The sequence below is a fragment of the Rhinoderma darwinii genome, chromosome 1 (assembly GCF_050947455.1).
Source record: "Rhinoderma darwinii isolate aRhiDar2 chromosome 1, aRhiDar2.hap1, whole genome shotgun sequence".
NCBI classification, from domain to species: Eukaryota; Metazoa; Chordata; class Amphibia; order Anura; family Rhinodermatidae; genus Rhinoderma; species Rhinoderma darwinii.
Window position 1 is genome coordinate 46,185,037 of NC_134687.1, and position 256,499 is coordinate 46,441,535.

General features: G+C 44.2%; 3 protein-coding genes and 1 long non-coding RNA gene across 4 annotated transcripts; 2 read left to right on the forward strand and 2 right to left on the reverse strand.

The window, feature by feature from the left end:
• Nucleotides 1-8,756: 8,756 nt before the first annotated feature.
• Nucleotides 8,757-48,951, reverse strand: FBXL5 (F-box and leucine rich repeat protein 5). The gene is made up of 11 exons (XM_075858272.1): nt 48,687-48,951; nt 28,478-28,693; nt 25,762-25,857; nt 24,985-25,171; nt 24,062-24,244; nt 22,890-23,015; nt 20,358-20,512; nt 20,189-20,271; nt 18,522-19,232; nt 10,145-10,293; nt 8,757-9,031 (listed from the first exon to the last, which is right to left on the reverse strand). The coding sequence occupies exons 1-11, from the start codon at nt 48,768-48,770 to the stop codon at nt 8,955-8,957; spliced, it is 2,067 nt and encodes a 688-aa protein (XP_075714387.1). The 5' UTR covers nt 48,771-48,951; the 3' UTR covers nt 8,757-8,954.
• A 2,868-nt stretch (nt 48,952-51,819) lies between these two features.
• Nucleotides 51,820-158,320, forward strand: LOC142755208 (ADP-ribosyl cyclase/cyclic ADP-ribose hydrolase 2-like). Its single transcript, XM_075860479.1, has 10 exons — nt 51,820-52,019; nt 55,839-55,993; nt 75,664-75,855; nt 77,574-77,703; nt 123,911-124,046; nt 128,350-128,432; nt 130,526-130,602; nt 133,857-133,949; nt 150,208-150,294; nt 158,176-158,320. Exons 3-10 carry the CDS (start codon nt 75,689-75,691, stop codon nt 158,318-158,320), a joined length of 918 nt encoding a protein of 305 aa, XP_075716594.1. The 5' UTR covers nt 51,820-52,019; nt 55,839-55,993; nt 75,664-75,688.
• A 28,030-nt stretch (nt 158,321-186,350) lies between these two features.
• LOC142729951 (ADP-ribosyl cyclase/cyclic ADP-ribose hydrolase 1-like) lies at nt 186,351-211,789 on the forward strand. The gene is made up of 8 exons (XM_075849335.1): nt 186,351-186,676; nt 190,986-191,115; nt 192,421-192,556; nt 193,672-193,754; nt 198,744-198,820; nt 204,355-204,447; nt 205,910-205,996; nt 211,596-211,789. The coding sequence occupies exons 1-8, from the start codon at nt 186,462-186,464 to the stop codon at nt 211,663-211,665; spliced, it is 891 nt and encodes a 296-aa protein (XP_075705450.1). The 5' UTR covers nt 186,351-186,461; the 3' UTR covers nt 211,666-211,789.
• Nucleotides 211,790-216,852: 5,063 nt separating this feature from the next.
• On the reverse strand, nt 216,853-248,148 carry LOC142730329 (uncharacterized). Its single transcript, XR_012878920.1, has 3 exons — nt 248,107-248,148; nt 223,044-223,142; nt 216,853-216,996 (listed from the first exon to the last, which is right to left on the reverse strand). It is a non-coding gene; the product is annotated as an uncharacterized LOC142730329 (long non-coding RNA).
• Between the last annotated feature and the right edge of the window lie 8,351 nt (nt 248,149-256,499).

Sequence of the window (256,499 nt, forward strand, 5' to 3'; positions counted from 1 at the left end):
CTGCCAAAATTGCTGTAGTTTATTTTTACCGCACGGCGAAAGCTGTAAAAACGAAAACCCCAAAAAATGGAATCAGATTTTTTTACTACACTTTCCCAGTACTTTTTATTTAACTTTAAATGGTATCAATAGAAACTACAATTCCTCCCGCAAGAAATAAGCCCTCACATCACTCTACTGACGGAAAAAGAAAAAAGTTATGGCTCTTGGAAGGCGGGTAGTGAAAAACGAAAATAAGAAAGCAAAAAATGGATTAGTCCTGAAAGGGTTAATTCATTTCTAATGAAAAAAAATGTATGACCCCATGTTGGGTATTTCTGTACTCGGGAGAAATTGCTTTACAAAAATTGGTTGTTTATTTCTCCTTTATCCCTTGTGAAAATGAGAAAATTCAACATTTTAGTGGAAAAAAATTGTGATATTAATTTTCTCCGCCTAATTCTAATAAATTCTGCAAAAGACCCGTGAAGTCTATATTCTCACTATACCCCTAAAAAATTCCTTGAGGGGTGTTTCCAAAATGGGGTAACTTGGGGGGCTTCCACTGGTTTGGTCTCTGCAGGGCGTTGCAAAGGCGGCATGGCACCGAAAAACAATCCATCAAAATCCGTGCTCCAAAATCCAAATGACGCTACTTCCCTTCTGAGCGCTGCCATGGGTCCAATCAGCAGTTTAGTACCTCATATGGGGTATTGCCGTAATCAGGAGAAAATGCTTTACAAATGTTGTGGTTCTTTTTTGTCCTTTATTCCTTGTAAAAATTTACAATTTCTAAAAATTAGAAAAAAAAAGTTGATTTTCATTTTCACTGCCTAATTCCACTAAATTCTGCAAAAAACCTGTGTTGTCATAATGCTAACTATACCCCTAGATAAATTCCTTGAGAGGTGTCGTTTCCAAAATGGGGTCACTTTTGGGGGGGTTTCCCCTGTTTTGGTCTCTCCAGGGCGTTGCAAACACGACATGGCACCGAAAACCAATCCAGCAAAATCCGTGCTCCAAAATCCAAATGGCGCTCCTTCCCTTCTGAGCCCTGCTGTGGGTCCAATCAGCAGTTTATTACCACATATGGGATATTGCTGTAATCAGGAGACATTGCTTTACAAATGTTGGGGTGATTTTCTTCATTATTCCAAGTAAATATTAAAAATTTCTATGTTTTTTTCAGAAAAAAGTAGATTTTCATTTTTACAGACTAATTCTAATAAATTTAGCGAAAAACCTGTGCGGTCAAAATGCTAACTATAAACCTAGATAAATTCCTTGAGGGGTGTAGTTTCCAAAATGGGGTAACTTTTGGGGTGTTTCCACTGTTTTGGCACCACAAGACCTCTTCAAACCTGGCGCCTAAAATATATTCTAAAAAAAAGGAGGCCCAAAATCCACTAGGTGCTCCTTTGCTTCGGAGGCCGGTGCTTCAGTCCATTATCACACTAGGGCCACATGTGGGATATTTCTAAAAACTGCAGAATCTGGGCAATAAATATTGAGTTGCATTTCTTTGGTAAAACCTTCTGTGTTACAAAAAAAAAAATGTATTAGAAATTAATATCTGCAAAAAAAATAAAATTTGTAAATTTCACCTCTACTTTGCTTTAATTCCTGTGAAACGCCTAAAGGGTTAAAACACTTTGTGAATGCTGATTCGAATACCTTGAGGGGTGCAGTTTTTAAAATGGGGTGACTTCTGGGGATTTTCTAATATATAAGGCCCTCAAAGCCACCTCAGACTGAACTGGTCCCTGAAAAAATCGCCTTTTGAAATTTTCTTTAAAATATGAGCAATTGCTGCTAAAGTTCTAAGCCTTGTAACGTCCTAGAAAAATAAAAGGACGTTCAAAAAACGATGCAAACATAAAGTAGACATATGGGAAATGTCAACTAGTAACTATTTTGTGTGGTATTACTATCGGTTTTAAAAGCGGATACGTTTAAATTTAGAAAAATGCTATTTTTTGCTAATTTTTTCTAAATTGTGTTTTTCAGAAATAAATACCAAAATTATCGACAAAATTTTTTCACTAACATAAAGTACAACATGTCACGAGAAAACAATCTCAGAATCGCTTGGATAGGTAAAAGCATTTCAACGTTATTACCACATAAAGTAACATGCCAGATTTGAAAAAAATCGGCTGGGTCCTGAAGGCGAAAACATGCTGGGTCCTGAAGGGGTTAAGGTAGGGTTCCCACAGGGCGGATAAGCTGCATAAAAATCAACACATTCCGGTGCGGTTTTTCGAACGGAATATCTGCTGCACATGAAACTCGTTCATACTTACCCCATCGGTCTTCTTAGCGCGTAGCCCGGCCTCCTACGATGACGTTGCAGGCCATGTGAAGATGCAGCTTGTGATTGACTGCAGTGGTCACATGGGATGAAACATTATTCCAGGAGGCTGGACTGGGTTTTTTTTTCCGTAGTTGCGACTTTTGTGGCGAAATCGAAACACTTGGCTTTCTGTTGCAGGTTTTGCATCCCCATTGAATTCAGCAGGGGAAACCCACAATGGAAAAATCAACAAAGACACGTCATAAATTGACACGCTGTGGATTAAAAATGCGGCACTGCTGGTCAATTTATTAACGTTTACACTGCGGTTTTTTTCTGCAGATTTTCTAAATCTCATCCACTTTGCTGCTACTGTAAATGCTTCGGGATTTCAGCACACAATTCCGTTGCGGAAATGCAGCAGCGTTTACGTTACGTGGCAACCTGGCCTAAAGGATACCCGTCATGCGGACCCGCACGCTTTTTGGTTAAACGTCTTGATTTCTAATACTTCAAATTAAGGCCTCATGCACACAGCTGTGATTTTCGGGTCGGGTGGCAGCGGAGTGTCACCCGCAAGCTGAACGCAAATCGAGGGCTGTGCACATGGCCGAGGCCATTATTTGCTATGAGCCTGGACCGCAGAACACTGCCGTAATAAGACTTGCCCGTTCTTTCTGCGGTCTGGGCTCCTGCGCCATGCACGGACCATGGAAACCACGGTCGTGTGCATGGCCCCATAGGAATGAATGGGGCTGCAGTTCTCCTGTGGATTTTCGGGGGAATTGCGGCCGCAAAAGCACGTTCGTGTGCATGGGGCCTAAGGCCTGTTCAAGTCTTCCGTCAGTGTTTCCGAAGATACACTCTGTCAAGGAAGACGAACAATGAAGATATCTGTAGCGCCAGTTCTATTGCATGACTGACACCATCGGTGCTGAGGGGACCTATTGAATTTAATGGGTTCCATTGGGTTTCCATCCTGGTGTCCGTAGTTTTACCAGAAATCGCACGGTATGCTGTACTATGGTTTCCGGTATTTTGGGCTAGATCATTGATGGAGGCCCCTAACAAAGCTCCAACTAATGCGGGTATGAACAGGCCCTTAGTAAATATGGGCCAATGTATTTTTGAATACTTATACACTAAGGCCTTATTCACACTGAGCGTATTTCACATCAGTGTTATGCGCATTAAAACAGACGTCACACGGACCTATGCGATTCAATGGGGCCATTCAGACATTGTGTTTCACGCAGTGTATCCGCTGTGTGAAACTCACCGCATGTCCTATACTTGTACGTTTTTTTTGCGCATCACGCACCCATTGAAGTCAATGGGTGCGTGAATATCACGGATGGTACATGGATGCACATCCGTGTGCCATGCGTTTTTCACGCAACAGTTGCTAAAGTAATGAGGGGGGGAAAAACACCTTCAGTTTATTTTGCATATTATAAAAAACACGTGACATACGGATGGCAGACCCGCGCTGTACAGATACCACACGGAACTGCAACACAGGAAAAACGCTGCATTTTTTACGCACGCAGAATGGACATGTTCGTGTGAATAAGGCCTAAGATTAGTGTTTCATCTAAGCCAGTCTTAAAGTGGATTTACACAAGCGTGTGCGTTTTGCGCACGCAAAAAACGGCATTTTGCGTGCGCAAAAGGCACTTAACAGCTCTGTGAGTCATCACATAGGATGTGCGGCTGCGTGATTTTCGCGCAGCCGCCATCATTATGACACGATGTTTGGATGTTTGTAAACAGAAAAGCACGTGGTGCTTTTCTGTTTCCAAACATACTTTTGACTGCTGTTGCGCGAATCACGCGCGTCCCACGGAAGTGCTTCTGTGTGGTGTGCGTGATGCGCGAAAAACGCAGAAATATAGACATGTCGTGAGTTTTACGCAACGGACTCACGCTGCGCAAAAATCACTGACAGTCTGCACGGCCCCATAGACTAGCATAGGTCCGTGCGACGCGCGTGAAAAACACGCGCGTTGCACGGACGTATTACACGTTCGTGTAAATCCGCCCTTAGGATGTAGGCTGCTGGAGTAAGATATGACAAATTTATTAAGCGGCATACAGCTCTTAAGTTTGTCGCATCTTGGGCCACAAACTGAAATCACTCCAGCTGCAAGTTTCCGTAGATTTCCGTTATAATCGACGCCACTTTCGGTCTTAATTCGTAGGGTTGCAGGTGAACCATCCCTTTTGCTAAGCAGAATGCACCATAGAAGTGAAAAAAGTGTTTGCCAAAATTTGTGACTTTTTAAAGCTGAAATTATAATGCAGTCTTTAGACAGGACAGGTGGGGGGGAATTTATTAGAGTATTATATAGGCCTTAACATGTTTTTATTTAATGACACTACTATCATACCTAACCGTCCCAGATTCAGCGGGACAGTCTCAAATTCTTGGCTGTCTCCTGCTGTCCCAGGCAGCCAGTGGTATGTCTCGGTGAGACCTGTATCTGCATCCTCAGGGCGCAGATACTGTTGAATTCAATGCTGAAACAGGAAACCGTTAACTCCCTGCTTCAGCATTCACTGTGTGAAGTGGCTGTGACCCACTCAGCCCAGAGAGGCGAGATGCAGTGATGTCATCAAGCCTGTCTGCGCCAAGCCACTCATAATACAGGGCGGAGGAGCAGAGTGATCTCCACTCGTCATAGGAACGGGGCTAGGTAAGCATTTTATTTATTAGCCACTATTGGGAATTATACTGTATGGTGGCAGCTAAGAAGGCATTATACTGTGTGGGGGGCACTATGGGAGAATGATACAGTGTGGGCTGAACCAGGTGTGTATGGGCAGGGTTAGAGGCGTGGCTTAACAGGGAATAAATTGTCCCTCTTTGCAATACTTGAAGGTTGGGAGGTATGCACCTAGCTCTGCTAAATCTGTACCAATACAACATGAGTATCATCCTATGGCACAAATCATCAGATCATAATAGGTCACATTCATAATAGTGATCGTGTTGTCTATAGCAAACAATGGTAAAATCGGTGAAGAGGAGTCGGATGGATAGCACTCGGCTTCATCTGTCAAAACAGGAAGCAAAAATAAATAAGTATTTCCTTGTTACCCCTTAGCATCCGATCAGTAACAAGGCCAGTTTTAATAAATAAAACCAGTTTATCTGTGGCGTTACATAGGACTGCAGGTGAACCTACTGCTTTATGTGAATGAAGAATTATTATGGACAAGAAATATAACTCTGCTACGTCTGAGCACTGTATTTTTCAGTGAATCAAAAACAACAACAATACTAGTTACATCTCTCTACAGGTCACGATGTTCTTTAGAACAAAAAAAAATATCACTGCCTCTTGTGAATACCACCATTTATTAGAATACTATCATTTATTATTCTTTATATTACACCCAAGCATCCTGTCTAGTAATCCTAAGGGTAGATTATTTGTCCTAAAATATCTTTATAACATGGAAAAAAAAAAAAAAGCTTTTTTTTTTTCCACCCTACGTTAAGGGCCTGTTCACATGGGTGCTGGGGGCCTCCATCACAGATTCGGCCCAATATACCGGAAACAATATATATATTGTTCTTGGTACAACGACGGACACCGTCATGGAAACCTGATGGAGCCGGTTAAAGTCAATATTTTACATTGTGCTCTGATGGTGCCCGCTGTGCAACGGAATCAGCAATGCCAGTAGTTTTGTTGCTCTCTGACCCAGGTGTGTTGCACCACAGAACCCCCGAATATACGGACTTGGCCAGCTTTCTACACAAATTACATCATACACTTTTATAGGGGGTGGTTTCGGGGTTAGTGATAGTATTCCTGATATATACCTAGCGGTCTAGAGGGGTTTAGCGGTTAATACCCATAGCTCTGATGGTCTATCAATATTAACCCCTTCTTAAACATTATACATGGTGGTTATAGATTAATATCGAATATCCCTGGAGTTCTTCAATGCTTTATTGGTCAACACTTAAACATTTATTGTATTTATATGGTTTAAGATGGTGACTGGGTTAGTGGTGGTTTTTGGCAGGAATAATTTACGGTAATTATATTGAATAAATTAGTTCCAATTTTTTTTGAAGTACAAGGCTGTTTTTTCTTTCTTGTCTTTTAATAGAGCTCCAACTCCCCCGGTTTCCATTACACATCCATAGTGTAACATGATAAAATTCTGCCTTCCCGCATGCTGTCACTAGGGGGAGCTCAATGCAGGGAGATTGTTACAGCTCCCTTTGAATGCAGTGAGCTCCTCCTAGGGGTGGTAAAAAGAATTTCAGCCTTTAAGTGGATTTGATCTTTCCTGAACAGCACAAAGGGGGGGGGGGGGGTCTCTAGGAACTTAGGTTTTTAACGTGCACCCCTGAAATTATGGTTTATGGGGAGCATGTGGGGTTGGAGGTTGTTTCCCAATTACACCTCAGAACATGAATATTGTTTAGTTCTGATGTTCTAAACACCTCAGTAACCAAAGTTTTAATAAGTATTTGATACGGTTGTATTCTATAGGATGATTTTAAATTGCTAGAAACCCAAATGTTTTCCTGTCTGGGTGACCACCATCTGAGTGCATATACCTACATGGACTAAAGTAGTCACAAAATCCTACCTGCTAAACAATTGTGACAAACCGTTTGTTTTGTGAGCCTCTTAAGTACATGAGGCCAATTGCGTAGCACACAAGGCTTTACCGTTAAATGATTCACCTAATACATGACACGGTTCATGTTGGTACTATTCACATGACTCTAAACCGATAACCTATTATGTAGTCACTTCCCGGCCGGATAAGCTCCAGTATCGGGCACATTGCAGAATAAACGCCAGGTCGGCTTTACGTTTACAGTCCATGATTCAGAGCAGATGGACCGGTAATTACTGAACGAGAGGTTGGGTGTGTAAATTGATCTCCTTTATCTAAATACCGGCGACCTGAATATAGGTCATGGCTCAAACACTAACAAAATCATAACACTCAAGGGGAAGTGGACAAGAACTATGTCAGATAGGATCACCATGCAATCATTTTGCAGCTGTCTTGATCAGCAGATGTGATATTAGGACCAAACTATATCAGGGATGGGCAAATGATTCTGGTACACAAGCCACTTGGTGCCAACTAACCGCTGCACAGGGCAATATATTGGAGTATTCCACGAGTCAGTGTGCCAGCCACAGATGCCCCATTTAACTCTCCCAACGACCTACTAGTCCTCTGGTGCTGCCGCCCTATTGGTTACTCCCCAGTACCTCTGCCACATCTCTTCCAAGTCCCCCTTTAGCAGCCGCATACCGCCCTACAAAGAGCATCACTTATAGAATCACTGTAGGCTCGGCGTGGGGCTGCTGAATGCTATTATAGGGATATTTTAAGGAGGAATCACCACCCCATCCAGGAAAAAGTATTTTGGAGACCGATACTCTATAAATTCAGAGGATAAAAACCTCTGTTTTTGCCCTATGTTTGGCTCTACTCTGGAATATGCCAGGTGAGTAGAGGTCTATAGATAAGTTGGGCATATATGGTAGAAGCGTTACCGGTGCATGCGCCGAACATAGGGCCAAAAGGTGAAATTAACAGGCTCGAAGGCTCAATTCACTGCATTTGGGGCATCCGTTTGACGTACACGTCAGGAAATACTCCTGATATAACTCCCAAGAGCGTCTTTCCGGGGGTATACGTGAAATGTACAATACAAACAGTGTAAATAGAGACTTAAGGCGCTTCTACATTGCCAATTATGGGGAGAATGAGAATTCACAGCACACTCATCAGCTGATCGTATCGTTTCTGTAGCAGAAAATATGATCGTTGTCGGCAGCACATTTTCCTGTGTAAACACGGAGACGCGCTGCCGACATGATGAAAAGGTGCTGCCGACATGATGAAAATGTGTGGGGACAAGTGACCGGAGTAATAATCGCTCATACATTACGGATATCTCCTTGTGAACGGCAGCGACTCTCAGCGTCATGAATGATTATGATAGGAGTACGGCTCCCTAAACGGTGTTCGGTTCGAGAAGTGCGGCATACATACAGTCCGTATCTCACGGCCGTGTGAGTTAGGCCTCAGGGTGGCTGCACAAGCAGATTCAGTGAAGGCCAGACGTTCGCTTTAAGTCAACGAGGAAATATAAAATGCACTACAAACATGTTTTTTTTTTTTAGGTGGCATTTTTATTTTATTTTGTCTTGTGTTCTTTTAAATCACAGCACAGCCGGCCTTGGCATTCTTTTTTAGCATTTAGTGGCATTTTTCTCCCATAGACCTCCACAGGTTATTTTTTTCTTTTCCAAAAATAACCCAAGTATCAACGTGTGTTAATGACATTTCTTTATAGTGTTTTTTTTCAGGATAAATCATATGTTGCAAAGAAGAATCTCCAAGATGGGAAAACCCCCAGAGTTGAATGTGGCACAAAATTGTGGATAATCGGTTGTACGGTAAATAAGAAAAGAAGCAGGCAAAACAAATAAAGGATTCCAGACAATGAAGTTTAATAAAGCGAAAACGGTTACTACACTGGACAGCTTGCTCAAGAACTACAATGTATGCTGCTCATTTTCTCAAGGAAAAACTCCAAAACAGGTTTTACACACAGCGTGTGGTAAAAAGGTAAAGTGCATGAAAGAATGGCTGCTCAGATGAGTGGGGGAGGTCGGGTAAGAACTGATCATTCACCAGATCGACAGCAGGCCCGAAAACCACACTGCAGATTCTGGCATCCGCTGGCCGTGTCTGCATGAGGACCTGCGTGGAAACACAATCCGTGAGATTACACGTCTTATGTCACATCACAAGGTGACAATCAGCAAAATACCACACACAACACACAGGGAGAGGAAAGTCATGATGATCAAGGCTTCAGTCAACCTTCAGGTAACACTTTATGTATATTATGTTTGATGAACTTTAGGGAAGGAGAATTCTTGGACACCATTACGTCTGCCCGCACAGTCTTAAGTAAATAGTAGCGTGACGTGTTATCCACGGCGAGGTCACCTGACCACATTGTCCAGTGGTTGCAGCGCTGTACGCTGGGAGCTGCACTTCACTTCATCATGAACAACACTTTAATGTTGGAGTCATTTGATAAGGAACCTGCACCAGAACCATAATCGAATGTATGAAGGACGAGAGATGTAATGCACTAGCTGTCCGCACTCTTTGGGGATGGTCACACGGCTTATTTTCGGGCCGTAAACGGCCGAAAATTGGAAGCAGAACGCCTCCAAACACCTGCCCATTGATTTCAATGGGAAAAACTGTGTTCTGTTCCGACGGGCCGTTTTGAAAAACGGCAGTGAAAAAGAACTGCATGTCACTTCTTGAGATATTTTTGGAGCAGTTTTTCATTGACTCTATAGAAAAACAGCTCCAAAAACAGCTGAAAATCAAGAGCTGTTTTCCCTTGAAACCAGCTGAGTATATTCAGACGTTTTTGATTTTGCGTGTGCACATACCCGTAGCGGATTCTTCACTTTGAGGAACTAGAAGGCCATTACAGGCAAAATGCAAGCCGTGGGGAATCCCTATAAACCCTGTATGCATTACTTACCTGCAGCAGAGACTCAGATGACAGCCCAGACTTGTCCATACATTGGCAAAATACTTATGTGGCCAGGTTTAGAGAGACAGCACCACGTGCAGCTTCTGTGTTATCATGGGTCTATAATGCACATGGTGCTGTATAAACCATGTTCAGAGAATTAACAGAATTTCCCTTCAGCCCGGTCAGGGAAGACATAGCCAGTAGAGCAGAAGCTCCTGACAGTGCAAACCCCCCAGACGTGCATTAATAGACTAAATCTTTAAAGAGCAAGCCCAGTCCCTCCAGTCTCCTGCTCACACAATCCACGTTACCATTAATGTTGTCGCAGTAGTAGAAGTGTTCATCATTAAGAGAGGGACACGCCGACACCAGATCTTGTAAGCCAGATCCCGTCACATTGAGACATCCGGAGAGGTTTAGGTGTTCCAGGTAAGGTAATCCTCCGCCTAAGGTCAACGCCCTGTAATTAAACCAAACAAATCATCATCAGGAGTTCCGAATGAGAAATGTTGTACATTTTGCCGTCTGCTTATTTTCTCCTCCTTCCCTCAAGACAAGGCTGAGCTGCACAATCATGTCATTTCTCTACTGCTATGAGAGACAAGCAGCCACCAGATACCTCTGGCAACGCTTCTCTCGGGGCAAACAATAAAACTGGAGGGGAGTAAATCTATTTATTCAACTCTCACCCCCCCCCCCCACCCCCAAGATAGAAGTCACAGCATGATCTGTCAGTCACCATAGACAGGAGTCACTGAGCAAATCTACCCACATAAATCCCATGTCCATGGTCAGCTCTAGCCTTGAGTTATATTTGTCCTGGTTTGCTTTATACGCTGGGGTGGGTATACAGCTCTGCTGCTGGCGTCCCCTTTATACGATATGGATGAGCATATGGCTCTCGCACAGTCTGCAGCTGTTTTACAATAAGGCGTAGTCAGGTCTGGTCACCATAATCTAAAATGTCAGCTTTTCTCAGTAAATGAAAGCTTCTTTAGAACTGCACTATGGGAAGGCAAGTACACTTACTTTAACCCCTGCCCGTCCAATCACGTAACTACGTCGGAATCGGCGGTGCTTTGCCGCCTTCTCACGTACAGTTACGTGACGACAATAAACCGTCACCATGTCAAATGGCATGGTGACAAGGGGAAGATTGCGGCAGCGAGTGACAGATACTCACCGCTCGCTGGCACAGGACCAATGAGAGCGGTCCTGTGAAGTCTATCGCTGTGATTGGTCATTCAAAACTGCATGACCAGTCACAGCCTAAACAAAAGAGGCAGAATTCTTCTCATCACCGGCTCGGACTAGCTAGTTTCTGCCAGAGAGCTTGTGAGAGTCGGTGTGAGAAGTCCTGTACAGTTCCAAGTGACGTGTAAAAAAAGCGAATCAAGATCTCCCCAGATCTCTCCTGCCCCAGTAATTATAAAATAATCCCCAATTCGCCAACCCACTACCCCGGTGAAATTATTGCGTCATACACACACCTCCTGTGTATCATGCCACACAGCCCCTCCTGTGTATAATGCCACACAGCCCCTCCTGTGTATCATGCCACACAGCCCCCCCTGTGTATCATGCCACACAGGACCCCCTGTGTATCATGCCACACAGGACCCCCTGTGTATCATGCCACACAGGACCCCCTGTATAGGATGCCACACAGGACCCCCTGTATAGGATGCCACACAGACCCCCTGTATAGGATGCCACACAGACCCCCTGTATAGGATGCCACACAGACCCCATGTCGCTGTCTTCAGGTAAGATCCCTCGTCTTCAAGGGATCTGCGGCGACACGATGACACACACTCAAAATGCAGCACTGTCTCCGGTGGTCTGGTCGCTAGTCTCACGGGATCTGCGAAGGCGGCGCGATGACGTCATCGTGTCGCCTTCGCAGAACTCGTGAGACTAGCGACCAGACCAGGAGAAGTCGGTGCTGCATCTGTGATTATGTGCCATCGTGCCACCGATAGCCTGCAAATCCCCATGTCACAGATCCGTTTTTAACGATTGTTACATGTATCGACAGCCGTTAAAAACGGATCCATCGACTTCTATGGGGGCCGTCAGGCCGTTAAAACGGCCAAAAATAGGACATGTCCTATTTTTTGACGGCCATTATTCATGGGCCGTTAAAAAACCGGCCGTGTGAATACACCCATAGAATATCATTGTTCTGAAACTGAGCGTCACACGGCCGTTTTTCACTGTCATGTGAATAAGGCCTTAGTCACACCGAAGTAAAAGATTTTTGAAAAACCCCTAACAAAATTCTCACTATACCCCTAGATGAATACCTTGAAGGGTACAGTTTGTAAAAGAAGGTCAGTTGGAATCACTGAAATAGCATACGAGATAAAAATAGAATTTATTTGAGGGCATCATTTCATTTAAATGTAATATTCCTTCAATAAATTATTATTTTTTTATATCATTTTACGGAGTTTGCCTATTATTATAACTATGCCCGGCCATATAAAGTGTTCTATTAATTCTTATAAAGTGTTTGGTGATGTGGGTATAGTTCTTTATATTTGGAGGTTACTCAATTTACGAGCTGTTCCTGTTCAATACGTTATCGGCTTTTTTGTAGTTCAGGCTTTTGCACAACCTGTTAAACCCGAAAATACTTCCAGGAAAGCTGACAATACCTTAGGGGATTAGCGATCCTTTACTGTCCATAAAGATGGTGCTGGACACTGCCCTTTTATATATTCTGTAGGTGATTGGTTGTTTTGCGCACATTACGGTTCCTACTTTTCCGGGCAGGTACCTGTAATGGTGTGCCAACGTCCCTTGGCACGTTCGTCTCTGATATAGAGATTGATGGGGCTGAAGAGACGTTGTATGACCAGTCCCATTGAAAAAAAGTAGTGACATTATAAAGCCCTGTTCTTTCATCCTGTGAACACGCTCAAGTTCTAAACATTTTCCTCCAGTTCTCAAATATATTGCCCTTCAGTCCAATACAGTTCTAATTTAAATTCTCCCTGCTTTAACTATTGTTTACAGCTGTGGACTGACACATTTGTTGGCCATCTGCTTTGTTGGCACGACAGTTACATACACTGGCAAATGCACTTCTACGGGTTAATATGCGGTGGAAAGCAACCATGCCCCAAAAATAATAGATTTGGTAAAAAAAATTACCACCTAAATACCACGATTCCGGCTATGAAAACCTAGCGGTACAAACCCTCATTAACCCCCTTAATGACCGGGCCTGTTTGTACCTTAATGACCAAGCCAGATTTGTCAAATCTGGTATGTCTGACTTTAGTGGTAAAAGTAGACGGATACAATTTGCGGAAATTAATAAAAAAATAGAAAAATGGAAGAAATTTTGTAAAAATAGCCATTTTCCCTTATTTTTAACTGCAATATGTCACATATGTACACACATACTGTACAATTTTTTTAATTAAATATATATTTCTATCTCTTTACTCTATTTTGGCAGCACTTTTGAAAAAATAAAATACATTTTCAGCAATTTAGAGGACTTCAAAATTTATAAAATTATTATTCAATTTGTAAGTACATTTTGTTTTCCTGCACCAAGCCAGGTTTTCAGAGGCTCATAGGTGTCAGAATGGTGGAAACCCCCACAAGTGACCCCATTTAGAAAACTAGACCCCTTAAGGTATTTATCTAGGGGTATAGTAAGTATTTTGACCACGCAGTTTTTTGCTAAATTGAATACATAGCAGGTGAAAAAAAAAAAAAAAAAAAATTGCACTTTTTTTAATAAAAGTATCAGTTTGAAGACCGATTTCTTTGTAAAGCGACCATGAGAATTAAGAAACACACCACAAAATCTATCACCCTGTTTCTCCTGTTTTCAAAAATACCCACATTGTGGCCCTAATGCGTTGCCTGGACACACGGCAGGACCCAAAAGGAAGGGAGCACCCGGAGGATGTGGCTCATCTAATTCTACCTATTGAAATAAAATGTACGCTTAGCCGATCCATAGCTGGGAAACAGGAACGTGTATGGCTTTAGTTTATGTCTGTATAAAACTTAAGACGTTTTCCAGAATATAACAATGAAGGCCTATACTTAGGACAGGCCATCAATGGGTTATCTGTTGGGGTGCCACCCAAACAAAGTGAGTGAGCATCATGGACTCTTCAATGTTTACCTGGGCACAGCAGCTCACTTGTACACATGGCAGTGCCATTCAGGTGAATGAGGCTAATCCGCAATGCCAGACACCGCAGCAGGTACAGAAGAGGCGCTGTGACTGAGCTCACTCACTGTAATCTGGTTTGGACCCTAAGGATCACTTATTGGTGCCCTATCCTAAGGAAAGGCCTTCAATGTTCTAATCCGGAAGACCCCTTTAGGCGAATCGCATGTTTAAGTCCTGCATACAATCAACCTTTCCCTATCTGAATGGATCTGACATATTTGCGAAGGCCACTATGTACATAAGCGCCTCTGCTATAATAATGCTCTTCATTAGGCCAGTACATCACATTCTCCAGAGATGGTACCAGTGTCAATATATTAGCCCCAGCCATGGCCTAAACCATAAGGGTATGTGAACACGATGAGAGGCTTTTACGTCTGAAAAGACCGACTGTTTTCAGGAGAAAACAGCTGCCTCGTTTCAGACGTAAATGCTCCTCCTCGTATTATGCGAGGCGTCTTTGACGCCCGTAATCTTGAGCTGCTCTTCATTCACTTCAATGAAGAACGGCTCCAATTACGTCTGAAAGAAGTGTCCTGCATATAATGTATATAAGTGTCCTGCATATAATGTATAGAAGTGTCCTGCACATAATGTATATAAGTGTCCTGCACATAATGTATATAAGTGTCCTGCATATAATGTATATAAGTGTCCTGCATATAATGTATATAAGTGTCCTGCATATAATGTATATAAGTGTCCTGCATATAATGTATATAAGTGTCCTGCATATAATGTATATAAGTGTCCTGCATATAATGTATATAAGTGTCCTGCATATAATGTATATAAGTGTCCTGCATATAATGTATATAAGTGTCCTGCATATAATGTATATAAGTGTCCTGCATATAATGTATATAAGTGTCCTGCATATAATGTATATAAGTGTCCTGCATATAATGTATATAAGTGTCCTGCATATAATGTATATAAGTGTCCTGCATATAATGTATATAAGTGTCCTGCATATAATGTATATAAGTGTCCTGCATATAATGTATATAAGTGTCCTGCATATAATGTATAGAAGTGTCCTGCACATAATGTATATAAGTGTCCTGCACATAATGTATATAAGTGTCCTGCATATAATGTATAGAAGTGTCCTGCATATAATGTATAGAAGTGTCCTGCACATAATGTATAGAAGTGTCCTGCACATAATGTATAGAAGTGTCCTGCACATAATGTATATAAGTGTCCTGCATATAATGTATATAAGTGTCCTGCATATAATGTATATAAGTGTCCTGCATATAATGTATATAAGTGTCCTGCATATAATGTATATAAGTGTCCTGCATATAATGTATATAAGTGTCCTGCATATAATGTATATAAGTGTCCTGCATATAATGTATATAAGTGTCCTGCATATAATGTATATAAGTGTCCTGCATATAATGTATATAAGTGTCCTGCATATAATGTATATAAGTGTCCTGCATATAATGTATATAAGTGTCCTGCACATAATGTATATAAGTGTCCTGCACTTCTTTTGACGAGGCTGTATTTTTACGCGTCGTCGTTTGACAGCTGTCAAACGACGACGCGTAAATGACAGGTTGTCTGCACAGTACATCGGCAAACCCAAATGAATGGGCAGATGTTTGCCGACGTATTGTAGCCATATTTTCACGCGTAAAACGAGGCATAATACGCCTTGTTTACGTCTGAAAATAGGTTGTGTGAACCCAGCCTGAAGGAAAATACTGGTTTATTTATAAAATGACTAGCCTTATTGCAAATGTTTGGTGAGGATTCCTCTCCCATTATTCTATAGCGGATTGGTCAGCATATTAGAGCTACAGGTCCGTACTCCTATTAGCCAAAAAAGCACAAAAAAAACAAAAACAGAATGTTGTGCCATCTGGCTAATAAAAGTGCTGAAAAAATACACCAGACTTAATAGTTAGGAGTTCACTGTATTCATGGGGAGAGAACTCCCCGCTGCCCCCCAATCTTCAGGCCGGTGATTGACAGGCTGTTTGTGTGCGCACGCACGCACACACACGGAAGAGCTTCAATCATGAATACAGTGAACTCATAACTACGGCCACTGTATTCTTTCATCGCTCCTACAAAATGTTTTTGTGCCACTTTGGCCAATAGGTGTACGGACCTGTAGCTGTGATATGTTGTTCAGAAAAAGGATCTTTGCTTGAAAAATTCACAGAAAAACTGCTGTTCAAGATACTTACTATCAATCATTACTTGATGTGATTTCCGAGAGAACTCAAAAAGCAGCAGCTATATTTATTTTTTCCTCCAAAAGAGTAAGGGCTCATTCAGACGAGCGTAAAACTCGTCCGTGTAAATCATACACAGCACACGGACCCACTGATTTCAACGGGGCTGTTCACACATGCAGGAGTTTTCACGCAGCACGTCCGTTGCATAAAACTCACTGCATGTCCTGTATTGGTGCGTTTTTTCATGCACCTATGTGCCCATTGAAGTCAATGGGTGCGTGAAAACCACGCACAACACACGGATGCACATCCGTGTGCTGTGCGTGATTTGTGCATCAATTCCATTGAAAAATAAGAAAGACGTGCTTTGCGAGTGCGTGAAAGACACATGCCACTGGCAAAGTACAGATGCAATAACGCAACGCAGACGGACCAGATTTACACACGTATTTCACGTGCGTGAATCGGATACACTCGGGTGAAACTAGCCTTAGACGAAAATTACTTACACGTAACTTTTAAAGATGTTACGATTACTCTATGGGGGAAAAAACAAACTACAAAAAGTCTCCCTGGCCTTGAAGAGGTTTTTCCACAATTGACACTTAACACCTGTCCACAGAATGGATGATAATTGTCGGTTTGCTGCGGGCCCCACCACTAGGATCCCCCAGGGCTCACAGAAACTGGGGTCCCGAGTCCCCGTTCCTTCTCGCAGCATGCGCCCTGCTGCTCCATTCATAGTTTTTGGAGCGGACGGAGACAGCGGAGTACATCGTTTGGTTGTTTCTGTCAGCCCCATAGACATTGAGTGGAGCGTCAGCATGCTTGACCTCCGCTCCATTCACACTCCTCCTCACTGCGGTCGTGCAGTGAGGAACAACGGTGGGTTTGGGACTCTCGTTCTTGTGATCAGTGGGGGTCCCAGAAAACAGACATTTATATCCTAATATGTGAATAGCCAATAACCGTAAAACCCCATTTACATGACCACACCATGTGTATTATGCAAGGCTGAACAGGAGACACATATGCAACCTGCTATTGTATTGACATGTAGTGGAAGTTTTTATTGCCGGGCCACTGGAGTGATCTAACTGGCCCAAGTAGATTACATAAGGTTTTGCTAAGGTGTTATCCTAGAGAGTTACATAGTTAGTAAGGTTGAAAAAAGACACATGTGCATCAAGTTCAACCAAGGGACGGGAAAAGGGAAGGGAAAAATTTCCACACATAGGAGCTTAGATCTTTTTGTTCTAGGAAATTATCTAAGCCTTTTTTGCAGCATCTACATTCCCTGCTGTGACGGCTCCTGCGGTGACTATTCCATAGATTCACAGTTCTCACAGTAAAGAAGGCTTGTCCCTCTGCAGATTGAACCTTTTTTTCTACAGACGGAGGGAGTGCCCCCTTGTGTTTTGAGGGGGTTTTACATGGAACAGGATTTCACCATATTTTTTGTATGTGCCATTAATATATTTATATAAGTTAATCATGTCCCCCCTTAGTCGTCTCTCTTCAAGGCTAAATAGATTTAATTCTTTTAATCTTTCCCCATAACTTAGATTCTCCATGCCCCTTATTAGCCCCTGTAAGCAAGCCAGTCAAGCAGTCAAACAAAAGTTTGCCCTTGATGAACGAACACCTGCATATTTCGGAATTGAATATAAAGCAACGTCAGAATATACCTTTATTATTTGAACTGTTCTCTTTATGATCAGAATTCACCATATATTTAAGTAGGAAGCATCCGGTTTGCTGCTTCATACACAAAATATAGGCAGTTGTTAAAAGTGATCTGTATTTTGCTGCTGGTCTTGTAGGGAATAGTTCCCCCCTTAAAGGGGTTGTCCCAAGATTAAATGTTAGCCCCTAACCACAGGATAGGTGATTACAAGCTGATTAGCGGGGGTCCGATTGCTGGGAAGCCCGCTGATCACTAGAACGGGGGTCTCGATCCGCTGAATAAATGGAGTGGCAGGTTGCGCATTTGCTCTGCTGCTCCATTCATTCTATATGGCACTGCCGGAGATATCCGAGCGCTGTACTCCGCTATCTCTGGCAGTCCTATAGCCTCCCACGGTCGTACCCCCTCTGATCAGCATGTTATTCACTAGAATATTGTTAGGGGCTAACATTTAATCTTGGGACAACCCCTTTAAGTACACTTCAAATGACGTGTTAAGTGATCACTTCCAACCAGCCAGCAATGTTAGTCGTGGGAACAAAGTTCAAGCAATCAGATTCTACTGGAGGACTAAGGAAAAGTAATAACCCACTAACCTGAGACCACTATCGGTGACCTGATGACAACCGGAGAGGCTGAGTAACTGTAACACACGTGCAGCACGAGGCTCAGACTTTGCACTCCCAGAGAAAGAGTCTGTAACCTCTGACTGGGGAGTCCTTTTGCCGCCTTTGCACAGTGCAGAGGGCTCTGGGAGTGCTTGTATAGTCCTTAGTTTTGCTCCAGCCAAACAGAATGAATGACCACAATAGGTATAATCATTTGACGGATATCGATACTGCCAGCTACCATTAGTCCTTATTCCAGGCATTGGCTTCCAATTGCAACATCCATTAGCAAAACAATTCATATTGGAGGACATCTCCAATACACTAAGTCCATCAGTATTTCTAGATTTCCAGTCGCCAGCATCTTCAATGTCAGCCAGCCTCTCAGAATCTAGAATCCAGTAAGGTGGAGATGGATAACCGTCACAATGGCTAGATCGCATCCATAATTCTTCAGAAAATAATCCGCACTGGCCACCTATGCACTGCATGGCGTTAGTCCTTATTCTGTTGTGCATTCCTTTTCTCCCCCAGGTTGATTTAGCATTTTTGTTGTTTCCAGAACATTTAAATAATCCTTTCCTATAACACGGTAGAACGCCAAGCGCAACGCTCAGCCTTTCCAGGGTTAGGTCACTGATCTGATCACATCCAGACAAGTCAATGCGACGAAGGTTTTGACAACTGCCAAAATACCACCTGAGAGGCAAATAATAGAATTATTAAAATGTGAAAATGTTTCAGAATATATAGAACAATATTTGATACTTTAGCAATTTTTTAACATTTGTATCCACATATATAACACATCTGTTCTAGCTGTAAACCAAGGCCTGTGAGGTTAAGGGGGCAGGGAGTTAGTAGTACTTTAATGTTAGGCCGCTTTCAGACAAGCGTAATACGGAGGATTTTTGGTTACGGACGCAAGACCGATAACTCCCATATTTCACAAGAACCGGAGTTAAAAGCACTCAAATGGTCGCAAATTCGGGTGTCGAGTCCGTAATATGGGAGCAAAAAAGCATCCATATTACACTCGTCTGAAAGAGGCTTTAAAGAGCTTTCCCCCAATATAAATATCTATTAAAAATATAACATTGCCATCAACGTCTAATCCGGTGTCTCACCTGTGGGGCCACCGATATCTAGAATTGAAGAGACCTTTTTTATTTTTTATATGAAACATCAGTATTTCCAACCTACTGTTGAGCTAGGAAATGCAACATGACCCCATTCACAAAGCTAGGTTAGGAGGGGCGCTGACCTGGAAAAAGCTGCACAGCCCAAGGTATTAGTGTTGGTTTCCGCATTCAAACTCTAAACCGCTAAAACCTCTGAAAGCGGCCTTTAAGTGTAGAAACCATCCAGACGTGTCAAAACAATTCTTAACTTGGATGTCTAATTTTATAGCGGATACATAAAACATGTAGTATACGTCTCATCCTATCCTGAGGCCTGCTGGTGGCGTACAAAAAACAGATGAGATCTAAATAGGTGCCTGAGGAGAGCCAACACCTGAGTCCTGTACCAAGATCCCTTCTGGAGTAGGACTTACAGGGCCGCCACGTGAATTCCATTTTGAACAATTTTCCTCATTTTGGAAGTGACGTTTTTGCATCAGTTTTTATATTCAGGACCACATTATATAAACTTACCCATCAAATGCGGAGTCTGAAATATCTGTCTGTGTAAGATCCAGAAATTCCAAATTGGGGCAAAGCTCAAGCATTTGACGAATCTATAGAGCAAAACAACAACAGTTATAGAAAATGCCTAAGCTGTTGATCAAAGTTAAATCTCTCTACGCTTGTGGGATGTGAATACCATTTTGCTGCTGGCTGCTGAACTGTACGCAAGTACAAGGGTTTTCACTGAACGACCAACATGGGGAAGAACGTTTTGAATTAGACCATGCAGTAACTCTTTTTCTTGCTGTGCCACACTTATAGAGGAAGAATAACCATCATCTTCAGGCTCCTCTGTAAGAAAAGGAAACACATGACTAAGAGAATGAATATCTATCCATCATACATATATACCAATCTATCTATAGATCTTCCTATACATACATTACTATAGGGGGTGCAGACCTTGCAGGCGTAGAAGGGCCCTGGAGCCATAGGGGGCCCAAAAGATCCCTCTGTCCCATATGAGGGACCAATAATACAAATGCCACTTGATAGTTGGGTGGTCTTGTTACAGAGTTTGCATTGGGTGTCAGGAGCTTCAGGTAAGGGCCTGTTCACATCAGCGTTGGCTTCCCATTCCGGGGTTCCGTCGGAGGTTTCCGTCGGGTGAACCCCGCAACGGAAAGTGAAAATGAAACCACAGATTCCGTCACCATTGATATCAATGGTGACCAAAACATTGCTAATGGCTTCCGTTTGTCACTATTCCGGCAGGTTTCCGTTTTAACGACGGAATCAATAGCGGAGTCGACTGCGCTATTGATTCCGTCGGAAAACCGGAAACCTGCCGAAATGGTGACGAACGACGGAAACCATTAGCAATGTTTCCGTCACCATTGATATCAATGTCAAAATATAAATTTTTTTCTCATTTCCACAAGGACTAAAGGGGAAAAAGCACCACAAAATTTGTAAAGCAATTTCTCCCGAGTAAAACAATACCCCACATGTGGTCATAACGGGAAAGAGCACCATTTGTACTCAAATTTAGCAGGAATGGTTTGCGGAGGCCATATCACATTTACAAAGCCCCTGAGGGGACAAAACAGTGAAAACGCCCATAAAGTGACTATTTAGGTAACTAAACCACTTGAGGAATTCATCTAGGGGTGTAGTGAGCATTTTGACCCCACAGGTGTTTCATATATTTTATTTGAATTGGGCAGTGAAAAGAAAAATTTAATTTTCTTCCAAAATTTTCATTTTCTCAAAAAATAAAAGGTGAAAAAGCACCCCAACATTTGTAAAGCAATTTCTCCCGAGTACGGCAATACCCCATATGTGGTCATAAACTGCTGTTTGGGCACACGGTTGGGCTCAGAAGAGAACGAGCGCCATTTGGCTTTTTGAGTGCAGATTTTGCTGGATTGGTTTCTGGTCGCTAGGTCGCATTTGCAAAGCCCCTGTGGGACCAAAACAGTGGAAACCCCTCAGAAGTGACCCCATTTTGGAAACTATACCCCTCAATGTATTCACCTAGGAGTGTAGCGAGCATGTTAACCCCGCAGGTGATTTGCAGAAATGAGTGCGCACTCGATGTTGATGAGTGAAAATTTGATTTTTTCCATAGATATGCCAATATGTGGTGCCCAGCTTGTGCCACCATAACAAGACCGATCTCTAATTATTATGCTGTGTTTAATGGTTTTAGAAACCCCCTACATGTACCAAATATGTATGGCTTTTTTTCAATAATAAAGGACTTAATAATGGAAAAAAGGCGATTGAGCTTTATTTTATTACTTGAAGCGGATTATATTTTTTACAACTTTTTTTTTAGTCCCACTAGGGAGCTTGAAGGTCTGTCAGATTTTTTCTCCAATACATTGCACTACCTATGTAGTGCAATGTATTAGATATCTCAGTGATTCACTGGCAGCAAGCCGATTACGCTTCGCCTCCGGTCGGGGCCTAATCTGCTTCCGTAATGGCAGAGCTGGAGGCCATTGTTAGGCTTCCTGTTAGGGCTGCCGATCTGCTACCAACCTCTAAGATGCAGCGATCGCTGCATCTAAGGGGTTAATGGCAGGAATCCGTAACATACAGCCGACATCCACCGTTGATGACGCTGGTTCAACTCCTTAGCTGGCGCCATTTTGCCAGCGGCTACGGAAGCCTTTCATGCCCCACCTCCGGGTGTGGCCTGAAATGCTTCCGTACTAGGCATACCGGGAGGCTAGTGTTAGGCCTCGGGTTGCCTTTGCAGCCACCGGCAAATTTCATTGCTGGGGTGCCGATGAGCTGCAAACCCCTTAAATGCAGCGATCGCTTTTGACCGCTGTATTTAAGGGGTTAATGGCGGGGATCGGAGAAAACTTCGGTCCACGCCATTACCCCAGGGATTTAACTAAGATACAGCTGACACCCGGGGATGGTGGCATGACTCCGCTTCTGAGCCGGTGTCCACCGTTTGTCGTATGGATACGGCAAAATGCGGGAAGCACTTGCTTTCCATGACGTATCCATACAAATCTTGGGAAGGGGTTAAGACAACCCTCATCGTTAGGGCAAATGTGCATCACCCCCATCCACCCAGGAAACCCCTCTATTACCCAGAACAGAGTGCTACTAAAAAAGCTTCGCTCCCGCTCTGGCAGCTCCGCCCCAGCCATCTATTACATGGTTGTCCATACATTTCAATGAAGCACACCCAGGCAATATTCCGTACCAGACTCATCAATGTCAGCATCCTCATCCCAATCCTGGTATGCACGGCTCTCATCCTTCCTACTGGACACCCACTCCTCATTTGGCTCAGTGTCAAGGTGAGTAGCTGCCCCGTTGTACCAGTTTCCTATAAGAAGACACTTATCACAATGCAAAAAGGAAATAAGCAGGCAAGGTAAACATGACAAGGCATGACTAGGCAATATACTGTCCTAACCATGTCACACTCAACAAAACTGGGAAAAACAAAGCAAGCGTTGAGATGAAACAACACTGATCTCTGTTACAGAGGGACAGAACACATCCTATGTAACGATGCAATCTGCTCAGTCCTTAAACAACAGAAACTAAACCTAGCCAGATAGAGCAAACGCCGTGTGTTACAGAGAAGTGAAGAAGTTGAAATTAATCGACTACATAAATATTACAACATATGTGCAATTATCAGGTCTTAAGCTGGGCATTCAGATGAGATAACCGTGCCATGTTTACTGTCAGGGAGAGGACAATAAGCGCAGTCATGCTGCCCCCATACAAATTAGGTTGTCTGGCGATGTCACTGAAGTCGGCAGGCTCAGCTGACATTTATCTGATGTGCATGGCCAGCTTTAGTCTTTGGCTATGATGATGATGAAAAGATACAGTGAAAAGGAAAGAAAAGGAGGGCTGAAAGGACTGCCGGTTTTGCCCAAGTTTCTACGTACCTGTAAAACAGCAGAGATGAAATAATCTCACTTCAATATTGCAACAAAGAAATTACACAATAGTTATCTTCAAAACCAAAGTATTAATGCAATGAAACGCTAAACCAGAGGATATGAATAAGAGGTCATGTCCGCAATTGCGGTGTTCTCTGTAGTATTGATTTCAGCTACGACCTAAAAAACGATTCTCACGTGTACACACTAATATGTAATGCAGCGGGCACCACCATCACCAGGAGCTATAGACCCCAGAACATTGGCCTCAGTTTTTAGTGATAAATATTGCAGAATGTACCCATGTGACAGATTCTCTTTAGCTCTACAATTATCTGACACTATATTAAGTCACACCTCGTTGGCCAAATTTGTCAAGTCTCTAAACAGGGAAAAGATAGAGTTTTAAAATAGGTGTTTTTCCTTTAGATAGCACAGACCTGGAGTCCACATGCGGAAAGTTGGTGTGACTCACCTCTAGCCCACAGCACAGGATACAGATGTTTCCAGAGACTTCCAGCCTTTGCCAGCTGTGCCCATTTACTGTTTACTTGACAACAACGACACAGCTCCTGCGGATTAAGGTAACTAAAAATTTTCAGCATTACCTCCGGAGGAAGATGACAAATAGATGTCGCGCTGGGCTGAGCAGCTGGCTCTGTAACAACAAGAAATCATCATACATAACGGAGAACATACAACAGCACTGAAATGATACAGCAATAACAATTTCCATGGAGCTGTATGAAGTCACATTTTTACAGGAATATATTGAGATGAAATGTCCCAACACAATGCAAGCTGCCACTACAGGTGTGTTCAGGCAACTAAAATATAAAACGAATACATGGAGTGTGTCTGCGCCTGCCAATCAGGAGAGGGTAGGACACATTACTTTACTTGTACTGATTTTGAGTAATAAAGTTTTTCATTTACTTCTATTGCGAATTTTAGTATTTTGCTAATCTGTGAGGTCAAATGTGTGACACCCGAGTGGAGATAATACATGGCTTGTTTGAGGGCAAACAGATGTTTAAGAGATGCTGATGACAAAATAGAGAAAGAATGAGGAAGAGAATTCCAGAGAAAAGAAAGAGAGAAGTTCTGTATATAAGAGTGGAAGGAGACGAGTGTTAGAGAAGAAACAGTTATGGGCACAGAGTGGTGGTTGTCATGGGTCCATATTATCCTGTTCCTAAATCCCGAAAGCGTATCGCACAATTTAAGTGAACTCAGCGCCGAGCCAAAATTATTCATAAACCCGAGTCATTAATATTCCCCAAACAAAGGTTGTTACAAGGAAATGATCCTGCACAAGGGACTTGCATGGATTCTTGATGTACCCCTCTGGTTATGCACAGCATTACATGTGGTAAGCACGCTGGCAATAGGCCTTACCCTCCTCTGACTTTTCATCCACCGAATATTTGAACACCTTTTGAAGCTCTTCTGCCTCATTCCAGAGACTCAGCCCTCTGAGAAGTTCTGCGGGGTCTTTCTGGGAGCTGTGCTGGGCGATCACCATCTTTTTAATGTCCTTGAGCTCATCATAAGTAAAGTATTCCATCAACATGGGCTGAAAAACCTAAGAGAATGCTCATTTAGTCTATATGTATACACCTCATGAAGCTACTATTCTGATAGAGAGCCGGTCAGTAGGCTTGGAGCCACTAAATCCCTGCATGCCATTACGCAGCTGAGGGTTAATGTTCCAAACCGGCCGAGGTCAAAAACGGATGTTTTAGGAATAGTTAGTAAAGTAAATGACAACGTACCGAGAGTAGTCGGGGTAAGGAGTCCAACGGCGTAAGGCACATTGCGCACATGAAGTAGAGGACAGTACCCCTTGCTTCACTGTGCATGAGCACTGTCCTCCACTTCACGTGCACTATGCGCCTTTTATCTGCTCCCGGCTCATCTTGCCAAGTTAGTTACTATACCCCGAGGAATTTTTTGGGATTATTTTTTTTTTTTTTACGCGGACAGGTTTGAAACACTATACACCAGCTGTATAACGACATGCCGGTGGTATAGTGGCTCCAAACTTACTGACAGTTTCCCTTTAAAACACACATTTTAAATGGAGGCCCTGCAGCTAACAGGTGGCCATTATTAAGACAAAGTAAAATGAATGCAACTAGAGAACAATTAGAAATGATAGACCACGGCACTTACCTCCTCCTCTTCCTTCATATGAGGAATGAAGTCGCTGGTGAAAGCCTCCAACCTCTCCTTCAGCTGTTGGGCATAGTTCAGCTGCTCATATTCATCCTGAGAGCACAGAATAATGAATGAGTGACAACATTTTGTGTGGCATATAAACAGTTAAACCAGACCTTTAAAACACTAGGTTACAAATCTTGTCAACGTAGTTAACATTTTTACGAGGGACAGAAACGAATACTTATCATGAGGAAGTTTCTTCTAGGACGGTGGTGTCCCAATCTCGTACAATCTCAGAGTTCCTCAAAATGACATTAACCCCTCAATGCATCAGCTGAAAAATCACATGACCCCAGCACTGGAAACGTTCCATGGTTGGCCATCTTTCATTATTTTTCAAAGTAAACCCAAATATTTAAAATAGGTTTCCCGGAGAGAGAAAACTGAAAGCCCATTCTGAGGATAGGCCATCCATATCTGATTAATGGAGGTCCGACTCGGCACTTCCATTGATCAGCAGTTTTGAAGGGGCCGAGGTACTCGTGTCAGCGCTGCTTCACCTTCATTGCTCACGCTGCTCAATACAGTCAAACAGTGACACGTTTGTTCAGTTTTACAGCCTTCTCCCACTCCTGTCAGCATTTGATAGTATTGAGCAGTAAAGGGAACAAAGGGGAAGCAGCGCTCCGAGTGCTGCAGATCCATCAAAGCAGCGGATCTGCAGGGGTGGCAAAAGTCGGACCCCCACTCTTCTCTTTCCAGAAATCCCCCTTAAAGAGGCTCTGTCACCAGATTTTGCAGCCCCTATCTGCTATTGCAGCAGATAGGCGCTGCAATGTAGATTACAGTAACGTTTTTATTTTTTAAAAACGAGCATTTTTGGCCAAGTTATGACCATTTTCGTATTTATGCAAATGAGGCTTGCAAAAGTACAACTGGGCGTGTTGAAAAGTAAAAGTACAACTGGGCGTGTATTATGTGCGTACATCGGGGTGTGTTTACTACTTTTACTAGCTGGGCGTTGTGTATAGAAGTGTCATCCACTTCTCTTCACAACGCCCAGCTTCTGGCAGTGCAGCACTGTGACGTCACTCACAGGTCCTGCATCGTGTCGGCACCAGAGGCTACAGATGATTCTGCAGCAGCATCGGCGTTTGCAGGTAAGTCGATGTAGCTACTTACCTGCAAATGCTGATGCTGCTGCAGAATCAAGTGTAGCCTCTGGTGCCGACACGATGCAGGACCTGTGAGTGACGTCACAGATCTGCACTGCCAGAAGCTGGGCGTTGTGAAGAGAAGTGGATGACACTTCTATACACAACGCCCAGCTAGTAAAAGTAGTAAACACGCCCCGATGTACGCACATAATACACGCCCAGTTGTACTTTTACTTTTCAACACGCCCAGTTGTACTTTTGCAAGCCTCATTTGCATAAATACGAAAATGGTCATAACTTGGCCAAAAATGCTCGTTTTTTAAAAATAAAAACGTTACTGTAATCTACATTGCAGCGCCGATCTGCTGCAATAGCAGATAGGGGCTGCAAAATCTGGTGACAGAGCCTCTTTAATGAAAGCTGGAATTGGGGAATATATGAAACAAACCGGTTGGATCTTCCCTGTTTGATTCTATTCTTTCCCAAGAGAGATCCACAATTTTCTCCCCCCTCCACTTCCATATTTGTCTGAGCTAAATGTACTTTTAAATGGAAGACATAAAATCTTATTCGCTGGCTAAACGCTGTACTGATCGACAATGTAAAAACCTTGTACTGCCTATAGTGTAATAAAGCGGACCCATCCAGATCACATACATAGGACAGACATGTAATAGGTATAAACACATTACAATAAAGGGGTTATGTGTGGACCAAAAAGTATTAGCAGTATATTCACTGCAGTATGCGAGTACACTCGCTTATATACATCCTGGACCCGTCGCGCTGATTCTGAGATTTTAATAGCGCTACCAGGGGGACCAGAAACCTAATTGCACAGCCTTCTTTGACGACGATACAACTCTACATCACGTGTCCGACCCCGCTGTACTCCATGTACTCGCAGTACTACTGCTCCTGCTTGTACATAGACTACAGCGGAGCCGGACACATGATGAAGAGTCGTGTCGTAATGAAGGAAGACTGCAACTAGACCTCCGGTCCCCCGGCAGCGCTATAAAAATCTATGACTGTCTCAGAATCAGCGCAACGGGGGACCGGAATGTATATTAGCAAATGTATTCACGTACTGCAGTGAATTTTTTCTTAAAAGGAGACGCGGGTATTAAGGCCATAATGCAGACTTTAAAAAGTGTCCGATATTACAGCCACCTAAAGCCGGCATGAGGCCTCATGCACATGTGTATTTAATTCGTTCTCCCTCGGTAATACATAGGCAATGTTAGTCAGAAGAACTATGTATGTTCCTATGTTTGCATTCCCGTATGGATTCAGCATAACTCAAACCGCTGCGTGTTATCAAAACTAGTTCAAGAAAAAAATTGAGCAATTTCCATTGACAACCAATCAGGTTTCTGCCTATGAAAAATGAATCGCTCTGGCGTACTCGAGCCACCCACGTATGACATGGTTGGATGTACAGTAAAGGGCCACACGTGGCCAGACCTGCAGTGGACAGCAGGCTTCTATATAAACGAGTTGCCTTCATGAGACATCCCCCTTTAATTATGAAACGAGCATTGCTGTGCTAAACACAGATGGACGTTTACCTTCACATTTTTCAGCCCTTTTTCGAAGAGGACGAGCATCTCAGAGAGCTTGTTGTCGGAGTGGACATTGTACACGGTCTGGCTGCGTTGCTGTAGCAGGCCGATGATGCACTCATTCTCAATCTGCTCATGCATTTTGAACTCCTTGAAGGTCTCATATAGAGACTGCAGCAGAGCTCGGAAGTCATTATTGTTGGAAAAATTGGTCTTGGAAAGCTGTGAAAAGCAAATACAATACATTAAAGATCAACTTAGAAGTTTAGATCATCTTCGACTCCGTAACATAAAGGAATTGTCCTGGGTGGGGGCTGCTTTTTATACTGATGACCTATACACAGGATAGGTCATCAGTATATGATCGGTGTTGGTCCGACACATGGACCCTGCACTAATCAGCTACCCTGGCTCCCTCCGGGCACCCGAAGCTATGCAGGTGTAGGAAGCAGAAGGCTCCGACCACTGTATAGCAGCCGTGCTGGATTACTGCAGCTCTGCTTCTATTCACTTGAATAGGAGCAGACCTGCAGTACAGCCGCTATACAGTGGTCGGAGCCTTCTGCTCCTGGGACTGACACCTGCATAGCTTCTGGTGATTGGATCTATATCAGGTGTCGGAACTCCATCGATCCTATATTGATGACCTATCCTGTGGTTAGGTCATCAATAAAAAAATGCAGCCCCTAAATTGTACAAGCCCTTTAAGCATGCAGACAAAAAGAAAGAAACACAATGACAATAAATGTATATGAAAATAAAGAAAACCACAAAATAAGAATAATTCCGAAATAACATAACTGTCACAGATCAAGGAACTCCAATCTTTCTAAGAAAGTATCACAATATCCTGTCATAAATGAAAGTCCTCACATACTCGATTATAAAAGCCATGCCAACCTGAAGTGTGATAAAAGTCCCTTAGGTGATTGCGTCAGCTTCACCAACATCATAAACTAAAGCAGAACAAATCATTGACCTTAAAATTACATTTACGATATTCAGTCAAAGCAAAGAATTTTTTTTTTGGTTAAAGAAGCACTCCGGCAAAATCCCCCGGATTTAAAATGTGAACAAGTGAGAGGTAGAGAGGGATATTGGCTGGCCGGGCACTTTATTTTATCGTTAGCTTAGTTTAGGTAGTTTGCTCAATGAATCATTTTTACCCCAAAAATAAATTTTCCTGTGAATAGCGGGGGCCAAACATGTCTACATTGTGTAACGTATGACTTTGTAAGGGCCGGTTGACATCAGCGTTGGCTTTCCGTTGAGGGGTTCCGTCAAAGGTTTCCGTTGTGGAACCCCGCAACGGAAAGTCAAATGGAAACCACAGCTTCCGTTTACATAACCATTGATATCAATGGTGACGGAAACATTGCTAATGGTTTCCGTTTGTCACCGTTGCGGCAGGTTTCTGTTTTTTCGACGGAATCAATAGCGCAGTCGACTGCAGAAAATGCACAGAGGTGGCTGCGCAGCTCGCTCCATTGTTTCCTGTGGGAGTTACGGAAATAGCTGAGCAAACTAGTGGGGGGTACAGGTGTGGGGACCTGCATTTATCAGACATTCATTTGGGAATAACGAACTACAGACACATCCGCTATACATGGGTGATGAGCATCCAAGTACATTCTGCGTGAACAAAACTTGATGTCAGAGCACAATGCAGGAACTTCCAATATTGGTGTGTGGGGGAGGGTTTCCTCTTTTTATTTCAATTGCTTTATTATATTCTTTCTATACAGAGACGCTGATCACGCCTTCTTGCATGCCTCTTAGCCCCCTTTAAAGTAAAAAAAATAAATCAGGCGTACACAGCGCCCTCAAAGGCAGCACATACATTAATGGGGTTCGGATATCAGGACAGTGGTTTACGTGAAAAGTTGTTAAGGTCATTTGTAGTTTAGGATATAGTCTAGGATTTAATGGAGGCAAACATTGTGTCTCCATCTTATTAACACCTTTACTGAACGTGAACAAGAAGTGTGGCTAAAGGGATAGAGATGAGGTTGCCTTGCCTCCGGCTGGGGGGTAGCTTGCAGCAGCAGCAACTTTCCCCACTGCTCCCTCCATAGGTTTTGCCGCATAAAACAGAGCACAGGAGGATACGAATCTACACAACTGGCTGTTTTAGGTGCTTGCCGAAAGTCTGACAAAGTCTTTGTTATCTTATCTTTGTTTTCTTTCAGGTTCCATGCCCCTTCCCGCTCCAGGACCTACTATTAGGTCACGCTAAGTAGAACGTCCGCGCACCGTGGCCTAATAGTAGGTCATGGGAATAACCAGCAATTCCGCGCCCCCCCCCCCCCCTCCGGCACTTTCATGAACTGTGACAACTGCTGACCCGCACGGCAGTTGCCGCAGCTCCATCCCCAGGGACCGATCACGTTGTCCCTGTCGATTAACCCCTTAGAAGCCGCGTTCAATAGCGATCGCGGCTTCTTAGGGGTTAAAGCACCATTGACATCCCGCAACATGATCGCAAGCGCCAATGGCTGCTATGGCAACCGGAGGCCCAATGCCCTCGGCAATGCCATCTACGGAAGCCTAGTAGGTTATGACAAAGTCAGGATCCACTATGCTTGCTGTCAGTGAGTAGCTGACAGCTCTAATACAGTGTATTAGAATTGCGATCAGGGCCTCCTGCCTTCAAGTCCCCTAGTGGGACCAAAGAAAGTTGTATAAAAATTAAACGTTTTAAAGTAATAAAAGTAAAAGCTGTACAGTCCTTTATTATAAATAAACTATATATAATGGATACCGGCGTGTCCGTAACGGCCTGAACTACAAAAGTATTGTAGTAGTGAACACCATAAAAGAAAATAATAAACCATACTAGAATCACAATTTTTTGGTCACTTCACCTACCAAAAAAATGTAATAAAAAAAAGAGCTCAAAAAGTCAAATGTACGTAAAAATGGTACTGGTGGAAACTGCAGTTCGTTACGCAAAAAACAAGCCCTTTCTTGATGGAAAGATAAAAAAGTTATGGCTCTTAGAATATGGCAACACGAAAAGTAAATGATTAAAAAAAAATAATAATTATCTGGAAAAAGTCTATTTCCTGGTTGTATTTTTTTCATTCACTTTCCTTACATGATTATGGGGCAGCCGTCCCGCTTGAGATGCTGCAACAAAAGTTACGAGAGATCTGCTTTACATTAGGCACCTGTAATAAGGAAACAAAAGGGGTCCCAACACCAGGGCTCAGCAGCCTTCGGCACTCCAGCTGCTGTGAAACTACAACTCCAACCATGCCCTGACAGGCATAGGCTGTAAATGCATGCTTGACGTTGTAGCCTCATAACAGCTGCCATACACATTGGATGAAAGTCAGCCGGGTCTCGCTGACCAACGTGCATGTAGGTGTCCCGACTCTCCCCCAACGACAGATTTCAGGGGACACAACGATCAGGCATGTTGGGGTAACATGTCTGATCCTTTGTTCCCAAGAGAGAGAAGCTGCTGTCAGAAGAGTTTGGCAGCAGTTTATTCCCCTCTTAAATCGAAACCACATGTACGCTCGGACGAGTATGCATGTTTAATGGAGGATTGGGAAGGGGTGTTCGAGCCAAAGTTTATAGCAATAGCAGTGTGCGAGTAGTTAAGAATACATTAAATATAGTGCCATATAATAAAAAGTCTAGTAAACCTAAACAACTTAAAAAGTTAGGGGGGGTGAAGTAGTACCCGTCTAGACGCACTGGCTACCAAGCTCCTGTGACTACTAGCCCGATGAAGACACTATGGGAAGCTGCTACTTTTATTCTTCTACCTGTGACTAACACGTCGGAGTAAATCTCCTAATGTCGCTTCCTTAAGCAGGTCATGGAATGTATAAATATAGAAACTGCAAGCTAATGAGAAACAGCCATATCTGTACATGTAGACCTTACACGGGTCACGTGCAGCCATAAAGCGCAGCTACGAACCTCACTGCTTATGCAAGGGAAAGATTAGTGGTCACGTCCCAGACGTTCACAAACTAACTTTCTTATCTGTTCACTCATGAGACCACACACTGCCCCACTCTATAAAGTTCTTCAACAAACACAAAGCTTGAAGGGACGGAGGAATACCTGAAGCCTCTAGACGAATCTCCAACACACTAATTCTGGTGAAAACGAACGATAATCGAATGTGTATGGGATCCTCTCTTAATGGCAGATATCATGGGAAAGTTGGATCGGGCACGTGGGTTAACACGGCCGATAATTTTTTCCCATGGGAGATAGGCTGCTGCCAGAGGTGCCTGGAGGTACCTTATTCCCCTCCCCTCATTGCAATAAATATGCACTCCCGGTCGAGTTTGCAGGATTAAAGATAAACAGAAACCAAATTAGAACAAACGGAAACCATAGCTTTCAGTTTGCATTGCCACGGATTTCAATGGGAACGCATCAATTGCAAATGGTTTCCTTTTGTTAACGTTCTGTAAGGGTTCCGTTGTTTTGACGGAATAGTGTAGTGGACTGATCGGTGCGGGGTCTGGGTGTTGGACCCCCACCAATCATATACTAATGACCTATCTCGTGGATATGTCATCAGTATGAAAGAACGTCCCGTGTCCGGACAACCCCTTTAATTTTCCAACCGGTGACTTTCTTCTTGTATTATCATCTGCGTTCTGTTCCTTCGGTTATACCACGACTCTCCGAATCATACAGCGTCTGCTGTGTGGACCGATCACCAGTCTCTCTATGCATTCCTATGAGACTCACGCTCTTACTGGCCAAATATTTGCAATTTTGCACAGTTTTGTTTTTTTCTGTTTTCTTTAAATATCTCCCTGGTCTGCCATTTTAGTCTGGCATGTAGAAGGTGGCACGAATAAACGATGCGACGACGATCGGCCGCACTCTGACTGATCCAAATCCTCTGTGTATGGCATTGGCTAGCTTTAGAGGGAGCCATCAGTGGTTTGAAAAATAATTTCCTGAGATGCTGATGGTTATTTCCATTAGCATTGCCTACCGACCGCTCCTAGCGCCTAGTCCTAGGCAGCAAGGCCTATTGTAAATATTGCTGTGCGCACCATTTACATTAACCGTTTTCATTTTCCCGTTGACATAGCTGTGAGAGGAGTTGTATTTTCTAATGGCACCATTTTGGGCTACAAAAAACTTAATTAACTTTTCTTTTTTGTTGGGGGGGGGGGTAGGAGTGAAAAAAACAAAAAACAACCATTCAGCCTTTGTTATTTCTATACATAGTTAACTCCTTCAGGACTAAGCCATTTTAGAGCGTTAGGACGGAGCCCCGATTTTTAAAATCTGGTATGTGTCACTTTATCTGAGAATAACTCGCCGATGGTTTGACATATCGAAGTAATTCTGACATTGTTTTTTCGTAACATATTGTACCTTCCTTTGATGAAAAATATAGGTCAATAGACTACATGTATTAAAAACCGACAAGAACAGCGAAAAATTAAAAATATATATTTGTTTACTACTTTTATCTCAACAATTTTTAACCCTTTTTGTAGGTATATCACACTTTTTAGGTATATCACACTGCTTTAGAAAATGTCATTTTTCAGAAATTTAGTAGGAACTTGTTTTTATGCCACTTTGGAAGAGCACTGGAAGTGCTGGAAAGATAGAAAACCCCCAGAAATTACCTCATTTTGAAAACTACACCCCTCAAAGAATTTATCTAGGGGTGTGATCACTTTTTTTGACCCTATCGTTTTTTTTTGCAGAATCTTGTGTGAAATCCGAGATGAAAAACATTTAAAATTTTTCCACAAATGCCCTAATTTATAGGACAGATTTTTCAGACACAGAGTGCAAGTGAAGGAAGGAACCTCAATATTTATTAGGCTATTTTTACGGAGTATAGAAATATCCCCAAATTGGCCCCAATCCGCTGCTGCCTAAAATATGACCGTGCCTGAATGTATTGGTAAACAAGGATTTTGAGGACTTATTTTACTTGGATGATTTTTGGACACGTCGTTTGCCTAGGCCTAAAAGATTGTGCCGATACCACTCCGTATTACAACACCTAGGTATTCATCTAGGAGTACAATGAGAATTTTTTGTTTTGTTATGGGGGATGTTCAGAGTCCAATTTTTAAATGGTGAAACAGTAACAGTAAATGAAAGTGCCGGTAACGGTAAATGAAAAGGGATGGTAGAAAAAAAAAATGTCGCAATGGTATGAGGTGTCTTTTCTTATACCTTTTCTGGCACAGACACAAAATCTTTTGTGGGGGCGGATTTTTTTTTCTCTGTGGGCGGCACTTCACCAGGAAAGTGCTGCCCTGGGACTATCCTGGGGACAACACTACTTGCAGAGGTAGAACTTTCTCCTAACTCTGCAACATTACCAAAGAGAAGGGATTGTATTACCGTCTCCTGGTATTCCAGGCATGTCCCCTCATGACCAGTGCTCCTGTAAATTACAAACAAGCTGTACAATGCTATTTGGATATAGTACACTGCCAGTTTTCTGTACAAGATTTTGGATTTCCTCATGGCATTGTACGGTTTGACAAATCCACTCCCCCCATGAATTTGTTGCATGCCTGGAAGCAAAAGGCCACGACGTGGTGGTGGATGTCGCAACACGCACAGGGACAAGGGAGCAGGTGGCGTCATGGATGGATGTTAGAATCAATATATCCTTCACTATGAAGTGCCCTGCTCTCTCCAAGCTGCAAGGTTTGGCTCATAAGGTTCTTTGGGAGGTGTTTTTTTTCGGACTGTCCCATACGCCACAGTTTTTTGCTCCGCCAGGCACTTGAACAGAGGTACATTCATGTACCAGTTATCAAGCTACAGGTGGTACCCCTGATCAAACAGTAGATGAAGGAGGTCCCACACAATCCTCCTAGTTGTCAGGACGGGGCGGCAGTTTGGGGCTAAATGTGACTCTCTCCCCTCATAAATTTTAAAAGTAGCCCGGTTCCGACTCACACAACTTATACCATACCTGGCACACTTGTTGGTAAAAAAATGCCTAAACTTCACCCTCCCCTTATATAGCACCAGGGACTCGGCAATGGCAATTTGTTGTCTAGGGGTATATAAGTTGGAAAAAATTTTGGACCAAAAAAGGAACAAGGGATCTAATTTTGTAAACTCGGTCGAAATTGGTGTCATCCTGGGGATGGGGCACTGGGCATTATAAGTTATAATGAACACATTTTGGAATTGCCTCAAAACGAGCCCTGGGCATTGTAGTGCGGTATAAGGAGTTGTGATGGAAAACATCAGTGAGGCGATTTTTTTTTTTTTTCCATTTCATCAATCTCTATTAAAAAAGCCTCCCAATAGACTGACCATTCCTGATCTGTAGAGATCACTTCTCAGCAGTCATTTCATTATTATCACAGGCAGAATTACAATGACAGGTAAGGCTTCGTACACATCTGTGTCAGGGTTCTGTCGGAACGGAGCCCTGACTGACACAAACTTAAGCCATAGGTTTCCGTTTCCATCACTATTTCAATGGTGACGGATCTGATGCCAATGGTTTCAGTTTGTCTCTGTTGTGAAAGGGTTCCGACGTTTCGACAGGATGAATACCAGTCGATTGAAGCCGAGGTTTCCGTTTGCCTTTCCGCTGAGGGGTTAACCCGACGGAAACCTCCGATGGAACCCCTCAGCGGAAAGCAACGGTGATGTGAAAACAGTCTAAATGCTTTTAACAGCAGCTCAGACAAGATGGCTGCCCCCATAATCATGTACAGAAAATAAAAAACCTACAATTAAAAAATGAACGATCAGGAAAAAGAAAATGGTTCTGATTAGGGAAAAAATATATATAAAGTGATACATTCCCATTAAGATATTGATGGCCTATTCTAAGGATAGGCCATCAATTTGATCTCTCTGGAGAACACCCTTTAAATGTTAAACCCACACAAGATGTTATGTATACGCCTTCCTGCATGGAATATAGAGTCCTCTGAGCTCTGCAAATACCGCAATATCATACAGATTGTTATATAATCATGAACAAGCAGAATCTTTGAAGCAAATAATATTTTTATTACAAGAATCTAGAAATCATGGCTTTGCTGATTGTAGTCTGTCGACACTCAATATATGAGAGTCCTGAATAAGGCTATATTCAACGGTCAGTTTTTCATGGCCATTTTGCATCAGTGTGTCTCTAAATTCTCATCCATTTCCACTTTCCAGTCTGTCTGTCCGTTTTTAATGGCCGTTAAGCAAAAAATAAAAAATAAAAAAAAATAAGGATGGATTTCATGTCAGGGTTTTTTTTTTGGTGAAAGCCCCCTGACTGACCACATTGCCCATGTAGATAGTGCCACAGTGCCCACTGTAGATAATGCCCACATAGCACCACATATAAAGTGACATAGTGCAAGTATCCATTGTAGATAGTGCCACATTGCTAACATAGTACCACAGGCCCACATATAAAGTGCCAGGGGCCACAGTGCCCATGTAGATAGCACCAGTGCCTCCCCTGTAGACAGTGCCCCCTCCCCTGTAGGAGCGGAATCCCTCTGGCCGGGGATTCCTGATAGACGGAGCCCCTGACGTCTCTGTCCATATATGGACAGTGACGTCAGGAGAGCGGAATCCCCTGCCAGCGCGTACTGAGGATTCCGCTCCAGGAGTAACTCCTTGACGTCACCGGCCATATATGGCTAGCGATGAGGGGGGCTTCTCCAGGAGACTAATACCCTGCCAGAGCAGGCCGGGGATTCCGCTCCTGGGGTAACCCCTTGACGTCACTGCCCATATATGGATAGTGACGCCGGGGGCGTCTCCAGGAGCGGAATCCCCCGCTAGAACCGGACCTGGCCGCCAGGGATTCTGCTCCTACAGGAAGCTACAGTGGCGCGATCTACGGGGGATGGGGCGGGGGTGTGCTATATACAAGTCTGAAGTCACCGGCCAGAGATCTTGTGATGCTCTGGCCGGGGATTCCATTGTTGAAAGCCCTGACTTCAGAGTCCTTTTATGGACAGTGCCGTCAGGGGCTTCCCCGGGCTCAGCACTCAAAGTAGCACTGTGCGCAGGGAGTCCTCGGCCAGGATCCGTTTTTACCGGCCGTTACAAGGATTGTTTCCTACAAAATGGCCAGTAAAAACTGATGCATCGACTTCTATGGGAGCGGTCTGGCCGTGAAAACTGCCAAAAATAGGACGTCCTATTTTTCAATGGCCAGTTTTCACTGGCCGTTAAAAAAAGAAAAACGGCTTTGTGAATACACCCATGTTCAAATGTCCAATGTTCAAAAAAACTGCCGTTTTTCACAGTCGTGTGAATGTAGCCTTAGAGACTCCCCTCTAATAATCCAGAATTCCCCAATAGTGTACGCACACATGCTGGCACACGCCAGTAGTATGCCGCAGAGAAAAAAACACTTGTTTTTAAACAACACACTACCATCATGTCTTAAGGGTATGTAAAAATGGGTTTCATTAACCAGACAACTTCTTTAGAGTGTTCGCACAGCCAATTTATGTATTTTTGCCCCAACTTCTGATAATAGCAGCCTGTGTTTTTTTTGAGCAAGACGTGAAAAAAGTCTTAGGCCTCATTTACACGAGCGTAATATACGCGCGTGCGACACGCGTGCTTTTCACGCGTGTCGTACACACCTATATTACTCTATGGGGCAGTGCAGACGATGCGTGAATTTTGCGCTGCGCGAGTGCGTGCCGTAAAACTCACGACATGTTCTATAATCGTGCGTTTTTCGCGTATCACGCACCCATTGAAGTCAATGGGTGCGTGAAAACCACGCATGCCGCACGGAAGCACTTCCGTGCGAACTGCGTGATTCGCGCAAGAGCTGTCAAACTGAATGTAAACAGAAAAGCACCACGTGCTTTTCTGTTTACAAACATCCGAACGGAGTGTCTTAGACATGAGCGAACCGAACTTTACCGGGTTCGGCCGAACTCGTTTTGACCGAACCCGGCAGGAGACAGTCACTGTGCAGCACCCTGGACAGTGACTTCCGATTCCAATATACGTGAACGTGTCAAAAAAAAAAAAGTTATGACTTACCGATAACTCCCGACTTCTTCCTCCAGTCTGACAATTCAGTCCAAGTGACAGCTGCAGCCAATCACAAGCCAAGCACAGGCTGCAGCGGTCACATGGACTGCCGCGTCATCCAGGGAGGTGGGGCCAGATGTCGAGAGGCGCGTCACCAAGGACGCGTCACCAAGGCAACGGCCGGGAAGTTCTCGGTAAGTACGAACCTCTTTTTTTTTTTAAACAGGTTACGCGATATGGTGATCGGAATGCACTGTCGAGGGTGCTGAAAGAGTTACTGCCGATCAGTTAACGCTTTCAGCACCATGGACAGTGACTGACGTAGACTAGCCTCATCTCTATGATGGCGGCTGCACGAAAATCACGCAGCCGCGCATCATACACGGATGACACACGGAGCTGTCAAGTGCCTTTTGCGCGCGCAAAACGCACACGCTCGTGTAAATGAGGCCTTAGAGTAAGTCCACAAGTATCGCAAATACTAAGAATTTATCGCAACGGATTTAATTGCAGAAAACCCACAGAGTCTTACAGTAGCATCAGAGTGGATGAGATAAAACCGTACATAAATTGACCTGCGGTGCAGTTTTTGAACATTTATGCTGCGGAATGGCTTATTTTCTGTTGTGAGTTTTCCCCATTGAATTCAATGGGGAGGTAAAACCAACAACAAATAGCAGATGTTCCAAATTTTGCGGCGGAAAAGTTGCGATTCCGTTATAATAAATCGCAACTCAGGAAACAAATAAAAAAAAAAAAATGAAAGTCTATACTTACCCAGATCTCTCTGCTCCTGCGACCAGCCCGGCCCCCAGGGATGACATTTTATTCAATGTGACTGCTGCAGCTGATCTTAGGCACAGTCACATGGGATGAAACGTCAACCCAGGAGGCCGGGCTGCTACGAGTAAGTTTGGGTTTTTTTTCCCCTGTTATTTTCCGCCGTGGACACTTTGGCAGAAAAACGGAACCACAATTTGGTGCAGTTTATCGGCTGGAATTCCCTGCTGGGGCCAGGGCAGATACGATGCGTACTTTTACACAACGTATCCGCCCTGTGTGAACACACCCTTATTGAAAGATCAGATACAACTGAATTTTTCTACCACAGATTCTTTATCAAATTTGCTGCATTGCAAGTAATGAAATAGATAGCAAAAATCAGCTATGAATAATGCAACATAAGCGTATGTGCACACAACCTCTTTTCAGACGTAATGGAGGCATTTTACGCCTCGAATTACGCCTGAAAAGACGGCTCAAATACGTCGGCAAACATTGCCCATTGCCTGCAATGGGTCTTACGATGTTCTGTGCAGACGAGCTGTCTGCGCGGTCTTCTAAAAAGGGGGGGGCTGCGCTCGGCGCGGTCTCCTACCAGGGGGGGCTGCGCTCGGCGCGGTCTCCTACCAGGGGGGGCTGCGCTCGGCGCGGTCTCCTACCAGGGGGGGCTGCGCTCGGCGCGGTCTCCTACCAGGGGGGGCTGCGCTCGGCGCGGTCTCCTACCAGGGGGGGCTGCGCTCGGCGCGGTCTCCTACCAGGGGGGGCTGCGCTCGGCGCGGTCTCCTACCAGGGGGGGCTGCGCTCGGCGCGGTCTCCTACCAGGGGGGGCTGCGCTCGGCGCGGTCTCCTACCAGGGGGGGCTGCGCTCGGCGCGGTCTCCTACAAGGGGGGGCTGCGCTCGGCGCGGTCTCCTACAAGGGGGGGCTGCGCTCGGCGCGGTCTCCTACAAGGGGGGGCTGCGCTCGGCGCGGTCTCCTACAAGGGGGGGCTGCGCTCGGCGCGGTCTCCTACAAGGGGGGGCTGCGCTCGGCGCGGTCTCCTACAAGGGGGGGCTGCGCTCGGCGCGGTCTCCTACAAGGGGGGGCTGCGCTCGGCGCGGTCTCCTACAAGGGGGGGCTGCGCTCGGCGCGGTCTCCTACAAGGGGGGGCTGCGCTCGGCGCGGTCTCCTACAAGGGGGGGCTGCGCTCGGCGCGGTCTCCTACAAGGGGGGGCTGCGCTCGGCGCGGTCTCCTACAAGGGGGGGCTGCGCTCGGCGCGGTCTCCTACAAGGGGGGGCTGCGCTCGGCGCGGTCTCCTACAAGGGGGGGCTGCGCTCGGCGCGGTCTCCTACAAGGGGGGGCTGCGCTCGGCGCGGTCTCCTACAAGGGGGGGCTGCGCTCGGCGCGGTCTCCTACAAGGGGGGGCTGCGCTCGGCGCGGTCTCCTACAAGGGGGGGCTGCGCTCGGCGCGGTCTCCTACAAGGGGGGGCTGCGCTCGGCGCGGTCTCCTACAAGGGGGGGCTGCGCTCGGCGCGGTCTCCTACAAGGGGGGGCTGCGCTCGGCGCGGTCTCCTACAAGGGGGGCTGCGCTCGGCGCGGTCTCCTACAAGGGGGGGCTGCGCTCGGCGCGGTCTCCTACAAGGGGGGGCTGCGCTCGGCGCGGTCTCCTACAAGGGGGGGCTGCGCTCGGCGCGGTCTCCTACAAGGGGGGGCTGCGCTCGGCGCGGTCTCCTACAAGGGGGGGCTGCGCTCGGCGCGGTCTCCTACAAGGGGGGGCTGCGCTCGGCGCGGTCTCCTACATGGGGGGGCTGCGCTCGGCGCGGTCTCCTACATGGGGGGGCTGCGCTCGGCGCGGTCTCCTACAAGGGGGGGCTGCGCTCGGCGCGGTCTCCTACAAGGGGGGGCTGCGCTCGGCGCGGTCTCCTACAAGGGGGGGCTGCGCTCGGCGCGGTCTCCTACAAGGGGGGGCTGCGCTCGGCGCGGTCTCCTACAAGGGGGGGCTGCGCTCGGCGCAGTCTCCTACAAGGGGGGGCTGCGCTCGGCGCGGTCTCCTACAAGGGGGGGCTGCGCTCGGCGCGGTCTCCTACAAGGGGGGGCTGCGCTCGGCGCGGTCTCCTACAAGGGGGGGCTGCGCTCGGCGCGGTCTCCTACAAGGGGGGGCTGCGCTCGGCGCGGTCTCCTACAAGGGGGGGCTGCGCTCGGCGCGGTCTCCTACAAGGGGGGGCTGCGCTCGGCGCGGTCTCCTACAAGGGGGGGCTGCGCTCGGCGCGGTCTCCTACAAGGGGGGGCTGCGCTCGGCGCGGTCTCCTACAAGGGGGGGCTGCGCTCGGCGCGGTCTCCTACAAGGGGGGGCTGCGCTCGGCGCGGTCTCCTACAAGGGGGGGCTGCGCTCGGCGCGGTCTCCTACAAGGGGGGGCTGCGCTCGGCGCGGTCTCCTACAAGGGGGGGCTGCGCTCGGCGCGGTCTCCTACAAGGGGGGGCTGCGCTCGGCGCGGTCTCCTACAAGGGGGGGCTGCGCTCGGCGCGGTCTCCTACAAGGGGGGGCTGCGCTCGGCGCGGTCTCCTACAAGGGGGGGCTGCGCTCGGCGCGGTCTCCTACAAGGGGGGGCTGCGCTCGGCGCGGTCTCCTACAAGGGGGGGCTGCGCTCGGCGCGGTCTCCTACAAGGGGGGGCTGCGCTCGGCACGGTCTCCTACAAGGGGGGGCTGCGCTCGGCGCGGTCTCCTACAAGGGGGGGCTGCGCTCGACGCGGTCTCCTACAAGGGGGGGCTGCGCTCGGCGCGGTCTCCTACAAGGGGGGGCTGCGCTCGGCGCAGTCTCCTACAAGGGGGGGCTGCGCTCGGCGCGGTCTTCTACAAGGGGGGGCTGCGCTCGGCGCGGTCTACAAGGAGGGGGGGCTGTGCTTGGCGCGGTCTTCTACAAGGTGGGGGCTGCGCTCGGCGCAGTCTTCTACAAGGTGGGGGCTGTGCTCGGCGCAGTCTACAAGGAGGGGGGGCTGTGCTTGGCATGGTCTACTAGAAGAGGCTGTTCATTATGTCACCATATAATCTTATTGGCCTCGGTTATACAATCTGTTTTAGTCAGGCACTGACCTCTTTAATTCATTTGCTTGTAATTTATGGTGACTGGTTTATATAACTATATTGCTTGTAAAATGTACAAATGGTTTTATTCTCGAGTTACATGGAAGAGAAAAAAAAAAAATGACAAATTAAAAAAATAAAAAATGACAAATTAAAAAAAAAAAAAAAAAGATACCTCATTGATTGGTAGGGAAAGCAAACATGGCAAGGGGGAAGGAAATGTCGGGAAAGGAGTTGGAGGGGGCGGCAAACTGAATCTTTGCCCGGGTGCTGGAGAAGCTAGCTGCGTCTCTGCTGAAAAGGTCTGTCAGAAGACATTTCTCAGTGTAATGCACATGCCAGACTCCGTGTAGCTCTCTGTTGTCATCGGTTATATGCACAGACCAGGCGGCTTCTCGGCTTTACTAATCTACCACTAAAATACACGGATCTATTCCTGTGACTCCCCTACTGCACTATAAGATGCTCATATTACACTCTGAAATACACTCTGAAATACGCCTGTGAACTGCTTCCCATGGATCTCAGATGGGAAACACACTGTTTAGATCATATGAAGCGTATTTTTTATTTTTTTTTGTAAATTCTTTATTTGTGGATTTTGAAAAGGAAAAGGGGGAGGGGGTTAGGGTGTATGTAAATATATATATATATAGCACACTCCAAGATACGAGACAGCACTCCAGTAGTAGTGAAAAATAGGATCACTTTAATCACCCCTTTTGCAACGTTTCAGCCCTACTCCATGGGGCCTCTCAAGCAAGTAGGGAGTAGGGCTGAAACGTTGCAAAAGGGGTGATTAAAGTGATCCTATTTTTCACTACTACTGGAGTGCTGTCTCGTATCTTGGAGTGTGCTGGTTATTTGGGACACTGGTCGAGTGTCCGAACGGGATTTTTTTGCACCCTACACAGAAGGAATGGTGCTGCTTGTTCTTTGTTATATATATATATATATATATATATATATATATATATAAATAAAATAGGAGAGTTGGGTTAGGGAAGAGATTGATTTGGGAAGTATAAACAAGGGAATAAACAAAAACATTCGTCTCTGCTATTACATTCAATACAACATTGTCAAGCCGGACAAGGTTTATTAGACTTTTATAAATCGCCTTATCTTAAAATCACAAGAGAATGAATCACACATGATAAATTAAATGTGAATCTTGGGAGGAGTCGGTCACCCTGAATCTTTTCTCCATTAACCCCTTCCCTCTTCAGACATGTTTCAATCTATGTGCGATTCTGAGATTGTTTTCTCGTGACACAGACTTTATGTTACTGGCAAAACTTGGTCGATACATTCAGTAATTGTGAGATTCACCAACATTTAGCGGAAAATTGCAAAAATGTTAGTTTTTCTAAACTTAAATGTATCTGCTTGTAAGACAGGCAATTATACCACACAAAATTGTTGCTAATTAACATTTCCCGTATGTCTACTTTAGATTGACATAGTTTTTTGAACATGCTTTTATTTTTCTAGGACGTTACAAAGCTTAGAACTTTAGCTACAATTTCTCAAAACGCTATATTTTCAGAGGCCAGGTTCAGATGTCAAGTGGCTTTGAGGCCCTTAACCCCTTCCCGACATTTGACGTATCCATACGCCAAAGTCGGGTAGGGGAAGTATGGAGCGGGCTCACGCAGTGAGCTCGCTCCATACGATGACGGTGTCGGCTGTATGATACAGCCGACACTTCAGAGTAACTAGCGGCATCGCGCTCGAGAGCGATCCCGCTAATTTAACTAGTTAAATGCCGCGGTCAATACCGACCGCAGCATTTAAATCGTCAGAAAGAGGGGGGCGACCCTTGGGGAAATTATCTAGGAGTATAGTGAGCATTTTGACCCCACCGTTTTTTTGTCGAAATTATTGGAAGTAGAAAATTGTGAAAATGAAAATCTAAATTTTTTCCAATAAACGTAGGTTTAGCTAACTTTTTTTTTATTCTCGCAAGGACTAAAGGAGAAAAAGCACCACAACATTTGTAAAGCAATTTCTCCAGAGTAAAACAATACCCCACATGTGGTCATAAACAGCTGTTTGGACACACGGCAGGGCTCAGAAGGGAAAGAGCGCAAGTTGGCTTTTGGAGCTCAAATTTAGCAGGAATGGTTTGCGGAGGTCATGATGCATTTGTAAATCCCCCGAGGGACCAAAACCGGGAAAACGCCCAAAAAGGGACTCCATTTAGGAAACTACACCCCTTGAGGTATTCATCTAGGGGTGCAGTGAGCATTTTAACCCCACAGGTGTTTCATAGATTTTATTAGGATTAGGCAGCGAAAATAAAAACAATCCTTTTTCAATAAGACGTAGCTTTAGCTAAAAAAAAATAAAAATAATTTTCTCAACAAATAAAGGAAAAAAAGAATCCCAACATTTGACACGCAATTTCTCCCGAGAACGACAACATCCCATTTGTGGTCATAAACTTCTGTTTGTGCACACGGCGGGGCTCAGAAGGGAAAGAACGGCATTTTGCTTTTGGAGCGCAGATTTAGCTGGATTGGTTTCTGGGCGCTATGTCGCATTTGCAGAGCCCCTGTGGGACCAAAACAATGAGTGACCCCAGTTTAGAAACTATACCCCTCAAGGTATTCACCTAGGGGTGTAGTGAGCATGTTAACCCCGCAGGTGTTTTGCAGAAATTAGCGTGCACTCGATGTTGCAGAGTGAAAATGGGATTTTTTGCATAGATATGCCAATATGTGGTGCCCACCTTGTGCCACCATAACAATACAGCTCTCTAATTATTACGCCGTGTTTCCCGGTTTTAGAAACACCCTACATGTGGACCTAGTATTTTGCCTGGACATTCGACCAGGCTCAGGAGTGAAAGAGTACCATGCGAAATAAAAGAAACCCGAGAAGTGACCCCATTTTGGAAACTACACCCCTCAATGCATTTGTTAAGGGGTGTAGTGAGCATTTTCACCCCACAGGTCTTTTCCATAAAGGATTGCGCTGCGTATGGTGCAAAGTAAAATGTAAAATTTTTCCCTAGATATGCCATTTCAGTGGCAAATATGTAGTGCCCAGCTTATGCCACTGGAGAGATACACCCCAAAAATTGTTAAAAGGGTTCTCCCATGTATGCCGATGCCATATATACATGGAAGTAAACTGCTGTTTGGGCACACTGTAGAGCTCAGAAGGGAGGGAGCACTATTTGGCTTTTGGAGCGTGGATTTGCTTGGTAGTAGTTTTGTTTGGAGTTTTACTGATATATTAGTTTATAATGTGGGGGCATATGTAAGCTCTGCGGAGTACATCAGGGGCATAGTCAGGTGGTATAATAATGGGGTAAAATAATCCATAGATGTGCGTTATGCTGTGAAGCAATTCCTTATCCATCTTTTGGTCCACACTCCGCAACTTTGCAGTTTGGGGAATTTTGCTGGGAAAGTGTTGTCCTGGTATAATACGGGCACCCTCGCTTTCAGAAGATATGTTTGGTTCCTATCTTTCCTGGTTCCCTAATTTAGGGCCTTGATAATTCGCCTTTTGAAACAGAAGAAATGTTCCCCTCTGGCCAGCACAACTGCATGTTTGTCTTTCCTGACTTATTGGAGCCTTAACTAATTTATTTTTTCATAGACGTAGTGGCATGAGGGCTGTTTGTTGCGGGACGAGCTGTAATATTGGTACCATTTTGGGGTACATGCGACTTTTTGATCACATTTTATCCTATTTTTCGGTAGGCAAGGTGACCAAAAACCAGCTATTCTGGCATATTTGTTTACGCCGTACATCATGCGTTATAAATGACATGTTAACTTTATTCTGCGGGCCAGTACGATTTCAGCGATACCAAATTTATAGCACTTTATGTTTTGTAACTTTTTGCACAATAAAATTACTTTTGTAAAAATAATGTATTTTTTCTGTCGCCATGTTGTAAGGAAAAAATTTTTGGATGACGGAGCTGTATGATTGTTTTATATTTTGCGAGACGAGCTATAGTTTTTATAGGTACCATTTTTGGATACATGCGACTTTTTGATCACTTTTCATTCCAATTTTTGTAGGGCAAAGTGACCAAAAAAACGACATTCTGGCATGTTTTTTTCCCCCCCAATAATAAAGGACTTGATAAGGGAAAAAGGTCAATTGTGTTTTATTTTATTACTTGAAATTTTATTATATTTTGTACAAATTCTTTAGTCCCACTAGGGGACTTGAAGGTCTAACTGTCAGATTATTTTTCTAATACATTGCACTACCTATGTAGTGCAATGTATTAGATCAGTCATTCACTGACAGCAAGCCGACTAGGCTTCGCCTCCGCGCAGGGCCTAATCAGCTTCCATAATGGCAGAGCAGGAGGGCATTGTTAGGCCTCCTGTTGCCATAGCAGCAGTCGGCAGCCCTGCTATAGAATGGCAGGGCAGCCAAGCTGCTACCAACCACAAAGATGCAGCGATCGCAGCATCGAAGGTGTTAATGGCAGGAATCGGAGCTGATGATGCCGGCTCAGCTCCTGAATTTGTGAATGTCTTCCATACTAGGCATTCGTTCTTTTTGCAGTCCAGGCTCCTGGGCAACGTACGGACCGTGGAAACCACGGTCGTGTGCACGGGCCCATTGAAATGAATTGCGGCCGCAAAAATACGTGTGTGTGAATAGGGCCTAAGAGTTTACCGATATAGGCATCCTCTTTACCTTGCAATGACATAACACGCACCTCTCCATTTTGCCCTAGTTGATAGTATGGGCGATTGGGTGGGGGGGGTGTTTGGGGGAGTTGTGTGCTGCTAGAAATCTACTAATCAATTACTTAAAATGTGATGAGGGAGGGGGGTCTACAAAAGGCTTGCAGCATTAACTGACAGTGCTGAGTGTAGAAATCCCCTGCCCTAAGGCCCCATGCTCACTACCGTGAAAAATCTCCGTAATTGTGGACCACAATACGGTCCGCAATTACAGACCTGCCCGGTTCTATTGGCAACGCACACCTTTCTGTATCGCTACGAAAGGGTGTCCGTGCCGTAGCACTGTGCCGGGAATTATGGAGCATGTCCTACTTTTAGTTTTTTTACGGGCCGTGCTCCCATACTCTGTATGGGAGCACAGCACGAAAATGCGGCACACGACCGTCGGGATTACGGGCACAGCCGTGTGCATGAGGCCTAAACCTGTCAAAGGTTTGTCAGGGAAGACACAACACTATTAATGCTGATCACTGTGGATCATGATCCACATGAATTTTAATTCCCATATGGAAACATCATGGTGGGACTGTATATATATATATATATTTTAGTACAGGGGTGTGAGATATGGGCTTGTTTGATATAGCAGACGGATATCTATGTAGGGTCACAATAAATGAGCGGTACATGGGTTACAGTACATTGGTGTCAACACGTTTCGTGGCCGGATCCTATTTATCAACACAATTGCTCAGATTGGTTGACAAGTTTATAAAGTTTTCTGTAAGGGGATGCGGGTTGTGCCAACCTTTTACTAATGATTTCCAGCAGGTGTGGCAAGCTGCGCCAGGTACAAGCGGGCATAGCTCAGTAGCAGCGCGGGCCACTATTAGTAAATATGTCCTATTGTCTAGGACTTCTGATATTAACCCCAAAGTAATGCGGGTGAAGCCGTCACCCATCATGGGAAGAGCAGAAATTTAATAGCATATGAAAAGGGCAAATGCAGCCCATAGTAATGATCTATACAGTATATAATATACTACACCGTGTACACTTGACATATAACGTATACACTGTACATCCTAGGCATATAATGGGTTTTACATAATACATCTGATATAGTATAGACTGTACATTATAGGTCATTACACTTTATAATAATTGACATAATACATTCTTATATAGTAGAGACTGTACATTACATGTTATAAGACACTACATTATAGTTTCTATAGTACATTATAACAAGGTAATATAACCTTATATTGTATATACTGTACATAGTTATATTACATTATAATGGACAGTACAACATAAGGTAATATAATCTTATACAGCATATACTGTACATAGTTCTAAACACTGCATTAGTTTCTATAGTACATTATAACAAGGTAATATAATCTTATTGTATATACTGTACATTATGTTAGATTACACCAAATTATAATTGACAATACATTATAACACTCTTACATTGTATACACTGTACATTATGTTTTATAGCTTACATAAGGCATTATAACTTGTATACGGTAATATGACATCACACACTACATTGTATATAATTGACACTTTATAATCTATACATATAATGTACACGGTAGAACAAGGCTGATGTATAACATAATGTGCTGTGGAGGAGGTAGTACATACACGGACGGGCCGCTCGGACTCCACGGTCTCAGTAATAACGCACTATATTTACCTTATCACAGTACCGACCGACCAGCTGCTTCATCCGCCAGTGCGGCCCGGTAAACACATCCACCTCGTCCGGGAAAGGAGCCATTCTCTACTCTCCATACAGAGTAAACGACGCGCAACTCCACAGGCGGCCACCAGGCTACCACGACGACTACGGGAATAACCCTCCAACACTAACAACACTCCTCCTCATTACAAGTGCGCAACTACGGCCTACCGCCATTGCGCCTGCGCAGCTGTCGGCACTCCCCGAATGCTGCGTCTCCTGCGCATGCGCGTTTCACGGGCAGCGCGCGGGGCTTTTTCGTTGGCGTTCTAGCGCGCATGCGTTATGGCCCGCAAAGCTCGACTCATTTACGCGCATGCGCAGACTGTGTTTCCGTTTGCCGTTTACTACGGAGGTTCCCATTGTAGTTATGTCATGCTGACTACTGATGCATGCTGGGAGTTGTAGTTGAAAGAGCAATACAACCCGTACGCTGTCTCTGTGTAGGGATGTCAGGTGGTGCGCTGCTGCTATTCGACTGTATTCCAATGTGCATTTACGTTATCTTCAAATATTCTTACGGACCAAAAATGAAAAATTATACGTGTCTATAGTCCAGATGCTAATTGGAACACATCAGCAGCATTTAGTTTGTTCATGTGGAAAAATCCAACCTTGATTTGCCTGAGAATCCGCGGCAAAAATCCATAAGATGTTCGAAATGCGTAAGCGTCCAAAACCAGTGTCCACATTCTAATCTTACAGCACCATATGGACATTACAAACTTCAGTCAGAAAATGGCCAATTGACTTCTATGGTGGGGTGTTGTGGGCATGCTCTATGACATGCAGGGGGCAATGAGAAGGGAGGGGGATCTGTGTCCATCACCTATTGTCAATGCTGGATCCTGTCTTATCTATATAGAAGATTCATTGTAATCCTGCGTGTGATCATAATGAAATGACTGCTGAGAAGTGATCATCACAGAACAGGAAGGGTCAGTCTATTGTGGCCAGTATGAAAACTGCAAAATTTCAGGATTCTAGTGATATGGAAAATGGAAAAAAAAAATTATATGAAAAATTAGAAACCAACACCAAATGATGTAAAAAAAAAAAAAATGTTTGACATACTACGGACACCTTCTATGTAAGTGAAACGGTGAAGTGTTTTTTCTAGATAAAAGTACAATACAGAATTATTATTTTTTTTATCTGAAAATAAATGCATTTCATTTTTAATAAAAACAAAAGCCCCCGAAGTGTCCATAGTCATTTTCACCATACTAGAAGGTTTGGAGAAAAGTACGAAAGGTCATATTGAACGAGAGATGGAGAGAAACCTACTTTAAGGCCGTGTTCAGACGTGGCAGAGTTTTTCCGCTGAAAATGTTGCTGCAGATTCTTTGCGAATTTGCAGCAACATTTTCATATTTGACAGGTAATTCAGACGTTGCAGATATCACAGCGGACTTGCTGCAGATTTCAGCCTTTGCAATGCAAAAGCTGAAATCTGCAGTTAAATTTCGCCGCTTCTCCGCAACATAATGTGCATGCTACGGAGGGCAAATTCTGCACCGCAGCCTAAATTCCACACAGTTATTTTCCGCAACGTCTGAACGAAGTTTCCTAAAAATGTATAGAAACGGTCCGCAGTGGAATTCAACAAAAATTCCGTCACGTCTGAATGTGCCCCAAGGGTATGTTCACACGCTTACTAAAAAACAGGGTAAACAGCTCCTGATTTTCAGCCTTTTTTTTAGCTCCAACAGCGGCTGAAGAAGTGACATGCACTTCTTTTTTGCAGGCTTTTTTTTAACGCGGCTGTTTTTAAAAACGTCCGCATTAAAAAAACGGCCCGTTGGAACAAAACGCATTCCCATTGAAATCAATATGCAGATGTTTGGAGGCGTTCTGCTTACGATTTTTTTGCCGTTTTTCCGCCGTTTACGGCCCGAAAATAAGCCGTGTGAACATACCCTTAGTTGATGCACTTGGCTATATATGGCTTATGGCTTTAACATACTACCTTCTCCATCGTTCCCAGATCGTATAAGGCCTCATGCACACGACCGTGTTCGGTCCGTGATATACGGTCCGCATGTCGGCCGCTTGTCCCGGACCGTACAAAGTACAGGGAGCCGGGCTCCTAGCATCATACTTATCTATGACGCTAGGTGTCACTGCCTATCCACGTAACTACTGTCACACACTAAAACATGATTACAGTACGGGACAGTAGTTCCGCGGACAGGCAGTGACCCCTAGCGTCATAGATAAGTGTGATGCTAGGAGCCCGACTCCCTGCACTGTGTTCGGTCCGGGACATGCAGCCGACATGCGGACCGTATATCACGGACCGAACACGGTCGTGTGCATGAGGCCTAACTGCTTGCCCCAAGTGTGATACCCCATTGACAAATCTGTGGCATGGGGTATGGGGTTATGCTCATACCAAAAGATTTTGGCCGGTGGTTCGAATGTATTTATTTGACCACTGGAAGGCGAGCCTTCCCATGTCCCCTCATCTCTATTGTTTCATCAGGTTAGACCACCAGAAGTGAACGATCGTCAGGAGATGGGATCTCCCCCTCCCCTGATACATATAGTTCTATTAGTGGCCCTGCGTTGCGTTGTCTTCTTTCTAATGATTGTGATACAATTAAAAACATTATTGGGGTTGGAACGTATAGAAGTGAAAAGACAAAAAGAATCAGGTGCTGAAAAATTGTTTACCAAGTGGAGAATCTTTATTGAATCACACGTCACTGCTCCAGAAATAGCGGTCATTGTCACACCATTTGAATACACCGCCCGGTACAATAGGGAACTTGGGGGTTTGTAACTCATGTCTTCATTTGAGAATGTTGTCTGGAATCATTCACTAGCCGGAGTCGTACTTTGGGTGGGTGTGGTGGGTATTTTCGCTCCTAAAATATGGAATACGTTTATCCCATGTATTTTACTTTCTTATATGTTTTATAGTCTATTATTTTCTATTATGTTCTATTATGCATACTTTCAATGCGATTTTTGTATTTGTTACAAAATTTTAAAATTATTCAATAAAAATGATGTTTAAAAAAAAAAACAAAAAAAAACCAATGTCATTTTCTGACTATAGATTCCCTTTAACATTTCCTGTACATCAGACCAGACTAGAGGATCAAAGTGCAATAATAATTAATAGGAGAGGAGCTTTGCAACAAGTGAATATTAACTGCACGGAGCCGTCAGGGGCAGCCCTCCAAATGAGAAGCTTTGTTCCAAGAACAGTCTTCTGCCATTAGAATTGTTACTCGGGGTCCTGGAGCTTGGGGGTCACTCTGGGATCACAGATTCTTCAAGGTAAGGAACATTCTTTCTGCTCTTCTATTCTGTAACACATAAGATTATTAGAAAGATATTGGACAGAGCGCAGCAATGGAATGACGTACTGTCTGTCTGCGCGCTATAATATTGTAACCAGTCACATATTTCAGTTTATTGTATGTGTAAATCTGTACAAACAAAACGGAGTCCCCCCAGACAGTGAGGTGCTTTCCATTCTGTGCATCTGTGGACAATATAGGGGTTTGTACAGCTCATATTTGGCCCTCTTGCACACGACCGAGTGTGTTTTTCACACCATCCGAGTGGCATCTGAAAGTTTTCACGGAACCATTCACTTTAGAGGGTAAATTGGGTCCGTGAAAACGTACCCGACTCTCCGATCTGTGGAAAGATAGAACATGTCCTATCTTTCCACGTATCATGGATGGGACACGGGCGGCACACACGGTGTGCATTGGGACCTCATCTTGGACACCAGATACATTATAAATCAAGAGCGCATCATGTACTTGTTTCAAATAATGTCTAAAAGCTTAGAGAACAGCTTTAATTGTGTGCTTATTTTTAGAATCAGGGAGAATCATGAGTCAAAAACGGCTGAAAATTACGGCGCTGTGTTCAGAGAAAATAGCCTCAGATTTTCAGAAGTTTTTGAAGGTGAAAATGTTTTTGGAGGCGTTTTTGGAGCTGTTTTTCCATTGACACAATGAAAAACAGCTCGAAAAACGGCTCAAGAAGTGACATGCTCCTTTTTACGGGGCGTTGTTTCACGCGCCGTGTTTTTAAAATGTTGGCGTAAGAAAACGCCCCGTCTGAACGAAACACAGTTTTTCCCATTGAATTTAATGGGCAGATGTTTGTAGGCGTTTAGTTACCGTTTTTTCAGCCGTATTTCGGGGCGTTTACACCCAGCGTGTGAACATACCCTAAGATATTCATTTATTACTTTTTGTCAATAATGTAGCTAAAAAGCAACAGATAAACTTATGGTGCTACATTTTATATTTCATAGAGAGACATCAGAAAATTGTTTTCCAATGCATAAGGCCATGCCTAAGGCACAGCTTAATAGGTAATGGAAGGTGCAGGGGTCTTTGTTAGGCCCTTGTCTGACATCATGCTGCCGATAGGGTGATAAAAGGAGCCCCTCCCTTTGTTTACACCCTTAAGGCTTCGCTCACATCCGCGCTAGGGTCACGTTCTGTCGGAGCTTTCCGTCGGAACGGGACCCTGACTGACACAAACGGAAACCAAAGGTTTTGACGGAATCAACTACGCTATTGATTCTGTCAAAACGACGGAAACCTTGCACAACTGAGACAAACGGAAACAATTGGCACCGGATCCGTCACAATTGAAATCAATGGTGATGGAATCGAAACCTTTGGTTTCCGTTTGTGTAAGTCAGGGTCCCATTCCGATGGAAAGCTCAGATGGAACGGGACCCTAGCGCAGATGTGAACGGAGCCTAAGAGCCACAATCACTACTGATCAGGATCGGTGTCGTCTACGATCCCAGTCGTTTCAGCAAGAACTCAGTTGTCATTCACAACCTGCTCCTGCTGGTGATGGCGCTGACGTAGCTCTCATAATAGTACAGTGGTTCACAGGAATAACACATTTAGTGGGTAGTACTATTAGGACAGGGAGGGGTTAAAGTCGAGAGCACAAATAAAAATCAATGAGCTTTTTTAGAATATTAGTGAAATTGCAGATGTGTATTTACTTCAGGGCTGCCAAGTGCAAATTAAACCTTGCCCACTGCTACCCTGTAGTCTGTAATCTGCTGACAGAAGATATTCTCTCAGGAAGCACCTCAATAAATTCATATCTCACTTGCAGCTAATAGATGTGATGTAAATAATAATACCTTAAGCTATGTTCACACAGGGTGGATACGCTGCATAAAAGCATACAGCATATCCGCCTGGAGCCCGCAGGGAATTCCGGCCAAAAAACTGCACCAAATTGTTGTGCAGTTTTTTGGCCGGAACGTCCGCTGCGGAAAACAGCAAATGGGTAAGCCTATACTTACCCGTAGCCATGGCGACGCTTCCCTCTGATGTCCTGCAGGCCAGCCTCCTGGGATGACGTGTCATCCCATGTGTCAAATGGGATGAAACGTCATCTCGGGAGGCCGGGCTGGATGCAGAAGCACAGAATTGTGTAAGTCTAAAGTTTTTCTGAGTTTCGTTTTTTGCGGCGGAATCTCAGCTTTTCTGCCGCAAAAAGTGCAACATTGCTATTTGCTGCTCCTTTTACCGCCCCATTAAATTTAATGGGGAAAACCCGCAAATGAAAACCAGCGATTCCGCAACATAAATTGACATGCTACGGACCTAAAAACCGTATCACAGGTAAATTTATGAACGGTTTTTCAGCGGGGGTTTTACACAGCATGTGGATGAGATTTGCTCAAATCTCATCCGCTCTGCTGCTGCTGTATTAGGGTATGTTCACACACAAACTCAAAAACGTCTGAAAATATGGAGCTGTTTTAGAGTCTATGAAAAATGGCTCCAAAAACGTCCCAAGAAGTGACTTGCACTTCTTTTTCGCGGCCGTTTTTTTCAAAACGGCCGCGTAATAAAACAGCCTAGCGGAACAGAACGCCATTTTTTCCATTGCAATCAATGGGCAGATGTTTGGAGGCGTTCTGCTTCCGATTTTTGGGCGTTTACAGCACGAAAAACAGCCGAAAATGGGCCGTGTGAACATACCCTGTGTAATATAGAAGCAATCAAATGATTTTTAGATATTATAAAAATAAAGTCTAGATTAGAGAAGGAACATAATATTTGTTAAAATGAAATTTTCATTCCATATACTCACACAGATAAAAAGATTATGCGCCTTTAATATTAAAACCATGTGGGACGCTGATCCTCAAGCACCAACTTTGGGTTTCACCCTTAAAGTGCAGCTAAACGTTTGACAAACTTCTGACATATCATAGTGACATGTCAGAAGTTTGGATTGGTGGGGGTCCGAGCACTGAGACCCCCCACCAATCGCTAGAACGAAGCAGCTGAAGTGTTCATGTGAGTGCTCAGCCGCTTCGTGTCTGTTCGGCTTTTTCCGGAAAGCTGATGTATCGGAGTACGGGCTCATAGGTCCCGATGCGTCAGGGTCCCATTGTGACGTTCCGTCGGAGCTTCCTGTCAAAACAGGACCCTGACTGAAACAAACGGAAACCACAGGTTTCCGTTTGCATCACCATTAATTTCAATTGTGATGGATCCGATGCGAATGATTTCCGTTTGTCTCAGTTGTGCACGGGTTCCGTAGTTTTGACGGAATGAATTCCGCCACAGTATTGATTTCGTCAAAACAACGGAACCCTTGCACAGCTGAGACAAACGGAAACCATTGGCACCGGATACGTCACCATTGAAATCAGTGGTGATGCAAACGGAAACCTATGGTTTCTGTTTGTTTCAGTCAGGGTCCCGTTTTGACGGGAAGCTCCGACGGAACGTCAGAACAGGACCATAACGCAGATGTGAACGAAGCCTAAACCAGAGATTGTTGCAACAATAGAAAGGCCTGTGGAGCAATTAATCAGTTCTGTAAAAACTGCATCCCCAGATTCCCACTGCTGTATATTGATCATAATGAGCTACTGTATGGTTAGGTTCACACTAGTGTTCGGCTTTCTGTTTTCTGCTCCATGAGAGGAACAGAACATCAGAAATGCAGAAATCGCCGTTTCCGTTGCACGACAGACACCACCAGCAGCCGACAGAACCATTGACTTTAATGTTAAATATTCTAGTTTTCTCACTAGTCACAGGGGGACGCACACAATAAGCTGCCATTCTCTGATACCTACAGCTTACATATCAGCTTTGCTGAGAAAACGTCAGGAGAGGAAGAGGGTGTCGCTCCCCGAAACATCAAGGGGCTGTGATATGAGAGATTTTGGCATCTGGATAAGTTCATGGACTTAAAATAAAAGAAGCTATTTATCCAGACGCTCTATGAAAATTGTGAGTAGTTGTTTCATTTACTGCATGAACGCATCCTAAAACGGAGCCTGACAATGTTTATTTGAGATTTGTTGCGGCCAAGTGTGGTGGCGTCTGACATCAGGATCGGGCATAGAGATAATGCATATTGATTGAATGTTGAGAGCATCTTTGTCTTTTACAATTGTTGACAGGGTCAGCAGTCATTGCATTATCATTTGAGGGGGAGGGTGTTTAATGACAGGTGACAGCTCTATTGTACTGCTGAAGGCTTAGATACAGCAGTATTCTGCCACTCCCTGGGCCGTACTTCATCACTTCCTGGAAACTGTATTATCCTATGGACACTTTCCTGACAATTAACTCCCATTCATTTCAGCTGCCGTAGAGCACACACACACACCCTACTGCACTGTCTATACAGGCAATATAGGAAGGAGGTAAGTGTCCTTAATGTGGCCGCCCCAGGGAAATTTTCAAAAATAAATATGGTTACTTTGATGTTTCTCTCTGATATCAATATATATTACATTCCCCAGCATTTCTCGTTTATCGACTTGTTTGAAGAAAATAAATAAATAAAACCTTGTAGCTTTACAGGCTATAACATTAGGCAATTCTTCTGGTCTGCTGACATATTCCTGATTAAAAAAAATTAAAATTTGGCAGACCCATCTATTTCCATCCCACATAATGTGTGAAACATGAGCTAGTATCAATAGCTCATGTTTCACACATTATGTGGGATGGAAATAGATGGGTCTCTAAATGTAACTGACTGCTATAGCGGTCCAAGAGAAGGAGACTAAGAGACTCTTGGTGACTGGGTGACAGAGAAATTATCCCCATTATGGCTGATCTCCTGGGAAACAGACAGAAGGGAAAAAAGGATAATAGAGTAGGAAGTTCTGGGATTTGTTTTATTTTATTGTGCATTTTGTATGTTTAGTGTTCTTGTCACCACTCCTGACACATCTATTTTAATAAATATTTGTATTCCCCATGATATAACAATTATGCAGTATCTTTTCTTAGACCACTGCATTGTGAAGTTCCTCTGTTATTCATCCTGGAAATACATGAATAAACAAACAACTGGGTGTTACCATTCACCTTGCCAATAGGGTCTATCGTTATACACTCTGTCACTGTCCAATTAGAGATGACGTTGTTTGACAGTGTGTCCCCACACCCTATTGACAAGGGGAGTGGTAATGCACAGTTGTCAATTTATTCATACATTTTCTCGAGGAGTAATAGAGGAATGCTAAAAAGCAGAGTTCTAAGAAAAGGTTCTGTAGCATTCTTATTTTATGGGGTACACAAGTATTGACTAAGACATGTCAGAAGAGCTGACGGATTCTCTTTAAATAATGATTTTGGGGCACCACAGGGGTTTTTATTTTAGGCTGTATGATGCTGATTCTCATCAGGGCCTAGATCAATGCACGCAGTTATGTGTCTGAACCTATAGGTTGTTTTTTTTATTTGTAATTACTATTTTACCATGATTTTGAGGCACATTCCAAATTATATCATTCATGCTGCCAACTTCTCCTACGTAGACTCAAAGGATCCTAAGGCTGGATTCACACAACCATGTTACGTCCGTAATGGACGGAACGTATTTCGGCCGGAAGTCCCGGACCGAACTCAGTGCAGGGAGCCGGGCTCCTAGCATCATAGTTATGTACGATGCTAAGAGTCCCTGCCTCGCTGCCGGACAACTGTCCCGTACTGTAATCATGTTTTCAGTACGGGACAGCAGTTCCATGGAGAGGCAGGGACTCCTAGCGTCGTACATAACTATGATGCTAGGAGCCCGGCTCCCTGCAGTGTGTTCGGTCCGGGACTTGAGGCCGAAATACGTTCCGTCCATTACGGACGTAACATGGTCGTGTGAACCCAGCCTTAGATTGCAGGTTGCGGCTTTGTCAGTCATTTGTAGACGCTCCCTGCTGCAATTAAATTTTTACACCTTAATTCCCCTTCATGATCATTGGTAATGCCCGCCAAATAATTTTATCTAGATGAATACAGCTGAACAAGAACTAACATGCCAATTTAGGCATTTTCAAAGGTAAAAAACACATCGAAAATCCTCCCTGAATCTTAGTACAACAGCAAGTCTGTTGCTTTCATCCATGTAATTGTTAGAACGATGGTTACAAGCAGGTAGTTTCTCGTCTTGGCTGTTATATTACTGGAATCTCTTATATTTGGACAATTTAGTGGCAGCCATGGTTATACATCCTGCAAAAGCAGCCCCCTCATAGATGGGTGATATCCCAAGTGTAGCTTCAGAACAAATGATAGGATTAGCGGCATTCCTGGGGATTAACCTCAGTTGAACCGCTGCCTCTTCCGACATTTGTTGCTTTTGCTGGTAAAAGAAAAAAAAAAGTGATTTCATTATCCAAACCAAGTTTATTATCTTTAGTCTTAATTCCAGATAATAAAATTAAGATGAGTTTCTTAACTGATACAAAATGAATTCTAAAATTGCTTGTCAAGATATTACGAAAACGGCTAGGAGACGGAAAAAATATGTTCAGCTAGTGCCAGACGAGAGTGCTTACGGAAAGGGTGGATGTCACATTCTTCAGGATGTGGGTGACGCTCGTTCGGAAATTCCTGGATTAGGGCCTAGGTTTAAGGAATACAGCCCCAACAGGGCGCGTGCTATTTTCTATTACGCCATCATCTTCGGTATAATGTTGCATAATTGGTATTTGTTCTGCTTGTCTTTCTCTATACACGTACAAACTATTAAAATCTTTCTATACAAAATAATAATTATAATAATCTTTATTTATATAGCACCAACATATTCCGCAGCACTTTACAATTCAGGTGGTACATTGTACAGACAATATCAGACATTACATAGTCACAAAACCAATTAACAATTCATACAAGAGGAGTGAGGACCCTGTTCACAAGAGCTTACAATCTATGAGGAAATAAGGGAGACACAAAATGTAAATAAGTGCTTGTATAAAACAATGGTCCAGCCATCTTTTATACACATGAGATAGTACACATAAAGCTGCATGAGCCGGTCACCAGCCAGTATCTGTGTATGACAGAGATAAAGTGTATTAGGGTACAAGGTGTGTAGGGGATACTGCTGAATGAAGGGGTCAGGTTCTGATGGCTAATGTAATAGTGGGGCCAGAGAAAGGAGTTAGATTAGGGAATGTTATAGGCCTGTCTAAAAAGATGTGTTTTCAGGGCACATTTAGAACTATAGATGTTGGGAATTAATCTGATTGTCTAGGGAAGCACATTCTAGAGGACTGGTGCAGCACAAGAGAAGTCTTGGAGATGGGAGTGGGAGGTTTGGATTATGGAGGATGTTAATCTAAGGTCATTGGCAGAACGTACAGCACGGATAGGGTGGTAGACAGAGATGAGGAAGGAGGTGCAGCACTGTGGAGAGCTTTGTGGGGGAGAGTATAAAGTTTGAATTTTATTCTGAAGGGAATGTGCAACCAGTGGAGTGACTGGCACAGGGTAGGGGCATTGGTGTAGTGACTGGCACAGGGTAGAGGTGTTGGTGTAGCGGTTGGTGAGAAAGATGAGCCTGGCTGCGGAATTAAGGATAGATTGGAGAGGGGAGAGTTTAGTGAGTGGAAGACCGACTAATAATGAGTTACAGTAGTCAAGACGAGAGTGAATCAGAGCAACAATGAGAGTTTTTCCACAGTAAGAAAAGGGTGGATTTTGGAGATGTTTTTGAGGTGAAAGCGACAGGAGCATGTAAGTGATTGGATGTGTGAAGTAAAGGAAAGATCTGAGTAAAAAATAATCCTAAAACGGCAGGCGTGTTGCCTAGGAGTTATGGTAGTACCACACACTGAGATGGAGATATCAGGTTTAGGTAGGTTAGTAGATGGTGGAGACACAAGGAGCTCCGTTTTAGAAAAGATCCAGTTTCAGATAGAGAGAGGACATGATGTTAGAGACAGCGGATAGACAATCACTGATGTTTTGTATGAGAAAATATACTAGAAAAATTGGTCCGCTCACCACTGATTTGAAGTAAGGACGCCACATTCCATGATTGATCAGTGCACGGGCAAGAGAGCTACGTCGGGAGTAGGTAGAAATCCAAGGAACAAAGTTAGAGGTTCAGCACACGATATGATAAGCAAAAATACAAAACTGTTTATTAATTAAAACAAGAAATTAAAAAATCCCGGAAAGAGAACGCCTACGTGTTTCAAACTTTTGTGTTATTAATCATAGCTACTCTCTGGTACATAAAAGCAGACTCTATACACTAGAGAGTAGCTATGATTAAGAACTGAAAAGTTTGAAATGCGTAGGCGTTCTCTCCCCAGGATTTTTTAATTTGCTGGACCTCTAACTTTGTTTTGTATTAGAGCAAGGGTGATGTCATCGGAAGAGGCATATTATTGGGTGTCATCAGCGTAGAAGCGTGGAGATGGTACTGGAAGCCAAATATGCTGATGGTTTTTCCAATATGAACTGTGTAGAGAGGACAGAGGAGCGGGCCTAGGACTGATGCCTGAGGAACCCCCAATAACAAGGGCAAGAGAAGACGTAGAACCAGCAAATGACACATTGAACGAGCGGTCAGAAAGATAGGAAGAAAACCAGAAGAGAGCATTGTCTTTAAGGCCAATAGAGTTGATCATATTGAGTAGGAGTTGGTGGTCTACAATGTCATAGGCTGTAGAAAGATCCAGAAGAATCAGTAGTGAGTAGTTGTAGCGTCCACGGCCGTGGACTGTCGGGATTGCTCAACCCCCCCCCCCCCGCCCCGACGGCCGCAGCCATGGATCTGTGAGCGCTGACACGCATCTCCTCACTAGGGGACGCCAGCAGCGCACACTTCCGCTCTGTTCTGCTGTGTCCCGTAGGCCGGGCATGAGCGTGCGTGCATGAAAATAATAATCAATTAGCCCATGATTCCCTGGACTATATGAAGGGCCCTGCCCCTTTACTCCTTGCCTGAGCGTTGTTGTGTTTACCCGTGTTAGTCTTGCAAATTGTCCCTTAGTTTCATCCTGTTCCCAGTGTTCCCGTACCTGTATCCTGTATCCCGTGCTACCTTTGTTCATGTGCCTTAGAAAGTTGGAGTCGTGTTGTGCCACCGGTCACGCCGGCTGTGTTACACCACGACTGGTCTGCTGCCAAGGTCCCATCTGAGCCTAACCATCAGTACTGTCTGAACTACTACAGGTACCCTTGTGCTTAGACTATATATACATTGACTTGGTACACTATTTGGCCAGCTGCTATCCCGCTACGGCGGTATGGCCCAGTAAGTCCACATACCCACAGATTGTGACAGTAGTTGCCGTTAGATTTAGCTGTCGGATCATTTGACACTTTAGTAAGGGCAGTTTCTGTGGAGTGTAGAGTGTGGAAGCCAGATTGTAAGGGGTCAAGAGTAAAGTTAGCAGAGAGGTAGCGGATAAGGCGAGAGTAGACCAAGCGTTCCAGGAGTTTAGAGATAAAGAAGAGATTAGAAATAGGTCGGTAGTTTGCTGCGCAGGACGGGTGGAGAAATGTTTTTCCGTAATGGAGTTATAACAGCTTTCTTCAAAAGCAAGGGAAAAATTCCAGAAGAAAGAAAGACATTAAATATATTAGTGAGGTGACTAGTTACCGCTTCGGAGGGAGACTGGATGAGGTGTGAGGGAATAAAATCACTAGAGCAGGTAGTAGGATGAGAAGAAGGGAAGAGCTTAGAGACTTCTTCTTATGTTATTGGGTCAAATGCTGAAAGTGAAAAAGTGGGACTGCGGGAGGGAAGGGGATCGATGTTACTAGGGGACTGGGAGACAATATCATGCCGGATGTTGTAAATTTTTTACTTTAAAATAAGCGGCCAGATGTTCAGCACTGAGATCTGTGATCAGCGGCTGCACTTTAGGACTAACGAGGAAATGAAACGTATCAAAGAGACGTTTTGGATTATTAGATAGTGTGGGATAAGAGAGGTGAATTAGGCTTGCTTGGTATGGTGGAGGGCAGAGTTGTAAGTTTTGAGCATGAATTTGTATTGGAGGAAATCTGCTGACATAAACAATTTTCTCTAGAGGCGTTTGGCGCATCTCGAGCACTGCTGAAAAAAAGAGCGATTGAGGGGTGTCCCAAGGTTGTCGCTGTCTGTGTTGGGAGGTTCGGAGGTTAGGGGGGCTGCTTCATTCAAAGCATTTTTGAGAGTGTTATTGTAATATTCGGCAGCCAGATTGGGAAAGGTGAGGGAAGAGATGGGAACAATGAGGACTGTAGACTGTCTATGATTGCTGAGAGTTCCAGAGCGCACAGTTAAAAGAGATAGGAGAAGACATATAACGAATGTTATTAAGATTAGCAGGGTTTCTATGTGTGGCATGTAAGAGGTTGAACTAAGCAGTAGAAAAGGGAGAACCAGGGTTTGGAGAGATCTCAAAATAGTAAGCAGAAGGAGTGTAATGTAAGCCGAAGGGTAGTGCAGTAAGCAGAGGGGTAGAGTAATAAGCAGAGGGTTAGAGTAGTATGCTGAGGGTTAGAGTAGTATGCTGAGGGTTAGAGTAGTATGCTGAAGGGTAGAGTAATAAGCAGAGGGATAGAGTAATAAGCAGAGGTGTAGAGTAGTAAGTAGAGGGGTAGAGTAGTAAGCAGAATGGTAGAGTAATAAGCAGAGGGGTATAGTAATAAGCAGAGGGGTAGAGTAGTAAGTAGAGAGGTAGAGTAGTAAGTAGAGGGGTAGCGTAATAAGCAGAGGGGTAGAGTAGTAAGAAGAGGGTTATAGGAGTATGCTGAGGGGTAGAGTAGTAAGCAGAGGGTTAGAGTAGTAAGGAGAGAGGTAGAGTAGCATGCTGAGGGGTAGGGTAGTAAGCAGAGGGGTAGAGTAGTATGCTGAGGGGTAGAGTAGTAAGCAGAGGGGTAGAGTAGTGAGGAGCGGGGTAGAGTAGTGAGGAGAGAGGTAGAGTAGTAAGCAGAGGGGTAGATTAGTAAGCAGAGGGGTAGAGTAGTAAGGAGAGAGGTAGAGTAGTAAGGAGAGAGGAAGAGTAGTAAGGAGAGAGGTAGAGTAGTAAGCAGAGGGGTAGAGTAGTAAGCAGAGGGGAAGAGTAGGAAGCAGAGGGGTAGAGTAGGAAGGAGAGAGGTAGAGTAGTATGCTGAGGGGTAGAGTAGTAAGCAGAGGGGTAGAGTAGTGAGGAGCGGGGTAGAGTAGTGAGGAGAGAGGTAGAGTAGTAAGCAGAGGGGTAGATTAGTAAGCAGAGGGGTAGAGTAGTAAGGAGAGAGGTAGAGTAGTAAGGAGAGAGGAAGAGTAGTAAGGAGAGAGGTAGAGTAGTAAGCAGAGGGGAAGAGTAGGAAGCAGAGGGGTAGAGTAGTAAGCAGAGGGGTAGAGTAGTAAGCAGAGGGGAAGAGCAGGAAGCAGAGGGGAAGAGTAGGAAGCAGAGGGGAAGAATAGGAAGCAGAGGGGAAGAGTAGGAAGCAGAGGGGAAGAGTAGGAAGCAGAGGGGTAGTGCAGTAAGAAGAGTAGTGCAGTAAACAGAAGGGTAGTGCAGTAAGCAGAGGGATAGAGTAGTTGGCAGAAAGGTAGCGCAGTAAGCAGTGCAGTAAGCAGAAGGGGACTGCAGCTATATGTAATATCAAGTTTAACACACACTTCATGGTTTTGAAGAAAAAATAGCTGAACTTTGTAGAAAAATCCTTCACCCACTTATTACATAGATTGATTATGGGACAATGGCCAGTTTTAATTTTTTGGCTGGAGGTGTACAGAGGGAATAGTATGTTATGTATGGAGAAGAGCTATAGAAAGCATGATCATACATAGCTCTCACAGCCCTGCACCTCAGGGCGCATATATATACGATATATAGTTTACATATACTGTACATTACAATACAAAAATATTTCAATATAACTGACTGATCCGGCACCAGGGCCTAGACAAGGTATTTTGGTGCCCTAGGAAGCTAAGGCAAATTGCGCTCATACATATCTTGCCTGGGTTGTAGCTATAGAGGGTGCGGAGTTAGTAGTCAATAACTAGCCGTCCCCAGAGAGGTAGCACACGCATCGGGCCCTGGAGTCTGAGGGGGCTACAAAGCCCCTCTGCCACATAAGAAGACATCAGTATTATAAATGGCACATGATAGGTGGGGGCCCTGTTAAAGACTTTGTATTTGGACCCAGGAGATTCACCGTACACCTCTGACTTTGGTTCATTGCTTCACATACTATCCTTACCCTCTATAATAACACAAACCCCCACAAAACACAAAGTGTACTGAAGCATCCAAGAAACTAGCACATGTGCAGTGTTTCCATTGAGGTTGCGTGAGATTTTTGACAATCAGGTTGGGTCAGCTGCACCCATCTTATGGACGTGAGCGGCGGTGATGTCAGAGAAGACTTGACTAACCAGTTGGCATGGCTTTGCAGTGTCAATAAACAGAAGAGCTAATAAGAGTATATTAGTAAATTAGGTGTATCCCCCTTTCCCACACACGAGTCCAGCTTATATATAGAGCGCCAGACCCAAAAATTCAGACCCCAGACCCCTAAATTCAGACCTCAAAAATTGACTCACCTCTCATTGTCCCTTTTTTGTTAGGGATGCCGACCTGCCACCGCATTGGGTCCTGACACTGCAGAGCTCTAGAGACGTATGTGCTTCGGGCGCTACTGCTGCTGTGTCCTGATTCGTCCAGCATCAGGACGTTGCGTGCACCGTCTAACACTAGGTCCTGATGTTGAATGAGGTCAGAAACCCAGTGTGGCACTGGGAGCAGCAGTGAACCAAGGTGCAGTAAATTATGCCAACTGCTCCCTGGGCCCTTCTCTACATTGAGCACTTCCATCACTGATGGTGGTGCTCATTGATTAGAAAATTAAGAAATGCAAGACTTTTTTTTATTTAATAAACTTGTACACACCCTCACTTATAGTAAGGTGGCTCTCTAGGCGGTCGACTACCTTTGCTACCCCTTGTCTCGGCCTTGTCCGGCCCTTTTTTTGACAGAAATCCATATGAAATAGACTTAAAATAGATGTGAGAGTGTACGTCCACTTGTGATAAAACGTTGTGTCGAGATCTCACTAATCACTTTACCTATAACTTTGGCTTTTAGCTTTAATAAAGTGTTTATGAGCTGAAACCTTATCATAGTATTTACCTCTGAAATTCTTGATGATCTGTTTTTGCAGACAGAAGGTCGGGAACATGACATCCTTCCGTAGTTGCTACAATTAGAGAAAGAGATTAGTTCATTCTGCACGGGATTATTAGTGGTGGTAGCAGATACCATAACACATTCCTTTATTGAGGGAGGACACTGGTCACGTTCCCAATCAGCAATCCACCTCTTTATTCTCAGAAATAAAAAATAAATTACAGAACAGGAAGGATGTACAGTTGTCACAATACGTCCAGAAATCAAAGTATTTTATACAGTGAAATACATGAGAATTACATTATGGAAATCAATGTCCCTTTTACCTGGATGCCGCTCCATTCAAGGTCTATGGAAATGATGGAAACAGCCGAGTACAGCGCTCAGCTGTTTCCATCATTCCCATAGACTGAATGGAGCTGTGAGCACATACTCGAACGCCTCCCCATTCAAGCTCCTCCTCACTGCTGTTCTCACGATCGGTAGGGCCCTCAGCGATTAGACAATTATCAATTACCTGTGGATATGTGATAATTGTCGATTCTGGGACAAACCCTATAACCCCTTCCCGCATTATCACATACGTGCACGTCACGGGAAGGGTCCCCTTCCCACATTCCGACGTTCATGTAAGTGATGGTGATTGCGTGAGCACAGAAACTGCAACGTCCAGGACCGGAGAAACATCTGATCCTGCGCTCTTAACTCCTTAAATGCTGCTGTCAATTGTGACAACATTGTTTAAGTGGTTTGACAGAAATAATTACAAAAAAAGAAATACAGTTAAATAAAGTTTATGAAAAAAATAAAAAATGAAATAAAAATAAAATGAAACCATTTTTTCCATCAAAGTGGTTTTATTTAGCAAACGCTAAAAAAAACAATACACATAATGTCTCACCGTGATCGTAACGACCCAAACAATAAAGTTAGCACGTAATTTAAACCGCATGATGAACGCTGTACAAAAAAACGCAAAAAAATAACGGCGGAATTGCTTTTTTCTATCTGCTCCAAAATATAATAAAAGTTATCAATAAGTCCCATGTACCTCAAAATAGTGCCAATAGAAACTACACCTCGTCCCGCAAAAAACAAGCCCACATATGGCTACTTCAACGTAAAAATTCCAAACTTATGGCTCTTGAAATGCGGCAGTGCAAATACAAATTAATTTTCTTTAACCCGTTAGTGACCGCCCATTAGTGTTTTTACGGCGGCCACAAACGGGCTTTATTCAGATGCAATAGCCCTTTTACGGCACTGCCCCAGAATAAATAAATGGAGCACGGAGCCGTTAAATCTCCCTGTTCTCAGCTACCAAGGGTTGCTGAGAGGGGGGTTGCTGAGCCCTGCTCTAATGGGCGAGATTGATATCAGTATCGATCTCTGCGGTTTAACCCCTAAGATGCGGCGCTCAATAGCGAAAGCCGCATCTAAGTGGAGAGAGAAGGGAGCTCCCTCTCTCACCCCACCGACACCCTGCGTAAGATCACAGGGTGTCGGTGGTTTCTATGACAGCCGGGGGGCCTAATAAAGGCCCCCAGGTCTGCCACTAGTTATGCCTAGTAATGCCTGCCGGAGGCATGGCCTAGCAGATGCCTGTCCATTTTACACGGACAGGCACTAATACCAGTGGTGGATTAAGTGTACCATGGGCTGTTGACACAACTTGGGCCCCCTCCTTCCCCATCACACACAATTCAATCCCCCTAGTGCCACTGACCTGACGGATACAGGTTTTAGCACTAGATACAGCTGCTCTGTATATAGGATACTAAGCAGCTGTATCACAAAAAGTAAAAATCATTTTTAATAAAAAGTATTTAGAAAGTTGCACCAAATGCACTGATACACTGTTTTATTAAAGAAGAAAAAATAATAAAAAATTGTAACACCTCTCTTTAAAGTGTAACTAAACCTTTAAAAAACTTTTGACGTCATAGTGATATGTCAAAATTTTTCATGGGCGGGGGGTCCGAACGCTGAAACCCACACGATCGCTAAAGTGAAGCGGCATAAGCGCTCGATTGAAAGCTGCGCCGCTTCGTTTTTGATCGGCATTGCTCGGAATAGTGTACGTCCGTAAACCGCTTGCTGGGCTTTCCGAGAAAAGCAGATCAGAAATGAAGCGGCACAGCGGTCACCTGAGCGCTTCTGCGAGCTACACCGTTTTCGTAACTCCCGACCATGAAGTCAGGAAGTGGCCGGGAGGCAGCGAGAGCAGAAAATGGTAGAACAGGGTTTAGGGGGCCCCATTCTAGACATAGGTGCGGGTCCCAGAGGTGGGACCCGCATCTATCTGAAATTTATTGCATATCCTGTGGATATGTCATAAATGTCCCTCATGGGAAAACCCCTTTAAGTAGTCAGACACCCCTCCCCTTGTAGTGAAATAACTACTGAGGGCTGTATGGGGGGGTATTATATTGCAAGGTGAGGTCAGATTGTCTGACTGACTGCTGGGGGCTCTATGTGTCTGACTCTGATGTCTCTGTGAGGGGGGGATATCCCTCCCATAAAGAGCGCAGCAGTTTGTCGCTCAGACCCACCCCCTATAGAGCCCCCAGCAGTCAGTCAGACAATCTGGCCTCCCCAGGGGCGTAACTAGGAAAGACTGGGCCCCTTAGCAAACTTTTGACTGGGCCCCCCCCTCCCCTGGGTGTCACACAACCCCCCCTTGAAGATAGTGCCTTTTTTACAGCCCCCCTGTAGATAACGCCATACATCCCCCTGTAGATAACGCCATACAACCCCCCTGTAGATAACGCCATACATCCCCCTGTAGATAACGCCATACAGCCCGCCCTGTAGAGAACGACATACAGCCCCCCTGTAGAGAACGCCATACAGCCGCCCCTATAGAGAACGCCATACTGCCCCACCTGTAGAGAAAGCCATACAGCCCCCCTGTAGATAACGCCATAAAGCCCCCCCTGTAGATAACGCCATACAGCCCCCCTGTAGATAACGCCATACAGACCCCCTGTAGATAACGCCATACAGCCCCCTTAGTAGATATCTACAAGGGGGCTGTATGGCGTTATCTACAGGGGGGTCTGTATGGCACTATCTACAGAGGGGGCTGTATGGAGTTCTCTACAGTGGGGGCTATATGGCGTTCTCTACAGGGGGGGCTGTATGGCGTTATCTACAGGGGGGTCTGTATGGCGCTATCTCCAAAGGCGGCTGGCTGTATGGCGTTCTCTACAGTGGGGGCTGTATGGCGTTCTCTACAGGGGGGGCTGTATGGCGTTCTCTACAGGGGGGCTGTATGGCGTTCTCTACAGTGGGGGCTGTATGGCGTTATCTACAGGGGGGCTGTATGGCGTTATCTACAGGGGGGCTGTATGGCGTTCTCTACATGGGGGCTGTATGGCATTCTCTACAGTGGGGGCTGTATGGCGTTCTCTACAGGTGGGCTGTATGGCGTTCTCTACAGGGGGCTGTATGGCACTATCTACAGAGGGGGCTGTATGGCGTTCTCTACAGGGGGGGGATGTATGGCGTTATCTACAGTGGGGGCTGTATGGCATTTTCTACAGTGGGGGCTGTATGGCGTTCTCTACAGGGGGGCTGTATGGCGTTCTCTACAGGGGGGCTGTATGGCGTTCTCTACGGTGGGGGCTGTATGGCGTTATCTACAGAGGGGGCTGTATGGCATTCTCTACAGTGGGGGCTGTATGGCGTTCTCTACAGTGGGGGCTATATGGCGTTATCTACAGAGGGGGCTGTATGGCGCTAACACCATATAGCCCACACTATAGAGAACGCCATACAGCCCCCACTGTAGAGAACGCCATACAGCCCCCACTGTAGAGAACGCCATACAGCCCCCACTGTAGGTAACCAACCGTAAAAGCTGACCTATAGTGTGTCCTACAAAAGACATGTATCCCCTATCCACAGGATAGGGGATACATGTGTGATCGCTGGCATTGATAGGGAGAACGGGGGACCGAAAGTCCCCCGAAGTTCTCCATGACTAACCTCTGACTTCTGGCGTCTGCGCAGCTCAATAAAAATGAAAGGAGCGCTGGTCACGCATGCGCACAAGCGCGACCGGCGCTCCATTCATTCCTACGGAGCTGCCGACGCAGACCACGGAAGTCCGAGGTTTGTGATGGAGAACTTCAGGGGACTTTCAGTCCCCCGTTCTCCCTATCAATGCCAGCAATCACACATGTATCCCCTATCCTGTGGATAGGGGATACATGTCTTTTGTTTAATGGCAGAGCGGGGAGATACCTCCCTGCTCTGCCGTAGTGCTCAGTGGCGTCGCGCTGTAGCAGCCATAGCGGCTGCTAGCAGAGTCTCCGGCCATGGTGGGGGCCCGTGCCGGCCGGCGACATGGGCCCCCTCATGCCGTGGGCCCCGTAGCAGCCGCTACGGCTGCTACGGCGGTAGTTACGCCACTGGGCCTCCCCTTATAATATACACTACCGTTCCGATTACCTCAGCAAATTAACAGCTAGAATGTCAAAGGTCTGCAATGCTGTAATTGCTGCAAATGGAGCATTCTTTGACGAAAGCAAAGTTTGAAGGAGAAAATTATTATTTCAAATAAAAAACATTATTTCTAACCTTGTCAATGTCTTGACTATATTTTCTAGTCATTTTGCAACTCATTTGATAAATATAAGTGTGAGTTTTTATGGAAAACACAAAATTGTCTGGGTGACCCCAAACTTTTGAACGGTAGAGTATTAGTATAGTAGATTATACTGAAAGGGGGGTCTAACCATATAAGTGACTGCAGAGGACTCTATGAATGGGGGGAATAATCCCCCCATCTACCATAGAGGCCTCAGTATTTATTATATAGCAGTGGGGGGGGGGGGAGTTGAGCGTCTGACTGCTGAGTGCTCTATGGGGGGAAATTATTATCCCCTAATAGAGCCCTCTGCGGTGAGTTAGATGGACCCCCCCCCCCCCTTGCTGTATCATTAATCCCTGCCTAGCGTCGGCCGATCAGTTTAAAGTTGGCTGGGGTAGAAGGCAAGTACCACACTAACCTCACCGCCTGACCACCGCCCTGCTTTACTCTTCCTCTCTGGCAGTGCGTGCATCGTCAGAGAGGCGTGTTCTTACTTCTACCACTAGCAGACGTACCTATCGTGACGCACGTCTGCTAGCCCTATCCTGCCCCTGCAAATGCTGTCCCTTCCCCAGGGCCGATTCTAGCTTTTCTGTTGCCTGAGGCAAAAATTTAAATGGCGCCCCCCCCCCAGATTTTGATTGACATCCCCTTGGCTGTTCTACATCACTAGCAGCCTCCTTTTCTGCACCTATAAGCGAAGATAAAATTCTCATGGTGCCGAACACTGTACCCCTAAATATAATAGCACAATACACTGTGTTCCTGATTATAATAGCTCCCTGTAGATAGTGCCCCCATAAAGCCCCCTGTAGATAATGCCCCCCATAGAGCACACTGTAGATAGTGCCCTCATAGAGCCCCCTGTAGATAGTGCCCCCCATAGATAGTGCCCTACATAGATCCCCTTGTAGATAGTGCCCCACATACAGCCCCCTGTAGATAGTACTCCACATATAGTCCCCCTGTAGATAGTGCCCCACATACAGCCCCCTGTAGATAGTGCCCCACATATGGCCCCCTGTAGATAGCGCTCTACATATAGACCCCCTGTAGATAGCGCTCTACATATAGCCCCCCTGTAGATAGTGCTGTACAGATCACGCCCCCTGTATACAGAGCCCCACATATAGCCCCCTGTAAATAGTGCCCTACATATAGCCACCCCTATAGATTTTGCCCCACATATAGCTCCCCCTGTAGATAATGTCACTCACACTTTTAAGTAAAAAAACAAAAACTTTACATACTCACCTTGATCCCGTTCCCACGCCATCCTGTATCAATGCATGCCTGCTCTTTTCTGAGCACGTCTGCTGGGGCTGAACGACGCAAGCGGCACTTGGGTCGTTGAAAGGTATTGATTGGCAGGGCAGAATGACTTGTCCCGCCAATCAACGCCTTTCAATAACAGTTATTCTGCCCTGCCAATCAGTGTTATTGTAAGGAGCTGAATGGTCAGGCATGGAACGTACCTGGCCATTTAGCGCTTACGCATGTCTTTGTACCTGCGTCCTATAGACGCAGGTAAAATTAGTGCAGGAGGGGGTGGCGGCGGCTGGTTTCAGTTGCGCCGCCCCTCAGAGAGGCAGCAGGCCGGACGGTGCGGCCCATCCCTCCCCATTAGCAGCGGCCCTATTCCCTTCCGGCCTGCCTCTGCTATTGCTCTCCCTGCCCGCCCCTGCTATTGCTCCCCCTACCCCTCCTCCCCATTAGCGGCGCTATCGCGCTGCAATACTGATTTTTTTAAATGATGTGCAGTTCGGGCGGCCACCCGTACCGCCCATATGATGATCTGCCACTGACTAATACTTCAATACAAAAGTATTGCAGTGTATTATAAAAGCAATCAGACAATCGCATAGTGAAGTCCCCTAGTGGGACTAGTAAAAAAAAAGTTTAATAAAGTTAATCTAAAAAAAAATACGTGAAAAAAAAATGAAAAATCATCTTTTTCCCCTTACCGAATGCTTTAAGAAAGTAAAAAAGTTACACATATTTGGTATCTTCCAATTCTAGTCCTTGAGCATGACCAATTGCAAAGAATGAGTGGAAATGTATATTCATAAACGTTAGGAACTCCTCGAATGGCCTGTGCATATCTTCCTTTCAGGATTGAAGTCCATCGTTTATCAAGAACACAGAATAATGCTGGCTATTATGCACAGTAACTGTTTTTGTATAAGGTTGCATTACGTACTTTGAGCCTCCAGATGTCACTGTTGACAGTACAGTATATACGAAATTCATTGACAGCAAAGCTACAAAAATTTCTGCAGCAGAAGAAAGTAATAACAATAACAATATAACAATGCTAAAAACATTCCAACGCAATGCTTAACCCCTTAATGACCAGCCTATTTTGGACCTTAATGACCAAGCTATTTTTTACGTTTTTCAATCGTCGCATTCCAAGGGCTATAACTCTTTCATTTTTGCGTCGACATAGCTGTATAAAGTCTTGTTTTTTGCGGGACAAGTTGTGTTTTATAATAGCACCATTTTTAGGTACATATTATTTATTGATTAACTTTTATTAACTTTTTTTTTGGGGGGAATAGAAAAAAATCTGAAATTTCGCCACTCTTTTTTGCGTCCTAAATCTACGCCGTTTACCGTGTGGTATAAATAACACAATAACTTTATTCAGCGGGTTGTTACGATTGCAACGATACCAAATTTGTATAGTTTTTGTATGTTTTACTACTTTTACACAGTAAAAACGCTTTTTTTTCAAAATTATTTGTTTTTGTGTCTCCATATTTGAAGAGCCGTAACGTTTTTATTTTTTCGCCGATGCGGTTGTATGAGAGCTTTTTTTTTTGCGGGAAGACTTGTAGTTTTTATTGGTACCATTTTGGAGTAGATGTGACTTTTTGATCACTTTTTATCACATTTTTTTAAAGTCAGTATTCACAGAAAACAGCAATTTTTCCATAGTTTTTTATTAATTTTTTTACGGCGTTCACCGTGCGGGTTAAATAATGTAATAGATTTATAGTCAGGGTCGTTACGGACGCGGCGATACCAAATATGTGTAACTTTTTAACTTTATTTTGTTTTTTTAATAGTAAAGCATTGTGTAAGGGGAAAAGCTGAGTTTGTCATTTTTTTTTCAAATTTTTTTTTAAATTAACTTTATTAAACTTTTTTTAAACTTTTTTACTAGTCCCATTAGGGGACTATAATATGCGATTCTGCGATCGCATTTATAATACACGGCAATACTTTTGTATTGCAGTGTATTATGCCTGTCCGTTTAAAATGGACAGGCATCTGCTAGGTCATGCCAGAGGCATGACCTAGCAGGCATACACTACAGGCAGACCTGGGGGCCTTTATTAGGCCCCCGGCTGCCATCGCAGACACAGACACTCGGCGATCGTATCGCCGGGTGTCGGTGGGGGAGAGAGGGAGCTCCCTCCCTCTCTCCAAAACCACTCAGATGCGGTGCTCGCTATTGTGCACCGCATCTGAGGGGTTAAACGTGTGAGATCGATACTAATATCGATCTCACACGGCAGAGCAGGGACGCTCCCAGCCCTCAGCTGCCTCTAGCAGCTGAGAGCAGGGAGATCTGACAGCTCCCTGCTCTGTAAACTTATTCCGATGCCGCGACGTAAAAAGTCTATGGCATCGGAATAAGGCCCGTTAGTGACCGACGTAGAAACACGATGGGCCGGTCACTAACGGGTTAATATAACTCTACTTATGATACTTACTTCTAAAATAGTTGTACAGCCCTACTGAAAGGGGAAATCCACTATAGACAAGTTCTTCTATTCTCTTTAAAGCGAGCCTATTGAACTCTACTCACCCCTCGCTGGCCGCTGCGGTGAAAAGTTAATTCCCGTTATCCCGTCTCCCAAACTCCTCCGACCGTAAATAACAGTCTGCAAACATTTTGCGCCTTTTATGGTAATAATCTGGCAGTCTCGTTCGTTCCTCTTCTAATGCCCGCCCTCCGGCGAAAACTGGCCCGCCCCATATGCCAAAATCTCGCCTGAGATTGCTAGGGGGCGACGAGCTGTCAATCAAAAGTAAGGAGGCAGAGTTAACTCGGAAAGGCTTGAGGAATGAAGACAGTGGCGTAGCTATAGGGGTCGTAACTGCGACCGGGCCTCTAAGCCTGGGGGGCTCGCAGGGCCCCCGTTGCCATACAGCGCTGACTTCAACGGTCCCGCATCCAACTGAATCTGCGTCTGCAGGACACACATTCAGTTGGGTTTAAGGCTGGAGCCTTATAGGGCATTATACTGTATGTGGCATCTATGGAGGGCATTATACTGTATGGGGTAGCTATGGGGGAATTATACTGTACTGGGGCATTTATGCGGGGCATTATACTGCGTGGAGCATTATACAGTATGTGGTAGCTATGGAGGGCATTATACTGTATGGGGGCATTATATTGTATGGGACAGCTATGGGGGGCATTGTACTGTATGGGGGGCATTATGCTGTATAGGGCAGCTATGGGGGGCATTATACTGTATTGGGGCATTATACTGCGTGGTGCATTATACTGTATGTAGTAACTATGGGGGGCATTATACTGTATGGGGCAGCTATGGGGGCATTATACTGCGTGGGACATTATACTGCATGTGGCAGCTATGTAGGGCATTATACTGTATGGGGGCATTATACCGAATGGGGCAGCTATGGGGGGCATTATACAGTGGGGGCAGCTATGGGGGGCATTATACTGTATGGGGCAGCTATGGAGGTCATTATACTGTATGGGGCATTATACTGTATGGGGCATAATAGTGTATGGGGCAGCTATGGGTGGCAATATACTGTGGGGGCAGCTATAGGGGCATTATACTGTGGGGGCAGCTATGGGTGCATTATACTGTGGTGGTCAGCTATGGGGGCCATTATACTGTGTGGAGGCAGCTATGAGGGGCATTATACTGTGTGGGGGCAGCTATGAGGGGCATTATACTGTGGTGGCATTCATGGGGTCTGTCGGGCAAGGCAGCTGGGCATACACGTGCGCAGTGGTCTGGTGATTTTGGGGAGGGGGACCCAAGCTGAATTCTTGCACCAGGGCCCATGAGCCTTTAGCTACGCCCCTGAATGAAGATATGACTCTTTTCAAATGAAGATATGACTCTTTTATTCTCATTACCATACAGCATGGGAACACTAAGCAACGGAATACTAAAGCTACAGAGCCGACAGAAGATAATTATAGATTACATGAAAATAATTTTTCACCCACTTCCCTCAAGTATCGCTGGTTTAACAGGTGAAATACTGGTGACAGGTTCCCTTTAAGAGGTTTTTGATAGTATTACCCGTTTTGATCCGAGGCAGGGGGGCACCGTTCTGATTTCAGCAAATAAATGTTTTTTTGTGTAATAAAAAGTTAGACAATTTTTGGTCGTTTTCAAGATCTCTGCTTTTCGATAGGAACTTTAATTGTTTACTTTTAGTTGATAAAAATCTGTCATGGTGATTTGATTGACACACAAGTGCTCAACTTATTAGCACGATGGGACCAATGTTCATTGTGCATAACTGATACAGAAAGTATTTTGGAAAATATTATAACGTTTTATTATGAATTTTTTTTTTATAAATATTTATTTGCTGAAACAAAAATACCAATTTAATTTCCCTTTTAGAGTCACTGCAGGAAACATGTGAAAATTAACTAAGAAATAGTTGATTGCAAGAATTCACTGCAGCGGAAAAACTCCCCAAACCCCACCGTCAGTACTATGGCTCCATGCATGCCGCCATACAATTAGAGTCAAAGACAGGGTGGAAAAGTCTTGCACCGACCCGTAATACAATGTTCTCAAGCTGCATTCACATGGCCGCATTGACAGCCAGAAATAAACGCAATCTGAAAAAGGTTTGTCCTGACCAGAAAACCTATCGTGATTTATACTGGTGTGTATATAGCTATATTATCATTTCCTTCCACTTTACAGGTGTATCCGCTGCACTAGACTCACTATGCAACTCTCTCACCTGACTCTGCAAAGATTGCTCTTTGGCATCATTTTCATCGTACAGTTGGAAGATACAGATCAATGGAAGGCGTCAGGTACAACCCCCAACTTGGAGGATATTGTAATTGGCAGGTGTTATGACTACATTGAAACAGTGAATCCTTCTGTGGGGTAAGTGATTTTATCTGCAATAATAAATGTTGGCTCTGATAAACGTTATAAGAAAAGCGCCAAATGGTGGTTCAGAAAGCAGTGGGTTTTTTTCACATGACATCCGCATAGCTGTAAGTTCATAGGCTTATATGAATTGCTCTGGAACCTGTGTAAGAATCTTAGGGCTTATTCAGATGAACGTAAATGTAGTTCATGTCGACGGCCATCTTTTTAACGGCCGTCACATGTCTGCATGTATTTCATTGGGGCTGTTCACACGACCGTTGTTTTAAAGGACTGTGTGAAGGGCCCGTGAAAAAAAGGACATGTCTTAATTTTGTCCGTTTTCACAGATCCCTCAATAGACGCAAGTCTATGAGGGATTTGTGAAAACGGGTCGTCTGAATAAGCCCTTACTCTGCACAAATCCTGAAGAAGAAGATCTCCAGGTGGCTGATGACAACACCAGTCGGTAATCGTTAGGCCCTGTTCACACTGAGTTTTGTTACATGTTTTTTGATGCAGAAACCACGTTGGAAAACACACCAAAAAACGGCCGAAAATGCTTCCCATTGTTTTCAATGGGAGGCAGACACGTTTTTAAAAAAACGCTCTCGGTAAAAAGAAGCGATTTGCCTTATCTTCGGGCGTTTACGCTTCTGACCTCCCATTGACATCAATGGGAGGCAGAGAAAGCGTATTTCACAGCGTTTTTGCCCGTGGCACTCAATGGGCGTGAGCGAAAAAAACAGCGAAAAGTGCGGCAAACGGCGTGCAGGCAGATGAAAATCTGCCTCAAAATTCCAAACAGAATTTTGAGGCAGAATTTTCCTCCTGCAAAAACTCTGTGTGAACAGGGCCTAAGCTGGCCATACACATAAGATCCTGCATGTATCAATGAGGAGAGGGGAATAAGCGGATGCCAGGTATCTCTGACAGCTGCTTATCTCCAGCAGGGGACCGTGGGAGTTGAGAGACTCCTATACACTGTAGTCAACTGGGCAGACAAATACTAGAGATCTCTATAATGGGAGACTGCACATCAGTGAATCTTTTTCAGGAGAGCGTAATCTGATGTATAGAAAATAGAGTTCAGGGTAACAAGCTTAGTAGCCCCCTCCCTTGCTCATCATTTTTAGGCAGTTCTTGAAATTTCAATATATATCTATATAAGACCGATATACATTCACTTTTTACCTGAACACTGCCATGCAATGTCAAATGATCCTTTACTACATACTACATTCTACACTAAATACTACACTAAATACTACATTCAGTGCATAAATAATACTGCCATGTAATGCTTAATAATACCTCCATATACAGTATCCAAATAATACTACCATATAGTGCCCATATAACACTGCCCTATATTTTCCACACAATACTGGCCAAAAAAATGACCCTATGATTAGACCATTTAGTGTCCAATTAATACCGCCATACAATGCCTAAATAGTGAAGGTGTTAATGGTATAGTCTCTAAAGGTCTAAAGCAGAGAAGAGGTTCATAGTAATGTCCCTAGTAGTTCAGGGCAGTTCACGTTTACATGCTCCACTATGAGGTTTTTCAGATGTCTAGTAAATGGGGGCCCTGGGCAATTGTCCAGTTTGCCACCCACTAAAACTGCCCCTGAAAGGGTGAGTGGGGGATTGATTCACCTCCAGTATGGGGACTGCATCTATACAGTACAAATAATACATGTTATTTCTACCTCTTATCATAACTACAGCAAGAAGAACTGTTCAGCTATATGGGAAGCCTTTACAAGTGCTTTTGTCAACAAGGACCCGTGTTCTGTATTCCCATCTGATTTTCAGCTCTACATCAACCTGACACTCCATGACATCCCCACAAATAAGGTTCTGTATCAAATGTATAATATTTAAAGAGGTCACTGTGTGACTATTCAGGGTACAAATAGGGTGCCAGGTACACATAAAGTAGTGTTCATGTCTACAAGTATTCCCACATATCTATGTGAAGTACTTCAAGGTAGGGCTGGGCAATTATGACCTAAATCAAAATCATGATTAATTGAACATGTAACCTCGATTGCGATTAATGAACGATTATTTAAGCCACACCCCTTTTTGCATACCGTGCCTCCTATTTGCATGTTACACCAATGAATTAATATTTAGTGAATGGTAGAGCAGGGAACTTACGGCTACCTGCTCTATCTTTGGTTTTAACTGTATCAGCGACATGAAGACACAGGTACAGTTGAAACCGAGAAAAAATTATCGAAGTACCCGATTTGCGCAAGAGGACAATGGTTAATTGCGCTGAATTTCGGTTTAATTTTTTTTCTCTGATTAACTGCCTAGCCCTACTTCAAGGTGTGTACAGCAGTGATTTAAGGAACGCCCTTTGTCAGGCTTCTGGGAAAAAAAAAGAGTTTTCTAGTTTGTTGTACAGGTCCTTTTCAATGAATTAGAATATCATCAAAAAGATCATTTATTCCAGTAATTCAATTCAAAAAGTGATCTATTTCCAGCATTTTTTTCTTTTAATGTTTATGATTATGGCTAACAGTTCATGAAAACCCCAAATCTAGTCTCTCAGAAAATTAGAATATTGGGTAAAAGTTGAAGATTGTAGACTCATGGTGTGACACTCTAATCAGCTTATAAACACAAAACACCTGCAAAGGTTTCCTAAGCCTTTAACCCCTTCAGGACTGAGCCTGTTTTGGCCTTCAGGACACAGCCGATTTTTTCAAATCTGACATGTGTCACTTTATGTGGTAATAACTCCGGAACGCTTTTACCTATGCAAGCGATTCTGAGATTGTTTTCTCGTGACATATTGTACTTTATGTTAGTGAAAAAATTTGGTCGATAAATTCAATATTTATTTGTGAAAAACTTCAAATTTTAGCAAAAATTTGCAAAAATTAGCATTTTTCTAAATTTAAATGTATTTGCTTGTGAAACAGATAGTAATACCACACAAAATAGTTACTAGTTAACATCCCCCATATGTCTACTTTATGTTTGCATCATTTTTTTTCACGTACTTTTATTTTTCTAGGACGTTACGAGGCTTAGAACTTTAGCAGCAATTTCTCATATTTTCAATAAAATTTCAAAAGGCTATTTTTTCAGGGACCAGTTCAGTTCTGAAGTGGCTTTGAGGGCCTTATATATTAGAAACCCCCATAAATCACCCCATTTTGAAAACTGCACCCCTCAAGGTATTCAAAACCACATTCAGAAAGTATTTGAACCCTTTAGGCGTTTCACAGGAATTAAGGAAAAGTAGAGGTGAAATTTACAAATTTCATTTTTTTTGCCGAAATTCATTTGTAATAAAAAAAAATCTGTAACACAGAAGGTTTTACCAGAGAAACGCCACACCAGCAGTGACTAGCAAGGAGGGAGGTTGTGTGTTTGGGAGCTGCTGAGTGTGTGCTGTGAGTGTGCTGTGTGGACCACACCCGGAATCCAGGGAGTTTCCTTTCTTTCACCAGCCCAGGTTTCTATCACCTGCCTGGGCTAAGGAAGCTTCCCTGAAGGAGGCTCCATTCATACATGGAGCCTCAGACCTCTACCCCCTGGAGCATGCAGGCGGGGGGTAGAGGGTCTTCCCAACCTGCTGGGAACAACGTGCAGCCAGCATCAGGGGTGAGAAGGTCATCCCGTGGAAAGATCTGTGCGGCCCCCCCTGATGCTGGGGCTCTGGAAGGAGCCAGGAGGAGAGGCATGGAGGATCATCCAGGTGGAGGACCAGAAGGCCCAGCAAGGCCAGATGCCAGACCTGAGGACCAGAGCACGGTAGAGGAATGGGGGCTACTGCGGTCGGGAGAGTCGGTGGAAACCTTCAGCTCCCGCCTAGCTGCCCGGCTGGAAGAATACCGGGACCTCGGTAAGTCCCTGCGGCGGCTTCGTGAAGATCTGGCGGTCGCAAGGGGACGAGCCGCGAAAACATCAGGCGCCAAGAGGTCCCGGTATAATCTACAGGTAAAGACAATTTTGGAGGAAATTAATATGGTGGAGGAGAGGAAGATGGAGATTGTGGTCGGTGGGGGAGCCTTCGGGGAGAAATTGGAGAATGATGAAAGGTTTTCCCTGATGGCGTCCCCCACGCAAAGTAATGAAACCCCCTGCAAAAGGGGAGTAAAGGCATTGGCTGCTAAAAGTGCAGAGGCAGTGGAGGCCGCAAAAGTGGAGGCCGCAGAAGTGGAGGCCGCAAAAGTGGAGGCCGCAAAAGTGGAGGCCGCAAAAGTGGAGGCCGCAAAAGTGGAGGCCGCAAAAGTGGAGGCCGCAGAAGTGGGGGCCACAGAAATGGAGGAAAGCGTGGATGTGGAGAGGACGCCAACCCGGGAGGAGACGGGCTCGGAGGACCCCTGGGAAGGCAGTAACGGAGGGGCAAGTGGGGAACTTTCCTGCAGCCAAGTTGTGCAAAACTTTGAATCGGGCAGTGGGCACCCCCCGGGGTTGCTCACGCAAATACGGCTGCAGGAGTCCCCAGTGTCCCTCCAGAACTTTACTTTTGGAGATGAGTTGCCACCGGAGGAGGAGAAAAAAAAAAAGAAAAAATTATGGAAGATGAGGCGGAAAAATGCAAAGGGGAAGACAGGTGGAGTATCTTACAAATATTCCTACCTGTCTTCCTTGCGTTCCGGACCGGGTGAGAGCTCGGTTCGGGACGCAAACCCCGCAAATCCCCCAGCTCCGGCCTCTGCAGTGGGGTCGTGGCGGGTATGTGGGCAGAAAGATATGGTGCTGGTTTTGAGCAATGTGGCCAAGATGGCGCCAGACGCCGTCTCCTGTAAAGGAGGTGGCGTCGATGGCCACGTGGCGCTAGGGGGCGTGTCCCCGTGTCCGGCGGATGGGGAACCTCAGAAGCCGGTCTCTGGCGCAAGCCGGAGGCCGGGGGACGGGGGGAACCGGAAACCGGATGTGGCGCCGGAAAACCGGAAGTCTGCTGGTCATGTGACTCGGCCGGCGGACGCACCAGAAAGTGTTGCGGCAGCGAATGGTGGCGGTAGGAGAGGCTTCGGCACTGCTGGCCACCCCCCTACGGGAGGGGGGGGTGGTTTGGTGCCGGGAGCGGCTCTAGCTGTGCCTGCGGCCCCTCCATCTGCATCGCCGCAAGGCGGTGGGAGGGGTTTAGCGGGCACGGGGGGTGACGGCACCCCTCCTCCCGAACATTGCAATGGTGGCGCAGCAGAAATGGAGGTCGGTGAAGCGGAGGGTGCTGAGGGATTGCCGCCTGAGATATCCGGCGGCGCCCCAGAAGTAGCGGCACCTGATGATGTGGAGACCCCAAAAACAACATATAAAAAGCCCGTGGACAAAAGGAAGAACTCCGTAACCAGCCTGGCCGGTATGAAAGTTGTGGAGAGGAATGTAAGTGGAAATGTAAATATTGATGGTAATGTTAGTAGTGTTGGTAAAATTGTTGGTGGTGGTAATGTTGTGGATATTAATGTGGGTTGTAATATTGTGGGGGGAGTGTCAACCAGTGGCGGGCCGGTTGCTCCTTCTGCCAGAGCGCCCGGCAGGTCGTATGCGGGCGTTGTGGTGGGGGGACCGTCGGCCCACCCATCCTCATCTTCTGGGCCCGGGGACGGCAGTTTGCAACAGCGCCTCCTAGAAGCCTTAAGGGAGGGGAAGCAGACGATAACAGTAGGGGGAGTGCAGAAGGACCTATCCTTTTGGATAAATAGGTATGGTCTGGATGCCTTCCGAGAGAGACGGGGAGATCAGTGGTCGCTCCCAACAACCGGGCCGGCCGTGGCCAGGAGGAATGTGGTCCGTCTCCAGTGGCGTGGCAATGATGCGTGCCCTCCTCGTAAGAGGGTGGTGGAGCTGCTGCTGGAGATGGGCTTCAAGGCGAGTGACATCTACGCCTTGATACATCCTCATGGTACGGCTGAGTTTGACATCAGCTTTGTTCAGCCGGGGGGCCTTGAGGTCTTCTGGGGGAACTATGAGCTGGTGAAAAGCGAGCCCGGCTGGCGAGGGTTTGCTGCGCAAGCAATCTCTCGCCAGAATGGTCTCAGGAAAGTGACCGTTCTTACCCGTAACGAGTCGCTTTCCTGTGTGGACATCATGACCTGGTTGGGAAGATACGGTGAGGTAGCAGAGATGCCACGGAAGAACTGCGATGAGTTTGGCATCTGGTCGGGAGCCTGGACGTTTATGGTCAAACTTAAGCGTCTGGGGCAGACGGTGTCCCACATACCATCATCTGCTTTCTTGGGAAGAGATCGAATCCTTGTCTTCTACCAGGGGCAGCCGAAGCTGTGTCACCGGTGTGGCGACCCCTCACACTTGAGCGCAAGCTGCACTGTGCAGAAGTGCGCTCATTGTGGGGGGGTAGGCCATCTGGCCGCATCGTGTGAGCAGATTAGGTGTAACCTGTGTGGTGACCTAGGTCACCCTTTCAGTCGGTGTCCGCGCTCAGTCGTCAATGTCTGTTCCAACCCTACGGAGAATGTAAGGAGGGAGGTCTCCGTGGGCGAGGGGGCGGACAGAGACGATAGAGCCCAAGAGCAAAGGACGAACGCCAGGAAGGGACCCCCTTCTCGTCAGAGAAGGGCGGAAAAACGCAGAAGGGAACGAGAGCTGAGGAGGACCCAGGAAACTGGGGACTCCTCTGGCTCGGACCTGGATGCCCCCCAGGATACTGATGCTCTTGGGGGGGCCGTACTGGACGAGGAGATAAGGAGGATAGAGAGAGAGCAGAGGGCTGAGGACTCCCAGTCCTCCCACTATGAAAGTGTGGAAGAGGAAGGGAGGTCACAGCCTAAAACAAAACAGGGGACACCGGGTAACATCAAAACAGGGCTAAAAACATCTGGCCCTGCCCCGGCCAAGGAAGGCAAAACCTGCACCCCCCTGGTGTGCTCCCCCAACCGATACCGTGTTCTCATGGATATTCCAGACCCCCAGGCCGGGGGGGAGAGCACGGTAGGGAGTCTAGGAGTCGTTGAGCCTCCTCTTCTGCGGGGGCCACTGTCCCCGGGGGAGGGGGTCGGCCCGGACCCAGGAGATGAGAATGGGAGGGGGGTGGTGGAGGTTATGGACTCCTCAAAAACAAAAAAAAGAGGTAAAGAGGGTGAGGGGTCCTCCTCAGAGGAGAAAGCAAGGGGTGGGAAGAAGAAAACCGTCTAACTCAATCATTTATGATGGCGGCACCCACTCCGTTGACGCTGGCATCGATTAACGTTGCCAGCATTAAGTCGAATATGGCTAGATTTGCAGCCTTTGATTTTCTCGGCCGGGTTGAAGCTGACATTTTGTTTTTGCAGGAGACCAGACTGTCACTTTTGGCAGAGGTCGTGAAAGCTAGGAGGGAGTGGCGACGTGGGCCCTCCTACTGGTCTCTTGCGGCTGAGCCATATAGCGGGGTGGCGGTACTTTTTACCGCACCGGTCACATGCCGGCGGATGATCGAGTTAGAAATGGGGCGGTGCTTGATCTTAGATGTTCTCATGAGGGGACAAGAACTAAGACTTATCAACATCTACGGTCCCCAGACAAAGTGGGACCGGAAAAGTCTCTTCATGAGGATTAAGCCCTTCCTTTTTACAGGCCGACAAGTCATTTTTGGAGGGGACTTTAACACTGTCGTTAGGCCCCAAGACAGAGGAGGTTCCAGAAAGGTACTGGCCTATGATAGTGTCGAGTTGAATAGAATAGCTAGTGATGCTCGCCTGGAGGACATCCACATTCGGTATACCCCAGGCCACTCGGGGTTCACCTATCATAGTGGTAGTCGTAGGTCCAGGATAGACAGGTTTTTTTTAAAGGAGGACGCCATCTCTTCGGCAGTGTCCGTCGTTGAGGTGGAGTTCTCCGATCACTGTATGATTATTTTTTCTTTGAATGTTGCAGAGTCCCTCCAGATGGGAAGAGGTATATGGAGGCTGAATTCTACTCTCCTGGAAGAAGCAGAGATAAGACAGGCCTTCGAGGATTTTCTTCAGAGCCAGGTACCTTTATTGGATCTAGGTGGTACTAAGTCTGAGTGGTGGGAGGTGTTCAAAGAACGGGTGGCTGAGTTTTTCCGTCAGATCTCGTGCCTCAGGTCTATGAGCAGGTATCGCCTGTATCAAGACATGAGGAGGAAACTCGAACATCTAGTCTCAACCGGAGGTAGCCGTGAGGAAATCTCCGTGGTGAAAGCTCTGCTCAAAAGATGCCAATATGATAGGCACACGTCTTTGGTTCTTGAACGGGATTTCGGGAGGTACCGCTCGCCCGACCCTTACAAGAACTGCAAGATGTCAGTGAGTCGTAAGGTGGTGACAGGACTGGTAGATAGTACAGGCTCCCTGATGAGATCCAAATCAGGGATCCTGGAGGTCATCAGATCCTTTTATTCGCAGCTTTTGGGTGAGCAGGATCTAAACCGAGACAAAATGTCGGCTTTCCTGGCTGAAACCATCCCTGAGCCAGGAGCAGACCCCTCGCTTGGTGTTTTGACAGAGTCGATCAAGGAAGAGGAAGTGATGCTGGCGATTGATGGGTTGGCCATCAAAAAGTCGCCAGGCCCAGATGGCTTAACATCTGAGTTTTATAAGGCTTTTAAGGGAACCTTAGTTCCCCTCTTGACTGCGGTTTTTAATGAGTGCCTCTCCTCGGGCGCTCTGCCAAAGTCAATGGGCAAGTCGGCCTTGATCATTCTGTCAAAGGGTAAGGATTCGACCCGTATTGAGAACTGGCGTCCCATAGCGCTCCTCAATACGGACAGAAAGGTTCTCGCAAAAGTACTGTTTAATCGGCTGGTGAAGTTTGCACCCCGGCTCCTTTCGTCGGCCCAGCATTGCTCTGTTCCAGGCCGCAGCACCTTTAGTGCTGTCCTCAGTGTCAGAGAGGCAGTGGAGCAGGGACATTCTGGCCGATGGGAGGGGTACATGCTGTCCTTGGATCAGGCCAAAGCTTTTGACCGGGTGAATCACAAGTACCTATGGTCAGTCCTTCTGAGGTATGGCCTACCGGGTGAGTTCGTTAATTGGCTCCAGACCCTATACGCTGGGGCTGAGTCTTTTGCACTGGTGAACGGTTGGACTGGAACCCCCTTTGAGGTTGGGTCTGGTGTCCGCCAGGGTTGTCCCTTAAGCCCCTTGCTGTATGTTTTCGCGATCGACCCCTTTCTTAGGCGGCTCGATCGTGGGCCATTGGCGGGGGTGGGGATGGACTTGGAGGAGCCGGAAGCCACTCAGAGGGTGGTTGCGTACGCGGATGACGTCACTATCTTTGTCTCCTCGAGAGGGGAGGCAGAGTGGGTGATGTCAGAAGTTGAGCGCTACTCACGGGCATCTGGGTCCAGGATCAACCGGGACAAGTGTGAAAGTCTCTGGCTGGGGGGAGGGGATCCTAGTTTTGATCTCCCGGACACCCTCCCAGAGCCCAAAGGGTCTGCTAAAATCTTAGGCATTGAATTTGGCCCGGGTGATTACCCCAAGAAAAACTGGGAAGGTAGGCTATCAATAGCTGCCCAGAAGGTTGGCCAATGGAAGGGATGGTCTTTGTCCCTTAGGGAAAGGGTTCACCTGGCCAAGGCTTACCTGATGCCCATGTTGCTCTACCTTGGCAGCGTGTGCATGTTGCCAGAGCCTCTCTGGACTCGGGTCTATAGCCTGTTCTTCCAACTGTTATGGGGAAACAGGCTTAACCTAATCAAGAGGGAGGTTACTTACCTACCGAGGAAACTAGGTGGGTTAGGTATGGTTAACCCAGTGGTGTTTCTAGTAAACACCTTCATTAAAATTAATTTGGCGAACCTCTTTGAAAGAGAAAGGGCTCCTCTGTGGATATCCTCCTGCAGGGGATGGTTTCGGCCTTTCTTCCAGGAATGGGAGACAGGAGGCCAAGCGAAAGACCTGCGTGTACCCCATGGGCACCTCCCGGCTTATGCCGCCCCGGTTCTGAAGGTTGTTCGTCGGTGGGGTCTGGAGGCGAGGGAGATCAAGACCATGTCGAGAAAATTTCTTGACAGAAAGGTCTTGTTGACCTGCTTCCAGAAGCCCCTGGCGCTCAGGGACTGCCCAAGTAGCGACCTCGGGGTGGGATTAAAACTTTTAAACTCTGTGAGGATTCCCCAGAAGTTTTGGGATCTGGCTTGGCGCTGCTTCCATGGGAGGCTGTATGTAAGGGGCAATCTGAAGTTTAGAAACTCCGATGAAAGAGGTTGTCCTCGGGAGGAGTGCGATTTCACGCTGGAAAGCATGGACCATTTCTTGCTTCAGTGTCCCTTCAATGCAGAGGTTTACAAACGGGTGGGTGCCTCCATCGGTTGGCCCGGTCTGACCAACCTCTCCTACGCTGGTTGGGCCTATGGGGCATTCGGAGACCTGGGTGGAAGGGATCATTGCACTTCTTTTTTAGTTAGTTTAGTGATCAGGTATTTCACGTGGAACGCACGGTGCTTAGTATCGACTCAGTGTAAAATCCTCCTGGAGGACGAGGTGTGTAGGAATATCATGGGTGACCTGGTGAAGGTCCGGTCTCTGGAGGTTGAGAAGCTGGGTGCATCCAAGGCCTCTCGACTTTGGAGGGGCTTCAATTTTAGGGTGCCCTAGGTGGAACCAACCTTCAGGGGGAGGGGAGGGAGTGCCCCTGGGTATTAGACTGGAGGTGGGGGTCTGCACCTGGCCATGACACCGGGAAATAGCGATAGGGACAGAATGAGAGACAGCAGGAGGGACAGATTAGTTTATAAAGTAATAAGGGATAGAGATAGGGCAAGCAGGATAGGTTTAGCGATAGGGACCGGGGTGGTGGTTGGGGGTTGGCTTTGGCCTCTGGGCTGGTGCTCTAGGGGGGCTTTCCTCTCTCTCTCCTCTGGTGATGGGCTGAGTAAGCACAAGTAGGTTTTTGTTTTGAGCTTTTTGGAGACAGAAAAAGGGCTTACAAGCAGCCAAACTTAGGTTTTCGGGTTTATGTATATAGTATGGTATTTGGTTATAGTTATGTGTCGATATGGTGTATAGGTGTATGCATGGGTTTGTGTGAATGTTTAGGTAAGATGGGCAGTAGATAGGTGGGGTGGGGGGCCTGGGGGTGTGCCCAGCCCGATTCTGGACTACGTGGACGTGAGGAGGACATGAGACGTGGGATCGGGCTGGGTGGGTGATGTGTTGGGTGGTGGGGGCCAGCATCTGAACTATGCGGACATGGAAGGACATGAGGCGTGATGCTGGTTGGGGGAGGTGATGGCTGAGTTAGTATGTACAGGGTTAGGTATGAATGGGGATATGTTAATAAAATAAAAAAATGGAAAAAAAAAAAATAAAAAAAAAAAAATGGAAAAAAACATAAATAAATAAATAAATTTCTTTTTTTAGGGATTTGTTTGTTGTTTTCTTTTCTTTTCTTTTCATTTACATGGTGCACTGAAGTAAGTGCACCATGGGATGGTAACTTTTATTTTTAGAGTTTATTATTATTATTATTATTATTTTGTTTATATTATTATTATTATTGTTATTATTATTTATTTTGTTTTATATATGTGGTGATTTTTTTTTTTAGGGGGCCATTGGTTGGCACATGGTTTTTAAGAATATGTTCTAATAAGTATGTTGTATATAATGTTATAGTTATGTTTTCTTGGGGTTGGGGGGTATAGGTGTGTGTATGAATGAGTGTGGGATTATAGTTATGTATGCATGGGGATTTATGTAAGAAGGGCCAGGCTGGGTAAAATGCGATGCACAGAAATGTTCATAAGATTTGTTTTGTTGTGATTGTTTTTTAAGTGCCGTTTATTTTGTAATGTTTTATATTTTTCTATTAAAAGAGTACCAGAGAAACGCCACACCAGCAGTGACTAGCAAGGAGGGAGGTTGTGTGTTTGGGAGCTGCTGAGTGTGTGCTGTGAGTGTGCTGTGTGGACCACACCCGGAATCCAGGGAGTTTCCTTTCTTTCACCAGCCCAGGTTTCTATCACCTGCCTGGGCTAAGGAAGCTTCCCTGAAGGAGGCTCCATTCATACATGGAGCCTCAGACCTCTACCCCCTGGAGCATGCAGGCGGGGGGTAGAGGGTCTTCCCAACCTGCTGGGAACAACGTGCAGCCAGCATCAGGGGTGAGAAGGTCATCCCGTGGAAAGATCTGTGCGGCCCCCCCTGATGCTGGGGCTCTGGAAGGAGCCAGGAGGAGAGGCATGGAGGATCATCCAGGTGGAGGACCAGAAGGCCCAGCAAGGCCAGATGCCAGACCTGAGGACCAGAGCACGGTAGAGGAATGGGGGCTACTGCGGTCGGGAGAGTCGGTGGAAACCTTCAGCTCCCGCCTAGCTGCCCGGCTGGAAGAATACCGGGACCTCGGTAAGTCCCTGCGGCGGCTTCGTGAAGATCTGGCGGTCGCAAGGGGACGAGCCGCGAAAACATCAGGCGCCAAGAGGTCCCGGTATAATCTACAGGTAAAGACAATTTTGGAGGAAATTAATATGGTGGAGGAGAGGAAGATGGAGATTGTGGTCGGTGGGGGAGCCTTCGGGGAGAAATTGGAGAATGATGAAAGGTTTTCCCTGATGGCGTCCCCCACGCAAAGTAATGAAACCCCCTGCAAAAGGGGAGTAAAGGCATTGGCTGCTAAAAGTGCAGAGGCAGTGGAGGCCGCAAAAGTGGAGGCCGCAGAAGTGGAGGCCGCAAAAGTGGAGGCCGCAAAAGTGGAGGCCGCAAAAGTGGAGGCCGCAAAAGTGGAGGCCGCAAAAGTGGAGGCCGCAGAAGTGGGGGCCACAGAAATGGAGGAAAGCGTGGATGTGGAGAGGACGCCAACCCGGGAGGAGACGGGCTCGGAGGACCCCTGGGAAGGCAGTAACGGAGGGGCAAGTGGGGAACTTTCCTGCAGCCAAGTTGTGCAAAACTTTGAATCGGGCAGTGGGCACCCCCCGGGGTTGCTCACGCAAATACGGCTGCAGGAGTCCCCAGTGTCCCTCCAGAACTTTACTTTTGGAGATGAGTTGCCACCGGAGGAGGAGAAAAAAAAAAAGAAAAAATTATGGAAGTTGAGGCGGAAAAATGCAAAGGGGAAGACAGGTGGAGTATCTTACAAATATTCCTACCTGTCTTCCTTGCGTTCCGGACCGGGTGAGAGCTCGGTTCGGGACGCAAACCCCGCAAATCCCCCAGCTCCGGCCTCTGCAGTGGGGTCGTGGCGGGTAAGTGGGCAGAAAGATATGGTGCTGGTTTTGAGCAATGTGGCCAAGATGGCACCAGACGCCGTCTCCTGTAAAGGAGGTGGTGTCGATGGCCACGTGGCGCTAGGGGGCGTGTCCCCGTGTCCGGCGGATGGGGAACCTCAGAAGCTGGCCTCTGGCGCAAGCCGGAGACCGGGGGACGGGGGGAACCGGAAACCGGATGTGGCGCCGGAAAACCGGAAGTCTGCTGGTCATGTGACTCGGCCGGCGGACGCACCAGAAAGTGTTGCGGAAGCGAGTGGTGGCGGTAGGAGAGGCTCCGGCACTGCTGGCCAACCCCCGACGGGAGGGGGGGTTGGTTTGGTGCCGGGAGCGGCTCTAGCGGTGCCTGCGGCCCCTCCATCTGCATCGCCGCAAGGCGGTGGGAGGGGTTTAGCGGGCACGGGGGGTGACGGCACCCCTCCTCCCGAACATTGTATTGGTGGCGCAGCAGATATGGAGGTCGGTGAAGCGGAGGGTGCTGAGGGATTGCCGCCTGAGATATCCGGCGGCACCCCAGAAGTAGCGGCACCTGATGATGTGGAGACCCCAAAAACGACAAAAACAACTTATAAAAAGCCCATCGACAAGAGGAAGAACTCTGTAACCAGCCTGGCCGGTATGAAAGTTGTGGAGAGGAATGTAAGTGAAAATGTAAATATTAATGGTAATGTTAGTAGTGTTGGTAATATTGTTGGTGGTGGTAATGTTGTGGATGTTAATGTGGGTTGTAATATTGTGGGGGGAGTGTCAACCAGTGGCGGGCCGGTTGCTCCTTCTGCCAGAGCGCCCGGCAGGTCGTATGCGGGCGTTGTGGTGGGGGGACCGTCGGCCCACCCATCCTCATCTTCTGGGCCCGGGGACGGCAGTTTGCAACAGCGCCTCCTAGAAGCCTTAAGGGAGGGGAAGCAGACGATAACAGTAGGGGGAGTGCAGAAGGACCTATCCTTTTGGATAAATAGGTATGGTCTGGATGCCTTCCGAGAGAGACGGGGAGATCAGTGGTCGCTCCCAACAACCGGGCCGGCCGTGGCCAGGAGGAATGTGGTCCGTCTCCAGTGGCGTGGCAATGATGCGTGCCCTCCTCGTAAGAGGGTGGTGGAGCTGCTGCTGGAGATGGGCTTCAAGGCGAGTGACATCTACGCCTTGATACATCCTCATGGTACGGCTGAGTTTGACATCAGCTTTGTTCAGCCGGGGGGCCTTGAGGTCTTCTGGGGGAACTATGAGCTGGTGAAAAGCGAGCCCGGCTGGCGAGGGTTTGCTGCGCAAGCAATCTCTCGCCAGAATGGTCTCAGGAAAGTGACCGTTCTTACCCGTAACGAGTCGCTTTCCTGTGTGGACATCATGACCTGGTTGGGAAGATACGGTGAGGTAGCAGAGATGCCACGGAAGAACTGCGATGAGTTTGGCATCTGGTCGGGAGCCTGGACGTTTATGGTCAAACTTAAGCGTCTGGGGCAGACGGTGTCCCACATACCATCATCTGCTTTCTTGGGAAGAGATCGAATCCTTGTCTTCTACCAGGGGCAGCCGAAGCTGTGTCACCGGTGTGGCGACCCCTCACACTTGAGCGCAAGCTGCACTGTGCAGAAGTGCGCTCATTGTGGGGGGGTAGGCCATCTGGCCGCATCGTGTGAGCAGATTAGGTGTAACCTGTGTGGTGACCTAGGTCACCCTTTCAGTCGGTGTCCGCGCTCAGTCGTCAATGTCTGTTCCAACCCTACGGAGAATGTAAGGAGGGAGGTCTCCGTGGGCGAGGGGGTGGACAGAGACGATAGAGCCCAAGAGCAAAGGACGAACGCCAGGAGGGGACCCCCTTCTCGTCAGAGAAGGGCGGAAAAACGCAGAAGGGAACGAGAGCTGAGGAGGACCCAGGAAACTGGGGACTCCTCTGGCTCGGACCTGGATGCCCCCCAGGATACTGATGCTCTTGGGGGGGCCGTACTGGACGAGGAGATAAGGAGGATAGAGAGAGAGCAGAGGGCTGAGGACTCCCAGTCCTCCCACTATGAAAGTGTGGAAGAGGAAGGGAGGTCACAGCCTAAAACAAAACAGGGGACACCGGGTAACATCAAAACAGGGCTAAAAACATCTGGCCCTGCCCCGGCCAAGGAAGGCAAAACCTGCACCCCCCTGGTGTGCTCCCCCAACCGATACCGTGTTCTCATGGATATTCCAGACCCCCAGGCCGGGGGGGAGAGCACGGTAGGGAGTCTAGGTGTCGTTGAGCCTCCTCTTCTGCGGGGGCCACTGTCCCCGGGGGAGGGGGTCGGCCCGGACCCAGGAGATGAGAATGGGAGGGGGGTGGTGGAGGTTATGGACTCCTCAAAAACAAAAAAAAGAGGTAAAGAGGGTGAGGGGTCCTCCTCAGAGGAGAAAGCAAGGGGTGGGAAGAAGAAAACCGTCTAACTCAATCATTTATGATGGCGGCACCCACTCCGTTGACGCTGGCATCGATTAACGTTGCCAGCATTAAGTCGAATATGGCTAGATTTGCAGCCTTTGATTTTCTCGGCCGGGTTGAAGCTGACATTTTGTTTTTGCAGGAGACCAGACTGTCACTTTTGGCAGAGGTCGTGAAAGCTAGGAGGGAGTGGCGACGTGGGCCCTCCTACTGGTCTCTTGCGGCTGAGCCATATAGCGGGGTGGCGGTACTTTTTACCGCACCGGTCACATGCCGGCGGATGATCGAGTTAGAAATGGGGCGGTGCTTGATCTTAGATGTTCTCATGAGGGGACAAGAACTAAGACTTATCAACATCTACGGTCCCCAGACAAAGTGGGACCGGAAAAGTCTCTTCATGAGGATTAAGCCCTTCCTTTTTACAGGCCGACAAGTCATTTTTGGAGGGGACTTTAACACTGTCGTTAGGCCCCAAGACAGAGGAGGTTCCAGAAAGGTACTGGCCTATGATAGTGTCGAGTTGAATAGAATAGCTAGTGATGCTCGCCTGGAGGACATCCACATTCGGTATACCCCAGGCCACTCGGGGTTCACCTATCATAGTGGTAGTCGTAGGTCCAGGATAGACAGGTTTTTTTTAAAGGAGGACGCCATCTCTTCGGCAGTGTCCGTCGTTGAGGTGGAGTTCTCCGATCACTGTATGATTATTTTTTCTTTGAATGTTGCAGAGTCCCTCCAGATGGGAAGAGGTATATGGAGGCTGAATTCTACTCTCCTGGAAGAAGCAGAGATAAGACAGGCCTTCGAGGATTTTCTTCAGAGCCAGGTACCTTTATTGGATCTAGGTGGTACTAAGTCTGAGTGGTGGGAGGTGTTCAAAGAACGGGTGGCTGAGTTTTTCCGTCAGATCTCGTGCCTCAGGTCTATGAGCAGGTATCGCCTGTATCAAGACATGAGGAGGAAACTCGAACATCTAGTCTCAACCGGAGGTAGCCGTGAGGAAATCTCCGTGGTGAAAGCTCTGCTCAAAAGATGCCAATATGATAGGCACACGTCTTTGGTTCTTGAACGGGATTTCGGGAGGTACCGCTCGCCCGACCCTTACAAGAACTGCAAGATGTCAGTGAGTCGTAAGGTGGTGACAGGACTGGTAGATAGTACAGGCTCCCTGATGAGATCCAAATCAGGGATCCTGGAGGTCATCAGATCCTTTTATTCGCAGCTTTTGGGTGAGCAGGATCTAAACCGAGACGAAATGTCGGCTTTCCTGGCTGAAACCATCCCTGAGCCAGGAGCAGACCCCTCGCTTGGTGTTTTGACAGAGTCGATCAAGGAAGAGGAAGTGATGCTGGCGATTGATGGGTTGGCCATCAAAAAGTCGCCAGGCCCAGATGGCTTAACATCTGAGTTTTATAAGGCTTTTAAGGGAACCTTAGTTCCCCTCTTGACTGCGGTTTTTAATGAGTGCCTCTCCTCGGGCGCTCTGCCAAAGTCAATGGGCAAGTCGGCCTTGATCATTCTGTCAAAGGGTAAGGATTCGACCCGTATTGAGAACTGGCGTCCCATAGCGCTCCTCAATACGGACAGAAAGGTTCTCGCAAAAGTACTGTTTAATCGGCTGGTGAAGTTTGCACCCCGGCTCCTTTCGTCGGCCCAGCATTGCTCTGTTCCAGGCCGCAGCACCTTTAGTGCTGTCCTCAGTGTCAGAGAGGCAGTGGAGCAGGGACATTCTGGCCGATGGGAGGGGTACATGCTGTCCTTGGATCAGGCCAAAGCTTTTGACCGGGTGAATCACAAGTACCTATGGTCAGTCCTTCTGAGGTATGGCCTACCGGGTGAGTTCGTTAATTGGCTCCAGACCCTATACGCTGGGGCTGAGTCTTTTGCACTGGTGAACGGTTGGACTGGAACCCCCTTTGAGGTTGGGTCTGGTGTCCGCCAGGGTTGTCCCTTAAGCCCCTTGCTGTATGTTTTCGCGATCGACCCCTTTCTTAGGCGGCTCGATCGTGGGCCATTGGCGGGGGTGGGGATGGACTTGGAGGAGCCGGAAGCCACTCAGAGGGTGGTTGCGTACGCGGATGACGTCACTATCTTTGTCTCCTCGAGAGGGGAGGCAGAGTGGGTGATGTCAGAAGTTGAGCGCTACTCACGGGCATCTGGGTCCAGGATCAACCGGGACAAGTGTGAAAGTCTCTGGCTGGGGGGAGGGGATCCTAGTTTTGATCTCCCGGACACCCTCCCAGAGCCCAAAGGGTCTGCTAAAATCTTAGGCATTGAATTTGGCCCGGGTGATTACCCCAAGAAAAACTGGGAAGGTAGGCTATCAATAGCTGCCCAGAAGGTTGGCCAATGGAAGGGATGGTCTTTGTCCCTTAGGGAAAGGGTTCACCTGGCCAAGGCTTACCTGATGCCCATGTTGCTCTACCTTGGCAGCGTGTGCATGTTGCCAGAGCCTCTCTGGACTCGGGTCTATAGCCTGTTCTTCCAACTGTTATGGGGAAACAGGCTTAACCTAATCAAGAGGGAGGTTACTTACCTACCGAGGAAACTAGGTGGGTTAGGTATGGTTAACCCAGTGGTGTTTCTAGTAAACACCTTCATTAAAATTAATTTGGCGAACCTCTTTGAAAGAGAAAGGGCTCCTCTGTGGATATCCTCCTGCAGGGGATGGTTTCGGCCTTTCTTCCAGGAATGGGAGACAGGAGGCCAAGCGAAAGACCTGCGTGTACCCCATGGGCACCTCCCGGCTTATGCCGCCCCGGTTCTGAAGGTTGTTCGTCGGTGGGGTCTGGAGGCGAGGGAGATCAAGACCATGTCGAGAAAATTTCTTGACAGAAAGGTCTTGTTGACCTGCTTCCAGAAGCCCCTGGCGCTCAGGGACTGCCCAAGTAGCGACCTCGGGGTGGGATTAAAACTTTTAAACTCTGTGAGGATTCCCCAGAAGTTTTGGGATCTGGCTTGGCGCTGCTTCCATGGGAGGCTGTATGTAAGGGGCAATCTGAAGTTTAGAAACTCCGATGAAAGAGGTTGTCCTCGGGAGGAGTGCGATGACACGCTGGAAAGCATGGACCATTTCTTGCTTCAGTGTCCCTTCAATGCAGAGGTTTACAAACGGGTGGGTGCCTCCATCGGTTGGCCCGGTCTGACCAACCTCTCCTACGCTGGTTGGGCCTATGGGGCATTCGGAGACCTGGGTGGAAGGGATCATTGCACTTCTTTTTTAGTTAGTTTAGTGATCAGGTATTTCACGTGGAACGCACGGTGCTTAGTATCGACTCAGTGTAAAATCCTCCTGGAGGACGAGGTGTGTAGGAATATCATGGGTGACCTGGTGAAGGTCCGGTCTCTGGAGGTTGAGAAACTGGGTGCATCCAAGGCCTCTCGACTTTGGAGGGGCTTCAATTTTAGGGTGCCCTAGGTGGAACCAACCTTCAGGGGGAGGGGAGGGAGTGCCCCTGGGTATTAGACTGGAGGTGGGGGTCTGCACCTGGCCATGACACCGGGAAATAGCGATAGGGACAGAATGAGAGACAGCAGGAGGGACAGATTAGTTTATAAAGTAATAAGGGATAGAGATAGGGCAAGCAGGATAGGTTTAGCGATAGGGACCGGGGTGGTGGTTGGGGGTTGGCTTTGGCCTCTGGTCTGGTGCTCTAGGGGGGCTTTCCTCTCTCTCTCCTCTGGTGATGGGCTGAGTAAGCACAAGTAGGTTTTTGTTTTGAGCTTTTTGGAGACAGAAAAAGGGCTTACAAGCAGCCAAACTTAGGTTTTCGGGTTTATGTATATAGTATGGTATTTGGTTATAGTTATGTGTCGATATGGTGTATAGGTCTATGCATGGGTTTGTGTGAATGTTTAGGTAAGATGGGCAGTAGATAGGTGGGGTGGGGGGCCTGGGGGTGTGCCCAGCCTGATTCTGGACTACGTGGACGTGAGGAGGACATGAGACGTGGGATCGGGCTGGTTGGGTGATGTGTTGGGTGGTGGGGGCCAGCATCTGAACTATGCGGACATGGAAGGACATGAGGCGTGATGCTGGTTGGGGGAGGTGATGGGTGGTGATGGATAAGGTAGTATGTACAGGGTTAGGTATGAATGTGGATAAGTTAATAAAAAGAAAAAAAATAAAAAAAAAAAAATTAAAAAAAAAAAAAAATATTAAAAAAAAATGAAAAAAAAAAAAAAAAAAAAAAAAAAAATAAAAATAAATTTGGAAAAAAAAAAAAAGAAAAAAAAAAATTAAAAAAAAAAAAATCTTTGTTTTTTGGGGTTTGATTTGTTGTTTTTTATGTTTTGTTCTTTTCTTTTCATTTACATGGTGCACTGAAGTAAGTGCACCATGAGATGGTAACTTTTATTTTTAGAGTTTATTATTATTATTATTATTTTGTTTATTTTTATTATGATTATTATTTATTTTGTTTTATATATGTGGTGGTTTTTTTTTTTAGGGGGCCATTGGTTGGCACATGGTTTTTAAGAGTATGTTGTATATAGTGTTATAGTTATGTTTTCTTGGGGTTGGGGGGGTTTAGGTGTGTGTATGAATGAGTATGGGATTATAGTTATGTATGCATGGGGATTTATGTAAGAAGGGTCAGGCTGGGTAAATTGTACAGAAATGTACATAAGTTTTGTTTTGTTGTGTTTGTTTTGTAAAAACCGTTTATTTTGTAATGTTTTATATTTTTCTATTAAAAGAGTACCAGAGAAACGCCACACCAGCAGTGACTAGCAAGGAGGGAGGTTGTGTGTTTGGGAGCTGCTGAGTGTGTGCTGTGAGTGTGCTGTGTGGACCACACCCGGAATCCAGGGAGTTTCCTTTCTTTCACCAGCCCAGGTTTCTATCACCTGCCTGGGCTAAGGAAGCTTCCCTGAAGGAGGCTCCATTCATACATGGAGCCTCAGACCTCTACCCCCTGGAGCATGCAGGCGGGGGGTAGGGGGTCTTCCCAACCTGCTGGGAGCGTGCAGCCAGCATCAGGGGTGAGAAGGTCATCCCGTGGAAAGATCTGTGCGGCCCCCCCTGATGCTGGGGCTCTGGAAGGAGCCAGGAGGAGAGACATGGCGGATCATCCAGGTGGAGGACCAGAAGGCCCAGCAAGGCAAGTCACCCGACCCAGGGACCAGAGTACGGTCGAGGAGTGGGGGCTACTGCGGTCAGGAGAGTCTGTGGAGACGTTCAGCTCCCGCCTAGCTGCCCGGCTGGAAGAATACCGGGACCTCGGTAAGTCCCTGCGGCGGCTGCGTGAAGATCTGGCGGTCGCCAGGGGACGAGCCGCAAAAACATCAGGCGCCAAGAGGTCCCGGTATAGTCTCCAGGTTAAACAAATCCTGGAGGAAGTCAAGGCGGTGGAGGAAAGGCGATCGGAGATCGTGGCTGGTGGGGGAGCCTTCGGGGAGAAGCTGGAAAACGATGAGAGGTTTTCCCTGATGGCGTCCCCCACACAAGGTAACGAAACCCCCTGGAAAGGGGAAGTAGCAAAAAAGAAAGACAGCAAAGTCAGGAAAAATGAGGATAATACTGCAATAAACATGGAGGCCGTGGAAGTGGAGGCCGTGGAAGTGGAGGCCGTGGAAGTGGAGGCCGTGGAAGTGGAGGCCAGGGAAGTGGAGGCTGGAGAAATTGTGGAGATGGAGGAGAGTGTGGAAGCGGAGGAGGAGAGGATGCCGACCCGGGGGGAGACGGAGACGGGCTCAGAGGCCCCCTGGGAAAGCAGCAATGGAGAGGCAAATGTGGAACTTTCCTGTAACCGATCTGTGGAGAACTTTGAGTCTAACAGTGAGCACCCCCCGGGGTTGCTCACACAAATACGGCAGCAGGAGTCCCCAGTGTCTATGCAGAATTTTTCTTTTGGAGCAGATTTGCCGCCAGAGGAGGAAAAAAGGAAGAAAAAGTTATGGAAGATGAGGAAGAAGGCAAAGGCGAAGACAGGTGGAGTAACCTATAAGTATTCCTACCTGTCTTCCTTGCGTTCCGGACCGGGTGAGAGCTCAGTTCGGGACGCAAACCCCGCAAATCCCCCAGCTCCGGCCTCTGCAGTGGGGTCGTGGCGGGTAAGTGGGCAGAAAGATATGGTGCTGGTTTTGAGCAATGTGGCCAAGATGGCACCAGACGCCGTCTCCTGTAAAGGAGGTGGTGTCGATGGCCACGTGGCGCTAGGGGGCGTGTCCCCGTGTCCGGCGGATGGGGAACCTCAGAAGCTGGCCTCTGGCGCAAGCCGGAGACCGGGGGACGGGGGGAACCGGAAACCGGATGTGGCGCCGGAAAACCGGAAGTCCGCTGGTCATGTGACTCGGCCGGCGGACGCACCAGAAAGTGTTGCGGAAGCGAGTGGTGGCGGTAGGAGAGGCTCCGGCACTGCTGGCCAACCCCCGACGGGAGGGGGGGTTGGTTTGGTGCCGGGAGCGGCTCTAGCGGTGCCTGCGGCCCCTCCATCTGCATCGCCGCAAGGCGGTGGGAGGGGTTTAGCGGGCACGGGGGGTGACGGCACCCCTCCTCCCGAACATTGTCTTGGTGGCGCAGCAGATATGGAGGTCGGTGAAGCGGAGGGTGCTGAGGGATTGCCGCCTGAGATATCCGGCGGCACCCCAGAAGTAGCGGCACCTGATGATGTGGAGACCCCAAAAACAACATATAAAAAGCCCGTGGACAAAAGGAAGAACTCCGTAACCAGCCTGGCCGGTATGAAAGTTGTGGAGAGGAATGTAAGTGGAAATGTAAATATTGATGGTAATGTTAGTAGTGTTGGTAATATTGTTGGTGGTGGTAATGTTGTGGATATTAATGTGGGTTGTAATATTGTGGGGGGAGTGTCAACCAGTGGCGGGCCGGTTGCTCCTTCTGCCAGAGCGCCCGGCAGGTCGTATGCGGGCGTTGTGGTGGGGGGACCGTCGGCCCACCCAGCCTCATCTTCTGGGCCCGGGGACGGCAGTTTGCAACAGCGCCTCCTAGAAGCCTTAAGGGAGGGGAAGCAGACGATAACAGTAGGGGGAGTGCAGAAGGACCTATCCTTTTGGATAAATAGGTATGGTCTGGATGCCTTCCGAGAGAGACGGGGAGATCAGTGGTCGCTCCCAACAACCGGGCCGGCCGTGGCCAGGAGGAATGTGGTCCGTCTCCAGTGGCGTGGCAATGATGCGTGCCCTCCTCGTAAGAGGGTGGTGGAGCTGCTGCTGGAGATGGGCTTCAAGGCCAGTGACATCTACGCCTTGATACATCCTCATGGTACGGCTGAGTTTGACATCAGCTTTGTTCAGCCGGGGGGCCTTGAGGTCTTCTGGGGGAACTATGAGCTGGTGAAAAGCGAGCCCGGCTGGCGAGGGTTTGCTGCGCAAGCAATCTCTCGCCAGAATGGTCTCAGGAAAGTGACCGTTCTTACCCGTAACGAGTCGCTTTCCTGTGTGGACATCATGACCTGGTTGGGAAGATACGGTGAGGTAGCAGAGATGCCACGGAAGAACTGCGATGAGTTTGGCATCTGGTCGGGAGCCTGGACGTTTATGGTAAAACTTAAGCGTCTGGGGCAGACGGTGTCCCACATACCATCATCTGCTTTCTTGGGAAGAGATCGAATCCTTGTCTTCTACCGGGGGCAGCCGAAGCTGTGTCACCGGTGTGGCGACCCCTCACACTTGAGCGCAAGCTGCACTGTGCAGAAGTGCGCTCATTGTGGGGGGGTAGGCCATCTGGCCGCATCGTGTGAGCAGATTAGGTGTAACCTGTGTGGTGACCTAGGTCACCCTTTCAGTCGGTGTCCGCGCTCAGTCGTCAATGTCTGTTCCAACCCTACGGAGAATGTAAGGAGGGAGGTCTCCGTGGGCGAGGGGGCGGACAGAGACGATAGAGCCCAAGAGCAAAGGACGAACGCCAGGAGGGGACCCCATTCTCGTCAGAGAAGGGCGGAAAAACGCAGAAGGGAACGAGAGCTGAGGAGGACCCAGGAAACTGGGGACTCCTCTGGCTCGGACCTGGATGCCCCCCAGGATACTGATGCTCTTGGGGGGGCCGTACTGGACGAGGAGATAAGGAGGATAGAGAGAGAGCAGAGGGCTGAGGACTCCCAGTCCTCCCACTATGAAAGTGTGGAAGAGGAAGGGAGGTCACAGCCTAAAACAAAACAGGGGACACCGGGTAACATCAAAACAGGGCTAAAAACATCTGGCCCTGCCCCGGCCAAGGAAGGCAAAACCTGCACCCCCCTGGTGTGCTCCCCCAACCGATACCGTGTTCTCATGGATATTCCAGACCCCCAGGCCGGGGGGGAGAGCACGGTAGGGAGTCTAGGAGTCGTTGAGCCTCCTCTTCTGCGGGGGCCACTGTCTCCGGGGGAGGGGGTCGGCCCGGACCCAGGAGATGAGAAAGGGAGGGGGGTGGTGGAGGTTATGGACTCCTCAAAAACAAAAAAAAGAGGTAAAGAGGGTGAGGGGTCCTCCTCAGAGGAGAAAGCAAGGGGTGGGAAGAAGAAAACCGTCTAACTCAATCATTTATGATGGCGGCACCCACTCCGTTGACGCTGGCATCGATTAACGTTGCCAGCATTAAGTCGAATATGGCTAGATTTGCAGCCTTTGATTTTCTCGGCCGGGTTGAAGCTGACATTTTGTTTTTGCAGGAGACCAGACTGTCACTTTTGGCAGAGGTCGTGAAAGCTAGGAGGGAGTGGCGACGTGGGCCCTCCTACTGGTCTCTTGCGGCTGAGCCATATAGCGGGGTGGCGGTACTTTTTACCGCACCGGTCACATGCCGGCGGATGATCGAGTTAGAAATGGGGCGGTGCTTGATCTTAGATGTTCTCATGAGGGGACAAGAACTAAGACTCATTAACATCTACGGTCCCCAGACAAAGTGGGACCGGAAAAGTCTCTTCATGAGGATTAAGCCCTTCCTTTTTACAGGCCGACAAGTCATTTTTGGAGGGGACTTTAACACTGTCGTTAGGCCCCAAGACAGAGGAGGTTCCAGAAAGGTACTGGCCTATGATAGTGTCGAGTTGAATAGAATAGCTAGTGATGCTCGCCTGGAGGACATCCACATTAGGTATACCCCAGGCCACTCGGGGTTCACCTATCATAGTGGTAGTCGTAGGTCCAGGATAGACAGGTTTTTTTTAAAGGAGGACGCCATCTCTTCTGCAGTGTCCGTCGTTGAGGTGGAGTTCTCCGATCACTGTATGATTATTTTTTCTTTGAATGTTGCAGAGTCCCTCCAGATGGGAAGAGGTATATGGAGGCTGAATTCTACTCTCCTGGAAGAAGCAGAGATAAGACAGGCCTTCGAGGATTTTCTTCAGAGCCAGGTACCTTTATTGGATCTAGGTGGTACTAAGTCTGAGTGGTGGGAGGTGTTCAAAGAACGGGTGGCTGAGTTTTTCCGTCAGATCTCGTGCCTCAGGTCTATGAGCAGGTATCGCCTGTATCAAGACATGAGGAGGAAACTCGAACATCTAGTCTCAACCGGAGGTAGCCGTGAGGAAATCTCCGTGGTGAAAGCTCTGCTCAAAAGATGCCAATATGATAGGCACACGTCTTTGGTTCTTGAACGGGATTTCGGGAGGTACCGCTCGCCCGACCCTTACAAGAACTGCAAGATGTCAGTGAGTCGTAAGGTGGTGACAGGACTGGTAGATAGTACAGGCTCCCTGATGAGATCCAAATCAGGGATCCTGGAGGTCATCAGATCCTTTTATTCGCAGCTTTTGGGTGAGCAGGATCTAAACCGAGACGAAATGTCGGCTTTCCTGGCTGAAACCATCCCTGAGCCAGGAGCAGACCCCTCGCTTGGTGTTTTGACAGAGTCGATCAAGGAAGAGGAAGTGATGCTGGCGATTGATGGGTTGGCTATCAAAAAGTCGCCAGGCCCAGATGGCTTAACATCTGAGTTTTATAAGGCTTTTAAGGGAACCTTAGTTCCCCTCTTGACTGCGGTTTTTAATGAGTGCCTCTCCTCGGGCGCTCTGCCAAAGTCAATGGGCAAGTCGGCCTTGATCATTCTGTCAAAGGGTAAGGATTCGACCCGTATTGAGAACTGGCGTCCCATAGCGCTCCTCAATACGGACAGAAAGGTTCTCGCAAAAGTACTGTTTAATCGGCTGGTGAAGTTTGCACCCCGGCTCCTTTCGTCGGCCCAGCATTGCTCTGTTCCAGGCCGCAGCACCTTTAGTGCTGTCCTCAGTGTCAGAGAGGCAGTGGAGCAGGGACATTCTGGCCGATGGGAGGGGTACATGCTGTCCTTGGATCAGGCCAAAGCTTTTGACCGGGTGAATCACAAGTACCTATGGTCAGTCCTTCTGAGGTATGGCCTACCGGGTGAGTTTGTTAATTGGCTCCAGACCCTATACGCTGGGGCTGAGTCTTTTGCACTGGTGAACGGTTGGACTGGAACCCCCTTTGAGGTTGGGTCTGGTGTCCGCCAGGGTTGTCCCTTAAGCCCCTTGCTGTATGTTTTCGCGATCGACCCCTTTCTTAGGCGGCTCGATCGTGGGCCATTGGCTGGGGTGGGGATGGACTTGGAGGAGCCGGAAGCCGCTCAGAGGGTGGTTGCGTACGCGGATGACGTCACTATCTTTGTCTCCTCGAGAGGGGAGGCAGAGTGGGTGATGTCAGAAGTTGAGCGCTACTCACGGGCATCTGGGTCCAGGATCAACCGGGACAAGTGTGAAAGTCTCTGGCTGGGGGGAGGGGATCCTAGTTTTGATCTCCCGGACACCCTCCCAGAGCCCAAAGGGTCTGCTAAAATCTTAGGCATTGAATTTGGCCCGGGTGATTACCCCAAGAAAAACTGGGAAGGTAGGCTATCAATAGCTGCCCAGAAGGTTGGCCAATGGAAGGGATGGTCTTTGTCCCTTAGGGAAAGGGTTCACCTGGCCAAGGCTTACCTGATGCCCATGTTGCTCTACCTTGGCAGCGTGTGCATGTTGCCAGAGCCTCTCTGGACTCGGGTCTATAGCCTGTTCTTCCAACTGTTATGGGGAAACAGGCTTAACCTAATCAAGAGGGAGGTTACTTACCTACCGAGGAAACTAGGTGGGTTAGGTATGGTTAACCCAGTGGTGTTTCTAGTAATGCCGCCCCGGTTCTGAAGGTTGTTCGTCGGTGGGGTCTGGAGGCGAGGGAGATCAAGACCATGTCGAGAAAATTTCTTGACAGAAAGGTCTTGTTGACCTGCTTCCAGAAGCCCCTGGCGCTCAGGGACTGCCCAAGTAGCGACCTCGGGGTGGGATTAAAACTTTTAAACTCTGTGAGGATTCCCCAGAAGTTTTGGGATCTGGCTTGGCGCTGCTTCCATGGGAGGCTGTATGTAAGGGGCAATCTGAAGTTTAGAAACTCTGATGAAAGAGGTTGTCCTCGGGAGGAGTGCGATGACACGCTGGAAAGCATGGACCATTTCTTGCTTCAGTGTCCCTTCAATGCAGAGGTTTACAAACGGGTGGGTGCCTCCATCGGTTGGCCCGGTCTGACCAACCTCTCCTACGCTGGTTGGGCCTATGGGGCATTCGGAGACCTGGGTGGAAGGGATCATTGCACTTCTTTTTTAGTTAGTTTAGTGATCAGGTATTTCACGTGGAACGCACGGTGCTTAGTATCGACTCAGTGTAAAATCCTCCTGGAGGACGAGGTGTGTAGGAATATCATGGGTGACCTGGTGAAGGTCCGGTCTCTGGAGGTTGAGAAACTGGGTGCATCCAAGGCCTCTCGACTTTGGAGGGGCTTCAATTTTAGGGTGCCCTAGGTGGAACCAACCTTCAGGGGGAGGGGAGGGAGTGCCCCTGGGTATTAGACTGGAGGTGGGGGTCTACACCTGGCCATGACACCGGGAAATAGCGATAGGGACAGAATGAGAGACAGCAGGAGGGACAGATTAGTTTATAAAGTAATAAGGGATAGAGATAGGGCAAGCAGGATAGGTTTAGCGATAGGGACCGGGGTGGTGGTTGGGGGTTGGCTTTGGCCTCTGGGCTGGTGCTCTAGGGGGGCTTTCCTCTCTCTCTCCTCTGGTGATGGGCTGAGTAAGCACAAGTAGGTTTTTGTTTTGAGCTTTTTGGAGACAGAAAAAGGGCTTACAAGCAGCCAAACTTAGGTTTTCGGGTTTATGTATATAGTATGGTATTTGGTTATAGTTATGTGTCGATATGGTGTATAGGTCTATGCATGGGTTTGTGTGAATGTTTAGGTAAGATGGGCAGTAGATAGGTGGGGTGGGGGGCCTGGGGGTGTGCCCAGCCTGATTCTGGACTACGTGGACGTGAGGAGGACATGAGACGTGGGATCGGGCTGGTTGGGTGATGTGTTGGGTGGTGGGGGCCAGCATCTGAACTATGCGGACATGGAAGGACATGAGGCGTGATGCTGGTTGGGGGAGGTGATGGGTGGTGATGGATAAGGTAGTATGTACAGGGTTAGGTATGAATGTGGATAAGTTAATAAAAAGGAAAAAAAATATATATATATATATAAAAAAAAAAAAAAAATTTAAACAAAAATTAAAAAAAAAAAAATTAAAAAAAAAAAAAAATTAAAAAAAAATTTATATATTTTTTTTCATTTACATGGTGCACTGAAGTAAGTGCACCATGGGATGGTAACTTTTATTTTTAGAGTTTATTATTATTATTATTATTATTATTATTATTATTATTTTGTTGATTTTTATTGTGATTATTATTTATTTTGTTTTATATATGTGGTGGTTTTTTTTAGGGGGCCATTGGTTGGCACATGGTTTTTAAGAGTATGTTGTATATAGTGTTATAGTTATGTTTTCTTGGGGTTGGGGGGGTTTAGGTGTGTGTATGAATGAGTATGGGATTATAGTTATGTATGCATGGGGATTTATGTAAGAAGGGCCAGGCTGGGTAAATTGTACAGAAATGTACATAAGTTTTGTTTTGTTGTGTTTGTTTTGTAAATACCGTTTATTTTGTAATGTTTTATATTTTTCTATTAAAAGAGTACCAGAGAAACGCCACACCAGCAGTGACTAGCAAGGAGGGAGGTTGTGTGTTTGGGAGCTGCTGAGTGTGTGCTGTGAGTGTGCTGTGTGGACCACACCCGGAATCCAGGGAGTTTCCTTTCTTTCACCAGCCCAGGTTTCTATCACCTGCCTGGGCTAAGGAAGCTTCCCTGAAGGAGGCTCCATTCATACATGGAGCCTCAGACCTCTACCCCCTGGAGCATGCAGGCGGGGGGTAGGGGGTCTTCCCAACCTGCTGGGAGCGTGCAGCCAGCATCAGGGGTGAGAAGGTCATCCCGTGGAAAGATCTGTGCGGCCCCCCCTGATGCTGGGGCTCTGGAAGGAGCCAGGAGGAGAGACATGGCGGATCATCCAGGTGGAGGACCAGAAGGCCCAGCAAGGCAAGTCACCCGACCCAGGGACCAGAGTACGGTCGAGGAGTGGGGGCTACTGCGGTCAGGAGAGTCTGTGGAGACGTTCAGCTCCCGCCTAGCTGCCCGGCTGGAAGAATACCGGGACCTCGGTAAGTCCCTGCGGCGGCTGCGTGAAGATCTGGCGGTCGCCAGGGGACGAGCCGCAAAAACATCAGGCGCCAAGAGGTCCCGGTATAGTCTCCAGGTTAAACAAATCCTGGAGGAAGTCAAGGCGGTGGAGGAAAGGCGATCGGAGATCGTGGCTGGTGGGGGAGCCTTCGGGGAGAAGCTGGAAAACGATGAGAGGTTTTCCCTGATGGCGTCCCCCACACAAGGTAACGAAACCCCCTGGAAAGGGGAAGTAGCAAAAAAGAAAGACAGCAAAGTCAGGAAAAATGAGGATAATACTGCAATAAACATGGAGGCCGTGGAAGTGGAGGCCGTGGAAGTGGAGGCCGTGGAAGTGGAGGCCAGGGAAGTGGAGGCTGGAGAAATTGTGGAGATGGAGGAGAGTGTGGAAGCGGAGGAGGAGAGGATGCCGACCCGGGGGGAGACGGAGACGGGCTCAGAGGCCCCCTGGGAAAGCAGCAATGGAGAGGCAAATGTGGAACTTTCCTGTAACCGATCTGTGGAGAACTTTGAGTCTAACAGTGAGCACCCCCCGGGGTTGCTCACACAAATACGGCAGCAGGAGTCCCCAGTGTCTATGCAGAATTTTTCTTTTGGAGCAGATTTGCCGCCAGAGGAGGAAAAAAGGAAGAAAAAGTTATGGAAGATGAGGAAGAAGGCAAAGGCGAAGACAGGTGGAGTAACCTATAAGTATTCCTACCTGTCTTCCTTGCGTTCCGGACCGGGTGAGAGCTCAGTTCGGGACGCAAACCCCGCAAATCCCCCAGCTCCGGCCTCTGCAGTGGGGTCGTGGCGGGTAAGTGGGCAGAAAGATATGGTGCTGGTTTTGAGCAATGTGGCCAAGATGGCACCAGACGCCGTCTCCTGTAAAGGAGGTGGTGTCGATGGCCACGTGGCGCTAGGGGGCGTGTCCCCGTGTCCGGCGGATGGGGAACCTCAGAAGCTGGCCTCTGGCGCAAGCCGGAGACCGGGGGACGGGGGGAACCGGAAACCGGATGTGGCGCCGGAAAACCGGAAGTCCGCTGGTCATGTGACTCGGCCGGCGGACGCACCAGAAAGTGTTGCGGAAGCGAGTGGTGGCGGTAGGAGAGGCTCCGGCACTGCTGGCCAACCCCCGACGGGAGGGGGGGTTGGTTTGGTGCCGGGAGCGGCTCTAGCGGTGCCTGCGGCCCCTCCATCTGCATCGCCGCAAGGCGGTGGGAGGGGTTTAGCGGGCACGGGGGGTGACGGCACCCCTCCTCCCGAACATTGTATTGGTGGCGCAGCAGATATGGAGGTCGGTGAAGCGGAGGGTGCTGAGGGATTGCCGCCTGAGATATCCGGCGGCACCCCAGAAGTAGCGGCACCTGATGATGTGGAGACCCCAAAAACGACAAAAACAACTTATAAAAAGCCCATCGACAAGAGGAAGAACTCTGTAACCAGCCTGGCCGGTATGAAAGTTGTGGAGAGGAATGTAAGTGAAAATGTAAATATTAATGGTAATGTTAGTAGTGTTGGTAATATTGTTGGTGGTGGTAATGTTGTGGATGTTAATGTGGGTTGTAATATTGTGGGGGGAGTGTCAACCAGTGGCGGGCCGGTTGCTCCTTCTGCCAGAGCGCCCGGCAGGTCGTATGCGGGCGTTGTGGTGGGGGGACCGTCGGCCCACCCATCCTCATCTTCTGGGCCCGGGGACGGCAGTTTGCAACAGCGCCTCCTAGAAGCCTTAAGGGAGGGGAAGCAGACGATAACAGTAGGGGGAGTGCAGAAGGACCTATCCTTTTGGATAAATAGGTATGGTCTGGATGCCTTCCGAGAGAGACGGGGAGATCAGTGGTCGCTCCCAACAACCGGGCCGGCCGTGGCCAGGAGGAATGTGGTCCGTCTCCAGTGGCGTGGCAATGATGCGTGCCCTCCTCGTAAGAGGGTGGTGGAGCTGCTGCTGGAGATGGGCTTCAAGGCGAGTGACATCTACGCCTTGATACATCCTCATGGTACGGCTGAGTTTGACATCAGCTTTGTTCAGCCGGGGGGCCTTGAGGTCTTCTGGGGGAACTATGAGCTGGTGAAAAGCGAGCCCGGCTGGCGAGGGTTTGCTGCGCAAGCAATCTCTCGCCAGAATGGTCTCAGGAAAGTGACCGTTCTTACCCGTAACGAGTCGCTTTCCTGTGTGGACATCATGACCTGGTTGGGAAGATACGGTGAGGTAGCAGAGATGCCACGGAAGAACTGCGATGAGTTTGGCATCTGGTCGGGAGCCTGGACGTTTATGGTCAAACTTAAGCGTCTGGGGCAGACGGTGTCCCACATACCATCATCTGCTTTCTTGGGAAGAGATCGAATCCTTGTCTTCTACCAGGTGCAGCCGAAGCTGTGTCACCGGTGTGGCGACCCCTCACACTTGAGCGCAAGCTGCACTGTGCAGAAGTGCGCTCATTGTGGGGGGGTAGGCCATCTGGCCGCATCGTGTGAGCAGATTAGGTGTAACCTGTGTGGTGACCTAGGTCACCCTTTCAGTCGGTGTCCGCGCTCAGTCGTCAATGTCTGTTCCAACCCTACGGAGAATGTAAGGAGGGAGGTCTCCGTGGGCGAGGGGGCGGACAGAGACGATAGAGCCCAAGAGCAAAGGACGAATGCCAGCAGGGGACCCCCTTCTCGTCAGAGAAGGGCGGAAAAACGCAGAAGGGAACGAGAGCTGAGGAGGACCCAGGAAACTGGGGACTCCTCTGGCTCGGACCTGGATGCCCCCCAGGATACTGATGCTCTTGGGGGGGCCGTACTGGACGAGGAGATAAGGAGGATAGAGAGAGAGCAGAGGGCTGAGGACTCCCAGTCCTCCCACTATGAAAGTGTGGAAGAGGAAGGGAGGTCACAGCCTAAAACAAAACAGGGGACACCGGGTAACATCAAAACAGGGCTAAAAACATCTGGCTCTGCCCCGGCCAAGGAAGGCAAAACCTGCACCCCCCTGGTGTGCTCCCCCAACCGATACCGTGTTCTCATGGATATTCCAGACCCCCAGGCCGGGGGGGAGAGCACGGTAGGGAGTCTAGGAGTCGTTGAGCCTCCTCTTCTGCGGGGGCCACTGTCCCCGGGGGAGGGGGTCGGCCCGGACCCAGGAGATGAGAATGGGAGGGGGGTGGTGGAGGTTATGGACTCCTCAAAAACAAAAAAAAGAGGTAAAGAGGGTGAGGGGTCCTCCTCAGAGGAGAAAGCAAGGGGTGGGAAGAAGAAAACCGTCTAACTCAATCATTTATGATGGCGGCACCCACTCCGTTGACGCTGGCATCGATTAACGTTGCCAGCATTAAGTCGAATATGGCTAGATTTGCAGCCTTTGATTTTCTCGGCCGGGTTGAAGCTGACATTTTGTTTTTGCAGGAGACCAGACTGTCACTTTTGGCAGACGTCGTGAAAGCTAGGAGGGAGTGGCGACGTGGGCCCTCCTACTGGTCTCTTGCGGCTGAGCCATATAGCGGGGTGGCGGTACTTTTTACCGCACCGGTCACATGCCGGCGGATGATCGAGTTAGAAATGGGGCGGTGCTTGATCTTAGATGTTCTCATGAGGGGACAAGAACTAAGACTTATCAACATCTACGGTCCCCAGACAAAGTGGGACCGGAAAAGTCTCTTCATGAGGATTAAGCCCTTCCTTTTTACAGGCCGACAAGTCATTTTTGGAGGGGACTTTAACACTGTCGTTAGGCCCCAAGACAGAGGAGGTTCCAGAAAGGTACTGGCCTATGATAGTGTCGAGTTGAATAGAATAGCTAGTGATGCTCGCCTGGAGGACATCCACATTCGGTATACCCCAGGCCACTCGGGATTCACCTATCATAGTGGTAGTCGTAGGTCCAGAATAGACAGGTTTTTTTTAAAGGAGGACGCCATCTCTTCGGCAGTGTCCGTCGTTGAGGTGGAGTTCTCCGATCACTGTATGATTATGTTTTCTTTGAATGTTGCAGAGTCCCTCCAGATGGGAAGAGGTATATGGAGGCTGAATTCTACTCTCCTGGAAGAAGCAGAGATAAGACAGGCCTTCGAGGATTTTCTTCAGAGCCAGGTACCTTTATTGGATCTAGGTGGTACTAAGTCTGAGTGGTGGGAGGTGTTCAAAGAACGGGTGGCTGAGTTTTCCGTCAGATCTCGTGCCTCAGGTCTATGAGCAGGTATCGCCTGTATCAAGACATGAGGAGGAAACTCGAACATCTAGTCTCAACCGGAGGTAGCCGTGAGGAAATCTCCGTGGTGAAAGCTCTGCTCAAAAGATGCCAATATGATAGGCACACGTCTTTGGTTCTTGAACGGGATTTCGGGAGGTACCGCTCGCCCGACCCTTACAAGAACTGCAAGATGTCAGTGAGTCGTAAGGTGGTGACAGGACTGGTAGATAGTACAGGCTCCCTGATGAGATCCAAATCAGGGATCCTGGAGGTCATCAGATCCTTTTATTCGCAGCTTTTGGGTGAGCAGGATCTAAACCGAGACGAAATGTCGGCTTTCCTGGCTGAAACCATCCCTGAGCCAGGAGCAGACCCCTCGCTTGGTGTTTTGACAGAGTCGATCAAGGAAGAGGAAGTGATGCTGGCGATTGATGGGTTGGCCATCAAAAAGTCGCCAGGCCCAGATGGCTTAACATCTGAGTTTTATAAGGCTTTTAAGGGAACCTTAGTTCCCCTCTTGACTGCGGTTTTTAATGAGTGCCTCTCCTCGGGCGCTCTGCCAAAGTCAATGGGAAAGTCGGCCTTGATCATTCTGTCAAAGGGTAAGGATTCGACCCGTATTGAGAACTGGCGTCCCATAGCGCTCCTCAATACGGACAGAAAGGTTCTCGCAAAAGTACTGTTTAATCGGCTGGTGAAGTTTGCACCCCGGCTCCTTTCGTCGGCCCAGCATTGCTCTGTTCCAGGCCGCAGCACCTTTAGTGCTGTCCTCAGTGTCAGAGAGGCAGTGGAGCAGGGACATTCTGGCCGATGGGAGGGGTACATGCTGTCCTTGGATCAGGCCAAAGCTTTTGACCGGGTGAATCACAAGTACCTATGGTCAGTCCTTCTGAGGTATGGCCTACCGGGTGAGTTCGTTAATTGGCTCCAGACCCTATACGCTGGGGCTGAGTCTTTTGCACTGGTGAACGGTTGGACTGGAACCCCCTTTGAGGTTGGGTCTGGTGTCCGCCAGGGATGTCCCTTAAGCCCCTTGCTGTATGTTTTCGCGATCGACCCCTTTCTTAGGCGGCTCGATCGTGGGCCATTGGCGGGGGTGGGGATGGACTTGGAGGAGCCGGAAGCCACTCAGAGGGTGGTTGCGTACGCGGATGACGTCACTATCTTTGTCTCCTCGAGAGGGGAGGCAGAGTGGGTGATGTCAGAAGTTGAGCGCTACTCACGGGCATCTGGGTCCAGGATCAACCGGGACAAGTGTGAAAGTCTCTGGCTGGGGGGAGGGGATCCTAGTTTTGATCTCCCGGACACCCTCCCAGAGCCCAAAGGGTCTGCTAAAATCTTAGGCATTGAATTTGGCCCGGGTGATTACCCCAAGAAAAACTGGGAAGGTAGGCTATCAATAGCTGCCCAGAAGGTTGGCCAATGGAAGGGATGGTCTTTGTCCCTTAGGGAAAGGGTTCACCTGGCCAAGGCTTACCTGATGCCCATGTTGCTCTACCTTGGCAGCGTGTGCATGTTGCCAGAGCCTCTCTGGACTCGGGTCTATAGCCTGTTCTTCCAACTGTTATGGGGAAACAGGCTTAACCTAATCAAGAGGGAGGTTACTTACCTACCGAGGAAACTAGGTGGGTTAGGTATGGTTAACCCAGTGGTGTTTTTAGTAAACACCTTCATTAAAATTAATTTGGCAAACCTCTTTGAAAGAGAAAGGGCTCCTCTGTGGATATCCTCCTGCAGGGGATGGTTTCGGCCTTTCTTCCAGGAATGGGAGACAGGAGGCCAAGCGAAAGACCTGCGTGCACCCCATGGGCACCTCCCGGCTTATGCCGCCCCGGTTCTGAAGGTTGTTCGTCGGTGGGGTCTGGAGGCGAGGGAGATCAAGACCATGTCGAGAAAATTTCTTGACAGAAAGGTCTTGTTGACCTGCTTCCAGAAGCCCCTGGCGCTCAGGGACTGCCCAAGTAGCGACCTCGGGGTGGGATTAAAACTTTTAAACTCTGTGAGGATTCCCCAGAAGTTTTGGGATCTGGCTTGGCGCTGCTTCCATGGGAGGCTGTATGTAAGGGGCAATCTGAAGTTCAGAAACTCCGATGAAAGAGGTTGTCCTCGGGAGGAGTGCGATGACACGCTGGAAAGCATGGACCATTTCTTGCTTCAGTGTCCCTTCAATGCAGAGGTTTACAAACGGGTGGGTGCCTCCATCGGTTGGCCCGGTCTGACCAACCTCTCCTACGCTGGTTGGGCCTATGGGGCATTCGGAGACCTGGGTGGAAGGGATCATTGCACTTCTTTTTTAGTTAGTTTAGTGATCAGGTATTTCACGTGGAACGCACGGTGCTTAGTATCGACTCAGTGTAAAATCCTCCTCGAGGACGAGGTGTGTAGGAATATCATGGGTGACCTGGTGAAGGTCCGGTCTCTGGAGGTTGAGAAACTGGGTGCATCCAAGGCCTCTCGACTTTGGAGGGGCTTTAATTTTAGGGTGCCCTAGGTGGAACCAACCTTCAGGGGGAGGGGAGGGGGTGCCCCTGGGTATTAGACTGGAGGTAGGGGTCTGCGCCTGGCCATGACACCGGGAAATAGCGATAGGGACAGAATGAGAGACAGCAGGAGGGACAGATTAGTTTATAAAGTAATAAGGGATAGAGATAGGGCAAGCAGGATAGGTTTAGCGATAGGGACCGGGGTGGTGGTTGGGGGTTGGCTTTGGCCTCTGGGCTGGTGCTCTAGGGGGGCTTTCCTCTCTCTCTCCTCTGGTGATGGGCTGAGTAAGCACAAGTAGGTTTTTGTTTTGAGTTTTTTTGGAGACAGAAAAAGGGTTTACAAGCAGCCAAACTTAGGTTTTCGGGTTAATGTATACAGTATGATATTTTGTTATAGTTATGTGTCGGTATGATTATATGGTGTATAGGTGTATGCATGGGTTTGTGTGAATGTTTAGGTAAGATGGGCAGTAGATAGGTGGGGTGGGGGGCCTGGGGGTGTGCCCAGCCCGATTCTGGACTACGTGGACGTGAGGAGGACATGAGACGTGGGATCGGGCTGGGTGGGTGATGTGTTGGGTGGTGGGGGCCAGCATCTGAACTATGCGGACATGGAAGGACATGAGGCGTGATGCTGGTTGGGGGAGGTGATGGGTGGTGATGGATAAGTTAGTGTGTACAGGGTTAGGTATGAATGTGGATAAGTTAATAAAATAAAATAAAAAAATGTAAAAAAAATATATTAAAAAAAAAAAAATTGAAAAAAAAATTGAAGAAAAAATTAGAAAAAAAAATAAAAAAATAAAAAAAAATATATATATATATTTTTTTGTTTTTTGTGTTTTGTTCTTTTCTTTTCATTTACATGGTGCACTGGAGTAAGTGCACCATGAGATGGTAACTTTTATTGTCAGAGTTTATTATTATTATTATTATTATTATTTTGTTTATATTATTATTGTGATTATTATTTCTTTTGTTTTATATATGTCTTGTTTTTTTTTAGGGGGCCATTGGTTGGCACGTGGTTTTTAAGAGTATGTTGTATATAGTGTTATAGTTATGTTTTCTTGGGTTGGGGGGGTATAGGTGTGTGTACGAATGAGTATGGGATTATAGTTATGTATGCATGGGGATTTATGTAAGAAGGGCCAGGCTGGGTAAATTGTACAGAAATGTACATAAGTTTTGTTTTGTTGTGTTTGTTTTGTAAACACCGTTTATTTTGTAATGTTTTATATTTTTCTATTAAAAGAGTACCAGAGAAACGCAACTCAATATTTATTGCCCAGATTCTGCAGATTTTAGAAATATCCAACATGTGGCTCTAGTGTCCTAATGGACTGAAACACAGGCCTCAGAAGCAAAGGAGCACCTAGTGGATTTTGGGGCCTCCATTTTTTAGGAATATATTTTAGGCACCATGTCTGGTTTGAGGAGGTTTTCTGGTACCTAAACAGTCGAAACCCCCAAAAAGTGACCCCATTTTGGAAACTACACCCCTCAAGGCATTTTTCTAGGGGTATAGTTAGCATTTTGACCCCACAGTTTTTTTGCAGAATTTAGTGGAACTATTTTTCTGTGGAAACATAGAATTTTTTCATTTTTACAAGGAATAAAGGAGAAAAAGCCGCCCAACATTTGTAAAGCAATTTCTCCCGATTACGGCAATACCCCATATGTTGTCTTAAACTGATGTTTGGACCCACAGCAGGGCTCAGGAGGGAGGGAGCGCCTTTTGGATTTTGGAGCGCAGATTTTGCTGGATTGGTTTTCAGTGCCATGTCGGGTTTGCAACGCCCCGGAGGGACCAAAACAGTGGAAACCCCCCAAAAGTCACCCTATTTTGGAATCTACACCCCTCAAGGAATTTTTCTAGGGGTATAGTGAGCATTTTGGCCCCTCAGGATCTTTTTTAGAGCTAAGGTGACCAAAAAACAGCAATTTTGGCGCTTTAAATTCTTTATTTATTACAGCGTTCACCGCGCACAATAAATTACGTTTTAATTTATTCTGCGGGTCGGTACGATTACGCCGATACCATATGTGTATAGTTTTTTTTTACGTTTTGCAGCGTTTGCACAATAAAATTAAGTTTCCATAAAATAATTTATTTTCTGAGACACGCTATTCTGAGCCGTAACTTTTTTATTTTTTCGTCAAAAAAGCTGTGGGAGGTCTTGTTTTTTGCGGGACGGGTTGTAGTTTTTATTGGTACCATTTTGGGGTAAATGCGACTTTTTTATCACTTTTTATTCTATATCTTGGGAGGGGTGGTGACCAAAAAATAGCGATGTTGACAGTTTTCCGTTTATTTTGTTTGCTGCGTTCACCGTGCAGAAAAATTAACATTATAGTTTCATAGTTTGGGCCGTTACGAACGCGGCAATACCAAATATGTGTACTTTTTTTTAACGTTTTTATTTTTACCCTATAATAAATGACTTATTATAGGAAAACAAAACCTTTTATTTTACACTTTTATAAAACATTTTTATAAACTTTCTTTTACTTTTTACACTTTATATTTTGTTTATTAACTTTTCTTTTACTTTTTATACTTTATTTTTTTGACCTGCAGCTCTGATCGCTGCTAGAATACATTACAATACCTAGGTAGTGTAATGTATTCCAACTGTCAGTGTGACGTCACAGTCACTCTGACAGTTGGTCTACGAGGATCAGCAGAGGCTGATCCTCATAGGCCGACATACATGGCAGACTTGGGGGCCATTGTCTGGCCCCCGGGTGCCATCACAAGCATCAGAAGCCCCCACAATTGCATGGGGGCTGCTGATGCGCTACAAAACCCGCTACATGCGGGGATCGCAATTGAGCCCCGCATGTAACGGGTTAATTGCCGAAATCAGCGGCGACGAGCCGCTGATCGGCAACACTGGAGAGTGTCAGCTGTCGGGGACAGCTGATCTCCAAGTTCCCGATGCACACTGTCGCCGACAGTGTGCATCGGGAACGGCACAGTGACTTTCTGTCACTCTGACAGGAAGCCTATCAGGACCAGCCGAAGGTTGGTCCGGATGGGCTTCCGTCCATGGCAGACCCGGAAGCCATTGTTTGGCTTCCGTTTGCCATACTAACTATCGGCAGACCCCGCGATTTCGGACGGGGGTCTGCCGATATGCTAGAAACCCCTAAAATTCGCCGATTGCACCCGATCGCCGAATTTAAGGAGTTAATTCGCCGAAATCAGCGGCAAAGGACCGCTGACCGGCAAGAGGGGAGTGTCAGCTGTCGGCGACAGCTGACCTCCCGGTTCCCGGTGCACACTGTCGCCGACAGTGTGCACCGGGAAAAACTCAGTAACTATACGTCCTTGTGCGGGAAGTAACCTCCCGCAACGACGGACAGTTACGTCCTGGTGCGGGTAGGGGTTAAATGGTCCAACCGTCTGGTTCAGTAGGCTACACAATCATGGGGAAGACTGCTGACTTGACAGTTGTCCAGAAGACAATCATTGACACCCTCCACAAGAGGGGGAGCCACAAAAGGACATTTCCAAAGAAGCTGCTGTTCACAGAGTGCTATATCCTATATTAATGAAAAGTTGAGAGGACGGAAAAAGTGTGGTAGAAAAAGGTGCACAAGCAACAGGGATAACCGCAGCCTAGAAAGCATTGTCAAGAAAAGGCCATTCAAGAATCTGGGGGAGATTCATAAGGAGTGGACTGCGGCTGGAGTCAGTGCTTCAAGAGCCACCGCACACAGATGTATCTAGGACATGGGCTAAAACTGTCGCATTCCTTGTGTCAAGCCAATTATGTCCCAGAGACAACGTCAGAAGCGTCTTACCTGGGCTAAGGAGTAAAAGGACTGTTCTGTTACTCAGTGGTCCAAAGTCCTGTTTTCAGATGAAAGTCAATTTTGCATTTCATTGGGAAAGCAAGGTCCCAGAGTCTGGAGGAAGAATAGAGAGAAAAAAAAAAAAAACCGAAAAAGGCCATACTTACAAATGGACACAGCCAGGTCTGAAACGCTGATGAAGGCGAGTGAGCAGGTGCTTTAAATAATAATAGCCACTCCCACTAGTCTTGAGGGGAGTGGTATGTGGTGCATGGGATGTGTAGTAAGAAATAATAAATGAATAGTGTATGTGCAAGTGTAATAATGTGAGTGAAATATGCCCCCTATATTTCACTCACATTATTACACTTGCACATACACTATTCATTTATTATTTCTTACTACACATCCCATGCACCACATACCACTCCCCTCAAGACTAGTGGGAGTGGCTATTATTATTTAAAGCACCTGCTCACTCGCCTTCATCAGCGTTTCAGACCTGGCTGTGTCCATTTGTAAGTATGGCCTTTTTCGGTGTTTTTGCTTAAATGTCCTTGTTTTTATCTGTTTTGTCTGTACATCAGGAGCTTTTCGCTCCAGTTAGGGACTCGCAAGTCTGGGGATCCTTGTCGTGGATTGCGAGCTTGCGTCCTTTTGGCCAAAATGATCACTAATACCCCAGGTATTTTTCATTATTACTTATATTCGCTTCTTTTGGACACAGCCAGGTCTTTGATGCTGGGAGAGCATGGTGTGTTGTTGTTTGGCCTAGCAAGCAGGGTAGCCCGCTCTATGAATTATCAAGGCGTCACAAATAGGCTTCTACCTGGCTAGTTACGTTGCGCCTCATGACTTACACACTATTCCTCCATGTTTCACACACTTGCATCCCATTATTCATTTATTTTTTAGGCACTTTACTCATCACTGCCCCCTATATTTCACTCACATTATTACACTTGCACATACACTATTCATTTATTATTTCTTACTACACATCCCATGCACCACATACCACTCCCCTCAAGACTAGTGGGAGTGGCTATTATTATTTAAAGCACCTGCTCACTCGCCTTCATCAGCGTTTCAGACCTGGCTGTGTCCATTTGTAAGTATGGCCTTTTTCGGTGTTTTTGCTTAAATGTCCTTGTTTTTATCTGTTTTGTAGGAAGAATAGAGAGGAATCAATCCAATTTGAGGTCCAGTGTGAAGTTTCCACAGTCAGTGATGGTTTGGGGGCCACGTCATCTGCTGGTGTTGGTCCACTGTGTTATATCAAGTCCAGAGTCAGCGCAGCGTCTAGAAGGACATTTTAGAGCACTTCATGTTTCCCTCTGCTGACAAGCTTTATGGAGATGCGGATTCATTTTCCAGGAGGACTTGGCACCTGCCCGCACTGCCAAATGTACCAATACCTGGTTTAATAACCATAGTATCACTGCGCTTGATTGGCGAGCAAACTCACCTGACCTAAACCCCATAGAGAATCTACCTTGTATTGTCAAGAGGAAGATGAGAGACACAAGACCCAACAATGCAGACGAGATGAAGGCCACTATCAAAGCAACCTGGGCTTCCAAAACACCTCAGCAGTGCCACAGGCTGATCGCCTCCATGCCACGCCGCATTGATAACACTTCAGCAGTGCCACAGGCTGATCGCCCCCATGCCACGCTGCATTGATAACCCCTCAGCAGTGCCACAAGCTGATCGCCTCCATGCCACGCCGCATTGATAACACCTCAGCAGTGCCACAGGCTGATCGCCTTCATACCACGCCGCATTGATAACACCTCAGCAGTGCCACAGGCTGATCGCCTTCATACCACGCCGCATTGATAACACCTCAGCAGTGCCACAGGCTGATCGCCTCCATGCCACGCCGCATTGATGCAGTAATTCATGCAAAAGGAGCCCGACCAAGTATTGAGTGCATATACTGGACATACTTTTCAGTAGGCCAACATTTCGGTATTAAAAATAATTTTTGAAATTGGGCTTATATAATATTCTAATTTTAGAGACTAAATTTTGGGTTTTCATTAATTGTTACCATAATCATCAACATTTTTTTTTTTTAAACTCGTTTTATTGAAAGAATTGTACAATACAAACGTCCATAGTACATGACAGGAAATAAACCCATTTATGTATTCATACACATTTAACACAGATGCATAGTTGCTATGATGGTTTTTAACATGTCATAACCCAATAGATCACATAGTTAGCCCTCGGAAACAGCACAATAACATCCGAACGGGCACAATACTTTCCCAGGCCAGTTTGATTTATTCCATACAAAATATAGAGATCTTATAAGTAACCAATCATGCAACACTTGTCCTCCTCAATGTTGCAGCAACTGGTCCCTCAGGTCTGTAAATCTATGCGGAGTATACAGGGTACATGATGAATCACACCAAATCTGCCATATTTTATAAAATTTACCAACACACCCTCTTTTCTTATATAATACTCGCTCATATGGTATAATGGAATTGATCAGCAATTTCCATTTCGTCACCCTAGGAGGTCTCTGATCCATCCACCGAAGTGCGATGGTCTTCCTTGCCATAAACAACACTTCGTGCAATAAAATACGCATGTGAAATGGCCACTGATCTTCAGGCAGCACCCCAAATAGACAAATCTTAGGTGAAAAGGGGATCGGCTGCTTCACCACTTCCTCAACCACTTTCAACACCTCCCCCCAAAAGGCAGCCACCACTGGACAATCCCAGATCATATGCCAGAAATCAGATCTGGGAAAACGGCACCTGTGACATTCAGTGCTAGGATATCTGCCCATTCTATGCAGTCTCACCGGCGTGAGGTAACTCTGATGAACTATAGCTAATTGGATCATTTTGTTATTTGCCGCCGGTGACACAGACACAGGAGATGAAAGTACATCCTCCCATTCCTCCTCTGTCAGATCTGATATCAGGCTCTCCCATTTATCTTTTACCGGTAATTTGACATTGGCCAGTTTAGCATGTATAAGGGCCGTGTAGACCGCAGAAATCAGCCCCCGGGGGCCCTGCGATTTAAAAACTCCAATCAAAGGGAATCGTGAGAATTCGTGATCTAACCTAGGGTATTGACTTGCGAGAGCATGTCGCAGCTGCAGATATCTATAAAAACTTTCCCTAGGAATTTGGAAGTCCTCTTGCATTTGCGCAAAGGATTTAAGGACATTATCCTTATACACATCCCCAATTCTACGTACCTCAAATCCATCCCAAAAAGATGGGGCCTGCCCCTCCATTAGATGTGAAAGAAGGGGGTTATCCCATAATGGCATGTCCACTTGTACATCCGCATATGCATAAATTTGTTTGGCCGCCGTCCATGCCTGCACGGCCACTTTGTGGATTGGGAGCATTCTTTTATAAGTTCCCGGGGAGCTTTCTATCACTGGCCAAAGGTGCACTAGATGCAAATATGTAGCGAGGTGCTGTTCCCTCATTGGTAACGGGTCCGACCCAGTCCATAGCTGTAAATATCTCAACTGCCCAGCTAGATAGTACATAAACAAATCCGGTAGTGCCATTCCCCCCTCCTGTTTGGGTCTCTGCAGAGTAGCCAAACTAAGTTTGGATCTATTGGATCCCCATATAAAAGCCGGGAATAATGCATGTAGGGTTTTAAAAAAGGCCTTATATACCGGTATGGCTGCGTGCTCCAGAACATACAGACATTTTGGGAGAATAACCATTTTAATTAAATTTACACGACCCGTCACTGCCAGTGGAAGTGCCCCCCACACCTTGAATTTGAGCTTGATATAGTCTAACAGAGGCAGTATGTTGGTGATTCGATCATACCTATGATCTCTGTTTATGATAATACCCAGATATTTAAAGGACGACACTACCTGCAGGCCATGCTCAGCTTCCGCCCACCCCACTTCCTTCAAAGGCATGAAAAATGATTTATTCCAATTAACGTGTAGGCCAGAAAATCTACCGAATTGGTTCAGGATTGCAATAGCTAACCCCAAGTTGTCTTTCGGGTATGACATATACAATATCACATCATCAGCGTACAAACTAATCCTCTCCTCTCGTCCTCCCACTACTATTCCCCTATATTCTGAGTGCGTTCTTACACGTATCGCTAAAGGCTCAATAGCTATTGCAAACAAAAGCGGGGAGAGAGGGCACCCCTGCCTGGTACCTCTACGGAGGTGAAAATAAGGGGACATTATACCATTAATCAAAATTTGTGCCCTCGGATCCTTATACAAGATTTTTACCCATTTAATGAATATCGGGCCAAAACCAAACCTCTGTAATACTTCAAACAGATATGCCCATTCAACAGAATCGAAGGCCTTGGCCGCATCAAGAGATGCCATTGCCCAGTCCTCCTTTAGTGCCTCTCCTATTTGAGTCAAAATTTGAACCTTGCGTATATTATCAGATGTGGATCTCCCCGGCATAAAGCCTGCCTGATCCGAATGAATGAGTTGTAATATCACCTTGTTCAATCTATTTGCCAGTACCTTTGCAAGTATCTTGTAGTCTAGATTCAGTAATGAAATAGGGCGGTAAGAACTACATTCACTAGGGTCTTTGTCAGGTTTTAGTAACACTACAATTGTGGCATCATAGAAACTGTCCGGTAGTTTCCCCTCCCTCCGGGCATAAGAATACATAGAGCATACTGGGGGAATGAGCTGGTCAGAGTAACGAAGATACACCTCCAATGGAATCCCGTCTGGTCCCGATGCCTTACCCTTTGACATATCCCTTAATGCCTGCGTAACCTCATCTTCCGTGATATCGAGTTCTAACATATCCCTGCCTGCCTCATCTAACTGCGGGAATTCCAAGTCCTCCAAGTATGATACACACTCGGACCAATCATACGAAGACTGTGAGGAATATAAGTCCCTATAGAATTGAGTGAATCGAGCCGCTATACTAGGAGTATCAGTCAGCTCACGGCCTTGACTGTCTTTAACCTTTAATATTGCTGAGCTCTGAGAACTGTGGTGTATTAAATGAGCCAGCAATTTACTTGATTGGTTTCCCAATTCAAAATAGGTCTGCCGAGCAAAAAACTATTTCCTATCAGCTTTTTCTTGTAATAATAATAAGTATTTACGGCCCATCGTCAGCCATGCATGTTTATTCGCTTCAGATGGGTTTCCTATATACTCGCCCTCCAATGTTTCACATTGCTGTGCCAACTGAACCTCTTCCTTTGCCGCTTCCCTTTTTATGTAGGAGATTGTAGATCGCAAGCAGCCTCTAAGGTAGGCCTTCAGGGTATCCCATAAAATATTAAGATTATCGCACGAGTTATTAGTATCCTGAAAAACCTCCAGTTGATCTGGTATGCGATCCTGCGGCCCTATCAGGGTAAGCCAGAATGGATGAATTTTCCAGCTACCAGTCCTCACAGGCCCTGGGTGAATGAAACGTGCAACCATCGGAGAGTGATCTGACACTCCCCTTACTTCATAAGACACATCCGTTACCATCGGGACCATTAGAGCGTTCCCAAAGATATAATCTATACGAGACAGGGAATTCCTACCGATAGAATGACATGAGTACACCTTTACATTCGGATGTTTGCACCTAAATATATCTAACCAACCCATTTCTTGAAATAGCAAATTCAACTCTGTTGGAGACACCGATGTATCCCCACCGTCCAACACTCCTCTAAATCTATCACATTTGGGCTCCATGACCATGTTAAGGTCCCCCATGCCCAGTACCGTAGCTTGTGGGTAAGCGGCAGCAAATGCGGCAGCCTCATGTAAAATTCGTATATTTGCCGGAGGAGGAACATATAGGCCCAACAATACAAATGGTATAGTGTCGATGTAAGCATGTATAAACACATATCTACCTTCCTTATCCACTTTAACTTTAACCGCTTCCCACCTCAGGGATTTATGGATTAATACCGATACCCCCCGGGAGTAGGACGTATGGAAAGAGTGTGAAGACCATTGGATCCAAGGTCTACGCAATAATCTCGCTTTGTCTGGGATTAAATGCGTCTCTTGCAGACATATTATAGAGGGATTAAATTTACGGATACATGCAAAAATGGCTGCCCTTTTCCTCGGAGTACCCAGCCCCCGTACATTCCAAGACACAATCGATATAGACGCCATTAATGAGGCCGAAAGCTATGTCTGCCTCGGAGGGAAGATGGCTCCCTACTCCTGCATATTATCCATATACTTTCCCTAGTGACCTTTCCCCACCTTCTGTGTACTGTATGACTTTTTAGACATTTGCATTCATAAATGAGTATAATTTCGCCTAAATACGGCATTAAAAACATAAACGACAAAACTAACATATAAACAGTAAATTGTATCGACAATGCGAGATGACACATAGGCCATTGCCGAATCATGCCCTCCTCGTGGCACCGAAGAGTAACGGGGAAGGCCCCGTGCTATTAGGCAGCATTAACGTATCCTTCCCTATCTACACCTTCAAACACCATAATGCATCTTAAGCCCTTTCCATAACTTCGTACAGGAGGATAATAAATCCAGCAGCAGTGTAAACAATATATCAGCAATATTTAAACGTAATATGCGTCCTGCGCATATACCCGGATCTCTCCTGCAGTCCTTCAACTGGGGCCCCTTCTTACTTCGGCCGGATCACTCCTTCCCACTATAGGCCAAGCTCCATGAACCGAATGGTAACAGATTGAAAGTCCCGACAGTCCATTCAAATGAAATGGGGCGGAGAAGAATGCCCCTTTTTCAGGGCCTCCGGAACCATTCACCCGCCGGATAAGACTTCAAATTGGGTGTACCATAACATTGGAATCCCTCCTTAAACACAGGAGATCAACCAGCAAAAAGAAACCTTTTAGCCTGCATCAGGCGCAGAAGAAACTCCAGCATCATCTTAAATTCCAGCACTTTCCATCTTCACCCTCCAAAGGGGTCACACGCGGCGGGGCGATCTCCTCCCTCTCACCCAATCGTCGGCTTCCAGCGGAGAGTTAAAAAAGATAGAACGGTCGTTATCCACTACCCGCAGCCTTGCAGGATACGCCATAGAATATGGGATATTGAGATCCCTCAGCCGCCTTTTCACCGCCATAAACGTAGCTCTGCGCTTTTGCAGATCAGCCGAGAAATCCGGGAATATGGATATAGCAACGCCATTATATTTAATACCTTGCAGTCGGCGGGCTTGACGCAGGATCATGTCCCTGTCGTTACAATTAAGCAACCTGGCCAACATCGGCCTCGGAGGGGCCCCCGGTGGAGGCGGTCTTGCCGGCACTCTGTGCGCCCTTTCTACTGCAAAGGCCTGCGAGTAAGGTGCATCTGGCATTATCTCTTTCAACCACTTAGATATGAATTCGCCCGGATCTTGGCCCTCCGATTTCTCAGGCATTCCTATTATCCGGATATTATTCCGACGCAGCCTATTTTCCAGATCATCATTTTTTTGTTTTAATAACTCCGTCATGGATTCCAGATCTGTAATCGCACGCGGTATGGCCGCCATCCTGTCTTCCACCCCAGACACTCTGTCCTCCACATGTGTCACTCTTTCTCTCAGGGTCTGCATATCCTGCCTTATGAGGCCTATATCAATTTTCACCTCCTCCATCTTATCGGTCAGCGAGGTCTTGCATGCTGATATGGCTGCCAGGAGTTTGTTCATCACCTCTGTCGGAGTAGGTTCCGGTTCTGTCTCCTCCACCACCGCTGAGGAAGATGTCGACCCACCAGGCGTCTCATTGCCCTTTGAGCGCTGCTGCAGGGAAGCACGGCCGCCATCTTTGATTTCTTCCCGGACATAACTCTGCAGCTTTTCCGCGGCCGTTTGACCTCTCGTGGGGCCCATAACTCCACTCTTACCACCCGACTGCTGCCTGGATCTCCGGGACGTAATGATGAAGGTAAGGAACGATCAGGATAGTCACAGGATCAATATAGCACGGAACCACAGCGGAGCTCTCAAGTCATGCGACTGCTCCCGTTGCGCGCCAAGCCACGCCCCCCATAATCATCAACATTAAAAGAAAAAAATGCTGGAAATAGATCACTCTGTGTGTAATGAAGCTATATAATATATGAGTTTCACTTTTTTAATTGAATTACTGAAATAAATTAACTTTTTGATGATATTCTAATTCATTGAGAAGCACCTGTAAATGAAGCATAATCACTGTATAATGAAAAATTGTTCAACGTTGTGGCATTCAGACGCAGTTGGATAAATGTGGTATTGCATTGTGTCCATTCAAATAAATGAATTCTCCAAAGCGGGAGCTGCTTTTTGCAGAGGCTTTCTTTACCCCAAGTGACTAATATAGAGTAATATACTATAAAGTAAATAAATATACTTTTCAAATAAAATAATATAAAGTAATATACTATAGAGTAATATAATATGTAGTAATATACCATAAAGTAATATACAAAATAGTAATATACTTAAATAATATAAAGTACTATACTATAGTGTAATATAATATAGAGTAATATATTATAGAACAATTTAATAAATTGTATTAGAGTAATATACTAGATAGTAATATGATATAAAGTAATATATTCTTTATTATATACTTATCTGCAGTCACTTTTCTGGGAAAACAACAAACAACTAGTGCACAGACTCTCAGACCGTGGAAACCGATACATGCCTCTAGGTGACACTTTAATGGGATGGCTGGCGGATAACTTGTACTTTTGCGGATCAAGCAGTCATTCAGGTTAGACAACCATCAAGGTAGAATATATATTGTATAACTTGTGATAATACCTGAAATGATGATCTATATTTTGTTACAGAGCTGAGAATTTACTGTACAATACAATTCCACTAATTAACCGTAATTTTTATCCGCAATTACGGATCCGTAATTCCGGATAAAATACTGATCCATTCATTTCTATGGGCCACGGACACCTTTCCGTATATTTACAGGAAAGTGATCGAGCCGTAGACATGACCTGCAAAAAAATAGGACATGTGCTATTTTTTGCATTTACGGACTCCTATACAGTACTTTATAATGTGAGCCTGGTGCGCAAATGCGGGTGACAGTCCGCGGCCTGTCCGTGCCGTAATCACGGACCGTACCGTAATCACGGACCATACACACGGTCATGGCTGTGTTCAGGGGGCCTCAGAGAAGGTTGTGAGTGGTAAAGCTCAAATTGTATTTCCTAAATGAGCACTGAGACCCCCACCAATCGCTAGAACGAAGCAGCTGAAGCGCTTGTGTGAGCGCTCAGCCGCTTCGTGTCTGTTTGGCTTTTTCCGGAAATAAATGTATAGTGTACAGACTCAATAGAAAGTCTATGAGCCCGTACTCCGAAACATCGACTTTCCAGAAAAAGCGCTTCAGCTGCTTCGTTCTAGAGATTGGTGGGGGTCTCAGTTCTCGGACCCCCACCAATCAAAACTTCTGACATGTCACTATGGCATGTCAGAAGTTTGTCAAACGTTTAGCTACACTTTAAATAAAAGTTGTGACATTTCCCAAAATATACTTTCTGTATTGATTTGTTACAATTTCCAAGATCTCTGATTGCAGTCATTGAATAAGACATTTCATTGTTTACTTCCAGAGAATGAAAATCTGTCTGAAGATGTAATCGACACTCAGGTGCTCAGTACATTGCAACTGCAACAAGCCATACACCCTTGTCACCATCACATGCAGAGATCCTAGGCTCAATACAAAATCTGTAACAAGGCCCTCCAACATGCATGTATTTATTTCACAGGTCTCCTCTTATGTAACAGAGGGACCATTGAGCCTCCTTAGGCAATAGTTCCTAGGTGCAACTGCAACTTCTACACTTCATACAGTATATTTTCCCTAAAAATGCACAAAGTGAAGGCATAATAGACACAGTGATGTCACAGTACAAGAATAATAAACACAGTGATGTCACAGTACAGGAATAATAAACACAGTGATGTCACAGTACAGGGATAATAGATAGTGATGTCACAATACAGGAATAATAAGCACAGCAAAGTCACAGAACAGGCATAATAAACACAGTGATGTCACAGTACAAGAATAATAAGCACAGCAAAGTCACAGAACGGGGATAATAAACACAGTGATGTTACAGTACAGGAATAATAAACAGTGATGTCACAGTACAGGGATAATAGATAGTGATGTCACAATACAGGAATAATAAGCACAGCAAAGTCACAGAACAGGCATAATAAACACAGTGATGTCACAGTACAAGAATAATAAGCACAGCAAAGTCACAGAACAGGGATAATAAACACAGTGATGTTACAGTACAGGAATAATAAACAGTGATGTCACAGTACACGGATAATAGACATTGATGTCACAGTTCAGGTATAATAAACCCAGTGATGTCACAGTACAGAGCAGGGGCGTAATTAGAAAAGGCTGGGCCCGATAGCAAACTTTTAAATCCCACACACACACCCTCAAGAAAGAACATTTACTAGCTCATTGTAATAGTTAAGACATTGTGGTGGCTGAAGCCCAAATCTGTAAATGCATCAGCAATGCCCCCAAATAATTTGCTACGTCATAAACACCAATGTATATATGATAGTTTACCTCTCAATGACACAGTCATGCACTTACCAAATAATACCACTACACAAGGGCCAAATAATACATTGACACCATGAACACATATATATGTACCAATACAACCAATAAATATCACCATATAGTGGGCATCTACCAGTTCTACACTGGCGCTCTGCAGAGTATTATCACGCTGTGAATACAGTACAATGGATACATTATAATTACATCCAGCGACTCACAGGTGACATCTTCTCTGATTGGACTTGTTCACATTCCCTTTTCTCTTCATCCGGCCCAGACTGTAATGACTTCTCCCGACAATGACTTATAGAATGAAAAAAATCATATCTTTTACGACCATACCCATATATTATCTGAAAGCAGACAACTGGCACATGGTGAAAATGCCACCCAGCACTTTACATTCATAAGTGCCTTCATGCAATTTTGCATCAAAGTGGAACGTTTTGTAAAAAAAATATTTCAAAATTAATGTTTGTGGCTAAATCTGACCCAATCAAAGACTAAGAAGTACAACATAGAGTTCACCATGTGCAGAGTGCATACATACTAATGTCTACATGCAAATATCTTCACATAATTACTAGAACTGAAGAGACCAGAAATTCCCACGATCCAGATGTCTGTAAAGATCTGAGTCCCAAAAATGGTCTCATTAGGTGCAGGGGGGTGATTAGATAAGCATCTTCTCATCTACTCCTCCTTAGGTAGAAAAAAAAGACCCAATCAAGTGTGACAATCATAGCGCACATCTCATTGGTGAGTGGCGGGGGGTAATAAAATTAAGAAAAGTTCCTGTATCACCCCGCAAAGGGGAGAGATGACAGTGACAGGCTGTCTTCTTTCTCCCTGCTCTCACTTGAGGCTTCTCCTCCCACCTCTCCCCTACAGAGACACATAACCAGGAAGTAACATTTTTCATCCTGCTCTCCAAAATCAAACGATTGCTGTGTCCCAAATATAGTACCTATAACTTTATGGTTCAATAGTTTTTATTAGAATTTTCAAGTATAACAAAAAGGATCATGATCAATAATCACATAACATCATATGCATATAACGAAAGTTTACATTGCATTTTTTCATCTTCGTGTACATACAATATGTTTGTTTGGAGTGTGACAATTGATCAACCGAACAAATGCCAATCCGGCATATTCAAAACAAATACAACAAGTACAACATTAATAATAACTTAACCGGTGTATATATGGGTCTTCATGCTATTCATTTCACGTACCTATAACTTTAATCCTGGTGTCATTTGAAAGCTAAGAATCTTTAGTATGACAAGATATATGCTCTATACCTTATATTCTAGTCATGGTAATTGTTAGGAGTCATGACATATTACATCCTTGGAAGTGAAAGGGTTAAAGGTCCTTATTAAGATACAATATAGTATAGTGACAGTAAGAGTATTTTGTTATTGCCCCACCTGCCAAGGGTCACATAGAAAAGGATAACTAGCCAGATGAGGTATAATGGCATGCTGCCAGTGAAATACACTGAAGTATACTCACTCTGTATCACTGCAAGCTGATCTTTCCAATCAAAGGATCCAGTAGATGGGTAGAGAGGGGGCTTGATCCAGCGGTATCAGTAACATTTGGCCTATCGTTAAACTGTGACAGCCATATTGATTATCTCCAGCTTTTCCATAAACAAATATAACAAAGAAACAGCTAAATAGAAGACAAGTTAAAGAGGCTCTGTCACCAGATTCTCAAATCCCTATCTCCTATTGCATGTGATCGGCGCTGCAATGTAGAGAACAGTAACGTTTTTTGTTTTTTTAAAAACGTTCATTTTTTTTCATTGGAAATCTCACAGAAAAGATTCAGAAGTGTCAGGATTCTGAGTACACATGACGTCCAGGCTGGAGGTCATGTGTATTCATTATCAGGACACTTGTGTTTTGTGGCTGCACATCGTTCTAGTAAGCACACTATGTGCTGTGTAAATGAATGGAGAGGAGTGCATGATGCTGATTGGTCACTGATTGGTCAGCATCACACAATACTATTCACAACGCCCAGTTAATAAAACAAGTAAACACGCCCAGTTAAAAACACAATACACGCCCAGTTGGACATACGAAAAAAAACACGCCCAGTTGTCCATTTAAAACCTCATTTGCATATATATATAAAATAGCTCATAACTTGGCCAAAAATGAACGTTTTAAAAAAAAACAAAAAACGTTACTGTTATCTACATTGCAGCGCCGATCACATGCAATAGGAGATAGGGATTTGAGAATCTGGTGACAGAGCCTCTTTAAGGACTTCTATTTACAGGAGATGTTCTTTAGTTTCATCAGGTTTTCCCTCAGCGCAAAAAAATAGCCATGTTATTGCAATAATAAGATCTCTTCTAACATAAGATGACTCATGTTACTGCAGGTATATAAGTACTACTACTAATGTATATATAATATCTCTGGCTTTAGGATTTGACTACAACTCTTGTCCAATTACATCAGAGTGTGAACACAATGCGGAGGAGTCTTTCTGGAGATTGGCTTCTGTTACTGTAAGTTGTTCCAGGGATCATATATGATGCCCCGAGGCAAAAATTGGAAAAGGTAGCAACCTCATAATCAGAGGTGTAACTTGAAGCTGTGGGGCCCCAATGCAAAATCTATAACAGCACCCCCTCCTACCATATATAATTTTCATGCGGCTGAGGGGCTTTTGGGCCTGGGTGCAATTGCTACCTCTGCTTCCCCGATAGCTACGCATCTGCTTGTAATATACCCTAAGGCTCGATCTATCTCCTACCATTAATCGCAGGGCTCATGGGGGGGGGGGGGGGGGGGGCAATGGTGAAGATGTAGAAGACCAGGAATTAAACTGTGCCCATTTGACAAATATAATTTGATCTAACATTTCCATCATATATGTCAGTGGCTTTATATTCTATATTTATAAAGTGTGTACATACTAAACCCCCCAAATGACCCATCATAAATAACATACAAAACAAGGTTGTATGACAAAATTCTGTGGCATGTGCCATACTTTATTTAAAACAAGCTTTACAGTTTGGTGACCCAACTGATTGGAGAACCCCACAAGCTGGGCCGGAGCCCGACTGCCCTCTGGCCCCACCTACTTGCTGCAGCTAATCCCACCTGCCTCGGATGCCTACTGCAAAAGCCATCGATGCCACCACAGCTCCGCCAATTCCACTATAGATTTAGTCTCCCTGTATATAAAAGTAACGCTGTTAGTCCCCTGGCTCCCTTTCCTTATAGACCCCCTTTTGACTGCCCCCATCTATCTCTCCTCCAATGCCACATGGCTATTTTCCTGCCATTCTACCCCTAGACACCCTGGTGCCATTTAGTCCCTCCTATGGTTTCTTTCAGGAATGGTAAAGGCCCTTTTACACTGGGCGATTATCGGGCAGACAAGCGTTCATAGAACGCTAGTTCCCAATAATTGCCCTGTGTAAACAGGGCAGCGATCAGCAGATGAACGAGCAAACGATCCATCATCTGCCGGTCGTATCATTTTAAAAAGTGAAATATTGTGTAAACAGAAAGACGCTCTGCCGACATGATAAAAAAATGTATGGGGACGAGTGATCGGAGTAAAGACCGCCTCTACCCATCCATAGCTCCGTCTGACCAGAGCAAACACGTCTCGTTGATCGGTGCTCGCTGCACCGGCCCAATATCCGCAGGTGTAAAAGGCCTTTTAGACGAGTCGATTCTCGCTTGAATAATCGTTAGATTGAGCAAAAGTGATCAATCAGCCTAGGTGTAAACACTGCAAGCGATCGAACGATTAATGATGTATCCTTCGTATATTGACGATCGCATCGTTTTGAATGAGAGTAATATTATTGTTCGTCATCACTAAATGAGCAAGTTTAAACAGGTATCGTTCATCTTTCAGCGACAAAGCAGGTGCAAATGTACAAAAAGAAGCCAGACAAGCGACCTAAACACCGATCACAATAATGACTATTTCAATGATAATAGATGCAATTAAATAACGTAACGACTCGCTAATGAATCGCTAATCGTCCGATCGTTACAATTTCTTGGCTCGTCTAAAAGGCCCTATAATTTCAATTTAATAATTTTGTAATTTCTTGTTTCTAAATTAGACCATGATTATATGTAGAATTTCTTGGATAAATGTATTTTTCGCACAATGCTACACTAATTTAAAGAGGACCTGTCACCTCTCCTGACATGTCTTTTTGGTAAATGCTCCCCAAGAAATAACAATTCTGTAGCACTTTTTCTCAGAACTCTACTGCGCACTGTTCCTCGCTTATTCCTCCTGTAAATATATAAATAAATTGACAGCTACATCTTACCATTCCCTTTGTCAATAGGATGTATCCCTTCATACTCTGAAACTGTCAACACTGATATTTTCAGTGTCAGAATGTGCAGGGACACATTTTATTAACAAGGATATTGGTAACACCTAGTTGTCTTTATTCATACATTTTCAGGAAGAATAACAGAGGAACGGCACAATGTAGCGTTCTAAGAAAATATGAACATTTTTAGTAAGTATTTACTAAAACAGACATTTTAGGAGACATCTCTTTTTTAATATGAATCCCAGTGATCTGACGTTTTTATGTCTTCATTACATTTTTAGTATGCTAAGCACAGCATGGGTGAAATACAGATCATGCTAAATGGATCCACGCCAGGAGGTGGATTCCCAGTGCCCAGGTAAGAAAAAAATTTTACTTTTAGTTATGAATAGGTTTAGAAACAAAAAGTCTAAATCATCAAAGATTAGACCAGACATCAACCATGTCTGTGGCTCACGCCATTAAATCTGCTTAGAAATAAAGGAAACTATAGTCGTAATGATTGAAGGAGCATTCAGAACAATAATTATCACAAGAACATTGGATCCAACCAATAGAAATAATACAGATTGTTGTTGTCAGATATGAGTATTCTCAGCTTTTGAAGAAACAGATATAACCAAGAAGCAACTAAATATAATTTTTAACAACTTAGGCTTCGTTCACATCTGCGTCAGGACTCGATTCATGGGTTCCGTCGAACCTTTCCGTCAGGGGAACCCATGAACGGAATCCAATATGAAACAAACATATGGTTTCCGTTTGCATCACCATTGATTTCACCATTGATTTCAATGGTGACAGATCCGGTGCAAATGGTTTCTGTTTGTCCCAGTTGTGCAAGGGTTCCGTTGTTTTGATGGAATCAATACTGTAGTCGACTGCGCTATTCATTCCGTCAAAACTGTGACAAACGGAAACCATTTGCACCGTCCGTCACCATTGAAATCATTGGTGATGCAAACAAAAACCTATGGTTTCCGTTTGTTTCAGTTTGGATTCTGGTCTGATTCACGGTAAGCTCCGACAGAACCCATGAACGGAGCCCAGACGCGAAGCCTGAGAAGGTTTTTCGGTTTAAGGTTAATTATGCTTAACGGGGTTGTCTAAACATTTTTTATTGATGGCCTATCCTTAGCATAGGCCATCAATATCAGATCAGTGAGGGTCCCGGCACCTGCGCCGATCAGCTGACTAAAGGGGCCTCGGTGTTCATTGCCGCAGCCTCTTCAGAGTTTACCAGGCACAGGGATTCACTTGACTGGGACAAGAACTGCAATCCCAGGCACAGCCGCTCCGGATGTGTATGGCACTGTGCCTGTTAACAGTAAAAAGGCCACGGCCCCTTCAGTCAGCTGATCAGTGGGGGTGCCGGAAGTCAGACCCCCACCGATCCGATATTGATGGATAGGCCATCAATAAAAAATGTCCGGAGAACCCCATTAATCGGTGTATAAATGAAAAGTTATACAACTTTCTAAGATACTTTCAATTCCTCACCATTTTCAAGATATTTGTTTGCCGTCAGTGAATGACAAGACTCTTCAGAGGCTGCAAACGGTATATAGCTAGTCCTGCTCTCAGAAGTAGATCCAATTGTATCCAGTGTAGGCAATGCTCTGTGAGCAAAATATATCAGCAGTAGCTGCACAAATCTCTCTGGTAGTTTTCTACAATGTATCAGTCGAGTCGAGGTTGTGAAGCTCACAGAGCATTGCCTGGAAACAAATATATTCACCTTTTATCTGTATGTATGGGTGTGCTGCCTCTTAATTTAAACAAGTGTTCTCATTTGCTGACAGCAAACTAATATCTTGAGAATGTTGAAAAAAATAAACACAATGGGGGAATATTTCAATGGGTTTTCTGCCATTGTCATATTTGCACTAAAATTTGTGACTTTTCACTGATCTCGCCACTTTTTAAATGTGGTAAGAAAAGTGGGTGGGATTTAGCGGAAGGCATGGCCTCCCGCGGACCGACAGAGTTACCATCATTTATGTAAGAAATTGTTGTAAATGATGGACAGCCAAAGATGTGGCTCATTTCATGTCGACGTAAGTCTATATACACCTTTGATCTACAATTGTTTTTTTAATAGAACAATGTTTTAGGTTGTTTTAAAGAGGCTCTGTCACCAGATTTTGCAACCCCTATCTGCTATTGCAGCAGATAGGCGCTGCAATGTAGATTACAGTAACGTTTTTATTTTTAAAAAGCGAGCATTTTTGGCCAAGTTATGACCATTTTTGTATTTATGCAAATGAGGCTTGCAAAAGTCCAAGTGGGTGTGTTTAAAAGTAAAAGTCCAAGTGGGTGTGTATTATGTGCGTACATCGGGGCGTTTTTACTACTTTTACTAGCTGGGCGTTCTGATGAGAAGTATCATCCACTTCTCTTCAGAACGCCCAGCTTCTGCCTGATCACTGCTGTGACGTCACTCACAGGTCCTGCATCGTGTCGGACACATTGGCACCAGAGGCTTCAGTTGATTCTGCAGCAGCATCAGCGTTTGCAGGTAAGTCAATGTAGCTACTTACCTGCAAACACTGATGCTGCTGCAGAATCAACTGTAGCCTCTGGTGCCGATGTGTCCTCGCTCGTCTGACACGATGCAGGACCTGTGAGTGACGTCACAGCAGTGATCAGGCAGAAGCTGGGCATTCTGAAGAGAAGTGGATGATACTTCTCATCAGAACGCCCAGCTAGTAAAAGTAGTAAAAACGCCCCGATGTACGCACATAATACACGCCCAGTTGGACTTTTACTTTAAACACGCCCACTTGGACTTTTGCAAGCCTCATTTGCATAAATACAAAAATGGTCATAACTTGGCCAAAAATGCTCGTTTTTTAAAAATAAAAACGTTACTGTAATCTACATTGCAGCGCCTATCTGCTGCAATAGCAGATAGGGGTTGCAAAATCTGGTGACAGAGCCTCTTTAAGCAATGGTGGTTTACTTTAATGTTTTTGTTTTTTTACTTTTTAACATAGAGCTTTTCTGTGTCCTGTATATATACAGTAGAAGCTTTATCTTACTGTCAAAGCCAGCCGGACACACATGATCCAGCGAATAACGATTACATCTATCTTCATGAACTTAGATGTGGTCGTTATTAACTGGATCCTGCATGTCAGAGACAAGCAGGACCCGTTTTCAGTCAAACTGTCAGTCCTGCTGACCTGACGGAATGGGCTTTGATGGCAAGATACAGCTGTATACAGGATACATTGTAGCTGTATCTTAAAAAGTAAAAGATTTTTTAAAATTAAAAGTCAATTAAAAAGTTGTTTAAAATCACCCCAAAAATTGTTTTAGCAAAAAAAAATGTCTAGTTCAAAGGTGTACAAAGTCTTGAAGAGTGGGGTGTGAAACTCCAAAAAGTTGTACAACTTCTCAATTATACTGATTAATATGTCAAATCAGAAAAATCCTTTAATGATTTATAGTCACTGGAGATTTGTATTTACTTTATGAGGAAATATTTATATTTATATAAACTTTGTATAATTAAAGATATTTTTAGTTAGTTTTGCTTATTTTTTTTAAAGACAAATGGTCATAACATCACAACATTTTATAATATCATTTTCTTTATACCCGATGAAGTTTTTTAGCTGACTTTGAAATTCCAAATTTTCAAAGAGACAAAGTTTCCAGCATCAATATTTGGGTGATGGATGAAATTGGTGGATTGAATGTGTAAGTACAATAAATCTTTAAAGGCTCTGTAAACCTTTTAAAGGGATTATTATTATTTTTTTTAATAAAAAGGTCAAACAGTGTGTTTGGAGAAACTTTATAATTAGTTTTTATTAAAAATTATTTCTACTTTTTAAGATACAGCTGCTTTGTATTCTCTATACAGAGCAGCTGTATCGTTCGCTAAGACCTGAATCCGTCAGTCCTGCGAACCTGACAGGTTCAGTGTCAGCGGGTCCTGCTTGTCTCTGACATGAACTTAGATGAGTACAGGTGGATCCTGCGTGTCAGATACACGCAGGACCCGCTTTCACTGAACCGTCAGTCCCGCAGACCTTATGGGAACAGGATTCAGCGAACGATACAGCAGCTCTGTATAGAGAATACAAAGCAGCTGTATCTTAAAAAGTAAAAATAATTTTTCATAAAAGCTAAGTATAAAGTTGTACCAATCACACTTGACCTTTTTATTAAAAAAAATTAAAATCCCTTTAGGGCTTCTTAAATTCCTGTTCCCATTCGCGCTCAGGGACCGAATAGTAGGTCATGGAGTAAATACAGCGCCATTTTCCCACGGTGCGTTCATGAGCTGTGATAACTGCTGTTTCCAACAGCAGGCTGTCACAGCTCAATGTGCAGGGACCAATCGTGATGGTCCTGCCTCGGCGAACGCTGCTATTGGTTAGTCAGTGACTAACCGGCAGTGACAAAGAGTCGTATTGTCATCAAAGAAGGCTGTGCAACTAGACTTCCGATCCCCCGGCAGGGCTATAAAAATATATCAAAATCTCAGAATCAGCGCGACGGGGGTCCGGAATGTATATAAGCGAGTGTACTCACATACTGCAGTGACTACACTGCTAATCATCTTTGGTCCCCACATAACCCCTTTAACTCCTTAACTAGGGATGTTGGTTTTAACCTATTCACTAGCATAGACCACGGGGGTTATCATTAACCCTTTAGATGTACCCTATTGGACCACCAGAGACACAATATTTTGTCTTGTCAGGGAGTCCATAAGTCGGATGCCCTGATTTACCTGGACACTGTATGCAATATATGTATCTTGAGTTTTATAGTGTCTAGAAACTATAGAAACTATAAAACTATTTATCTGGATGCCATATAGCATTATGCCTGCTATATGACTAATTATTTGGGCGCTATATGGGAATATTTATCTGCCCAGGTCCCTAACTGCCCCTCTCACGATCTACAAAGGCCTCAAGAGAGCTCTGCAGACCACGTTTTTTTTTTTTTTTGTTTGCTGCTTATTGTGAGCTAATGAGTAATGTTGCCTTCCTGTGGCCCCACTCTCTATTAGACTCTGTTCACACTTCATTTTTTAATTACATTCAGGGTATGTCCCGGGAAATCTCCTGCCTCATACATCAAATATATACTTAGTGCCCCATGCACCCAGTGTAAGCCCAAATTGCATCCGTTGGCATATGCTGGGCCAGTAGTGCTTGGCATACCTTTTTTTTCCGCTGTAAAGAGTAGTCTGCTGATCCTTCCTATACAGAGGCATGCAGTAAAAAAAAAACGTATACCACATGGGAGCCTATTGTTGGCATATGCCACTGTATGCCTATACATTGGCATACTTTGCAGCCTTCTGTTGGATATATACATCAGGGGAATACTCCGATGTATACCTCAGACTGTAGGAGAAAAACTAAGTATGACACACTGCCTGTCCTGCCACCCACCCTGGGCTGCCGCTGGATTTGTAAGTAATTGTCCCATGGCTGCCCTGCCACAAAAGTAAATAAATAAATAAGAATAAAAACTATAACATTTAAATCATTGGTGCCACGTGGTAAATACAGCCATGTCCTCATGTATACAATACACAGGCACAGACAGGACATCAGAGTCTGCTTTTTAATATTAGACACATATAGGACAACACAGTCTGTTCAGTGCATGGATTTCTGTATACAATTTAGGTGTCTATCGTCCCAACTGGCCAAGAGTTCGTGCCCAGGTGGTGCCTGTTGGCCAATAAGACCAAGAGGCAATTCGATTTGCATACAGAGCATGTTTTAAAGAGGCTCTGTCACCAGATTTTGCAACCCCTATCTGCTATTGCAACAGATAGGCGCTGCAATGTAGATTACAGTAACGTTTTTATTTTTAAAAAACGAGCATTTTTGGCCAAGTTATGACCATTTTTGTATTTATGCAAATGAGGCTTGCAAAAGTACAACTGGGCGTGTTGAAAAGTACAACTGGGCGTGTGACACGATGCAGGACCTGGGGAAGTGACGTCACAGCGTGATCTGCCAGAAGCTGGGCGTTCTGAAGAGAAGTGGATGATACTTCTCGTCAGAACGCCCAGCTAGTAAAAGAAGTAAAAACGCCCCGATGTACGCACATAATACACGCCCAGTTGTACTTTTACTTTTCAACACGCCCAGTTGTACTTTTGCAAGCCTCATTTGCATAAATACAAAAATGGTCATAACTTGGCCAAAAATGCTCGTTTTTTAAAAATAAAAACGTTACTGTAATCTACATTGCAGCGCCTATCTGCTGCAATAGCAGATAGGGGTTGCAAAATCTGGTGACAGAGCCTCTTTAAATCACAACACACCTGCTTATGTGATTTACAGCGTGAATCTAAAAAGCTGACCGGGTCCCTTTAAAACAACTGTGTAGTGGAACCGTCACTTTAGATAAGATGTCAAGGCTGAATAACTGTATTCAGCCTTGACATCCCCTCTCTAGTAGGTTCGAGCAAGCCGGCAGTAGCCATGGCGACATTTATTGCTGTGACTTTAAGACTACCGCTTCCCTCCAGTATGAATATGGGAGGAATTGGTAGCTTACGACCATGTAACAGACGTGCGCAAATGTGGAATGTGCGGGAACAGCTGGTGACTACTCTAAAGCGGCAGTCTAAAAGAGAAGCCACAGACGAATGGAGGCAAGATGAATATTATATTTTCTAACCCACCAATGTTTAAACAATCCTATGGGGGGCACAGAATGATTGTCCAGTAAGCGGACTAGACAGTCGCTTAAAATACAGATCCAGAAAACAGGTATTAGCTCTTTGATACATGTGGGCGTCCCTCAAAAGGGCATTTGCGTCAATGAGAGAGGCTTTTAGAGGCCTGAAGGTTGTTTTATCCGGACTTACCAGCGGGGCTCAACCTGGATCTTAGGCACGATGCCCCCCTGGGCTATGGTAACATTTTTAAGTCGTTTGTCCACCTCCACATCTCCACGTATTGCCAGCTGTTGGTGATGAGGTATAATGCAGTGGCTGTTCTGATACCGGGCAATCCGAAAACATGATCTCCACAGTCATATACTCCATCACAGCGGCTGGGAACACTGGAGCATCGGCACTGAAAAGTCTGCTATAATTAACTTTTTTCAGAAAGTGGTGGTGTATACGGTCATCTTGAAACTTCATCTGCTTTTGCCTCTGCACCTTTCTATTTTTGACATGTCCAAAAGGAACTGCATAAAACAATAACCCAGAATGAGCAGAGCAGGCGGCCACCATTTATAGCCAGTTTTGTTCTCTGATTGGTGGAAATCCAAGTCAGCAGTGTGACCTCACAATCAGCATGACTATTACTTCATTGGTGGCTCTATATGGGGTGGTGCTGCTTTTTGATTGGTGGAAATCCCAATTCAACCTGAATATTAACTCAGGGGCTGTTATATTTGGTTTAGCTAAGTGGTGCTTCCCTCTGATTGGTGAAAATTCAAGTGAAGGTCGTGACACCACAGTCAGCATTACTTTTACTCTGGGGGATGTTATATTTGTTTCTCCCTACCAGACATTAGTACACAATGTGTATTTGTTTGTGTGTGTATATAATATATATATATATATACTGTCACGGCGCGGGGTGTGGACCCACTGGGCCGTACCGCGTAGTGGGGTAGTAGCTGGCCAACAAGGTGCAAAACAATGTCTATAGTTCTGAACGGGTACCTGAGGCAATGTAGACAGTGGCAGGAACACGACTTGGCTTTCACAGCAGGTGACACCGCGGATGCAGCGGGAAGACACGATTTGGCTTTCACAGCAGGTGACGATAGCACAGGATGCAGGCAGCAGGAACAGGTAACACTGGGAACTGGAAAACACTGGGAGACCTTTAGCAAGACAAACTAGGGTATACAATAACGCTCAGGCAAGGAACCAGTGGGCAGAGCCCCTCTTTATAGTCCAGCAGCCATTTGGGCTGATAATTGATTTTTGACAGCTGGACGCGTACTGGCCCTTCAAGGCCGTGCACGCGTGGGCGCGCGCGCCCTGCGGGAAACAGCACGAGGACCCGGAAGAGAGTGCCGGCTTCTGCCAGGAGGAGGAGGACGCCGAGCAGAGAGATGTCCATGGCTGGGATCGACAGGAGGTGAGTTAGAACGGCGACCCCCGGCCATGTACGTAACAGTATCCCCCCTCTTACGCCCCCTCTTCTTGGGACCAGAGCGGGAAAGAAATTTCTTCACGAGGACAGGGGCATCGATGTTCTCCTCTGGCTCCCAAGACCTCTCTTCTGGACCAAATCCCCTCCAATCCACCACGTAAAATGTCCTGCCTCCTACTTTCTTGGTGGCCAGGAACTCCCTCACTTCGAAAGTTCCGGTTGAAGCGCCAGAAACCACTGCGGAACTAGGAGTCCTGGAGTAGCGGTTCAGAATCACGGGTTTTAGCAAGGAGACATGGAAGGAGTTAGGGATCTTGAGGGTAGGAGGCAGTCGAAGCTTGTACGACACAGGATTGATCTGCAGCAGAATCTCGAAGGGTCCAAGGAACCTGGGAGCAAACTTGCAAGATGGCACCCTCAGCCGGATATTCCTGGAAGACAGCCAGACCTTAGTACCTGGAAGAAACTGGGGAGGTTCTCGTCTTCTAATGTCTGCCTTTCTCTTCATGCGGTCCACCGCCAGCAGAATAGCAGATCGTGTCTGCTGCCATATTTGCAGAAAGTTCCTGAAGGTAGAATCGGCTGCAGGCACCTGAGACATAGTAGAGCCGGGCAGGGGTATTCGAGGCTGTTGGCCGTAGACTATGAAGAACGGGCTGGAGGTGGTGGACGCACTGGTATGGTTATTATAAGAGAACTCCACCCACGGGAGCAGCTGCACCCAGTCATCATGTCTTCTGGAAACAAAGTGCCGTAGGTAGTTCTCCATAATTTGATTAATCCTCTCAACTTGTCCATTAGACTGAGGGTGGTAAGCTGAGGAGAAGTCCAACTTTACCCCGAGTAGGCCGCAGAGTGCTCTCCAGAACTTAGAAGTGAAATGGACCCCTCGATCCGAGACAATATGCAGAGGTAATCCATGCAAACGGAGGATGTGTTGCATGAAGAGATCAGCCAGTCGAGCGGCAGAAGGCAGGCCAGTCAGGGGAACAAAATGAGCCATCTTTAAAAAACGATCCACCACCACCCAGATCACACTGCATCCCGCAGAGAAAGGCAGATCTGTAACAAAACCATAGCAATATGCCGCCAGGGGACCTCGGGCACAGGCAGTGGTTGGAGCAGACCGGCTGATCTGGAGTGGGCACCCTTGTTGGCTGCACACACCATACAGGAGGAGACAAAGTCTATGATGTCTTTCGGCAGCGTGGGCCACCAGAACTGACGGGCAATTAGGTCTCGGGTCTTACAGGCACCCGCATGTCCTGCCAGCTTGGAACTGTGACCCCAGCGAAGGATTCTTCCTCTGTCTGCCAACCGTACGAAAGTTTTTCCTGGAGGAATGTCTCTAACCTGCAGAGGGTTGACAGAGTAGATGCAGGAAGGATCGATAATATTCTGTGGGAACTCCACAGTGTCCTCTGTCTCAAATGACCTGGACAAGGCATCGGCCCTCACATTCTTGTCGGCAGGTCGGTAGTGGAGTTCGAACCGGAACCGTGCAAAAAACAATGACCATCAGGCTTGACGAGGGTTCAGTCGTTGAGCCGTCTGTAGGTAGGTCAAGTTCTTTTGGTCCGTGAAGACCGGGATAGGATGAGCTGCACCTTCCAGTAGGTGTCTCCACTCCTGCAGAGCCAGCTTGATGGACAGTAACTCCTGGTCCCCAATCGAGTAGTTGCGCTCTGCAGAAGAAAACAACTTGGAGTAGTAACCACATACCACCGTCTTGCCTTTCGAACCCCTCTGGAACAATAGAGCACCGGCACCAATAGAGGAGGCGTCCACCTCTAACAAAAACTGCAGGGACACATTAGGATAGTGCAGAATGGAGGCAGTCGTGAAGGCTTTCTTTAAGGTTTCAAATGCGATCTCCGCCTCTGGAGTCCATACTTTGGCATTCATACACTTCTTAGTGAGGGTGGAGATGGGGGCTGTCAGAGAAGAGAAGTTGGGGATGAACAGTCTGTAGAAGTTGGCGAATCCCAGGAAGCGTTGTATGGCCCTTAAGCCTTGGGGACGTGGCCACTCCAGGACAGCCTTGACCTTTTCAGGGTCCATCTTGAGACCCTGATCAGAGATGATATAGCCCAGGAAGGGTAGAGACTTCTCTTGGAACACACACTTCTCCAACTTGGCGTAGAGATGATTCTCTCTTAATCTAAGCAACACCTGGCGGACATGGCCCTGATGAGTCACAACATCTGGGGAAAAAAATCAAGATATCATCGAGATACACCACAACACAGACATAGAGGAGGTCACGAAATATGTCATTCACAAATTCTTGAAATACTGCGGGAGCGTTACACAGGCCGAAGGGCATGACCAAATATTCGTAGTGTCCATCACGTGTGTTAAAGGCAGTCTTCCACTCGTCTCCCTGACGGATCCGGATTAGATTGTAGGCCCCCCGCAGGTCAAGCTTGGAAAATTTTTTCGCCCCCGTATACGATCAAAGAGCTCAGAAATCAATGGCAAGGGGTACCTGTTCTTCACCGTGATCTGATTGGGACCCCGGTAGTCAATGCAGGGTCGAAGGGATCCATCCTTCTTTTTGACAAAGAAAAACCCGGCTCCGGCCGGGGATGAAGACTTTCGTATGAAGCCCCTCTCTAGATTCTCTTTAATGTAGGCCGACATAGACTGGGTCTCTGGAAAGGAAAGGGGGTATACTCTACCGCGAGGAGGAGAAGAGTCAGGAACCAAGTCGATAGGACAGTCGTATTCTCGATGTGGTGGCAATATCTCTGCCTCCTTTTTGTCGAAGACATCGGCGAACTGAGAGTAACAAGGAGGTAGCCCTGTCAATGACTGAGGTGAAGAAGGCTGGGATGGATGGACATGGCCCAGACAGCGGTCTAGACACTTGGGGCCCCACTGAAGAACCTCTCCAGAGTTCCAATTCAGGACTGGGGCGTGAAGACGGAGCCAAGGCAAACCCAGCAGCACGGGGTTGACGGCCTTGGACAGGACATACAGAGAGATGAGCTCGGAATGAAGAGCTCCCACCTGGAGTCTCAACGGCTTGGTCACAGACAATACTGGGTCAGGCAAAGGCAGTCCATCTACCGAGGCAACGATCAATGGTCTCTCCAGCAAAACAGTAGGCAAATGAAGAAGATCCACAAGGTCCTGACAGATGAAATTGGCTGCGGAGCCAGAGTCCAGGTAGGCAGAGACTGGGTGAGGTCTCTCGCCAGCGACAATGGTCACAGGAATAAACAGCTTGTACGAGAATTCTCTATCAAGTGCAGTAGCTCCCAGGGTTGTCTCTCCAACCAATCCCAGGCGTTGGGGTTTCTTAGGCCTCTGGGGACACAGACGCACGACATGGCCAGCGAGGCCGCAATACAGACAGAGTCCAGAGGTGCGCCTGCGTTGTTTTTCCTGATCAGACAGTTTAAGCCGATCCACCTGCATCGGAACCTCGGGCGCAGCAGAAGAACAGGGCAAGAGGGGTTGCTGGAAGTTGGGCGCCAGTCTAGGAAGCCGTCTCTCTTGAAGAATCTCTTGGGATCTCTCTCTGAGCCTTATGTCCACGCGGGTAGCCAGCAGAATCAGATCATCCAGGGCAGCTGGGAGATCTCGAGCAGCCAGTTCGTCTTTGAACTCAGGCGATAGGCCATGCCAGAAGGATGCAACCATGGCCTCATTGTTCCAGGACAATTCTCCTGCCAGAGTCCGGAACTGGATGGTGTATTCGCCCACGGAGGCGTCCTCCTGACGCAGGTTAAAAATAGCAGTGGCTGCCGATGAGGCTCGTCCAGGCTCCTCAAATACGGAACGGAACAACCACACAAACCCCAGGAAGTCTCTGGTCACGGGTCCCTGTCGTTCTCAGATTGGATTCGCCCACGCCAGGGCCTTGCTGGCGAGTAGGGATACAATAAAGGCGATCCTGGCTCCGTCCGAAGGAAATGCTTGGGCGTGCAGAGTGAAGTGGATTTGGCATTGGTTCAAGAACCCCCTGCACGAACTTGCGTCTCCATGAAACCGAGGTGGCAATGGCAGCGAGAACCGAGAGTCCGAACTGGAGCTGCCAGGAGGTGTAGCAGGAGGGTCGATTGGAGGAGTTTGACTAGGAGCGATGACGGAAGAAACTAGCGCACCAAGATACTGTGCCATGGAGTCTACTGCCACAATGAGTTGATCCTGTCGCGCTTGCAGATCCTGCAGGTCCGCCTGCATGGCTTGGGAGGATGACAGGCTCTTGACTTGGCCAGCGGGGTCCATGGCCTAAGCATACTGTCACGGCGCGGGGTGTGGACCCACTGGGCCATACCGCGTAGCGGGGTAGCAGCTGGCCAACAAGCTACAAAACAATGTCTATAGTTCTGAACGGGTACCTGAGGCAATGTAGACAGTGGCAGGAACACGACTTGGCTTTCACAGCAGGTGACGCCGCGGATGCAGCGGGAAGACACGACTTGGCTTTCACAGCAGGTGACGATAGCACAGGATACAGGGTACAGGCAGCAGGAACGGGTAACACAGGGAACTGGAAAACACTGGGAGACCTTTAGCAAGAAACACTAGGGTATACAATAACGCTCAGGCAAGGAACCAGTGAGCAGAGCCCCTTTTTATAGTCCAGCAGCCATTTGGGCTGATAATTGATTTTTGACAGCTGGACGCGTACTGACCCTTCAAGGCCGTGCATGCGCGGGCGCGCGCCCTGCGGGAAACAGCACGAGGACCCGGAAGAGAGTGCCGGCGTCTGCCAGGAGGAGGAGGACGCCGAGCAGAGAGATGTCCATGGCTGGGATCGACAGGAGGTGACTTAGAACGGCGACCCCCGGCCATGGACGTAACATATATATATATATATATATATATATATATATATATATATACAGTCCAACGGTAGATGAATACAGCACTCCAATGGTTTCCAGAAAATCAGGCCATGTGCTCGTCGCCTGGGGGCGAATCAATTCCCCAATATCCAAATAGAAAGAAGCATAGAACACAGCAACGGCACCAGGACTTCAGAGTAGATTTAAAGCAAAAGTGGATTTATTCACCTCAGTAAAGCAACGTTTCGGTTCAACAGGAACCTTTCTCAAGCCATAGCAAACTGAACAAAGTGTCAAATATTTATAGGAGGAGTATACATAAATTGACAATAAAACAATTAAATGCATAATTCCATCAAAACATGTACAAAAGTGTATACCAATATTATAAAAAAGCATTCATGGGGTACACATAATTCCTCCACTGTAAAGCATATAAGGGCAATGCCGTATGTATAAAAAGTGTAGTGATAATCGTAAGAAACACTGTAAGTAGGGGCAATTTGAGATGATTGGAAGCAGGCAGAAGCTAATTATAATTAAGCAACAATGTACTTACTGTAAAACGTTCGGTCATATAGAAGATAGAGAAATGCGCCCGACACACTCGTGTGTGTCTACTGCGCATGTCCGAAGATGGCGCCCACACCGGATATATCAATTAAAAGTTTTCTGGGTTTATGGAAATAGTTACATGCATGTAGTTTGTAGTATGGTTAAAAAAAAAAGACATATGTCCATAAAGTTTAAAGGAACAGTGTCACGAAAAAAAATATTTTTTACATCAGTTTGATTTTAGTGTTTTATTAAAAACTTTTATATTTATTTGTGTGTTACTTTTTTTTATTTTTTAACTTTTTCTTCCCTATGGGGGCTGCCATTTTTTTTTCCATTTCTGTATGTGTCGATTAACGACACATACAGACATGGAATACGGCACATACAGTCCCATAGTGAATGCGAACGGGGCCCGTTCCATCCACTATGCTGTACGCCGTCTGTGTGGGAACGGCGCATGCGCCGCTCCCACACAGTCCAAGTTGAACTGTGCGACGTCCAGCGCCATTTTCCTGTGGACCGGAAGTTGCGGCTGGACAGTAAGATTACTACTTCCGGTCGCGGCTTCCGGACTTGTGCACTTGGAGCGGGAGGCAGCAGACGGAGCGGACGGACCGGAGGGAGCGGCGGCGGCTGGAGCAGGTAAGTTATTTCTGTGTATGTAAGTGTTTTACTGCGTGTTTACTACTGTATGTAAACCTACTACACTGTGTGTTAGCTCAAAAAATGGCGACACACAGTGTAGGAGGTTTGACCGTTCAATCCCCTCGTTTCTCCCGGCACTAGCCAGGATAAAGCAGGGGGGGATTCTGAGAGCTCACTAGAGCGAGTGAGTTTTCTTAAATTTTGCAGCATAAAGCAATGTGGTTGCTTTACCACATGCAATGCTGCAATTTTGGGAATTGCTCCATCTAGTGACCAGCACTGGGAGATATTATAAATTAGAATCCAATTTATAATATTTCCTGACTCGTGAAAAAAATTAAAAAACTTAGAACAATGTTTAACAGGTTCCCGACCGCTGGCCGTATTTATACGGCCAGCGGTCAGGGTCTCTGAAGTCCGCCGTATAGACTATTTACGGCGGCACTTCAGAGACTGTGCACGCGCGATCGCGTGCACACAGCTCTATGCCCTGGCTGTTGCTAACAGCCATGGGCACTGGGCAGAATGTCAGGGGCCAATCTTTTGGCCCCTGAACATGTGATCGCTGTGACAACCAATCACAGCGATCACATGCATTTCTGCATATAAAACAGTGTGCACGCGATCGCGTGCACACAGCCCTGTGCCCACGTTGTTACCAACAGCTCTGGGCACTGGGCAGAGTATCAGGGACCAATCTGATGGTCCCTGAACATGTGGTCGCTGTGAAAACCTATCACAGCGACCACATTTGTTTTATTTTGTCTTTTCTGGCAGTAAATCTCCTGCCTCTTTTCTTCTCCTCAAACATTGTTTGAGGAGAAGAAGAGACTCGGGAGAATTGCTGCCAGAAGATTACAGTTACAGTTACACAAAAATACAGTTACACTATAAAACATTCTCTGTATAGATAGATTTCTATCTATCTATACAATCTATCTATCCATCTATCTTTTTTTCTATCTATCTACCTTTCTTTCTTTTATTCTATTAGAATAGGCAGGTAGGGAGTATATAATTATATATATATCCACATATATATAATATATATAGCAATAGCGGTTTATTTTTTTGTTAGCGGTAGTGTAAATCTATATACCAGTTAGTGTTAGTGTTAGTGACGTTATGGCGAGGAAGTTGTTTAGCGCCGAGGAGGCATACGCCATGCTGTGGTCTGAGTCGGAGACTCAGGTAGTGACGATGACGGCGTCACTTCAGGTTCATCTTCAGGGGACGTTGTCCCTGACGCAGTTGAAACTGCAGAACATGAAAGCGCAGGGCCAAGTAGCGCTGTAGCACGGGACAGCCTGGTCCCTTCAGTCCAGGCTCTTGTATGGGCACCTGCCCCATCTTTTGGGCCTAGAATCCACGGATTTACTGCCACTCCTGGCATAACCGTGGACAATACAAATTCTGTCCAAATGGATTACTTCCATTTATTTATAACGGACGACATCCTAAATCAGATTGTCCACGAAACAAATTTATATGCCACTCAATATATAAGGCAGAAACCTTCATCCACCCATGCCAGAGATTGGACGCCCACCAATTTGCAGGAATTAAAAAAAAATTTGGGGCTCACCCTAAATATGGGTATTGTCAAAAAGCCCTCCATTAGGTCTTACTGGTCAACAAGACCCGCCCAAGCCACCCCAGTATATTCTGCAGTAATGCCCAGGTCTCATTATGAGACAATAATGAGGTTCCTCCACTTCAATGACAACGCACAGGCCCCCCCAAGTACCGATGCAAACCGGGATCGGTTGTTCAAAATAAGACCGCTAATAAATTCCCTGAATAATTTATTTCTGCAACTTTAGACCCCTGAGCAGAATGTAAGTGTGGACGAATCCCTCCTCAACTTTCATGGCAGACTTAGCTTTCGCCAATATCTACCTTCCAAAAGGGCAATATATGGCGTTAAGCTCTACAAATTGTGTGAAAGCGGGTCAGGATATACCACCGCCTTCAGAATTTATGAAGGGCGGGACCGCACAATAAATGTTCCTGGATGCCCCCCTGATCTTTCCACCAGCAGTAAGATCGTGTGGGAGATAATGCAGCCTCTGCTTCACAAGGGGTACCACCTGTACTGTGATAATTTTTATTCGAGTGTGCCCCTGTTTAGGCATTTGCATGCTGCAAGGACTGGGGCATGTGGTACCATGCGCAAAAATCGAATTGGTTTTCCACAGCAATTAGTGGGGAAGCGCATGGTAAAGGGGGAATCCTGTGCTTATGCATCTGAAGAATTGCTGGCGGTCAAGTTCAGGGATCGCAAAGACGTGTATGTGCTAAGCACGATTCATACCGCAGGAACAGTGGCAGTGAGGGAAAGAGGGGCAACATCGGACAAGCACAAACCAGTGAGCGTGTCCGAATATAACAAGTACATGGGGGGGGTGGATTTAAGCGACCAGGTTTTACAGCCCTATTTAGTAAAACGCAAAACTAAAACCTGGTACAAAAAAGGTGGCCATTTATTTGTTACAGGTGGCCATCCACAATTCATTTGTGCTCTACAAAAAAAACAGAGGCAGAGACACATACCTGGATTTCCAGGAAAAAATTATTGAAGGCCTCATTTTTGATGTTCAGGACACCCGAGAATGCCCCCAGTCTGAGGATGTCACGCGACTGACTGAAAGACACTTCATCAGTCGGATTCCCCCAACACCAACCAGAAGCAACCCCCAGAAAAAGTGCCGCGTCTGCAGAAAAGACGGGCACCGCAAAGATTCCCGATATTTCTGTCCTTCATGTCCCTCACAACCAGGCCTGTGCATTGAGCCATGTTTTAAAAAATACCACACTGTTCTGAATTATTAGATTTTAGTTAATTCGTTGAAAATATATTTGCCCTACATTACGTTTTTATTTTTCCCCTGATTTTACTCCAAGGGTGAGGGAGGGAATGGGTGGGGGGTGGATGTCATGTTTGCATATTCTCTAAAGTTCATCTGCTGGAGAGCTCCATTTGCATAAACCTGCAATTTCTTATTTTAGAAAACCCCAAAAAATAAATTCCCATTATACCCCTAGATGAATATTTTGGGATTTCTGCTTCAAGAGCAGATATTTTGTGTTATAGAAACTCTGTTGAGTTTTGTAAAACCAGCTTTGAAAAAAAGCGATTTGTGAAATAAGCTTCTTCTATCGTCCGCCCTCCTACTTCTCTATGTGATAAATAAGACACACATATTTGGTATCCCCATGCACGGGAGAAGTGGAAGAATGTGAAAGGAGATTAATTTTGTCCGTGGTCTATACCGTGTGTGAAAAATACTAGCCTAAACTGACGCATTTGCTAAAAAATAGCTGATTTTTTTTTTTGTTCCATCTTATTCAAGAAACTTTCAGAAGAAAACTGGACTTGCTAAAAATATGATAAACCCCTTGAAGGAAACCTTGTGGGGTCTACTTGTGTGAATGAAGTAATTTATGGGGTGATTCTAATGTTTCAGCAGCATTAGGTCCCCCAGAAAAATGTATGCGGCTATAAAATCAAATGCAGAATTCCTGGACCGAAAAGGCCAAAAAGCCTCCTTTTATGCCAAGCCCTGGCACATGCCCGCACAGTGAATAAGGCTCACATATTAGGTATCCCCATGCACGGGAGAAGTGGAAGAATGTGAAAAGAGATTAATTTTGGCCGTGGTCTATACCGTGTGTGAAAAATACTAGCCTAAACTGACGCATTTGCTAAAAAATAGCTGATTTTTTTTTGTTCCATCTTATTCAAGAAACTTTCAGAAGAAAACTGGACTTGCTAAAAATATGATAAACCCCTTGAAGGAAACCTTGTGGGGTCTACTTGTGTGAATGAAGTCATTTATGGGGTGTTTCTAATGTTTCAGCAGCATTAGGCCCCCCAGAAAACAGTATGCGGCTATAAAATCAAATGCAAAATTCCTGGACCGAAAAGGCTAAAAAGCCTCCTTTTATGCCAAGCCCTGGCACATGCCCGCACAGTGAATATGGCACATATATTTGGTATCCCCATGCACGGGAGAAGTGGAAGAATGTGAAAGGAGATGAATTTTGACCGTGGTCTATACCGTGTGTGAAAAATACTAGCCTAAACTGACGCATTTGCTAAAAAAGCGCTGATTTTATTTTGTTCCATCTTATTCAAGAAACTTTCAGAAGAAAACTGGACTTGCTAAAAATATGATAAACCCCTTGAAGGAAACCTTGTGGGGTCTACTTGTGTGAATGAAGTCATTTATGGGGTGTTTCTAATGTTTCAGCAGCATTAGGCCCCCCAGAAAACAGTATACGGCTATAAAATCAAATGCAAAATTCCTGGACCGAAAAGGCCAAAAAGCCTCCTTTTATGCCAAGTCCTGGCACATGCCCGCACAGTGAATAAGGCACACATATTTGGTATCCCTATGCACGGGAGAAGTAGAAGAATGTGAAAGGAGATTAATTTTGTCCGTGGTCCATACCGTGTGTGAAAAATACTAGCCTAAACTGACGCAATTGCTAAATTCTTGCATTTTTTTCCAATTTTGCCCACTTTAGAGAAAAAAATAAAAATGATATATACTGACAAATGCCACTAATACAAAGCCCTATCTGTCCTTTAAAAAGAGTGTAAAATTCAAAGATGAACTTTATTCACCTGCAGAGTTATAGTCATCTAAAGAAGCGCATAGCAAAATTGTCAAATTTGCTCTGGTCATTTAGCTGTAAAACAGCCTAGTCCTTAACCGGTTAATCACCTATACACTAATTGTTTAACTAAAAAAAAAAAAATTTTTTTCTAGCGTCACATTCCCCTTAAGCGAGGGGAAGAGAGGGGAAAGTGTAAGGTCATTTTAGAAGTTTGTTTTCCCCCGGGGCTTCGCCATCCATAAGGCGAGGCAAATTAACCTCTTAGGGACCAAGCCTACCTTTCCATTGATGTAGCTGTATAACGGAATGTTTCTTGCGGGATGAGATGAAGCTTTTACTAGTACCTTTTTGGGGTACATATGATTTATTGATAGGTAATCAACTGTTATTATCATTTTGGTTTTTGGGTGGGGCGGGGGGGTAGAAATAAACACAATAGTATTGCAGTATATTGTGCAAGTGATCCAAAGATCGCTTATTCAAGTCCCCTGGAAGGAATAATAAAAAAAAGTTAAATACAGTTAAAAAGTACTTTTTAATATAGAAAAAAAAATTTGTCATATTAAAAGTTACAAAAAAGCCTTTTTACCATTTTCCCCCAACAGCAATGTAAAAAAAGAAAAAGAAAAATAAATTAACATAACTGCTGTCGCCGCATACGTAAAAGTCCAACTGATTACATTATAACCTTATTTAACCCGCATGGTGAACGCCGTAATAAAAGAAAATTAAAACGCCAGAAACGCTGTTTATTGGTCACCTCATCTCCCACAAAAAATAGAATAAACAGTGATCAAAAAGTGGCATGTACCCTAAAATAGCACCAATAGATACTACAATTCGCTTAGCAAAAAATAAGCCTTCACACCGCTCAATTGACAGAAAAAGAAAAAGTTATGGCTCTCAGAATATGGCGACACAAAACAAATTGTATTATTAACCATCAGTTTTTTCCTTTTAAAAGTAGTAAAACATTAAAAAAAAGATATAAATTTGGTATCACCATAATCATATTGACCCGCAGAAAAAGGTTAAGATATAGTTTTTACTGCACAGTGAACTCCGTAAAGACAAAACCCCAAAAACTATTTTGAAATCAGTTTTTTTCCCATTCCACACCACAAAGAAATGTTTTCCAGTACATTATATGGTACAATAAATTGGGCTATGAAAAACAACAATTCGTCCTGCAAAAAAACAAGCCCTCATATGTCTATCGACTGTTTTATTCAGGGATTCCTGTGCAGAGAATAGCACTGCTACATTACAATCCGTCTTGTCACGCAGAGGTTTTCCATACAACTGCTACGACAATTATAGGTAAGTAACAATACCATGGACCACCATGGAAACATTGTGTTATATAATAATCATGCTTTGTTTTTGGTTATAAAGTCATGGTAACAGAATTTGCCCTTTACAACCACTTATTCCTGGATGCTTTTGTGCTGCTCATCCTAAGCACATATGTTGTGTTTGTACATGTAGACGTCTAGTTTTGTTCTTTCTCGTTATGGTTCCTTTATATCAGAAATTCTATATGGCCTGATGACTGCATTACAAATAAAAAAAGCAAAACACCAAAAGTTACGTTCAAATTTTATGAAACCCCAAAATTTTATATTTTTGGCCCTTTCAGTAACTTATAGATTTTTTTTTTTTTATTCCAATATGTTCCTTATTGAAATAGTCTTACCGTTTTAAGCCGAGGAGGTATTAACTTAACTGGTTACCGACCGCTGGCTGTGTATTTACGGCCGGGATCCTTAAAACCCGCACTATAGACTATTTATGGCGCAGGTTTTAGCTTGCTGCCCGAGTGATCGGGCAGCTGAATGTCTCGGGGACCCTGAGGAGAAGAGAGAAGCAGCTTTCGCTGCTTCTATCTTCTCCGATCTCTTCTACACAGCGCTCAATAAGCGCTGTGTATTCGAATAGAGACAATAGTGCCTGTATTGGTCCCGGTGATCATGTGACTGATCACATGATCGCTGGGATGTCGTTAGTGGCAGACTGCTGCTCGGTCTTACTAGACCCAGCACAGCCCTATTAGTGACAATAGTCACTATGAGAGGGCTGATTTCCCCTGTAACTGGGGCTGCTGTTCAGCTCCAGTTACAGTGGAAAAACATGGTGTAAAAGAAGTTAAAAAAAATAAAGTCCCCCAAAGGCCTTTTCTGACCTTTGAGGGACAGTCCATAATAATAAAAAAATAAAAGTAAAGTAAAGTGCAATTTTTTTTTATAATACACATAAAATACCCACCCCCGACTTCCGGTTCCGGCGCTGGGATGTGAGGACGGAGCTGCATGAGCTCCTGAAGCCCTGATCCCCTAACCCATCTACGCCACACACCCGCAGGATATAAACACCCAGGCATTAGGAGGAGAGGTGGGGGACAAGAACCGGGAGGTTTATGGAGAGATATCTCCTCCGGAGCGGCAGCAGAGAGATCTCCTGTCCGGCCGAGCACAGCACACGAGGTGAGGGGCCATCCAAGATGGCGGCGCCGCTGCAGCCACCACTTTCACAGAGCCGGTCTCAGAGCCCAGAAATTCAGAGGGAAATGCTATCGCCGTCGGTAATGACTGACTCACAGATTGATTATCGGAAGCTGGCAATTGAGGTAGCTACCCAACTGGCCCCCGACATCAGAGAATCCTTAATAGCCACAGTCACAACAACGCTCCAAAAACTCCAAAATGAGGTGACATCTCATGGCAATCGACTAGATGAATTGGAGCAGCGGGTTGGCCTCATGGAGGATGAATCAGCAGGGGCACATACCTGCATTAGAGACCTAATGCGAGATAACACAAAACTCAGAGACCGCTTAGAAGATCTTGAGAATCGGTCCAGAAGAAACAATTTAAGGATAGTGGGACTGCCTGAGCATATTAGACCGCAGCTCCTCCAGGGCATCTGCGAGACGGAGTTACCAGAAGCGCTAGGTCTGACCAGATCTTGCAGAGTGGAAAGGGCACACAGAGTGGGCCCCCCTGGTCCGAGCGCCAACGCCAAAGGAGAGCCGCAAAGCAGACCGCGCCAGGTGATCATGCGGTACTTGGATTACAATGACAAAGAGGAACTTTTGCGCACTTTCAGGAACCGCAATACCCCTTTGCATATAAGGGGGGCAAAAGTCATCCTGTTTGCAGATTATTCGGCAGAAGTCACAAGGCGGCGGAGAGCATTTGGAGGGGTTTGCACCTCCCTCTACAAACGCAAAATTAAATTTCAGCTACAGTATCCGGCCACTTTGAGGATCATGCAGACGGATGGCGCCACCAAGGTATTCCACAATCCTGAGGAGGCGGCATTATATGTAGACAAGATCCCTGGACTTCGGGGCCCTAGACAATCGGGAGAGGAGACGGCGAGTCAAGATACAGGAGGTGAAGGTCCCCGTACACCAGTTTCTACATCGAGGGACTGTACATGGTCAGATATCGCCCGCAATTCCACTTCCTCACCCAAGCAACAACGGGCAGAATCGTCGAAGATGCCACATCGACAACGCTCAGAAAACCGGCTTGCAACCATCCCGGACTGATAAGTATCGCATAGAGGCTCCATGAGCGCATTTGATTGTGCCTTATATATTAATGTGGCAATTGGTTCTGGTGGGATATTATGCCGACAAAATTCCTGCTATAATAGGCATAAGCACTTGTACCCGTGTTGTATAGGAAGCACAACTTATTTTTTGATACTTTAAAAATTAAAATGTTAAGTTCCAATATATCACGAAAAAATGGCGGGAAGGGGAGGGGGGGAGGGGTCACAGACCAGAAAAAAGTGAAGTTATGTATGCCAATTTAAAGTTTGTCTCACAGGAAATGCTGGTGACATTCCTGGATGGGCATTTTGTTGTTAAAGGTTGTGCCAATTTTCTGGCACCGAATGTAAATGTTGTTATTGTAATGTTGGGAGCAATCTGGAGCAGACGCCGCCGGGCGGCTACCAAGGCAGCAAAGCACGCTTGCCTAGAATTAGATATTTATGACCAGTCAATTGTGAACCTTTTCGGAACGCCCACTTTATGCAGCTGACCTCGTGGAATGTAAAGGGGCTTAGGTCCCCTAACAAGAGAATGATGGTACTCCGTCACTTAAAAAAACTCCATACGGACATCGCTCTTCTTCAGGAGACACATTTGGAGGAGAGCGACTTCCACCGCATGAAAAAGTTGTGGGTGGGCCAAGTATACGGCTCTTCAGCTTGTGGCCGTAAAGCGGGGGTACTTATTTTAATAAATAGAAACCTGGTACACGAGGTAATTCATACTGATGCAGATAAGGAAGGGCGACTGCTCCATATTACTCTAAGCACACCATGTGGGGTATTAAGCATTTATAATGTGTATGGACCTAATAGTGATAATATTGAGTTTTTCAATGGTTTGGAAAGGGCCCTTATGTCAGATAATGTCCAGCACAAAATAGTGGGAGGTGACTTTAATTCAGTTTCTGATCACAAGGAGGATAGACGCACACACAGTTCACAAAGCACGGGATCCATTCCAACAGGGGCTCCCAGAAAACAGGACCGAGTGTTGGGACCTCTGATGGAAAGAATACACTTAATAGATCCCTGGAGAAGGGGTAACCCGGATGCCCGGGAATTTACACATTACTCCCACGCTCAACAGTCCTGGTCCAGGATTGACTACCTCTTAATATCCCCAACACTACAACCGAGGCTGAGAGCCGCTGAGATAGGGGACCTAGTGATCTCAGATCACGCCCCGGTACGAGTAGATTTTCAGGAAATATATCCCAGAGGATCAGACTTCATATGGAGATTCCCGGCTCATTTAGCAACTGATGACACCTTTGTGAGACAGCTAAGAGGGTGGTGGTTAGAATACACGTCGACGAATTCAGAACACAGAGATGACCCCTCACTGTACTGGGATACGGCCAAGGCAGTGCTGAGGGGAAGGATAATGGCGTATACTGCCAGCAAAAAACGGGAAATAACACAAAAATTTAATGCTTCTAGTGCTGCACTGAGGGCAACCTATACAGCATATTTGGCACACCCTACATTAGATGCCAGACAGGCCTGGATTCAGGCAAAACACTCTTTTGACGAGTGGGCAGCTCAGAAAGAAACAATATATACTCGAGACTTTGAAGCTACTTTACATAAGTTCGGAAGTAAGGCGGGTAAACTTTTGGCCAATATGGCTCGAGGAAAGCGCTCAGTGCAGCACATAGCGAAATTAAGGGATCATAATGGGCGAGAAACATGCGATCCAATTAGTATTAATTCCATCTTGGCTAAATTTTATGAGGAGCTGTACTCTGATACATCTTCCCTTCCGCTGACAGACACACTGTTAGACAAGGTCACTTTACCGGTCATCTCCGCGGAACAGTTGCAACTTCTAAATGCCAGGGTCACAAGGGGGGAGGTGGATGAGGCAATAAGAAACCTTAAAAATAGTAAGGCGCCTGGTCCAGATGGACTGACCGGCGAATTTTTTAAAGTAATGCGGGAACAGATTACGGAGACTTTGGTCTCCTTGTTTAACAATGCTCTGGGAGAGGAGGGGTTACCACCATCAGCAGACACATCTTATGTGAAATTATTGCTTAAACCTGGAAAGGACCCCCTACTACCAGGATCATACAGACCCATATCGCTCATAAACGTGGACGCTAAACTCCTTTCCAAAATCATAGCTGATAGGTTAGCGAATATAATGCCGTTCCTCATAGCCCCAGAACAAGTAGGTTTTATTAAAGGTAGGTCGGCGGTCACCAACATCAGGACGGTTCTGGCAGTGCTAGATAGAGTACAGCATAACCCATTTCCGGGGGAACATTCGGCTTTACTTTTACTTGACGCGGAGAAAGCTTTTGACAATGTCCGTTGGAATTGGTTGGATGCTGTCCTGGATAAGATGGAAATAACGGGGGCATTCAGGATATTATTACACCACATATACAAAGACCCTAAGGCTAGAATCTCCACACCAGGCTTTCTGTCTAAACCATTCCGTCTATGTAAAGGTACAAGACAGGGGTGCCCGCTATCGCCACTGCTGTTCAATCTGGCTTTGGAGCCGCTGGCACGTTATCTGGCGTCATCCAATTTATATACGGGCATAAGGGTGGGGGAGATGGAGGTCAAGGAAACGTTGTTTGCAGATGACATCTTGTTATTTCTCGCAGACCCCCTTAAAGATGTTCCGCGTATCTTCCAGGCATTGAACGACTTTGGGAGCTACTCAGGGTACAAAGTTAACACGTTAAAATGCCAGTTATTAGATTTGGGAACGCAGGACCCAACATATAGGCGGTCCCTAGCCTCCCTGGATGTTGAGATGGCTAAGTCAAACATTACTTATCTGGGTATTAAAGTGGGTCGGGCACCCAACTCGCTGTATGATCTAAATTATCCCCCCCTTATACAAGATATCCAAGCAGATCTTCTGAGATGGCACAGTCTACCTCTATCACTGATGGGAAGGAGCTGTTTGGTCAAAATGTCAGGATTTGCGAAATTACTCTACCCGCTCCAGACTATCCCACTTCTGGTCAAGCACTCAGATATCAATACACTCAACTCATCATTTACCAAATTCATATGGGGGGGGAAGAAACCAAGAATAGCGCTCACGAAACTCATGATGAGGAAGGCGGAAGGAGGGGTCAATTTCCCTAACATTCGGGGTTATAACCTGGCCTGCTTGAGTAGACATCTGCTAGATTGGAAACACAACACAGAGTTCCACTCCAATACTAGACTGGAGAGACAGCTAGCAAAACCTTGGGATCTCATGGCTCTGGTACACACAACGTTCACTTGTCTCCCAAAGATCGTCAAGAAATCATCTCTGTTACGAGATACCATCATTGCCTGGAAGGTATTGCGCAAACACTATAACCTCTCTTATCGCATTTCAAAACATATGCCCTTATGGCAGCACCCAGAGTTTGCAGCAGGAAGATCTAACAAACTAATGTCAGAATGGAGGGAGAAAGGGGTAGCGACTCTGGGGGATATGTTCCACGCGCAGGATAAGAGGTGGTTAACCTTGCAGGAGCTCCAGAATAAATATGTTTTTGTTCGGCATCAGCACTTACAGTACTTACAAATAGTTAATCACTGTAAAACTAAACTAGCGGATGTAGCGGATGAGGTCCCCCCCAACCTGTTTGATTCATGGTTCACGGACAATCACAGACACTCCATTTCCCAATTATATAGTACACTCAGACCAACACTAGTGAAGATGTCCCCGGGGCAGGCCTTTGGGAGATGGGAAAAACTGTTTAATTTACCAGGCATTGAAAAGCATATTGAAAAAGGGCTGGTGGATTTCAGGGCACACGTGCACAACGAAAACTGGAGGGAAACTCATCTGAAGATCATTCACCAAGCAATATATGCATTTACCCTGGCCCCCTCCGCCTCACAACCAGATAGGAAAACGTCATGCCCTAGATGTAATATCTCAAAGACAGACATGTATCATGGCCTTTGGGCGTGTGCACATATTCAGCCATTCTGGGGGGAGATAACATCCTTATTGCAGCAGGTGGGCAGGTTCCATGGGAATTTAGGGCCAATGGAGGTCTTATTCCATATACAACATGATGGAGAATTAGAAGAGACAGAAACGACACATTTAGCTCCCATGGCCCATGCCACACTGATAGTGGCAAAGAGGTGCATACTCCAAAACTGGCTGGTAGCTGAAGTACCGACTCAGAACATGGTGGTCCAGGGGTTGAGGAAACTGTTTTATCTAGACCGCATTGGTATATTACAGAATAAAGACACGCAGAGCAAAAAATTCTTTGAGAAATGGAAGCTTTTCCTCACAAAATATTTCACCAGTGAAGAACGAAGGGACATCATAGATCCGTTTACGGGAACGTCATGGTACTTGATTGAAGATCTTAAGGGCACTTTAGGGGCACTGAAAATATCACGGGAGTAAAGCATATATATCCACTGGGATTTCTTTATTCTTGCGGACTAGCTGCCTGAGTTGGTGAACTGCTTCACGAAGCTCCAATTGTTATGTATGCTCCAATTTCTTATTTGTTCTGTGTATTGTTTAGTTATGTAAGTTAGGCAGATATGCAAAGTTATGTAACAATGTTTACAGGAATACCCGACAGGTGGGGTTAAAGGAAGGGAAGGATAGAGGAGATAGAGGAGATGAAGGAGGGCTGATAGCCCATGGGGAATAACTTCCAAGATCAAACCTAGTTTGCTGGGAAGCATTCACTATCACATGTTCATTTATACATTTTTTGTAATGTTTATTATTATGGCAATGCATTACTGTATGATTTGTGTTTTTTTTTTTTGTGTGGTGAAAAAATTCAATAAAAATATGTTTAAAAAAAAAAAAAAATACCCACCCCCAAAAAAAACGTTCCCCCCGCCAATTATTGTCGTAAAACTAGCCCTCACCCAATTACCCTAATATAGACATGTAACCGATTAAAATTTACCGTAGACAATGACGATCACAAATAAAAGGTCTATTTTAGGGTAAAACTATGTTATTACCCAAAAAAATAGCTGAAAAGTAAAAAAGCTTATTTTTTTACTATTATTTTCAAACTTTAAGCCTAAAAATTCTAAAATAGCAAAAAGGGTGTGTATAAAAATGATAAAAAAAAGAAAACCTGCATATAAAAAAAAGCCATTTAAGTAACGCGTGCTAAAAATGGCTAAATGGTGTCTGGTCCTGAAGGCTCAAAATAGCCCAGTCCTGAACCGGTTAAAGAGTAACTACACATTCAAACTTTTTATATTACATAGAGACATATCAAATGTTGGATCGGTTGGGGTCCGGGTGCTGAGACCCCCACCGTTGCTAAGCGCCCTGCATCTCAGGCTGTGATCTCCACTCCTTGTAGACGTTCTATGAGATCCATCCTCAGTATGAGAGGGAGCACTGATCACAGTCTGAGATGCAGGGCGCTCGACTGAGCGCCTTCGCTGATATGTTTCAGCAACATTGGGGGTCTCAGACACCACCGATCCAAACTTTTGATACGTCTTTATGACTAACCCGGGTATTTTTAGCCTTATTGACTGGGAAAAATTGAATTTTTTTTAAGTTATAAACACTGATGTTTCTTTATGTAAAAAATTGTTTTGCCATAAAACAACCATGATCAGAGTGTACCGATCCTGCATTGTAATAACTGTCCATATTACCCACAGACCAGTAAGGATCCTGCAGTGTGTGGACTTTCCTGGTAACCCAGATTGTAGCACAAATAGTGGAAGTAGATTTACATCATCATGGATGACAATGATTCCTGTTTGGTATGCTTTGATTAAAAATTCTGGAACTATACATTATTGAATAAACAAGTTATTTTCACTTTGTCTTTTCTGAATTCATAATGCCCCTAGACCATAAGATGTGGCATAAATGAGAAGGATAAAAATAAACTTTTTACTGTACGCATCTTATTGGTAATATTGTATTAGGTCATGTGAAATATAGCACTGCTTCTTATTGTAAATCCCTTGATAATCAACAAAACAATAGGAAAGCAGCACTGCATGATGGAGCCCCTTTTTTTATGCCCAGCGCCCCTGCACAGTCCTGTTCTGCTCTACTACATTAGCAGGAACCTAACTTTTGATCAGCCAATCAGTATACTCTTATATAGTAACATCCTCCTACAATCAGAGATCAGCACTAGGGACTTCGTCAGGCAGATGTAATCAATAAGTGATCTCTTCATCACGACTTGTGTGGCATTCTGGGAAAGTGTTAGGAATCTGGTACTGCTTTATTAAATTCTAGACACTTGTTTGTCATGTGGTTGGGGATTCGGGAGCCAATGAAAGAATCCAATGAACTGCTCCTGAGCTACATTTTGGCCACCCTGGTACAAACTCATGTGACAGTAGAAGGTGGCCTTAGTCAAGAATTTGTGAAGACTAGTAGAAAGCCTGAGGTTGGGGCTGGCGAAGGTGAAGTCATTCAGAATTAAAGCAGAAGACCAAGTTAGAAACAGACCAGGTTGTCAATTAGTTGTCAGAAATAGAATTTATCTTTGCAGAGACAGGAAACAAAAAGACCTTATTGTTCGGGTAGAGAAGCAGTATCCTGAACCAGAATATTAGGTGGAAATGCCCCATGACAAAAAAAGAGGGTACCTTCAGAATGGACTAAAGTCAGTAGTTGTTTTGTACAAGTTATTGCACTGGATCCAGTTTTTGATCTTTTTACTAATGACCTTGTAGACAGTATAAAAAGTAGAGTGTCCTTTTGTGCTGATGACACAATTCTACATTATAATTAAAACACTCAATGATTGATTTCTTCCAATGAAATCTCGACAAGCTATCAGCCTGAGCAGCTAAATGGCAGATAAAATTAAATGTTTCTAAATGTAAAGTAAGGCATCTACTCAATGCCAGGTAGCAGCTGCAAAAAAAAAAAAAAAATGTAAATGTTACGGTTCGTAAAAAACAACAAAAAACTGATCATTCAAATCAGGGGTGCTCTTAGACTACTGGCTGCCTGAGGCAAAGACGTTAAATTGCTCCACCACTCGCCAAATTGGAGACAAAAAATTTCAGGAATGGACTGCATACCTGCCAAAATGCTACTACCAGTAGTGAGGGAAGGGTGCTTTATGAGGTTAAGTCCTCCCATTGCCATGGATGAAGCACCACAAAATAAAATAGTGCTTCTCTGTATATCACTTGTAAGGCCACATCTTGAATACGGGCTACGGTACGACACTGTAATAAGTATATAAGAGAGCTAAAGACGAGCAACTAAAAACACAAAAAGATTGGGAGATCTTCTGTCTTACAATAATCTTTTCAATCCAACTTTGCAACAGACATCATTTACGTGTAAACTAGAAGATTTTCTGCCATCATTATAGAAAAAAGTTCTTCCCAGTAAGACTCAAACATTGGAAAGCCCTACGCAAAGATGTACTAATGAGAAAAATATCAGAAAGCAAAGAGACCGTGTCTCTAATTATATGTGAGAAGTGTTTGCACCCATTGCGGCGGTTTTGCGAAGATTCCCAGGCCTAGGAAAGAGAATGGTTTCTGTTGCATAAATCCTGGATCTCGTGTCTTAATTTCTGCGACTAAAACCTGCAGAGCTTTCCCTCTTGTATTACCAAGGAAAGTCAATAATTTTTGGTTTGGATGATTTAATTTCCTGTTATTAATAACTATAAAGCAGATAAAGTCTAGACTAAACAAGTTTAATATCTATCAACACTAAATTTACTTTGCGGTTGGATACTTTGTAACTTATTCCTGTTACAAGCATACCAGTCTATTAAGACATCTTTCTGAAAACCTCAAAGAAAATATATCGTTCCACGACTGAGATATTGGTACAGGGTCCCAAAAACTCCCCAGATCTTGTGAAAGATGTAAGCGCAGAGTGGGCAGACTCTAAAAGGGTCTTTCCCACCAAATACATTTAAAGGGAAGGTGTCACGGAATTATTATTTTTTATATGTTATTGCTTTTAGTATGTCATTAAAATACATTCTATTTATTTGTGTTTTTGTGTTGTACTTTTTTCTTTCTTTTACTTCTCTATGGGGGCTGCCATTTTTTTTTTCATCTCTGTATGTGTCGATTAACGACACATACAGAGATGGAATACGGCACATACATCCCCATAAAGAATACGAACGGGAGCCATTCCATTCACTATAGCGTACGCCGTCTGTGTGTCAGCAGAGCGAAATCCGGCGCCATTTTCATGTGGACCGGAAGCCGCGGCCGGACAGTAGGATAACTACTTCCGGTCACGGCTTCCGGCCATATGTTCAGACGCAAGGACTAGGAGCGGAGGCAGCGGCGGTGGCAGCGGCGGCAGCAGGAGCAGGTAAGTTATGTTTGCGTATGTGATGTGTGTGTATGTTTGTGTTATACTGTCTGATTACCACTGTATCTAATCCTCCTACACTGTGCATTCGCTCAAAAAATGGCGGCATACAGTGTAGGAGGTTTGAACATTCAACCCCCTCCTTTCTCCTGGCACTAGCCAGGATAAAGGAGGGGGGATTGTGTGAGGACACTAGAGCAATTTTGCAGCATAAAACAATGAGGTTGCTTTACCACATGCCAATGCTGCAATTTTGGGAATTGCTCCCTCTAGTGACCAGCACATGTAAATGTTATAAATTAGAATCTAATTAATAATATTTCCTGACTTGTGAAAAAATTAAAAAAATTAGAACAATGTGTAATCATTTATATACTAACTGTTTAACTAAAGAAAAAAAAAAAATTCTAGCGACACATTCCCTTTAAGACACATTGATAGAATATGCCACAAAAGTGCAAATGTAGGAGTTCAATCCCCACTGATTGCTCAAATGGATGGGACAGTGTTGACCACTCCAAAGATATGATCCTTCAGCTTCCCTTGGCTGGATTCAGCTTCACTCAGGAGACACCAGGTTGGCTCATTATGGACAATGGGTCTATCTTAAGGTGCTTTCAGGTTCAAATCAATGCAATGTTCCAGGATCAAACCTCTACAGCATACCTTCAGCCAAAAATGAAAACTTGACAGTGTCCAGTCTTTATTCTAGATAATGGGACCTGTGATGTCCAAAGATTTTTCGCTTTGACAACAGGTTGGGAATAATCACTTTTTTTGTGGATTTTTTCACCAATATAAGAGGAGCAATGCTGTAAAACTGTAAGGGTAGGGGAGGGGGACGGGGACAGCAGTGATAAGGCCTTAACTAATTATAAAGAAAAAAATAAGTTGCGTAAAAGACATCAAAGGTTGAAACAGAGAGACTCGTTGCCAAAGAAAGTAGAAATAACCCAAAAATATTTTGAAACTACATAAATAATACGAAGCTGAAAGTGTTGGCCCTCTCAGAAATAATCTGGGTATAATGGTGGAGGAGGATGAGGAAAAGGTCAATCTATTCTTCTCTACTGTATTTACACAGGAAAATCCAATGACAGACGACATGATTAGGGATAAAGTAAATTCTCCATTAAATGTCTCCTGTTTAACCCAGCAAGAAGTGCAGTGCTGTCTTAAAACACTAAAATAGACAAATGACAATGGGGGATCCTCTACCCCTAGAGGAAATAAAATGTCACCATAATCATAGATAGGGATCCTTTACTGTGGGGTAGACTTTGAAACTCTCTGCCACAGGATGTTGTGATGGTTAGTTCATTGAGTAAGTTCAAGTCTTGCTTGATACCTTTCTTGAAAAATATAATATTACAGGTTATGAGTACTAGATTCCGGAAATGGGACGTTGATCCAGGAATTTATTCAGATTGCCATTTTTGGAGTCGGGGAGGAATTTTTCCCCTAAAGAGGCAATTGCCGTCCACCTCATGGGGGTTTTTGCCTTCCTCTGGATCAACACGGTAGGATTACAGGTTGGACTTGATTGACCTGTGTATTTTTTCAAACTTATCAACTATGTTTGTAACTATACTATTTTAAACTAGTGGTTTCATTATAGCTATTCTTCCTTGAATTCCATTTCCCAATCTCTACATATAAATAGCTGATGTTAGAGAAGCATGCAGTTCTTGAGGTTGTTCTGGAACGTCCTGGATGAGTTGTCACTGAACCCTTAGAGTAATTTCGGCAGGCTTGACGCTCCTACAAAGATGTCTTCTCCATTTTGGAATAATGGCAATCACTGTGGTTTGGAAGGCTTCTAGAGTCATAGAATTGGCTTTAAATAACACTTTTTAGATTGAAATACCAGATGGACTATAGCAATAGACTGGATGGACTACAGCATCAGAGCATATCGGCTTCTACTCCTGTCAACTAAGAACAAGACATTGAAGCTAAGGCACAGGCTCACCAAAATAAAAAATTGAAGACTGGAAAAATCTACAATCTATCCATTTTCTTATGGCAACTCTCAGATATAGACTCTCAGATCCTCCTTGAATTCATGTCACAGGTAATTTAGGCCATTCTGAGGTTAAAGGGGTTTTCCAAGACTGTAATATTGATGGCCTATTCTTTAGATAGGCCATCAATATTTGATCTTTGGGGGTCTGACTCCCAGCTCCACCGCTGATCAGCTGCATGAAATGGCTGTAGCGTTTCAGGGAGCACCGCATCCCCTTCATTGTTTAGTTAAGTACAACACTGTCAATTTGACCAAATGTGCTTGGGCAACTAATGAAGGGTCCGCAGCCCCAACAAGCAGCTGATTGGCGGGGAACCGAGGTTGAACCCCACTAATCAGGTATTGATTTCCTTTTTTAAAAGGGTCGTCCGGGTACGGGGCAGTTTTTCATATTGATGACCTATCTGCAGGATATGTGGAAGGTCAGTTATTGTGAATGTTCAGGAGAAGCTGAATATAGAAGATGAAAACGTGAATTGACAGGTTAAAAAACTTTTGTTCTAAGCTATTACATTCTCAGACCTGTATTACCACATCCAATTAACAAAAGCTGCATCACACTGTATGTAGTACATAGTAGTAGTAGTAGTAGTAGTAGTAGTAGTAGTAGTAGTAGTATTAGTATTAGTAGTAGTAGTAGTATTATTATTATTAGTAGTAGTAGTAGTAGTAGTAGTATTAGTAGTAGTAGTAGTAGTAGTAGTAGTTGTAGTAGTAGTATTAGTATTAGTAGTATTAGTAGTAGTAGTAGTAGTATTAGTAGTAGTAGTAGTAGTAGTAGTATTAGTATTAGTAGTATTAGTATTAGTAGTAGTAGTAGTATTAGTAGTAGTAGTATTAGTAGTAGTAGTAGTAGTAGTAGTAGTAGTAGTAGTATTAGTAGTAGTAGTAGTAGTAGTAGTATTAGTATTAGTAGTATTAGTATTAGTAGTATTAGTAGTATTAGTAGTAGTAGTAGTATTAGTATTAGTAGTATTAGTATTAGTAGTAGTAGTAGTAGTATTAGTAGTAGTAGTATTAGTATTAGTAGTAGTAGTAGTAGTAGTAGTAGTAGTAGTATTAGTAGTAGTAGTATTAGTATTAGTAGTAGTATACTACCCTACAACATCTCAGCACATTACCATATATCCTAATAGGTTTTTCAGAAGTTTATATGAACTGAGAGAAGGTTAAGTGAATTTAGTCCTCAGTGGATTTACTAAATGAGAAAAATGCTTGGACTAAAAATTCCTGCTCTACCAATTACCCATTGAGAAAACGGGACGATGACAATGTAACAATGTAAACTCTTCGGATCTATCTCGTAAGATACAGAATTCATTATCCCAGAGCTGAATAATGCTGGCGGCCTTACCTTATGAATGGCAGGACATTTGGTATTCTTGGCATGTACAGAGAAAGTAGTGTCTGTTTCTATGCACACGCAGAATACTAATCCTCTAGATGGTGTAGAATGAGATGAGTGACGCTCTAGACTTTCATTTTACTTTTAATAAACTGCCAAAGAATATTAGAAAACTTCATGACATCCCCTTTCGAAGTGATACATGACATTTCTTTAACAATAATGCAGCCTGATAATCTATGTTGTGATGTTTGATGGGATACTAAATACTATTTATGATTACATGTGGCTGGCACAGTTATGGGGAATGCTGAGGCTGTGAGTGCATTATAAGTCTGGTACTGTTATGGGCGTAGGTATAGGGGATGCAGAGGTAGCAGTTTCACCTTGGCTCTCAGTGGGCCAAAAGACCCCTCTGCCACATAAGTAGAGACCATGGCACATATTAGTTTGAGGGGAGCCCTATTACAGATTTTGCATAGGGACCAATGAGATTCAAGTTACGCCTCTCGCCACTGTTATAGGGTTACATTGTCTGGCATTATTATCAGTAATGCGGTAGCAGGTAGCAGGCGATGTTATGGGGAAACTGCATGGCTGACACTATTATGAAAGAATACTGTAATGTTGTTGTGTGGGAACACTGGCTGACAATATTATTGGGGAATGCTGTAGCTTTTATTGCTATTTGGGAACATTGTGGCTGCCACTGTTATGGTGAAACGCTGTGGTTGTCAAAGTATTATGTGAACAGTGTGGTTCGCTGTGATGTGGGAACCCTGTGGCTAGCATTGTTAGGGAGGGGACACTTTTTGTTTTGTGGGAACACTTTGACTGACGCTATTATTGGGCAACGTTGTAGATGTTTTTGTTTGTTGGGAATACTATAACTGACTTATGGAGGAATGTTGTAACCGTTTTAGTAATGTTTTAAAACTGTAGCTGTTATTATGTACACTGTGGCTAGCACGGTTATGGGGGAAAGCTACGGCTAGATTTGTCATGGGTTTTAATTTTTTTCTAAGATATTAGTGCACAGTACTTCCAACAGTTTAAAGAATTAACGCATCAAGCCATTAATCTCCGTTTAGCTCCTGCATTATGCGATTTATCATGTGCTTCCAACCTACATAGGATTATTTTAATTTGTTTTCTATGCTTACCTTAGTAAGTCAGAACATTTTTATTCAACCTTCTAAAATGTAGCTGGAAGTCTGATGGAGCAAGGTCATAAAGATACCTGGGACCAAAGCATCACACAACGTCTTCAAACTTCATTTCACATTTCCTAAAAACGCAATAACAATGTAGAAAGTGGTTTAGCTTAATGTGCACTTCCGGTTGTATTTAAAAACTTGACTTAAATTTGTAAATCTTTATGTACAATGGTTGTAAGCAGTATTTCTCATGTAAGATGATCAATTTGTGCCCCAGACTTTTTATACCTTCAGTTTTCTACACAAGTAGTCACTTCCTGTCAGCCATCTTAGCTCCCAGGGGAATAACATCTCTGTCAGCTGGCCAAGCACAGAGCTTACAACCTGAAAAAGTGGTAAAACAAGGGATTAGGATAAAATCTTCAATCTCTGGTGCTATTTTTATTTACTTGGAGCACAGTGCAGGGCGCCCCCTTCAAGTTACAATATTAATTCATTCCAGGACAACCATTGTTACTTCAAATATTTAAGATCTATAAGTTGTGACCATAACTATATGGAAAACTGGTAATTAATTGAAAAGCCCCTAAAATGTCAATGCAAAAGAGGGAAAAAATGTAAAGATTGAAGAAAAATAAGCAGATAACTAGTTCAATTAGTCTTTTATTCGCTAAATGTGCACACTGATAGATCGGCACATGAGCCCGACCTGTGGCATTGTAAATTTAATGTGGTTTCAAGTGCAGGAAAGGCCGTTAATAGAAAATATTGTCAAATGCGGGACCACTGTATATGACATGCTTTCATCTCAATCTGAGAACAAACGCTCCACTGTCAAAAAGTTACATTCCTCTCACAACTATTACTCCGGTAAGGCTACATTCTTACATATTATTAGCTATTTTAAGACATAATACATGTGAAAATAGAAAATATTAACAATTCAGAGCACACACAAAAAAGTAACTAAAGCTGGACATTCTTGTTACCTTCTGAAGATTTCAACAGCATGTTCTCACCAACTGGTCGATACAATGTGTTCTTGTATTGCATCTCCATGTAATTTGCAATGTCATCCAAAAAAAGGAGCTCTATTTGCAAAAATATAACAACCTAAATTGAGGGTAAAGCAAAGCACAACAACATTATATTCATACAAATACTGAGACCTTCATATATAGAGTCCAAAAAGTTGCTTGACACACTCCTGCTGGAATAGGTTAAAGAGACTCTGTCACCACATTGTAAGTGCCCCATCTCCTACATAAGGAGATGGGCGCTGTAATGTAGGTGACAGTAATGCTTTATATTTAAAAAAACGATCTTTTTTCACAACGTTAGGAGCGATTTTGGTTTATGCTAATGAGCTTTCTTAATGCCCAAGTGGGCGTATTTTTACTTTCGACCAAGTAGGCGTTGTACAGAGGAGTGCATGACGCTGACCAATCGGCATCATGCACTCCTCTCCATTCATTTACACTGCACTAGCGATATAGATAAATCGCTATGTGCAGCCTCATACACAAACCCTAACATTACTACAGTGTCCTGATAATGAATACACATGACCATCCAGCCTGGACGTCATGTGTACTCAGAATCCTGACACTTCTGACTCTTTTTTTGTGAGATTCCGGCAAGTGAAACCAAATCTCGCGAGATCACGGAGCTAAACGAGATTTGGTTTCACTTGCCGGAATCTCACAAAAAAAGAGTCAGAAGTGTCAGGATTCTGAGTACACATGACGTCCAGGCTGGATTTCATGTGTATTCATTATCAGGACACTGTAGTAATGTTAGGGTTTGTGTATGAGGCTGCACATAGCGATATAACTATATCGCTAGTGCAGTGTAAATGAATGGAGAGGAGGGCATGATGCCGATTGGTCAGCGTCATGCACTCCTCTGTACAACGCCCACTTGGTCGAAAGTAAAAGTACGCCCACTTGGGCATTAAGAAAGCTCATTAGCATAAACCAAAATCGCTCCTAACGTTGTGAAAAAAGATCGTTTTTTTAAAATAAAAAGCATTACTGTCACCTACATTACAGCGCCGATCCCCTTATATAGGAGATAGGGCACTTATAATGTGGTGACAGAGTCTCTTTAAATAGGAAATCGATTCCCTAATGGACAAACTATGTCAGCCAAAACACTCCTAAAAAAAACTACAGAAAAACATAACAACCAAAGTTCATTCAATAGACCTTTTTTACATTATTATTACCGTTTTTACAATACTCAATTGATCTGCTAATTCCCCAAAAGTCTTTATTACAATTAAACCAGACCAGACTTCAAAATAATAGCCTCGTTTCATTAGTAAGCCTGAACTTATCACAGTATCCATGGCAGAGATGCCATCGGCAGGGTCTTATAACTTCCTCACAATACAGGTATAACAGACACTCAGGCAAGTGTATAAGATAGGCTATCGCCAATACCAACTGGATACAATACAGAAATAGTGCCGTAACCAAGGATGGGATTAATGTTTTTAACAACAGGTTCCCTACTTGGCCAATGGGGTATGGTTTGAGCACATAAAGCACCCTTCAACAAAATATCCCTGCAAAATATTCCAAATATACATACCAAATGAATATCTTTTGTATGCAATGGTCAATATCTTATATACATATTTTAGACCTTAGCCCTGTTCTAGCACAACATTTGTTAAGCCCCGTTAAAATATATTTGAACCAGCTATCCTCAAGACTATGGTCATTCCAGTTTTTTTGCTAAATTGTTTGCTGCCACCCTATTATGAAATATGGTACACACAATGTCCAATTAAGTATCCTAATGCAATACTCAATCCTCCCCTTCATGATTCAGTACTTCATTCATTCCTTAAAGAGAACCTATCACTAGGTAATATAAGTTGTACTGGTTAACTGACCTGAATAGAGCTGTCTCCCTGATTCCAGCGCTGTTTTTTTCCCCTAGACCTCCAGGGACATGGCCCACTGTTTTGTTGGCTCCCTGGTCCGTGCATGGCCGAGGAGCCCGCACTGCAGAAAGTACGGGCAAGCCTTATTACGACCGTGTTCTGTGGTCCGGGCTCATTGAAAATAATGGCCGCGGCCATGTGCACGGCCCGCAATTTGCGGGCAACTCACGGCTGTCACTCCGTGGGCTGCCGACCACAAAATCACGGCCGTGCACATGGCTATGGTCGTGTGCATGAGGCCTTGGTCTACCATAAATGTTTTTAGCATGCTCTAATATTATTGGTACAAAAATGAAATTCACCCCACAGTTTAATTCTTCTATGAATTGCATATATTCCATTCATATATAACAAATGGGAAAAGTCTTCCAATTTGTTTCATTTCCACCTAGATACATTTTAGAAAATTTAAAAGTTATTGGCTTCAGACAAATTAAAAATATAAGATAAAAGTTGCCTTGGTTAAGACATTCTGAAACCATACCAGTCGAGAAGTAGATAAGAATTGGGACATAACTACATTTCTAAACCTTCAAAAAGACACAGATAAAACCGGATTATATTTTTTACTTAAAAGAATTTTGACAATTTTAGAGAAAAATCACAAATTGCCCTCAAGGCCGTGTAACCAAACAGGGCAGATTCTTCTTAGTACAAGGGTCATTCTTATTCCTGTAAACCTATAATCAATTAAGATCAGATATAATCTGAGTATAACTAGAGATCTTGAAATGGTGATGTATTAAGCAATGTGGTCAACTGACCTCTTTATGGGGACCTCAGATGCGGCCGTTGACTCATGTCCAATGCGCTTTTTTGCCTGTTTTCAGTATAGAGTCTTTTTTTTTGTGCCTTTTGAGGTTCTTTTGTCACCTCCCAGAGTCACAAAATGCAAAGAAAGTCACAGCACCTGATGCAGCAATAGCTACCGGCGCCATATGGAGGGCGGCAATTTGCTCTCCATAAGTGGCAATCACCTACATATACAGTGCAGCCTTTTGCGCCACACATACAGTTACATAGTTACAAAGGTTGTAAAAAGACACGGGTCCATCACTTCAACCCTTCTCAATCAATTACACGTTTATCATTGCTATATTAATTATAACCCTAAATGCCATTGGTCAGTGAATAATCATCTAGCCCTTTTTTAAATGCTGACATAGTATCTGCCATTTCTGCCTCTTGGGGTAGGGCATTCCATAATTTGAAAACTCTTTCTTCTGCACGCAATAAATGTCCCCTGGTACTTTGTAGACTCCTTGGAAAGAGCAGATCATGTGCTAGTTCTTTGTATTGACCACATATACTTATACATGTTAATAAGATCACCTCTAAGACGTTTTTTTCCTGAGCTGAACAAGCCCAAATTCTCTAGCCTTCCATTGTATGTGACACCTCCCATCCCTATTAATAGTCTAGTCGCCAGCCTTTAAACCCTCTCCAGTTCTCCTATGTCCTTTTTACAATTTGGAGTCCAAAACTGAAATCCATATTCAAGATGTGACCTTACAAGGGATTATAATTACCCCTATGCTCATGGTTGCCACATGCCCCTCTTTCCTACTATACTAAAAGAGAAGAAAAAACACACGGCGCCACATAGTGCAATTATCCAGAGGTCAAAGAACAACAATACTAGGGTATCTTGCACTCACCTAGTCAGGTTATGCTGACCAAGCACAACAATATTGAAGAGTATGGAACAATCTCCAGAGAGCACAATGCTGTGGAGATGCAAGATGAGGAGACACACCCAGGGTGTGTGCAACCAAGTGAGGGCTGAAGCTGCTGCCAAGGTCCAGAGGCCGGTAAACGGAGTTCACCGTCAATAGGTAAGTGGGAAGGTAGAAAAAAAGGGGGACCAATGTGAGGCGCTGCTTAGTAACAATTTGGGTGTTTATTGAAGGTAGGCTACGCGTTTCGACGCAGGAATTGCGTCTTCATCAGGCCATGAACATACACAAAATAACATCTTATATATATACAAGTCAGTAATCAAAAAACGACCAATCACAAGGGAGAAACGGGGAGGGGTCACAAGGAGATGCTAAGGGAAATCAGATAAAATCCCGCTAAACTAACAATCATGCTTGATTAGTAACAACGTTTGATTATTAGAATGTTTCACAATTTGATCAAAGAATGATAAAATTAATGAATTAAACATATAGATCAGTAGTAACAAAACATGGTAATGTTCGCCCAATTGAATAGTATGTGAAATATTTGACAAATAGGACCGTATTTAAAAAACAACATCGCCATGTTATCTGCGGCCAACTTATGCTGATTTAAAAATTTAGGATAATAAAATAATATAATAAAAAGGGGGGGAATATTGATATCAATGTATCCAATATTTGTTGTTTAAATAAGGGGGGAGGCAAAAGAACTCCAATAGATGATCAGATAGAAAAACGGCAATTGGGACGAGCGGTATGGTAAATTACTATATAATTCTAAAAAAGAACCGAATGATACTCGGTCAATTAAAAACGAAAATAGTATTTCATAATTAAATCTAATAATTCTAAATAAAAATTATGATAAAAAAACCATGAACGGATTCATAGGAGACCAAAATGTTAATCTGCACAGGAAAGGACAAGAAGGTAGCGTCTTGGTAGTCATAACGACTGCACTAGTTATTATGAAAATACATCGGTGTATGTGGGATATGTTAAATAGATAGGACGATTTGTATTATATTCAAAATAAAGAAGTTACCAATAAGCCTACCTAATACCATGTGTTAGAAGAATATTCACAAATTTATTTTTTACAAATTAATTTTTTGCGACGGACAACCAAACACTTGCGACCAAGATAAACCATTATACGGTCTATATTAGATGGGATATCGGACATATAAAGGCATATACCTAAAACTCTAACCAACGTCTAAAGAAACGGAATGTTAGAAAACTCGGTCAAATAAAACGGAGGATGACATCTATAATAATTGGATGTCATAGCTATAAATGAATTGAATTAATATCAATATTACCAATATAACGATTTTTTACCCAAAATATAAAAAAATCTATATAAAATATATTACGGAAAATATGGATTGCATAACTGTAATACATAAAAACACATACACAATTGTATCGCAGGTGATATGATTGCGAAAATAGCTGGATATGAACCTGATGACTTTTTTATATATATATCTGAAAGGGCAACCAATATTGTATGTGTATAACGGGGGACAGAAAGAATAGAATAAGGGTCTAATCTAAAGAAGACTCACTAATATCATTCAAGCCTTCAGGGTGAAGTGTACACAATTTGTAAATCCAATAGTTCTCACGTTGTTTCAAACATAAAAATCTATTAGTGTAGTCTGCAGGTATCTGCTCAATGGGGGTAATGCTTATACAGTCAAAATTGCAATTATGTCTATATAGGCAATGTCGGGATACACTATGTTTAGAAAAACCTCTGCTAACATTTGATCTGTGGTTATTAATCCTTTTTCGTAGGGTTTGGGTAGTACGTCCTATATATTGTAGTTTACAGGTACATTGTAGCAGATAAATTACATATTCACTACCACAATTGAAATTTTTTTTAATACCTGAAGTGTGTGGAATATTGGAATATAATGCCGATACGTCCGCTGTGAGAAAACTCACTTTGCTAAAATTATGACTGTCATTAAAAACCTTGAGATCCCTGATGAGCTATCATTTCAGGCATAGGTTCTCTTACGAGTAACCTGTCACATTATTTAGATTTACACCTTCAGCCCTTCGTCCTAGAGCTACCCTCCTTCCTGAAGGATTCTTCACAGCTCATCAGGGATCTCAAGGTTTTTAATGACAGTCATAATTTTAGCAAAGTGAGTTTTCTCACAGCGGACGTATCGCCATTATATTCCAATATTCCACACACTTCAGGTATTGAAGCCATTTCACACTTTTTGTCTATGGAGGTTCGCATACCCACTGAACAAAATTACTTTTTAACACAATGTATTGATTTTATTTTACAACACAATACTTTTAGGTTTGAAAATAAATATTATCGTCAAATTAAGGGTTGCACAATGGGTTCCAGGTTTGCCCCATCTTATGCAAACCTCTATATGGGCTCATTTGAAAATAATCACATTTGGTGCGAACATCCATTTCGCAAGAATATACTTTTTTACAAACGTTTTATAGACGATTTGTTTTTTGTATGGAGTGGTGATGAGGCCTCTGCCATTTCCTTCATGGAATTTTTAAATATAAATTCCTATGGTCTAAATTTTACGCACACATATTCGGAAGATCGCATTGATTTTCTAGATCTAACTATTAGTAGAAATGGTGACACATTCACAACCAGAACACATTTCAAAACAGTGGATGTAAATAGCTATCTGGATTTTACAAGTGCCCACTATCCCCCGTGGCTCCGGAATGTCCCGTTTGGACAATTTCGGAGAATTAGGAGAAACTGCTCCAATCCGGTTGATTTTAAAAATGAATGTTTGATCTTACGGAAAAGATTTAGAGAGAAGCATTTTCCGATTAGTCTCATTGAAGGAGCGCAATCCAGAGCAACAAAAATGACTCAAGCAGAATGTGTAAGAGTTGCGGATAAAAAAGTTGATCACTTTGATTATAAATATAATTTCATTACGACTTTTAATGCTGGGAGCAAATCGATTAAGTCAATTCTGTGTAAGCACTGGCATATCCTCTGCAACGATCTGGTTCTTAAGGGGTTACTTCCCCCTTTACCTAAGGTCACTTTTAGAAGGTCCAAAACTCTCAAAAATCTATGGGCCCCAAGTAAATTGCATAACCAAGGTCTTCCATGCATCTCAAGGCTACAACCACCATTATTAGGCTCGTTTCGTTGCGGATTGCCCAGGTGTATGTGTTGTTCCAATATTACACATAAGGTCACCAATTTCACGTCTATAGTTACTTCAGAGTCCTTTGCCATTAAAAAAAAATTAAATTGTGGTAGTGAATATGTAATTTATCTGCTACAATGTACCTGTAAACTACAATATATAGGACGTACTACCCAAACCCTACGAAAAAGGATTAATAACCACAGATCAAATGTTAGCAGAGGTTTTTCTAAACATAGTGTATCCCGACATTGCCTATATAGACATAATTGCAATTTTGACTGTATAAGCATTACCCCCATTGAGCAGATACCTGCAGACTACACTAATAGATTTTTATGTTTGAAACAACGTGAGAACTATTGGATTTACAAATTGTGTACACTTCACCCTGAAGGCTTGAATGATATTAGTGAGTCTTCTTTAGATTAGACCCTTATTCTATTCTTTCTGTCCCCCGTTATACACATACAATATTGGTTGCCCTTTCAGATATATATATAAAAAAGTCATCAGGTTCATATCCAGCTATTTTCGCAATCATATCACCGGCGATACAATTGTGTATGTGTTTTTATGTATTACAGTTATGCAATCCATATTTTCCGTAATATATTTTATATAGATTTTTTTATATTTTGGGTAAAAAATCGTTATATTGGTAATATTGATATTAATTCAATTCATTTATAGCTATGACATCCAATTATTATAGATGTCATCCTCCGTTTTCTAACATTCCGTTTCTTTAGACGTTGGTTAGAGTTTCAGGTATATGCCTTTATATGTCCGATATCCCATCTAATATAGACCGTATAATGGTTTATCTTGGTCGCAAGTGCTTGGTTGTCCGTCGCAAAAAATTAATTTGTAAAAAATAAATTTGTGAATATTCTTCTAACACATGGTATTAGGTAGGCTTATTGGTAACTTCTTTATTTTGAATATAATACAAATCGTCCTATCTATCTAACATATCCCACATACACCAATGTATTTTCATAATAACTAGTGCAGTCGTTATGACTACCAAGACGCTACCTTCTTGTCCTTTCCTGTACAGATTAACATTTTGGTCTCCTATGAATCCGTTCATGGTTTTTTTATCATAATTTTTTTATTTCGAATTATTAGATTTAATTATGAAATACTATTTTCGTTTTTAATTGACCGAGTATCATTCGGTTCTTTTTTAGAATTATATAGTAATTTACCATACCGCTCGTCCCAATTGCCGTTTTTCTATCTGATCATCTATTGGAGTTCTTTTGCCTCCCCCCTTATTTAAACAACAAATATTGGATACATTCATATCAATATTCCCCCCCTTTTTATTATATTATTTTATTATCCTAAATTTTTAAATCAGCATAAGTTGGCCGCAGATAACATGGCGATGTTGTTTTTTAAATACGGTCCTATTTGTCAAATATTTCACATACTATTCAATTAGGCGAACATTACCATGTTTTGTTACTACTGATCTATATGTTTAATTCATTAATTTTATCATTCTTTGATCAAATTGTGACACATTCTAATAATCAAACGTTGTTACTAATCAAGCATGATTGTTAGTTTAGCGGGATTTTATCTGATTTCCCTTAGCATCTCCTTGTGACCCCTCCCCGTTTCTCCCTTGTGATTGGTCGTTTTTTGATTACTGACTTGTATATATATAAGATGTTATTTTGTGTATGTTCATGGCCTGATGAAGACGCAATTCCTGCGTCGAAACGCGTAGCCTACCTTCAATAAACACCCAAATTGTTACTAAGCAGCGCCTCACATTGGTCCCCCTTTTTTTCTACCTTCCCACTTATCTTTCCTACTATAGAATATTTGCTTTTCCAGGGCTCCAATCCCCTCCTCGCATGCCTCGTTTCTCCTTCATATGAGCCACCTGCTGGAAAATTAATTATTTTTCCTCTAAATAGAAAGGAAGTCAGGGAGCGCTGGGTGGACGGCTGCGGGTAATTTTGAAAATTGCAGGTAGTAATTGCTGTCCATGGGTAGGACTCCAATAGAGGTGCACAGAGCTCTAATAGTGCCCCATACTGGTGCATGGGGCCTCTACTGTACCTCAGCTTACCTTCTTTTTTTATATAGAAACCGGTTGATTTTTTTTTGGCAAACTCCATCGGACGGAAAATATGTCCATACATACAGGACCTAATGTAGCCTTTATGGCAGCACACAGAGGCCATAGGGCTCCATACTAGAAAAGCGTACGGCCTCTGTGGGCTGCTGTACAGGCTCCATGCACATGGCCTTACCCTTCCACTTTGATAATTAAATCAAAACAGAAGTCATAATATGTCTTAATGAGAAAGTTAAATGTTTTTACCAGATGGAAGAGGTTTTCTAGTCGTTAACATTTATTACCTATCCACAGGTGATAAATGTTAGATCTGTAGGGGTATAACCAATGGGACCCCCAAGATTATTATAACAGGGGACCCAGATCATCTGTTCCGCCTTACCAGCACATCACCAAGCAATTTGCTAGGACAGCCTCTTACAAGTCCATTCATGCTACTTGGATTTTTAAGGACTATAAGGACAATCTTTTGGCCTTTGAACAGAAAAACGATTGGAAAGGTCGTAACTAACAGATAGAGAACTTTCAAGCAAAAATTCCAACCAAATTAATTGCAGAGAAGAACAAGTTTAATATATTGTGAGCTGTCCCTAGTGTCCATGGTCAGCCTAAGTTTTAATAATTATACCTCAAATATTTTGTCTACAGAAATATATATTTTTTCATAATATAATATAAAATAATATATTAAAATAATTACTAAAATATCCTCATTCTGAATTCAGCTCTTACAATCCATAGATGAAGACCTCATTAAATATTAATCAGCAGGAGGCCTCCAAAAAAAAACCATAAATAAATTGTAGGTGGCGGATTACATAGGTTCTAGGAGAGGAACATTATTAATGTGTCACCGGCTGCCTATAATGACCACCCTAGAAATATTTCTTCCTAGTTACGTCTATGTTTTAACCAACTACATAGGATAATTATTTTTCTGTTCTTCACAATTTAGTCACCTGTGTAGGAGGCTTAAAGGGTTATTCCCCACTTCCAAGTTAATTTTTTTTTAATGCTAAATCGTTTAGCTATTAAAAAATAGGTATTTTGCACCCCATGCAGTAATTTCCCTACCAACATTTCATATGGATCCCTGCTCCTTTCCTCCTGTGTCTTATCCCAGCATCTGAACAAATGTGGATGTGTCGCCTCCCCTTCTTTCTTTTCACGAGAAAGTGGCACTGTGATTATCTCACAGCGCTGCTTCCCTGAAATTGCGCGCTTCCAATGCTGCAATCTAAAAATTCTTATAGCAGCATAAGGATTCCAAACGTGTACAAGCAGCGGTTTGTCGTGACAACCCCCTTACAGTACATCCCCCAGTGAATCCTTATAGGCTTTAGTCGCTGTCTTCCTCATCTCTGTCCCCAAGAGCAGTGTGTCTGAACTGATTACTGCTCCGAAGCCCTGTGCCGAGTGCAAAAGGGGAACAGCTCCAGGCCTTCTTCGCATGCCCGGGAGCAGCTGCATTGAAAAGATAAGCAAATACAGCACGCTCCGGACACTCCGGTCCTGATTTACTGAGACTGGCTGTGGGGGAACTGCGCAGGCGCGACAGCAGCTGCTAAGCGGAGGTGGTGGTCGGATCCATAGCAACGAACACCTAAACAAATCCCAACACATGGGTTGAACTCAATCAGATATCTCGAAAACGCTGCACTACAGACGGGCGTAGCTAGGGGGGGGGCAGGCGGGGCCCCGGGCGCAAGGGAAGGGGGGGGGGGCGCCGAAGAGCAGCTGATCGCTGCTGACAGGCGCCCCGTATGTCGGACACCTGCAGCAGCTTAGTAAGAGCCAGGAAATTAGGGCGTTCTGACTGGGGTCTGTGACGGCCAGGGAGTGGACCAGTCCAGTCACCTTACCTCACGTCAGTGACATGAGGTCAGATGACTCAGGTCAGGGGACAGGTCCACTCCAGTGCTGCAGCCTTCCAGCTCTGCCTCTACTCTGTGCTCTGCCGAGAAGCAGAGAGGAAGCTCCGCCCACAGCCCGTCCTGACCTGTGATGCTGTCAGCAAGGCGACATGGTGAGTGTCTGTGTGTGTAGTGTGAATACAGTGTGTGTCTCTGTGTTTATATGTGTATATATTACAGTGTGTGTGTGTGTGTGTGTGTGTGTGTGTGTGTGTGTGTGTATGTGTGTGTGTGTGTGTGTGTGTGTGTCTCTGTCTCTCTGTGTCTCTGCATGTGTTTGTCTCTTATATCTACTACATTATCTGTACTCAGAGAGTTATCACTGTGCTATCTGTAGTGTTACATAGGACCGCAGGTAACATCTACTACATTATCTGTACTGTGTAGCAGAGCTGAGATTGTAATTTAGCACAATGTGTTATCTGTGGTGTTATATAGGACTGCAGGGGACACAACTACATTATCAGTACTCAGAGAGTTATCACTATGTGTTATCTGTGGTGTTACATAGGACTGCAGGCAACAGCTACTACATTATCTGTAATCAGAGAGTTATAACTATGTGTTATCTGTGGTGTTACATAGGACTGCAGGCAGCAATTACTACATTATCTGTACTCAGAGTTATCACTGTGTTATCTGTGGTGTTACATAGGACTGCAGGTAACACTACTACATTATCTGTGCTGTGTACATATGTGCCTGTGTGCGTATATATGGGTCTGTTTGTGAATGTGTCTTTGTGCTTGTATATTTGTGCTTTTTATGTACAGTGAAGGAAATAAGTATTTGATCCCTTGCTGATTTTGTAAGTTTGCCCACTGTCAAAGACATGAACAGTCTAGAATTTTTAGGCTAGGTTAATTTTACCAGTGAGAGATAGATTATATATGAAAAAAAAAAAGAAAATCACATTGTCAAAATTCTATATATTTATTTGCATTGTGCACAGAGAAATAAGTATTTGATCCCTTTGGCAAACAAGACTTAATACTTGGGGGCAAAACCCTTGTTGGCAAGCACAGCAGTCAGATATTTTTTGTAGTTGATGATGAGGTTTGCACACATGTTAGATGGAATTTTGGCCCACTCCTCTTTGCACATCATCTGTAAATCATTAAGATTTCGAGGCTGTCGCTTGGCAACTCGGATCTTCAGCTCCCTCCATAAGTTTTCGATGGGATTAAGGTCTGGAGACTGGCTAGGCCACTCCATGACCTTAATGTGCTTCTTTTTGAGCCACTCCTTTGTTGCCTTGGCTGTATGTTTTGGGTCATTGTCGTGCTGGAAGACCCAGCCACGAGCCATTTTTAATGTCCTGGTGGAGGGAAGGAGGTTGTCACTCAGGATTTGACGGTACATGGCTCCATCCATTCTCCCATTGATGCGGTGAAGTAGTCCTGTGCCCTTAGCAGAGAAACACCCCCAAAACATAATGTTTCCACCTCCATGCTTGACAGTGGGGACGGTGTTCTTTGGGTCATAGGCAGCATTTCTCTTCCTCCAAACACGGCGAGTAGAGTTAATGCCAAAGAGCTCAATTTTAGTCTCATCTGACCACAGCACCTTCTCCCAATCACTCTCAGAATCATCCAGATGTTCATTTGCAAACTTCAGACGGGCCTCTACATGTGCCTTCTTGAGCAGGGGGACCTTGCGGGCACTGCAGGATTTTAATCCATTACGGCGTAATGTGTTACCAATGGTTTTCTTGGTGACTGTGGTCCCAGCTGCCTTGAGATCATTAACAAGTTCCCCCCGTGTAGTTTTCGGCTGAGCTCTCACCTTCCTCAGGATCAAGGATACCCCACGAGGTGAGATTTTGCATGGAGCCCCAGATCGATGTCGATTGACAGTCATTTTGTATGTCTTCCATTTTCTTACTATTGCACCAACAGTTGTCTCCTTCTCACCCGGCGTCTTACTTATGGTTTTGTAGCCCATTCCAGCCTTGTGCAGGTCTATGATCTTGTCCCTGACATCCTTAGAAAGCTCTTTGGTCTTGCCCATGTTGTAGAGGTTAGAGTCAGACTGATTAATTGAGTCTGTGGGCAGGAGTCTTTTATATAGGTGACCATTTAAGACAGCTGTCTTTAATGCAGGCACCAAGTTGATTTGGAGCGTGTAACTGGTCTGGAGGAGGCTGAACTCTTAATGGTTGGTAGGGGATCAAATACTTATTTCTCTGTGCACAATGCAAATAAATATATATAATTTTGACAATGTGATTTTTTTTTTTTTTTTTTTATATAATCTATCTCTCACTGGTAAAATTAACCTAGCCTAAAAATTCTAGACTGTTCATGTCTTTGACTGTGGTCAAACTTACAAAATCAGCAAGGGATCAAATACTTATTTCCTTCACTGTATTTGTATATGTTCCTGTCTGTGTATTTATCTGCCGGGGTGTGTGTGTGTGTGTGTGTGTGTGTGTGTGTGTGTGTGTGTGTATATGTGTTTGTACGTCTATATATTTACCTGTATGTATGTATTCCAGAATGTGTGTATGTATATTTGCCTGTATGTCTAAATATCTGTCTTTTTGTATGTACAGTATATATATTCTAGTGTGTCCATATATGTGGTTACGTTTTGGTTTGTGTAGGGGGCGGCAATAGAGAGTCCCGCACAGGGCGCCATCCAAGCTAAGGCCGGCCCTGGCTGTCACCAACCCTAGTCAGAAGGAACTCCGCCGCTGCCTGCGCCGCATGACCTCCTCGGCATCTCTGGTAAGTCACACCAGGCAGAGCGGAGAGTGGTAGCGGTAGGCTACCGCTCACCGGTCTGTTCACAGTGTGGCGCTAAGTACAAGGGGTGGGAGTGTGGCGCTATTTAAAATGGGGGAATGTGGCGCTATTTACAAGGGGGGGAGTGTGGCGCTATTTACAAAGGGGCAGCGGGCTGTGTGTGGCACTATCTACAAGTGGGGGGGAGTGTGCTGCTATCTACTAGGGGGGAAGTGGGCTGTGTGTGGCACTATCTACAAGGGGGGCTGTGTGTGGCCTCTCTAATTTATTTTCTTTTAATTTATTTTTATGTTAATTACATTATAGAACTATATCGCTTGTAAAATGTAGAAATGCTTTTATACTCGCATTACATTAAAAAAATTGTGAAAAAAATTACACCTCATTGATTGGTAGGGAAAGAAAACATGGCGAGGGGGAAGGAGATGTCGGGAAATAAGTTGTGGGGGGGGGGTGCCAATCTGAATCTTTTCCCCGGGTGCAGGAGAAGCTAGCTACGCCTCTGACTACAGAAAATTAAAAGGTATTTACAAAGATTAATATATTTAAGATAGGGAACTGTTGGGGATTGAAGTATAAGTTGGGAATAAACCTTTAAAGGCTATGTACGCCTTTGGATGGAATTTTTTTTTATTTTTATTAAATCAATGTGTTTTAAATGACTTTTCTAATTGACTTTTATTAAAAAAGGATGCATAGAAGCTGTATCGTAAAAATTAAAAATAAGTTTTTAATATAAGTCAATTAGAAAATTCATTAAAAACACAAAATACATTTGTAAAGGATCTGCCAGGTACTACGTCTGGGTATACTCCCGGGATTAATCAGTCGACACCTGAGGTCAGACCTCTTAGACTGACACCGGCTCCCACCAACCAGGGTGGCAGGCTCAGGAGTGGGAGAGCCTATCGCGGCCTGGTCAGTCGGAGTTAGCTCCGCCCCCTGTCCATTTATACCTGCCGTGTTCTCTTCCTCAGTGCTTGTTATTCTTCTTGGATTCCTGGCCCCACTGCTGCCTTGCTCCAGCCTGCTTCTGCCGTGCTTCTGCCTTGCTTCAGTTCCGTTTATCCTGCTTCGCTTTGCCCCTGTCTTGCTTCCTGCTCCGTGCTCGCGTTGGTATACTCCACTTCATCCTGATCCTGACTGACTCATTCACCGCTCCGTTTCCTCGCGGCGTTCCGTGGGCTACTGCCCCTTCCCTTGCGTGTTCCCTGTTTGTACTCCCTTGCACTTAGACAGCGTAGGGACCGCCGCCAAGTTGTACCCCGTCGCCTAGTGCGGGTCGTTGCAAGTAGGCAGGGACAGGGCGGTGGGTAGATTAGGGCTCACTTGTTCCCTTCACCTCCTTCCTGCCATTACAACATTGATTTAACCCCTTCAGGACTGAGCCTGTTTTGGCCTTGAGGAAAAGCCGATTTTTTCAAATCTGACCTGTGTTACCTTATATAGTAATAACTTTGGAATGCTTTTACCTATCCAAGTGATTCTGGGATTGTTTTCTCGTGACATATTGTAATTTTATGTTAGTAAAAAAATTTGGATGATAAATTCAATATTTATGTGTGAAAAACACCAAACTTTTGAGAAAATTTTCAAAAATTTGCATTTTTCGAAAATTAAATGTATCTGCTTGTAAGACAGACAGTAATACCACACAATATAGTTACTATTTCATATATCCCATATGTATACTTTATGTTTGCATGGTTTTTTGAATATTGTTTTATTTTTTCAGGACGTTACAAGGCTTAGAACTTTAGCAGCAATTTCTCATATTTTCAAGAAAATTTCAAAAGCCCATTTTCTCAGGGACCAGTTCAGTTCTGAAGTGGCTTTAAGGGCCTTATATATTGGCCTTATATATTGGAAAGTCCCCATAAATCACCCCGTTTTGAAAACTGCACCCCTCAAAGTATTCAAAACAGCATTCAGAAAGTGTTTTAACCCCATAGGCATTTCTCAGGAATTAAAGCAAAGTAAAGGTGAAATTTGCAAAATACATTTTTTTTTTGCCAAAAATCATTTGTAATACAGCTTTTTCTGTTAGGCTGGGTTCACACAACCTATTTTCAGACGTAAACGAGGCGTATTATGCCTCATTTTACGTCTGACAATATGGCTACAATACGTCGGCAAACATCTGCCCATTCATTTGAATGGGTTTGCCGACGTACTGTGCCGACGACCTGTCATTTACGCGTCGTCGTTTGACAGCTGTCAAACGACGACGCGTAAATTGACTGCCTCGGCAAAGAAGTGCAGGACACTTCTTTGCAACGTAATTTGAGCCGTTCTTCATTGAAGTCAATGAAGATCAGCTCAAGATTACGGGCGTCAAAGACGCTTCGCATAATACGAGGAGGAGCTTTTACGTCTGAAACGACGCAGCTGTTTTCTCCTGAAAACAGTCTGTCTTTTCAGACGTAAAAGACAGTTCTCGTGTGCACATACCCTAACACAGAAGGTTTTACACGAGAAATACAACTCAATATTTATTGCCCAGATTCTGTAGTTTTAGAAATATCCCACATGTGGCCCTAGTGTGCTAATAGACTGAAACATTTTGGGGTCTCCTTTTTAAAAAAATATATTTTAGGCACCATGTCAGGTTTGAAGAGCTCTTGTGGTGCCAAAACAGTAAAAAACAAAAGTGACCCCATTTTGGAAACTACACCCCCCCCCAATGAATTTATCTAGGGGTATAGTTAGAGTTTTGACCCCACAGTTTTTTTACTAAATGTATTTGAATTAGTCTGTGAAAATGAAAATCTACTTTTTTTCTGAAAATAAATTTTTAATTTTATTTTTACAAGGAATAAAGGAGAAATAACACCCCAGCATTTGTAAAGCAATTTCTCCCGATTACGGAAATACTCCATATGTGGTAATAAACTGCTGTTTAGACCCACAGCAGGGCTTAGAAGGAAAGGAGCGCTATTTGGCTTTTGGAGCTCAAATTTAGCTGAAATGGTTTTCGGGTGCTATGTCGTATTTGCAAAGCCCCTGAGGTACCAAAACAGTGGAAACCCCCAAAAGTGACCCCATTTGTGAAACTACACCACTTAAGGAATCTATCTAGGGGTATAGTGAGCATTTAGACCCCACAGGTCTTTTGCAGAATTTATTAGAATTATTCCATGAAAATGAATATCAACATTATTTCCACTAAAATGTTGAACTTTTTAATTTTCACTAAGAATAAAGGAGGAAAAAACACCCCAACATTTGTAAAGCAATTTCTCACGAGTACGGCTATACCACACATGTGTTCATAAATGTTTTTTTTATTCGAAATTAATTAACCCTTTCAGGACTGATCCATTTTTTGCTTTTTTATTTTCATTTTTCACTCCCCTTCTTCCAAGAGCCATAACTTTTTTATTTTTTCCATTAGTAGAGTGGTGTGAGGGCTTATTTCTTGCGGGAAGATTTGTATTTTCTATTGACACCATTTAAAGTACCATATAATGTACTGGGAAACTGAAATAAAAGTCTTTGCAGGCTGAAACTATAAAAACTGTGATTCCTCCATAGTTTTTTGGGTTTCGTTTTTACAGCTTTCACCGTGGGGTAAAACAACAACTTAATTTTTTTCTGAGACGTAATATGATTAAGTTGATACCAAATTTATACAGTTTTTTTTATATTTTACTACTTTTACAAAGTAAAAACTATTTGTTAAAAAAATAAATTGTGTTGTTTCACCATATTCGGAGAGGCATGACTTTATTTATTTTTTGACTTTATTTATTTTTTGGTCGATTGAGTAGTGTGAGGGCTTATTTTTTGCAGGACGAGCTATAGTTTTTATTGGTACAATTATTTGGTACATATAACTTTTTGAGCACTTTTTATTAACATTTTTTTTTAGAGCTAATGTGACCAAAAATTTGGGCGTTTTAAATTCTTTATTATTTACGGCGTTCACCGTGCGAGTTAAATAATGGTATATTGTAATAGTTCTGACTTTTATAGACGCAGCGATACCAATTTTGTGTATTTTTTTTTTTTTTACATTGCTTTAGCGAAAAAATGGGAAAAGGGTTTTCTTTTGGCTGGGGATTGATCTACTGTTGGAGCCCCTGACGTCACTGTCCATACACAGTGACGTCAGGGGATCCTCCTGGACCGGAATGTGATATCAGGGGCAACCCCAGAGCTGGTGTCCCAGAGCAGAGCACTAGTATAGGCTCTGCGCCGGAACTCTGGGAAAATCACTGACATCAGTGTCCATATATGGACAGTGATGTCAGGGGCTTGCACAGAGCTGGAGTCCCGAGCAGAGCTGCTTCTAGCACTCCTCCTGGGATTCCAGCTCTGCTCCTGACATCACTGTCCATATATGGACATGGATGTCAGGGGCAACCCCAGAGCTGGAGTCCCGAGCAGAGTGCTAGTAGGCTCTTCCTGGGACTCCAGCTGTGCTCCTGACATCACTGGGACTCCTGTTCTGGGGAAGCCCCTGACATCAATGTCGATGTATGGACAGCGATGTCAGAGAATTCCCCAGAGTCCCGGAGCAGAGCCTATATTAGCGCTCTGCCCGGGACTCTGCTCTGGGGAAGAACCTGACAACACTGTCCATATATGGACAGGGATGTCAGGGAATTCCACAGAGTCCCGGAGCAGAGCCTATACTAGAGATCTGTCCGGGACTCCGGCTCTGGGGAAGCCCCAGACATCGCTGTCCATATGTGGACAGCGATGTCAGAGAATTCCACAGAGTCCCGGTGCAGAGCCGATACTAGCACTCTGCCTGGGACTCCGCTCTGGGGAAGACCCTGACATCGCTGTCTATATGTGGACAGTGATGTCAGGGAATTCCACAGAGTCCCGGAGCAGAGTCTGTACTAGCGGCTCTGTGTGCCTCGGGCCGCATGCTTGAGACCCCTGCTTTAAAGGTTAAAGCTGCCCACACACATTACATAAATGGTGGCAGCCCCTGACTTTTGCGGGATTTATTGACAATCTAAGTTGTATGGGGTTATCCTGACTGGTCACCAACACAAATGTTAGGGGAAAAGACACGCCAGAAAGTGTCTAGCAGTGACTTATCTCTTCCCTATTAGTAAACGTGCACACTTGGCAGAGCTGAGCATGCATGTTTATAGGGAGGTCGGAGGAGATGACATTCTAGATTTCCATAATATACTAGACCTACTACTAAGTCCTTGTCCACGCAGTGTAGCTTTTTGTGCCTTTTTGAATCCTAAGATGAGGAAAAATATATATACTTTATACTTCAAGTATACCAGTCCTGGTTTTGCCTGAAAACAAAGCATTAAAAACTGCATTGTGTGAACAAGGACTAAAGGTATATTCACAATACTTTTGGTGTGTACGTCTATCGTATGCAGCAGGAAATATATTCTGAACGTATCCATAGCATATAGTCAACTGGGCATTTGCCATTCTATTCTAAGGGGCTTAAACTTATACATAGGTGCATCAGATCTGACTTTTTTTTTTTTATAGGATCTGCCATGATTTGTTTTCATTTATAACTTGAGGTCAAGCAGAGGTAGGTTGAAGACTTGATGCAGACTTGTGTTAATGGCCTACAATTACAAAGAAGCTTACACCAGTGTTTGGCATATACTGTGCCAAAAAAAAAAGTTGCAGATGGTAACTTATCTTCTCCCTCGCCAAATTTGGAAAGTGACAAGAAAAGTGGGTGTGGTCTTCATTCCAGTCCTAATTTTTGTCGACCAGGTCTTCCTGGGGATTCCACCAAAGTTCCATTGTCCTCCCTGGATTAATCATCACGGTGCCAATTTTCTTAGTTGTTCAGCGGTGGTCAAAGCATTAAACAAGTGAAGCCGAGTGATACACCCTTAGACCATTGATATTATTAATATTTGTGGCATTCCCTGCTACTTCACTTTGAAATGGTGTAAATTTGGGAGCATATCTACGCCGGATTATAGCAGGCGTTGATTTGATTTCATAAGGCTAGATTTCCTCGAATGTGGGGAAACTCGGACGTGAAAAACGTGACATTTTTCACGTCCGGTGTGCCTTTGCGCGGGTCCCGTTTTCACAGATCCCCATGGAGCCTATGGAGGGATTTGTGAAAACGGAAGATAATAGGACAGGTTCTATTTTTCAACGGACACTTCACACTGTCCGTAGAAACAACAGTTGTGTGAACGGCCCCATAGAAATACATGCGTCGGTGTGACCGCCGTTGTTTTAACTAGATCAATTTAGAGCAATTGCAGATAAAACAAAAATGTGCTGCAGGATGCGAGCCTAGTCACACATTTTTTTTTTAATGATACAGCCACTTAGAAATTCCTTGCCATCCCGTGATTAACTGGCCTTTCAAAACTTCACAAAGACCTGCATGTCTGTGTAAGCTGGAAAAAACAAGAGTGGGAGGGAAGGGATAAACAGAATATAAAGTGAGCTGCTGGACTGCTCCGTGCCTCGTCTGGCTGTGTGGACTGGACGAGTGGGTAGCACATCTAAAGGCCAGCCGAGGAGCACTTAGTAATCAGTCTTGTCCCGCATAATAGAAGGCAATGTCTTGGTACCGTGCGTCTAGACCGGTGACTAAACACCTGTGCCCAGGAAGCATGCTGACCCTGGTACTTATGGTTTTAGCATCCAGCGCAGTGGACGCAGGTCAGCAGAAAAATCAAGCAAAAAAATATAAAGGACCAGGGACAACATTGAACCTGAGAAACATCATTGTTGGCCGGTGCTATCACTACATGTCTCTGTATCCAGGCAATGGGTGAGTATACATAGTATATGTTGATAGTGCCCATAGTAACGTGATGCTGTATATTCATGTGCCAATAGTTTAAAGCAGAATACACAGATTCTTGGGAAAATGTGGCTTGTCAGAACTTGCAAGTAGTTTACTGTCGCATTAAATACAGACTCTCCAGGTTTTTATAGGACATGTGAACTTACATTTTATAATGCAATGCACCACTGAACAAGACTTCTATGTATGAATATCACGTTCTTCTGTGCCTGAAGTTATGTACACATTTCAATCAACTATAATAAATTCTGGAGAACCCCTCTAAATTGGTCATATACACTGCACAATCTTACCAAGAAATGAGCAGACCACCACAATCCCCTTGCAGAAACTTTCTTCAGGCTAGGGCTCTACGGTGATGACTTGCTTTTTGCTGTAAAATTGCAGAATTACCCCCACTTGTGACTGACTGTTTCCCTATGGTAAAGAAAGCTGCTAGCGACCTTGTAAAATGGTCGAAATTTTCCACAATGGTCGCAATGTTTTTTCCAATAGGGAAACATTGAAGTCGCCTATGAGTCACGGTAACGCTGCAATTTGACTGCAAATTGTGGGTGACTATCTGTCGCTGTGGAGACTTAGCTTTATGTCTAGTGGTCATGTCTGCTCAGATCATCCTGCAAGTGTTGTTCCTGTAATCTCCATATCAGGATGGTACTTTTTTATTATTAGATAGAAATTGTTCCGTTGGTGGCACCAATATTTTTGCCACAACTTTTACCAAGTGCATTTTATCACTATGAAGATTATTGCGAAGAGTTTGTTATGACTTTACCTGTAAGAAATAATAGAATCGATAAAATGAAATTGGATAGGGATGACAAAAGCTTTCTCATATTTTCAATGCACTGTTCTATACCAAGATACTATTATATAGTTTATCAGACACTTGGGTGACTGCACCTATGCTCCTTATGGTATATATGTATAGTGGATGTTTGTATTTGTATGTATATGGTATGTTATGATGTATTATATTATTAGAATTTGAGCACTGTATGTCAAGATTAGGCTCTGTTCACACTGACGTTATTACCAGTCCTTCTGGAGTCTCTGTAATTTTTGACGACAAAAAGAGCTGGAGCCATTTAGCGCTAAAAAAAATACTACAAGCCCGACAGATCTCAATATAAGTCAATGCTCCATTACAATCAGATGCCATGACACTAATGTGCATAGAGAATTATTTGAGCACATTGGAGTGCTTGCTGACAATGGTTCTTCGTCTTCCAGTGCTGATCAGTGTACACTTGGCTGCTCCTGCACAACATCTCCACTTATTTCAGGAGACTCCTAGACAATCCAGGAGAGTAGATATGTTATATCTTGAGAACATCTTGTATTGAAAGGGCTACATTGTAATCAGTGTGAAGTCCTAATGTAACCCCTGTAGGAAAGTCATCTTCACTCTCTGGCTAGCTTTTTACAATTTGAAAATTGGGGTTATAGATTGAGGAGTTGACTACAATTACATGTCGGCAGGTGTATATAGAGTTTCCTTCCATACAATATAGTCATGGACTAATTAATCAAAAGTTCCCCATGTAGCCCCCAAATGGGAAATCTCCACTAAAAGAGATTTATTCCATTGACATTGTCATCAACATTATTATCAAAATATTAAAGGGCCTGTAATGGGTTTGTTGGATTATTACGCAATCCACAGAGCGAGTGATGGGAGAACAGCAGCAACACACTTTACTGGGCTTTTAAGAACAAGGAATTAAACCAGAAAAGGAACGAACAGAGTCCTGTTGGAGGAGCACGCTACATGGGAAAGGAACAGTCCATGGAATGGGGTATAGAACAATAGGGTGGGATGCCCGACATAGGAATAGTCCAGAGGAGAAATCCACTTACTGACCAGTAGAGGGGCAGTAGAGCTCAGGAACCTCCAGACGAGTGTCCTTTACAGGTGCTGGCATCAGCGCCCCTCTCTAATAGGGTTCACATTTGAGTCTCTTTCATCACATCTCTAGCTCAGGTCCTTAAATACCTAAGTGGGAGACAACTTGAGAGGTCTCTATATGACCCTCTATACATGCGGCCGTACTAATTAATAAGGAGCACAGCAGGGAGTGTTCCCAGCATCCAGACAGTCAGCCGGGATGTGGACGCCCCACAAGTATTAGATGTCAATGAGAATGCAAATTCAAAAAGTCAACATATTGACACTGAACATAATGTACCGTCACAAACTCTCCCGCCTTACAATAAGCGAGATGGCCATGTGGCCTGCACAGGCCTCTGGCCACCTCACTAGCAGCCTACATGAATCCACATATTTCAGTTCATTTTTAGCAGTTCATTATGAAGAAGAAATGCTTAGAAACGTCCTCAAAAAGTAGGAAATTTCAAGACCTCCAAAAATTGCATGTCATCTGCTAAGTTCAAAATGCCCGATGAGGCCGCTTCTATAACAGTCCGCCCAGTGAGATCGAGTCTCTAGGGTCAGAAGGTTTTTTGGGACCTTCTATCAAGTATAAAGTTTTAATTCTGTAGAATCTCCAGGCATCTCTTGTATCTGTATCCTCTTGTTCTGTGTTAAGTTCAGACTTTTCTCTCTTCACGGGGCCTCCGCATCTCATAGTGTATGCTGACATCGCACTCTACATCTCTCTCCTTAGGACACCTTAGTTCTAAGAACCTGAGGTAGAACAATTCTTATAACACGGAAGTGGTTGTACATGAATGTGGCACCTCTAACTCTGCTTGTCCCGGGACCAGTCCTCATCGTCCACTGTGGCCTTTGATAAAAAAAAGTCCATTGTCTCCTGTTACAACTCCTTAGCTCGCACAACAACTTGTTTATTCTTCGCTATTATGAAAGCCTGATCCCAAGCCCAGCGCTCAACCTCCTCTGTAGCCTCTACTCCAAGCAATATCATCATCTGCTGGTACAGTACATCTGTTTCCATCTCTCTGTGCTCTGCTGATCCCAATGCGGCTACCAGTTGTGAGAGAACAGCAGCAATACACTTTATTGAGCCTTTAAGAACAAAGAATTAAACAAGAGCAGAAATAAACAAAGTCCTGGCCGAGGAGCAGACTACATTGGAAAGGAACAGTCCACAGATTGGTTTATAGACCGGTAGGGCATGATACCAGGCAAAGGAATTAGAGCGTAATCCAGAGGAAAAATCCATTTACTGGCCACAAGGGGCAGCAGAGCTACGGATCCTCCTCCAGATGAGTGTGCCACATGGGTGCTGGATGGACCATCAGCTCCTCTCTCCAATAGGGTCAAGATGTGAGTCTCGCAAAGCAAAGGATCCTCTTCCTGTATCCCTCAGGGGTGCAGTCCTGCAAGTGTAGAGTGACCTATTGTATTGTCCCAGCAGATCGTGATCAGGAGGGTGCTGGCAATACTTTGCCAGTCTGCAGACACGTAACCTAGCAGAAACAAAAAAACAAAACACCCACATGTTTTATTGTACAGGGTGTAGAAGTAATGGGGCAATGCACATAAACAGGACAAGAAGAGGATGAGTGAGACACTCACTGAGAATCCAGCAGAAATATGATCACACAAAGTCAACATAATGACGCTAAATCACAACTGGAAATGAACTGAACATGATACAGCGTCACAGGGCCTCATGTATTGTGTCTCGGGGCAGAGATGCCTTGTTCCCCATGGCATGTTTCATTTTCTAGTATAACAAGATGCTGAACATTACTTCATTTATATGGCCAACATACAGTTTATTCAGATGTTACAGTGCCCCTCTTAACAGAAGCAGCCACCATGCTCTTATAGCAGAGTCAGACATAATATCGTATAACAGTGCCAGCTACAGTGCCCACATAATAGTAGCAGACAGAACCTCCATAACAGTACTAGCCAGTACCTATTACAATGCAAGGTGCAGCTCCCAATTACAGTGCAAACTGAAATAATAGACAGAACCATGGTTCCAGTCTTCTGCCTTCCAGTCTAGCTTCCCAGACTACCCTATACACCATGTACTTCAGTAGTAAATGTTCTCTAATGGACCAGCGCTATGGTGATCATCAGCGCTCTGAGAGCAGGAAGGCGTGTCTGTGACTACCGAAACACACTGGGCAAAACATAAGGTAGTCTGAGAAGCGGGCAGTCATATCACATACACAAAGATGAGACTGGTAATGGGATGAACCGTGGCAGCAACATAAAGAAGGAGAGCACCAGGTATGTTAACGATACATTTTGTATGTATAGTGAAATTTTTACTATGAAACGTAGGGTGACGTATGGGTTCTTATAATCACCTCCTTATTTTTTCCAATACAGGGATAAGAACTGCTCGGGAATATGGCAAGAACTAATTGATGCAGTACAGAGAAAAGATCCATGTAAGATCACTCAGGAAGATTACAAGAATCTTGCACTTGTGGCTGCTCAGACCATACCATGTGATAAGGTGACAAAATTCAACTTCTTATCTGCAAAAGTATTGTCTTAAAGAGGCTTCTTCAGATTAGGGTATCTACTAGATCACAAGCAAGCCCTAAGGCTAGATTCACACGAGCGTATCAGATTTACGCGCATGAAAAACGCACGTGAATCTGGTCCGTGTGTGTTGCATTATGCATTAGTGTGCTTTGCGAGTGGCATGTGTTTTTCACGCACTCGCAAAGCATATATATATTTTTTTCAACTGAATTTATGCGCAAATCACGCACAGCACACGGATGTGCATCCGTGTGCTGTGCGTGATTTTCACGCACCCATTGACTTCAACGGGCACGTAGTTGCGTGAAAGCGTACCAATATAGGACATGCAGTGAGTATCACGCAACGGACACACGCTGCGTGAAAACTCCTGCATGTGTGAATGGCCCCATTGAAAACAATGGGGCCGTGTGCTGTGCGTGATTTTCACACACCGCACACGGACGAGTTTTACACTCGTCTGAATTAGTCCTTAAGCTACATTGAGACGAATGTGTCCAATTTGCATGCGTAAAAAACGCAGCGTTTTTCCTACATTTCTTGTCCATGTACATTGCGTATTGGCAACAGTGTGCTTTGCGTGTGGCATGCGTTTTTCACATCCGTGCAAAGCACTTCATTTTAAAAAATATATATTTCTCTGCTTTTCATTGTATTTGATGCGTGAAACACAAACAGCACACGGATGTCATCTATGTGCTGTCCGTGGTTTCCACGCACCCATAGACTTCAATGGGCAACTAGTGAAAACGCATCAATATAGGACATTGCAGTGAGTTTCACACAACGGACACACGCTATATGAAAAACAATGCATGTGTGAATGGCTCCATTGAATTGCATAGGTCCGTGTGCTGTGCGTGATTTCAACGCACAGCACACGGACGAGTATTACGCTCGTCTGAATGAGCCCTAATGGAAACAAAACTGGTGCATGCTCTCCTGTAGTAGCACCAGCTGACTTATTTCCATTTCTAATATATAGAGGTCTGTTGCTATTACAGATCCTCACCAGTAAGGACAAGTCTTTGAGTCATACTCTTCCATCCAATTGTTAAAAACTCGACGAGCGTTGGGCATGCTTGTCCATATTGGGTACTTGTAATATAAGAGGGGGTGACCTTTTCATTGTTACTATAGGCTCTGCCTCTATATATTTTAGCACTATTCTAGAATAGAATGAAACCACTTGTCCCATGTTCTACATGTATCAAACATGGACTGATATTAGCCAGCCATAATGACTGTAAGTTAATATTTTGTGTCTCTTCAGACCCTTCTATGGAGCAGGACCAATGACCTTGTTCACCGGTACACAAAAGCCACAGCAGATTTCATCACCCTAGAAGATACTTTCTTGGGCTTCCTGTTCAATGGTCTTATGTGGTGTGGGAATACATTAAGGCCAGGTAATCACCTAATAACAAACTATGGTGATACTGTTTGCTAAGATTTAAGATCCAAATAAAACTGTTCTATTTGCTCCATGTAGTTAAAGAGAATGTATCGTCAGACAATTATCTATTATTTAAATCAAATTTTTTATATTAAACATATTTATTAAAAAATGTTGGTAGTTTTTTTTGTTTGTTTTGTTTTTCTCTGTAATTATCTATTTTCAAAAAGTATCGTTAAATCTTGCCGTTTTCACCATAGCCTGTTAGTACTCACAATAGACTGACCCTTCCTGTTCTGTAGAGATCACTTCTCAGCAGTCATCTCATTATCATCCCAGGGCAGGATTACAATAAAAGGTAACACCTTTATTATAAAGCTGGAGGCAGATAAAACAGGATCCCCACATCGATAATAAGTGATAAGGACAGTTTACATCCTCCCCTCACAGAGCATGCCCGCAACACTTTCCCATAGAAGTCAATAGGCCATTTTCTCACTGAGGTTTTTTTTTTCTCCATGTGAAGCAAATCTCTGAACTTCTGTTCACAACTCGGCAAGATTGCCACTCCTATAATCATGTACAGAAAATAAAGTAAAAATAGAATCGGAAGAAAAGTTGCTTCAGTAAAGATTTTTATTTAATAAAAGAAAGCAGCTCAGAAATTTCAGATCTGACTAGTCTGCATAATGTTAATACATCACTTAATTGTGTTATTTGGTAGAGGTTTAATGCACAATTGGATACATAATTGGCCACTGGGGAATAAAGGAACTACCTCTGAAGCTACGTTACAGGTTATGTATGTATGGATAGATAAATAGTTGAATTATTACAAGCATTTTACATTCATGCGGTTGCCTTGCTGTTCTATGTTGACTATTTTACACGTTTCTGGGATATGTCCAGCCCTATTGTAGATTACTAAGCCCTGCATATTGATGTATAGGTAAGATGAAAGGCAGAGAATTTTTTTTTTCTCCATATGTAACAGATCCATGATCCAAATGTAGGCATTAGTAGGCTCATCAGAATTTTTTATTTAAAACATAGCTCATAGCATCCCAGTTGTTCTTCTGATACAATCTGTACAGTAAATACCTGATAAATATGTACGGTCCTTTTCAGGAATGAACTATAAGTCTTGTCCTGCCTGGAATGAATGTGAGCACAACTCCATTTCCTCATTCTGGAAGATGGCATCTGCTGCAGTAAGTACCAACCAGGATTCTAGTCTTGATGCTGCTGGTTATATTGTCTATAGTGTCAAAGGGATTTGTGAAAGCGGTTGTCTGCTTTGGACAATCTAGGGGTGGTACTTAAATTTTTAACAACGCGTTGACCTTTTGATGACAAAGATATACGCACGGGAAGGGGAGTTCGCCCAGTTGTCTTTGGCTCCTCAATTTTGAAGAACATCCCCACAATGTGCCCCCTGAATATAATAGCTCTACACATTGCGCCCCCTGAGTATAATAGATCCACACTGTGCCCCTGAATATAATAGTTCCACACACTGTGCCGGCTATGTATAATAGCTCCACACAGTGCCCCTGAATATAATAGCTTAACACACTGTGCCCCATAAAATAGCAGTGCCACACACAGTGCCCTAGATTATAATGAAACACACTGTGCCCATAAATAAAAAAAAATATGCCATACTGTACCCCCTGAAAAAAATATGCTCAACACTGTGACCCTGAATAATAAATGTCCACACTGTGCCCCCTGAATGAAAAAAAAAATAGCTATACCATGCCCCCCAATAAAATAAATACCCATTGTGCCCCTGAATGTATTATTAGCCAGGCTGGGCCTCTGAATACATAATTGGTAAAAAGAAGAGAGACTGCAGAACTCTTTTGCTAAGTACATAATTAACCCCATACTCCCGATCACGTCTACATTTGAATGGAGCAAATGAGCGTCGATCGACAAGCTACATTGTCAATCAGCAATCGTTAAAGGTGGTTAAACACAGGCAAACATCTGTCTGTGTAAAATAACGTTAAAGAGGCTCTGTCACCAGTTTACCACTGCCCTATCTCCTACCTAATCTAATAGTCGCTGTAATGTAGATAACAACAGTTTTTTGTTTTTTTTAAACTTTTTTTTTTGACAAAGTTATAATCATTTTTAGTTTTATGCTAACTTGTTCTAAATGCCCAACCGGGCGTTTTTTTTAATTTTCACCAACTGGGCGTTGTAAAGAAAAGTGTATGACGCTGATCAATCAACGTCATACACTTCTCTTCATTCATGCCCATTTTGTTTCACAGCACAGCGTGATCTTGCTGTGACGGGACTTCCTCCCACAGGTCCTTCACCGGAGCGACGGAAGAGTCAACAGACATCGCCCCCAGCCGTGCCAGGACGTTTATCCGAATCTGCAGCGGCTGGAGGCGATGTCTGTTGACTCTTCCGTCGCTCCGGTGAAGGACCTGTGGGAGGAAGTCCCATCACAGCGTGATCGCGAGATCACGCTGTGCAGTGAAACGAGCTGGGCATGAATGAAGAAAAATGTATGACGCTGATTGGTCAGCATCATACACTTCTCTTTACAGCGCCCACATGGTGAAAAGTAAAAAAAACACCAAGTTGGGCATTTAAAATAAATTAGCATAAAACTAAAAATGATCATAACTCGGTCAAAAATAAACGTTTTTAAAAAACAAACAAAAAAAACTGTTGTTATCTACATTAAAGCACATATTAGATTAGGTAGGATATAGGGCAGTGATAAACTGGTGACAGAGCTTCTTTAAAGGCTATGTAAACCTTTGAAAAGCAAAACATTTTTTTAATACAATTTTTTAGGTAACTTAAATATTTTTTGTTAAAAAAAAAATCTTTTTTAGATACAGCTGTTCTGAATTCTCCATACAGAGCAGCTGTATCTAGCGCTATTCACTGAATCCGTCAGTCCCATGGATCTAAGTTCATAACTTAGATGTGATAGTTTACAGGTGGATCCTGCGTGATACAGCTGCTCTGCATAGAGAATACAGAGCAGCTGTATGTAAAAAAGTTTTTAATAAAGTACTTAAAAAGTCACACAAAACACACTGATACACCTTTTTATTAAAACATTTTTTTTTATGCCTTTCAAAGGTTTACATGGCCTTTAAGACAAGATGGACTCTTAGCTCACTGAACGATCAGTTTACAACTGCCCATAGAAGTCTAGAGAGGTGAGAGCAGATTGAAAGAGAAAGAAAAGCAGAGAGACACAGAGATGCTGCTGCAGCTTCTAATAAGTATTAGGGTATGTGCACACGCTAATTGCATTTACGTCTGAAATTACGGAGCTGTTTTCAGGAGAGAACAGCTCCGTCATTTCAGAAGTAATTGCTCGTACTCGCATTTTGCGAGGCGTCATTGACGGCCGTAATTTTGAGCTGTTTTTCATTGAATTCAATGAAAATCGGCTCAAATTACGTCCAAAGAAGTGTCCTGCACTTCTTTGACGAGGCAGTCATTTTACGCGTCGTCGTTTGACAGCTGTCAAACGACAACGCGTAAATAGCAGGTCGTCGGCAAACCCATTCAAATGAATGGGCAGATGTTTGCCGACGTATCGGAGCCGTATTTTCAGGCGTAAATCGAGGCATAATACGCCTCGTTTACGCCTGAAAATAGGTTGTGTGAACCCAGCCTTAGGGTATGTTCACACAGTAGACTAAAAAACGTCTGAAAATACGGAGCTGTTTTCAAGGGAAAACAGCTCCTGATTTTCAGACGTTTTTGAAGCCACTGGCGATTTTCGCTGCTTTTTTTACGGCCGTTTTTTGGAGCCTTTTTCAATAGAATCTATGAAAAACAGCTCTAAAAACATCCAAAAAGTGTAAAAAAAAAAAAACGACCCATCGGAACAGAATGACGTTTTTTCCATTGATTTCAATAGGCAGATGTTTGGAGGCGTTCTGCTTCCAATTTTTAATCCGTTTTTTTGGTGTTTACTGCCCGAAAAACGCCTCTGTGTGAACATACCCTGATATGTCACCCCAGTGCTGGATTGACATCTACACTGCTAATTACTGCTGTATAATCTCCTTCATGCTTCAGTATTTAAATATATATGATATATAGAGATAGGAGAGCAGGAGTCTCCTCTTCTCTATGTGTGCAGTGTATAGAATACATGATATCAGTCAGACTCCACCCATTAGCACAGATAAAACTGAGAATTAGGGCTTATTCAGACGAACGGGATATATGTCCGTGCAACGCGCGTGATTTTCACGCGCGTCGCACAAACCTATATTAGTCTATGGGGCCGTGCAGACATGTGCGTGATTTTTACGCAGCGTTGGGCCGCTGCGTAAAAGTCACGACATGTCCGTTCTTTGGGCGTTTTTTGCGCATCACGCACCCATTGAAGTCAATGGTTGCGTGAAAACCACGCATGCCACACGGAAGCACTTCCGTGTGACCAGCGTGATTCGCGCAAGAGCTGTGAAAAGGATGAATGAAAACAGAAAAGCACCACGTGCTTTTCTATTTACAAACATCCAAACGGAGTGTCATCATGGCGGCTGCGCGAAAAGCACGCAGCCGCGCATCATATGCTGAGGCCACACGGAGCTGTTAAGTGCCTTTTGCGCAGGCAAAACGCCACGTTTTTTGCGAGCGCAAAAAGCACACGCTCGTGTGAATCCGGCCTTAGAGATAGAGCCTGCAGAGGGGAAAACTGCTAAATAATGCCACATACAAGTCATATAATGGCCAGAACATATGACAACTTATTCTGAAAACTCACCTGAAATATTTGGCGCTTCCATCCTGTTCACTTTATTGTTGCATTCTTGCTCATAAAGTGATTCAGCGGAACAAGATCTTTTTGCTGTAATAAATTCCCCTATGTAGATATTTTGTATATGTTTAAGATGTAAACTAGAAAAATGTAGTAATGACTTTCCAGGCACCGGTTTCCTATGTAAACTGGTATGAATTATGTTTGTAATGTGATCACCCTCCAAGAATAAAAAAATAAATAGTTTTACTTTTAATCTAATTTGAATTTCAAAGCATGGGAATCGGATTTATGTACATTTTCCATGTGCCTCAGGTGCATCGAGTGGTGCATATTTCTTTTCTTTATCCTCTTTGTTTTTATTACCATTTATAATACATACAAATTCACATTGATAATACATACGACAAAAATATGTCAGCTACCTGTATCTATAACAATCTATACATCTCATACAAGTATATACTAGGGACCAAAAAAAGAAGAAATAAAACCACATAATCATTACCCCCAGTTAAACCAACCCGTGAGTGGTGCATATTTATAAGCAGTGAGATCTGGTTGGAATATGTCCCTGTGCAGGTGGGAGAATTTTCAAAGGTGAAAAAGGAGTCGCTGTGTCCAGAGGTTCTCCAGTCATTTACTTTAAGGGTAAGTTCACACAGGGCGGATACGTTGCGTAAAGGTGCACAGAGTATCTGCCCTGGCGGCCACAGGGTATTCTGGCCAATAAACCGCACCAAATTGTGGTGCAGTTAATCGACCGGAGTGTCTTCTGAGAAAAAACCCACACCCTTACTTACCCTCTGACGTCCTGCAGACCGGCCTCCTGGGATGATGTTTCATCCCATGTGACTGCTGTAGCCTGTGATTGGCTGCAGTGGTCACATGGTATAAAACATCTCCCCAGGAGGCCGGCCTGGACGTAGACGCACAGAATTCTGGGTAAGTATACGATTTTATTTTCTGAGTTTTTTTTGCGGTGGAATAGCAGCTTTTCTGCCACAAAAATCGCAACATCTACTATTTGTTGCAGGTTTTACTTCCCTATTGAATTTAATGGTGAAATCCCGCAACAAATAAGCAGCAATTACTCAAATACAATTGACATGCTGCGGATTAAAAAAAACGCACCGCAGGTCAATTTCTGAGCATTTTTTTCCGCTTATCATTTACACAGCGTATGAGGCGATTTGTTCAAATGTCATCCACTCTGCTGCTACTGTATTATGCTGCGGATTTTCCACAACGATATACCTTGCGGAAAAACTGCAGTATTTATGCTAAGTGTGAACTTACCCTAGGAATAGTGTGTTTTACAATGTCTGCCATGTGCATATGTGGTCATTAACTATATTCTGCAGGGATACAATAATTCCTGGCAGCACACATATATATATATATACACCTACTGCACTCTTTACTATTTTCTTTGTTTTCCCAGTTTGCTCGAGGATCATGTGGAGTAGTGAATGTGATGTTAAACGGCTCAGCAGATGGTGATATTGCCAGGATAGAAAGGTATTGTATCACTTTAACTGTGAACATGTAATATGAATATAAAGGTCACTCATAACTAGTAATTATACAAATAGGATCTACTTAAAGAGGCTCTGTCACCAGATTTTGCAACCCCTATCTGCTATTGCAGCAGATCGGCGCTGCAATGTAGATTACAGTAACGTTTTTATTTTTAAAAAAACGAGCATTTTTGGCCAAGTTATGGCCATTTTTGTATTTATGCAAATGAGGCTTGCAAAAGTCCAACTGGGCGTGTTGAAAAGTAAAAGTCCAAGTGGGCGTGTATTATGTGCGTACATCGGGGCGTTTTTACTACTTTTACTAGCTGGGCGTTCTGATGAGAAGTATCATCCACTTCTCTTCACAACGCCCAGCTTCTGCCAGATCACGCTGTGACGTCACTCACAGGTCCTGCATCGTGTCAGACGAGCGAGGACACATCGGCACCAGAGGCTACAGTTGATTCTGCAGCAGCATCAGCATTTGCAGGTAAGTAGCTACATCGATTTACCTGCAAACGCCGATGCTGCTGCAGAATCATCTGTAGCCTCTGGTGCCGATGTGTCCTCGCTCGTCTGACACGATGCAGGACCTGTGAGTGACGACACAGCGTGATCTCTCGAGAACACGGCTGTGTCTGCACTGCCAGAAGCTGGGCGTTCTGAAGAGAAGTGGATGATACTTCTCATCAGAACGCCCAGCTAGTAAAAGTAGTAAACACGCCCCGATGTACGCACATAATACACGCCCAGTTGTACTTTTACTTTAAACACGCCCACTTGTAGCTTCAGCCATGATTAAGGACGCTCGCAGCGTCTGAAACGCGTAGGCTTCTAATTCATCACCATTATTATTATTTTTTCCTTACACTATCAGGATGTCACGCTGTGCTCCTTATTCCTGATTTTAATCAGCCAAACATACTGGCCCATTAAATTGGAACATTGGAAATATTCTTTCCGTTTTATCCAATCTTCTGTGCTGGATCCAATCCTGTTTTTCCTAGTCTCGTCTACCTACCGTGTGCCGACACGAGGATCCGTGCACGATCATCCCAAACCACATTTGCAACGAAGGTGAGCTGGTGTTTCTCTTTCTATTTTTGTGCACGCCCACTTGTACTTTTGCAAGCCTCATTTGCATAAATACAAAAATGGCCATAACTTGGCCAAAAATGCTCGTTTTTTAAAAATAAAAACGTTACTGTAATCTACATTGCAGCGCCGATCTGCTGCAATAGCAGATAGGGGTTGCAAAATCTGGTGACGGAGCCTCTTTAAGTGACACTTTAATAAGCAAAACACATTAACTAATTCATTACAAATGAGAACATATGGAGTAAATATCATGTGGATACTGATCCTCACGATTATTACTTTATGTTTACTGTCTTTATGTTGCTTGAACATTAAATCTTCTAAAGTGGGTTCTCTCTTGAGCTTTGCTTTTAGATTCATTAATAAGATGTAAGTCTGTAGAATATAAATAATTTGTTTCTTTTCTCTTTTAAATGTTGAAGCTATTTATTTTATATTTTTAAAAACTTTCCCCGGGGACTGCCATATTGGAGGCAAACACTTCCTTCCTGCATTGTCTGTGTAGACAGCACAGCAGGTTGTGTGTGCTTTATGACAGCTGAAATAAATAAGAGTTAAAGAGGCTCTGTCACCACATTATAAGTGCCCTATCTTGTACATGATGTGATCGGTGCTGTAATGTAGATTACAGCAGTGTTTTTTATTTAGAAATACGATCATTTTTGACGGAGTTATGACCTATATTAGCTTTATGCTAATGAGTTTCTCAATGGACAACTGGGCATGTTTTACTATATGACCAAGTGGACGTTGTACAGAGGAGTGTATGACGCCGACCAATCAGTGACCAATCAGCGTCATACACTTCTCTCCATTCATTTACACAGCACATGGCGATATAGCTATATCGCTATGTGCAGCCACATAAACACACTAACATTACTGCAGTGTCTTGACAATGAATATACATTACCTCCAGCCAGGACGTGATGTGTAATTATTCTCCTGACCACTTCTGTAGCGTCTCTGTGATTTACAGCATAGCAGGCATAGTCTCGCGAGATTACGCTGTAAGCTGTCATTCACAGCGAGATCTCGCTGTGCTGTGCTGTAAATCACACAGACGCTACAGAAGTGGTCAGGAGAATGAATACACGTCACGTCCTGGCTGGAGGTAATGTATATTCATTATCAGGACACTGCAGTAATGTTAGTGTTTGTGTATGAGGCTGCAGATAGCGATATAGCTATATCGCTATGTGCAGAGTAAATGAATGGAGAGAAGTGTATGACGCTGATTGGTCAGCGTCATACACTCCTCTGTACAACGCCTACTTGGTCATATAGTAAAACACGCCCAGTTTTCCATTGAGAAACTCATTAGCATAAAGCTAATATAGGTCATAACTCAGTCAAAAGTGATCATTTTTCTAAATAAAAAACACTGCTGTAATCTACATTACAGCGCCGATCACATCATGTACAAGATAGGGCACTTATAATGTGGTGACAGAGCCTCTTTAACTGACAGAGAAATGTTATAGACTACAGTTTCCGGAAGGGATAGAGTACCACCCCTCCCCAAAAGACCAGGGAGTGACAGGGGAGATGCATATAAAGCCTTATCTGTATGTATAGTATTACTATTCTGCCTGATCTGGGTCTACAGCAGTACAATAAAGCGGTCATGAATAATTAGATGACTCTGCTCATGCTGTTTAAATCTATACAGTAAAGCAACAACTGATCTGCAGAAAACAGGACACATCATCTTATTGTGACTGCTCCAGTGGCTAGTATGAAAACTAGAATAATTTAAGATTTATATGGATAGTCATATAATTTTTTTAAAATTAGATTTCTATAATAAACACCTGATTTAAATAATGTCATTTTCTGATGATATATTCCCTTTAAAGGTGTTGTTTGAGATGAAAAAAATGATGTACTTTTTTTCTCCCTCAAAAACTAGTACCATTCTTGTCCATTTGGCTGTGAGGGTAGCAAGGTGGCTCAGTAGTTATCACTTTTGCCTTGCAGCACTGGGATTCTGGGTTGGAATCCAGCCAAGGACAACATGTGTCTGGAGCTGGTATGTCCACCCTGTGTCTGCGTAGGTTTCCTCTGGATACTCTGGTTCCTCCCAACTCCCAGGAACATACAGTTGGGGAATTTAGTTTGCGAGCCCCACTAGGGACAGTAAATGATGACTAAGTCTGCACAGTTCTGTAGAATATGTTGGCGCTATATAAGCAACATAAATAAAAGTCAATGAGACTAAGTTGCAATACCTGACACAACCCAAAGACAAGGGTGGTGTTGTTTCTTGAGAAAAAAACCAGACCTCTTTTCTCATCTCAGACAATGTATCACCTGTCATCTTTGGTTTTTGCCCCTCTTTAAAAATACCAAGGACAAACCTTAGTATTTTTGCATAGAAGGTCAAATGTTTAAGATCAAAATTGGCTTTGTCTTTAACGCATTAGTGACCGGCCCATAGTGTTTTTACGGCGGCCACAAACGGGCGTTATTCCGATGCAATAGCCTTTTTATGGCGCTGCATCAGAATAAATACACAGAGCAGGGAGCTGTTCAATCTCCCTCCTCTCAGCTACCAGATGTAGCTGAGGGCTGGGGGCATCCCTGCTCTAACAGGTGAGATCGATATAAGTATCGATCTCACCCGTTTAACCCCTCAGATGCGGCGCTCAATAGCGAACGCCGCATCTGAGTGGTTTTGGAGATTTCCCTCCCTCTCATGCCACTGACACCCGGCGATAAGATCGCCGAGTGTCTGTGTCTCCGATGGCAGCCGGGGGCCTCATAAAGGCCCCCAAGTCTGCCTGTAGTGAATGCCTGTTAGGTCATGCCTCTGGCATGACCTAGCAGATGCCTGTCCATTTTACACAGACAGGCATAATACACTGCAATACAAAAGTATTGCAGTGTATTATAAAAAAAAAATTAAAAACCCACTTTTCCCCCTTACAAACTGCTTTATTATTAAAAAACAAAATAAAATAAAAAAGTTACACACATTTGGTATCGCCGCGTCCTTAACGACCCCAACTATAAACTTATTACATAATTTAACTCGCACGGTGAACGTCGTAAAAAATAAAATAAAAAACAATGCAAAAATTGCTGATTTCTTTGAATCCAGCCTTAGAAAAAATGTGCTAAAAAGTGATCAAAAAGTCGCATCTACTCCAAAATGGTACCGATAAAAACTATAAGTCGTCCTGCCAAAAAAAAGCCCTCACGCAATTGTATTGGCGAAAAAAGAAAAAAGTTATGGCTCTTCAAATATGGACACAAAAACAAATAATTAAAAAAAAAAAGTGTTTTCACTGTGTAAAAGTAGTAAAACATAAAAAATCTATATAAATTTGGTATTGTTGCAATCACAACAACCCACTGAATAAAGTTATTGTGTTATTTATGCCACACGGTAAACGGCGTAAATTTAGGGCACAAAAAAGTGTGGCGAAATTCCAGTTTTTTTTCTATTCCCCCCCAAAAAAAGTTAATAAACATTAATCAATAAATTCTATGTACCCCAAAATGGTGCTATTAAAAATCACAACTTATCCTGCAAAAAACAAGACCTTATACAGCTATATCGACGCAAAAATAAAAAAGTTATAGCATTTGAATGAGACGATGGAAAAACGTAAAAAATGGCTTGGTCATTAAGGGCTAAAATAGGCTGGTCACTTAGGGGATATGAAGGAAATATTGATTGTGACTTGAAGTCACAGGCTGTGTAAACCTTTGAATTTTTTTGTTAAATTAATGTTTTATGTGTTTTTATGCAACTTTAAAACTGACTTTTCCTTTTACGATACAGCTTCTATGTATCCTGTATACATAGAAGCTGCATAGCTCTCCCTCAGCTGATTCCGTCAGTTTAGCTGAACTGATGGCTCGGCTGAGAGCGGGTCCTGTGTGTCTCTGATCGATATTAGGTGGATCCTGTGTGTCAGAGACATGCAAGATCCATTCTCAGCCGAGCCGTAAGTTTAGCTGAACTGACGGAATCGGCTGAGAGATAACAAAACATCTTCTATGTATAGAGGAAACATAGAATGTGAATCGTTAAAAGTAAAGACATCTTTTTAATAAAAGTCAATTTGAAGGACATTAGTTTAAAAAAATAATAATAATTCCTTCCAAAGGTGTACATAGCCTTTAAGGGGAGGATATGCTATTCTTGTTCCCCCTCAGCTACATTTGTATAGCTCAGTGGATGTATGCTGAGAGGGCTCCAATCCACAGAATTTTAATTCCACTAAACAGTCATGAGGTTGATTCATCAAGGTTGACTTAGAGGACAACCACTTTCGTGAGAGAACAATAACGGGTCAACAAACACCCCACCAAAGAGAATAAGATCGTAAAGGGCTTCTGATGTTTTGGTTAACGGTTCAGACAGTTTACACAATGACCTTGTAGATGCTGAGTACCATCAGTATCAACGCCTGTTTTATCTTCCAGTATTTTAAGGACTGTCGAAATCCCCAATATGGACCCAATCAAAATATCTGAAGTGAAGGTCTGGGTAATAGATGACATTCAAGGAGAGGACAGGTAAATATAACTACTACATACACAACATATTTACGTATTCTTTGCTTTATGGCACATAATTATCAAAAGTTGTGTCATGTTAGCGAATATCTATGTTAAAGCTCCGCTAATTTATTGACATATATGGTGACAAACTTATGACTGCATGTGCCATAATTGATAAATCTGTTACTACATTAATCACTTCAATAACTTTCACACAGGCTAAAACTACTCCACGTTGTTTTATGCCAGGATTTAATGTTTAGTAAAGATGTAACTTTTTTCTTCACCCGCAACTTTTTTTTTAATTTAAATTTGAATCACTAAGCCACACCCATTTTCAAGTGACATACATGGTGCAAATGCCGCTAAATTCTGGTGTAAATGGTTAATAAATATGTCACAGATGAGACACTAATTTGGAGTAAATTGGAACAAAAAAAGGGTGCAAATATATATAGATATATGTGGGCCTTTGTTTTTACCAATTTTTAGAATTTTTTTTTTTTTTTTTAATTGTATCCACTGGTCCAGAGGTTCCTGGAGTAAAATATTATGTCAGTACTTTATATAACGTTCCCCAGTATATTATTATTAAACACATAACTGCTGAACATAGGGTAGAGAAGCTGGGGGGAGTTTATATTCTCACCAGCCTCCCATCAATGGGGTATGGACTGTTTCACGCTGATCATAGGATTAAGATTTAAAGGGTTGTTCCGAGACTAAAACACTAATGCAATATGGTTTGTATAGACCACCAATGTTTGATTGGTGGAAGTTTGACCCCCGGGAACCCTGGCGATCATTAGAATTGGGCAAGTGAATGGGGCTGAGTTGTTGTACCAGGCACAGCCACATGTAGGGATAAGAATCTGTATATGGATGAACAATGATGGAACCACGATCATTACGACGATCGGCACTGGTCTAAGCTGTCGGACCCCCACAAATCAAATATTGACTGTCTACAGTAGTTTATAGTAATGAACTTGACCTAAAATTGGCCATCATTTGGAAAAAACTGATTGTCCATTTTGGTGGACATGTATCTCATACGGCCAGCGTTATACTAGTCTATAGCTAGTATAATCATCCTGTTTTGCTGATTGTACATACTCTCCTCACACCAGGACCCCCTGCTCCTGATGCTTGCATTTGCCAATGACAACAGTCTGAGGAGTGGAGTGACCCTTCACGGCCCACAAGCCCAAGTTCCCAGCACAGTAATACCCCTTGTGTATGCCACTGGCTCCTCGTGGGATATATAGACAATTTTTTATGCCGTATGCACACGACCATGAGGCCTTACATTGATGATTGTCAATCTAATATAATACTTGGTTCACATCATAGATTACAATATAAGTAAGACATGTTTTCTATATATACTGAGACCGCTGACCTAGTGCAGAGAAGCCTTTTTTTGGCAGTCTATAATAGTTATTTCTTCATAGTAAATGTAACTTTTATTTTTTAGAAATTCCTGTAATAGCAAGTCATTATTGGATCTAAAATATTACATTGAAGGGCACAAACTGAAATATTCCTGCGTTGACAACTACAGGTAAATAATCCCAATTGGGCTTAGTAAGTAATGATAAGTGGCATACAACAGGAAAAAAGTAGTTCTTAAAGTATCTCTGTGGGGTCTCCTATGTCACCGTGAAGGCCGTATAGAATAGAGGGGGAGATGTTGAGCTTGGAATATATCGTTTTCTATTTATTAATGCCCCTTGCACATGATCACGGACGGCAGAGGCCAGTCACCCGCATTTGCGGGCCATGCTCCCATTATAAAATATAGGAGCACGGTTCGTAAAAGCAAAAAATAGGACATGTTCTACTTTTTGCGGATGCAAAGGTGTCCGTGGGCAATAGAAATTAATGGATCCGTACTTTGATCAGCAATTACAGATCCGTAATTGCGGATCAAAATTACATTTGCGTGCATGGGGCCTAATTCAGTATTTTCATGTAAAAAGTTGTGTATAAAATCCCAGAACTCTGAGAAAGCCTTAGGGCAAAGCCACACGTGGCGGAATTGTTCTTGAATTCCGCTGCGGACACTCCGCAGCGTTAATCCGCAGCGGAGCCGTTTCTCCATTGACTTCCACTTCTATTTAGTAGGGTTCGTTTAGACGAGGCTGAAAATTCCGCTGCGGAGCATAGGCTGCGGTGCGGAATTTGGTGTCCGCAGCATGCAATGGATGTTGCGGAGTTGTGGCGGACTGGTTGCGGACTCATGGCGGAATTTCTCCATTGACTTCAATGGAGATTCTAATTTCCGCAATGAAGTCCGCAGCTGTCATGCACATGTTATGTGTGCTGCGGATGCGTCTTGCTTTTTTGACATGACATTTCTTCATTCTGGCTGGACCTATGTATTTCTAGGTCTACAGCCAGACTGAGGAAGTCAATGGGGCTCCCGTAATTACGGGAGCGTTGCTAGGAGACGTCAGTAAATAGTCACTGTCCAGGGTGCTGAAAGAGTTAAGCGATCGGCAGTAACTGTTTCTGCACCCTGGACAGTGACTTCCGATCACAATATACAGCAACCTGTCAAAAAAATAGAAGTTCATACTTACCGAGAACTCCCTGCTTCTGTCTCCAGTCCGGCATCCCAGGATGACGTTTCAGTCTAAGTGACGACTGCAGCGGTCACATGGACTGCCGCGTCACCCAGGGAGGTCAGGCTGGATGCCGAAAGAGGGACGCGTCACCAAGACAACGGTCGGTAAGTATGAAATTCGTTTACTTTCACTAGGGAAAGTGCTGGCCCTTCTCTCTATCCTGCACTGATAGAGAGAAGGGAAGCACTTTTACCGCAGTCCGCAGCAGCTAGTCCGCATCAATTTACTGCACATTTTGGGCAGATCCGCCGCAGAATCTGCAACGCAGATTTTGTGTGGCATTGATGCGGACAGTTGCGGAGGAAATCCGCCACGTGTGGGCATGCCCTTAGAGTATGTTCACACAGGGTGAGCATGCAGCGTATCAGCCCGGTGCGCCGCAGGGAATTCCAGCAGAAAAACCGCACCAAATTGTGGTGCAGTTTTTCTACTGGAATTTCCGTTCTGGAAAACTGCACCTGAAAAAAAAAAAACTTTATACTTACGTATCTATGGCGACGAGTCCTGCCTCCTAGGATGACGTTTCATCCCATGCGACATCTGCAGCCTGTGAATGGGTGCAGCGGTCACATGGGATGAAACATCATCCCAGGACGCCCGCAATGAGCTGTGAAATCCTGCAACAAATAAGCAGCATTTACGCAAATACAATTGACATGCTGCGGTTTAAAAAAACGCACCGCAGGTCAATTTCTGAGCAGTTTTTCAGCTCATCATTTAAGCAACGTGTGGATGAGACTTGTACAAATCTCATCCACTTTGCTGCTACTGCATTATGCTGTGGATTTTCTGCAATGAAATCCGTTGCGGGAAATCCACAGTATTTACGCAACGCGTGAACTGACACTTTGGCTGGGTTCCCACAGTGCAGATTTGCTGCAGATTTTGCCTGCACTTTGTAAGCCAAAACCAGAATTGGATCCAGGAGACCAGACCTATAAGGGTATGTTACACGGGCTATTTTCAGTCTAAAAAAGGCTAAAAAATCAGAAGCAGAACGCCTACAAACATCGGGCCATTGATTTCATCGGGCCGTCCTGTTCCGACGGGGCGGTTTTTTACGCCTCATTTTCAAAAAACGGCGCGTAAAAAGAAGTGCATGTCACTTCTTGAACCGTTTTTCATTGACTCAATAGAAAGACAGCTCCAAAAACGGCCGTAAGAAACGCCCCCGAAAAGCGCGAGTTTAAATAAAAAACGGCTGAAAATCACGAGCTGTTTTCCCTTGAAAACAGCTGCGTATATTCAGACATTTTTTGTTAAGCGTGTGCACATACCCTAAGGCCTCATTCACACGGCAGGGTTTCCCGGCCGGGTGCCGGCCGTTCATAAATCGGCCGGCACCCGGCTGCATTAGGAATAATAGACCTCTAATGGGGCTATTCACACGACCGATTTTTTGACGGCCGGGAGAACCGTCCGTCAAAAAATAGGACATGCTCTATCTTCGCCCGGGTACCCGGCCGCCCGGCTCCCATAAAAGTCTATGGGGCCGGGTAATACACGGCCATCACCGGGATGTGTCCCGAGTGATGGCCGGGTTTTCCGGCGCTTGCGCTCTATCTCCTCCTCCTCACAGCGCAGAGTGCATGTGAGGAGGAGGAGTTGATGCCATTCTGACGAATGGCATCGCTGTACACGGTGTGGCAGGGCCGGGGTGTACAGCAGGTGGAAGGGAGTGCTGCGCTGGCTCCCTTCCCCTGCTTGTTTTAAAAGCACCCTGGCCCGGCGACACCTTCGATGGCGCCGCTAGCAGCTGCAGCTGCGGCTGCTACTACTGTAGCGACGCCACTATAGCAGAGCGGGGAGGTATCTCCCCGCTCTGCTATGTGCTAGCCGCACTTTAGCTCCTTGAAGGAGCGGAATCCCCGAGTGTTCGGGGATTCCGCTCCTGGACAGAGCGCTTGATGTCTCTGTCCATATCTGGGCAGTGACATCAGGGGAAACTCCTGAAGCGGAATCCCCGAACACATGGGGATTCCCCTTCAGGAGTTGCCGCTGATGTCACTGTCCGGATCTGCCCGGCCCGGCACGGATGCAAAACTTAATGCAAACCGGCCGGGCAAAATGGCCGATTTTACCGGCCGACACTCGGGCTCGGGAACGACCCGGTCGTGTGAATCCCGCCTAAGGCTTTTCTTTATACATTTCTTCTGTTTAGGTTCCGTTGCTGGTTTTGGCTAAAAAAACGGATTCCAAATCTGCACTGTGGGAACCCAACCTTAGAGTGCTGCGCCCCCACCCGCACAGTGATTGACAGCTTGTCCTGGATGAGTGTGCATGCAGGAAGAGCTGTCCATCACTTTGTGGGGGCAGGGAATCAGCGATGTGCTCAGATGCTCTAGTTAGGGTATGTTTACACGCTTAACAAAAAAAACGTCTGAAGATAAGGAGCTGTTTTCAAGGGAAAACAGCTCCTGATTTTCAGCTGTTTTTTAATCAAAGTAGCATTTTTCACGGCCGTTTTTGGAGCTGTTTTACTATAGAGTCAATGAGCAACGGCTCCAAAAACGGCTCAAGAAGTGACACGCACTTTTTTACAAGGCGTCTTTTTACGCGCTATTTTTTGAAAATGAGGCGTAAAAAACGCCCCGTCGGAACAGAGCTTCCGATTTTTCAGCCGTTTTTCAAGTTGTTTACGGCCCGAAAAACGGCTGAAAATAGGCCGTGTGAACATACCCTTAGGGTATGTTCACACACAGTATTTTCAGGCGTATTTCGGGGCGTTTCTGAAAAAACAGAAGCTGAACGCCTACAAACAGCTGCCCATTGAAATCAATAGTAAAAACAGCATTTAGTTCATACGGGGTGTCTTTTTACGCCGCTGTTTTAAAAAACGGAGCGTAAAAAGACGCTCCGTAAAAAGAAGTGCATGTCACTTCTTGAGGCGGTTTTTGGAGTTGATTTTCCATGAGGCTGGGTTCACACGACCTATTTTCAGACGTAAACGAGGCGTATTATGCCTCGTTTTACGTCTGAAAATAGGGCTACAATACGTCGGCAAACATCTGCCCATTCATTTGAATGGGTTTGCCGACGTACTGTGCAGACGACCTGTCATTTACGCGTCGTCGTTTGACAGCTGTCAAACGATGACGCGTAAAAATACAGCCTCGTCAAAAGAAGTGCAGGACACTTCTTTGGACGTTTTTGGAGCTGTGTTCTCATAGACTCCAATGAAAACAGCTCCAAAAACGGACGTAAAAAATGCCGCGAAAAACGCGAGTTGCTCAAAAAACGTCTGAAAATCAGGGGCTGTTTTCCCTTGAAAACAGCTCTGTATTTTCAGACGTTTTTGGTCACTACGTGTGCACATTTTTCGCGCTGTTTTTTCGGCCGTTTTTGGTGCTGTTTTCAATAGAGTCTATGAGAAAACGGCTCCAAAAACGTCCCAAGAAGTGTCCTGCACTTCTTTTGACGAGGCTGTAATTTTACGCGTCGTCTTTTGACAGCTGTCAAACGACGACGCGTAAATTACAGGTCGTAATACGCCTCGTTTACGTCTGAAAATAGGTCGTGTGAACCCAGCCTAAAACACTGTGAGAAACGCCTCAAAAAACGCCTCAAAAGAAGCTCCAAATTAAGGGTATGTGCACACGCTAGCTGTCATTTACGTGTGAAAAGACAGACTGTTTTCAAGAGAAAACAGCTGCCTCGTTTCACACGTAAATGCTCCACCTCGCATTTTGCGAGGCGTCTGAGACGCTCGTAAATCTTGAGCTGTGCTTCATTGAGTTCAATGAAGAACGGCTCAAATTACGTGGCAAAGAAGTGTCCTGCACTTCTTTGCCGAGGCAGTCCATTTACGCGTCGTCGTTTGACAGCTGTCAAACGACGACGCGTAAATGACAGGTCGTCTGCACAGTACGTCGGCAAACCCATTCAAATGAATGGGCAGATGTTTGCCGACGTATTGCAGCCCTATTTTCAGACGTAAAACGAGGCATAATACGCCTCGTTTACGTCTGAAAATAGGTCGTGTGAACCCAGCCTTAAAGAAGCCTCATTTTCAGCTTCAAAAACACCTGAAAATCAGAGGCTGTTTTTTCTGAAAACAGCTCCGTATTCTCAGACGTTTTTGGTTAAGCGTGTGAACATACCCTCAGTCCTATATACTTTTAATGGAGCAGCCCCGCAAATACTCGATCACCGCTCCATTCAAACTCCCCCTGGCTGCGATTGCGGCATGAAGAGGACCGGCGGACTCGGAACACCCGTTTTGGTGATTGATGGGGTCCGAGAGAACCAGCCCACAGCGATGGGTGATACATTTATTTTGTGGTATAACCCCCTAGTGACAGACCCTCTATAAATATGCAATATTCCTTTACCTATTAGTTGAAATCTCCAGTGGAGTCTATTGTTACATTACAACTATTGTTAACCGTGTCCTGCATTGAGATTACGGAGAGGAAGTCCAGAAAATCCCTGCCCCACAATCACTGCCCTGTCTTCCAGGATCTGCAGGATTTATGGTTATTGCTCCTTCGATATAGCACCGGTTTCCTAATACTCAACTTTTTTTCCCAACAGGCCAGTTCAAGCTCTGCAATGTGCTGACCACCCTGATCACGCCGCCTGCAATCGGTGCAGCTATCAGTAAAAATAATAAAAAGTGCCACTATCTAAATGTTAAGCGACAAGAAGAATTATTCACCTGTTATTTCTTACCTGATATCATGTACTTTGGCTTTTCCAAGGTATTAATAAAGATTCAGAAAACCATGGCTCCCTTCTATGTGAAGAGTCAGAGCTGGATCAGACGTATATTAACTGTATGCTGAGTCAATACACATTCATCCCACTCTTCTATTGGTTGTTGTGGGGTAAAATAAACCTCAGTATAAGGGCACACTCAGACGAGTGTGCATCACATCCGTGTGACCGGTGTTAAAACAACGGCCGTCACATGAACTCATGTATTTCAATGAGGCCGTTCACACGACCATTGTTTCAACGGAGCTTGTGTGTTTCCTTGAAAAAATAGGATATGTCCTATTTTTTTGGCGCTTCACGCATCCCTCCATAAATTAGTCTATGGGGGATGCGTGATAACGCGTCCAGCACGGGTGCACATCGGACGTGAAAAACTACAGTTTTTCACGTCTGAGGTTGGCCAAGTTCGTGTGACTGTAGCCTTAACCTCAGTATGTACAGACTACATGTGATTGTAGATGGTTTTCTTGCTTCAGATTGAAAATATTATATGTAAATGTTTGTTGTTAATGAACTAACAATAGAAAACAGTGTTTATAAGGAGTAATAATAATAATAAATTATAATCATTTTGTCCTGCATTGTCTCATGAGAAGACTGTTGTATTGAATAGTTGCACCAGAAGAGGGTGCTAGAGTTTTAGTTTGCTAAACACCAATAAATATTATGTTGCAATATTTCATTTGTCCACTAGATGGCATGTGACATAAACTGGATATAGTATTGTATACCTCATAGCACTGTTAGACATTAGACTCATTAATGCCCTGATATACACACAATGTTAGTGAACCAGAGGCACAAAAATAGTAATTGAATAAGCTAGCATTGAATGGACAACTTTCAGATGTAGCCATTCCTTCTAACAGTCCCGGGTCCAGCGGAATAGTCCCAGATTTCGGGTGGTGTCCTGCTGTCCTGGGCAGCTGGCGGCATGTCCCGTCTTCAACTTTATCTGCGTTCCCATGACGCAGATACACTTGAATCCAGTGGTGGAGCAGGGAGCCGTCAGATCCCTACTTCACCATTCACTATGTAACACCAGCCGTGAGCGGCTTGGTGCAAACAGACGCGATTCAGTGACTTAGTCATGCCTGTCTGCACCAAGCCACACAGAGCACAGACTGGAGGAAACCTGCAGAGGGATCTCATCCACTCGTGGGAACGGGGGCAGATGAGTATTTATTTCATTAGGTACTATGGGGGCATTATACTAAGTGGGGACACTATGGCGGCAATATACTTTGAGAAAGCACTTTGGGTGAGGAAGCACTATGGGGGTAATATACTGTGTCGGGAGCACTATGGGGAAATTATGGGTGAACTGGGTGTGTTTGGGCAGGGATTGGACAGGATTAGAAGCGTGACTGTAACATCCGTGGTCGCTGACCACGAACTCCTTCCATCCAGTCGACGCCCTTCTCTCCAGAGATGTCTGCACATATGGCCATCCTGTTCCACAGTGACCACCAGGGTGCGCTCGCGAGCTCAGTCCAGACTCAAGGAGCCAAAGCGCACGCAGGTGGGAGATTGAGCTGATTGCTCCCAGAGCACCCTGGGCTATAAGAAGGGCTGTGCCCCTTCCTCCCATGCCTGAGCGTTGTTGTCATACCCAAAGTTTGTTAATGCAAATGGTCTCCTAGTGTTTTCCAGTTCCCAGTGTTCCCCGTTCCTGTACCTGTATCCTGTGCTATCCTGGTCAAGTGCCCTGCTGAGCTGTAGTCGTGCTGTCCTGCTACTCCACGCCTGACGTCTACCTGCTGACTAGTCCCAGCCAAGCCTGTCTTGCTACTGTCCAAGCTGCCACAGGTACACTATACAAACTATAGACTGTGACCTGTGTCCTGTTGGCCAGCTGACATACCGTCAAGGCGGTACGGCCCAGTGAGTCCACGAACTCAACGTGACAGTGACTTAATGTTAAAAAAAAGTCCTGAAGTGTGCCACAGGAGTTTGTCCCTCTTTGCAATACTTATAAGTTGGGCGGTATAGATGTACAAAATTGCTTTTAACTCTTTAGGGTTTCATTGTTTTTTTTATGCAGTAGATTTACCCTCAGGAGCCTAGTAATACCACAGATTACAAATCATAATATAATCATGAACTGTGCAAACTGCAACGTGACATATTTAGCTATACTACAGCTGAAAAATTCAACTCTACTACATCGCTAGTGATAACTACTGTATGTGTGAAGGAGACCTGTCCTTTTCTGATATATGGTGGACTGTGTGTCCTGGACTGTAGGGAGGGGATTCAACTTTAAAATCCTATTCCCATTTTAGACCCTTGTTCTCAAGAAAGGTGTCCCAGAGCTGGGATATGCATCTATCAGACGTTTAGACCCAAACAACTCATAGCTGGGGCTCATATGTCCTAGCCGGAGCTACACTGGAAGAGTCACTTGATGAGAAGGATCTGGGTGTACTTGTAAATCATAAACTCAATAACAGCATGCAGTGTCAATCAGCTGCTTCAAAGGCCAGCAAGATATTGTCGTGTATTAAAAGAGGCATGGACTCACGGGACAGGGATAAAATATTAACAGTTTACAAAGCATTAGTGCGGCCTCATCTAGAATATGCAGTTCAGTTCTGGGGTCCAGTTCATAGAAAGGATGTCCTGGAGTTAGAAAAAATACAAAGAAGAGCAACGAAGCTAATTAGGGGCATGGAGAATCTAAGTTATGAGGAAAGATTAAAAGAACTAAACCTATTTAGCCTTGAAAAAAGACGACTAAGGGGGGACATGATTAACTTATATAAATATATTAATGGCGCATACAAAAAATATGGTGAAATCCTGTTCCATGTAAAACCCCCTCAAAACACAAGGGGGCACTCCCTCCGTCTGGAGAAAAAAAGGTTCAACCTGCAGAGGCGACAAGGCTTCTTTACTGTGAGAACTGTGAATCTATGGAATAGTCACCGCAGGAGCTGTCACAGCAGGGACAGTAGATCACAGCAAAAAAGGCTTAGATAATTTCCTAGAACAAAAAAATATTAGCTCCTATGTGTAGAAATTTTGTTCCATCTCTTTCCTTTTCCCTTCCCTTAGTTGAACTTGATGGATATGTGTCTTTTTTCAACCGTACTAACTATGTAACTATGTAACTATGTAACTATGTAATACACTTTACAAATTTGTCATGCAGCACTATCGTCACTGGGACATTCAATGCCATACGCGGAACAATTTTCTGTCAGATTACACAAAGATTGGATACTATAAATTGATCCGACAAACCAAAGTTGAGCTAACATTCAATTTGTTCTTGTCGAAGACACTGATGAAAATATTGACCACCTGCTGTATTCAACGAGGCAATGCATATGTCAATTTCTTTATTTTTCTCTGTTTGACCACAAAATCTTTAATAAAAACTATTGAAACGAAAATATTGACCACCATTCAAAGAGATACCCAATAGTTTAGTACATTGAGAATGCTTCAAATGTACAAATATTTCACATTTTTATTTAATCTAATTGAATAAAAACTTATTCTGTACCAGAATAGTATTATCTATCATATTCACACACACACACACACACACACACACACACACACACACACCGTATTTTTCAGACTATAAGATGCACAGGTTTCAGACAACAGAAAATAGGACATTTTTTTATATTTTACTACTTTTACAAAGAAAAAATTATTTGTTAAAAAAAAAAAATAATAATAATAATAATTTGTTCTGTCTCACCACATTCTGAGAGCCATAACTTTTATATTTTTTTCCATTGATTGAGCGGTGTGAGGGCTTATTTTTTGTGGAACAAGCTGTAGTTTTTATTGGCACCATTTTTTGGTACTTAAGTGTTTTTTTCTCACTTTTTATTTCATTTTTTTTAGCGCTAAGGTGACCAAAAAAACAACAATTCTGGGGTTTTAATATTTTGGTGAGTTACAGAAACAGCGTAGCTCAGCGAGTTACGCAGTTACCGTAACTCGACCATGTACGTTGTTTTCGTAGCTATGAGTTCTGGAAACAGCGTAGCTTTCGGTGCTTGGCTGTTTCCGTAACTCCCATTCACTTCTATGGGAGTTACAAAAACAGCGTAGCTCATTGAGCACTCGGCTGTTTCCGTAACTCCCGACCACCTAGCCAGAAAGTGGCCGGGAGACAGCGGAGCCGAGTAAGATAGAAATGGGTTTAGGGGACCCCCATTCTAGAGATAGGTGCGGGACCCAGAGGTGGGACCCGCATCTATCTGACATTTATGACATATCCTGTGGATATAAAAGAGGTAGAAGAACCACAGCACACACGTTATCAAGGTACAAAATAAGGTGTCTTTATTTCACCAAAACAGCGACGTTTCGACCCCAAGGGTCTTTCTCAAGCAGTGAATAAAGTGCAAATGTGCAGTATACATACAGGAAATGACATCATAGCAGTAATTAAAATTGCCAGTGCAGGTGCAGCATAAATGTAAATACAATTCAAAGTGCAAAAGAGAACATACATATATATAGCAAGACATACAGTTTAAACATTACCCTAGTGGATAGAAAATCGGACCATCTAAAACTAATGAATGGAGATCGTCAGTGGTAGTTTGTTCTCATAACGTAATTCAGCCCCACTGCGCATGCGCAAGTTTCATTACGCAGCACAGTGGCATTAGGTTGCCTCGCAACCGTAGTCATGTGATCGCAAATAGCAGATCGCGTCATCAAGTGCCGGTCACATGACCAACCACTTCTGAAGGATCGTAGATAACATAAAATTAACCAGTCACCTGCCATAGTATTCTCATCTTAGGGTATAATATTCTCATCCTAATATACCACATTTATAGAGGCATGTTATCATTAGCAAAGTATAACAAGAAAATTAATTGAACATTTACATTCATAAATATTAATGAAAAAACATCCTTTTTCCAGTAGGCTAGTCATCCACTTTTTGACCAAAATTATAATGACATTAATAGTCATTAGCCATAGCAGCTTTTAATCCATGCAATAGCACATATTTTTAAGCTGTCTGAATGATATAGCCAAATGTATTATAAATGTTTTACTATGCAGAACAAAGGAAAAATTAATAGATCACAGTTTAAATATAAAGAGAATTTATTATAGATTACAACAAAGAGAAAAATCGATGGCAGATCGTGTCAATATAGCAGATCAAAAATTTATCTTATTGGTCCGGAACTCCATCTCCATAGGGTTTACACAAAATTCAAACAGATATTATCTAAAAAAGAAAAAAGAAAATTATTTATTATATAATTATAAAAGTTATGTATTTTAAAATAAAAAATTTTCATAACAAATCCGTACGATTGTTAGGTACAAGCACTTAAATTTAAAACCAAACCTACAGTAACTTGATATAAACAGGCACCCTCATCCAGGGCTAAAAGAGAGAGACAATTTTGAATTCTCGATTCAAACCCTTTGGCTCCAAACAGTCAAGCTCATCAATCCAACGAAGCTCCAACCTTTTTAACATGGCTTCCCTATCACCACCTCTACGTAACTCAAGGATGCCATCAATAATCTAAACCTCAATTGTGAGACATTATGCCAAAATTCATCAAAGTGCTGTGGAATTGGTAAATCCAACTTTTTATGATGTATTGTAAAGGATCTGCCAGACACAGCTTCTGTGTCGACGCCCGTGGTTAATCAGTCTGCACCTGCTCCTAGGTCTGGTAGAGTGACTCGATCTGCTACCACTCAGGCTGGTAGGCTCAGGAGTGGGAGAACCTATCACAGCCTGGCCAGACGGTTCTAGCTCCCGCCCACGGCCTATTTATACCTTCATTTCCTGCTTGTCTTTGACTGTGATTCTTTCCTGTTTCCTGGCTCTGCTGCTCCTGCTATTATTATTGACCTTGCTTCATTTTTGACCCTGGCTTTACTGACTACGCTCCTGTTCTGCGTTTGGTACCTCGTACACTCCTGGTTTGACCCGGCTCGTTCAATACTCCTGTTGCTCAAGGTGTTGCCGTGGGCAACTGCCCCATTTCCCTTAGCTTCTGTGTACCCTTGTCTGTTTGTCTGTCGTACACATATTGAGCGTAGGGACCGTCGCCCAGTTGTACGCCGTCGCCTAGGACGGGCCGTGCAAGTAGGCAGGGACTGAGTGGCGGGTAGATTAGGGTTCACATGTCTGTCTCCCTACCAGCATCCAGGACTGCAGATCGGCTCCATGCAGCAGTTAAAGGATTATTTCCATTTTATAACTTGCTCGGATATGCTATAACTTTATGATCTGACAGGGTCCGACCTTTAGGATCCTCGCCAATTCTGAGAAGGAAGGATTCAAGGTCTCTTTGGCGCTTCCCTCCACCACCTGTGCAAGGAATTAAATCAAAGCTCCAGTAAAGTGGATGGGGCTGTGCTGCAGCTCCCTGCACAGGGGGTGGACAGGGGTGCAACTTTGCAAGAAAAATTGGGAAGGACTTAACCAGTGCTGCGGTTCCTACATTCTGAGGATCGGTGGGGTTCCCAGCAGCAGGAAGTAATAGCATATAGTAGTGTGATATGCCATCACTTATAATGGTAAATAGGATAGCACGGTGCACCTAATGAATGCTAATCAGCATGGACAGCAGGGGGTGCTGAAAGCTCAGCTTAGAGCAGGCTGGAGTAATATAGTCTTGTGTCTTACAATTGTAGTCAATGGAAACCACCTGACAGGCTTCGTTCACATCTGCACTAGGGCTCCGACACAAACTGAAACCGTTGATTTAATTGTGCTTGTCTGTTTGTCTCCGTTGTGCAAGGGTTCCGTCGTTTTGACGAAATCAATAGCATAGTCATCTATGGTATTGATTTTGTCAAAACGACGGAACCGTTGCACAACGGAGACAAACAGAATCCATTGGCACCGGATCCATCACTATTGAAATCAATGGTGATGGAAACGGAAACCTATGGTTTCCGTTTATGTCTGTCAGGGCTCCGTTCCGAAGGAAAGCTCTGACGGAACGGAGCCCTAGCGCAGATGTGAACGACGCCTTATTGTACTGCCCATGTACCCACATGTAAGCACTGTATGCCAGTATCAGCCATCACTATTAATACATTCATTGTCTGCGGGAGTTTCCAGGGATAGATAATCTGCCTGTACAAACATGTAATCGAATACTGACTGTCACTAGTATAGTAACAAAGTAAAGAAGGAAGTAAATCATTCATACATTACACTCAGTGCTGTTACAAAGTCCTAGAGCAGCGGTTCCCAAATTTTCTGAGGCTGGGACCCATTTTTCGCTGAGACTTTTGTTTGGAATCCCCCACTACCGTACTTAGCCCCATTTAAATTTTTTTATTCTCATCACTTTTAGATGTGGAAGGTTCCAATGATCTTTAACAAAATGTGTATAGCTGCGTATAACTGTATTCTGCTTTTCAAATGTATCCTGTCCCGATTCCGCTGTTCAGCTGTATTTGACCTCTATACTCCTGTCCTATATACTGCCTTTATACTCCTGTCCTCCTATATACTGCCTTTATAGTCCTTTCCTCCTATATACTGCCTTTATACTCCTGTCCTCCTATATACTGCCTTTATACTCCTGTCCTCCTATATACTGCCTTTATACTCCTGTCCTCCTATATACTGCCTTTATACTCCTGTCCTCCTATATACTGCCTTTATACTCCTGTCCTCCTATATACTGCCTTTATACTCCTGTCCTCCTATATACTGCCTTTATACTCCTATCCTCCTATATACCGCCTTTATACTCCTGTCCTCGTATATACTGCCTTTATACTCCTGTCCTCCTATATACTGCCTTTATTCTCCTGTCCTCCTATATACTGCCTTTATACTCCTATCCTCCTATATACCGCCTTTATACTCCTGTCCTCGTATATACTGCCTTTATACTCCTGTCCTCCTATATACTGCCTTTATTCTCCACTCCTCCTATATACTGCCTTTATACTCCGGTCTTCCTATATACTGCCTTTATACTCCTCCTATACACTGCCTTTATACTCCTGTCCTCCTATATACTGCCTTTATACTTCTGTCCTCCTATATACTGCCTCTATTCTGCTATCTATCCTCTGCTATTTTCAAAGATATTCGTGGCATTCGTGGCTGCGATACTACTGCACACACTACAGTCAGCACCGTTAATGATGGCAGCGCTGACTGATTCAACATACTAGCAATAGGAGGGAGGTCACATGAAGACCAAGTTTATTGGCTCTTGCACACTGGATGGCGGGAGGTAACTGTCATCATTGACGCAAGCAGGCGCCGGCTACTTTCAATGGCGCTCACCGGCGCTTAGTGATGCATGTGGGCAGGCGGCGGAGGGGACGGTCTCATGGTATCCTGCTGTTGTGCGTCGCTGAGGTCCGACTATGGCCGCTGATGGTGGGTCATGTGACTCGACCTGTCCATCAGAGGCCATTTCCAGAACACAGCGTCGCACAGCATATCAGTTAATGGCTTGCGACACTCCGGAGGTCTTCACACGAGCCCCCTCCCAGTTGGGAAATATTGCCCTAGAGAAGTAGCTTGTAGTGTAACAATCATATCTACTGCCTGCTAGTATCCACTACCTGAATAGTCATATAAAATACAATGAAGGAGATTCAACAAAACTAGTATATAAGGAAATAGCGCTCCCCTATAACTATGAGTCCTGTATTCTTTATTAAGACAAAAAGACAGATTTTGACCCTGGGTAGTCAGCAGGTACATTACATAAAGTCAATAAAAGGAATGCCTGCAGGCAGACAGAACCATTTTCCTGACCACCCAAAAGAATAGAGAGTAAATTTTATTATCAAATTTTATTAAGCTACGTATAGCACAAAACAGACCACATATAACAGTTTAAAATTATCACTGCCAAGGACCGAAGTTATAGTGGAGGCAACCAGCTGGAGGAGCCAGCAAGGTATTAGACAGCCAGGAATGAATGCCGGCTGACAGTCAGTCAGGAGGCAGCAAGCCACACTTAAAGTAGGGCAATAGATTCGGTTAGGCAGGAATTAAAAACACTTAGAGCCCCCCCCCCCCGACATGTTTCGCTAACTTGTAGCGTCCTCAGGGGTACACGGGGCTGACTGACTGTCAGCCGGCATTCATTCTTGGCTGTCTAATACCTTGCTGGCTCCTCCAGCTGGTTGCCTCCACTATAACTTCGGTCCTTGGCAGTGATAATTTTAAACTGTTATATGTGGTCTGTTTTGTGCTATACGTAGCTTAATAAAATTTGATAATAAAATTTACTCTCTATTTAACTTTTGGGTGGTCAGGAAAATGGTTCTGTCTGCCTGCAGGCATTCCTTTTATTGACTGTATTCTTTATTAGCTTCTATTAGCCAAACACAATATTTTATGTGCTATTTGGACTAGTAGTACAGCTGACATGTCCCCATACTATGCTTAAGGAAGACAGCATATTCATATGACAGATCTGCTTTAAATATTTAATAAAGGGCATAGTTACTCCTTGTCACGGCTGTAGGGTATGTGGACCCACTAGGCCACTCCGCCCTAGCGAAGAAGCAGCTGGCCAAACAACAGTCAATAACAGTCTTTCGTATATGAGTACCTGGGTAGATGATCAGGCAGATACTTGAAGTAGAAAAAAATGTTTGTAGGAGGAATCCTCCAGCTCACCTTTGGCAGATTTTTGCACTGCTGGCTGCACCCAGGTCTCCGCGTCGGCACACGGTGTAGGAACAAGTAACGATATAGAAAATAGATCCAGCGCCAAGACAAAAAGAGATATTTGAAAAGGGAACTCCGTTCCAAGTTTATTCGAAATTTTCTTAAAATGGGAAGAAAGTGCTCTAGGTACAAAGGTGGATTTGAGATGTAAGCGTTGCCTACGCGTTTCGGACGGCCACAGAGTCCTTATTCATGGCAACGCTTACATCTCAAATCCACCCTTGTCCCTGGAGCACTTTCTTCCCATTTTAAGAAAATGTCAAATAAACTTGGAACAGAGTTCCCTTTTTAAATATCTCTTTTTGTCTTGGCGCTGGATCTATTTTCTATATCGTTACTAGATACTTGAAGTATCAGACACGTAGTGAAGCAGGCACAAATCATGCTTGGCATAACAGATTATACCAGACGCGGCAGATGAGGCACACACGACTCCAACAAAAGGCTTAGGCTAAGGAACAAACACTGGATACAGGATGCAGGATACGGGAACAATGGGTGCAGGATACAACTAAGGGACCATTTGCATAGACTAAAACACGAATACAAACAACGCTCAGGCAAGGAGAGGAAGGGCAGAGTCCAGGGTGTTACTGGCTTGATTGGGTAACTTTAGACAGGTGCGCATGCAGGCCCTTTAAGGCCGGGAGCGAGAGCGCACCCTACAGGACAAAGGAGGACACTGCAGCTGTGTGTCTCAACATCTCTGAGGAGGGAGACGCCGACATGAAGTTACAGTCCTGTGGTCGAGGCTGCCGGTAAGTGGGACGTGCTGTTGGTCAGCAACGTGGGCATAACACTCCTGATATAATACTTAATTCTACTATATACGTAAAAACGCAAAGACTATACAAACGATTCTAATGATATTGCTGCAATCTTTCCAAATCTACATGGCATTTGCTTGTAACCTTTGTACAGCAGAAAATACCAGTATAAAAATGGTTCATGGCTTTCACCTAAATAGAGCAATAAACTGAATTCATCAAGAGACGGATATGAAATAGATAGTACGTAGATATAAGATGGATAGATAGATAGATAGATAGATAGATAGATAGATAGATAGATAGATAGATAGATAGATAGATAGTGTGAACAGCCTGACTCGGGATGCTGACTGACACTGTTATGGGGACACTGGGTATCTGAAAAAGGCTTATGTAGAAAAGTAGTTGAAGATGTGGCATAATTATTGACAGTCACAGAACTTTACACAAATGGCTGGACAATTCCCTGTAAGCCCTGTCGGTGTCATAAACCCCCCAAAGCAGAACTGTAGAAGCCTGAATATCGCAGCATCATTGTCAAGTATCAGGTAAGCTTTTGGGTGAGAAGTTACTCCATCATGGAGTGTTCGTTATAGTCTAAAGATTCACATAGAGCACATGCACCAGCACTATTCATTACATAGTAATACATTTTTCATTTATATAATATCTGCATTTTTTTGTAAATATAACAATGTTCGGTTCATTCAAGTTCATTTTTTGTGTGGATTAAAATCAACAGTTTTTATGACACTTTCCCTGAGATCGTCTCCTTGTAACTCTTATGACAAGCTAAACCATGCAACATGTGCTATTACTAACCCCTTCATGTAAGGACTGTTGTTGTACATTGTGTAAACCTTGTAGAGACGTGCTTGTGGGTTACGACATGTGGCCAGCGCACTCCTTCTTCCTGTCTACCTGCCAGAGAAATAATATGTTTTATTTGGCAATGACTGATCTTCCATCTCATCTAACATGTAACCACTGTGTGTATAGCAACGTTAAAAAAGTGACTGAACAGTTATCAATGCCAACCCCCACGCATGTACCCCCACGCTTGTGGTATGACATCACTTTGTGATTATCCTTGTGCTATAACTTCATTAACCCCTTAAGGGCACAGCCTGTTTTGGCCTTCAGGACACAGCCGATTTGTAATGGCAGGAAGGAGGTGAAGGGAAAGTGAGCCCTAATCTACCCACCGCCCTGTCCCTGCCTACTTGCAACGACCCGCCCTAGGCGACGGGGTACAACTGGGCGGCGGTCCCTACGCTGTCTAAGTGCACGGGAGAACAAACAGGGAACACGCAAGGGAAGGGGCAGTAGCCCACGGAACGCCGCGAGGAAACGGAGCGGTGAAAGAATAGTCAGGACCAGGATGAAGTGGAGTATACCAACGTGAGCACGGAGAAGGAAGCAAGCCAGGGGCAAAGCGAAGCAGGTTAAGCGGAACTGCAGCAAGGCAGAAGCACGGCAGAAGCAGGCTGGAGCAAGCAGCAGCGGGGCCAGGAATCCAGAAGAATTGCAAGCACTGAGGAAGAGAACACGGCAGGTAATAAAGGACAGGGGGCGGAGCTAACTCCGACTGACCAGGCCGCGATAGGCTCTCCCACTCCTGAGCCTGCCACCCTGGTTGGTGGGAGACGGTGTCAGTCTAACAGGTCTGGCCTCAGGTGTGAATTGATTAATCCCAGGAGTATACCTAGACGTAGTACCTGGCAGATCCCTAACAGTACTCCCCCTTTTATGAGGGGCCACCGGACCCTTACTAAGAGGACCCGGTTTAGTAGGGAAGAGAAGGTGGAACCTCCTGATCAATACCCCAGCGTGAACATCACGGGCAGGTACCCAAGTCCTCTCCTCCGGCCCGTATCCTCTCCAATGGACCAGGTACTGGAGGGAGCCCTGGACCATCCTACTGTCCATAATCTTGGCCACCTCGAATTCCACCCCCTCCGGGGTGAGAACGGGAACAGGAGGTTTCCTCGAGGGGGACCAGGACGGGGAGCAGCGTTTGAGGAGGGAGGCATGGAAGACGTCATGTATGCGAAAGGATGGGGGCAGCTCCAGACGGAAGGATACAGGGTTGAGGACTTCAATGATCTTATAAGGTCCAATAAATCGGGGAGCAAACTTCCTGGACGGGACCTTAAGGCGCAAGTTCCTGGACGACAACCAGACCAAATCCCCGACGACAAACCGGGGGTTAGCAGAACGTCTACTATCAGCCTGAATCTTTTGTGCGCTCTGGGACGCCTCTAGGTTCTTCTGAACCTGGGCCCAGACTGTGCACAGTTCCCGATGAACATCCTCTACCTCAGGATTATTGGAACAACCAGGGGAAACGGAGGAGAACCTTGGGTTAAACCCGAAATTACAGAAAAACGGGGAGACCCCTGACGAGTTACTGACCCGGTTATTCAGGGAAAATTCAGCAAGGGGAAGGAATGAGACCCAATCGAATTGACAGTCAGAGATGAAACACCTTAACCCCTTCCCGCTCCTTGACGTACTATTACGTCATGGCAGCTGTATCGTTCGCGCTCCATGCCGTAATAGTACGTCTCGGGAGTAACGGCCGTTTCGGCCGTCCTCCCGACACATACAGGAGCTGTGACGCTGCTGTCTTGTTCAGCAGCTGTCACAGCTCCTACAGCGGGGACCGATCGCTGTGTCCCCGCTGATTAACCCCTTAAAAGCCGCGTTCTATAGAGATCGCGGCTTTTTAGGGGTTAAGCTGCCATCGCCGGCCTGCTACGCGATAGCGGCCGGCGATGGTGACTATGGCAACCGGACACCAAACAATGGCGTCCGGCTATGCCATAGACGGAAGCCTAGTGGGTCCTGACAACGTCAGGACCCACTATGCTTGCTGTCAGTGAGTAGCTGACAGTTCTAATACACTGCACTACGCATGTAGTGCAGTGTATTAGAATAGCGATCAGGGCCTCCTGCCCTCATGTCCCCTAGTGGGACAAAGTAATAAAGTAAAAAAAAAGTTAAAAAAAGATGTGTAAAAATAAGAAAATAAAAGTTTTAAAAGTAATAAAAGTAAAAGTCCCACTTTTTCCCTTATCAGGCCTTTATTATTAATAAAAATATATAAACAAACAAATAAACTATACATAATTGGTATCGCCGCGTCCGTAACGGCCTGAACTACAAAATTATTTTGTTATTTATCCCGCACGGTGAACGCCGTAAAAAAAAAAATTAATAAACCGTACCACAATCACAATTGTTTGGTCACTTCACCTCCCAAAAAATGGAATAAAAAGAGATCAAAAAGTCGCATGTACCTAAAAATGGTACTGATGGAAAATACAGTTCGTTACGCAAAAAATAAGTCCTCGCACGGCTTTATTGATTGAAAAATAAAAACGTTATGGCTCTTAGAATAAGGTAACACAAAAAGTGAATGATTGTTTACAAAACGTATTTTATTGTGCAAACGCCATAAGACATAAAAAAAAACTATAAACATCTGGTATCGCCGTGATCGTATCGCCCCGCCGAATAAAGTTAATATATTATTTATAGCGCACGGTGAACGCTGTAAAAAAAAAAGTATACAAAAACAATAGTAGAATTGCTGTTTATTAGTCACCACGCCACCTAAAAATGGAATAAAAACTGATCAAAAAGCCGCATGCACCCCATGAAAACTACAATGGATTCCTCAAGGGGTCTAGTTTCCAAATTGGGGTCACTTTTGGGGGGTTTCCAATGTTTTGGCACCACAAGACCTCTTCAAACCGGACATGGTGCCTAATAAAAAAGAGGGCTCAAAATCCGCTAGGTGCTCCTTTGCTTCGGAGGCCGGTGCTTCAGTCCATTACCGCCCGAGGGCCACATGTGGGATATTTCTCTAAACTGCAGAATCTGGGCAAGAAGTAAAGAGTTGCGTTTCTCTGATAAATCCTTTTGTGTTATAAAAAAAATGGTATAAAAAGAGTAAATGTCACCTCTACTTTGCTCTAAATTTCTGTGAAACACCTAAAGGGTTCATAAACTTTCTAAATGCTGTTGTGAATACTTTGAGGGGTCTAGTTTCTAAAATGGGGTGTTTGATAGGGGTTTCTAATATATGGGCCCCTCAAAGCAACTTCAGAAATGAACTGGAACCTAAAAAAATAAATAAATGAGGCAATACTTCGCTTCTTACATTATACTGATAATGAGCCGTGCCCACTCCGAGATGACCCCAGTTTTGACCGTTTGTATAAACGGAGACCCCTATTAGACCGTTCCAGTGCCCGGTTTTCCCAAGCATACACCCCCGAGAAGTGTTTTTCTATTGATGAGTCCCTGGTACATTTTAAAGGGAGGGTTCAATTCCGCCAGTACCTGCCAGGTAAGAGGGCAAGGTATGGCGTGAAGATGTATAAGCTGCGAGAGTGCATCAGGGTATACCTACAGATTTAGGATATATGAAGGAAAGGCCACCCCCAAACCAGACTGCATCCTGGACTACAATAGGTACATGGGAGGGATGGACTTGTCAAATCAAGTCCTGAAGCCCTACAGCGCCATGCGGTGAGGTATAAGAAGCTGGCCGGGCACATCATACAGATGGCTTTGTACAATGCGTATGTGCTACGTCGATGTGCAGGCCAGAGGGGAACTTTCCTGGAATTTCAAGATCTAATCTTTAGGGTCCAGGAAGGGGGGGCGCATCGTACCAGGGCAACACTTTCCAGGAGAAGGTCCCCAAACCGGTGGAAAGGGAAAGAGTCAAAAGAGGTGCAGAGTCTGCTATAAGAGGGGGATAAGGAAGAACACAATATACCAATGTGACACGTGTCCCGAAAAACCAGGGCTCTGTATAAAAGATTGTTTTAAAATGTATCATACATCCCTTGATTTTCAATTTACCCTGATGCACTCCGCACAGCTTACCCCCCTCATCTTTCCCTTCTGAGCCCTGCCGTATGCCCAGGCAGCTGATAACAGCCACATGTAGGGTATTGTCGTACCCAGGAGAACCCACATTACAATTTAAGGGGTGTATATCTCCGGTGGCGCATGCTGGGCACACTATATTGGACACTGAAATGGCATATACATATATAAAATTGCAAATCTCACACTGCACCATCTGCTGCGCATTATCTTTTACACAGTACCTGTGGGGTCAAAATGCTCACTACACCTCTAGATGAATGTCTTAAGGGGTGTAGTTTTTAAAATGGGGTCACTTCTCGGGGGTTTCAACTGTACTGGTACCTCAGGGGCTTCTGCACACATGACTTAGCACCAGAAAAGCTCCAGTAGGCCAAATGGTGGTCCTTTCCTTCTGAGCCCTCCCATGGGCCCAAAGGGCAGTTTATCACCACAAATGGGGTATTGCCGCACTAAGGACAAATTGGGCAACAAAATGGGGTATTTTGTTCCTTGGGAAAATAAGAAATTTTGATCAAAAATGACATCTTATTGGAAAAAATATCATTTTTTTCATTTCACAGCCCAATTCAAATAGGTGCTGTGAAAAAACTGTGCGGTCAAAATGATAACAAAAACCATAAATGAATTCCTTGAGGGGTGTAGTTTCCAAAATGGGGTCACTTCTGGTGGGTTTCCATTGCTTTGATACCTCTGGGGCTCTGCAAATGCAACATGGCACCCGAAAACCAATCCAGCAAAATCTGGACTCCAACAAACACATAGCGCTCCTTTCCGTCTGAGCCCTCCCATGGGCCCAAACGGCAGTTTATCACCACAAATGGGGTATTGCCGCACTAAGGACAAATTGGGCAACAAAATGGGGTATGTTGTTCCCTGTGAAAATAAGAAATTTTGATCAAAAATGACATCTTTTTGGAAAAAATATAATTTTTTTCATTTCACAGCCCAATTCAAATAGGTGCTGTGAAAAACCTGTGCGGTCAAAATGATAACAAAAACCATAAATGAATTCCTTGAGGGGTGTAGTTTCCAAAATGGGGTCACTTCTGGTGGGTTTCCATTGCTTTGATACCTCTGGGGCTCTGCAAATGCAACATGGCACCCGAAAACCAATCCAGCAAAATCTGGACTCCAACAAACACATAGCGCTCCTTTCCTTCTGAGCCCTCCCATGGGCCCAAACGGCAGTTTATCACCACAAATGGGGTATTGCCGCACTAAGGACAAATTGGGCAACAAAATGGGGTATGTTGTTCCCTGTGAAAATAAGAAAATTTGATCAAAAATGACATTTTATTGGAAAAAGTATCATTTTTTTCATTTCACAGCCCAATTCAAATAGGTGCTGTGAAAAAACTGTGCGGTCAAAATGATAACAAAAACCATAAATGAATTCCTTGAGGGGTGTAATTTCCAAAATGGGGTCACTTCTGGTGGGTTTCCATTGTTTTGATACCTCAACGCCTCTTCAAACCTGGCATGCTGCCTAAAATATATTCTAATAAAAAAGAGGCCTCAAAATGCACTAGGTGCTTCTTTGCTTCTAGGGCTTGTGTTTTAGTCCACGAGCGCAGTAGGGCCACATGTGGGACATTTCTAAAAACTGCAGAATCTGGACAATACATATTTAGTAGTGTTTCTCTGGTAAAACCTTCTCTGTTACTAAAAAAAAATTGAATAAAATTGAAATTCAGCAGAAAAAATGAAATTTGCAAATTTAATTTCCACTTTGCTTTAATTCCTGTGAAATGCCTGAAGGGTTAAAAAACTTTCTATATGCTGTTTTGAATACTTTGAGGGGTCTAGTTTTTAAAATGGGGTGTTTTATGGGGGTTTCTAACACATAGTCCCCTCAAATCCACTTCAGAACTGAACTGGCACCTTCAAAAAAAGGCTTTTGAAATTTTCTTAAGAATATGAGAAATTGCTGTTTATGTTCTAAGCCTTGTAACGTCCAAGAAAAATAAAAGAATGTTCAAAAAACGATGCCAATCAAAAGTAGACATATGGGAAATGTGAACTAGTAACTATTTTGGGTGGTATAACCGTCTGTTTTTCAAGCAGATGCATTTAAATTCTGAAAAATGCTATTTTTTGTAAATTTTCTCTAAATTTTGCAATTTTTCACAAATAAAGACTGAATATATCGACCAAATTTTACCACGAACATGAAGCCCAAAGTGTCACGAGAAAACAATCTCAGAATCGCTTGGATAGGTTTAAGCATTCCGACGTTATTACCACATAAAGTGAAATATGTCAGATTTGAAAAATGGGCTCTGAGCCTTAAGGCCCAAACTAGGCTGCGTCCTTAAGGGGTTAAATATTGTTCCAGGGATTGGTTAGTCCTTTCCGTTTGGCCATTAGTTTCGGGATGGAAGGCGGAGGAGAAGGACAGATCAATCTCCAACTTTTTACAAAAAGCTCTCCAAAATAAGGAAACAAATTGTACCCCTCTGTCAGAAACGATATTGACTGGGGCCCCATGGAGACGCAGAATGTGTTTCACAAACAAAGAAGCTAACGTCTTGGCGTTAGGTAGCTTCTTAAGGGGCACAAAGTGGCACATCTTGCTGAAGCGGTCTACTACCACCCACACCACCGACTTGCCCTGAGATGGGGAAAATCGGTGATAAAATCCATGGAGATATGGGTCCAAGGTCTCTGGGGAATGGGCAAGGAACGTAGTATGCCCGCAGGTCGGGACCTAGGGGTTTTGGACCTAGCGCAAACCTCACAAGCGGCGACGTAAGCCCTAACGTCTTTAGGCAACCCAGGCCACCAATAGTTTCTGGTAATGAGGTGTTTGGTGCCCAAGATGCCAGGATGACCAGATAGAGCGGAGTCATGGTTTTCCCTGAGTACCCTTAGCCGGTATTGCAGGGGAACAAACAGTTTGTCCCCAGGGACGTTCCCGGGAGCTGAACCCTGATCAGCCGCAATATCAGAAGCTAAATCAGAATCTGTGGCAGAAACGATTATACCAGGGGGTAAAATACAAGCAGGATCCTTCTCGGAAGGAGGATTGGCCATGAAACTACGTGACAGAGCATCAGCCTTAATATTCTTGGACCCAGCCCTATAGGTAACCAAGAAATTAAATCTGGTAAAGAATAGTGCCCACCGAGCTTGTCTAGGATTAAGCCTCCGGGCCGATTCTAGGAAAACCAGATTCTTGTGATCCGTAAGGACCGTTACCTGGTGTCTGGCCCCCTCCAGGAAGTGCCGCCACTCTTCAAAAGCCCATTTAATGGCTAGAAGTTCGCGGTTGCCAATATCATAGTTACTCTCCGTGGGCGAAAACTTCCTAGAGAAGTAAGCACAGGGGCGGAGATGGGTGAGGGAGCTGGTACCCTGGGACAAGACGGCCCCCACTCCCACCTCGGATGCGTCAACCTCCACAATAAATGGCTCCTCTTGGTTGGGCTGAATCAGCACGGGGGCCGAGATAAAGCACTTCTTGAGGGTCTCAAAGGCCTGGACGGCCTCAGGGGGCCAATGGAGGACATCAGCACCCTTGCGAGTAAGGTCCGTAAGAGGCTTAGCGACGACCGAGAAGTTGGCAATAAATCTCCTGTAATAGTTGGCGAACCCTAAAAAACACTGTAACGCCTTAAGGGAGGCAGGTTGGACCCATTCCGCCACAGCCTGAACCTTGGCAGGGTCCATGCGGAATTCATGAGGAGTGAGGATTTGCCCTAAAAATGGTATCTCCTGTACCCCAAAGACACATTTTTCAGTCTTAGCAAACAGATTATTCTCCAGAAGGACCTGGAGCACCTTCCTGACATGCTCCACGTGGGAGGACCAGTCCTTGGAAAACACCAGTATGTCATCAAGGTACACAACAAGAAAATTACCCAGGTAATCTCTCAGGATTTCATTAATAAAATTCTGGAAGACAGCAGGGGCATTACACAACCCAAAGGGCATGACCAGGTATTCGAAATGACCCTCGGGTGTGTTGAACGCAGTTTTCCACTCATCCCCCTCTTTGATGCGGATAAGGTTATATGCCCCCCGTAGATCGAACTTAGAAAACCATTGGGCTCCCTGAACCTGATTAAAAAGATCCGGAATCAAAGGAAGTGGGTACTGGTTCCTTACGGTGACCTTATTCAGGTTACGATAATCAATGCACGGCCTAAGACCACCATCCTTCTTCCCCACGAAGAAGAAGCCAGCACCTACAGGAGAAGTCGAGGGGCGAATGAAACCCTTGGCCAGGCATTCTTGGATATACACCCTCATAGCTTCACGTTCAGGACATAAAAGATTAAATATCCTACCCTTAGGAAGCTTGACACCAGGCACCAAATCGATGGCGCAATCGTAATCTCTATGGGGGGCAACACCTCGGAGGCCTCCTTAGAAAACACATCGGCGAAGTCCTGAACAAACTCAGGAAGCGTGTTTACCTCCTCCCGGGGAGAAATAGAGTTAACAGAAAGACATGACATAAGACATTCATTACCCCATTTGGTAAGCTCCCCAGTATTCCAATCAAACGTGGGATTATGCAACTGCAACCAGGGAAGACCTAATACCAGATCAGACGATAATCCCTGCATCACCAGTACAGAGCACTGCTCCAAATGCATGGAGCCAACCAGGAGTTCAAAAACAGGAGTATGCTGAGTAAAATAACCATTAGCAAGGGGAGTTGAGTCGATACCTACTACAGGGATAGGATAAGGTAAATCAATAAAAGGCATCTTTAGAGACATAGCAAATTCCACAGACATGATATTAGCAGATGAGCCAGAATCCACGAAAGCACTGCCCGTGGCAGACCGGCCAGCAAACGAGACCTGAAAGGGAAGCAAAATTTTATTGCGTTTCACATTAACGGGAAGTACCTGTGCGCCCAAGTGACCTCCCCGATGATCACTTAGGTGCGGAAGTTTTCCGGCTTTTTATTCTTGCGCCTGGGACAGGTGTTCAGTAGATGCTTGTCGTCCCCACAGTAGAAGCAGAGACCATTCATTCTGCGAAACTCCCTAAGTTGTCGAGGGGACATGGAGGCCCCGAGTTGCATAGGTACCTCCGAGTCCTCCGTGGAGAAGCGAGGGGACGGGACCTCGGGGGGGATCGCAGAAAAGTCAGAGGGGAGCACATTGAAACGTTCAAGCTGACGTTCCCTGAGACGTCGGTCAAGTCGTACTGCTAGGGCCATAACCTGGTCAAGGGAGTCAGAAGAGGGGTAGCTAACCAGCAGATCCTTCAGGGCGTCAGATAATCCTAACCTAAACTGGCACCTTAGGGCCGGATCGTTCCATCGAGAAGCTACGCACCACTTTCTAAAATCAGAACAGTATTCCTCAACCGGTCTCCTACCCTGACGTAAGGTCACCAGCTGACTCTCGGCTAAAGCAGTCCTGTCAGTCTCATCGTAAATGAGTCCGAGGGCAGAGAAAAAACGATCAACAGAGGAAAGTTCAGGGGCGTCAGGAGCCAAGGAGAAGGCCCACTCTTGGGGCCCTTCCTGGAGTCGGGATATGATGATACCCACCCGCTGGTTCTCGGAACCTGAGGAGTGGGGTTTTAGGCGGAAATACAATCTGCAACTCTCCCGGAAGGAGAGAAACGTCTTACGGTCCCCTGAGAACCGGTCAGGTAACTTGAGGTCGGGTTCCAGAGGTGAGGTGAGGGGTACTACTAAGGCAGCGTCACCCTGGTTGACCCTCTGGGCCAGGGCCTGGACCTGTAGGGAGGGGCCCTGCATCTGCTGGGTCAGGGTCTCAAGGGGGTCCATGATAGCGTCAGCGTAGGAGAATGGTAGACTAGGTATAGGCTTGTAATTATGTAATGGCAGGAAGGAGGTGAAGGGAAAGTGAGCCCTAATCTACCCACCGCCCTGTCCCTGCCTACTTGCAACGACCCGCCCTAGGCGACGGGGTACAACTGGGCGGCGGTCCCTACGCTGTCTAAGTGCACGGGAGAACAAACAGGGAACACGCAAGGGAAGGGGCAGTAGCCCACGGAACGCCGCGAGGAAACGGAGCGGTGAAAGAATAGTCAGGACCAGGATGAAGTGGAGTATACCAACGTGAGCACGGAGAAGGAAGCAAGCCAGGGGCAAAGCGAAGCAGGTTAAGCGGAACTGCAGCAAGGCAGAAGCACGGCAGAAGCAGGCTGGAGCAAGCAGCAGTGGGGCCAGGAATCCAGAAGAATTACAAGCACAGAGGAAGAGAACACGGCAGGTAATAAAGGACAGGGGGCGGAGCTAACTCCGACTGACCAGGCCGCGATAGGCTCTCCCACTCCTTAGCCTGCCACCCTGGTTGGTGGGAGACGGTGTCAGTCTAACAGGTCTGGCCTCAGGTGTGGATTGATTAATCCCAGGAGTATACCTAGACGTAGTACCTGGCAGATCCCTAACACGATTTTTATAAATCTGACGTGTCACTTTATGTGGTAATAACTTTGGAATGCTTTTACCTAGCCAAGCGATTCTGAGATTGTTTTCTCGTGACATATTGTACTTTATGTTAGTGAAAAAATTTGGTTGATAAATTCAGTATTTATTTGTGAAAAACACCAAAATGTAGAGAAAATTTGCACAAATTTGCATTTTTCTAAATGTAAATGTATCTGCTTGTAAAACAGATAGTTACTATTTCCCATTTCCCATATGTCTACTTTATGTTTGCATCGTTTTTTAAACATCCTTTTATTTTTCTAGGACGTTACAAGGCTTAGAACTTTAGCAGCAATTTCTCATATTTTCAAGAAAATTTAAAAAGGCTATTTTTTCAGGGACCAGTTGAGTTCTGAAGTGACCAGTTGAGTTCTGAAGTGGATTTGAGGGCCTTATATATTAGAAACCCCCCATAAATCACCCAGTTTAAAAAATGCACCCCTCAAAACAGTATTCAGAAAGTTTCTTAACTCTTTAGGCGTTTCACAGGAATTAATGAAAAATAGAGGTGAAATTTACAAATTAAATTTTTCTTTTATTTCTAATAATTTATTTTTTTACCACAGAAGGTTTTAGCCGAAAAATGCAACTCATTATTTATTGCCCACATTCTGCCATTTTTAGAAATATCCCACATGTGGCCCTAGAAACAGTGGAAACCCTCCAGAAGTGACCCCATTTTGGAAACTACACCCCTCAAGGAATTTTCCTAGGGGTATAGTTAGCATTTTGACCCCACAGGTTTTTGCAGAATTTAGTGGAATTTGGCCGCGAAAATGAAAATCTACTGTTTTTCTGAAAAAACTTAGAAATGTGTAATTTTTATAAGGAATAAAGGAGAAAAAGCACCCCAACGTTTGTAAAGCAATTTCTCCCGATTACGGCAATACCTCATATGTGATATTAAACTGCTGTTTGGACACACGGCAGGGCCTAGAAGGGAAGGAGCACCATTTGGCTTTTGGAGCACAGATTTTGATGGAAGAGTTTTCAGGTGCTATGTTGCATTTGTTGAGCCCCTAAAGTACCAGTATAATGGAAACCCACAAAAAATGACTCCATTTTGGAAACTACACCCCTCAAGGAATTTATCTAAGGGTATAGTGATCGTTTTGACCCGACAGGTGTTACGTAGAAATTATTAATTCTGGGCCGTGAAAATTGAAAATTGCATTTTTTTCTACTAGAACGCAGCATTTACCCCAAATTTTTAATTTTCACAAGGGATAATAGAAGAAAATGCACACCAAAATTTGTTAAGCAATTTCTCCTGAACACGAAAAAACCCTCTATGTGTCCGTAAACTGCTGTGTGGGCACACGGCGTGGCTCAGAAGGGAAAGAAGCACTACTTGGCTTATGGAGCACAGATTTTGGTGGAATGGTTTTCGTGTCCCATGTCACATTTACAGAGCCACTGAGGTGCCAGTACAATGGAAAGCCCCAAAAGTTACACCATTTTGGAAACTACACCCCTCAGGGAATTTATGTTGGGGTGTGGTAAGTAGATTGATCCCACATTTTGTGGAATTAATGCATAACGGGTGCACAAATGTGTCATTTATAGGACATTTTGTTTTGTATTCAACACATGAAACTGAGGAAATGTACTCCAATGTTTATTGCACTGTTTCTCTTGTGTTCAAAGATACCCCCACTTATGCCGTAATATGTTGATTGGTAGCACAGGGGGACTCAAAAGCAAAGGAATACCCTCTGGCTTTCAAGACATAGCTTGAAAGACTCATAGGACCCACTCCAAACTTACAGAGGATTTGAGTTAACAGAACATTGTAACAACCCCAGAAGTGACCCCATTTTGAAAACTACCCTGAAAGTATTCATTTAGGGGTATAGTAATTATGTTGACCATGTCATTTTTTTATAGCTAGAATTACGGGATTGCATAAAACTGAAGGAGCGCCTTGTGGCTTTTTGGGCCTAGTGAGATGAATTCCAGGCACAATTTGTTTGCAGATTTTCTGAAGAGACGGAGTGGAAAACACTGTCCTTCAGTATTCATCTAGGGGTATAATGAATTATTTTGGTTTTATTTGGTAGAATTACAATTCAAAAATGGGCAATAATGTACTGAAAATAGGGGTGAAAAGCCAAAAAGGGGTAAAAAAAAAACCCAGAGAATAAGTCATAAAAATAATAATTTAGGGGAGAATGGTAGGTGTGTAAATAGTCCTTAGAGATAACCTAGAAGCAATTAAGCACAGGGGACAACACACCCCAATAAATAATATTATAAATATAGTAGTCACGTATTGTAAAAGAATGTATAGATCTTTATTGATAAATAACAATACATGGTATCACATGAAATACAATAAACATACAAACAAACAAACAAACACATGGAGAGCAGCAGCACGGTAGACTGATAAGTGTACCAAAGGGTTAGCAGACCTGACCCAGCTCAGAGTCTAACATCCAAAGTCAAATCCCAAAATAATGGAAAATAAATAATGAATATGTGTTGTAGAAATAAATATACCAAGAGATGCTACGGAGACTGCATGGTATATAAAAAACAATAATCTGGAAATATGTAAGGAAAAATATGAAGAGAACCAAGCAAAGGAATGGCAGTAACAGCAACATCTAATGATAGCCTAATAATGAAGGAAAAAACACATACCTAAGGACATGATGGAAGAGAACTGAGATGGGACACAGGAGCAAAAACGCCTTGACGCGCGTTTCGCCACGGACTGGCTTCGTCAGGAGGCTGACGATATTAAAATAAGGGGGACTATATAAAGGGTAGCTGGCACTAGTAATAATACACACCTGTGGATGCTGCGCAGATCGACGCTCACACCGCATGTTGCGAGACTCCTCATCACCAGAAGCGCCAGAGTGTTCGCATGGTGATGACGCATCACGTCAGATGACGCAAGGCGCACATCACCAAGGCAATGCGAACAAACAAAATTGGCACCATGGAATGAGGGAATCACAGCGCATGCGTGGAGGAGCGTACATACACACAAACACTAGGTGAATAGGAGAGCAAATGGATATGTACCGAGCAACTCAAAATAAAGAGAAGCTCAAATGGGGACGATATAAGCAAAATATAATACGAATGACAGATACCAATGTTCAATTTGTGAAGGATATATAAATGTATATAGAAGTAATAATGATAGTAAACATAAGTAACCTATATGCAACTAATAACTCAGATTAGACGCAATAACAAAAAAACAATTATAATAGTATATGTTATATACATGAAAAAATATAAATATATAAATAATATAAAAAAAAATATATATAAAAGATTTTATATAAACATTAATTAATTAATAATGCCTAAGATTTCATTATAGATGACACCTATATACACTCTGTCAAATAATTGTGAATAGTCGTGAAAAGGACAAGTGAAAATTTAAGAAATACATAAAATAAATTGTGAAAGAATCTAAATATAGAAATTTATGGAGCAAAAGAGTTTTAATACAATAGAAAGTGTATAATATAAATAAAAAAATTTTTTATTATATATATATATATACAATAAATATATTTGTGAAAATAGATATGTATACAATATACAACCAAAAACACAGGCAATATATAAAAAATATATGTGTATATGTACAATTTAAATAAATAGTGCAAAAATAAATATGGGACAAGTGTTAAAAGGAAATATGGACAGAGTATACACAATGATATCACAATAGGCATAAACATCCAAATCACATACATGTAAAAACATATAAATAGCAAATACATACGAAAAATAATAATGACATAAAATGGAAACTATAAATAATAAAGATAAGAATAAAAATAATAAAAGTATAAATAAAAATAATGAAAATAATAATAATAAATAAAGATGATGAAAAATAAAAATAAAAAATATAAACGAAAATAGTGTAAATAGTCCTTGACAGAAACAAATGAATGACCCTTAGTGGCTGGAAGGGATACATTTATTCAATACAACAACTAATATGCCTAAGCATAATGGTCCCAATTTCCCAACCACTCTGGTATATAGTGATAAAATGTAACTTTTATTTATGCAATTTAAATGAAGGCCGTACAACAAAAAGAGTTAAAGAGGCTCTGTCACCAGATTTTGCAACCCCTATCTGCTATTGCAGCAGATAGGCGCTGCAATGTAGATTACAGTAACGTTTTTATTTTTTTTAAACGAGCATTTTTGGCCAAGTTATGACCATTTTTGTATTTATGCAAATGAGGCTTGCAAAAGTCCAAGTGGGCGTGTTTAAAAGTAAAAGTACAACTGGGCGTGTATTATGTGCGTACATCGGGGCGTTTTTACTACTTTTACTAGCTGGGCGTTCTGACGAGAAGTATCATCCACTTCTCTTCAGAACGCCCAGCTTCTGGCAGTGCAGACACACAGCGTGTTCTCGAGAGATCACGCTGTGACGTCACTCACTTCCTGCCCCAGGTCCTGCATCGTGTCGGCCACATCGGCACCAGAGGCTGCAGTTGATTCTGCAGCAGCATCAGCGTTTGCAGGTAAGTAGCTACATCGACTTACCTGCAAACGCTGATGCTGCTGCAGAATCAACTGTAGCCTCTGGTGCCGATGTGTCCTCGCTCGTCTGACACGATGCAGGACCTGTGAGTGACGTCACAGCGTGATCTCTCGAGAACACGCTGTGTGTCTGCACTGCCAGAAGCTGGGCGTTCTGAAGAGAAGTGGATGATACTTCTCGTCAGAACGCCCAGCTAGTAAAAGTAGTAAAAACGCCCCGATGTAACACACATAATACACGCCCAGTTGGACTTTTACTTTAAACACGCCCACTTGGACTTTTGCAAGACTCATTTGCATAAATACAAAAATGGTCATACCTTGGCCAAAAATGCTCGTTTTTTAAAAATAAAAACGTTACTGTAATCTACATTGCAGCGCCGATCTGCTGCAATAGCAGATAGGGGTTGCAAAATCTGGTGACAGAGCCTCTTTAAAATTTATACAGAGCAGTGTGACTGACTCAGTCAGCAGCTGCAGACTGGGGTTTCACCATAGGTCACACTGAAGTAGGATAGACTGCTAAACCGCCAGTGAATATTAAAATTGCGATAGCCCCCCCAACATGTTTCACTGCAAAAGCAGCGTCCTCAGGGGATAAATCGGGGCTAGTAAGCTCGCTTTTGATTTCCGCTCCTTAAATAACCTCGTAAACGCTTCACAGGAGCGTGTCATACTATGTGTCGGCCAGTCACAAGCAAAGATACTAGACGAGCCTCCATGCAAACGGATTGACAAATCGAGCAACCAATAAGAACAGTCAAAGAGGCAACCAATCCCAGTGCGCTCTGCACGCATGCGCCTGGGGGTCATGTCGGGTGATTGTCAATATCGTGGCCGTCTCCAGGAATACAACAGTATGTGCCACTCGATTTACATGTGGGGAAAATACATAGTATTATCTTCTTGCTACCGTGTTTCCCCGATAGTAAGACACCCCCGATTTTAAGACGTATCGGGGGTTTCAGGGGGGTCGGCTAATATAAGCCGTACCCCGAAAGTAAGACATATGTCTTACTTTCGGGGAAACACGGGGGTATTGCCGCCTCCTGCCCACTTCCGCGCCGCCCCCCTCTCCATACGTCTCCATCAGCGGCAGGAGCACGGCTGTTATACACAGCCTGGCTCCTGCTGCAACTGCCGGAATCGAAGCGCGCGCCGATTCCGGCAGTTTAACCCATTAAATGCCGCTGTCAATAGTGACAGCGGCATTTAATGTGTTTGACAGAGGGGGGAGCTCCCTCTGTCACCCGATCGGCGCCCCCGCAAACAAATCGCGGGTCGCCGTCGGGTTTCCATGACAGCCGGGGGCAGTGGCGGATTAAGTAAACCATGGGCCCTGGGCTGTTCCACAAGCTTGGGCCCCCTTCTCCACCACCGCCCTGCCACGTCATGTCTATATTAAACACCACCTTTCTGTGTGAGCATTGACAAATGAGTGCTACGATTCCCCTTGTCAAAGGGCTGTGTCCGTACACACTGACAGTCTCCAACCATCGCTGACAGTATCACACTGTGTAGGGACACATCCTCCTGACAAGGGGAATGGTAACACGCATTTGTCTATTAGTCCTGGGTACACAAAGATTTTATGTGGAATACAAGGATTTCCAATAACAGACATGTCAGGAGAGGTGACAGATCTATAAATGCAATGACTCACAGGAGATGTCTTCACTGATGGGTCGTTATCTTTTCTTCTCCATCTGACACAGACCGTTATGGCGACTTCTCCTGATGACTGCAGGGTTTCCTGATGAGACATCTTTTCCCCTTGATTCTGTAGCCATTTTCAGCATCTATAGCAACATAAAAATTCAGAAATAAACACCATAAATTGTCTTATACCCCAGACCCCTAAGCAAATTAAGACCCAGGCCCATACATTAACTCAACCCAATAAATTCAGTCCCCAAGAGGTAACTAAACTTTTAAAAAACATTTGGCGTGTCATAGTGAGAGTGATATGTCAGAAGTTTTGATTGATGGGGGTCCCAGCATTGAGACCACCACCGATCACTAAAACAAAGCAGCAGGAGTGCTCGGGTGAGCGCTGTTCCACTTCATTTCTGACTGTCTTTTCTCTGCGCGGTGTACGGACTCATAGACTTTCTGTTGTGCCCATACACCGCATGCTCGGCTATCAGAGGAAAGACGATCAGAAACAAAGTGGCAAAGCACTCACCTGAGCGCTTCTGCCACTTTGTTTCAGCGATTGGTGGGGTCTCAGTGCCCGGACCCCCACCGATTAGAACATTTGACATGTCACTATGACATGTAATTTTTTTAACATTTTTCGTTAGTTACCCTTTAAGCAGTCAGACACCCCTCCCCAGTGCATCTGACTGACTGCTGAGTGCCCTATGGGAGGGTCTAAGTGTCTGACACTTAGGGCGGATTTACACAAGCGTGTGCGCTTTGCGCACGCAAAAAAATGCGGCGTTTTGCGCGCGCAAAAGGCACTTAACAGCTCCGTGTGTCATCACCATATGATGCGCGGCTGCGTGCCTTTCGCGCAGCCGCCATCATTATGACACTCTGTTTGTATGTTTGTAGCACCTGGTGCTTTTCTGTTTGCAATCATAGTTATACTGCTGTTGAGCAAATCACGCACGTCCCACGGAGGTGCCTCCGTGTGGCATGCGTGATTTTCACGCACCCATTAACTTCAATGGGTGCGTGATGCGCAAAAAACGCAAAAATATAGGACATGTCGTCAGTTTTACGCAGCGGACACATGCTGCGCAAAAATCACTGACAGTCTGCACTGCCCCATATACTTGCATAGGTCCGTGCGACGCGCGTGAAAAGCACGCGCGTTGCACGGACGTATTACACGTTCGTGTAAATCCGCCCTTATGGCTCTTGGGGGGGGGGAAGGAGTTATTCCCCTATAGAACCCTGAACAGTCAATCAAACGCTCTGACCCCCACCACCCTGCAGTATAATAACTACTGAGGGCTCCATGGGGGAGATTATACTGCAGGGGGGGGGTTCTGAGCATCTGACTTACTGCAGAGGGCTCTATGGGTGGGAAATTATTTTGCACACAAAAAATTTGACATTAAACACCCCATATACAATTCACACGAACACCAAACACTATATATTCAAACCACACACACTATATAGACTTACATTATAGACACTATAAACACAGCACACACTATATACACAGCACACACTATATAGACTTACATTATGACACACACACATAAACACACACACACTACATAGACTTACATTATAGACACTATAAACACAGCACACACTATATAGACTTACATTATGACACACACACACACACTACATAGACTTACATTATAGACACTATATACACAGCACACACTATATAGACTTACATTAACTAACACACACACACACTTACTTACTTACCAGCCTCTTCCTCTGCGGTGCTTGTCTCTGGCAGCCTCCAGGACCTTAATCATGTGACTGTGACGTCACCACAGGTCCTTCACCCTCTAGTTTCAGTTTTGCCGTTAGCAGGCAGCTGCTGGAGGTTTAGACAGGAGGGAGAGTGCACAGCAGCACAGAGGAGCAGACTGCCAGGGAGACTCCAGCACCTGCCCATCACAATCTCTGACAGTCTGCTCTCTACAGCTGATGTGCTGTGCCCCTGTTCCCTAGCCGCAATTGACTCCCCCTGCACATTCCCCCCGCCTCTTCATCAGCACGTGGGACCGATGATCACTAGAATGCGGCCGGCAGCAGCCCTGGAGAGTTTTGGTTCACTTGTGTGCGGTGTGGGAAGCTATGGGCCCCCTGCAAGCCTTGGGCCCCGGGCGACCGCCCGAAACGCCCATATGGGGATCCGCTACTGGCCGGGGGTCTAACAAAGACCCCCAGGTCTGCCTTCAGCATCTGCCTGTTAGGCGATGCCGGAGGCATGACCTAATAGGTTGCCTGTCAGTTTTACACTGACAGGCAATAATGCTTCGGTATACTAAGTATACCAAAGCATTATATATGCGATCGGCACATCGCATAGTGAAGTCCCCTGGTGGGACTAAAAAAAAAAATGTAAAACAGTTAAATAAAGTTTGTGAAAAAAAATAAAAAAATAATTAGACAATTTTTTCCCAATATAAGACATACCCCGAAAGTAAGACATAGTGGGGCTTTTGGGGATAAAAAGAAAGTAAGACACTGTCTTACTTTCGGGGAAACACGGTATTACTGGCAGGAGTCACCTTCATAATCGTCTCTGCTGGAAGATATGTTTATACATAAATAGGATGGTTTAAATAGATAATAATAACTAAGTGTTAGTTGCCGTATATGAGACACCAGAAAATATCTGGTATACTTAGTAGAAGTGTGAATGTAAGAAGGACTCTAAAGCCAGTGAATAGTATGTAAGCATCATTAGTGCTAGAAGACATCATATAGCATCACCGCTTGATTGGGACGTTACACGCCACATCTGAAAATATAGTTGATAATAGCTAGATGATTTAAGAGAGGAAGAGGAAATCTTTTACTTTTTGAATTGTACGTTAGTGTCAGTTTTTTCACATAGATAATTGTCAGTATAGAGATATGTAGGTACACACCAAATGCAGAGGCATAGGTGAATAAAAACTATATTAGTAACTAAGTTATGCAGGTAGTCCTTGAGGACAGTGCCCATATAGTCTGAAAAGAGATGAGTAAACAGTAAAATACACAGGTAATCTTATAGGAAGGCTACAAAAGTAAAGCCTTCGTTTAGTCCGTTGGGGCTAAGGGAATGTAGCCTATGTATCCAACGGGCTTCCTCTTGTAATAATTTTCTGTCTAGATTGCTAGCCCTCGAGCCCAGTTTCACTTGGGTAATGCCCCAAAATTGAAGACTGTTGGCATTTCCACGATGGAAGGATCTCACGTGTCTATAGAGGGGAGTGTCCTCTTTTGCATGGATAGTATTAAGATGTTTGGAGTTCCTCCTCCTAAGTTGTTGAATGGTCTTACCAACATACAACCTGGGGCAAGGGCATCTGGCGGCATACACAATGCCACTACTCTGGCAATTAATAAATTGTCTGATGGTATAATTTTGGCCATCAAAAGGATTACTGAAGGTCTTTGTCTTGGGCATATATGTGCAGAATGAACACCTGCCGCATGGAAAAGATCCTAAGGTTGGTGGTGGAAGCCAGGTGTTACGAGGGATCAAGGATTTAGAATAGTGGCTGCGTGTAAAGAATTCCCGGAGATTCCTACCACGTCGGTAGGTAATGTTCGGGGTATCAGAAATTACACCAACTAGATCTGGGTCTGCCTGTAGGATAGACCAATGTTTCTGTAGTATGTTGGAGATCTGAGAGGAACAAGTGTCGAAATTCCCTACGCATCTAATAATGGAGGATTGTTTGTCGTCTTTTTTTTACCAAACTCTTCTTGCCATATAATAATTCTTCTCTCACGGTATCCTTGGTTCTAGCATATGCTCTATGTAGAGTCTTCTTGATACACCACCCTGGCTTATCAGGACAAGTGTCACACTGAAAGCCCGTGTGTTTTCGCGTTCCATTTTTATAACAGACACAACATTTTTTGTAGGGTCTTCTCTTTTTCTCAGTGGGGGCACTTCACTTGGGAAGTGCTGCCCTGATACAATTCTGCTGGCCTCACTGCTATGGGATGTGCTTGCAGTCTCTTCTGCCCGGTCTTTAAAAAGTAATTGTTTTATTACTTTCTCCTGGTATTCAAGATACCGTGCTTGACTCCCTGACTTCTGATAAATAATAAAGGAATTGTACAGCGCTGTTTGTATGAGGTGCACTGCAGTCTTGTACCATACGCGGGACTTCCTCATTGCGCTGTGTGGCTGTAGCATTTGATCAGCCATGTCCATACCACCCATGTGCTGGTTATATTCCTGTATACACACAGGCTTGAGGGTGGTGGCATTACACCCTCTTACTGGAACAGGGGTCTTGCTGTCCCCATGAATGGACGTGATAAAAAAAACATCCTTTTTAGCCCTAAATTTGGTCACCATCACAGTTCCCTTACACAATGACCTGCTATCACCAAGTCTCAATTCTTGGTTGACCAAATTTTTTGGGAGGCCTATTTGATTCCTCCGTATTGTGCCAATAGTGCCGTATTGTACTTTTTTTTTAAATAGACAGTGGAAAAGCGGGATGCTAGTATAGAAATTGTCTATATAAAGGTTATAACCTTTATCTAGCAGGGGATACTAAAGGTCCCACACAATTTTGCCGCTTGTACTGAGGACAGGGGGGCACTCTGTTGGGCAGATTTGGGAGTCTTTTCCCTCATAAATTCTAAATCTGTGAGTGTAGCCAGGAATTTGGGGTGAAAAAATATTTGGGGGCACCCAATTGGAGTCCCTTGACTGACTGTCACACTGTCTAATCTGCCTTTGTGGGGGTTCCTCACTATCGCTAGAGGATGACATAATAAGGAAGTGTTCCTCATCCTCACTAGCGGTTTCTGTGTCTGTGTTTGAACACAGCATGGCGTAGGCCTCAACAGTGTACTTCTGTTTAGCCAAAAACATTTTTTCATGACAGCAAAAAACAGCGCCTGAAATGTCAGCGCAAAAAGGAGTTTTTCAGAGGTTTGCGTTTGTTTATAAAAATATATATGTGCGTGTGTGTGTATATATATATGTATAAAACCTAACTAAACAATACTAAATGTACATAGCTTATAATACAACTACCTATATTTTTTTTTAAATGTAACTTTTTGTTTTGTTTTATGACAAACAAAAAAACTGCGCCTGAAATTTCGGCAGAAACCTGGTGTATGTAAGAATATATATGTAACCTACCTAAGCTAATACTAATACTTTTTATATTATTTACATTTTTTAAAACTTTTTATTCTGTGATTAAACAGGACACAGCGCCTAAAACGTCAGCCCAGGAGGGATTAACACTCCTTTTCGGACATCTGCATGTGATATATATAGCGTGTATTTATAATATATATATATATATATATATATATATTATAAAGCCCAAGCCTATATATATATATATATGTATATATATATATATATATATATATATATATATATATATATATATATATATATATATATATATATAGAAGAGAACGTAGGAAGCAGTGGCGGCACCAGGACTTCAAGGCAGATGAAAGCAAAGTGGATTTATTCACCTCAAAAATAACAGCAACGTTTCGGTTCAACAGGAACCTTTCTCAAACCATGGTTTGAGAAAGGTTCCTGTTGAACCAAACGTTGCTGTTATTTTTGAGGTGAATAAATCCACTTTGCTTTCATCTGCCTTGAAGTCCTGGTGCCATCACTGCTTCCTACGCTCTCTTCTATTTAAAAAAAAAAAGGGGAATTGATTAATCCCCTGGTGACGAGCACATGGCCTGATTTCCTGCTATTGTGGAGTGCTGTGTTTATCTATTGCTGGACTGTATATATATATATATATATATATATACACATATATATATATATATATCTTAGCGGCTGCGGTGTGCATCTGCATTTTCTTGTAGCTGCCAATACATTAGTCACGGCAGAATAGCTCCTGCATATCTATTTCATGTTTTGGGAGGAGCTGACCAACTCTTTTTGTTATATATATATATATATATATATATACACACATATTTACATGCGTACAAGTACATGGGCTCACACAATTTCATCAAAATGTGTGCGAAGAACCTCCCTATTGCAAGTAGATTTAGCAGTAATGCATATTTATTTATATTTAGCAGCTTAGGTGACATTGGTGTTCACAGTGTGCTGTCGCCATACTTTTGTGATATATATATATATATATATATATATATATATATATATATATATATTTAAAACACCTATATATATCCTACACTACTACCTATATATTTTTTTTAGCAGGCAAAAGAATTGAGGCAGCACACCAAAGTAGTGGATGAAAACGGTGATGTGTTTAATCACCCCACAGGCAAGCAACGTCTCGATCCAGCTTAATGGAATCTTTGTCAAACACATATATATATATATATATAGGCAGAAAGCAGCAGCACTCACAAAAAACTGTTGTACGGGTGCCCAGGAAGTTGTCCCGATCCTAGGACAGATTATCATGTATAGAAAGAGAAAACTTGCAGCACTCCAGTGTAAAAATGTTGTCGGCATAATTTAATGCATAAGAGCGATGTTAACATTGTACCTAACTGTGTGTGGTGGATTCGGACCGGTTGCTTGGCAACTGAGGACGCCGTCATCTAAGATGCTTACACGGTGGAACTCACTGTGTCGTCACCACATCACTTCAGCGTCCTGTTGCTTGGCAACTGGACACTTCCGCTTCTAACTCTCACGCATGCGCACTACATACCGGTACATTCTGATTACAACGTGGCTTACAGCTGTACATCGCTACGAAACCTGACAGATATTTATACTAATAAAAACCTGAAGTTCTGATTGGTGAGTGGATCTACTACACTTTATTCTAACACAACTGAGGTATATTTGATTGTGTCTTAATCACTTCATTTTATGAATTTTGTATTTTATATCGTTGTTCACGATACTCTGTATAAGCACTTGCACTTTATGTATCAATTTGACATTTTGACTCATACCTTAAATCACTTGCGGATGAGGATTTTTTACACTTAGCACTTTATTTGTATTCTAATGAGATTAATTATGCAAATGGATCTCTGCCCTATATATGTTTGCAGTATTTGATGTGTCACTATGCTTGATAAAGGTCCTATTGTAGGTCTGAAACGTCGCTTTGTGTTTGACTGAATAAACACCATTTTTAAACACTGAAGTGCTGCAAGTTTTCTCTTTCCATACATGATAATCCGTCCTAGGATCAGGACGACTTGCTGGGCAGTCGTACAACAGTTTTTTGTGAGTGCTGCTGCTTTCTGCCTTTCTATATTTGGATCCTACTAGCTTGCACCACGATTTTCAATTTTGCATAGCTTCTTTCAATGGAACAGGTGGTTATACCTGTTGGGATGACTTCAGCCAACATTGTTGTTTTTACCGATGAGGACATTGTGAGAATTTTAAACGGAGCGGAAGGCGATGTCTCATTCCTGAGTGTTCCCTCTATATCAGATATCAAACGGAACCTTGAATTTGAGTCAAAACGATTGATTAATGTCGAACTCCATTTACTTACACTTGGACAGTACTATAGGAACAACATGATTCCACGTGGGATGAGAGCCCAACTTAAACCTACAATGCATATGCAACATGAGGAATTTAGAAGTATATATGAGCAGCTTGCCAGCAAATATGCCTTGGAAACTATACTATTGAATATGGACTTTTTACAGAGAGATTTGGGTGCTCTGAAAAAGAAGGTACAAGACCTGGAGGGTACCTTGAAGACGCTTATACAGGCTGATGAATTTAATACTCATATGGATAAACTACGTACTACACTCAGCAAAGTAAGGATTTACATTGAAGAGACCAAGAAAAAGAAGTGGTATCGTGATCAATTGGACTATCAATCAGGACGCGTTTACACATGGGATAATGCTTTTGATTACACTGGTGGTGTTCCCAAATGTAATAAAAAATCACATTACAAAAGGAAGAATACCAGACGAGCAGGGCGCAGGAGACACCGAGGGAGGAAGAACCCGCTTCCAGAAACAGGCACACCACAAGGGACAGAAGTTACTACAAGACAACAACAAAAAGACTACCTATACTTTTTCGAATATGCAATTACTGTCAAAAGGACTCTCTTTCTGTCCAAATCAACACATTGACTGGTTTCAGTTAGAATTAGATCTTTATAAATTTATTAGATCCATCAAACTAAAAGTATGGTTTGATACGCAACCTAAAGATATAGTGGTTCATGACACACTCCCTACATTATCTTTAAAGAAATTGGGATTATTCAACAGAAGCTCGTTTCAACCACCTGTTACAGCACATGCGATAGAAACATTTAGAGAATTAGTTCAGAAAGATATAAACACTCTGAGGACTCAGACACATAACAATCATTTTAAACAGCCTAATATGACTACCTCTGAAATTGTGGCATTGGAAGAACTGGTCCATAACCATGATTTTATGATAAAACCTGCAGATAAAGACGGAGCAATGGTGGTTATGGATACAGATATGTACATTAAGGAATGCAATAGACAATTGTCTGACATCAATGTCTATAAAATACTAAAAGGGGATCCTAGACAGGATATTGTACGCAAAATTACAATACTTATCACACAAGCATTAGAAGAAGGGACGATAGATCAAACTTTACAGAAGTTCCTTATCATAGAATTTCCCAACACCCCTTGTTTATATTTATTACCAAAGATCCACAAGAGTTTAATAAATCCACCCGGACGCCCTATCGTTTCCGGTAGAGGCTCATTAATGAGTAACATCTCTATCTTTGTTGATAAAGTATTAAGGGACTTTGCAATCAATTCTAAATCCTATATTAGAGATACCGCTGACTTTTTACAAAAATTAAAAACGGTCACTCTACCAGAGGGCTCTCTCCTAGTTTCCTTCAAACTGTTTCAATGTTTTACAGAGAGGATATCCCAGATCATTGTTACTATCACATAAACCACCTGTGCCTTTAAAACCCATCTAAATAACCATCGATTCTCTATTAGAAAAAAGAAACTTGATTTACCTGTAGCTAAACATTTTTCGGAACAGGGACATAATGAAAGGGATTTAAAGTTTATGATCCTTGATCACATCCCACCATTACAACAAGGTGGTGATAAGCACATGGCATTACATAAAAGAGAATTGAGATGGATAACTCATTGAGACCAGATGGCCTTGAATTCAATGTAGACAGGATCGCTATGTGATGTTTTGTTTTCCTTTGCTGCTTTGAAGTTCTCCGATGTCCTCATTGGCGACGATTTGTGACATATTTTTTATTCATGGTTATTAGTTATTAACACTGAATTCTTGTATTTTTATAGATCCAAATAGAACTCCCAACAGAACTTCGGGATCTCCTGCACACGATATCTATCAAAATTATTTGTTAATTAGACAATATACATTGTTGTATTTTGAGCTTGGTTCTAAATAACTCAATAAAGTAATTTTTACAGTAATTTGTTCCTAGTCTCCTCTTGAGGATAAGCAGCGTCGAGATATTGGGTAATTACAGATCTTACTTGATTTATTTTATTCTCGTTGTCACATTGAGTCGCTATACAGAGACACTATTGACACGCGTGTGGTTGATGGAATATCCTATGTGCATGAAGTGATTTCTGGAGATCCTGGAAGTGTGATCATTCTGACCACGTGATAGCGATCAGAGATCCACATACCCACGTGTGGATCTGAAATAGCAATTTTCTTATTTCAATGACGAAGGTCTGACATGCTGATGTGCTGTTCTTCTTTTCTTTATATATCTCCGCTGCTTACCTTTAGGAGCACAATTATGTATAGATTCTTTCGATTATGTGCTGCACGGCTCGCAATAGCAATGTTGTCGGCATAATTGAATGCATAAGAGCGATGTTGACATTGTACTAAACTGTGTGTGGTGGATTCGGACCGGTTGCTTGGCAACTGAGGACGCTGTAATCTACGATGCTTACACATCGGCACCAGAGGCTACAGATGATTCTGCAGCAGCATCAACGTTTGCAGGTAAGTCGATGTAGCTACTTACCTGCAAACGCGATGCTGCTGCAGAATCAACTGAAGCCTCTGGTGCCGATGTGTCCTCGCTCGTCTGACACGATGCAGGACCTGTGAGTGACGTCACAGCGTGATCTGGCAGAAGCTGGGCGTTCTGAAGAGTAGTGGATGATACTTCTCGTCAGAGCGCCCAGCTAGTAAAAGTATTAAAAACGCCCCGATGTACGCACATAATACACGCCCACTTGGACTTTTACTTTTAAACACACCCACTTGGACTTTTGCACGCCTCATTTGCATAACTACAAAAATGGTCATAACTTGGCCAAAAATGCTCGTTTTTTAAAAATAAAAACGTTACTGTAATCTACATTGCAGCGCCGATCTGCTGCAATAGCAGATAGGGGCTGCAAAATCTGGTGACAGAGCCTCTTTAAATCACTTGCTGATGAGGATTTTTTACACTTAGCACTTTATTTGTATTCTAATGAGATTAATTATGCAAATGCTCCCTGCCCTATATATGTTTGCAGTATTTGATGTGTCACTATGCTAGATAAAGGTCCTATTGTAGGACTGAAACGTCGCTTTGTGTTTGACTATATATATATATATATATATATATACACAAAGAGAAAGCAGCAGCACTCACATGGAAATCAATGAAAGGGTGCCCAGCAAAAACATCCCGATCCTCGGACGAAGAGTCAGATATAGCAAAAGAAGATATGCGGCACTCCAATGAAGTAAATGGTGGTTTATTCAATTCCAATACAAAAGCGACGTTTCAATCCTACAATAGGATCTTTATCAAGCATGCTTGATAAAGATCCTATTGTAGGATTGAAACGTTGCTTTTGTATTGGAATTGAATAAACCACCATTTTCTTCATTGGAGTGCCGTATATCTTCTTTTTCTATATATATATATTTATATTTAATTTGTTTTAGATTATTTATTTATTTGTTAACAAACGAAATATATTTTGACAGATCCCCAAAAGGACAGGGCGGGGGGTGGATCAGGGAGCTTTATGGGGTTAAAAATGAGTATGTGTGGTGTTTTACAGTTGTGAGGGGACACACTAAATTCTCTCAGGTCCGATCTCCTCAGAACTGTCACAACTGTGACAAAAATGAGGAGATCCATCACTGAGGAAGGCGGTAATTCACTTTTTTGCTGTGATTGGTCAGTCTGGAGTAACTGACCAATCACAGCAATCACCAGGCGGGGAGCACTGCGATTGGTCCCGTCTGATGGCTTTGACGATCAGCCGTCTGTGACAGGTGAAGTCACTGTCCTGTCACCGTGTGTTTACACACGGTGACAATTTTACTGCAGGACGAGAATGCTCCTCCTAAAGCGGCAACAACCCGCCGCTCAGGAGCATTCTCGTTCTGCGTCTGCAACCAGTTAAGTTAATTGCGCCTAATTGTGACATTACCACGTTGTAAGAAATGAAGGTTTCTGAAAATGAAAGCCACATATAATGTTATATGTAATATCATATAGGGTATTTTATTTGGGTGAATCAAAGATGGAGGATCATGCAAGATGCCTATTATTTACCCTGATTTTCACAACAAAGGACCCAGAGTTTCAGAGGTATCTCTTAACTAGTACTGTGGACAATAAGTCTTAATGGCACCAGTATTCTATATTTACATGTAAGGCTTAGTTTACATCTGCGTCGAGACTCCGTTCATGGGTTCCGTCAAAGCTTCCCATCAGGGGAACCCATGAACGGAATCCAAACTGAAATAAACAGAAACCATAGGTTTTCGTTTGCATCACCATAGACTTCAATGGTGACGGATACAGTGCAAATGATTTCCGTTTGTCACCGTTGTTTAAGGGTTCTGTCATTTTGATGGAATCAATACCGTAGTCAACTGCACTATTTATTCCGTCAAATCTACGGAACCCTTAAACAACGGTGACAAACCGAAACCATTTGCACAGGTTCCATCACCATTGAATTCAATGGTGATGCAAACGGAAACCTATGACTTACGTTTGTTTCAGTTTGTATTCCGTTCAAGGGTTCCCCTGATGGGAATCTCCAACAGAAACCCATGAACGGAGTCCCGACGCAGATGTGAACGAAGCCTAACATTGTGTAATGAAGAGAAGTGTATGATGCTGATTGGTCAGGGCCATACACTTCTTTGTAATACGCCCAGTTGGTTAAAAGTTAAAAATTGCCCACTTGGCCATTAAGAAACTAATTTGCATAAATGTAATAAAGGTCATAACTTGCTGAAAAAATATCATTTCTCAAAATAAAAAACACTGCTGTTAACTACATTCCAGCGCCGATAAAATGATGTAGGAGATAGGGCATTTTTAATCTGGTGATAGAGCCTCTTTAAATCAGGGTTTTGTCAAAAGGACTCAATTTTGTACCTACAGCCAAGTTCAATCTTTTCCAAACAATTTTGGATGTCAACAGATTCGCTCGTTTCCTAACAGTAAAGAGACACTTTTGTTTAAAGTGATAATTCTGAGGATTTAGAAGGAAATATTTCCCATGATACTCGTGATGATCACGTTACCATTTCTTCCATATCTAATATTGTGGACTGCCTTGGTTATATATCTGCCGAATATGTCATGTCCCAAAATGAATTTACTACTAAATTTTTTGGAACAAAAATCATTATTACATCTAATGGATTTGGAAAGAGAAAGCAATGATTCTATTTACCACAATACCCAAATATCAGAATATAAGATATCTAATCCTAGATTTTATCCTACCCAATCTAGGGCTAATATTCTTAATGATTTCCAGTATTGTATAGAAAGAGATCTTAAATCTCTACATGACAACATTTCTGCTCCTTCTCTTTCCAATACCAATATATATTAATTTTTCCAAGCAAACAATCTCACAAAACAGGAATAGAAATTGAATAAAAATATTGTTATTCATGAAGCTGACAAGGGAGGTGCAGTGGTGATTTTAGATTCTTCTTTGTATAAAACACAAGTTAATAATTCATTATCTAATACCAATGCATATTATCACTATTATCTGATCCAACTACAGCATGCACATTGTCATTGAACAAATTGCTTGAAGAGGGTATGGGCTTGGGAGTTTTAAATGAAAAAAAGTGTTAAACATCTCAGTCCAGCTTTTCCTATTATGCCCATTTTTCATGGGTTTCCCAAAGTGCATAAAGACATCTTTCCATGTCCTTTACGTCCGATTATATTTGGCATAGGATCTCTTAACGAAAAATTAAGCGCTTGGATAGACTACTTATTACAACCTCTAGTCCAACGAAGCCCAGGTTATCTGAAACATAGCAAAGAGGTACTCAAATCCTTCCAGAATTTTACTTGGTCAAACACCTTTTCTTGGCTTACATGCGATGTCGTGGGGCTGTATTCTTGTATCCCCCAAGATCTCGCACGTCATGCTGTTCAATTTCATCTAAATAAATATAGTACCTATACCCTAGAATTACAGGAGTTCATTCTGATGTCCATAGAATACCTGTTGAGTCACAATTTTTTCAGTTTTGACAATGAATTTTTCATTCAAATTGAAGGCGCCCCTATGGGCTCTAAATTTTCCCCTTCCCTAGCCAAACTTTTTATGTCTTGGTGGGAGGAAAAATATATTTTCTCTGAAATTAACCCATATACAAAGCTATTATGTGGTATGGGCGTTATATTGACGACCTGCACTTAGTTTGGGCTGGAGATCCAATTTCAATACCACATTTCATACATTTCATTAATGATAACAATTTGAATTTCAAATTTATCTATGATACTTCAAGTTCTGAAACTCCATTTTTGGATTTACTTCTAAGTGGGGATTGCCAAAATAAATGTGTTTCTATATTTCTATACCGTAAACCCTTGGCAGGGAATACTATTTTGCATGCATCCAGCTGTCACCCTAGTCACACTGTGAAAGTGATACCGCAAGGTGAACTGATCAGAACTAGAAGAGCGTGTTCAGATAATCAGTCTTTTTCTATACAATGCAAGGATCTAGAACAGAAACTCTCACACAGAGGCTATAAAAAGTGGATGTGGAGAAAAGGGTGTAATTTTGTTAAAAATAAATCTCAACAATCCCTTTTGGATATCAATAGGAAAATAGATCCCTCACCAATATCTCCTATTGTTTTCTCTACTGCACACAGCTCTAACTATACCCAGATAACCAATATTATTAAAAAGTATCACAGTGGTGCATGCTGTATGATAAATTTGGTGCATCTTGCTAGACATTTTAGACACTTTTCCGGACTCACCTCTTGGTTGGCTTATTTTAAACCAATATTTTGAGCCAAAATTTTAGCGCATTTTAAGCAATGCCCTTTCCTAGAGCAATGTAAAGCAGGCTGCCTGGCCTGATCTGATAACATCATGCAGCAACAGCCTTTAAAAGGAAAATCGTCCTGGAAGCCCATGCTTGTGGATTGAGGTACATTCTCCATACGCTTAGTCTTGCCTTTGGATTTCACCTTCATCTTTTGTATTTGTTGCCTGGTTCTTGTGGTTTGACCTCCTGGTTTCGACTCCTGGCACGTGTTTTGGTTAAGTCTTTGTTGTCACTAGTTTGCCTCGTCCTGACTGCTCTACCGGTGACAACCTCTGGATTTACTACTACTGATTGTTTATCGCTCCTATTACAAACAAATCACAAAACTGAGCAATATTAATTTAAAATCACTGAAAAAAGCCAAACTCACTCACAATGGCAGATCCACGCACCAATTCACATGAGGACGCAGACAGACTACAATGCTACATAGAGGGAGATAGCACAGGTGCAAAAGTACTGATGAGCAGACACTCTCACGCCTACCATTCAAGAGGGGGGTGGTTGCACACAGATATAGCTTCTATTAGTGTGCCAGTCACACGGTTACAAGTAATGCACCATGCTGGCATAGAGCCTATTAGTTATGCCCTGATTATTAGATAAGGTGGGCTGCCCAGCACATTATAAGTGTATCACACAAAATACTGACACATAGCCCCCTTTATCCTCCTCAGCAAGAGTCCTGGCACGGCTGGAAGCGATTTTTGGTCATTTTCCCGTCGCCATTGTGAAGGAACTGCGTGAGTAAGTGATGTCACAGCGTGATCTCGCGAGATAATGCGGTGCTGTGAGTAAAGCTGGGTATGAATGAAGAAAAGTGTATGACGCTGATTGGTCAGCGTCATACACTTTTCTTTACAACGCCCACTTGGAAAAAGTAAAGAAACGCCCAGTTGCGCTTTTACAAAAAAATTTCATAAATGTTAAATCAACACAACTTTGTCACTAATAAATGTTTTTAAAAAACATCATTAGTTATCTGCAACACAGCTTCTATTAGATTAGGTAAGAGGTAGGGAGGTATTAAACTGGTGACAGAGCCTCTTTAAGACAGTAATAATAAATCTTTATTATAAAAATAAGTTTTTACGAAGTGTCTGACATTTTAGCTGTTGACTTTTTACAGCGTTAGTCTGATTTGTTGGAAAATTAAGTTTATGGACACAAACAGTCTATATGCTACTATTTTTGATATACAAACACAGGGACCGAGAAGTTTCTATGAGAAGATGCTGTCCATGTAGCTGTGATCTATACACTACTTCTGGATATGCTGCACGCTATTCATCTGGACACTATGCGTACTATTTCTTTTTATGGCACTGGATGTTGTACATGCTATTTTTCTGGATGCTGTATACACTACAAATATATATATATATATATATATATATATATATATATATATATATATATATAAACACTATATGCTTTTTATCAAGCGCTGGAAGACAACGTTTATCTGAATATTGAATACGCTATATATCAGGACACTGCATACAGTATTTCTCTGGATGATGTATGCAATGTTTATCTTTGCACTTTATTTATCTGGGCACTGTGTGGCATTATCTAGGCATTTCAGGTACTAGATTTTTTTTCCTTGTAGGAAAACCCAGTATTTGGAACCCCTTTTAAAAATCCAATGTTTGCCCACGTGGTGGGTGGTGGTCAAGACCCTATGACCTGGTGAAATCAGTTTTGTTCCACCAGTGTTGGTCTTGGAGGTATAGTAAACAAAAAGCTGGAGCTTGAATTGCATCAGCACGCAGGTATTAAGACTTGTCATTCACGAACTGACGGACAAAAGGTCTTTCTTGTAATAATTATAATGTCCCATTTCCTCATTCTCAGTCATACGTGCATGTTAATTCTATGGAAGCAGGAGATGAGCTGCATATCTAAGGGGCAAAATTAGCATAGGACAGAAAATATCCAATATATTATTTTCTTTTATCCCCTTATATCAGATCGGTAGAGGGTCTTGAATCATTGAAGTTGGTATGAACGTATCCCAATTGCTAGTGCTGCTCTGGATGAACACCTGGTGGTAGTGCAGCTCCCAGTCGAATAATTTGCTCCTCAGTATTGTATAATATTCTGAATGAGGGACAGGGCTATGAGCAGGATCTGCAGAACCATCATTTCCATTTGCTGAACAAGTAATTTAAATAGCAGAAGTTGTACATTTCCGAATAGAGAACTTTAATAAAGAAGATAGACCTTTCTAAAGTACAATGGTAAATTTATATACAAATAACTGATAAAATATGTACACATTTACATAAAAAGCAAGTTATATAAGAAAAAGAAAGCCAATCATGTGAAATAAAAGCAGCATCGATATAGCATATACTATTCATCATACTGAAAGAGACGCAGTAGATAAAATAAGTAAATATATCGATAGGATCACATTAAGCATGCAAAAT

Excerpts from the sequence above, each read along its gene's own strand:
- LOC142755208 (XM_075860479.1), top strand. The coding sequence starts at position 75,689 with ATGCAACTCTCTCACCTGACTCTGCAAAGATTGCTCTTTGGCATCATT. Across the intron at positions 124,047-128,349 it reads CGGATCAAGCAGTCATTCAG|GATTTGACTACAACTCTTGT; the intron begins GTTAGACAACCA and ends CTCTGGCTTTAG. Across the intron at positions 128,433-130,525 it reads GGAGATTGGCTTCTGTTACT|TATGCTAAGCACAGCATGGG; the intron begins GTAAGTTGTTCC and ends TTACATTTTTAG.
- FBXL5 (XM_075858272.1), bottom strand. The coding sequence starts at position 48,770 with ATGGCTCCTTTCCCGGACGAGGTGGATGTGTTTACCGGGCCGCACTGG. Across the intron at positions 25,858-28,477 it reads AAGGGCTGAAAAATGTGAAG|GATGAATATGAGCAGCTGAA; the intron begins GTAAACGTCCAT and ends CTGTGCTCTCAG. Across the intron at positions 24,245-24,984 it reads GGATGAAAAGTCAGAGGAGG|AGCCAGCTGCTCAGCCCAGC; the intron begins GTAAGGCCTATT and ends TTGTTGTTACAG.
- LOC142729951 (XM_075849335.1), top strand. The coding sequence starts at position 186,462 with ATGTCTTGGTACCGTGCGTCTAGACCGGTGACTAAACACCTGTGCCCA. Across the intron at positions 192,557-193,671 it reads TGGGAATACATTAAGGCCAG|GAATGAACTATAAGTCTTGT; the intron begins GTAATCACCTAA and ends GGTCCTTTTCAG. Across the intron at positions 198,821-204,354 it reads GATATTGCCAGGATAGAAAG|TATTTTAAGGACTGTCGAAA; the intron begins GTATTGTATCAC and ends TTTATCTTCCAG.